The sequence below is a fragment of the Canis aureus genome, chromosome 10 (assembly GCF_053574225.1).
Source record: "Canis aureus isolate CA01 chromosome 10, VMU_Caureus_v.1.0, whole genome shotgun sequence".
Lineage (NCBI taxonomy): Eukaryota > Metazoa > Chordata > Mammalia > Carnivora > Canidae > Canis > Canis aureus.
The window spans coordinates 27,966,078-28,209,526 of record NC_135620.1 but is presented as its reverse complement, the minus strand read 5'-3'; the positions used below and the strand labels follow the sequence as shown (position 1 = coordinate 28,209,526).

Here is a 243,449-nt window from a genome sequence, read left to right as displayed (position 1 = left end):
ATTTATTTTTTTAAAGTTTTTATTTTATTTATTTTTTATTTTTAAGATTTTTTATTTATTTATTCATAGAGAGAGAGAGAGAGAGAGAGAGGCAGAGACACAGGCAGAGGGAGAAGCAGGCTCCATGCAGAGAGCCTGATGTGGGACTCGATCCAGGGTTTCCAGGATCACACCCTGGGCTGCAGGTGGCGCTAAACCGCTACACCACCAGGGCTGCCCGGTGACTTAAATTTATAAGAAAATACCAACAACTTTCCAAAATGGTAGCCTAATTACAAAGAAAGATCCCTGGGTTCTATGCTAGACTTACTGAATCAGAATATTCCAGGAATAAAGACCAGAAAGCTGTTTATTTATTTAGTAAGCTGTAAATCAACGTGGGACTGGAACTTACAACCCTGAGATCAAGAGTGACACCCTCTACTGACTGAGCCAGCCAGGTACCCCCACGGAGCTGTGTTTGTTTGTTTGTTTGTTTGTTTGTTTCAGGAAGCTGTGTTTTTAAAGAAATCTCCCCATGTAATTTTAATGCAGCTAATTCATTACTTGGCATGTGGAAACCACTGGAGAGCACTCAAAATATTTGCTTTCAGGTTTTACATTCCCTCCTGAATAGATGTGATTCTGGCTTCCACGTCCACCATGTATCATGATTGCAAATAATGAAATAGTTGACTAACAGTGATTTAAGGAGTAAGGATATTTAGTTATCTCATGTAATGAGAAAACTAGAGGTTAGTAGCTTTACATTTAGTTAATTTAGCCATTTGATAATGTCATCAGGATCCAGATTTTTTTTTTTTTTTTTTTATATGATAGGCACACAGTGAGAGAGAAGAGAGGCGGAGACATAGGCAGAGGGAGAAGCAGGCTCCATGCACCGGGAGCCCAACGTGGGATTCGATCCCGGGTCTCCAGGATCACGCCTTGGGCCAAAGGCAGGCACCAAACCGCTGCGCCACCCAGGGATCCCAGGATCCAGATTTTCTCATTTGCCACCTTCATGGTATTGTTCCATTCTGTGGCTTGTCCCCTTATAGTCCTAAAATGGCTGCTGCCCCTCTGAACAGCATGAGATCACATGATGACTTCCAAGGTGGGGGAAAAAAAAGGGATGAAGAAGGTATCTATTGAATTGAATAGGAAAATCTTTCCCAGAGGCTTCCAGACTTCTAGGTTTCATTGTCCAGAACTAGATCACTTGTCTATCCTTAGGTTTGAAAGGGTGGGGCAAGGGATATTGAGAAAGTATCTGGCATTTTTGAGCCCCTGTAGTGGAAGGTAAGGAAAAAGTGTAGAAAAATGACTTTTGGGTAAGTAATTACCAGTGTTTCCCACAAAAACCTCTCTAGACTACTCTTAGGTCACCTTAATTGCTAGGTTCAATGACTTCTCTCCAGCTGTCCTTGTACTTGACTTCTCTGTGATGTTTTGTGTTGCTGGCTCTCACTTTCTTGAAACTCTTTTCTTGTTTGTTGCTATACATTCTCTCTACCTCTCTGATTACTTCTGCTTAAGCTCCCCCTACTACTCTTCTTTTCTTTTTCTTTTTTTTTTTAAGATTTTTAAAAACTTATTTATGAGAGAGAGAGGCAGAGACACAGGCAGAGGGAGAAGCAAACTCCATGCAGGGAGCCTGACATGGGACTCGATCCCGGGTCTCCAGGATCACACCCTGAGCTGAAGGCATCGCTAAACCGCTGAGCCACCGGGCTCTCCCCTACCCTTCTTTTCTTTTTTTTTTTTTCCTTCTTTTCTTTATAGGTTAGTGTTACCATGTTTTTTGTTTTGTTTTGTTTTGTTTTTTACCAGATCCTGTCTTAGCATCTCTGAGCATCTAAACTAAGCAATCCATCCTACCCATGTGACTAACATCTAACGAGAGCTGTTTGTGGTCTACCCCTTGAGACTTTATATTTGACCATGGGCTTCCCTTCTCTATAGTCCTATACACTATAGTCCTGACACTCCCACTGCCATGACTCTTTCTCTTCTCTGCATTACAGAGGTATTGCTCTTGATAAGATCCTTACCAGCTTTCTCTTAAGAACAGACCTTAAAAAAATGTTACTTATAACCTCTCACAGGGATAGATGCTGGGACTGAAGGACCCTTTGTTTTTCCACACTCCCTGGGATTTCAGAATAGAAGCTGAATTGCTCCACAAGATAAAGAGGTGATGAGTTTAGAGTCCCAGAGTTTAAAGGATCAAGAAGTGAAAGACTAGAGTCAGTTGAGAGCTGGGTGATAGAAGAATTGAGAAGCACGTACCACTTATGGCTACATGAGAGAATATGAATAGATATGTCTAGAGTTGAGTTTTCAAGTGAAACATGTGTTATGACCCCTCTCTGTGACTGTACAAATTTTTATTGAATACTTCCGAAGCTACCATATATGTGATATGACTCGATTTCAGATAGACAACAGTGAGGGAGCCATAGGTTTAGGAAGCTGGCAGCATGGACAACCCCACATATGAGTCACACCCAGGCTATCAAAGCATCTCTTTGATCTCTGACCCCAAGCAGCTTCCAGCCCACCCTCCATGTAGCTGCCAGAATGATCTTTCCAAAACACAAACCCAGGTCATTTTCCTGCTTAAATCTTTTACTGGCTCCCCAATTGGTTCTTCTCAAACCTGGGGTTCTTCATGGATCATCATTGTCAGGGGTCTTCAGTACCCATTAGAACATTCATTATTTAATTTTTTAAAAATGTAAGCATAGTCTATAATACCCAGATGGCCCCCTTATAACCAAATACTTTGAGGAGATTTTAGTATGTTTCCACTCATATTTATTCATCAGGTTGGTGCCAAGTAATCTGAAATGACAGCATTTAACTTTTAATGTTATAATTATTTTCATTTTCTCTGTTCACAGATATAGCCTCAGCACCTAGAACAGTGCCTGGCACATCATAGGTATTCAATAAAGAATTGTGAATAAATCAATGAATGAAATATCTCAAACTGAGTTCTGATATTCTTGGGGATTCTCTGTAGTTAGATCTCTTCAGCATGGCATGTGAGGCTCTTCACAATCAAGCTAGGAATACTCAACTAGTAATTTTACCAGACAGTCTGGGCAGGATGTGGAGGCATAGTCCTTTTTAGAAAAAAAAAAAAAAGAAGAAGAAGAAGAAAGTAGAAAGGATTTATGTACATTTTGACAGGGAAGACGTGATATGCAAATGGTTGCAAATATAATGCAAATGACATGCAACTTCTCATGCAAATGAGCATCCTGTCTTTGGAATCAACTGCCTGAGTATTCACTAATTTGTCTGTGGTACTGGCAGTAAATCTTTCAAGGGCTTAGGATGCAAGTTTCCTTGGTGGGAATGTGTGTATATTGGGAGGGGGAGGTGGTGGAAAGGGGTCTCTCAAGGAAGAGTCAGTGTAATGCTATAAGCCTGCTTCTTAGGATGAAGCTTGGTACAGTATGTGGATTAATATGAAGTTATGCTGCCGCGATATTCCAAAGGCTGGCATTTTGGAATTGGTAGAAAATGTGGGGCAACAAAATGTAACTCCTTGTACCCCTTCAACTCTGGCAACTCCACATTTTCTGTCCCACCTGTCTTACACCATCTAGGCTGTAGGCTACAGAGTAGAGAATGGGGAGTCAGAGATCCCTCACTTTAGGTCCTCACCATGAGAAACACAGATGAGTGTGAGATAAGGGCTCTTGTAAATCAGAGCTGAAGGAGGTAAAGAGCCTGAGGTGGAGTTCTGCATTTCCTAATCTCATGACAAGAAGAATTTAGCTGAATTTCTACTACACCTCTTAGAAAAAAGATAGGTGGTTCCAAGAAGCATGGGGGCTTTCTGAGAAATAGATCTTAATCTCAATGCCAATGATGTGGTCTGACAAAATTGGAAGCTTACTTGGAAATCTAAAGGAAAAAAAGTCAGCTGTGTTTTTTTCATTATAAAAACCTGTTCTAAAAAAATAAAAATAATAAAAAAATAAAAACCTGTTCTTCCCTGTCCACGAAGTGAAAGGAAATTTTTGGTTACACAGACTTCTCCAGTAATTAAAAGTACTGGGAAGGGATGCATGGGTGGATCATTCGGTTGAGCGTTGGACTCTTGATTTCAGCTCCGGATGTGATCTCAGGGTCCTGGGATTAAGCCCTGCTCAGCAGGGATTCTGCTTGGGGATTTCTCTCTCTCCCTCTGACCCTCCTCTCCTACTTGGACATGCACATGTACATGCTCTTTCTCTCTAAAATAAATAGATAAATCTTTTTTTAATATTGGGAAAATAAAATAAAAGAGCGTCTAGGAGATATATTTTAACATAGGTCAGAATCACTGGGGCACCTGGGCAGCTCAGTCATTTAAGTGTCTTGGCTCAGGTATGTTCTCAGGGTCATGAGTTAGAGCCTCACATGGTAGGTATGGAGCCTATTAAAAAAAAAAAAAGTCAACATGGCTCAGAATCGTTTTTTTTTTTTTTTTTTAGAATCGTTTTTTTTTCTAACACTGTGCTTTGCAATCAGACTTTAGTTCAAATTTCCACCTCTCAGCTATACAGACTCAGGCAACTTACTCAATTTTTCTGAAACTTAGTTTCCTCATCTGTAAAATAGGAGTAGCAGAATCTTTAGGAGATTGCTGTGAAGATTAAATGAGATAATGTACATATTTTGTGATGTGGAAATGTTGGGGTTTAGAGCAAATGATCAAGAAAGAATTCTTGAGACATCTTTGGTGCAAAAAGGTTGTTTTTTTTTAAAGCACAAGACCCATGGGCAAAAAGAGTGGCACTTGGGTTGTGACAGGTGACTGATTATGTACTTTCTATTTGGGAGGGGATTAGGGATAGCCTAAGTCTCTATGTAATTTTGGAAGCAAGGTTTCCAGGACCTTTAGGGGGTTAACTATTGTTAGGAAAATGCTGTTTATTACTGTTTAATAAAACCTTAGTCATGAAATGCTTCAGATGTGTCTCAGTGGGCCATATGGTTGGAGGATGATTACTAACATATATCTTGGGGGAGAGAGGTAAAGGAAGTTTCCAAAGGAATTTTTATATGTTAAAGTAGGCTTACAGGATCCTGGGGGGGGAGGTCAAGATAATATTAAGCTACAATTGCCTTTTGCCATTAGGGAAGTGTCAACACTGAGTTCCTAGGGAAAGGTTGCTCTGCCTGTTTCAAAGACTTGTCAGTGAGCTGTAAGTAGCAAGGAAATTTAATTTTTTCATTTGCCTTTGTTTCCTACATCACTTAGCACAGTATCTGGCTCACAGTGAATATTTAATAAGTATAGTTATTTGCAGTGATCACCTGTGGATTTGCTGCTTAGAGTCCATTCACCTTCCGTCTGGTAACTGTACCTCATTTTCTTCTGGTGAGCCATCATTCTCTCCTCAGTCCATGTAGTTTTAATGAAACTGACTCCACTCTGAGCACCAGGAATAGAGCATGTGACTTAGGTTTAAACCAATTAGACCATCCTCTCCTCTAATCCACAGTTATTGATTAAAAAATGGGGGCATACATAGAGTTACCATATGCTCTCAAAACTTCATGCCTCAATACATACCCACAGGTATTGAAAACAGGTGTGCAAACAATGGCTTATATGTGAATGTTCATAGCACCATTATTTATAAGTAAAAAAATGGAAACAACCTAAATGTCCATTGTCTGATGAACAGATAAAGAAAATGTTGTATCCATACAATAGGAATGATATTCAGTTCAGTCATAAAAAGGAACAAAATACTGATGCATGCTACCACATGGATGAACCTTGAAAACATTATGCTAAGTGAAAAAAAATGCACAAAAAGACATATGTTACATGATTTCATTTATATGAAATATCCAGAAGAGGCTAATCTATGGAGACAGAAAAAGTAGCTTAGTGGTTGTCAGGGACTGGAGAGGGATGGGGAGTGACTGCTAATGGGCATGGGATTTCTCTTTCAGGTGATGAAAATATTTTGGAATTAGCTAGTAGTAATAATTGTGCAACATTGTGAATAGACTAAAAGACACTGAACTGCATACTTTAAAAGGATGAATTTTATAGTATGTGAATTATGTCTCAATTAAAAAAACAAAACTATAAATAAAATGTATGGCCACATGGCTCGAGCAGGCTAATGAAAGCCAGTCCAATTCAGTACAATTCTTTGGTCTATATTCTGCTGATCCGTTGGGCCTGAGATTGAACCATCAACCTAGCTGAAAGTGGAGTCAAGAAATGAAGAGACATCACGACCTGGCTAGATCTTGTTTGGAGCAAGACTAATTATCCCAGTTTGCCTGGAACTTTCCTGATTCTAGTACTGAAAACCCTGTGTCCATGTTGGTCACCTGGTTGGATCTCTAAATCTACTTCTGCTTGAAACTCAGGATTCCACTTGTGGACTTTTCAATTACAAGGGTAAATAAATTCCCTTTTTGTTTTAGCAAGTGTCACAGGTTGGGTTCTCCAGGCGCAGGCACCAAGACAGAGTTCAGGGTTCAAGACATTTACTAGGGAACAACACCTATGAAAGGAAGAAAGCAGAAGAAGGATTAGGCAGAGGAAGAAGTCAGAATGTGATGCAGGCTCTTGACCAATCCAGCAAAAGCTCTGGAAGTAGTATTGCCATTCAGAAGGTCCCACACTGAAGGAAAACAGCTGGGCCATTATACTCTTTCTGCTCCTTTTCACCTCCAGACTTCTAGTTAACCTTTAAGTCTCAGCCTAAATGTTGACTTTCAGGGGAGGCTTTTCCTAAAAGCCTCAGTGATATTAAATCCCATTGTGCTTGGCCCATCTCATGTAGTTACTTGATTAATTATTATTCTTTTTTTCACATCTGTCTTTCAATTTTTTAGCCTCATGCAGGAAAGGACTCTTCTGGTTAGCTGTTTCTAGGTAACAAACTACCTCAAATCTTAGTGGCTTACAACAGAGTTTGGCAAAGTAGGGCCTATGTGCCGGATCTAGGTCACAGCATATTTTTATATAACTAGAAAACTGTGTGTGTGTGTGTGTGTGTGTGTGTGTGTTTACATTTTTAAGGAGTTATTTTAAAAACCCAGAACAAGAACAGTATGTAAAGAGACAGTACATGGTCTGCAAAGCCTAAAATATTTACTATCTGGCCCTTTATAGGAAAACATTGCCTATTTGTGGGTTAAAACAACAGCCAGTTTGTTAATGGCTCATGATATTGTATGCTAGGGATTCAGGAAGAGTTTGGTTGCATGATTCTTCTGCTCTATGTGATGTTGACTGGGACCTCTCAGGGGTACTCTGCTGGAGGTTGGTCTTGTCTAAAAGGTCCAAGAAGGCTTCACTCAACCTCTGGTACCTTGGCAGTGTGGCTGGAAGGCTGGGCTCAGTTGAGCCCCTCTCCCTGTCCATGCTGTCTCACTATTAGGGTGGATGCACTTATTGCAGAATGGCTCAGGTCTCTAAAGAGACCAACCGTGGGGGCTTGCAGAGTAGACTTAAGATGGGATAGCATCACCTCTTCTGTACTCTGTAGTTTAAAGCAATCTAGATTCACAGGGATGACATATATGCTGCACCTCTCGATGACAGGAATGCAAAGAATTTGAGACTGCCTTTAATTTACTTCAAGAGTCTGCTTGCTCACTATTAAATCCCCAGCTCTTAGCACACCACCTGGCACTTGAACTCAATAAATTTGTTAACTAATGGGACACACTGTAATAGGTGGAATCTGACCTATTTGTAATATTAGGTTTGGAACTAGAACAAAGGGTCTACTTAGACCATCACTGGAATAACCATTGGTTATTCCATTTTGGAGCTACCATCATCCTGGCACTGTGATGCATCTCTCTCAGAGTATTTGAACTTCAGTTTCCTTTTTGGTTAATGAGGAGCAGTAACACCTGCATCTCACAGGCTGCTCATGAAAATTAAATGGCGTACATGAGAGAGCTTTATAAATTGTGAGGTTCTTTTTTTTTTTTTTAAGATTTTATTTATTTATTAATGAGACACACAGAGAGAAAGAGAGGCAGAGACACAGGCAGAGGGAGAAGCAGGCTCCATGCAGGGAACCTGACATGGGACTCGATCCCGGGTCTCCAGGATCACGCCCTGGGTTAAAAGTAGGCACTAAACCACTGAGCCACCGGGGCTGCCCAAACTGTGAGGTTCTATTTAACGCTGTTACTATTCTCATTGTTGCCCAGGGTGGGCAGTTGACAAGGCCAGAGCCCCTAGGTCCCCTGCCCTGGAGTAGGATCCCTCAACCTTACCTAGCTCTCCATCTCTTCCCCCTACCAATCACTGAGGAGTCAGCATTAGGAGAATGAAGTAGGGCTCCTGTGGCTTTGCAATCCACTTCTAGCCAGAGATTTATTTCCCCACAGTGGCTCTAGTGATGGTTCGATTGTTCTCATAATTCCATAATGATCTTGGTGCCAATGCCTCCCACTCTGGGTGTCTCTGTAGAGGCCGTGGGGAAATGGGAAGCCACACTAGCTAAACAAATAAGAATGATTAGTTGCATGTGGCCAGCCCTTTGCTGCCGGAGCTGGCCTATTGTGTGCTTCAACATATGCAGTAATAAAGATGCTGCTGAGAAAAACCACATTGAACTTGTCATCTTCACCTAGCCCCAGAAAATGCAGTATGCCTTCTCCAGAGGAGCTCCCAAGATCCTCTGTTCCAGAGATACTCCCATGCCTCTCATTTCATGTGTACCTCATTTTTGACCAGAGGAAGGGTTTGTCTGCTTGAGTAATACCTGTTCTTTCAAACTTTCCATAAAAGTTCATGTATAGCCTGGGCATGATGTATATAATGTGTGTGTGGTATGTGTAGGCCTGTAAGTGGAATAATTAGTTAGAATATTAAGTGGGAATAGAAATCAGGATCTCTTGTGTGAGTTTGCAAGTGTCCATATGTGTATTTATGTGTGATTTAACTTTCCCTGGCTTCTAGCACCACGTCTGTGTAACTGATGTGCATGGAAAAGAATAGTACTCGTAACTAAGATCAATTCAGCACTTACTGTGCCAGGTACTGGGCTGAATGTTTTATATATATTACTTCATTAAATCTCTGTAACAGTTATTGAAGGGAGCACTAGTATTATCTCCATGTTACAGATAGGGAAACACCCCTGTAAGGTAGCTTAGGGTTAAAGCAACTTGCTTAGCTAGTGAGGGGCAGTCAGGATTTGAGCTGTCTGTCTGATTCCAAAGCCTGTTCTTAAACTGCCCCACAGTCCCAAATCCAGGCTCCCCTGCTGACAATGATGCTGGATTTGATGATCTAATATTCTGAGGCATGCCACCCAGCCAGCTTCATTCTCTGTATGTGATCTCCCAAAGCTTTGGTGCTCCGGAGCCTTTATTAGGGACAGTGTCAGAGGAGGGAAGGGTTCTCTCCTTATAGGCTTACTGACCCAGGACCGTGCTAGGAGGTGCAGACATGGTCAGTCACTGTACCTGTCATGCCCAGGATTCCCTATAGCAGACAACCTCCCTTCCGCAGCTCTGTGCTTGGAGAAGCAGCCCTGGCCCTTGTGTAGATTGGACTAGGAGAGGGCCCACACAGGCTGCCCTACAAGAGCCCTGCAGTGGCCTTATTATTGGGATCCTTCAGGTGTGTGTTTGGGGGGGGGGGTCGAGACTGCAGTGAACTATTCAGTCAACTTGACTCAGCCAGGAATGTAGAATTAAACTATCTTGACCAGCCAGACACCTTGGTGTGATGCAGATGACAAGAGCAAGAGGATAGGTGGTCTGTGAGAAAGAGAGAAGAGAAAGTAGCCTGTCTTCAGACCACCATGGTTCCAGCTCCAGTTCTTGCCTGTTTGTCTTTACATCAGCCCTTTATAATGGATCTGGGCAAACTTGAACTGCTTTGTATGATAAAGGGGTAAATAAAGAATTTGGAGGCTTGGGGGAGAATCCAGGAGACTAGAGATGTCAACTGGCTGACTGGATACCACGCAAGAGAAAGAAGATAAGATTCATGGAGCAATAGAAGTGAGCCAGGGACTTGGGAGGAAATAACTGCTCAAGTAGATTTTCACATTGTCTGCTGTGGGGTGTATGGGATTAACATTCTCCTCCATCACCCCGGGATGTCTGCAGTAAATTCTTTATTTCACACTGATGCTTTTGCAGCCATGGGTTCTTGGTGGGGAAATAGAGCAGGATGAGGAGATAGCTCATACCAAGGTTATACTTCATCTGCTCCTAGTCTGGTTTCCTTAGAGTCTCTGATTGATTTTCAAGGCTACTTTCCGTGTATATGTTTTCATGTTTCACTAGGCATATCTAATTGTGTAATTATGTAAGAAAGTGCCACTAAATGTAGACAGACCTCTTTGACTTCCTCAACCAATAGAATATGGCAGGAAAGATGCTATGTGACTTCTTCATGATCTTCTGAAGCTAGATCATAAAAATACCATGCACTTTTATGTTTTGTTCTCTTGGGATGCTCATTGTTAGAAACCAGCTACCAAACTGTGAGGAGGCCAAGCAGCCACAGGGAGAGGCCACTTGCCAGTGTCCTGGCTGATAGTACCAGTTGAGGTCCCAACCGACAGCCAGCATCAACTGCTAGCCATGTGAGTGAGCATCTTGCCTTCATTGAACCATGCCAGTTGACAGTACACAGAGCAGAGTTGATTCTTCCCTGCCAAGCCCTACCCAAACTGCTAAATAAATGATTGTTTTGGGATGCTTTGTTATGCAGCCATGAATAGCAGGAATGGGGCTGTAGCTGTGCCTGCCCTGTGTGCGTGTTCCTGTGGTTCACTGTCTTTGTGGGTATCTGCAGACAGTGCATTTGTGTCAGATGGCTGTGTTGCTGAGTAGGCATGTAGTTGAAAGTGTTTCTGGAGAGAAAATCATGGTTCTTGGGGTTTGCTTTGGCCTCAGTGGGAGCTGTTTGGTGAGAAACCTTTGAAATCTTGTCTGTCTTGTAGGTCTCTTCTTTTGAGTGTTTTTCCTTTGAACCAGAGAGACCTGTATAGCTGAGAGCAAATGCAGCTTAAATGTACTGACTTTTCTGGCCAAAGCCCCCTGCCAAGGCCTTCTAGCAGGTGAGAAGCTGTCATACAGAGGCCTCACATTCCTTTTGCAGGGTCTATTTTGTTATTTTCCCTTTTCTGCTAATGAGGCCTTCAGAAATGAACCAGAGGAAAATACAGTCACTGGGGTCCTTGATGTCTCCTGGAGTAGAGACGTTTGAATTCTTGAGTTCCACCAGGGAACTCAGATGTGCCCAGGTTTCAGTGTAGAGATTATCTGGTTTCTGGCCTGCCTTGGCTGCTGCCACCCACACCATCTCAATGTAGCCCAGGAAGTGGAGGATCTGGTTTAGGAGGCCAATTCCTCTTGGTCTTGGCAGTGCCACTCAGCTTCTTGCTTCTTCTATGTTGGTGGCCCTACTCAGCTTTTCTGGGAACACTGAGAGCTCTAGTTTCACACTCCTGCCCTTGCATTGCCTCTCAGGACTTCTAAAGTGCTATTGTCCAATAAAACTTTCTGTGACGACAGAAATGTTCTATAATCTATGCTATCTGATATGGTACACATTAGCCACATGTGGCTCCTGAGCACTTGAAATGAGGGTAGTGTGACTAAGGAACTGAGTTTTATATTTTGTTTCATTGTAATTTAAATCTAAGTACTACATGTGGCTATAGGCTAACATATTGAACAATAGAGATCTGATGAGTTCAAAGAGTTTTGTTTTATCTGTAAAATGTGAATTAAATCTGCCCCATCTGCATCACAAGGCTGTCTGGAGCAAACAAGTTGATGAATGGGGAAAAGATGTACTCACCTAAAGGATTTCGCAAGAAAGAACTGAGTGGGCTTACTTTTATAGCTCTGTTAATATTTCTGTTTTATAGCCCTTGCTGGACAGTGTTGATTTGATCTGTTTGCATTTCTGTGTCTCTTGTCTGACCCTGAGCTCTTTGAGGGTATGAACCCAGTGGGACTATTTCACAGCTATATCCTCATAGCCAACAGCTGGCATGTAGCTTAGTATTCATGTTCAAGTGAATAAAATATCTGGAGTCCAGAAGGGATTTCTGGCAGCAGGATTTAAAGTGTATGGTGAAAGCTGAGGGGGGAGGGGTAAAGAGAGGAGGAAGCAAGACAGAACAATATGGTGGTGAGACAGAGCTGGGGCTCCTGCTCCCCATGCTCAACAGTCTAGGCCCATCCAGAGAGAGCAGGGAGTCAATTCTTTTTTTTTTTTATAATTTTTATTTTATTTTATTTATGATAGTCACACAGAGAGAGAGAGAGAGGGAGAGACACAGGTAGAGGGAGAAGCAGACTCCATGCACTGGGAGCCCGACGTGGGATTCGATCCCGGGTCTCCAGGATCGCGCCCTGGGCCAAAGGCAGGCGCCAAACCGCTGCGCCACCCAGGGATCCCCCTGGGAGTCAATTCTTGATGCCAGGAATGCTTTTACACAACTGGGTGTCAGGTTTATGGGAGCTTAATTGAGAATGGGTGATCAGAGGAGAGAAATGATCTACTCAACACACTTTGCTTATTGAAGAAGGCTAGATTGAACATTTAAATCTCTGCCTAGCAGGGCTCTGGGGATGGATGCTGTGGTTTCCTTTGACTGATACTGGCCAGATTGAGGGCTATTTCTCAGGATTTCTACCTCTACAAACTTTTGCTCTTCTGAGGAGTGGAAGAGGGATCTTTGAAGCTCTCCAATAGAGCTGTAAGAAGATGTGGCTTTTGTTTGTTGTTAACTTATTTAAGAGGAAATTTAAAACTTATTTCTGCTCAATTCCAAGATTAATACAAGGAAACAGAGACTTCTGTGATCCCATCACCCACTCTGATCCCTGGATTTCAAACTTCTCACCTTTACAGTGGTCCTCCTTGTTTGGGGGCCATGAAAGTGTGGCTCTCTGCTTAGGCACAGCCCTGCACACTGGTTTTAGCAGCTGAGGAAGCTTGAGCTCAGAGCTAGTTCTCCTGGGAAGGCGGTTTTCAGTCAAGGTTTTGGGAACTGGTGGGACTCAGAATTTCCCTTTCCCACACACTTAAACTGGTTATATCTGTCCTAAGAAGGAAGCCAGGTTCTTGAGTGCTGGCAGCTCTGTGTCCAGCTGGAGTCTTCTCTTGGCCCATGCATTTATTTATTCATTCTAACACTTGAGCTTATTCTATTTATAAGCATATTACTCTTGTAGCACTTTAATGTCTTTTTATAACTTGCATCAGGCTCCATTGTAATTTATATATTCATTCTGTAACTTATCACTGAGGCCATAGTTATTTTTTAAATTTACTATTTATCCCCATGGTACTAGGCAGTGACACAAGGTAGGATTATTCCTGGGCTAATCTTCCTGCCCCCCCACTACTCTTAGTAGCCGCCTGGGTGTCCCATGGAAAAAGTGAGCTGATACTTATCCTTTCCTACCCAGTCCCAGGGAAGTGTCCTATGTAGACCTTTCTGAAAAAACTGGCACTTCCCACTCAACTATTGCCCAAAGGCTTGTTCTCCTTCCCCAGGCTACTAACCAATTTGCTCACAGCTTAAAGGTAATTTCGCATCTGTTTGAAGTAAACATAATCAAGAAAGTAGACCAACTGCTAGAAGCCCACATAATACATCGATTATGGAAAATAACTCCAGACAGGTTGATTGTTTCCTCTTGGAGAATACCTGCTGTTTGGAGGAAGTTACTGCTTGTTTGAATTGTCGTTTTCTCTAGGAATCACTGCGTCTGGACGCTCAGGGCCTGAAGGAGAACCCTATTTTGCCAGTCGGATTAAACTGCTCTGGTCAGGGAAGGGAAGGTCTTATCACGCAGAGAAGGGGACTTTGGGAAGCACCCAATTCTGGCTTACATTCTATTTTGTCACTTCCTGACTGTATGACCTCGTACAAGTTCTTCAACTTCTTTGACTCTTAGCTTCCCGTCTATGAAAAGGGGATGACTGTTCTGATCTTAGGCAGTTGTAAGAAGTAAATAATATATGCAGCACCTGGCACGTGTAAGACATTCAGAGGTAGAGCAGAATTTCAGCTGTAGATGACTTTTACTTTGAAAATGATAGGTCGGGGCAGCCCGGGTGGCGCAGCGGTTTAGCGCCGCCTGAAGCCCGGGGTGTGATCCTGGAGACCCGGGATTGAGTCCCACGTCAGGCTTCCTGCGTGGAGCCTGCTTCTCCCTCTGCCTCTCTCTCGCTCTCTCTGAATAAATAAATAAATCTTTAAAAAAAAAAAGAAAGAAAGAAAGGGATCCCTGGGTGGCGCAGCGGTTTGGCGCCTGCCTTTGGCCCAGGGCGCGATCCTGGAGACCCGGGATCGAATCCCACGTCGGGCTCCCGGTGCATGGAGCCTGCTTCTCCCTCTGCCTATGTCTCTGCCTCTCTCTCTCTCTGTGACTATCATAAATTAAAAAAAAAAAAAAAGAAAGAAAATGATAGGTCGTTGTTAAGTCACACAATACAAAGTAGATGACTTGCTGGTGAACTATATGCACGAATTTTCAAAGGACTGTTTTTAGTGCTTGAGACTCTCGGATATATCCCACACCGAATGGCAGCGGCTGAATTTTTACTCATATCTTCTGGTTTCCTTCTGTTGTTCCTTCCGGTCGAAAGAAATAAGGCTGTTGGGAAACCAGAGATGAAACTTCCAAGCGCCGTTCTGGCTTAGCCTGAGAGCGCAGTCAGACCCCCTGCCGCGTCTCCCTCCCGCGGAGGGGGACCGGGGAGAGCACAGCGGCTGCGCGCGGGGGCGGGGCTTAGCGCCCGGGAGGGAGGCGGGGCTTAACCACTCCGCAGCCAGGAAAGGGGAGGGAGGCGGCTATTGGGCGAGACGGCGAGCGACGTAATAACTGCGCGCTCACGGCTGCAGAGGGTCGTCGCCGCGTCTGCGCACGGGGAGCTGGTTGCCGCTGCAGCCGCCTGGAATTGTGGGGGTTGTGTCTGCCCCTCGGCTGCCGGGCGGGAAGCCCAAGGTAGGGGCGGTGCGGGCCGCCCGGCCCCGGAGCCGGGAGAGGGCTCAGGGCGCGGTGGGAGCCTCCTCCCGCCGGCCCGGCGCCCTCCCAGCACTCTCCGGATCCCCCCCAGGACACCCCTGCCCCCACTACACCTCGTCCCTCCGAAGCGGGACGTCTGACTGAGCCCCGGCCTCAGCCCAGGAGTCGCCTTCCCTACCTTTTCTTTCCAGAGCGTCTCCAGTAACTCTTCCTAAGTGCCAGGAGATGAGGCGGTGGGGATTCCGAGACTAGCTTTTGATTTCTACCAGCTTCCTTCCCTGTTTGCTTCTCCCGCCCTCAGTTTCTGCATCTAACTGCTGTTTCGTTAACACTGGTTCTTGGCTGAGGCCTCTGCCTCTTCGCCATATGGGATTGCCCTCTACCCGCGTGCTATTTCCACGCTTGCGTTTCCCCTTTTCCCGGTAGATGGAAGACTTGGCTCGGAAGCACAGGTTACAGACTTTGGTGTTTTTCCAATCACCTAGAAGGTTGCGTTTAAGGTGGAGTATGGATGCCTGCAGTGCTTCCCAGGTGTTCTGATTCTGATGGTCTTGGAACTCTTGCCTTGAGAGTCTCTGCTGTAGAAGATTGGAGGGAATCCGTTGCCGTATGAGCCCCTGAAATGGGGCTCTGGGTGGCAAACAACACCTAAGACCCGAGAGGCCAGTGAGGGTTTCCTTGCACTCTCGAAGCTAGAGGGACGTTCGGTTTATTTTTTTATAAGGATTTTATTTATTTATTTATGTGAGACCCACAGAGGCAGAGACACAGGCAGAGGGAGAAGCAGGCTCCCTGCAGGGAGCCCGACTCGGGACCCGATCCCCGGGACTTCAGGATCACACCCTGGGCCGAAGTCGGCGCTAAACCGCTGAGCCACCCGGGCTGCCCCGTTCGATGTCTTTAAAAAAATTTTGACCACCTATCTGTAGTGTCAGATTTCTACCAAACTAGTGAAAATATCTGGCACTGATTCAAGCCTGTCTGGCTTTCTGACCTCAGTAAAACAAACAAAAAAAACCACAAACTGCTCTGGGGGATTGAAGGGGTTAGATTAACAGAGAGTAGGTAGGCATGAGGAGACTGAATCTTCCGTGTTTGATAAGAAAAGAAACTGATGTGTTTATAAACAGTGGCAGTGATTGTTTTGACAGCCAAAAGATGTTTTGTTTTGTATGTGTGTTTTTAGCTGTCGCCCCACCCAAGCTTTTTTTGTGGTGGTTTTCTGATAAAAATAGAGCCAGATTTGGGTTTTGGATAGGTTTTTGACAGGAGCCAGGGTTTGAGGATGTTAGGATTGAGGTTTGTATGATGGATTGTAACTTGGTGTGTGGTCTTTTCTTTTCTTTCTTTCTTTTAATGTTTTATTTATTCATGAGAGACAGAGAGGGAGAAGCAGGCTCCATGCATGGAGCCTGATGTGGGACTCGAAACCAGAACTCCAAGATCACACCCTGGGCCAAAGGCCACCCAGTGTCCCCAGTGTGTGGTTTCTTTATTTTTTTTTATTTTAAAGATTTTATTTATTCATGATAGTCACATCACACACACACACACACACACACACACACACAGAGAGAGAGAGAGAGGGAGAGAGAGGGAGAAGCAGGCCCCATGCAGGGAGCCCGACGTGGGATTCGATCCCGGGTCTCCAGGATCGCGCCCTGGGCCAAAGGCAGGCGCCAAACCGCTGCACCACCCGGGGATCCCTCCAATGTGTGGTTTCAGTTGAAATGTGGCCCTTAGGGTTTTTTTTTTTTCTTGGCCCTTAGGTTTTTAAGAAGGTGTCGTCACACCAGACTGACTTTAGTTTTTCTTTAGGTTTCATGAATTTAATCTGCTAATTCATACATGAGATGTTCTGATGAAATTGGCTACAGAAAAGACTGCCTCCATTTTACAGATGGTGGGACTGGGGAATTGGTTATATGGTAACCTAGGAATGAGAAGTTGCCTTTTCTTGGATTCCTATTTTCTTGACCTTCCCTGATGTCTTTGATTTTTTTTTTTAATTTTTTTTTTTTATTTTTATTTTTATTTATTTATGATAGTCACACAGAGAGAGAGAGAGGCAGAGACACAGGCAGAGGGAGAAGCAGGCTCCATGCACCGGAAGCCCGACGTGGGATTCGATCCCGGGTCTCCAGGATCGCGCCCTGGGCCAAAGGCAGGCGCTAAACCGCTGCGCCACCCAGGGATCCCTCTGATGTCTTTGGAGGCCAGTTATTCTCTGCAGAGGCCAACTTTGAGCCCTGGTGTGTTTCATTGACCTGATGAAAGGCTAATTAAATAAAACTGAAAAACTGACAATATGGGTTTTAAAATAAACCAGCCAGAACTTCTTCCTTGAGTGCTGTTCTCCTTTAGAGTGGTATGTGTAGGTGTGAGTGGTGGGAGTGTGGCTTCAGTGATAGGGTCATTGTCCAATGCAGTTTTGAAAATCTACCTCTGAAATGGTCTTCAGAGACATTTTGAACCATGTTAGTGATCAGTTTCATTGATACAGAATACCATGCTGTTGGGTTTTTTTTTTTTTTGCCTTTTTTTTTTTTTTTTTTTTACCCCAAATGACATGGTTAAAGCAACCTTGTCACCTGATTTGTCTTCACATGAGTAAGACGTTCTTTTGACGTGGACAAAATAGATTATTTTGGTGTAATGGTGAACATGTTTTGAATTTATCATTTATTAGCTGTATGACCTTGCACAAGTCACTTCCTAGGCTTAGTTTTCCATTGCATAAAAACGGGAATACTGGAGTGCTTGGCTGGTTCAGTCAGTGGAACACGTGGCTCTTGATCTTGGGATTGTGAGTTCGAGCCTGATGTTGGTTGTAGAGATGACTTTAAAATTCTTAAAAAAAAAAAAAAAAAAAGGTAATGCTTACTTGGAAGAGTGATTAAATGAGGAACACGTTAATGACATAGGAATGCAGTAACGGTTTCTACCCTTAAAGAATGAAGATTTTCTATTAATGAGAGTATTTTTTGAAAAATGAGTCTCTAAAATCAAGTTGTACCTTTTCCCAAATAGGTAGATGTTTTTCAGTTCTTTGTTTATTATGTTTGTGGATTCATGCTCTGACTTCATCCTACTTCTTGTCTTTTTTTTCCATTCATTTTCTATCCTTTCCTGAGTGAAGCTGTGCTGCAGAGGCTCTCTGCCAGTCTCTTGGAGTAAGCTTCTTTTCAGGAGAGCTAATCTGAACATGCTTACAATGCTAGCGCCTTGGTCATATATTCCTGGGGATTTTTCTCTGGGGCCGCAGCTGGTGCTTAGCTCATGCTCTGTAGCACAGGCATCTCTAACTCCTGGATTTGGTGTCAATTTGGAGACCTGTCCTTGTGAGGCTAATCTTTTCTCTTTCTGAACAAGGATGAATACTTTAGCCTTCTCTGAGTCAGCCTTAAGCTGCAAGCCTTAGTTTATCACAGCATAGAGCTTCTTATTTTAATTATGTGTAGTCTAAAGCGGCAATATTCTGCTCTTTTCTTCATGTTCTTTCATCAAGAGCTTCGATGCTGAGCAAGGGAGGAAGAGAATAGCCCCTTGCTATTGAGGTGGGGCTTTGGGTAACCCCTGATTCCTAGCGTAGACAGTAATTGAGTTTGCCTTTGGGATAAGAACCTTGTAAAAGATAGAAGCTGCTCAGGACACATGTGAAGAATCTCTGAGAATTTTACTGACTTGGGAAGGTTTACAACTAGCATCCTTCCTTGTGCTGTTTTCCACCTTGGAGACAGAATCCAGGAACAACAGAATTATGTTCAACACAGACTTGTAGTTCCTTCAGGTTCCACCAGGCAGCACATAGATAAGGGTGTGATTTTGTTGGCTGGCCAGGTCTCATTCTCCTAACAGTACCCTTGGCTTTGGTGTTTTAGGCATTGAGATGTGTCTTAAGTCATTTATGGCATGCTGTATTAGAATATCATTGGCTGGGTGGTTTAAATAACAAACATATATTTCTCCCCAGTTCTAGAGATTGGAAGTGTGAGATTAGGGTGCCAGCATGGTGAGGTTCTTAAACATAGTGGTTCAGCTATTGAGACGTCTAATCAAGTGATTCTCAACCTTTTGTTCTTTATTATCTTTTGGGACTTTTTCCCCCCATGGAATTTTAATACCACTGCCCATGGAATTTTAATACTATGTATCTGTTTAAGTACTGTGGCCCTTTGGAGGGCCATCAACTTAAAATATGTAAGAATTTTCTTCCCCAAGAATCAATCCCCCGCTCCCCAACCTCTTCTACTTGGGGGTGATACTACCCTCATTGAGAATGCATGGTCTTACTTATATTGTCTCTCTAATACAGCCATCAAGGCATGTTTTATACCTAGAAGATTGAGCTATCACCACGCCAGACTGGCAAAAATGGTAGAACATTATCTCATTCAATCTTACTATCAACCTTGTAAAATAGTTGGTATTATCCCCATTTTACAAATGAAAAAATAGGCTCAATGAGGTTAAGTGACTTGACCAAAGTCAAAGTTTTTTGTAGCCAGGCTTTAAACTCAGTTCTGACTCCACCGTGATTCTTTTTTATTTTTTATTTTTTTTAAGATTTTATTTATTCATGAGAGAAACACAGAGAGAGAGGCAGAGACATAGATGAAGGGAGAAGCAGGCTCCCTGTGGGGAGCCCGATGTGGCACTCGATCCCAGGACCCCGGGATCATGACCTGAGTGGAAGGCAGGCACTCAACCACTGAATCACCCAGGCATCCCAAACACAGTGATTCTTTTGGGCTATGCTACCCCTCTTCCTCTCACCAGGAGCCTACTATCATCAGCAGGATATGAGACCATTTATTTTCTCAAGGCCTTCCTAGGGCCAGGCCCAATGGAAAATGTTGAGGACACTTAAGTGAGAAAGAGTTCCTGCTCTTGAAGAGCTCAGTAAAGTTTCCCTGGATGGGATGCCTTAGGGTAGTTCTCTTGTTAATCATTCCTGTTTGACTTCTCCTGAGATAGCTGGCAATAGCTAAGGATTGTCGTGGGAAGATTTGAGCTAGTTGGCCTTTATAAGGGTCAAAGCTGTGAATGTCCCTCCTAGTTCCATTTGCCAACCAGCTGAGCTGTTTCTTTTTTCAAAAAGATTTTATTTATTCATGAGAGAGACAGAGAGAGAAGCAGAGACACAGGGAGAGGGAGAAGCAGGCTCCATGTAGGGAGCCTGATGTGGGACTGGATCCTGAGCCTCTAGGATCACACCCTGGGCTGAAGGCGGCGCTAAACCGCTGAACAGCGCCCCCCCCCCCCCTTCCGGCGGGCTGCCCCGCTGAGCTGTTTCTAATCGCTGAGCCTATTGTATAAAGTATGTAGCAGGACCAGGAAACTCCTTGGCCGTTACATGTTTGTAAGCATGAGGATTAATAAGAATGCCATTTCTTTTCTTTTTTTTTAAAGATTTATTTATTTATTTATGATAGAGAGAGAGAGAGAGAGAAGCAGAGACACAGGAGGAGGGAGAAGCAGGCTCCATGCTGGGAGCCCTATGCGGTACTCGATCCCAGGACTCCAGGATCACGCCCTGGGCCACAGGCAGGCGCTAAACCACTGAGCCACCCAGGGATCCCCATGAGCCACCCAGGGATCCCCTATTTCTTTTCTTATTAATATCCCTAATAATTCAGGGCAGAAGTTGTTTTGTCCCTTTTTTTTTTTTTTTTTAAGATTTTATTTATTTATTCATCAGAGACCACACAGAGAGAGAGGCAGAGACATAGGCAGAGGGAGAAGCAAGCTCCTTGTAGGGAGCCTGATGTGGGACTTGATCCCAGAACTCCGGGAGCGTCCAAAGGCAGACACTCAATGGCTGAGCCACCCAGGTGTCCCTGTTTTGTCCCTTTCTGATGTTATTCCATATTGTCTGCCTCAAAACCTAATGCTGTTAAGAGAGCTCGAGAAGAAATGGAATATGTGTGGAGGTAGAGGTGGGAGGGATAATTTTTACCTGGCCTTCTCCAAAGAGGCTAGAATTGAGTTTAGTCTTGACTACTTTTATTTTCTTCCAAACTGTGGACTTTGTAAAAACAGATTTTTTTTGAGAGAGAGAAGAGGGGAGGGGCAGAGGGAGACAGGGAATCTTAAGCAGGCTCCATGCCCGGTGCAGAGCTGGACTTCCGGGCTCAGTCTCATGACCCCGAGATCATGACCCTTGCCGAAATCAAGAGTTGGATGCTTAACTGACTGAACTACCCAGGTGCTCCCCAAATCTTGGACTTTTGAGGTGTTCCATTTACCGTTTGTGTCTCTGATGCCTCCTTGGCCTTATTTTCATAGCTGAAGCTGCTATATTGGCTCAGGTGTTCCTGGACCCAAGTTGGAGCCTTTGGATAGTGTCTGATGTTTAGCCCATGTCCCATGTCCTATCCGCAGAGAAATGGGAAGGGGTATGTGGGGTATGTTTCTGAGGTCCGTTTGCTGGCTGTGTCCTGACTGAGGGCACTGTGGGCCTTTTAATTACCATTTATCATTCTAGGCAGAGGAAAATCACAGGAGTCAGTGAACTGATCCATGTCTAGCTACTTGACTTACTGTGAGTTCTCTGCCTTTTCTGTCTTGTGAAGGGAGGAGTTATAGGGACACTTGAGTGGCTCAGCGGTTGAGTGTCTGCCTTTGGCTCAGGGCATGATCCCAGGATCCGGGATCGAGTTCCACATCAGGCTTCTTGTGGGGAACCTGCTTCTCCCTCTGCCTATATCTCTGCCTCTCTCTGTGTGTGTCTCTCATGAATAAATAAATAAATCTTAAAAAAAAAAATGAAGGGAGGAGTCATAGAAACTGAAAGAAGAATCACAGATGCATCTCCTAGGTCAGGTGAGGGAGGCTGATACCGTGGACTTTTAAATGGGTGTTTATTTATGTCTGGAAATAGCTTCATGCTTTTGCCTCTTTCATTTCTATGAGGCTCCCACGGGGTCAGCAACCATCTGACCAAACTCCAGAAAACTAGTTCAGTGGAAGTAACATAAAGTAGGACAATCGATACAGACAACATTGATTGGTCACACTTTGAATTCAGTTGGTAGTAGATTTTGGAAGCTTAAGGGGCAAGATCTTAAGGAAGGTATTTAAGGTTGATTTTGTGACTCTCCCCATTGCTGCTCATGGGGAGTTGGTTTGATTGTATTCGTGAAGCAGAGTCTCTATCCTTGGGCCTGGCTGGCCGCTAAAGTCTGAAATTGTGGTGTTTATGGGCTAGAAGACATCATCCTAGAGGTCTTTATATCAATTTTATTGGAAACCTCAGTGCTGGGTCTGGTTCAGATCCAAGAAATGGCTGTTGGTGGTTCCTTGGTTGAGTAAAGAGTCAGGAGGTACCCTTGTGGATCTTTCACCTTCCAGTGCTTGAGTTTTGTATTTGATGGGTTCTTACTTTACTGATGACAAAACTGAGCTCCAGAGAAGTGAAATGGGCTATATACCTTTTTTAAGGCCATCAGCATATTACTGGCAGAGCTGAGACTCAAGCCAGAGGGCTCACAGAGGGTGGCCATAGAAGTTGTTAAAATTATTTAAAGCCTTATAAAGATGCAAGATGCCACTGCAGTTAAAAATCTCCAGGGAGGAAGAAGGCCCTGCCTCCAATGACTGCCTTGTTCATTATCTTAAAACCCTTGCTGGTGAGGTTTTTGGCTGTCATGCTGATTTCTTTCCTACTCATGTTGAAGTATGTTTTCTCTTGATCTTACCCCAGAGGAAATAGAATTGAAGCTTCCCCCGATTTTAAAAACAAAGAACAAATGCTCAAGCCAGGATGCTCTGAACACCTTTACAGGTGTTCTGTAAAGAATGGGGCCAGTGCATCAGTGGACCTTATCTGGTGACCCAAGCAAACCCATAATACACCACTAAAAGAAGAGTGAGGGAGTGAATGGTGTGTTGGTGGTTTAAAACATTTCTGGAGTCAGCTCACTTGGTATTGTATTATGCTGTTTACTTAATAGCTGTCAAGTCATGGACAAATTACCCATTTTCTCTGAGCCTTAATTTCATGATCTATAGAATGGGAATAGTAATAGTTCCTCTTGGAACTGTCTTGAGAAATACTTGAAAGAATACATATGGAAAGTGGTTCCTCTGGCACAGTCTTAAGTACTCTGTGTTACCAATCATGTTAACAATAGTAATTTCTAGTTCCTGACCCGAGACTTGGTTCCAGGATAAGGTATGCTGACCAAGCAAGTGTTACCTTCACCATTGCATCATTGCCTGTCTCCTTTGTTGATTGACTGTTCATATCAGTGGTCACAGCTGGCTTGTGCTGAGTAACTAAAAGTCATGAATACCAAGGAACTCTGGTGCTTCTTTGTCATCTTCTCCCTTACTTGACTTACTCCTCGCTTTTCCAAGGCTGTCTTTAATCCGCTCTCCCGGTTGACCGATGTGGGGATGTTACTGGAGCAGGGCTGGCTGTCCAGAGCTTGCCTGGGGCCCTCTGACAGTATGTTCTCCTTGTCTCTTGCCTTCTGCTCTTCAGACAGACGTGAAGCAATTAGCTTGTTATGGGAACTTTGACTTCTGTCACACTTTCTTCTGATTTGTATGCCCATTTCTGGTCCTTGCACAAGGTCAGGGAGGCACAGTCAAATACACTGACTCGGATTTTGTGTTCAAGTTGACTCCTTTCTCTTTGAGATTTACAACTGGTTCAGTGTAGCAGTGGGGGTGGGAGTGGGGGGAAAACCCCTGAAGCTACTACCCCTCATTATTATTGATCTCAAGCTGAGTTTCTAAAAAACCTGAGTATCGTAATTACCGGTGCCTTACTTCTATGAATGAAACAAATAGGCTGAAACCTTATTGGGAGGGAAGACCAGTCTGAGTTGGTTTAAAAAAAATAGAGTCTTTTTCAAAGAAGTGCTATTGTCTTAAATTTTTTGGCAAGCCTCTGCAGTATCTTTCTTACCTAGTCTTAATGCTCCCCCTGTTCCCTGTAACTGCTCCTGAGTTACTATGGGAGCCTCCTCCTATCCTTTACTTCGGTTTCCTCTAGGACATTGTGTACCACTGCTTCTTGGGGTCTTCCTAAACACAGTGCTGACTGGAGAGCCCTCAGACTTCCAAGCCTTCAGTGGCACCCTCTTGTCCGAACGTTCCTATGTTCTGTGCCTATCACGATGTATCCCTGTCCCACTTTTTTAATTCTGTCCTCTACCATTACCCACATGTATGCTTGGCTCTTGATAAACTGGTCCATGTGGCCCTCTAATCTTGGCCTCATGTTTGTGACTCGGCCAGTTCTTCTGCCCAGAGTCCCCTCTCCTTCTTTTCCTGCTTAAGCTGCACAACTGCCTTCTTCAGTGAACCTTGATGAATACCTCCTCATCTATATCTCCATAGCAACACTTTGATTATAGAATTTAGCATACTTTATCCTGGTTAGTTATTTTGTCTGTTACTATATGAACATCTCAAGGACATGGACTCTGCTTGATTTTGTGTCTTCAGCGTAATGCCGAGTGTAACATGGACACCATAAATACTTGTTGAATGAAGGAATACATGAAAGCCTGAGAAATAACAGTGCTGTTCAGTTCCCAATTCTTTCCTGAAGCTTTCCTTAAATGCTCCTCACAGTGAGTCTGGCATGCTCAACTCCCAGAGCCCTTTGTGTCTGAAGTAGTCTGATTCTATAGAGTAAGTCTTTGCTTACCACCTGGATTAGAAATTCCTAGAGGGCAGAAAGTGCATTCCTCATTCCTTTTTGTGTACTCCGTCCCCAGCACAGTTCCTGGTACATAGAGGATGTTTAATAAGTGCTTTTGAATGTAGGAGTCCTGCTCTTTGTCAGCTGATATGCCTATCTCAGCCTTCTCTGTCACTTACTGGCCAGGGGTCTTCAAAGATGTTTTCAGGGCCAGATAGGAAACAGTGTGAGCAACAGGAATGGTGGACCTGTATGTAGAGCTGCATGTAGAACAGCTGCTACTGAGTGTATAGTCATGGCAAGTGCGTCTCTTTTGTTCTCTTCATCTTATATTACAAGAGAAGCCACAAATCTAGATTTTTATATGAAATCTCCAGGGACTATCAAAGTATATCTGTGGTTCAGATTTGGCATCAAGGCTACCCATTTGTGACCTTTCGATACAGGCTGAAATTTCACATATTTAAGTTCCTTGTGGAAGAAGAAAGGGAGAGGTGGACATAACCTAAAAGCTAGCTTTCTTTCTTTCTAAGATTTTATTTTATTTATTTATTCATGAGAGACACAGAGAGAGAGAGAGAGAGGGAGAGGCAGAGAGAGAAGCAGGCTCCTTGCAGGGAGCCTGATGTGGGACTCGATCCGGGTCTCTAGGACCAGGCCCTGGGCTGAAGGCGGCGCTAAACCGCTGAGCCACCTGGGCTGCCCAACCTAAAAGCTTTCAAGGGAGTTTTATTGAAAGCCTAGGTTTGGTTGAGAGTGTTCTGTAATTTTCTGTGGATAGAGACTTGGTCTCTTGAGCCAAGTCCTACAGAGACCACCTGTTTTGCTTTATCCTCCCTTGTATCCTGAGCTTAGAAAGATGGCAACCTAGGGATTTATGTAATTTATTTATTTATTTTTATTTTTTATTTTTTTTTTTTACCCTTTTGCCCAGCCTCTGCTGAGGCAGGTTATCTACTTCTAAGGGCCCGGTGGTCATCCTGGTACAGACTGAGGTCCCAGGGATCATTCCTGTTAATGGCTTCTCTGAGAAGGAGTTCTGAATGAACTGGCACAAGTGAAAGGAAGAGGTACAGTGTACAAAATTATTGCTTAAATGTGGTTGGCCAAAGGGCAAAGCAGTATTAATAGCCAGAGGAAAAAAAAAAAAAATAGCCAGAGGAAATCTATACCTCCATGGAGGCTTTTGCAGGGCAGTATCTTATCCTGCCCTGTTCTTTTCATAGTCTTTAGGGGCCTCTGGCAGAACTGCTTTGCTTGGTATTACCTTTTAGGTCTAAAAATGTTGCCACCAATGGTATCTCCATCTGAGGCAGAAACAAGCTGATTGGATTATCTCTGGAAGAGTACATGAGAAACTGGAGTGGTTGTCTTTGGTGAGGAACCCTGGGTGTCTGGGCAGTGAGGGAAAAGAGAGACTGACCTCTCACTGAATATCTTTGTGTGCTTTTTCATATTTGAGCTGTGCACATGTATTATTAATATTTTTAAAAATATCTCTGGGCAGACCCAAGTGTGGTCTCTTCTTCAAATTCCACTCTGTTCTCACTTTATTCCTTTAAACACCTAGAACTAGTTACTGTACATTGTCCCTTGGAAGTGACAGCCTTGTTTTTCTGTTCCTCAGAAGTGTCTTAGGTTTTCTCAGCCAGAGGTCTTTGGAATAACCGTCAGGCCTAAAGTACGCTTCACATTTTATTGTTTATAAAAGGGCTTTCAAATAATAGATCCTTAAAACATCCCCATTCCATAGACATGAAAAATTGAGGTTTGGAGAGTCTGAATTACTGAGGGTCATACAGTGAGGGTAGGGCTGTGACTAATCCAGGTAGCCTTACTTCATATTCCTGCCCCTCGCTCTTAATACTTATGTTGGTGAGTTAGTCTTCCCTTTTTGGAATTCTCTTACAGGTTTTCAGAGTTGTTTCAGTTGGGGCAGGTGTGAAGCTGTGATGTTCTCTGTTTTTTTAGTTTTGGGCTTTACCTCTTTAGGACTCTCAGTGATGTAGGCGTCTTTGGAAAAAAGTGATCAGTAGAAGGTTTCTCCATTTTCTACTTAGGTTGAACTAAGGCTTCACTGGGGCAGTACCTTTTAGGGAAGCTTGAATTAACAGTTTTGTTTCCCTTTTTTTGCTGAGTATTATTGCTGCTGTTAGGCAGAGGGCTTTGTTTCCAAGTTATAAATCTCTTTAGCAAAGAAATAAGTGTGGAATAGAACTAGAAGGACTTGTGTTGTTCTTGGATATAATTTAATGTTCCACATCACAAAGAGAGTAAACATCGTAAAGTGCGCAAGATGGGTTTGGATTAATATCTCGACAACATATGGCTTGGCATGTAGGGCACTCCTGGGAGACCCTTCTCACCGTACATAGCCTGTCTTTGCCGGGTGGCCCCTTCCCTCAGGTCTCCCCAGCAGCTGTTGTGCACCTGGGTGAATCATCAGCTTTCCTAAGCTTCTGGGGAAGAAAATCCTATTTTAACTATTGAAAGCCCTCACATAGGAGGTGAAATAAACAGACAGCCCTGAGGGACAGTATGTTTTAGTACTACTAAGCTTCCCCTGAGTTCACCCAGGACATTCACTCCCATTAGAAACACTGGCTGAGGGGCGCCTGGGTGGCTCAGTTGAGCATCTGCCTTCGGCTCAGGTCATGATCTCAGGGCCCTGCCATCGAGCCCCCCATCAGGCTTCCTGCTCAGCTGGGAGTCTGCTTCTCCCTCTCCCTCTGTGTACGCTAGCTCGTGCTTGCTCTCTCAAATAAACGGATGAAATCTAGAGAGAGAGAGAGAGAGAGAGAGAGAGAGAGGAAGGGAGGAAGGGAAAAAGACTAGCTGATCCTCACTACTGGTCTCTTCAGAATACAACCCTGAAAATCATCTTGTCCTTTCTACTCTTCATGCCCCTGGCATCATAGTGTTAGAAGGTCTCTGAAAGCTCTAGAGAGGCTGTGGAAAACATGGAGGGAAGGCTTAGTTGCTTCTAAAGACGAAGCAGAGATCCTTTTCTTTTCTTTTTTTTTTTCCTTACCTTTTCTTTTTCTACTTAAAATTAGGTTACCTTCAAAGAGAATTCTCTGTATTACTGACAGCTCAGAGTGAGAGAGGCTCTTGCAATCTCTGAAGAGAGATTGGGGGCATGTAGAGATCATGCTTGGGCTGTCTTTTCCTCCCCCAGCCTTGACCTGCACTGTGCCAAAAGAGTTGCCCCAGGTGATGGCTTAGTCACTGGCTGGCAGCTTTGTGGCCTGGAACCTCAGCCAGTTCACCCAGGTTTAAGTTCCCGTGGGCTTTCTCAAGCACATGAAATTCATGAGTAAATTCAGCTACATTTTCAGTTAACTAACTCTGAGAAACATTCCTAGCAGGTTGATTTGTGTGGACAGGCGGGAGCCTTGTCTCCTATATGGATAAGGTTAGCCGGAAGCCAGCTCACCCCTGGAGGAAGTCAAGGTGAAGTAGGGTGGAAAGCTCTTGGCTGTAGCATCAGATAGATCCAGGTTTGTTTGTTTGTTTATTTGTTTGTTTATTTATTTATTTATTTAGATCCAGGTTTAACCATGTACTAGCCATGAGACTTCAGAAGAGTTATTTGACCTCTCCCTATTGCTTCATCTGTAAAACTCCTCAGGGATTTCAGATATGCACACAGTGTGCTTTCAGTATATGTTTTGTACCATTTATTCACTGTCTCTCTCTCCTCACGGCACTGTACTTTTAGGGCTATATCTGTAAGTGTGACCAAAGTACACCTCTTACTTTCTTAGAGCACCAGAAGTGTATTTGGCAGAGACTGATTTAATTCTCTGCGTACCTTTTTGTGTGTTTTTCATAGACCACAGCCCTTCTTTTACCACAGGTTACACTGGGAACAACTTGATTCTACCTTTCATCAGTTGGTTCTGACCTAAGGAGTCTTTGTGGTTATCATTCAAGCAATGGTTCTTTGTTAAGAACTGGCTATGTGTCGGTTCCTGTTTGGCCACAGGAATTGAGTGGTGAGCGAGACAGAGTCCCTGCCCTCAGTAATACCACTCTAAACCCGTCCTCAGATGGGTTACTTCTTTGGGTAACTAGTCCTGTTCATTCTTTGTTGATTCATACTAATTTGCTTCTGAGAGCATAATCTTCTCCCTAGACGTAGGGGACAGTGCCCCTTTGTGCTGCCTGGGCCTTGCCTGCTGGCTTGCCTGCTCGCAGACAATGAGAGCAGCGTGCTGAGGCTGAAGGAGAGAGCCCCGCAGGCTACTACTGCCTCGGTCACACATGTCCCAAGAGTCTGTTCTTGGCACTCTTGAATGTTCCTTTTCTCCTTGCACATAGATTATAGTGTTCACTGGTAATTTAAATTCAAAAACCTTCCACCCCCTCTCCGCCTTAAAAAAAAAAAAACAAAAAAACGCTCTTTGTATTATGGGGTAGAGAACAAAGCTGGCCAGCCTTGGTTTTCCCACTGGGGTTTGTTTTATCACGTGTATTTTTTATGTAGCCTCACTATGGGTTACCTTTCCTTTAATAAGGCTAATCTGTAATTCAGGCATCTTGATATTCTGCAGTCCCAGAATCTCACATCTTTCTCTACCTTGTTTGTCATAAATAGTGTGGTGAGCAGATTTAGGGGGTTTGGTCGACAGGAAGTTGTACTTGCTTCTCCACTTTGGACTCACTGCATTCTGGCCCCTAGTGGGCTTGGTATATAGAAGGGCCAGCAGCCAGGTTGATGGATTTCTCAGTTTCAAAATAGAGGCCTGAAGATAGTCCTCTGCTCCATCTTTCTCTTTCTGTTGCCAGTTTTCCTGGAAGTTGGCAAGAAGTGTGTGGGGGAAAGCAGGGAGAATTGCTCTGAGAACCATTTATTTGAGAACTCTCAGCAGAGAATTGCATTGGCCTGCCCTCCTCTTTCTTTGGTGTGTGGTCTTGTAATTTGGTCCTGCTTATCTCTGTGTAATGCAGAGGCCTGAGTATGACTCCACTAGCCCTTTTGGGGTTCTTATCAATAAATTTCTTGCTGGTTGGTCGTTCCTCTAAATTCTGTCACTTTCCCAGGAGCAGGGGAACGTGTCAATGTTTGGGGACCTATTTGAGCCTCTCTTTCTGGCACCATGGCCACTGAAGGCACAATGGCTGAGCCCACATGAGCCATGTTTCCCACTGCTGCTGGAGCTGGGAATTGGCTGCAGTTGGATTTAGCTTTAACAGTCACACAAAAGGCTTGGTTGGAAAGAAAAGAGCACTGCATAATTATTGCTTATGTACCAGTTAAACCTATCAGCCAACAGATGTCAAGTGCAAGATAAAAGTGCAATAATGTTATTATAATGGCATAGTAGTTATCATTATAATAATCAGCTAGCAAAGCTTTTGATAAGAGGCAGATCCTGAAAGGAGTGCAGGGGGAAAGGTTAACCTTGAACTATGGCACAATGAAGGGGTGCTTCACCTTGTAGGAGATGCTGTGCGAATGTGTATGATTCAGGTATAGGGTTGTGACCTTTTCTGCACAGCTTGAGGAGGTATGGAGCCTTCCCCTGGGGTCGTCTGTCCTGCAGGTACTGTCTTTCTCATGGTGCCAGAGAACATCTTCCATCCTTTGGTTTAAGGTGCCCTGGATTGTGGGATTACCATCCCAAGCACCCAGCACCAGTGGGTTCTCAAAAACCCAGAGGTTTCATCCCTGTGGGCTTATTTGGAATTTTCAGAAAATGTAGCCTTATTCCCACAGCTACAAATGATGAACTCCCCTCTCTTTAGCAAACTGCACTCTGTACCTGGGGTGTGGTGGTGGACCTATTATATGCATGCTTATTGAGGGGGAATATGCTCATGGAAGACAGCCTTTCCTTACTCAGGGAGCTCTTTGGAACTATGTTCCCATTCTGGTGAAATGGTCAAGGGGTGAGGAACAGAGCTGGGCTCATGAGTGACCCACAGCGGCATCCTGGGGTAGAAGAGTCTTTGGTTTCAGGCAGACTTGGGCTGTCTCCTGACCTCGCTGTTCACTAGCTGTTAGGCAGCCTTGCTGAACCTCAGCTGCCAGACTGTATGTGCTCATTTATTTTTCACTGTTTTTCACTACTGGCCTTGTCTCTGAAGTACCTGTCACTAAGTAGTTTTTAGTCAGTGCTGCTGCTCCTACCCAATGCTGCCCACCTACCCTAAAGAATAGGACAAGGACAGGACCCTCTTGCTTCCATAGGGAATTTTGGCTTTATTTTTTTTTAAATTTTTGTTTATTTATGATAGTCATCACACACACACACACACACACACAGAGGCAGAGACACAGGCAGAGGGAGAAGCAGGCTCCATGCACCGGGAGCCCGACGTGGGATTCGATCCCGGGTCTCCAGGATCGCGCCCTGGGCCAAAGGCAGGCGCCAAACCGCTGCGCCACCCAGGGATCCCGGGAATTTTGGCTTTAATTGGAGATTCATGTGAGCCTTTTCAGGCTCTGGTGTTTTCAGAGCTATACTCGATTTCTTTTGAAGTTTCCTCATTGGGGAGACATGATATTAATGTTTGGGCAAATCCCTGCCTTATCCAGGGAGTGAAAGGTGGTGTTTAAAATCCCATTCAGGGGCAGCCCCGGTGGCGCAGCGGTTTAGCGCCACCTGCAGTCTAGGGCATGATCCTGGAGACCCTGGATCGAGTCCCATGTCTGCTCTCTGCCTGCTTCTCCTTCTGCCTCTCTCTCTCTCTCTCTTTCTGTCTCTATGAATAAAAATAAATAAACAAACAAACAAACAAATAAAATCCCATTCAGGGATATTTTTTGCTTCTGCCCCCTGCAGCTTTATTTTCTCCTCTCTTTTCCTTTGGGTAGGTTACTTGGGGGCACTGTCTGCTTGGAGGGGCATTTGTATTTTGAAGAATCTGTTAGTTGTTTGGCTTAATCTCTTTACTGAGTAGAGGTTTTTGTGTTTCCATCTTCCTGGGCCTTTGCTGTGGACTTTTATTTTGGAAGTCTGGAGCACTCAGACAAGGTGATATCTTTTTAGACTATTTTTGGCTGTAGGCCAGTTTATCACTATGGCTACCACCTGCCTGAAGAATGGCAGGACATAGGCAGTCACTTCTATCAGAAATTTGGGAAAGAGGAAGGGCAAAGGGGAAAGAATAGTTTGGCTTAAGGTCACTAGGGGACAACAGCTTCCCTAAGCAGAACCATTTGATTTGGACAGAACTTCATTTCCCTTCTCTCTGGAATTTTGTTCTTTCTGTCAACAGACTTATATAGAACATGCTTTACATTCCAGACACTATGGTAAGTCCTGAGTCATGACCAAGCCATATACACTTCCTCCTTAGAGTGAGTTGATGAGAGCTCCCTTCGGCAGCACATATACTAGAGTGTATTGATGAATATAGACATTGATAAAATTATAATCACACTCATAAATGTAATGATACCACGAGAACTACGACAGAGATTTGACTTGTTCCTGGGATTGAGAAGCTATCAGGGAAAGCTTCTTGAGGAAGTGATCTTTGGTTTAAATAGTAAAGAACAAAGATGTGTTTATTGAATAGTTTGACATGAGGTTGAAGAGTATTTAAGACTGAGGGCCCAGCTTTTATAAAGCCTCTGGAATGGAGTGGGGGGCAAAGAAGTGACATCTGTGAGGGCCTGAAAAAGTGGTTGGAGCACAGAGAATGAGAGGAGATAGATGCAAGATGAGACTGAAGGAATTGGCAACGGCAGGCCTGGGCAGCCCTGGCAAGGTGTTTTGTACTTAACTGGAGAGCACAGAAACCTTTGGAGGGTTGTTAGCTATGATGGTGAGATGATTGGATTTGCAGTGTGAACAGATCACTCTGTCAGATGGCTTGGCTTTTACCTACAACCAGACAGACCTGAGAGGTGTTCTTAGAAGTTTCCTGGATGGTCTCGCTAACCTCAGGGAGAACATCCGCATCTGGAGCTTCCTGACCTTCCGGAACAGGGTGCCCCCAACCCGGGGCGCGGGCTGGTGCTGTCGCTGCTGCTGCTGCTGCTGGTGGTGCTGCTACTAGGCTGGGGCCTCCGCCTCCTCCAGTGACACCAGCTGGAGCCGCTGGGGACAGGGCTGGCCCCCCCCCCCCCCCCCCCCCCCCGGAGGTGGCCTTGCTGGTTTTGTTGTCTTTTTTAACTGTTTTCTGCTGATCCCTTTTTTAATATTTAAACTCCGAGTGCTGGGACACTACTGAGGCTTCATACTAGTTTTTTCTTTCTTTTTTGTAAGAGAAATGAATTCATGATACCTCGGGGGTCGTTACTGGTTAACTGCCTGCGCCAAGGCCTGGCTGGGCCGCTCTCCTGGCCTCAGCCCCTGCGGTGGCCTGGGTGCTGCTACTGCCACCACCACCCCGTGGGGAAGGAGCCTGGAGCCTTCCTCTGGCTGTGGGGGGAGTGCTGGCCACACCCCCATGTCGGGGAGGCCCCAGGGCGAAGAGAAAATCTGCTGGAATAGATTTGATGGCTGAGGAGAGCTCAATAAAATGTTGTTTCCGGCTAAAAACAAACAAACAAACAAAACGAAACAAAAAAACACTGGATAGATTTTGATGAGGGAATGAAAATGAAGATCAGAAAAGGAGCATTAGGGGATCCCTGGGTGGCACAGCGGTTTGGCGCCTGCCTTTGGCCCAGGGCGTGATCCTGGAGACCCGGAGCTCCCGGTGCATGGAGCCTGCTTCTCCCTCTGCCTGTGTCTCTGCCTCTCTCTCTCTCTCTGTATGACTATCATAAAAAAAAAAAAAAGAAAAGAAAAGGAGCATTAATTAGGGCATTAGGTGGCGCAGCGGTTTGGCGCAGCGGTTTAGCGCTGCCTGCAGCCCAGGGTGTGATCTGGAGACCCTGGATGGAGTCCCACGTCAGGCTCTCTGCATGGAGCCTGCTTGTGTCTCTGCCTCTCTATCTCTCTCTCTCTCTCCCTGCATCTCTATGAATAAATAAAATCTTTAAAAAAAAAAAGAAAAAAGAAAAGGAGCATTACTGTGATAGGTGACTTGTTTTCCTTTAGTAAGCTAAATGGTAATTTTGAGACTGACCCCCCAACCCAAGTGTGGCTAGTCATGTGTTGTCAGGGCCACTTGGCCACTCAGCAGACATGGTGGCTGAGGGTGTTGGCACCTTGCCAGAAAACCTGGAACCTCCAGGCCTGTCACTTGTTAATATCTGACAGCTACAGAGCCCTTTGTTAACAGTTGTCTTGCTGTCCCTCTGTTGGCTGTCACTACTGGGCAAAAGCTACCCCTTTCACTTTTTTTTTTTTTTTTTAACCCCTTTCACTTTGGATTGCTTAAGCCACTGACACGGGCAACTACCTGAAATGTGATGTGCCAAGTTAGCAAAGCCAGCACCTGCGGTTTATGTAACATTTAGTTCTGGTTGATGTAGGTGTGCACATGTTTTCTCTTGGCAGCCGCCAATGTCTGGAGGGCTGGCAATGGGCCGTAGTTGCTCTTGCTACTGTGTAGCTAGGAAGACTGAGGTCCAGGAGAAACCTAGATTATAAAGAAGCCTGGGTCAGGGTCACATGCTAGCAGATTGAGTGTTAAATGAATGGCAGATGGTTTCAGACCATAGGCCAGAGCCCTTCCTCAGTGGTACTGTAGTGTTGCCCACTGTTCCTTCACATATGCAGCAGGAAGGCTGTGCTGCACAGTGGTTAGAAGCATGGCCTTTGAACTCAGGCATACTTCAGTCCTAGCCTCACCACTTGCAAACTCTGTGACTTTAGACGAGTTATTTTGCTTCCCTGATTGATAGTTTTCTTAGCTCTAACTAGGAAATAATAATACATCTATGGGGCAGCCCCAGTGGCTCAGCGGTTTAGTGCCGCCTTCAGTGCAGGGCATGATCCTGGAGACCCAGGATTGAGTCCCACGTCAGGCTCCCTGCATGGAGGCTGCTTCCCCCTCTACCTGTGTCTCTGCCTCTCCTTCTCTCTCTCTCTCTCTCTGTGTGTCTCTCATGAATAAATAAATAAAAATCTTTAAAAGAATAATACTCAATCCCAGGACTCCAGGATCATGCAGAATCATGCCCTGAGCTGATGGCAGACTCCCAACCGCTGAGCCACCCAGGAGTCCCAATTGTGAAGTATTAATGAGAACATATGAAAGGTGTTTAGGTTTGTTCATAGGGTAAATACTGAGTAAAAAGTGGTAATGATAGATGTTAAGGTTTATTTGGGTAACTTTTTTTTTTCTTCCATGTCTGTTTTTTGAGGGGCCCCATGCCAGTGATAGTATAAAGATATGGTCCTGACCTTGATGTGCTCAGTCTTGTCATCTTTGCTGCATTTTGTCTTGTTCTCTGTGGTAATGCTTCAGCAAAACAAAGAGATCTAGGGGGTCTCCTAAAGGGGTTCCAGATTAGGTGTCCACTTGGTGATGCTGTCTTCTCCTCTGGGGCTTCTCTTTTATTGCCCTGATTCTGGTTTGTTTGCTGCTTGGGGGTAGAGGGTGCTCTGCTCCTGGGGGGAGTAGACCTGTTTCCTGCTTGGACTGTACCATCTGAAATAGCATTCTAAAAAAAAAAAAAAAAAAAAAAGAAATAGCATTCTCTTTTTGCTACCCCATGAGTGCCCATTTCTGGTAGTAGCATTCCTAGATTCTCTGGTTTGCTCCTTAAAACATTCAATTGCTGCTATTTATTTTCTTTTGTAAAATACTAAGATAATTGACCTAAAAGAGACCATGAAAAATAAGCTGGGTTGTATTTTTGTAAAGGTTTGTTTAGTACCCAGTCACTGAAATAAAATGCTCCCCAGTGGTCTTGGGGGAGATGACCTTTGTAATGCGATTGTTTTCTGTGAAGGTGTTGGGGAAGGTTAATTTGATTCATTTTCTTTGATTGTGGTGGGTGAGGGTGAGTGATTGGGGAGAAAGGACAAAGCCTTTAACAGTCTCTGAATTGGAGCCTGTATTGCCTGAGAAGAGGATCTGTTTATCAAGAGTGTCTAGAGTTGGGTGTGTAGGCCCTGTCCTATGCCCATGCTTTCTTCCTCATTCATGGTGGTGGAGGCTGCCATGATGTTCCTTCATTCACTCACCATTTAGTAAGCTGTATATACTGCATACTGTAGAAGGGAACGGAATTCCACTTCTGCTAGTTGTTACCTTTTTGACCTTTCCTGGTACTTCTGGGACTCAGTTTTCTCATCTGAATAAAGGTATACCACCTGGGGCAGTTAGGATGAAATGAGATAATACACAGCATGTTTCTAGCACATGGTAGGTTCCTCAGGATGGTAAGGATTATAATGTCTTCAAAGAATTCAAGCCCCATCTGGGATAGAAGCCACAGATGGGACCATAGGTGCTGAGGAAGGCTGGCTCAAAGACATGGAACAGTGAGACTGGATTTGGCTTGTTAGGGTAGATTGCAAGGCAGAGTATTTGGAGTCAGGCTTCCAGTCTGTGTCCCTCACTGGGTAAGGTAAGTGACTGCCTCAGTTAGAACAGAAAGCAGTAGGCAGAAGGCTTGAGTGGTAAACCAGAAGTGTTTTCTCTCTTCCACCTGTCAGGGAATAGGATAGAGTCATTAGAGCAAAGTAGCTGGGAACTACATCTCTCTCTCTCTCTTTTAAAGATTTTATTTATTTATTCATGAGAGACACACACAGGTAGAGACATAGGCAGAGGGAGAAGCAGGCTCCCTGTGGGGAGCCCGGTGCTGAACTCGATCCCAGGACCCTGGGATCACGCCCTGAGGCAAAGGCAGATGCTCAACCGCTGAGCCACCCAGGTGCCCTAACCCCAGCTCTTTTGAGTCAGACCAAGCTAGGTTTTAGTGCTGGCTCTTCCATGTACATGCTGTGTGGCCTTAGACAAGCTATATCCCTTCCTCTCTGAGCTTTGGTGTCCTCATCTGTAAAATGGAAATGATAATATCTACTTAGAGTGTTTAAATAAAGTAACATGCTATTTTATTTTAATAAAATAACAATAAAATGATATCTACTTAGAGTGTTTAAATAAAATAACATTTATTTATTTAAATAACATGTAGATAAATAATATCTACTTAGAGTGTTTAAATAAAATAACAAAATAAAATAACATGCACATGCTTTCACATAGTGCATATTCATAAGTAATGATAATTGTCATAGCATTGATGGATTACAAAGCAATTAAGCATTTTTCTTGGGAAATTAAACTCTTGTAGATTTCTGTGGCCAGATAAATTTTTTGAAAAGTCAGTCTATACCTTGGATTCAGTTATCCAAGTATAACTAGTATCCAACTAGTTTTACTTGCCTCAGTAAGTACTTAAGGAGTATGTCACTCCCCTGCCTCGCACCCTTTGCTGGCTGCCGTGTACTTAAAGTCCCAACTCTGTACCCTGATTTTAAGCCATTCATGAACAGATCCCTGCCAGCCTTGGCAACTGTGTGTCCTAACTCTGCCCCTTGCCTTGTGACCTTCTGCAGAGCCCTTGTTACAACTGTACCCTCTCCCTGGATTACACTTCCCTTATGTTCACTTGGTTGACTCCTTGTCATTCATATCTCAGTCCTGATGTTACTTAGGAGAAGGAGCCTGCCTTTCCTCTGTTATAAAGTAACTAGTTATGTCACTGTTAACATAGACATCAGGTATTTTTCTTGTTTGTTTGCTTCTTATTGGTTCTCTGTTTTCAGAGAATATAAATTCCATGAGAATAGGGATCTTGTGTGTCATGTTCACAGCTGTATTCACAGGGCTAGGAACAGTGCCTGGCACATAGTAGAGGATCAAACATTTTTTGAATGAATGAGTTTATATATGAGAATGGATTCTGTTGTTATTCAGAATCTGGTTATATAGGTGTTCATATTCATACTGCTTTGTTTCATAAATGTAACTAAGATGACTTTCTTTTTTTTTTTTTTCTAAGATGACTTTCTTGTTCATTACTTATTAAATGTCTCTCCCTTCCCCCATTAATTGGAAACTTTGGAGGAGAGGCAATTTTCCCTGGTTTCATTTTATGTGGCTCTCTTTCTTCTTGGCATTTTGTTATTGGAAAGGGGAGTTTGTGGTTGTGAGACTTCATACATTGATTTTTAGGCGTTCTCAGGAAGCAAGCTTTAGTGCATTTGCTTGGGATAAAACAAACATGAAATCTCACCAGGACATGGCAAACTTTATCTTACTCTGATTTTCTACCGACACTTTTTGGAATGTTGTGTATGTTCTTAGACAAGGACATTAGACAAGAATTGGCAAATTAAAAATGGCCAGATAGAAACAAATTCACAAAATGTGAGTAACGGTAAGACAGAGAGAGGTCAGAGGGGATAGTGCTTCTTTCTGGCAGTAGCCTAGTTTTTCATGGGTCTTAGTAATGAATGGTATGAGTAAGACTCTGGACCAGTTAACTGTTCGCTTTTCAGAGGGCCTGGAATCTAGAGAACTGTAGGGGTGGTGCTCAGGAGGAAGGGGAACTCCAGCCACCTTGGTAAATGTTTGGGTCCTAAGTGTTACTAGTCCTCAAAGACCTGGTCTTGAATTGAAAGCATAAATTCCCAGGCATGGATATGATCAGAAGAAGGTGTTTGGAGCAAGGTGAGCTGACAGGGATGGGCTTAACATTGCTTAAAAGGTTTTGTGTAGATTGAGAACTGTAGCCCTATAGGTACTATTCTCCCTTTCTCCCACCAAAGCTGCCTCCAAGCCTGGTTATCTTAACCTGCCTTAAATATCGTTGGGTTGTCCCTGTTGATAAACTCTCAAAGGAAAGACATTGGACAGCTTTGTTGTCAGCTATGTCCTTTGCTTATTTTCCTTCTAAGAAGGTCTTAGCTTTGTGATTAACTCAGGATTATTTGGTCACTCTGGCAACTAGTTTTAAAAAGAATTTCTTTAAAAGATTTTCTTTTTTCCTTCTTTCTTTGAAAGAGAAAGCCAGCACAGGAGCAGGGGATAGGAGTAGAGGGAGAGGGAGAAGCAGACTCCCTGCTGAGCAGGGAGCCCAATGTAGGACTCCATCCTTGGATCCTGGGATTATGACCTTAGCCAAATGCAGACGCTTAAACACCTGAGCCACCCAGGTGCTCCACTCAGGCAACTACTTTAAAGTCAGTGTTTTTTTTTTTTTTTTAAGAATTTATTTTTAAGTAATCTGTACATCCAACCTGGTGCTCAGACTCATGACCCCAAGATCAAGAGTTGAACTCTTCTGTAAAGTCAGTATCTTAATGTGCTATAGTTACTAACCATCCTCTATCCATCTGGGGTAATCTTGAATTTATGTTTGAACTTACTTAGAAGTCAACTTTTAGTGAAGCTCCCAACCCCTCATAATAGCAGGAATTTCAGTTATAAGTCAGCAAGTAGCTTTTGAAGATTCTGGTACCCAGAAGGTGGTAGGACAGTGGCTCTGCTGACCAACTTTCTCTGGGCTCAAAAATAATTAAGCCTTTTCTTAATTCTTTCATTTCCCCTCTTCAGTCTTTTCTGGGCTAATTGAGAATCTCTATTCCTTTAATCTTTTCTCCTGTGCTCTGTTTCCTTGCCTTGGTTGTGTTTCTGCAGTTCTTATTTATTTATTTTATTTTTATTTTTTTTAATTTTTTTATTTATTTATGATAGTTACAGAGAGAGAGAGGCAGAGACACAGGCAGAGGGAGAAGCAGGCTCCATGCACCGGGAGCCCGACGTGGGATTCGATCCCGGGTCTCCAGGATCGCGCCCTGGGCCAAAGGCAGGCGCCAAACCGCTGCGCCACCCAGGGATCCCTGCAGTTCTTATTTAGAAGAGCATTTGCTTTTAGAATTTTTCACACCTTTCTTCTGGACAAAGTTGTAGGTAACATGCAGGTATCTCTTCCATCTGCCAGGCTAGAACATGTCTTTTTTGGGGTGCTTAGTATTGGTTGGGGTGGGCAAAATGCCTTTTGTACTCTCACACCCTGTGTTGACTGTCCTTCATAATTCTGTTTAATTTAAAGGTGGATTAGCCAGCAAGTCCCCAAATCAAAGGTGCTCTTGACCTTTGTGGGTGGTGATGGCCTAAGTTTCTCTGATCCCTCATCAGGCTATTTAGTTAATTACTTAATTAGCTTACCTTTGGTTAAAAAGTAGACAAGCTTGCATCTCTTTATTTTGATTTGCATTGATTTTTCCCTGCTTCTTAAATGCTGAGAACTTAAAAAAATTTTTTTTTAATTTTATTAATTTTTTAAAAAGGTTTTTAAAATGTATTTATTCATGAGAGACAGAGAGTGAGAGAGAGGCAGAGACACAGGCAGAGGGAGAAGCAGGCCCCACGCAGGGAGCCTGATGTGGGACTTGATCCCAGATCTCCAAGATTTACGCCCTGGACTGAAGGCGGCGCTAAACCGTTGAGCCACCCAGGCATCCCTGAGTGAGAACTTCTATGCGTTCTCACTTTGTGTGTTCACAAGGATTTGGAGGATCAGGCCTTGCGTGCAGCTCTGCCTCCGTATTCATCACCTATGTATCCAATAGAATAATAGACTGCTGTAGATCTATAAAATAGAAAACAAACTGATGGTTGCTGGAAGGAAGGGAAGGAAGGGGATAGGGGAAGTGGGCAAAATGGGTGAAAGGGAATGGGAGATACAGGCTTCCATCTATGGAATGATGAAGGCACAGCATGGAGAATATAGTCAATGATACTATAATAGCATTGTGTGGTGACAGGTGGTAGCTGCACTTGTTGAATCACTATATTGTACACCTGAAATTAATGTAACGTGTCAGCTGTACTCAAATAACAAAAAAATAATGGACTGCTTTGGAAACAGCTCTCACATGTTTCTCTTAAACACATGTGCACACATTTGAACACATAGATTTTCTGAGGAATGGACACTTCTCTAAGAGGAATTCATCCTGTTTCATGTAAACGACTTCCATTACACCAAAACTCTTGAGACTTTGTGAAAAGTAAAATTAGTGAGGCATTTTTCCCCCCTCCAAAAGGCCTCAAAGCTCTTAAAATAAACCTTAAAAAACTTGCTACCCTGAGCTTCAGTTCTGAAAGCAGAAAAATTGCAAACCTGGGGCAGTAAGACTCATTCTCTTCTCTGGTCTTTTTCCTCTTTTTCTCTCTATTTATTTTAACATCCCTTTTCATGGTCTTACCTTTCTAGAAAGTCAATTCAATCTTTCCTTGCCAGCCCTTAGCAGGAGAATCATCAGGAGTTCCAGCCCTAATTTGTGGTTTATGTTTCTTTTCCATTCCCTCTCTTTGCTGTTCCTGAACCTAATTTCCCAGCTTCCTGCCGAACCCTCCAGTCAGTGCAGAGTACCTCCAGTGACAGGTATCTTTGGAATTTGATGTCAGTACCAGCCTAGCTATTTGGGCGGAATTTGGGAGCCTGTTACCTGCATGTGTTGCTAGCTGAGGAAATTGGGCTTTTTTCAATGTTGATACCATCTTTCTTTCCCTCTGCTTGCCTAGCCCCAGTGAGTCCTGTTGCCAGGGGAAATGAAATCGAGAACTCTGTAGCATGATTAATTCTGGGGTTTTATCCTACAAAGTAAAAAAATAGCATTTCAGAGAGAGATGTAAGGGAGTCTCCCTGCAGTTCCCATGGAACAAGTCGACCTTTCAGTTATATTTTTCAGCATCTTTGGGGACCCATTTGAAGGGAGCTAAAGCAGTAATTATGACTAAGCAAAGAAAACTAATTTGGAGCCAGAATATTTTAATAAGAAGCTTAAAAAACCAGAACCTGCTGATACATGATAAATAGGAATTGGAGCTTTGTGCTCTTCTTACTTAATCCTTCCCTTTTTACATTATTATGTTTTTTGGTTTTCTTCCCAAAATGTGAGGACTCTCTATTATTCCCCTGGTGGTGGAATGAGGATGCTGTTGGTGACTGCCTGCTGAGTCTCAGGTAGAGCAGAGGTGGGGTGCTTTCAGGTACCGTTAAACCTTGGAGTTTCGGTTCATGTGGGAAAGGGGTAAGCTTGCTTTCATTTCCAAATATATTCGAATTCCCCCGAGGATTCCTTGGGACTGACTGTATTTTCCAGATGATTCTGAGAAATGAGCATTGAAGGAAATTTTGTGGATGATTCTACGATCATTTTTGTCAGTCTTTCTGAGCACTCAAAAGCTTAGGCAAAAAATACGTAGATTTGTCTCTGTAAGGGCTTCTCTAGGTGCTTGTAGTAAGGCCACCAATTCATCTGATGAATTGATGTCATATGAGTGTGATGTTGTTAAGAGCTTGGCTTTGGAGCTAGATGTGTTTTGTAATTCTGGCTCTGCCACTGCTTAGTTCTCTGACCTTGAAGAATGATTTAATCTCTCTGAGTCACAGTGTCCTCATCTGTAATAGGGGGATAATGATTGTACCTACGGCATAGGGTTGTTGTGAGCCTAATATATAGTGAGTAAATACTCCCTGACTTAGCTATGATTGTTATTTTGAGATACTGATGGAAAATCAGATGGAACCTTCTTGGCAAGAGAAAAGAAGGTAAAACGTTGCTTGAAAAATCTTGATAGAAGATAAGGGGTTGAGGGATAGGGGCAAAAACAAAAGTGGGAAAACTCTGTGTCCTTGAATGAATTACTTACTGTTTCACTATTTTAGTAAGTCCCAAGTCTTATTTTCTAATCCACCAAGTTGACTGTTCTCCTAGAAACCCTAACTGTGTCATGGCTCCTCAGCAAAGATTGAACAAGCCACAGCAGCCACAACTGTCCACCATTACCAAGACATCATTATCTTTACAAATCACACTGCTGTGTTTTACCACCTGCCCTTTGAAGTGTTATAAATAATTAAAGCTGAACCATACTTGTCAGAATAGGTTCAAAAAGTGCATTTTGGGATGCTATGCCTTTGCCCTGACAATGTGTTTATTAGCTTGTTGTTAATTCCAGGGTTGGTTAACTTGAGGCACCTCTGGGCCAGCCTGCTTACCCCAGTTATTTACCCCAAAACTTTAGGAAGAGGAGTTCAATATAATTCAGTCCTTTTCTCTGTGTTCCTGGAAAGTCATCAGTGGTAAGCAGGGTGGGGGGAGGGGGACGACACTGAACTACTTGGAGCTAATAACTCCTTCCCAAATTTGTGTGTGTGTGTGTGTGTGTGGTGGTGGTGGTGGGGTGGTTAGAATAAATCGTGGGCTGGATGGAGCAGAGCAACAGAGGTTAGGAGCTTCTCGGTGTTGTGCCAAACAGTCAAGTGCAAACAGGTTAGATGAAAACTTTTATTAGGCAGTGTGTGTGCCTCCTCATCAGGATGTTGGAATATGGGCTGTTTCACTCCTTACCTGCGAATTAAAACACTGAGATAATGGTTTGGCCTCTCTTATGCCTTTCCTGTGATATGAGGTGGGGGGAAGGAGAGACTTGTCTGGGGGCGCTGCAGCAGAGGAGCTGTCGGTGCTAATTTTCCTTCAAGTCTTGGCAGAGTCACCCATCAGACAGAGCATAGCCCTGGCTTGGTGAGGCTGTGTGCAGAAAAGGAACAAAGCATGGGGCTTGAGGGTGCAGGCCTAGAGTCACCAGATCCCAGGTTCGGAACCTGGCTTTGCCTCTCCTGGCTGGGTGTGTTAGTTTCCTGTGGCTACTATAACAAACTAACACAAACTTGGTGGCTTAAAACACAAATGATGTATTCTCTCCTGGTTCTGGAGGCCAAAAGTCTAGTCAGTATCACTGGGCTGAAATCAAGGTGTTGGCAGTGCTGCACTCCTTCCAGAGGCTTTAGGGCAGAGTCTGTTCCTTGCTGCTTCTTTTTTTTTTTTTTTTTTTTAAAGATTTATTTTATTTATTTATGATAGACAGAGAGAGAGAGAGAGAGAGGGAGGGAGAGGGAGAGGGAGAGGCAGAGACACAGGAGGAGGGAGAAGCAGGCTCCATGCCAGAAGCCCAACGTGGGACTCGATCCCGGGACTCCAGGATCAAGCCCTGGGCCAAAGGCAGGCACTAAACCACTAAGCCACCCAGGGATCCGTGTTCCTTGCTTCTTCAGCTCCTGGTGGCTGCTGGCATTCCTTGGCTTGTATTCTTATGACTCTCAACTTCCAAGTTCAACATCTTCAAATCTTTGTTACGTCTTCACATCACCTTCTCTTCTATGACTGTGTCAAATCTTCCTAGGCCTATGTTATATAAGGACATTGTGATTGTATTTAGGGCCTTTCTGATAATTCAGGATAATCAGTTTAAGATCCTTAACTTAATCACATCTGCAAATACCATTTTTTCCTTAAAAGGTAAAACTTACAGGTTCCAGGCCTTAGGACTTGATCTCTTTGGAAGGCTGTCTCTGCCTGCCACACTAGGTGACCTTGGCAAGTGACTTTGACCAATGTAAGTTGGTGTCCTTATCTCTAAAAAGTGGTAATCAGGGCAGCCCAGATGGCTCAGCAGTTTGGCGCCACCTTCAGCCCAGGGCGTGATCCTGGAGACCCGGGATCAAGTCCCACATCTGGCTCCCTGCATGGAGGCTGCTTCTCCCTCTTCCTGTGTCTCTGCCTCTCTGTGTGTCTCTCATGAATAAATAAATAAAATCTTAAAAAAAGAAAGTGGTAATCATATATCCTGTACCTCATTTCCATGAGTCTTTTTTTTTTTTTCCATCATTTCCATGAGTCTTAAATGAAACCTTGCATGTGAAATACTTGGCATCTAGTACCTAGTATTATTTGTATGCATATATGTTATTCATTACTGTTATATGTTACTATTATTGTTACTTAACTATTTTCTGAGAAAGAATATTTCCCTAAGAATTTATTTGATGTGGTGCAATCTCCCCCTCACCCCCCCCCCCCAACACCCACCATGGCCCTTACAGCCCTAGGATCTTTGGCCATCATCCCCATTAGGCAGCAGGTGTATCCCGAAGGCCACTTTTTTACCCAGTCTTCTGTTTTGCCTCAAGGCCACCCTCTTAGCTACTCCTGCATTTTCCTTTTTTCAGTGAATGAGCTGGTGTATGGGAACAGGCCTCACACTTCAGGGGGTGTTATGGACTGAACATCCCCTCAAAATTCCTATGTTGAAATTGTAACTCCTGGTGTGGCAGTATTTGGAGTAAGGAAGTAATTAATGTTATATCAGGTCACAAAGGTGGGGCTCTGATTTGATAGAACGGTTGTCCTTAGAAGAAGAAACACGAGAGAGCTCTTTCTCCTCAGTGCATGGGTACAGAGAAGAAAAGAAAGACTATGTGAGGACCTAGGGAGATGATGCTGTGTACAAGGCAGGAAGAGAACACTCACAAGAAACCAAATGGGCCAGAACCTTGATCTTTTAATTCTAGCCTCTAGAACTGTGAGAGAATACATTTCTGTTGTATAAGCTACCATGTATAAGTCTATGGTGTTTCGTTATGGTAGCCCTAGCAGACTAATAGAGGGGCGTATATAACGGGGCCCTTACACCCACTTGTTCCAGACACTTAGGTAGGAACTTGGACTCTGGAATTATTCCAGTTACCATTCAGTATAGTTTGCTGTATTGCTGCTTTCCCATGGATAATTGTAAGTCCATAATGAAGCATGGAAGAATATTATTTTTACAGTGGTATTTAGTATCTGATTGCTATTAGCCAAAAGGTACATGTCCCCAGCGAGGTACTGTAAATACATTTTATCTGTTCTATTACCTGCTGTTTCACGAACACATCCCTGAAGCATTTTAATCTTGTTTTTCATACTTGTCTTCAAGTGAGGAATTGTTCTGATTTGCAACTTCGGGGGATAATTACTATGTTCGTTAATTTTTGTTTTCTTCTCCTCCATTTATTACTGGTTTCTTGAGAAAAGTTTTTCCTAAATCTACACTAACTGGAGACAAGTCACTTGATTAAAAGGGTGTTTTACAACATTGGTTTCTCTGGCTCTCTTGGCACACTGATAGGAAGGCTGTGTCAGTATCTTCTTAGCCGGGGTGAAGGTCTCCCTGGTCTGGGCTTAAATGAGTAAGAGGCTTTTTTGCAGGGGTGAGGGAAGGGCAGGGATCTCTGACCGAAAGCTGTGTAGCAGAATAACTTTTGCCTTGGTGTATTCCTGGGCAAGGGGCAGCAGAGGCTCACCTGGTTCTTCTCTTTTCAGAGATGCAATGATATGTTAATTGAGCATATGCTATGTACGGGACATGTGCACAGCACTATGAGGAATGTGGTTTTTGGCTCACAGGGGTTCTCAGTGCATGTTGATTTAAGTGAATGTGTGGCAAAATAGAGTGACCTTAGCATGCAGAGAGACTGAAGGGACAGGCCTGGGATTTGTGCTATAACCTCCTGGAAGTGTAACACAATTGGGCTCATCTTTGTGAAGGCCATGATGCTCTAGCAGTTGGATCTGCAAGAGGAAGCAGTAGAAGAGGAACAGTGTGTTGAGGATGCTTTATTTTGCATTTAATTTTTTCTAGTATTTCAGCCTCATGGGTACCCTTTTCCTTTCATTGTAGACAGGGACCGTTAAGTATGTTCGTGTTAAGTGCACATGTTTAATAAATGTCAAGTAATCACCCAAGACAGTTGAGGGAGGAGATGGAAAAATAGTTGTTTCAACAAGTTGGTTCAGGTTAGGGCAAAAGCAGAGATGTATGTGAGATGCCTGGGCAAAGAACTGAAGAAGGTGAGAAAATAGAAGCCAGAAAGGATTTGAATTAATCTGGAGCTGAATGGGAGCCTGGCTTAGGGAATATGGATCTGGGCTAGGTATCTAGGGAAAGAGTGAGAATGAGGAGAGCTAGAGAGCAGTTAGTCTGGGATCCGGGGAGGGGAGGGAACAGTGGGTAGAATGGCTGAAATCTTCCCTGCATTGCCCCCACCCCATGTTTCTCTGCATTATGATACTTGTCATACTATGTGGCATTTATTTCTTGATAGGCCTTCTCTTAAGCCTAGAAGATAGGAGAGGTGGCTTGGTCATCTCTATCTGGGTTACTTGACACTGTGTCCAGCACATGGGATGTTCTGCCCAGATGATTGATGACCATGTGTTAGGTTAAGGCCTGGGTGAGTCATCCATTAAGAACTGAAATGTGAGAGGTTGAGGTTGGGGCATAGGGGCGATGAGCACATAACTGGCTGCGGTGTAGGAGGGTAAATTAGGCTAGAATTGAGAAGTGAGCCTGACATAGAATCTAAATCATGCTTTAAGAATTTACTAAACATTTCTCTTGTGTCAAGTGCCAAGCTAGCTGGGCATTATGTACATGGTCCCTGTCGTTAGGATGTTTAGGACAAGTATATTATTATTATTATTATTTATTTAGATTTTATTTATTCATGAGAGAGAGAGAGAGAGAGGCAGAGACACAGGCAGAGGGAGAAGCAGGCTCCATGCAGGGAGCCCGACGTGGGACTGGATCCTGGGACTCCAGGATCACGCTCTGGGCTGAAGGCAGGTGCTAAACCGCTGAGCCACCCAGGCGTCCCCAGGACAAGTATATTATAAAGTGTAATAAGCACTGTAATCCAGGTGAGTATGGGTGTTCTTCCATCATGCCTTCTGTCTAGTGGAGAGGGTCAGTGACAACCTCCTTAGAAGTGTCTTTCAGAGTAAGGAGAAAACCTTTTTTGATGGTAAGAATTTGCCACATAAAGAGGAGGGGAAACAATTCAGAGCAGAGGAAATGACATATAAAAGGACAAGGATAAGTCATGTGCAAAGGACAAGATGTCTTAGAGCACTGGACAAAAAGTTCCATAGAACCAACCATAGACAGGGAGAGGAAAGAGATAAAGCTGGTGGTGTTGATCCTGGCTCGATGGTGGACAACCTGCATGTGGAATTTGGCCTTGTTCCTCAGGGCCCTGGGAAACTGTTGGATGGTTGCAAACAGGTGGGTAAGATCATATTCATGCTCTGGCTAGAGAATCATCCATCTCACATTTAATCAAGGTGTGAACTTGTAATTTGCTGACATCTTACCCCATGATCCTTTGACACTGCAGCAAACGCTGCGCATTTGCTTGAAATCTGTGAGTTCAGGAGCCTGAAGTATGGTGGAGAGGTAGTTCTACCTGCCATAGTCCTGCGTCCCTGGTGTTTGATCTCAGGCTCTGAGCCTGCTGCTCTGTTGCTGAGCAAATGGTGTTAAGGACTGCAGCTCCCACAGCTTCTGCAGCTGTTCCTGCTATCACCTCAGCCCCTTCACAGCAGCCTGCAATTCCTCATCCACTGCACATTGCTCTGTGCACTCAACAAATTGGAAAATTTTATGAGATTGTCAAATAATAGGATAAGTTTTGAAAAGTAGAAGTGAAAAATACTTATTTTGCCTTGTCTCCCTATAAGGGAATTTGAAAAATGTAGAAATTCTAAGTTGTATATTAAATATCCTTGGGATTTCCTTTCCTTTCCTTTTGAAAATTTTTATATTAACCAAAAATCAGGTAGAGATGCTTGTGGGAAGATAATTCCTTTTGGCTGGAGTTTAAGCTCCACGTTGTGAGCTTTTTTAATTGTCTTTCATTGGAGGTGGGTTGAGACCCAACTGTGCAGTCGCCAGAGCTCATCACAGTCATGTTGCTGGGTGAATTATCTCTGTGAATCTGTATGTTTTTCCCTTTGTACCTACCTAATGAAAGCCAAATTAAATCAATTTTTAATCAAGGAGATGAATGACAAGTTTTTCCTCAGAAAAGAAACCACAAGGCCTCAAAGTACTGGATACAATAAAAAGTGAAGTTTTTATTTGTGTATGTGCTGTTAGGCATGGCTTTAATGTCAGGAAAACAGGAGGTGCTGTTAAAATAGTATTTGAAAATATGCCTTCCCAGGGAGATGAAGGAATTTGCTTTTCTCCCTGCCCCCTTTCTCTTTTATAGGTTGTGCATGCTTGTGTGCTTCAAGCACTCTGCACAGGTACAGGTATCTAGTAGGTGCTTGGAGACAGAAGTGCAGATGTTTAATAAATGTCATGTCAATGAATGAACAGTTCGTTTTGAGCAGGTCCCTTTTTTTTTTTTTTAAGATTTTATTTATTTATTCATGAGAGACCCACAGCGAGAGAGGCAGAGAGACATAGGCAGAGGGAGAAGCAGGCTCCCTGTGGGGAGCCTGATGCAGGAACCTGATGCAGGACTCAATCCCAGAATCCCGGGATCATGACCTGAGTCACCCAGGTGCCCCTGAGCAGGTCCCTCTTTTGTGCTCCCCTGTCCCTCCAGCTCCTCAGCCTGCTATTTGTTCCTTTCATTATCCCTTTGTTCATTCATTCAACATACATTTTTCCTTCTCGACAGATGTGAAGGCCATTGATAGGGAATGCATTGAGTTGAGGCTGAGAAACATGGCCTGATAAATCTCTTCCTCTTTAATGCCTGTTTTGTCCTTTATTTTGGGACATTGATTTTTAGGCTGTTGTGGGCACCCACATAATCCTCCCAAATGTTGCCTTCTTCTACCTGTGCTTGCTTTGGTGGAAGGAAATGGCTTCCCTTGTGGGGAGGGAGGGTGGCAGAGGCAGTAGGGATTAAGACTCCTGAGTTCATTGGCTGTCCCCGTAAGGTGTCTCCATGTGCTCTGAGGGGCTTTGGGGAGCCAAGCGTTCCTCCCCTGGAATTTGATTCCCATAATCATGGGTCTGGCTTTGTGCTCTGAACTCCCGACACACTGGCATCTCCAGAGGACGCAGGCATCAAATCCTCCATCAGCCCACGTTCCAGCCCACATTACTGTGGTTGAATGGCCTCCCTGAGTGTGACTCTTCATCTGAGGAAGAAAGTGCTTTTTATTGAGAGCCTTTCAGAGGAACTCAGGAGACTGGATTTTGGATACTCCAGAAAACTTGGGCTGAGCAAATAAGAGATTAAGTAAAGCTGTGTGCCTTCTGCTTCCTCATTGTGCTACCTGGCTTGGTTCTGGCTTCATTGAAAGCCTCCTTGGGTTGCCTTCACCTGAGAGATGGGGGTGGCTATAGCAATTTGGGCAGGTGAGCAGGAAGAAATAGTAGATAAAATTGACTGGTTGGTGATGGATGGGCAGGGGTGTGGGAGGGCAGTGTAGGTGGGGAGATGGAGAGGGAGGTATTGAGGAGAGCTTCTGGGTTTCAGGCTTGCCCAGTAGAGCTGGGCAAGCCTAGAGGTTCAGGAGCGTGGGGGGAAGAGCATGAGCTTATCTATTAACTTGCTGAATATGAAACATACAAGAGGAGGGGAAAGCAAACATATCCTCTAGGGGGAGATGTCATAAACTCTGCCTAGGGCAGCCCTGGTGGCTCAGCAGTTTGGTGCTACCTTCGGCTCAGGGTGTGATCCTGGAGACCCGGGATCGAGTCCCACGTCGGGCTCCTTGCGTGGAGTCTGCTTCTCCCTCTGCCTGTGTCTCTGCCTCTCTCTCTCTCTGTTATGAATAAATAAATAAATCTTTAAAAAAAAAAAAAACTGCCTAGATTCTCAAGCTGCTTTCCTGTTCAAGTTATCTACTGTGGTTTTAGACCACTGTGGGGAGTAATACAGCCCAAATCCAGATTCTGTTGACTGGTTCTTTCTATTAATAGATGCTGAGAGTTTGCAAGAGCTAACAAACCACTGAACTGCAAGGCAAAGGAATGAGTTCATAAGCAGAGTTCACAAACAATGGTGACCCTGTTGTCTTGTCTTAGCAGGCATGTAGCAGGTCTCCTCTTCCCCTTCCTAATCTCCCTTTCATTGTGGGTGGTTCTTCAGGTTCTAGAGGTTTGCCAAGATAGCGCAGTGAACTATGTATTTGAAACTCATCCAACCTTTCTGGCAAAGAGAGTTCTTGTACGTCTTGATGCCACCTGCCGTAAGCCCTTTGCTCCAGCCGTTGTTGAAATAAATGCATGTTCCTAGCTTCATGCCTCCGGGTCTTCAAAAACCCTCTTGCCTCTGCTTGGGATGCCTTTCTCATTGTCTTTGTTTGGCTGATTCTTTTTACTCTTTTCATCTTTAAAGCTCACCTATTCCAGGAAGTCCTTTCTGACCCCTGTGTTTCAATGAAGTTATCTGTTCTCTTTTGCCTCAGATCTGTCCAACAATGTGTGTGTGGGCTCTTTTCAACCCAGTGCTTGCTCTAAACGACTGATGGACTCCTCCGTCTCCATTGTCCATCTTGAGGGCTCCTAGAGGACAGGACCTTGATTTATTTGGCATTTGTATCTCTAGCACTTGGTCCATGGCTGGGTTTTGTAGCAAGTCTCAATACATAGGTGTTGAAGGATTAATAATCTGCCCGTTTGGATGTGTTGGAGGTGGTGGCAACTGCATATATGTTTCTTAGAAGGCAGTAAGGGTTCCTTCGTCTTTTCAGGGTGCACAAAATTTTGCCCTTTTGGTAGTTCTCCAATATGGGAGAGTGAATGAGGTCTTGTAAAAATATTTTTCTGAATTGGTGGGGCTGTTAACGCTCATCTGAGGTTGAAATGGCTTTGGTATGGGTGAGAAATTGCAGGTAGTAAGTGAGCAGCATGTCTGAAGTGCATGAGCTTGGTGATTTTCTATTTTTCTGGATGCTCTCCTCGTTTTGTGAGCAACAACCCAAACATCTGGCTTCTCTGAACCCAGGGCTTATGCCTAGTTGCTTATGGGAGTGGTTGCCTTTCAAGGTAAGAGTCTGTAATATTAACCATTTTTTTTCTACAGTGTTTTCTGTTGGCATTACCAGGGGCTGCAGTGGTTGTTTTAAGGAGAGCTGCCACAAGAGGAATCCCTGAGCAGTGAGAGACAGGATGGAATAATTGGAAAGAATTGCCTCCTACTCTGTGGCAAGGCAGGATACTTCAGGCAAAATAGAAGAAGATGTAGAGAAGGTCTTGAGTAACAGAGACAAAAAAAAGTAAGGCCAATCAGGAGGTGAGGTGGTAGTTTTGTAAGGAAACTAGGAAGAACTAGGGCCTCTGCTGTAAGGGTGGGGCAAGGGAAGGCTACTTGGCATCACCCACACCTTTGATAATCTTAAGTGATGCTGTCTGATCCAGTGGATTTGGGTTCAGAGCATCTGTTGCCCAAAACATGGGCCCAAATGCTACTGATCCTTGTCCAGATGTGCTCTGCCTAGAGACCTATTATGAGACTGATTGTTTCCAGGGTATGTTTACCTGGGCAGGTGGCCAATATGTCATCTCCTTTCAACAAACCGGGTGCTGTGATAAGGCTAGCAGCAAGTTGTCCCCATGGAGCCTGTTGTGGCAGGAGGGACTTCCTGTGGTCCCATTGGCATCCCCATCACAAGCTCATTCACTGGAACCTAGAGTCCCTTTGGAGGCTCCATTCTAGGATGCTGCTGTTGGCTGAGTGTACCCCTGTCAGTTGCAGGCTGATGACTCCTGGCAGGCTGGGATTTGGCTGGTGGCATTTTGCAGAGCTCCCTGACCCTACCTGCTGTCACAAATCCTGTTATATCCCTTTTGTATGCATGTTTGAATATCTTGTGATGCACCACTCTTAAAAAGAACAGTTACCAGATGGGAGAAGTGTTTCTCTTGGGTTTATCATGTGTGTATATATTTTAAAATATACTAAACAATAAATCACGGCCTGGTTCGGCAATTTTCCATGTTCAGAATGTGTCTGTCATATTCTTGATCCCCTATGGAGACCAGTGGAGCTATGAAAAGTCTAGAGTCTCATTAGGAGACTCTAGAAGGAAACTGGGCTCTCCTGGCCAGTGTACAGGCCTGATCTCTTCTACAGCCTGCCAAAGCCAGGGTCTGGGAACAGCTCCCCCAGGCAATGTGCTCTGTGCCAGTGTCCAAGGATTTTAAGGAATTTAATTAAGTAACTAATGGACTAGGAGATGTTTAAAGTGTGATATTGTTGACACTAAACAGTTATTTAAATATCAGCTAATTAGTGCTTTTTAATATTGCTTCTTGAACTCAAGTTTGGTTGCTGTAGTTGACGTAGATACTTGACAGAGCTAAGTTCAGTGTGGAGGCGTGGGGCACGGTTGAGCATGGACTTGGAGGAGGAGAGGAAGAGAGAACACATAATTTACAGCTGCTGAAATAATTCAGCTGTTTCCCTTGCTGATTGCTCTCCTCCTCTGTGCTGCTGATGCAGTGAATTGTTAATGGGATGGGCTTTGGCTGTTCCAATCAGGGTTGGGATGAGGCCATTTTGATTGTTGGGAATAAACTCGGAGATTGGGAGGCACATTTTTAAGCTTGAATCTAATACCACATTCTTACCCCAGCACAGGATCTAACCTTTGGGGTGTGCTTTGATATGAGGAGGGCTGCATCCTGTTGGGTGGAAGCAGACACTGAACTTGGGAATGTTGTTAACTGGGTTGTGAGGGAAAATGGGAAGATGAGAATCTAGGGCTGGGGTTCAGCTTACAGGGCTGCAGACAAACTAAGTTGTCCATAGAGAAGACAGCTCTATGGAGTGGTTGGTGAGCCCTTGCAAGGTCTCTCTGCCTGAAAAATCTGCTCTGCACATCTGCCTGGGTGGATGTCCGTATTCTGGATTAAGGTGTTCATCTGCTCACCTGTTCATCTCTCTACCTACTCTTTCATTTTATTTATTTATTTAGATTTTATTTTTATTTATTTGAGAGAAAGCACAAGATGGGGAAGAATGCAGAGAGAGGGAGAAGCAGACTGCCCACTGAGCAGGGAGCCCCAAGAAAGGTGGGGCTCAATTCCAGGACCCTGGGATCACATCCTGAGCCAAAGGCAGACGCTTAACCGACTGAGCTACCCAGGTGCCCCTCTTTGATTTATTTAATTACTTATCAGCCATAATTTTATTCAGTGCTTGCCTAGACCTTGGACTAGCTAGGGATGGAATGGTGGATGAGGAAGGAGTCTTTGCCTTCAGGGAGTTCATATTTACAGTACAGTTTGGTAGGTCTTAGGAGAGCTGCACAGAGAATTATGGGAGTACATGGAGAACCAACAAAATAAGGCAAATCAAACCTAGCAAGATATAAAAATGATCATCTGACTAAGTCGGGCTTATCCCAGGTATGCAAGAGTGGTTTCACATTAGAAGATCTTCATACAAAATTTGTTATATTAATAGGCTAAAAAGGGAAAAAACTATGTGATCATCCTACTAGATGTAAAAAACACACGGTAAATTTAACACCCATTCATGATGAAAGCAGCCGCTTAGAAATAGAAGGGGGCTTCTTTGACAAAAATACTTACCAGAAAAACTACAGAAAACATCATTTTTACTTCTTAAATTTTTAGAAGAAAGAATAGTGTAATAAATGTACCCATGTGCCTATTGTCCAGTTTTAGCACTTACCAACTTGAGAGCAGTCTTACGTTCTCTAGTGTGGTAAAATATATATACTATGAAATTTGCCATTTTAACTAGTTTTTTTTTTTTAACTATTTTAAGTGTATAATTCAGCAGTATTAATTACATTACCGTGTTGTACAACCATTACTACTATCTACCTCTAAGACTTTTTTATCATCCCATACAGAAGCTCTGAATCCATTAAGCATTTCCATTTCCTACCCTCTCTCCCCAGCCCCAGTGACTGCTGAGCTACTTTCATGTCTGAATTTGCCTCTTGTAGATACTTCATATTAGTGGAATTATATAGCAGTTGTCTTTTTGTGTGTGGCTTATTTCATTTAGCATAATATTTTTAAGGTTTATCCATATTGTAGCATGTGTCAGAACTTTGTTTCATTTTATGACTGAAGAACCCATTGTATGTATGTATATATCACATTTTTAAAAAATCTGTCCATCTCTTGGTGAGCACCTAGGTTGTTTTGTTTCCACCATTTGGTAACACTGACATGCAAGGATCTTTCTGAGTCACTGTTTTCAGATATTTGGGTATATACCTATGAGTAGAATTGCTGGGTCATAGAATTCTCTGTGTAGCTTTTTGAAAAACTGCCAAAGTTTTTTAAAGTAGCTATGCATTTTATATGCCCTCTGGCAGTATACCGTTTTTCTTCATCTTTGCCCGCAATTGTTTTCCTTTTTTTTTTTTTTTTTTTTCTAATTATAGCCATCCTAATAGGTGTCAGATGGTATTTCACTTTGCTTTGATTTGCCTTTCGGTAACCATGACTAATAATGAGCACCATTTCATGTGCTTTTTGGCCATTTATGTATCTTCTTTGGGGAAATACTGTCTTTGTATATTTCCTTTTTTTTTTTAAGATTTTATTTATTTATTCATGAGAGACACAGAGAGAGAGAGAGAGAGAGAGAGAGAGAGAGGCAGAGACATAGGCAGAAGGAGAAGCAGGCTCCATGCAGGGAGCCTGATGTGGGACTCGATCCCAGGACTCCAGGATCCTGCCCCCGGCTGAAGGCAGCACTAAACTGCTGAGCCACTGGGGCTGCCCTGTCTTTGTATATTTCCTTTGCCATTTCTTAAATTGAGTTGTTTGTCTTTTTGTTATTAAGTTGTAGGAGTTGCTCAATATTGTGGAAATTAAACTCTTATCACATATGTGATTTGCAAATATTTTCTCCCATTCTTTGGGGTTTCTTTTCTTTCTTTTTTTTTTTTTTTTGCTAGTGTTGAGGCACCAAAGTGTTAAAATTTTGATGAAATCCAATTTATCTTTTTTTTTTTTTTTTTAAGATTTTGTTTATTAATGAGAGATACAGATAGAGAAGCAGAGACACAGGCAGAGAGAGAGAGGCAGAGAGAGAGAAGCAGGCTCCACGCAAGGAGCCCAATGTGGGACTCGATCCTGGGTTTCCAGGATTAGGTCCTGGGCTGAAGGCAGGCGCCAAACTGCTGAGCCACCCAGGCATCCCTGTTTTTTCTTTTATTGCCCGTGGTTTTATTTATTTTTTAAAGATTCCATTTATTTGAGATTGAGAGAGAGAGAAAGCACAAGCAGGGGGAGGAGCAGAGGGAGAGGGACAAGCGGATTCCTCACTGAGCAGGGAACCTGAGGCAGGATCATGACCTGGGCCAAAGGCAGACGCTTATCCATCTGAGTCACTCAGGTGTCCTGCCTATGGTTTTAGTATCATATTAAAGAAGCTTTTGCCCAATCCAAGATCATAAAATTTTGCCCTTATGTTTTATTCTAAGCGTTTTTTAGTTTTACTGTAAAATGTAGGACTTTAATCCATTTTTAGTCAGTGGCACCCTTGTTAAAAATTATTGACTATATAGATGGGATAGTATATGCTTACCTTTATGTCAATACCATACTGTTTTGATTATGTTAGCTTTGTGGTGAAATTTTTTTTATTTTTTATTTTTTTATTTTTTATTTTTTTTGTGTTTTTATTTATTTATTTATTTATTTTTTTTGTGGTGAAATTTTGAAGTCAGCATTTGTGAATCCTCTAACTTGGTTCTTCCTTTTAAAGATTCCATATGAATTTTAGGATGGGTTTTTTTCCATTTCCTTGAAAAATGCTGTTGGGATTTTGACAGAGTTTGCATTAAATCTGTAGATTACTTTGGGTAGTATTGTTTTTTTGATAATATTAAGTCTTCCAATCCACCAATATTATCTTCTAATCCACCCAGTCTTCCAGTCCTTCCAAATGTCTCTGCATTTATTTAGGTTGTCTTTAATTTCTTTTAGTGATGTTTTGTAATTTTCATTGTACACATTTTTTCCCCTTTGGTAAAGTCTTCTTTGTTTAATTTATTCCTAAATATTTTTTTGATGTTATTTTTAATGGAATTGTTTTCTTTTTTTTTTTTTTTCAATTTTTATTTATTTATGATAGTCACAGAGAGAGAGAGAGAGAGGCAGAGACATAGGCAGAGGGAGAAGCAGGCTCCATGCACCGGGAGCCCGACGTGGGATTCGATCCCGGGTCTCCAGGATCGCGCCCTGGGCCAAAGGCAGGCGCTAAACCGCTGCGCCACCCAGGGATCCCTGGAATTGTTTTCATAATTTCCCTTTTGGAATCTTTTTTTTTTTTTTGAACCTTTATTTTGAAAGTATAGAAACACAACTGATTTTTAAGTATTGATTTTTGTCATCATGACTTTGCTGAGTTTATTAACTCTAACATGTTTTTTGTAGATTCTTTTTTTTTAATTAAAAAAATATTTTATTTATCCATTCATGAGAGACACAGGAAGAGAAAGGCAGAGACACAGGCAGAGGGAGGAGCAGGGTCCCTGCGGGAAGCTCGATGCGGGACTTGATTTCAGGACCCTGGGACCAGGACCTGAGCCAAAGGCAGGTGCTCAATCACTGAGCCACCCAGGCGCTCTATACAAGCCTTTTTAGTATGCTGCTCAATTTCACTTGCTAATACTCTTTTGAGGATCTTGGCATGTATATTCCTATGGGATATTGGTCTGTAATTTTCTTGTACGTCCTTGTCTTGCATTGGTGTCCAGGATAATTCTGGACTCAGAATGAGTTCAGAAGTGTTCCCTTTTTGGGAAGCCTTGGTGGCTCAGTGGTTGAGCATCTGCCTTCAGCTTAGGGTATGATCCTGGAATCCTCCGGATTGAGTCCCACATCAGTCTTCCTGCATGGAGCCTGCTTCTCCCTCTGCCTATGTTTCTGCCTCTCTGTCTCTGTATCTCTCATGAATAAGTTAAAAAAAATGTTCCCTTTTCTTGTATTTTTTTGAGGATTTGAAAGGACTGGTATACTGCTACCTTTCTTAACAGTCACTTTGCTAGCTAGTAGGCCCTGGGCTATGTGACATGATGGTATCTGAAATTCTGGCCGTGAAGCTGGGCCAAGTCATCTTTTACATACTCTCTCGTTTTAACACCTACATCTTGGCTACCATCATACTGATGATGCACACTGGCAGCTTCTCTGGCAAACAGGATCAAGTTGATAAGTTAGACTTTTAAGACTGTGGCTTTGCCCTTGTACTCTTTCTTTGGCCTGATGGATGGATGGTGTGTTCTTGGGCTTGCCAATCAAGAGCAGGCCTCGAGCCATCCCAAGGACTGGATCAAGTCAAATGAAAAGGAAGTGGGCTCTCTGTTGAATTGATTGATTGATTGATTACAGATTTATATATTGGAGACCAAGAGAGTGCACATGCACATGTGCACATGCAAGTGGGGAGAGGGGCAGAGGGAGAGAATCTTAAGCAGACTCCCCACCGAACACAAAGGTAAATGCCAGGCTGTCTCAGAGACCATGAGACCATGACCTAAGCCAAAACCAAGAGTCAGATCCAACTGACCCACCTAGTGCCCCCAAAATAATATTTATTTTAAGTGTATTCTCATATAGCTAGTAGTTCAGGAAGAAAGACTCCATTGAGCACAGCTTTCCATAATTCTAATTTCATACCTGATCATAGCAGTGGTCACACATACTTTTTTTCAAAATAGTAATTCATATATGTGTGCTATAATGTTCTGTGTCTGCTCAAAAACATGTATTTGTTTCCATGTATCATCATTGTCCATATTTTCACCTATTTAAAACATTTTTTCACCTGTTCTAATGACAATACTGTTTTACATTGTGCTGTTCCAGATTGCCCCCTCCTACTGCCGCCGCTTTTTAAAAATATTTTATTTATTTATTTGTTTGAGAGAGATTGAGAGAGATAGAGAACGTGCACTAGCAGAGGGAGGGGAAGAGGGAGAAGCCACTCCACGCTGAGCAGGGAGCTGGACTGGAGGCTGGATCCCAGGATCCTGAGATCATGACCTGAGCTGAAGTCAGGTGCTTCACTGACTGAGCCACCCAGGCACCCCAGATGACCCCTTTCTAAGGTGTTGATTTTATTCAATCAACAGGTATTTTTGAGTACCAGACATAGTACTGGGCAGTGAGGATACAGCAGTGAGTTAAGTGGACAATTGTCCCTACCCTAATGGAGCTCCCGTTCTGGTGGGTTCTAGTTGTTACAGGCCCATGAAATGGAATTTCATTGACCGTGTAACAGCTTTGGAGAGGATGACAAGGTTGTGTGGTCCTTAGCCCCGGCGCCTATCTTTGCCTTCCAAATAGCAACTGAGGCCTTGGCAGGACAGTGGCATTTCTACTTGTGAAGTCCAGGATGGGGAGCCCTGGGACCATGGCAGAGTCGAGTCAGAAATGGGGCTGCTGCAGCAGGGAAGACTGCTGTTTCCTAGGCAATACTCTGCTTAATATTTTTAGTGCGTGGTCACGGCAGAACTAAATGTGGTTTCTGATCCCAAATTGGTAATAAATGTACACATATTTAGAGTCAGAAACAATGCATTTAAAATCCTCTGATCCTTAATGGTCCTGCCAAGTGCTGAGTTTAGATTTCTTTGTTTCTTGGCTACCTACCCAGCCTCCCACCATCTCTTGGAGAAGGCACCCGGATTTTCTTTGGGTGTTAGGTGGGATTGTGAAAGCCGTGAGTTATGGCTCCCTAAGCTGTGTTGAGAGGCATCTGATTTTTGTGTTTCTGCCCACGTATGTAAATGTGTACATTTTAAAATTTATCCTCCTTTCAAGTTTTTAAGGATCTGGGATTATAAATAGTCTTGGACTCTCAGGCATGTTAAAAATAAAATATGATGTTTCAGTTGCTGATTTACCTGGAAGACATAGTCAATGCCAACATGGTAGTAGCGAGTTCCATGCTTGGTGACCTGTCCTCATGCTGCACTAATTGTTTCTGTAAGTTAATGCTGTTTTCTTGGGGCTCCTGAATTAGTTTAAGGAAGAACTTAATTGTTGCTCATCTCATCATTTCAAAGTTGTAATTTGTGTCTCAAGTTGCATAGAACGGCATCTATTTTCTTGTGCCTTATTTCTTAAGAGGACTTTCTTTTTGGTGATTGTACCATCTGAAACTCATTTGTGCAAGACCATGTTATCCATTCATTGCGAATGGGACATCAGCTACCTGAGGGCAACAATGTATCTTTTGTATGTTCTGTTCTATAGTATGGTGTTCAGTGTGCTCAGGAGATGGAGGCTAACGGTAAAATGTCTTTATGAAGTACCTGTTTCTAGATTCTGAATGCTGAATGCTTACAGTCCAAAGTGCCAGAGTGGCTAGTACAGAAAAAGGGTTGGTGTACTTACTGATTGGCACATAGTCCATTTGGAGCTATGGGCTGGAAGTCATACCTTCCTCCCTATCATAGTTTCACTAGGAGGACCTGACGTTCTCTGGAAGCTTGGAGGCAGGAGGGGAAAGGAAAGATGACTTCTGATTCTGCCCCCACCCCAGGTTGTATGTGCATGAGTATGTGAAAGTCCCTGGCATTCTTTGGGAGCAGGCTATAGAGAGAGCCCATTGTGCCTACTGTCAGAAAATCCATTTATTATTTTAAAGGAGAGGGAGAAGGAGGACCTGGTGCCTTACTCTCTGGATGCCAGCTGACCCTATCAAGGGTGGTCCAAGCAGTCTAGATCTGCTAAATTTGCCCCAGCTGTTCCTATGGCCTCCCTATTCTCTCCTTAGAGATATTGGAGTTTAGAGACAGGCCCAAGTCACCAGGAAGCTGGGCTCTGAAGTGGCTGGCGCTGTCAGTCATTTCTTTCGTGGACACCGATGCAGAGCCAGTCCACATTGCTGAGGTTTCCGTGGAAATGCCTATGTAGCCACCTAGAGTGTAGTCCAGGTGCGTGGGCAGGCCTGTGGCTCAGGGAAACTGAGTTCCAAAGGGAGACTTGGCTCTCAGAACACAAGATGATTCTGAAAGAGAATGAAGCTCTCACTGCTTTTGTTTATCCTGTCCTTGACTCAGAATTTTCTCTCAGAATGGTTGTTCATTGTTCATGGGGATCCTTGGGTGGCTCAGCGGTTTAGCGCCTGCCTTCGGCCCAGGGCGCGATCCTAGAGTCCTGGGATCAAGTCCCACATCGGGCTCCCTGCGTGGAGCCTGCTTCTCCCTCTGCCTGTGTCTCTGCCGCTCTCTCTCCTTCTGTGTCTCTCATGAATAAATAAATAAAATCTTAAAAAAAAAAAAAAAAGAGTTGTTCATGAAAGCTACAAGCTTCTTGAGCCCTCACTTCATGTTAGGTGCTGTGCTGTGTGCTTCATAACATCTCACTTAATACCAATCACCATCCTACAAAGTAAAATAGTTACTGTCAAGTCCTTTTGTAGATAAAGGAATTGAAGCCTGGAGAGGCTAGCCCAAAGTCCTGCAACTAGTTGAGAAGACCTGGGTTGAAATCCAGAGCCCACATTCTTTTCATTACACTGGAGTGGAGGTGGAGCAGAGTAGAGTGGAGCTTCTAGTACCCTTCACTTTTATCAGACAAAGACCCATCACTTTTAGGACCTCAGGCAGGGTCAGGGAGCAAGTATAAGAGGTAGGTCTGTTTGCCCACTCTTTGCTGGGAGCTTGTAATCTGGGGCCTAGGAGAATACACTGACTAGGTCTGGGATATTTCTTTGACTCACTTGGTCACTTACATGTAGTTAGGCACATGACATTCACCTTTTTGGGCTCCCTTTTCTTCTGCCATGTAGAGGTAATCCTGTCCTCAGTGTTCCCTGGATGGAAAGTGGGGATGTTATGATCACAGACTAGTTGGAAAGAAGCTTGTATGTCATCTTGGCCAATATAGTTGCCCTTCTCCCCTCCCCCTGCTGAGTTCTTGTCAGAAAGTTGGGTATATATGAGGGGGTTGCTTGAGGTTGTAGAGTAGCGATACTTCTACTTCCTGTTCAGTTGGGAAGCCTGCATGATGGGAGGTTAAGAGGTCAAGCCACACAGGGTGCCAGTGATCTGACTGCAATTCAAATCAAAGGTGTTCTTACTCTGGAGTGTCTGTGCCTCATTTGTGTGCTGTGCTGTCCTGAGGGCATTCACCAATCAAAATGTGTGTGTGTTGTGTGCACCTGTGTGCATCCTAGAAACTTGGACATGGTAGAGGTGGTCTTTCCACAAGAGGGCCCCAGTGAGCTCATTTAAAATTTTCTCTCCTGACACAAAATGTGTACCTTTGTAGTCACACTGTTGTAGAATAAGTAAAATGAGTCCAGTTTCTGTGGCTGATTCATAGACCACTGGAAGGGCAGCATGGCCTATGGAAAGAGGATGGGTTCTGGGCCAAACTGGCTTGAATTCTTTACTACCTACCACTCTTTGGCTGCATGAGCTCAGGTAAGTTATTTAACCTCTCTCAATTTCAGTTCCTTCATATTAGAACCCTGTCAGCGGTTATTAAGAAGAGTCAATGAGCTTGGAGCATAGCAAATGCTTTATGAATGTTGACTGTAATTACCATGAGACAGATTTTATTTTCCTGTGGGTGGCCCAGATACTGCATTTGAGTCCTAGGGGATTTGATGTCATTGGAGCATTTCTCTCTATCCCATATTACACAGTACAAGGAGGACTAAAGCTTCAAAGCAGTCTGAGGCATGGCTGAGAGCTTAGGAAAGGTGGAGTTGTGTCTAATGGGAATTTGTTCTTGAAGAGTTTGCCTCCCTGCCCCCTCTTTTATTTATTTATTTATTTATTTTTAAATTTTTATTTATTTATGATAGTCACAGAGAGAGAGAGAGAGGCAGAGACATAGGCAGAGGGAGAAGCAGGCTCCATGCACCGGGAGCCCGACGTGGGATTCGATCCCGGGTCTCCAGGATCGCGCTCTGGGCCAAAGGCAGGCGCTAAACCGCTGCGCCACCCAGGGATCCCCCTGCCCCCTCTTTTTGCTGTGTGACTATGCCTGTCACTATCCCAAGGACGTGTGTGTTGGAGGGTGTAGCTCTACACCACCATAGGAGACTATTGTATGGCATTGGAGGATCCATCTGCAGGACCTGACCACTGGAGTCAATTTTTTCTCTGTGATCATTAAGACTCGAGTGATAATATTGAAAAAAAAAAATGGATTTAGAGAAGTGAGCTCACATCTTCACACTTCACTGAACCTAGTCAAGTATTCTACTTTTGTGCCTCTATTTCTTCTCCCATGAACCCTCCTTTGCAGGGCCCTCTGGCTTCCTCGTTGCCAAATCCAGTGGCTTTTCTCATCCTCATTCTGACTGATCCCTTGACATCATTGCCTATAACTGAATTTTCTATGAGTTCTCTTCTCTGTTGACCTGTTTGATTCTGCACTATTGTCATTATTCCTTGTTTGATAGCCTTGTTTTGCTTTCTTTTCCTAAATTCCAGCCATGACTTGAAGATTATTCTTGCCCATTGTTCCTTTTTCTCCTGTCTTAGGGACGCTGTTCTTGTTGCTTTGATTATTACCTCTGTGCTGATGGTACCAAAGTTTTGACCCTGCCCTAGCCTTCTCTCCCTCTCTGTCTTTGATGGGTTATGAAGTTGCCAGAGCCTTCCTGGATCCACTGACAAGCTTCATGCCTAAAGGCATTGAACTCTGGTGGTTCTTTATGTAGCAATTGAGTGCCCACTGTCTTTTAGATCTTTAGCAGTCCAAATGAAGATTGAATCATAAACTCTCTTCTAGCATTCAGATTTATTGAAGGCTGTGGTTGAGTAGCATAGGTCTGGAGAGGACCAGGCTGTGCCCCTATTTGCTTTGTCTCTTTTGCTTTTGCTCTCTTTCCTCTTATCACTTGATTTCTTTTAGCTGGAGCCACTGTCTTTTGTCTCTGAGATTGCAGGTTTTTTGCTAATATGCTTAGCTACCTTCTTGAAGACGTGTTTTCTTCCCTACTGGGGTTTTCCAGGGATTGGTTGTGTTCCTCCCCTTTTGGAATACAGAGTATTGAGCAGGGATCAGGAATGCTCTGTTCCTATTTTACGCCATCCCATGTTGCCCTCCTTCCAGGGCTCTAGGCCTCACTGGGCTCCTGGAGTCCTTCTGGGCTCCATGTGCTCTCTCGTGGGGCCAGCATCTGTCCTTATATTGCCACTCCTGGACAGGGCTCTCATGGACTCTCTTCTGAAGGCTGCATGAGTGGATTTTGGTCCAGGCAGAGGCTTAGGTCTCTTGTGAACCTTCTATTTCCAACAGCTTCCTCGAATCACTTTACTTCTTGGGTACCTCGGGTCTGTTGAGACCACTGTCCATTTGCTTGGCTTTAGGCATAACTTCAGTATTTGAGACAAATAAATACTGGCCCCATTACACAAATGGTAGTGGTTAAGGATGTTCCCTGTCCATCACCCAGCTGGTTACCTGGGCTAGGCTGGCATTGGAAGCCACATTTCTTTTGTTGTCCAAAGGCTCTCTGGATTTAATTGCTCTTTACCTCCTGACTTTCTATTTAGTTTATGTTTTAGGGGGAAGAGGCTGTTTGTTTGACTGTTCCAAACTTACTTCTCTTGTCCTTTAAATTTTTCTTTAAAAATCCATTTCTTTTCCTAAGCCTTTGCTCATTGTTTTCTCCTGTCAGGGCTGTCCTTTCAGTGTCCTCTTTGCTTTGTTTCTTCGGCTTCATATTTGCTCAAATTAGGCAGTGAGTTTCTGTTTGTGCAGAGGTGAGTGACTCTGTGTATGTATGTATGAGTTTGTGCAGCCCATAAATAGTAATGAATGTGTGTCTGTAGGAAGAGCTCATCTTCTAACCTTCAGTATGTAAAGCAGAAGGTTGTTTTACAGCTGTTGTGGCAGCCAGCAGTTCTGCATGATGGTGGCCTTGCTCTGTGGCCACCAGTATGCTGGGAAAAAGCCCTGAATGTGTTGGGTCTGCCTAGGGGCTCAGCAGAAAATTGGCTTTCATCTTTACATTTTCAGGTGCGTGCATGTGTGTGTGTGTGGTTTGTCCTATAACATCTGTTTCCTTTGCCTGGGAGTAGATACCTAACAGAAGGCTTTGGTCCTAAAGTTTGAGCTATAGGGTCAATTAAAGTTTTGTGTAGATTCTGCAGAAGGTAGAACCCTGGAGAGTGGTTCCAGGGTGCCTGGCCTGGCCCTGATGGCCTGCGGGTCCAAGAGTGAGTCGTCATCCCTACTCTAATGATAACTGGGTGCCAGGTACTTTATTAAGCACTTTCCATACATTTATTTAATCCTCCCTGACACTCCTTGAAGTAGGAGCTCTTACTCTGCCCATATTACAGATAAGAAACTGAGGCCTAGTGCAGTCGTGTTCAAGATCATATAGGATAAAAAAAAAGATCATATAGGATAGGTAGGAATTGACAGAGCTAAGAATTGGCCTTAGGTAATTCTGACTCTAAATTCATGTACTATACTTTCTATAGAAGGTTTTTATCACTTTGCTTCATTTTCCTTCTTTTAAGATGGAAGTAGGAATTCTTGTTTTCTTCACTTCGAGATTTGGGGAAACAAATACATGGACACACTCTGTAGGTTAAGAATGTGAGCATTTTTTGAGGTGAAGTTCAGAGTGCTCCCAGGAAACTTGCTGGGATGGTTCTGCTTGTCTGGGACACTTGTGACCTTTTCCTCTTCTCCCTGTGCTCTGGCCTTGACACGATAGCACTGTCCATGGGGCCTGCCACCCATGTAAGAGGCTTCCAGAGATCCAGTGGTCCCACTTCTCCTTCCTCTGTTGGCTTCTTGCCACCTTCATCACATTCTTTTGTTTTCCTGCCTTGAGAGAAGATAAAAGTTCCAGGATGATGTCTTTTTTATCCAGCTCCCCCCGCCCCCGCCCCCCCCCCCCCCCGTCCTGTCTGAATGGAATAGAAGACATGAGGTACAGAGGCAAAGGCTGGTGAGTCCAAAGGCCTCCTCCCACCCATGCCCCAAGCATCCACTCTGGTAAGCTGTATAGTACAGTTAGCTCAAAATACAGTTTGCCGAGAGCCTCCAACCTCTACATAAGTAGAGGTGCAGTCTACAGATGGCCAGTTTTTTTTTTTTTTTTAAGATTTTATTTATTTATTCATGAGAGACACACAGAGAGAGAGGCAGAGACAGAGGCAGAGGGAGAAGCAGGCTCCATGCAGGGAGCCTGATGTGGGACTCGATCCCGGGACTCCAGGGCCAAAGGCAGGCACTAAACCACTGAGCCACCAGGTGTCCTGGCCAGTTTTGATAGAAAAAAAAAGGGGGCATTTCAAGTCCTTATTACCATTTTTTTTTCTTTATCTTTTTGTCCCAAAGCCCAAAGATACTTAAGGAAAGAGTTACTGGTAGGACGTTGAAATAGATTTCCTTTTCCAGACTGACTGGTGGTGGTTTAAGTCAAAAGACCATAGATGTAAAGATGTTGCTCTGTGCTCTAGTGAGAGGTTTGTCCTGTAGTGTGTGCAGGGTTCAGGTGATGAGGCAAATCCAGGTTAGTGGGTGGCAAGTACGGTTTGGGAAGGTTTAGGAAGGGCACTAACCTCAGGCCAGGTATGCCAACTATTCCTCAAAGGGATGCTGTGACTTTATCTTTACTCATGTCAGTGTAGTGTTTAATTTTGTTGCTGCTGCTGCAACCTGGCCACCAAAATCCCTGGTTGTGTTGTGGGCTGTCCTGATAAAACAGCAGTGTGCCACTTCCGCTTTTCCGCTTCTCACCCCCATACCCCGCATCCCAGGTTGAGCATAAAGCCTAGAGAAAACTGCCTGTGTGTTTTCCACCTGCTGCTGCTTGAATAAGGACCAAGCCCAAGTTGATGTGGCTGCAGGCCAGGCCTTGGCAGGACCCAGGATGCCATCACCCATGCATGTTGCAGAGCGTGCACTGGCTCTTAGGGTACCCTGCAGAGCCTGGGAAATGGTCTCCATCCTTTTTCCCAGCCTCAGTTCTCCTAGCTCTGTCCCCCGGCACCTTTTTCCCACAACATGTTCTCTCTCTTACTGTTTCACAGAAATATATGGAGGCTATAAATAGGTCAGGTGTGCAGTCCGTGTGGAATTGCCGGGGGGAGATGAAGGATCTATTTGCGAATCGATCTCTCATCCTTAGTATTGGCATAACATGCTTCTGAGGGCACGAGCGTGTGTGCAGGAGGCGGAGGCAGCCTGGAGCCCTGTGGGAGCTGCCGTTTCTCTCGCCCCCACTCTATGTCCCGCTCCGGGAGGCAGGAAAGCTGCCGTGTGTACTGGCTGCCCCCAACCTCGTGCCTCTGTCTCTTCTGTCTTTCCTCCTCCTGCTCATTTGTCTTCTTTGCCCTTGACTAATTCATTCTCATTTATCTCTTTCTCCTCCTCTTTTCCCCCAGCATCAACTCCCATGTTTGTCCCTGGCTGCGAGAAGGGAGTGTTTGGCTGTGTGTGTGTCCATCCATGCACATGTGAACACTCTTTGTGCAGGGAGGGGAAGTCTGTGGCTTTGGGGTGAGTCTCTGTCTTCTCTTACGGTGCATTTCCCAATTTGCGCCCTTGCTCCCATTTTTCATTCTCCTTTTCTCCACAGCGAAGGCTGTGGATTGGGAAAGGTATGGGGGCATTATAGGAAGCTCCAGGGCCGTGTGTTCTCAGGATCCATTTCCTGGGCCTTTCCAGCCTTTTCACTTGTGATGTGGAAGCCTCTGTTCTTTGTTCATCCTTGCCAAGCCCTGTCTCCTACCTGCCCACCGCCCCCTGCGTGGTCAGGCACCGGTCCAGAACCTAATGCTGTGCTGTGAACTCACTCCCTGTCTGTCAGTGTGATTGGTGCCCCAGGGAACCAGGTTGCTGGGGAAAGCTCTTGTGGCACTCAGCCGTTCCATTTTGTCGACGAAAAAAGAGGGGAGAAGCTGGCAGAAAGCAAAGGCTTTTGCTGCTGGGTGAGTGTAGCAGCTATTTTTAGTGCCCAAGCCTTTGCTTTTCCATTTGGCTATGCTTTTTTAGCACAGGGCCGGTCCAGCAGGGCTGTTTTCCTTTATGGCTCCAGATGTCCTTAGGGAAAGTTTCTGTCTGCCTCTGAGAAGGTATGGGCTGGGCAAGGGGGTAATAACCTCTGAGAATGGGTTCAGATTGGGTTTTGGGTCCCCCTGCAATCCTGTTACAGGACCAGTTTCCTGAGGTGGAGTGTGAAGTATGGCAGGAATAGGAAAGAGGAAAGGTAAACACCGTAGTCTTCAGAGATGTTCCCCTATAACGAACACCATTGAGCCTCTATTGAGTAAACTGCCTAATGAGGTGTATGAGGGCTGAGTGACCAAAACACAAACCATTTATGAGGGTCTAGACTAATACTGACACGTTCTGACTTTTTCTAAGGCTTCTTAATTTTTAGCATGTTTTATTTTGTTTTTTTTTCTTGCCTAGATCATTTGCCAATCTTTTTAAAACCACACGTGTTTCTCTCTCTCTCTTTTTTTTTTTTATTTTATTTATTTATTTATTTATTTATTTATTTTTTTCTCTCTCTCTCTTTTTTTTTTTAATTTAAATTCCAGTTAGTGAACATACAGTGTAATACTAGTTTCAGGTATACTCTATATAGTGATTCACCAATTTGGATTACATTCTCTTGACTGCCACTCTGCTGTACTGACCAAAATTGTTTCACCATGAAAGCCATTAAACAGTAACTCCCCTGGTAACCTGTAATCTACTTTCTGTCTCTCTGAATTTTCCTGTTGAAGAGAATTCATTTAAGTAGAATCATACAATATCTGTTCTTTTGTGTCTAGCTTATTTGACTTGGCATAATGTTTTCAACGTTGATTCATATCGAAGCATGTGTCAGGATTTCATTCTTTTTGCAGCTGAATAATATTCCATTTTATGTATATTTAAATTTTATTTTATTTTATTTTTTAAAGATTTTATTTATTTATTCATAAGAGACAGAGAGAGAGAGAGAGAGAGAGGCAGAGACACAGGCAGAGGGAGAAGCAGGCTCCATGCAGGGAACCCCACGTGGGACTCGATCCCGGGTCTCCAGGATCACACCCTGGGCTGCAGGCGGCACTAAAACCGCTGTGCCACCGGGGCTGCCCTATATTCAACATTTTAAAAACTTCATCTGTTGATGGATATTGGGGTTGATTCCATTTTTTGGCTATTGTGAATAATGCTACTATGAAATTCACATGGAAGTATCTGAGTCACTGTTTCAGATGTGTTGGTTGGAATAAATACCTAGCGGTGGAATTACTGAATCATAAGGTAATTCTATGTTTTGCTTTTTTTTTTTTTTTTTGAAGATTTTATTTATTCATGAGATACACACACACACACACACACACACACACACACAGGCAGAGGGAGAAACAGGTTCCATGCAGGGAGCCTGACGTTGGACTTGATTCCAGGTCTCCAGCATCACGCCCTGGGGCAAAGGCGGCACTAAACTGCTGAGCCACTGGGCTGCCCTTGCTTTTTTGAGGGATCACTAAAATTTGTCCCACAGCAGTTTACATTCCCACCAGCAATGAATGAGATTTCCAGTTTGTCTGCATCCTTGTTATTAATGGTTATTTTCCTTTCTTGAAAGATTATGGCCATCACAGTGGATGTCAAGTAGTAAATCATTGTGGCTTTGATTTGCATTTCCTTAATGATTAATGATGTTGAGAATCTTTTCATGTCCCTGTTGGCATTTGTATATCTTTTTTAGAGAAATGTCTGTTCAAGTCCTTTGCCTGTTTTTAATTTGGGTTGCTTGGCCCCAGTGGCGCAGTGGTTTAGCGACGCCTGCAGCCCAGGGCGTGATCCTGGAGACCCGGGATCGAGTCCCACGTGGGGATCCCTGTGTGGAGCCCGCTTCTCCCTCTGCCTGTGTCTCTGCCTATCTCTCTCTCTGAATGAATAAATAAATAAATCTTTAAAAATATAATTTGGGTTGCTTGTTTCTTGTTGAGTTGTAGGAGTTGTTTATATATTCTGGGTTTTTTAATTTTAATTTTAATTTTTTAAAAAGATTTTATTTATTCGTGAGAGAGAGAGAGAGAGAGAGAGAGAGGTAGAGACACAGGCAGAGGGAGAAGCAGGCTCCATGCAGGGAGCCCGACGTGGGACTCAATCCTGGGTCTCCAGGATCATGCCCTGGGCCAAAGGCAGGTGCCAAACCGCTGAGCCACCCAGGGATCCCCTAATTTTAATTTTTAAAAAATATTTTATTTATTTATTCATGAGAGACAGAGAGAGAGACATAGAGGGAGAAGCAGGCTCCCCGTGGGGAGCCCAATACAGCTCTTGATCCCAGGACCAAAGGCAGATGCTCAACTACTGAGCCACCCAGGCGCCCCTATATTCTGGTTTTTAAACCCTATCAAATATGTGATTTGCAAATATTTTCTCTTATTTTGTTGGTTGTTTTTCTACTCTCTTGATAATATCCTTGAGGCACAAAAGTTTTTAAATATTGAAGGAGTTCAATTTATCTATTTTTTAAAAAATCACATGTGGGTTTGGTATCCTTTTAAAGAAATTACTGCCAAATCCATGGTTATGAAGATTTTCTTTAAAAAAATTTTGTTCTAAAATATTTTATTTACTTGAGAGAGAGAGAGAGCACAGAGGGAGAGGGAGAAGCAGACCCCTGCTGAGCCCCAGAACCCTAGGATCATGATCTGAGCCGAAGGCAGACGCTTAACCTTAAGACTGAGCCATCCAGGTGCTTCCCAAGGTTATGAAGATTTTCTATATATTTTCTTCTAAAAGTTTAGCTCTTGGGCAGCCCCCGTGGTGCAGCGGTTTAGCGCCGCCTGCAGCCCAGGACGTGATCCTGGAGGCCCTGGATCGAGTCCCACGTCAGGCTCTCTGTATGATGCCTGCTTCTCCCTCTGCCTGTGTCTCTGCCCCCCCTCCCCCCCGTCTCTGTCTCTATGAATAAATAAATAACATCTTAAAAAAATAAAAGTTTAGCTCATAAATTTAGGTCTTTGATCCATTTTGGATTAAGTTTTGTATGTGGTGTAAGGGATGCGGCTATTTACTTGTCTCAGAACAGTTGTTGAAGAGACTGTTTTTCCCCATAGAGTGCTATTAGCACCCTTGTTAAAAATCAGTTGACTGTACATGATTATTTCTGGGTCCTCAGTTCTATTCCATTGGTCTTTATGTCTATCCTTATGCCAGTATCACACTGTTGTGATTACTGTAGCTTTGTAGTAAGTTTTGAAATCAGGAAGTATTTCTTTGTTCTTTTTTTTTCCCCAAGATCTTTTTGACTGTTCTCAGTCCCTTGACATTCCATATGTGTATTAGTATGGATTTCTCCATTTCTGTAACAGCATTGGTATTTTGATAGAGATTGCACTGAATCTGCATATTGCTTTGGGTAGTATTGTCATCTTAACAATATTAAGTCTAATCCATGAACATGGGATATCCTTTTATCCTTTTGTCTTTTTCACAGCTACTGGGGCCTGTACTTTAGATTGTTAGGCCATTTAAAAAGTGGTGTGTAAGGCTTTGTGGCTTGGGAATATTGAACTTTGTTGGTTGGTGGGATGCTGATTTCATCTTTCTTCAGGTATAACAGTGAGCATGGTTTAGAAATGAATGGTTATGAAAGCTTATGAAAATTTGGGCTAAGGTTTGTTCACACCCAGATCAGTTGATTAGTTTCTTTCTCTCACTGTTATAGCCAATATCACCTTGTACAACCTGACAAAAAGTTGATAATGCGGAAGGAAGGAACCACAGCCTATTGTATCTCATGTAATGGTCCTACTTGGCTCTATGCATATCTGCCTATGAGTGGCTGAACTCCTTATGGGAGATGGAGACTTCCTTTAAATCTTATTCTGTGGTAGAAGACCTGTGATTCCTCTATGCAGAAAATGTCATTATTCATTGAACAAGGACATCATGAGGATCACTGTGCCAGGGGATCAGGCACCAGCTTCCTGCTGACCTTCTGTTTTCTTTTTCCTTTTTTTTTTTTTTTTTTTTTTTACATTCCTCAGGTCTATAACTATGGCTTCCCAGGGCCTGCCCCCTTCTAGGATGGCTCTTCTGGGAATGCTGCTTGGGCTGCTGATGGCTTCCTGCTTCACCTTCTGCCTCAGTCATCAGAACCCGGTAAATATCTTCCTTAGCACAAATAGAAAAGTCCCTGTAAGGTCCAAGAAAGCCTCCATGCTACCTGGGCTTCTGTGAAAGTAGGGTAAGCTTTTATTTTTCTTAAGGGAATATGGGCAGCACTGGGTCAAGGAGTATGTGTACTTCTCCCCCGCCTCCCCTGCCCTGCTCCTGTGGTCTCATGGCATACGTTCTCTTTGGAGAAAATATGATGATGATGATGATACAATAATAATACCAGTAATGATGATGAGTTTACCATGTAGCCAGTGGTTTTTTAAGTGCTTTTTGTGTATTCTCATTTAATCTCCTCAACAACCCGATGACGCCGATAGCTACAGTTATTATCCTCCTTTTGAGATGGGTACTAAGGCTCAGAGATTAAGTAACTTGGCCAGAATAATTCAGCCAGTTTGTAGCAGAATTGAGAAGGTCAGGATTCTCTCTAAGAGCTAGTTGCCTGTGTGGTGAGTACCAAATTAAGACTGCTTCTTCTCCTCTACTGTCTCCCTTGTACCTTTTTCTTTCTTTCTTTTTTTTTTAAGATTTTATTTATTTATTCATGAGACACACACACACACACACAGAGAGAGAGAGAGAGAGAGAGAGAGAGAGAGGCAGAGACACAGGCAGAGGGAGAAACAGGCTCTGTGCAGGGAGTCTGACGTGGGACTCTATCCTGGGTCTCCCAGGATCACACCCTGAGCAGAAGGTGGCACTAAACCCCTGAGCCACCCGGGCTGCGTCTGTCTCTGTCTCTCTTTTTTCTTTCCTTCTTTCCTTCTGTCCTTTTCTCCCTGTTCTTTCCAGGCCTCTCTTCATTAACCTAGACCTGACTGCTCAGGGTTTCTGTCGCTGCCACAGGCAGGAGTAGAATGACTGAGAAGGCTCTGAGCTTGGCCTGGCTGCAGCAAGCCAAGGCTCCTGGTTCTGTCTCCTGGCTGGCCCTAGCAAGAGTCTGCCCTTGACCAGCTCCCAGTGCCCCCTTTTTCCTCTTTCCTGAGAAGCCTTGACTGTCAGCTTTCTGACAGTTTCAACCTCCCCTGGCCACCTTCCCCAACCTCAGGGGCTCCTACTAAATGTTGGGTAAGTGCTGCAGGCTTTGGAGCAGGAGGGCCTTGAAGTGCAAATGACAATTGTAATGAATTTAATAACAATCCAGCTCAGCTGAGGTTCACCTCTGGCTCATGGCAAGCTTCCACCTTCTCTCTAAAGTCATTTGTTTTCTCTCTGCCTTTCTCCCCACTTTGTGGAGCATAAGAGAAAGTGCAGTTAAGAGTCACGAATTCTTTAGAGCTTTTTATTTTTTTTTAAAGACTTTATTTATTTATTCATAGACACAGAGAGAGAGGGGCAGAGACACAGACAGAGGGAGAAGCAGGCTCCACACAGGGAGCCCGATGTGGGACTCGATCCAGGGTCTCCAGGATCACACCCCAGGCTGCAGGCGGCGCCAAACTGCTGCGCCACCAGGGCTGCCCTCTTTTGAGCTTTTTATGTTCCTTAAGATCTTGCTGGTGCTGGTGTGTGTGTGTGTGTGTGTGTGTGTGTGTGTGTGTGTTTTTTCCTTTTCCTCAGGGCTAATGAGGATTGAGATCCCACAGCATGAGTTAGGGGCTGTTTTGGCATAGCCTTGGCCAGAAAAGCACCCAAGTGTCTCAAGGAATCAGGGTTCTGTGTCCCCCCCACCCCCACAACCTGCAGCTCACAGGAGCTGGTGCTCCCCATCATGAGCTTTAGCAGATGCACAATTAACAAAAACGTGCTGATGAATTTGCTTAAGGACTGTGTGTTAGTAAGTCCCTTTTGGATAATAGTCCAACCAAATAGATGAGCTTTCAGAGCCATAATTATTCTGGCCCATTTATATTAGCTCTATTAAGTTTAGTCTCAGAAAAATGTTAATACTGACTTTCATCAACAGAAGCTACTTTTATCCTTATGTCTGTTCCTAAGCTGTATCCATTTGTCATAATCTTTCATCATGTGCTAAAGCACAAGTAGGAGTTGAAGCATCTTTTCTCTCATACCATAAAAATTGCTGCCCTGTTGGCATTTAAAATCCAAATTATGCAGCCATCCACCTTCACAACAGTGAAAATGGGTGGTGGGGTTGGTGGAGGTGGTCATGATCCTTTCTACAGAACCTGGAGTCCAGGCAGGAGCTCCTAGTGGCCCCAAGGGCATTTGTGCAAGTTAATGGCCACCTAGTAAAGACTGTTGGTGTGTATGAGGGTGTGATCTGGAGCTAGCCACCTTTCCTGGCTTCTGTTGTCAGATCTCTTTGGGATGCCACAGCTTAGGAGCAGTGTGGTTGCAGTTGTGGGTGTGTGGTTACTGGGCTTCGGAAAGATAGTGATGTGGGAGGTAGTGGAACCAGTGGAAGGAGCACAGGCCCTTGGTAAGTTCCCTTTGCCACCTACTTTGCCAGTTTGGCCATTTCTTTTTTTTTTTTTTTTAAGATTTTTACTTATTTATTCATGAGAGACACACACAGAGGCAGAGACACAGGCAGAGAGAGAAGCAGGCTCCATGCAGGGAGCCCGATGTGGGTCTCGATCCCGGGACTCCAGGGATCACGCCCCGGGCCAAAGGCAGGCGCTAAACCGCTGAGCCACCCAGGGATCCCCAGTTTGGCCATTTCTGAGCTTTGTTTCCTCATCCATAAAATAGGGTTGATAATCTCTCTCTTAAGTGTAGATTAAGTGTGACTCTATATAGAGAACACCTAGCATTGGGACTGGCAGAGTATGGTCAATAAATGTCAGCTGTTATTTTTAGTAAGGGGGTGGCTGCTTTAATGGTTTAATGTAGAGCTTTGTCAGGGAGGGATCCTGTCCCAAAATGTTGCCCTGGCAGTCTGTCTCTGTCACAGTGTCTCTCAGCTTACCATTAGAGATTCATTCATTCTCCTGGATCTTAAAGGCTTTGGTCCTTAAGAATCTCTTACTCACATGCAAGTGCAAGGAAGTGATACATGGTAAGCTGTTGTAGCTAACACCTTAGCTGGAATGTCTTGCCAGTCAGTTGAGAAGAAATTGGTATTTGGAGTGATAGTGGCAGGGAAAAGAGAGGGCTAAGGTTTCAGTACTGAAGGGAGCCATGGGAAGCCAGCTGAGAGGGCACTAGAACATAAGGGTTACTTGAGAACTGACCAAGGGCTGGCTGGCTTCTCTCACCTCCTGGTCTTTATCTCCTATTGAGGGCACTGCCTAAGTACAGAGGGGCTAGTCTTGGTTGTCCTTTCTCTTGGACTGGTTTTTGACTTGCTCCATGAAAGTCTTCCCTTCCTGGGAGGGGGGATGCGCTGGCAGACATGCTAAGGTGATCTCACTCTGCCCCCTCCCCTTTTATTTTTTTTTTTATTTTTATTTTTTATTTTTTTTTTTAAAGATTTTATTTATTTATTCATGAAAGATGCACACAGAGAGAGAGAGAGAGAGAGAGAGGCGCCGACACAGGCAGGCTCCATGCAGAGAGCCCGATGTGGGACTTGATCCCGGGGCCCCAGGATCATGCCCTGGGCTGAAGGCAGGCACTTAACCGCTGAGCCACCCAGGGATTCCCCATGCCCCCTCCCCTTTTAATTCCCTCAACATGCAGGGCACAATCAGTAGGACCCGTGACTAAGAACAGATGCACAGAAGGGAGTCAAAAGTCATGCATGAGCTTTGGAGCGAGGCAAGCCTGACTGAAATCTTCTGCTGTACTTTTCTCAGCAGTGTGATTTTTTGCATAAGCCCTGTACCTGTCCTCATCTGTAAAATGGGAATAAAAACGTACTCTTCACGGTTAAAACTTGGATGATTTGTGAGGTTTGGAAGGCACTTTATAGCCTGGAGCTCCCAATGGTAGCTGCTGATTTATCATTATAGCCTCAACCTGGTTACCTGCTTTTCCTCAAAACCTTTTCTGAAATGCCCCTTTTGAACTGACTGATGCCCTCAGTACTTGTCAGATGTGATTTGGGCAAACTGTCCAAAGTCACTCAGAGTTAGATTTGAATAGGGTGAGCTGATCAGAGGAGCACCAATTTTGTATCACCTTTACTAAAAGCAGATTTGGACTGTAAAATAATGGCAGATCATGTGTGTGTGTCTGTGCATGTGTGTGTGCGTGTGTGAGCATGTAGCTTAAAATCTGTTTCAGAGGTGACACCAAGTGGAAGCTCAAAAAACATTTTGAACAGTGGTGGGATTAGTAGCCTCTCTAGGGCTTGAGGCATGTGGCTCAGTGGTTCATCAGTGTCCTTATTGAGTTTACTTTATTAATCTTGAAAGAAATCTAGAAAAAGAGGCTTCCCAGTGCCTCATCAAGAGAATAAACACTGGCCCAGCCTTGAGTTTGAAGGGCTTTTTGCCATGTTTTCATCATTACCATTCCTATTGCCTCTTTCTGCTTCTCTTGGTGATGAGAATTTGGTTGTTTGCTTACAGCCACACCTGCCAGGAGTTACCTGGCTAATAGACTAAAGCAAGAGCTGCAGTTTAAAGCTTAGAAACATTTAGTTTGGCCCTCTTAGTGTTCTAAAATAGGAAAAGTTGACATAAAAATCTGTTTACCTGTTTTCTTTTTTTCATGGCAGTGGTGGGCCAGCTGAATAGCAGCTGTGTTCCTCAGTCAAGGCAGGAGGGCTCCACTTTTCACAGCACTTTCGCAGTACCACTCCCCATTGTACACCTGGCCCCACCTGGCCCTTGGAGGCATTTGATCCCCCACACTTTGGAGGCAGATTTTACTAACATTCTCCTAGTCCCATGGTCTAGTGTATGGTGCTTATGGCAGAGGCTGACCGGCATGGATGGGCCCTGGATTACATAGGCTTCAGGTACTTTGTGGACAAGGAACTCTTTGTTCTGGAACGTGGGCCTAGTACCTGGGTTCTAGTAGATATGGCTACTTTGGGTTTGCCTCAGTCCAGAGCATCCAGAAGATGTACATGCCTGTGGGAGTGGATTGTTTCTCCATTCCTTTGTTCTTGGATGACCATAAACTGAGTCCTTTTCTGGGGATATGCTGGTGAAAGAGAAAAACCCAGAGCCCGCTCTTAGGAAATCTGGCTTTTGGCCAGTGTCTCCTGCCATTCTGTCTTTCCTGTAGTCCCATAAGCATGCCTGCTTTTCTTCTCCTAGTTTTCTTTTGGCTCAGATCTGTGTGAATTTCATGTTGAAAGAGTAGGAGGGGTTCGATGGGCCAGGCTGCACAGATGACGACAAACCAAACCTGACCTGCCTGAATCATGTCATAGTGTAGAGTCACTGTTGGATGTCATAGCACAGACTCATCCAACCTGGAACCTATGATTGTCTTTACACGTAATAAGAGTAATGGCTACCATGTACCCAGGGTTAATAGTTTACAAGGTGGTGCCTCATGTAATATATGAACTAGGTGTCACCATGACTTCTACTTTACAAGTGTGAAAACAGGCCTAGAAAATTAATTAACTTTCTGGGAGGCGTAGGAAACTGGGATTCAAACTTTGGGTTATGTGATGTGGAGCTTGAGTTCTTAACCATCATGCTGTAGTCTCTGCCTCTCATTGCTTGTGACATGATTTGGGGAATTCTTGTCCAAGATTGCCTCCTTACTGGTCCTTAACAAGACCTGAAATCCTGCTATTTGAATATCATGCCTTTATTTCTTGTTAAAATGTAAAAATCCTTGAAGGGACTTTCCATTGTCATTACCAGTAACTAACACCTTGACCTTACCTTCCCTCTGACAGCTAATTAAAGGTGACACCCTAAGGAACTGGGTAGGTGGGGATACCTATTTGGAGCTGGGGTGCTGCTTGGAAGAGATGCATTGCTCCCTCCCATGCAAGGTTAAAATTGTTGGGAAACCGTAATGAGATGTGTGTAAAGGTCCTAGCTCAGGTTTGGGTTCGTAGGAAATCATGAAATACACTGTTACTAGGGGAAGATTCAGGAGGTGGGAAGGTTGAACTAACCTCCCGGTGTGCTAGTAGGGGTTCCTCCTTGGCTATCTCAGACCTCTGGAACCCTCTGGTTATAGTTTCCTGAGGCTCTACTGCTCTTATGCAAGAAAGATTTAAATATGGGACAGGAAGGACGGGAGGCTGTAAAGGAGCAAAATGAATAATACTTTGTATTTATCTTGCATCTCTGTCTCCTGAGCTCAAAGTGCTCCACAGATACCATCTCGTGAATCCTTCATGCTCTCCATGAGGTGGAAGGAAACAGGTTTTAGGAATTGGTTTTCAGCTTTGACTTCTTCCTCTCTCACTCCTCCCTAACTCCAGCCAGACTTTCAAGCTTCCCATTTGTAGCCCTTCCACCACCATGGATTGTAACATCCCAAGAGGTCATTTATGCCCTGTGGGTACCCTGAGGAATTGCCAGGCCCCTTTTGTGCCCTGCTGGGCTTCATTGGAACCAGCTGGGCCCCAGCTGGCAGCTTCTGTATGTCCAGGGTGACCATTTGAAGACTTATTCTCCCATTCATGTGTGCATTTTTTTCTTCTATATATATCTTTTTTACTTGTAAGAGCAACTAGGTAAGAGTTTCAAATGTCAGACTGTATAATAACACAGCAAGTAAAAAGCAAAAGGCTTTTATTGTCTCCTTTGACACCCCTTCTCCCCAGCTTGTTTTCTTAACCCCCTTGAGATAGTATTGAATTTTGTGGAGTTTTTCCTTACTCATATACAGAAGTGCTATATACACATAACATATGCTACGTGTTGATTAACTGTATCACCTCACTCATACTGGTTTTGAGGCTAAGCCTGTGAAGGGTATAAGTAAGGATGGGAAGGGGAGGAGTATAGAGGAGAAGAATGTACCACCCAGGCCATGTTCTTTCTGTTTGCCTGATGCCTGATAGTGGGTCACGCCCTGTGTTTTCCTTTCTCTGAAGGAGTTTGCGCTCACCAGCCCAGAGAAGAGCAGCACCAAAGAAGCGGAGAGAAAGGATACCACAGCAGAAGAGGAGCTGGACTCTGAGGTCCTGGAGGTGTTTCACCCGACCTATGAGTGGCAGGCCCTTCGGCCAGGTACTGAGCCCAGCCCTCTCCCTGTGAAACACACTCTGAATTCTAAGTGCATAGGTTCTTTGTCCCCACAGTGCTGCTTTGAAAGAGCAGTCACTCTGTGGCCCACTGGAGGGGAACAGTGTGGTCCTTCCAAGGGATGGCTGCTGCTGCAGGCCTTAGGACCTTCATTTTCCAGCAGAAGAGAGATTGTGGCATGTGAGTGCCCTGAAAGGAAGGCAGGTGGTGGGTGGCCGAGCTTTCTGAGCAAATGATTGAAAACTTTATTTCCTTGCACTTCTGAAACACAGGAGAAGCAATGACATGTGCCTCACTCTGCAAATGCTATTTTAGGCTCTGCTGCTCGGCTCAGTGCTACTGAAATATTGTTCACAGGAGAGTACTGAGCACTGGTGTGGGGCAGGAGTGTTCTGTTGCTAAAGGAACCTGTGCCAAGAAACAGGGGCTGGTCCTGGCCTGGTTTTTAAATGGGGCATCCTCAGAAGGAGCATCTTTCTAGCCCTTTTATGAACCTGGGCCCATGGCCTAGAAAGTAACAGCTTTTGTGGAGAGTTTAATCAGGTACTATGTTATGTGCTTCATGTGCATAATCTTGTTCAATCTTCACAACAGTGAGTACATGATCATCTTAATTTTCCTGTGCAAACATTCAGGCTCATTGACCTGTGTCACTCAGCTGACTTGTCCTATGACCACAGAGCCTCGACCCACCTTTCTCCCCTTTGTCCTTCTGGTCCCAGCCGTTGTTGACTAGTGCCCCACTATGGTGACACTTGGGTCTGTTCTCAAGCGTAGGCTGCTGGCACTGTGGCAAGGTGGATGGCAAGCCCTGGCAGCTGCCACAATGGAGTTTCATCAGCTCTGAGCCAGTATTTATCACAGTGTCCTCACTGCCCCCTGTTGCTGCTGTGCTGGCAGAGGCAGCATTTACTGTGCCAGCCAACTTTCTGGTAGCAATATCACTCCTGCTGGGCTTGCATACGGGTAGTGGGTGCCACCGAAGAGTAATGAAGCACCAAGGAAGTGAAGTAGAAGCCAATGGCTTGGGGTAGAGGGAGGTTTTAGGAACAGAGGTATGGGGTTCAGCAGCTCTAACCTCTGGCTGTCCTTCAGCAGCTTCTCTGAGAACTGAGCTCTCTGAGCCTTGAGGACCAAAATAAGAGGGCTCACCAGGATGGGACATGGAGTATGTGGGCTATTTACACTGTTAATGTGGTTAACAATGCTTGTACCACTTGTAACCAGCCAAGTGCTTAGAGCAGATGAGGTCAGTGTCCCGTGACCTCCAATCCTAGGGTCTCTTTTCCTGTGGCAATCTTCAAGGCCCTGGTCTACATTGTAGAACAAGCCTGAAAGTTCTGACCTGGGGCCTTGGCCCAGTCCCCTCTGGCAGTGGGGCTGCTGTGTTAATGCTAAACAAAGGAGCCTGTCTCTCTCACCTTAGGAGGGAGAGCCAGAGCATTGGTGACAAGGCCAAGCTGAGGGCTCTGAGTGTCTCCTGGAGAATTAGAGCGGAACACTGATTTTTTTACGTTTAACTTAATACCCCATTAACCTCACCTTTGCCTTCTGGTTTCCCAAGAGCCTCTTATAAAATCTGCACCAGATTACTTTGAACCTGCCCTCAAAGGCTGGTGTGTTCTGGTTGAGCACAGACACGGAGGCCCACAGCTCAGGGGGCAAAGCAGGTCTGGTTCCAGTTATGCCGGCCTCATCCCAAGAAAATTTTTGCCTACACTCACCATCAAAGTGAGATGGGTAAGGGAAGATTAAGTGTGGGGTGATTCAGATTGTAGGGCTGTGGAGTCAGACGGGGGGAGGTGGAGAAGACTTTGTAGGGCACCAGTATAGGATTGAGATGTTCTGTTTGTTATATTAAGAAGGTTTTGTATGTGTGTCTTTTTGCAGGAAATTGACCTCTTGGTGGTCTCTGTGGAAAGGCTGGCACTTGCCTTCAATCAGAGTAAAATATTTAATCCTCCACATTCTGAATGCTACCTGCATTCTGAATGCTACCTGCTTCTAACACAGCTACTTGAAGGAATGTTAAAAGGAATGTAGTCTGTAGTGGGAACCTGTTTGATGGGTACATGAATGAGGATGTAGTATAATTTAGCAGTTAAGAGGACAGACTTCAGACTCAACCAATCCTGGGTTTAAATCCTGGCTTTGCTATCTAGAGGATGGATCTTGGGCGAATCACTGAATCCTTCTTCTCTTCAGTTTCCCTATTGGTGACATGGAGGAAATGTTCTACCCTGCCTGTTGTGAGGATTCTTGGCATGAAGATATCACTCAGTATGCTCAGTTCTGATTTTAAATAGTAAATTGTCCATTTGTGCTATCTTTTAAACTTGATTGTGGATTTGAATGCCAGGGAAGGTGCATGAATGTGTAGGCTTCTGGTCTTCAGTGGGGAGGGGTACTTCAGGTGAGGAGGAGAGACTTCTTTGGTCCTGAAGTGCCCTCTGTTCCTCCCTTCACAGAGATTTTTGATTGGGGGGGGGGGGGGACTTTTTCTGCCTGGAAGTCAGGGACTCGGCACAAGGAAGATGATGGAGTATCTTTTGGGGACTTTTAAGGAAATGGCTAGTTTTTGTTGACAGGTATTACCCCTAATTCAGTAATTTTTGTCCCTTCAGGTCTCTGAAGGGAGAACCTCAGCTCTGTTGTCCTCAGGCGTCCAGGAGGGCATCCTGGGATACGTGGTCTGGGCTCATATGAGGGTAGCTTTCCAGGCTGCCTGCTGTGGCCTGGAACACCAGGGGACCTACCCATGGCTTTAGGGGTCTTCCCACCAGGCCAGGTGGAAATTGGGCCCCAGCCTTGCAGCCCTAGCTGCTGCAGGTCACTCTCCTGAAGTCTGCCTGCCTCTGTTATTACTGTCAGCATCCTCACTGTGAGCCTCTTGTTCCTGGAAGTGATTTTCCTGTCTCTCTCTGTCTTCTGGTTTATTTTGAGATCTGTCTCACCTTACGGAGGCACAGCAAGCATTTGAGTGTGGATTCAGCATCATCTGTTCACAAGCAAGCAGAGGAAAACTGTTTGCTGGCAGGTCCTATGGGTTCTGGGCAAACAATTCAGAAATTTGTCTTGGAGCTAAGGACCCCTGACACCTAGGACTTTGTGCTGTGGTTATTGCAGAAAGCTGGGCACATCCAAATGTGATAGAGTCTCTGCTCCCTGGGCTTTTCTCAGAATATCCTCTGTGCCAGAGATACAGGTGATGTGTCACATTTACTGAGTGTTGGTTGTGCTGGCCGTTCTTTGAGGGCAGGTGCTGCAACTATCCTCACTTTTATAGATAGAACTGAGTCTCAGAAGTGACTTAGTCAAATGACTGATAAGTGGCAGAGTCAGAATTCAAAACTAGCTTTGTCTGGCCCCAAGCCTGAGCTCCTCATCACCATGCCAGTGCTGTCTTTTTGAGGAGCAAATGAGACATGACCCCTACCTTCAGTACCTTACCATTTCCCAGAAGATGTAGAGACAGAAAGAGGCACTAGAATGTTTTGAATGTCCTAATGGAAGTGTCCTGTGCTCCCTGAGGGCATGAAGGAGGATCTGGTGAGGCTGGGGCCTTCCTTTTCTTTGTATTGTTTATAGCTCAGTGAGTCAGATTTTACAATGCTAAACTTCCAACTCTATGAAAATTCTCTTTTTTGAGCTGTGTGTTCTTGGCTAGGTTGATGAGAATCTTTGAGCCTTAGTTTCCTCATCTGAAAATATCTGCTTCCCAGAGATGATGTGAGACTATAAAACAAGGTTAACATATGTAAAATGTTTCACACAGGTCCTGGCACATAAGAAATGTTCAGTAAGTGGCTGAAGTTGTCATTAAAAAAAAAAAAGAAAATACACCTTTGTTGCCTTCCTTTCCTTGGGGACCTGAAGGAGAAGTAAAGGTAATAAGGCAGCCTGAGCAAAGAGCCCTATTGTCCTGCTGTGAGCTAGTGCTGCTTGTTGGCTCCATGTGGGCTCAGGGAAGCTCAAACTTGGGGTTCCCTATTGACCTGAGCTGACTTCTAAGAGGAGGCTTTTAGAACCTGAGAAGTACTGGCATCAGCACAAAGAGCCCACTTAATGGGAGCATGCAGACAGCCTCTGCAGGAACACATTCATGTGAGGGGGTTAAAAAAAAAAAAAAAGGAAAAGAAAAAAATCCAAATCATCAACAACTGATGAGAGCAATCCAAGAATTATAGAGCACCAGCCATCTGGTCAGATCATTTCAGATCTGCACGAGCAATAGGAGGGAATTGAATTTTAAAAACCTCATTTATAGTAGACCAACTACTCTGTTTCAAGTATTTAAGAGAAGAGCCTGATTTCCTGTAGGCCCTGGACATCTGTCTTAAGGAGCACCTGAGTCTGGTCTGGGTGACTCTGTGGGATTGCCTCTGGGAGGCCTTTGGCTCCTTGCAGCTTGGAAGGGGCCATGTGATTCTTGAGTCCTCACATACCACCTGAGTGTCCAGCAGTTCAATTCTGACCCCATATTCCTAGAGCTGTGTCAGATCCTGTAAGTTAAGGGTCTCAGGGACACTGCATCTACTTCAGCTGCTAGTTGCAAGCCCCAGGCCACCCTGTCTGTATGACTGACCAGCTGTACATTGGAAATTTCCACAACCCCCTCCTCAGGTTTGATAATTTGCTAGGACAACTCCTAGCTCAGGGAACTCAGGAATATACTTTAATTTATTGGCTTATTGTGAAAGCTACAGCTCAGGGACACCCAAATGGAAGAGATGCATAAGGCAAGGTATGGTATGGGGGAAGGCATACAACACCTCCCTGCCATCTCTAGACACCCACCCTCCCACAACTTAGGTGTGTTCACCAGACTAGAAGCTCTCTGAAACCTGTTGTTCAAGGGCTTTTATGGAGTTTGAATTTCATACACATAATTGATTAAGTCATTGGACATTGGTGATTGAACTTCATCTTCAGCCCTCCCACCTCTTCCTGGAGGTCAGCAGATGGGGCTAAAAGTTTCAGCTCTATAATTAATCATGGGTTGGGATGCCTGGGTGGTTCAGCGGTTGGGCGTCTGTTTTTGGCTCAGGGCGTGATCCTGGAGTCCCAGGTTCGAGTCCCACATCAGGCTCCCTGCATGGAACCTGCTTCTCCTTCTGTCTGTGTTTCTGCCTCTCTCTCTCTCTCTGTGTCTCTCATGAATAAATGAATGAAATTCTTAAAAAATAAATAGGAAAGTTTTTTAAAAAAAATCATAGCTTACTCTTTCTGGTGATCTATCCTCATTCTGAAATTATCTAAAGCTGTTTTCTCCCCTCCCTCTGCCCGAGTTATTGCATCAGCATAAACTCTGGAATAACAAAGATACTCTTGTCACTCCTGAATTCCAGGGATTTTAGGAGCTCTTTGCCAAGAACCAGGGATAAAGGCCAGATATTTTTTTTCTATTATCCCATAGGCTGAGTTGAGGTGGGACACCTGTGCCCTCCACCACCTCCCTCCTTCCCTAGTGTGCAGAGATCTTCCTCAGGGTGCTCCACAAGCATATGACCTGCTTCTGGCCCAGCCCTGCCTTGCATGTGTGTGTCTGTACACACACACATACATACATACATACACACAATCTCACATGTGTGCACACACACACTCATGCGCACGCACACACATGCATACATATCTAGGCCCATGAGCACAGGTGATCAGTGGAGTGTTGGTCAGGGGCAGTTTATACCTGAGCCCCTGTGTCTCATCAGTGTGGTGCAGTGGGACTTGGTTGCCACCAGAAGGTAGTGGCCTGAGGAATGTCTACAGCAGTAGGCCTCTCTTGATTCTTCCCTGCCTCGGCTTGGCTTGAGTGCAGTACTAACAAGATATAACGGGCTGGATAGAGGAAATAGGGTAGCTTTTGTGTGGTGTTTGGGTCATCTCTCTCTTCTGTTGAACTCAAGTTGCTATCTCTAGCAACTTTTCAGGATGACATGTTCAACATAGCTTATCTTTGGTGCTACTTTTTTCTGCACAGTGCCTCCCCCTGACCTCCTACTTCCATTTTGAAGGCTTTCCAGTCTTCTGGGGATTCCCTGGGAGCTTTGTTTATTCTTTCCTACCTATACTTCTGGCCCATCTCCCTCACGACAACCGTCTACCAAGCCTTTAACAAAGGCTTAACGCTTAACAAGCATTCTCTGCTCTGAGCATCTCTTTTGTACCTTGGTAATAAGAATTTGTCAGGAGACCTGCTTAGAGCAGAAGGATGCCAGGCCTTTTGAGGCTCATATGAGCATTTTCTGACGCTCCAAATTACCTTGTCCTGGGAGAGAAAAGGAAGGTGGGCTGGAATACGTGAAGGCCCCAGAAGGTTCCTTGAGTACAGTTTAGATCTCTCCATTTCAGAGAATCCTCATTTCCCATTTGTGGAGTTCTCTCCTAGTATGGCTCATTACTGCTCCTTAGCAGCCAAATCCCATGCTTCCTGGGGGAACAAGTGGAAGCCAGGGCAGAAAAGCCTGTGAACTCCACGGCAGTCACTGCCAGTGCTGAGGCCACTTTGAAACTAGCTGGCTGAGCTCTGCACTGGCACCACAGCATCTCTGCCCAGGCTTTGGCCTGCCATTTCCTGGATGGTGTAGACCAAGGTTTAGTCTGCAGTCTGTGGACTTGGGTGGTGATGAAGAGCAGCTATTGGCTGTCTGTTTTCTAACAAGAATTTGTATGCTTAATGCTTATCTTAGGCCCTTACTCTCTTGTGTCCTTGCTTCTTGCATCTGCCTGTTCTCTCTGAGGTTTAATAAAGGCTCCTGAGCAGAATGGCACAGCCTCAGCTCTCAAAGATCGGGAAACCCAAACTGGCTGAAAGGAAAAGCTTAAACTGGAGTAGGGATAATGGAAAACAAGCTGCCAAAACCAGTCCCAGCCCTCATGCCCTGGGCTTGGCTTTGGCTCAGATGATTTGTGTAGCTTTGACTTCTCTTTCTTTCTTTCATATTGGCCTCACTCTGCTGGCTAAGACTGTCTAGGCCATCTCCAAGGTTGGGACTAACCAGGGCTGGAAATAGCTCTCAAGGGCTGCCTTGGAACTCGAATAAGAGGCTCTTTTCCAGAAACTGTCCCATTCTTGGTTTTGTTGTAGTATTAGTGGTAACTTAAGGGTAACTTAAGAGGAAGTAAACATGGACGAGGTAGAGAAGAGAATAGGTAGGACGCATAAGTGGATGGAGAGGGCATGGCATGAACAGAGATCTCAGATTGAGAGTACATCTCTCTGGCTGGAGAGGCAGAGATATATAGGGAATAATGGCATGGTTGTGGTGGACAGCATCCCCTCTGTCAGAGATAGGAGGCAGTGGGAGAGAGGGCTGGAGGAGAGATGAGGAGAGCTAACGAGGCAGTAGAACTAAAGATGTAAGTAAGTGTAAGCTATGAGTGTGTAGTTGAGTCCAGGCAGGGTCTGTGCTGTGAATGGGAGATGAGAAAGTGAAGAAAGATGATAGAAAATCCTAGGTTTGAGGTGTTTGAGAATAAGTGGAAGAAGAGAACTAAAACAGTAATTTCGGAGACAGTGACATTAAAAAACTTACCTATTTCATGTTATGTTTGTTGTATGTTTCAGATGCAATGCTTGATGGTAGAGATAACATGGGGGGCATTGAATGCCTGCCTGGGCTTATGTTGTAGGTCCTCCTATAGACTAGGAATGTAGTTACGTAAGCAACACACCCTGGGCTGAAGGCAGGTGCTAAACTGGTGAGCCACCCAGGGATCCCCTTCCTAGAGCAATCTAAGCCCTAGACACTGCATAGCTGGAGTGTGAGACCCGATGGGCACATCATTCAGGGGACTTTTGGAATGTCCTGGTGGAGTTAATAAGGAGACCTTTGTTTGACCTATGGGGCAAGCTGGAGAGCTTTACCAAAAGCTCCTCTGAGCTTGATCCAACCTTGTCTTTTCTGAACCAGGGAATATCAAGACTTTTGTAGGTTCCTGGCAATTTCATTAGTCAGAGTTGGTGTGGTATCCTGCTAGCCACTGATCTTAGGTGTAGGCTTGAGAAGAACCTGAATGAAGCAGAACTAGTGTACAAGGGGGTCTGTGAGCCTCTTGGTGTCTGTGCTCTAATTAATTAGGTTGATATATTTTTGTTCCTGTGGGGGTTTTGTTTTGATATTGTTTATAAACTAATAGATTGTTGGTCTTGCCTTATTTCCCATAATATGTTGATGTGGTCAAAGATTGAGTTGTGTTTTAATTTATTTACAGAATATAATCTGTTTTGGGTTTGCATAAGCAGTTATTTAAAAGGAAAGAACTATTTCTTTGAATTAAAAGTTTTCAGATTTGATTATCTGTAGATATAGTGTATCTGGGTAGAGGTGGAGTATTCATGCAATGGTAATAGGGTATGTTTGTAAAAAATTTTTTTTTGCCTAGGGGGAAAAATAAAACTACCTTTATCCCCCCATCCCCGCAGCCCTCTACATGTTGTATAAACATTATTTTATTAATCTCCTTTCTGTCATCCGGGCTTTGCCAAGTCAGGCTTTTGGACAGACAGTGAGGAGGTTGTCTAGTCTACCATAGCCAAGAATGATTGACTGGGGCAGAATAGGACCCAGAGACTCTAGTCTAGCTGTTGGGAAAGGGAAGAAAACCAACATTTTTTGGGGAACCCTCTTGTGCCTGGTGCTTTGTATACACTAATTGAGGAAGATCTCAAGGCGCAGCATAAAGGAGTGGTTACCTCTTAGTCTCTTTTGGAGCCCATGGTCCATCAGTGAAGGGTCCCAAATCCCATCGCTTTTCCTAGGATTTCAATCTGCAGGATCATTGTTTGAAAGCAATGTAATTTGAGATCTCTGTGGGAACCAAGTAATGTATATTTTAGGGACTGTTGACATTGAGGGGGGGAAATTATTCAAGAGGATGCAGAATTATTTAAGCTTTGTTTCCTGGATTAAATCTTAGGGATCTTAAGGGTAGATCCAGATGTTCCTAAAAACAGTGGATTAAGTAGCCCTGTCTGCAGTCAGGTTTGAGGGCTCTTAGCTGGTTTTATTTTATTTTATTTTTTAAATTTTTATTTATTTATGATAGTCACAGAGAGAGAGAGAGAGAGAGAGAGAGAGGCAGAGGGAGAAGCAGGCTCCATGCACCGGGAGCCCGATGTGGGATTCGATCCCGGGTCTCCAGGATCGCACCCTGGGCCAAAGGCAGGCGCCAAACCGCTGCGCCACCCAGGGATCCCTCTTAGCTGGTTTTAGATTCTCCCTAGGTTAGATTGCAGATGGAGAAGCTGGAGGAATTGTTCCCTAAAGACCATTAGCATTTCAACTTCCAGTATTTGATCAAAATACCCTAGATGAAGATACCTTGGAGTTAGGTATAGAATGGGAGATTTCAAAGGGGAGGGACTCTTGCATAAGATCGACAGTTAGTTAATAGGGACAGCCAGTTGAAATGTCGAATTTCCTCGAGTCCATCTTAGTGATGAGATTGGCTGGGGCACTTCGGGAGTTGAAGGGCAGTGGGGGAAAAGAGACAGATCAAAAGAAGGCTCTCTTCTCACCTATTTGCTGGCATCATCTAACCCTGCTTATGCATGTCAGTGAAAGTCTGAGTTCTGTAGTGACTCACTTTGAACAAAATGTTCTCTCTCCCTTCCTCATTTTCATACTGAGCCCTTTTCCCTTCTACCTTCCTTGCTGTCTGCCCTCCTGCCTCCTTTGCTTCTTTACCGTAATGGCCTTTACCTGTAGCTAAGTGGCAGGTGGCAGGGATGGATAGATGTGAGGGTGTGTAACTAGGGGAATATTTTCTCAGTTTTGCCAGCATCAAAGAAATTACTTCCAAGGCAGTCCTTCCAGCCATGTATTTCGCTGATCAGTCAGAATGAGAGGAAAAACATATTAGCATTGCCAGAGAGGCTATTTGGGAAAAATCAAGTCTGTGCAACTGAGTGATCTAAAGTTCTAAGCATTAGAAACAAATCCTGGAGTGCAGCTGGAGTTCTTCCCATCCTGTCTCCCATAGCCCTGTCCCTTGACAGTTCCCTCTCACCCCCTGCTCCTGTGCTGCAGGAATGGGTTGTACCTCAGCTTTCCCAAAGAGCCTAATTTGGAAGAGGAAGTGCCAGGTTGTGTTGGACATTTCAGGGTTGGACATGGAAAAGCAGTCAGAAGTTTCTGGGGTTTGGGGACGCCTGGGTGGCTCAGCAGTTGAGCATCTGCCTTTGGCTCAGGGCGTGATCCAGGGGTCCTGGGATCGGGTTGGAGTCCCACGTTGGGCTCCCTGCAGGGAGCCTGCTTCTCCCTCTGCCTGTGTGTCTGCCTCTCTCTGTGTGTGTCTCTCATGAATAAATAAATATAAGACCTTACAAATTTTTTTTCTGGGGTTTTGTTGTTGTTTTTAATTCCTCTGACTGCAGTGTCTCCACCTGCAGAAGCCATTGGAAGGGGGTTCTTTTGAGTGGAGCACACCTACATGCTCATATATTTCATCTCTGCCTGCCGCTAGTCCAGAATGAAGTCTCAGAACAGTGGCCTCTTCTTTGTCCTTAGGCCAGGGAGGTGCTTCTTGTTAAGAGAAACAAATTACTGGTTGTTTGGACAGAACTTAGAAGTTAAAGTGGAGTAGTTTGTCTCCTTTGGAAAAATGACGAAAGCTAGAGTGCCCTTTCTTCAGAGTAATGTCCTCCAGAGAAGGAACGGCCAGAAGGCAGTGTCCAGCCTGTGTCTTGGTGTGTTGTTGTTTGAGTGCCTGGAGTATAGCAGGCGGTGGAGTGTTGTAGAATTGGTCTCCCCGGGCCCATACTTCAGCCCTGCCTTTTATAGCTGGGTAGTCTCGGGCAAGTTTGTTAATTTTACTAAGATTTAATGAAGTATCACTTGCAAAGTAGGGGTAGTAATTAATACCTACTTCAGAGAGTTGTCTTAAGTAGTACATACAGTGAACATATAAAGTGTCCACTGTAGTGCCAGGTTCATAGCAACAGCTCTTATAGTAGTGGACATCAGACAAACCTAAAGTGAGGTGTGATCTAGAAAAAAGCTGGCCATTATTCTGCAAGTACATCCAGGTCAAGAAAAACAAATATTGAGTAGATGTCACAGATTGTAGGAGACATGACAACTATGTGCAGTGTGGTATCCAAGATTAGATCCTGTAACAGGGCAGCCCAGGTGGCTCAGAGGTTTAGCGCTGCCTTCAGCCCAGGGCGTGATCCTGGAGACCTGGGATCGAGTCCCACGTCAGGCTCCCTGCATGGAGTCTGCTTCTGTCTCTGTCTCTCATGAATAAATAAAATCTTAAAAAAAAAAAAAAAAATTCTGTAACAGAAAAAAAGCCATTAGAGGAAAAACGGGTATAGTCTGAATAAAGTCTCTAGTTAGTACTGTTGTACCAGTGTTAATTTCTTAGTTCCAATAATTGTATGGTTTTGTAAGATGTTAATGTCTGGGGAAGCTGAGTGGAGGGTTTAAAGGAGTTCTACTTTTTTTTTTCTTTTTTTTTTTTGCAACTTTTCTCCTAGTCTAAAATTATTCCAAAATAAAAAAAAAATTAAAACCAAGTCACTTAACGTCCAAGTGACATGTTAGGTAAAAAGAGAAACACCTGACTCTGTCTCACTTCTGTGTCAGGGGGAGAAATCTTACTATGGGGCCCCAACGCCTGCGTCTTTAGCCCCTGTGTACCTGCTGCATCCTGAGGAGAGGTCTGCTATAGGCCAATAATTGGTCAGCAGTTTAGACACATAGCCCATGTCTGATCCTGAAGGGTGCTATGCCCTGGCTGAGGTGGAGACCGTTCATTTGGCATTAGGACTCTTTGTAGGGCTGAACGATCAGGGCACTTGTTTCTGTTCCTTGGAATATAAATGAAGTTCTCCCTGTTTTATCTTTCTATCTCAGCACCAATCACTATGGCAATATGTTTGCAGATCAAGATGCCTACCCCTACGCTCACACTCAGTGTTTGATCATCCAGAAGAAAGAAAAATAGCTTTAGACCCAGCACTGCAATAATTTATTATTTTGTATCCTGTTTTAAGTGCTTTCCTCTTGCACAAAGCAGGTATTTTGCTTGCTCTTCTTGGGTGCAGAAGGTACAGGCACTTTTCTTACGACTGATGTGGTCATCTCTGTCATGCTAATACCAGGGTTTATAGAAGAAAGCCATTATTTTAATTGGGAAAATGTGAATCTTGGGGTTTTTATTTTTGCATTGAAATCAGCTGTCAGAGGGGGTCTAGAAAGCATAAAGTCTTTCATTCTGGCATACAGCTCCTTCACAAGTATTTGTAGTCAGAAATTCATTTTTTCTAAGTTAAAAAAAAATCATTGCTAAAAAATGTTCTTAATGTTTTACCTGAGTGGCTAAAGGTGCATTGCTTTTTGCTATTGATTTACAAATTTTATTGTCAGACCCTTGGGATGCCTGTGGATTACTCAATAGTGTGACAAATGGCTGGGCTCTGAATTATATATTGTATTACAGGAGAGTTCATAAACCATATTTCTCAGTAGGTTATTTTAGGCATAAGACTAGTGAACTGCCATTTCTCTTTTAGTCACATGTGACTAAAAAAAAAGGTGGGGGTTAGTGGTAGGAGGGAGAAGTGTCTGGCTCAAAACGCGACAGTAAACCACCCCTGAAATCTTGTTAAGTGTGGATACTTGAAGTGGACAGACTTTGGGTATGGACTGGGAGGACTGGGAGCATTTGGAATAGAGAGTGCGCTCCAGATCAAACCTTTGCTTGCACCTTTGCTCAGGCTAGAGCCCCCGTGGGAAGACTGCTGGCTTCTACTCTCCCCTGGGGGTCCTGTTCCAGTCAAAAAACAAATGGCCCGAGGCCAGAGAGTCCTGCACCCTGAGTGGGCCTACCATACTCCTGCTCCCCTCCCCCACATAGCCACTGTACTGATGGATGTGCAAACCCTTTGCAGACGGTTTGGCACTGCTTGGCTTGCGGAGATCATCTGTCTCTTTTGAATGAGCAACTTTATGTTTGTAGCTCCTTTTTCCTGCACAGAGAGAAATGGCTTCTGCCTTCTGATGGAATTGTTTACCTTACCTAGGGAAAGGCATTATTCTTTGGGGGTAGTGTTTGCTGGTGCTCCCCACCCCTCATGGGCGCATAAGCCTGTGCTTGAGGGTGGACGAGGGAGGCGGCCATTGGAGCATGCACAATTGCCACTGGGGCAGCCATCTGCCAGTGTCGTGGCTCACAGCCTGCCTCTGAGCAGGCCGGGAGGGAGTGTCTGTACTCTGGGGCCTGCTTGCATTATGCACAGCCTTTTCCCTAAATGAGCTTTCTAAGTGTATATGACTCCTTTCTACCCTGTTCTTGTATGGTCTGCCTCGAGGCACCATTCAGAGTCTCTCCTCATTATACTGGAGCTCAGCTTCTACTGTCTTGCATCTAGAATTTCTGGTAATAGCTGTTGTTTTTTTTTGGGGGGGATGGGTCGTGGGGGATAGATTTCTAAAATTGCAGTGAGGGACTGATTTACAGTTATAGGAAAATTTGCTTTTTACAAGGAAATTTTCAACACTGCAATGAAATGGTTTCACAATGGTGGTATTTTGACCCTATCCAAAGCCAGGTTAGCTTCCTAGTCTTTTCCAAAATGGACTCTTTGTAATTTGAGGAGGCTGCTCTAGTAATAAAATGAAATCTGTGCTTCTAATTGCAGACGACCACCTTCCCCACATATTGCCCCCTCCTCCCCACCTTCCCTTCCTGAGATGGAGGAGTTTTTGCACATGCTGCTTAGAAAAAGGAGATTTATATCATGACTCAATCCTCGCCCACAGATTTAGGATTCCTGCCATCCAGTAAATTTTGGCAGGCAGGTCCTGTGTATGGAGAAAGTGTCCTGTCTCCCTATCTCTGTGCTGCTCCCCTTGTTGCGTATGCTTCTTGGGTGGAGTCTGGGGTGTCTAGTTTCTCTTCTCCTGCTTTTCCTCCCAGGTAACCCCTGCTTCTCCTATAAGGCTGTCCTTTAGTATCCGTGAGGTACAGGGAACAGTTTCTCATATCTCAGGGACTTTATAGAGAGACCTATGAAGTTCAAGCCCTGAGGTGTTTCCATGCTTTTTACTTGTCCGCCACTATGTTAAGTGCAGTGAGAGCAGAGGAGTGTGCTGTGGCCTTCATCAACAGAGCCCACTTGGGAATTCATTTGACTAAAAGGATTGGCAGCCCCACCCCTCCAGTCACATGACCAGATACACAGATGTCTTTGTACCTGTTATTACAGTGTTGACCTCTTAAAGTCATTGAGGCCTCCAGGTGAGCACCTGTGAGGCCATGATGCTGTTAAGATTGAGTTACTGGTGACTTAGGGCCTTCCTTTGCCCTCTGGTGGGGGACTGGAGAGGGGGAAAAAAAGCATTGGGTTTGGGGAAATTGTTGGCTATGAAGACTTGGTTAAACATCGTCTTCTCACCTATCCCTGGGTAGTTCAAGAGAATCTAAGGTAACAGAACAGGGGGCAGAATAGGACTTTGGGATACCAGAGACAATGAGATGTGTACCGGGAAACAGAGAAAGAGAGTGAGCTACTGGCTCACTCACCTGTTAGAACAGGACTTTCTTGGCCTGGCAGCCAGGAGACCTTGAGCTGAGCCCACTGCTGGCACGTAGAGTGCGTGGTGAGTGCCTCAGAGACTGTTTCTGTTGCTGCTTCTGAGGCTTCTGCTCCCCTCTTGACCTAGCTGCTGGAAAGCAGAGGGTCCTCAGCTGTTTGGCTCCTGCAGCCAGGAGACTGGCCACAAGGGGAGAGACTTAGGGCAAGTCTGGGCCAAATCAGATGTTGATTCTTTTTTAACCAAGCTAGTAGGAAGCTCTTGCTGTAGGAACAAACTCCCTGGTCCCTGAGTCTGTAGACATGTCTGGAGCCGGAGCTTTCCCTTCCAGTCTGATTACTGTGGGCCTTCCTCCGCATCTCTGGCCTCAGAACTAACCTGATGGCAGGTTGTGGAGTCTTCCCAGGCATATGGTCATATAGAGCTTAGCAATGACAAGATGTGTGGTAGGACTGCACTTACTGGATGTCCTTTGAAATTAACTTTCCAGGAGTCCTAAAGTGCCCTGTGGGGGCCTCTTCAGGGGTCTTGGTTTCCCTTGAACTTAGTTCTTTTTTTTTTTTTTTTTAAGATTTTATTTATTTAAAAAAAAAAAGATTTTATTTATTTATTCATGAGAGAGAGAGACAGAGAGAGAGAGAGGGAGGGAGGCGCAGAGACACAGGCAGAGGGAGAAGCAGCAGGCCCCATGCAGGGAGCCCGATGCGGGACTCCATACCGGGTCTCCAGGATCACACCCTGGGCTGAAGGTGGCGCTAAACTGTTGAGCCACCCAGGCTGCCCCCTTGAACTTGGTTCTGACTCCCACATACATTCCTGTATTTTTTCATCTTACACATGATTGGTGATGAATTGGGGTAAGGGAGCAAGGATTTGCTTTCCTCTGTACCAGAAGTGCAGAGCTACTAATTTCATTCTCTGCACTCTGTCTCTGAGATGAGCAGGGTCCTCTGTGCTTATGTTTAGTACCGCTGTGTTGCTGGACTCTCCTGGCAAAAATTAGGCTAATGTCTCCAACAACTGCATTAGCCACTGAAATGAGGTTCTAAATTGAAGGTACTACACCAAGTCTGTCTCCAAGGTATTGCCTTGTTCTGGCTTTTATTATTCAAATTCATTCTCTCAATGATTCTCTGTAGACTGCCACACTGGTTCAGTGTGGAGCATTATGCTAGCTGAAAGGCAAGATCACCTTTTAAGAAGAGGGAGAAAGGAAAGGAAAAAAACAAAAAAACAAAAAAGATGAATGCTTTGGTGCAAAGAGTCAGCAATTTGTCTGTTCTAAGAGCTTCTTGGCCAGCCTGAGCAATGCCTAGAAATAGGAGAGTAAGGGATCAGACCTCCGATGGAGGGGAGGGGGTAGCATAAGGGTAGGGTACTCTGGTTGCATTAGTGACATCTGTGCCTTGTAAGGTCACCACACTTCCTCCTTCCCTTTCATGTTTACCGAGTGCCCAAATATATGCCTTACAGGGTGCTGACAACTCCAGGGTGGAAAATCAAAGATCAACAAAACAGGATCTTTTCATCAAGAAGCTGTTAGTCTTAACAGTTTCCCTGGGTTTTCTCTATCTTGGGTGTGTGGGTAGGGGTGGAGGGGGATGAAGGGAGAATTCAAGCTATGAGTCTTATATTTTACATCAGAAGGAGGAATCTTCTAACAGTCATATGCTTAGAGAGTTGAAAATTTGGCTCTTACATGTTTGTTTTTAAAATAGATTTTTTTTTTTTTTTTGCCTGCTGACAAAGTAATATGTTTTCTAAGCAGAAAACTTGGAAAACACAGAAAAGCACAAAGGGAAACAACAACACCACTGCCACTCATATTCCACCATCCGCAAGTAAAGATAACATAATAGCTTATGTTCTTCCAGTTTTTGTTTCACAAGTGCTGTCATTCTGAACCTCGTATTTTGAGGCTGATAGCTTTTCCTTTAGCAATTGGGATTTACATTTTGCAGAGTTTTGAAAGGTAGAGCCCCTAGCACGTAATTAGGCACACAGTGAACATTATCCAAGCGCTGGTCTTTATCAATTGTATGAATATACCAAGTGATGCTTATTTGATTCTTATTGTTGTGCATTTAGGTGGTTTCCAGTTTCTGTTGTTCTGAGTAATTCTATGGTGAACATCCTTGTGTGTGTGTGTGTGTATTTTTTCCTTGTGTATATTTTTATGTACCCTCTGACTATGTTCTTAGAAAAGATTCACCAAAGTTGAATTGCTCCTGTTTTCTGATTCTTCTCTTCTGCCCTGCATCTCAGCTGGGACACCCTCTTTTCTGGGTTGTTAGGACAGCACCAGGGTTTGAGTATCTCTTGTCCCTCTTCCATATCACATGTCAGATGCCCTAGGATTTCCTCTCCCTGTGGTCCCTGGGTAATTCTCTCTTGATAAGGAAGTAGGTGGCTTCAGGGAAGATAGAGCAGCAAGCACAGAACACATGTTCCTATTGTTTTGTGCCAAGATGATAGAACCCCCAGGGACAGGGACACTGTCATCAACCTCTTTGATGATAAGCAATACTGAGGGCCTGCCCATCTGTGCCCTGCCCAGTGCCCCATTAGGCTGAGATAAAAGTCAGGCCCCTACCTTCGAGGAGCTTGCTGACTGACTGGATGATGGAATTGACATGAAACAACTCACATGGAGACGCCTGGGTGGCTCAGTGGGTAAGCGTCTGCCTACGGCTTAGGGCGTGATCCTGGAGTCCCGGGATCGAGTCCCATGTCGGGCTCCCTGCATAGAGCTGCTTCTCCCTCTGCCTGTGTCTCTGCCTCTCTCTCTCTCCCTCTCTCTGTGTGACTATCATAAATAAATAAAAATTAAAAACAAAAACAAAAAAGAAACAACTCACACATTTATTGAGCATTTGCTATATGTTGGTACTTGTGCCAGGCTACTATTGAGGGAACAGAGAAGGCTGAGATGCTGTTCTCCTTAAAGGAAGCTGCAGCACATATAAATAAGAGCTGTTTATAGGTAAAGTTAACCAGCCACACAGGTCAATAAGTGATAAATATCTAGTCGGGCAGACAGAAAGTACTAGAGAGATTGGCTGCTTTGGAGAAGGAGGTCATTCATTATGAGTCAGAGTAGTTAGATTTCAGAGAGAAAATAGAACACTAGTTGGGGGGTACTTGGGTGGCTCAGTGGTTGAGCGCCTGCCTTTGGCTCAGGTCATGATCCTGGGGTCCTGGGATGGAGTCCCACATCAGGTCCCTCGCAGGGAGCCTGCTTCTCCCTCTGCCTATATCTCTGCCTCTTTCAGGGTCTCTCATGAATAAATAAATAAAATCTTAAAAAAGAAAAAAAAAGAACACTAGTTGGGGCTTGAAAAAGAGCTGGCATTTGATGAGGTAGAGTAGGAAGGGTTTTCTAGGTGAGAGGAACAGCTTGCAAAGAGGTGGTGGCAGTAATGATTGTTTTATGGTGGACAGCAGTTACACAGCAGCACAGGAGCAGGCCGAGAGGCAAGTAAGGGTCAAGATTGCATATTGAGAGACCTGAGCGTGAAGGGCTTCAGATCAGTATTTGGTATACAATGTATGGAAATAATTTGGTAAAATTGTCTCTGATTTAAGGACAGGTAAAAAGGTCTTGACTTTTCTCAGAGCCAGAGGGCCCCCAGGCCCAGTCCTTGGGCCTCCACTCTTCTCTGTTCTACACTAAAGCTCTGGGTGAGCCCATCTGGGATAGTGGCCTTAAATTTCATGTGTATGCTGATGATTGCCAGATTTTTTAAAATTTCCAGCCCATACTTTTCTAAATTCCAGACTCTTCTATCCATCTGCTTTCTAGACATCTGTTTGTGGATATTTAATAGGCATCTCAGCCTTAACATGTTTAAAACGGAGCTCCTGTAACCTTCCCCACTTCAGTTAATGGCAACTCTGTCCTTATACTTATTCAGGACAGAATCCTCTTAGGCATTTTTGAGTCTTTTCTCTCACACCCACATTCGCAAGACCTGGACTAAGATCAAGAGTCAGATGCCTATGGGGATCCCTGCGTGGCTCAGCAGTTTAGCACCTGCCTTCAGCCCAGGGCGTGATCCTGGAGTCCCGGGATCGAGTCCCACATCGGGCTCCCTGCATGGAGCCTGCTTCTCCCTCTGCCTGCATGTCTGCCTCTCTCTGTCTCTCATGAATAAATAAATAAAATCTTAAAAAAAAAAAAAAAGAGTCAGATGCCTAACTGAGCCACCCAAGCACCACTTAAGATTTTATTTTTAAATAATCTCTACACCAATGTGGGGATAGAACTCAAAGCTCCAAGATCAAGAGTCACATGCTTAATTGACTGAGCCAGCCAGGTGCCCCACTCATACTCAGCTTCTTCTTCCTTTTTTTTTTTTTTTTTTAAGATTTTATTTGTTCATGAGAGACACAGAGGCAGAGACACAGGCAGAGGGAGAAGCAGGCTTCTTGGAGGGAGCCTGGTGTGGGACTCGATTCTGGGACTCCAGGATCACGCCCTGAGCCAAAGGCAGACAGACGCTCAACTGCTGAGCCACCAAGGCATCCCTCATACTCAGATTCTGATAGTGCATTCCTGCAGCTCTCTCTTCAGAGTATATGCCGAGTCTGATCACTCCTCCGACCACCATGATTGGAGTAGGCTCTTAACTGGCCGTTCTTCTGTCCTTATCATCTACAATCCTTTCTCAATACAGTAGCTAGAGTGATTCTTTTATCATTTATTTCTGTGCCCAAAAATATATATTGGCCTGCTTTCTCATTTAAAGGGTCAAAATCCTTTCCATGGCTTACACATACATCCCTGTGATATGGCTCACCATTACCTTTGTTGATTTATTTCCTACTACTCTCTCTCATGTTCCCTCTCCTCTAGCCACCTTGGCCACTGTCATGTTCCCTGAATGCATCAGGCCCATCACACCTTGGGACCTAGGATACTCTTCTCCGAGACAGGTTTGTAGGCAGCTCCCTCACTTTTCTTAGGTCTTTAATCAGAAGTAAACTTGTCTTCCGATGGCCAAAGCTGGAATGATTTAAGCAATGTAATGTAGTATTATATTATAACCCAAAATATAAAATAAATATATATCAGTATGAACTTGTATAAACAAATGATTGAATGAATAAATAAGAAAGAAACGATAAATCTCTCTTACAGAAGATTCTCTTACAGAAGAATCTCTCTTACAGAAGAATTCCAATAATATATATAGGTGCTTTTCCCTCTAGGATTTAAGTAGAGCTTAAATCTTTTGAGTGTGGTCTGGACTTAGTGACTTACTTATAAAGAACCATTTATGGAAAGGGGAAAAATAGTGACTTTCAGTGGAGAGACCTGGTAAGTGTTAGTGTTACCTATCATCAAGAGGGAGCTCACCAGTGCTGTCATATGGATAGGAGGGACCCCCTGGTTGGATGTGAGAATGTGGACCTCTTCACCTCTGTGGTGTTCTTCCTTGCAACCAGTAAGCCCAGACTAATGAGAAAAGCATCAAATAGATTTAAATTGAGGAACATTCTATACAATATTTGATCAGTACTCCTCAAACTGTCATGGTAATGATAAGGAAAGACCAAGAAACTATCACAGGGATGCCTGGCTGGCTCAGTTAGTAGAGCATATGACTCTTGATCACAGGGTCATGAGTTTAAGACCTATGCTAGGCATGGAGCCTACTTAAAAAATAAGACAAAACAAACAAACAAAAAAACCCCAGTATAGACCAGAGAAGACATGACACCTAAATGCAGTGTGATATTCTAATTTGTATGCTGGAACAGAAAGAAAACATTAATGGAAAAATTAGTGAGTCATGATGAGTCTGGAATTCAGTTACTATTAATGTACCAGTGTTGGTTTCTTAATATTGATAAAGGTACCACAGTAGTATAAGGTGATATTAGGGGAACTGAAACTGGATTAAAGGTGTGCAAGAAAAAAAAAAAAAAGGTGTGCAAGAGTTCTTGGGACTATGTACTATCATTGGAAGTTTTCTGTAAATCTAAAATTATTCCAAAAAAGAAAGAAGTGACTTTCTCAAACAAGGCCTTCCCTGGCCACCATCTGAAAAAAATTTTTTTTTCCTTCCTTGACATTTCAAATCCCTTTCCCTGTGTTGTTTTGCTCCTTTGTACTTACTGTCTCATAGCATGTATTTTACTCATGCTGTTTGTTTCCATGCTACAATGTAAACTCTGAAAGAATAGGGATTTTGGTCTTAGTCTTGCTCACATTTGGATCTTCAAGGCCCAGCGCTGTGCTTAGCTCAAAGAAGGCATTCAATAAATATTTGCTCATTACTGACAGAATGAATTCCTCTGTATCACCCTTTTGTCCTTAATTAAGCAGTGTGAGGATTTTGTGTTTGGCTCTGCCTTTCTCAAAATTTTGAGATTTTTAGTGGCTTGCCTTTCCAGTGGGGGAAAGGACACCTCTTGTTTCTTTTCTCCTTTAGCACACATAGAAATTAAAGTCATGTCAGAAGTAGGCTCTATGCTTCCAGTGTATTCACCCACCAGGAGGAAGAACAAGTAAATGTCATCATTTACCACTTTCCTACAGATGTTGTCCCCCTCCTAAAGGTGAGCACTGGTTTATGAGAGACACCCTTCCTCCTTTACGTATTCCCCTGCTGTTTAAACCTGTGATCCTGGACTCGCTGGTTTAGTATGACAAATGTGAGCGTGTATGGGATTGCTTCTTGACCTTTTGGCTAGGATCAAGGGAAGTGTGTTTGGATATAAGGACAGTGAGCATGGGATTCTGTGATTTGGAAAAGTAAAGTTAGTCAAGAAAAATTCATTTAATCTTGAATATGTACTGAGCTTCTCTTTACCCAACACAAACTTGAAGGGTGAAGATCCTGGAAACGTGGACAGGTTCAACCAGTCCTGGTCACTAGATCAGGGGGAACTAAATCTAGGACAAACTAGAGATAACCTACCCCTCACAATCAGTAGTAAATGCATGCTTAAATATGGATTCACAAGTGCCTTAGAAAAATGTGTGGATGATAGCAGTGTGGTGGGCAAGAGTTGTATAGAGAGTTTTGAGGACCTCCACTGATCACGATGGATGAAGAACAGTGTTTTTCACACTCGATGAACAAGCCAGGAGGGTCCTGTAGGTTACTCTGATGCTTTGATGGAGGTGACGTTGGCTGGAGAATTGTATTGTTGGGTCCTTTTCAGGCATGAGACGTGGAGAAATATTGGAAGAGAGATGGGTCCTAATGATCTCTGTAAGATTGCCGACAATGTTGGCTCAGTAGCATCAGCTTTCTCCTGTGTTGGAACTGGATTTATCTCATGATTTATTTTAAAGCCTCCATGGAACATACTTAGTAAAGAATGAGGTCACACTGATTTGAGGCCTGAACAAAGTCATCAGGAACAACACTATAAAAGATATTTCACTGGTAACCAGCACTCTCCATCTCCTGTTGTTTTCAGGCTGCGCTTGTCCTGAGCCCAAAGATGGAACATTTCTGCTTTGTTTTTGGTGCTGTGCCCATGCATCACACTTGTGGTGCTCTCTGAACAAAGGCCTACTCCCTGCTGGGCACAAGAACTGGGCCTACGCCTGGGGACAGGATTCCTTTTGGAAACAAATAAGCCAGGCATCTTGCAACCCCCTCCATTTTGCCTGTCTTAAGGAAGAGGCCAAGGTTCCACTTTCTTTGCAAGTAGAGCAGAATGTACTTTCTTAAAACTATTCAGATATCACAGTTGGGGTCAATTATCTGCAGAAATAGATACATATATAAAAGGGAAGCTTACAAAGAAGAAATTTGTACCAAATAACAGCCTACATTTTTGTTAAATTTCCTTTTTCTTTTTAAAGGCCATATAGTTGAAAGTCTGAGTGTCCAAGAAAGAATGAAAAATAAATAAATAATAAAAAAAGAAGAAAGGAAAGAAAAAAAGAAACTAAAGTACTTAAAGATTTTTTAGTGTAAATCTGAAGACTGGGAGATCATATGTTCCTTACCAGCAGTGGAGCCTGCGAGAGGCTTCCCCTTCTCTACCTTCTTCCTTACCTTTCACTTCCACACCCTTGTTGGATGGATGATCAGGCAGAGAGCTGGCCTCAAGAACCTTAGCTGTTCTAAGTCCCTAGCTCTGCTTGCCTGCTTCTCCAGCCAAACCAGATGGCTTAAGGTCTCATAAAACTGATTTACTGGGTCTTGATGTGAACCCCTTCTCCCATCTTCAGAGCCATATTACCAATTAGGGCTGTGTAATAAATTACCCAAATTTGGTGGTGTAGTGGCTTAGTTCACAGTGTCTATCTATATGATGAAGTTTTGGAATATAGGTGAGATCCAGAGCCGACGACCAAGAAAGAATTCTTGAGATGTATTTGGTGCAAAGTGGTGGTTTTATTAAAGCCTGGGGACAGGACCTGTGGGCAGGAAGAGCGGCTGCCTCTGGCCTGTGAGGGATGGCTAATTATGTATCTGGGAGTTGGGAGGGGTTTGGGGATAGTTGTACTCTCTAAAGAATTTTGGAAGCAAGGTTTCCAGGACCTTGAGGGGGCTAGCTGCTGTTGGGAAAAGCTCATTTATTACTGTGTAATAAAACCTGAGTCATGAGACCCTTCAGATGTGTATCTGTGGGCCATGTGCTTGGGGGGTGATCGCCAACACGTATCTTGGGGGTTTAGAGATAAAGGAAATTTCTTTCTTTCTTTTTTCTTTTTTAATATTTTATTTATTTATAAGAGACACAGAAAGAGAGGCAGAGACACAGGCAGAGGGAGAAGCAGGCTCCCCACAGGGAGCCCAATGTGGGACTCAATCCCAGGACCCCGGGATCACAACCCGAGCCAAAGGCAGATAATCAACCACTGAGCCACCCAGAAATCTTCTAAAGGAGATTTCTAAAGGAATTTTTATATGCTAAAGTAGACTTATAGGCTCCTGGGGGTCGGGCTAAGATTGCCTTCTGCCCTTAACAAAGTATGAACATCGAGGCAGCTGAGTCCGTAGAGGAGTGGCCTTCTACCCGTTACAAGGACTTATCAATGTGCAGCCCGGGGCTGGTACTTTGTCCTCAGCTAGTCTTCTGTTCCCCCATAATTTAGGTCAGAAGAATTGGCTTCCAGGATCATTCAGTTTGTTGATAATATGTCTTTGGAAACAATTCCTAGATCACATTTCTGGATCAAAGGATAAGTGCAGTCACAATTTGTATTAGAGGTTGTCCAGTTGCTTCCATAGGGATTGTACCATTTGGCATTTCTGTCAGCATTGTTTGTAACTCCCCCTTTGCCTGTAGTCTTACCTGTAGGTAGATATTTGCCAGTCTGATAGGTGATAAATAGTTTCATTCCTATGATGCAGAAGGCCTACTACAGTTTTTTTGGACCTTTCTCATATTTAGGAAAAGTTGAACATCTTTTTTAGTTAAGTGGCATTGTATTTATTTTTCTGTGAACTACCTTTTACATCTTGTCTTTTTTTCTATAGGGTTATGGGACTTTTTCTTCTGTATTTTTAAAAGCGCTTAATGGATTAGTATTATTAACACTTCATCTATATTAAGTTGCTAATTTTTTCCTAGTTTGTCATTTGTCTTTTACTTATGATATTTTCTATGCATCTAAAATTTTTATGAACTTATTTTTGCATCATCAAATTTATTAATATTTTTGTTATTGCTTCTACATTTTGAAAGATGAATAGGAAACTTACTCTCTATTTTTAGGTTATAGAGGAATTCACCTTTGTTTTCCTCTGGTACTTGTATAGTTTCATTTTTTAATGTTTAAATATAATTTGTTTGGAATTTATCCTGATCCATAGGCATGAGGAGTGAAGTTAATTTTATCTTTTTCCATATGTCTGTTAAATTATCCCAAAGATGCTTATTAAAAAGTCTTCCTTTCTTCACAGATTTGAGATGTTACTGTTATTATGTATTAGATTTTCATATGCAGTTTGGTCTATTTTTTAATTTTCTTCCCTGTCCCATTGCTAATTCTGTCTATTCATGTGCCAGTTACCAGACCTTTTTTATATAGACTTTGCAATATATTTTACTACCTAGTAGATCCTTCTGTTTTATTTCTGTGCATTCTTCGTGTGTGTGTGTGTGTGTGTGTGTGTGTGTGTGAGAGAGAGAAAGAGAGAGAGAGAGAGAGAGATGCCCCAGAAGACAGCCAAGCACTCATTCCTGAGAAATCTTAACTCTTCAAGGTAGGCAGAAGAAGGTAAGCTGGCAAAGAAACCCCAGGAAGGAGAGACTGTAGAGATAGGAGGTAATCAGAGATTTGCAGTCTCCAGTCAGGGCAGAGTACTTCTGGACTGAGATACTGATCTCTGTGTCAGGTGCTGCCGCAAAATCTCAAGATGTGGGGAGTAAGAAGCATCAGTCGGTATCACTGGTTGGGAGTAGTGTGGAATGGGCTGTGGAGTGAATGGGAGGTGAGGAGGTACATTCAGGTGTAGATAACTATGGCGAAGTTTCTCCGTATAAGAGAAAAGAAAGGAAATAAAGAAATGTAGTACCTAGAAGGAGTGTAAGACAGGGAAGTTTTCCTCTGTTTGAAATTCACATAATACAAAGTTAACCATTTTATTTTATTTATTTAAAGATTTTATTTATTCATGAGAGATACAGAGAGAGAGGCAGAGACATAGGTAGATAGAGAAGCAGGCTCTATACAGGGAGCCCGATGTGGAACTCGATCCTGGGACTCTGGGGTCATGCCCTGGGCTGAAGGCAGCCGCTCAACCGCTGAGCTACCCAGGTGTTGCTAAAGTTAACCATTTTATTTTTTATTTTTATTTTTTTTTTAAGTTAACCATTTTAAAGTGAGCACTTTAGTGGCATTTAATACATTCGAAATCATCACCTCTATCTGGTTCCAAAACGTTATCATCACCTCAAAGGGAAACCCCATACCTATTAAGAAGTTACTCTTATATTTGTCCCCTCTTTCTAGCCCTTGGCAGCCACGAGCCTTCTTTCTGTCTTTATAGATTTACCTCTTCTGGGTATTTCTTACAAGTGGAGTCATACAATATGTTACTTTTGTGTCTGTTTTTCTTCCATGTAGTATAACATTTTCAAAGTTCTTTCATGTTGAAGAAACTGAAGGCTATGTATAAATGATGTTGTAAAGACTCTAGTACACAGAGACAGATGAAAGATCTAGAAAAGAGGTTGGGTAAGAGGTAAGGTTTTTGAAAAGGTGAACTCCATTTATTTGGAAGGGGGAAGTTGGGAAACCTTATCTGAGAGCTTTTGTGTGGTCTGTGACGGAGATGGCCAGACCTCCACTGAGAGAGGGGAGTCAGAGGTTCCAGGGAGGGTAGATGATCTGAACTAGTGATTGAATAAAAGGGGTAGGTTGCTCTAACTAAAGAAACGTGCTTATGATTGGTGGTGGTACAAAACACTTTTAATCTTTGATCACTGTTTACTCGAGTTCACAAAAGGTCTTTTGGGGGAATCCTCCAGATGTTGCATAGTCACAGAGGGAATATTTACTTGTTTCTATTTTCTTCTAAGGCAGTGTTCTAACCACACTGGAACTTGGGGTCCTACTATGAGTAGAGCGCACATGGTGTAGGCACCCTCACAAGTTTAAAAAGTTTTCGGTTGGGCTTTCCTGAAGCAGACATTGTGATAGAGGCTGGGGTGCAGTATGGTTATTCTAACACTTGTGATAGGAAAGGGAAGGAGGCAGGATTGGACCAAGAAAGAAGTCAAACTATGACGTGAGCCCATTAAAGCCATGGCCATCCCATCGGGGAGTTTGGGAGTGAGTAGTCCTTTAGGTGGTCCTACATTAGGTAAAAATGGTTATGTTTTTATAACCATACCTGGTGGAATCATCACTTACGGGCTGCCTCAGAAGCTCATGAGCTTGACCAAAGTAGCTTTTTACATATGAGACAGCCCTGAAGGAGCTGACAATGTAGTTTCCCTTGGGATGGAAGCAAGTCTTTCCTGAAAGAGTTGATTTGGACATATTTGCTGCAGGATAGGCAGTCTTGCTGGGCTTCTAGCTAGAATAGCTTGGAGCTGAGGCATGTGGGAAGCAACCTTTTTTAGGACAGCTCCTCCATTCATTGCCCCAGAAGTTGCTCTTAAAAACTAAGTGTGTGCATAGGAGCCTGGTGGGCTGGTGGAGTTGGCACCAGAAGTTACCCTCTGCTTCTCAGGTAGAATGAGCTGAGCCCTGCCATTTGAGAACATAGGCATGTGTTCCCATGGAGAGTGCAGTCTTGCTTATTAAAAAAGCTTTATTCTCAGTCAATCAAGTGACCAGGAGTGGTGTGGATTCTGAAAATGTTTCATCATGTTTTTGACTTCACTATTCTTTGTAAGAGAAATGACAAAAAGGAAAGTGCACCTAGTCAGCAGTCAGCAAATGTTTGCTAAGCGAGTGAATGAAAGAACTATTGTGAGCTGAGCAGCAGCAGGAAGGAAGCAGAGGGTCAGATTTCTGTGTCATCTTTTCAGAGGAGACTGTGCTCCAGAGGTAGAAGCTTGATGGGCTTAATAATAGCTCACCATGGAAAGAGAGGGTGAAGGATAGATCCTGGAGCAGAGGCACAGTGTGGTACAGGGTCAGGGTAGGGAGGTTCCTGAGTATGGTAGACATAGGTGAGAATTGCCTCAATTGCCTTGTGGGAAGAGAGGATGGGCACCTGGAAGTGGATGGGTAACTGGATACTTGCCACATGTGGCCATGGGACAGGGAGGGGGTGGTCTGGTAACCTTTTCCCTGGGGAGGCTTTTCCCTTCCCCATTGTTAGATAACTTTGTAGTTCTCCTCTGCTTCTAGCTGCTTCTGCCTCACACCTGCTTTATCACTTTCTGCCCCAGAACTTAATATGACTGCCCCCTACTCTAGTCCATTGACCGACCCACCAGCTGTTGTTTCATCTCAGACCTGTGGCCCATCAGCCCCATCCTAGTTCTCAAGAGTCTTTCAGTGTCCTTGTGGCCTTGCTCTTCACCACAGAGCATGGCACCTGTCATTTGTAAGACACTATTCATTGTCATTCCCCTGGATACCATCACCTGTTAGTTAGATGGGGAGAGAGGTAGGACTGAGCAGAATGTTGGGTTACGAATGAAGGAATGGCTACGGGGTGCAGCTTAGAATCCTGGGGTTTGGGCTGCTGTTGTGGTCTGGTTCCTAACCCTAGGAAGTTACAGTAGTTACAGCTAGGTGAAGGAAGGAAGGAAAGAAGCCAAGAAATATAATAATTTATTATTTTAATAACTCATTTACATAGAAGTTAAATTTGGCAAATTGTTTCTATATCTGTTATTTCACTAAAGTCCCTTCTTACCTCTGACCTGATACTTTTTCTCCCTCCTATTTTTCAGATGTAGCCATTTTTCAAAGCTGTCATAAATACTGTGTCTTCTCTTTCCTTTCTGCCTTAGAGATTTCTGGCTTCAGCCCTCATTGATTGCTATGCAGAGGACTCTCAAGCCTGTGTTTCCAGCCTTAGCCTCACCCTCTAAGCCCTGAACTCATATTTTCAGCTGCTTGATATATATCCACCTGTCTCATTGGTGCTACACACTTTTAAGCCAAACTTAGGATAATATCCTTCAAAACTCCTTCTTCTTACTTAATCGTTGACATCATCATCCTCCCAGTTACCCTACCTTTGAACTTTGCAGTCTCCCTTCCTCCTCCCTCCCCATCAGCTTAGTCTTAACAGTCGCCTTGCTCTAGCTGGTCCCATCACTTTGTTTTCATTCCCAGTGCCCAGTCACGTTCACACTGCATGACTTTTTACTAAAGTATGTCTCCTTGCCCAGTTTCCCCAGCAACAGGTGTATCTGTCTCCAGATACATTCTCTACTATTAGCCAATGTTCTTCTAACGTGATTTTTCCCCCAAAGAAATGCTTCCCCATTGCTTAGAGATTTAAGGTCCAGTTTCTCAGCATGGATTTTGAGGCTCCACAACCTCTTTCTTTCCTTCTTATCTCCTACAATGACCCTTTACACACTTAACCTCATCTTCTAGGCATGGAACTGCTTCTGTTCTCTGATTGTCCTGAACTTGACTTCTTCCTTGCCTATATTCATGTTATTTTTTTTTGTTCTGAAGCTTTTTTCCTACTTCTCTATTTCTCTGCTCTCTTGCCTCTTAGCCTACATAATTTCTACCTGTTAAAATCATACTGATTTATATGTCCATTTCAATGGAATACTGTGCCACTGTTGAGAAATGAGGTAGATGCACATGTGCTGTACATGAATAATACCGAAAGTATACTGCTAGATGGTAGAAAATGTGTCATATGACAATACATATGATGTGATCCTATTCTTGAAAAAATTATTAGTAATAATGTATATGAATATTTATATAGAAAAAAGTGTGCAATATTAATAATTACTATTTTGGGAATGCACCTGGGTGGGTGGCTCAGTTAGTTAGCCAACTCTTGGTTTCGACTTAGGTCATGATCTCAGGGTTCTGAGCTCGAGCCTCATGTTGGGCTCCGTGCTCAGTCTGGAGTCTGCTTCTCCCCATTTTTCCCCCACTTCTCGTCTTCTTACATGCATGTGCTTGCTCTGTCTCTCTCAAATAAAATCTTAAAAAAATAGCTTTTTTTTTTAAAGAAAGTGTGCGTGGGGTGGGAGGTGTGGGGAAAGAAGTAGAGGGTGAGGGAAAAGGAGGGGGAACAAATCTCAAGCAGACTTCTTGCTGAGCATGGAGCCTGTTGCAGGGCCTGATCTCATGACCATGGTATCATGGCCTGAGCCAAACTGAGAGTCGGTTGTGTAACCAACTGAGCCACCTAGGTGCTCCAATCATTATTCTTGAAGAAAAGTGATGATTATAGGGATTATAGGATGATTACATATTCCTGTAATGTTTGATTTTTAAAATATGGTGATTATATATTTCTGTAGTAATCAGAAAACGTAAAGCAAGGAAAACGTGAGAAAAAAAGTTGTCCTTTCTACTTCTATTTCAGGGTTATTCTGAATTCTCTCCTCTCTTGTTGCTCCCAGTAGTCTTACTTATATTCCTCTTGCTTACCACACCCTCTTGCTTGAAGGTCGCATAAAGCCTTATATTATAGTAATATATGGATTTGCTTTATACCCCCTTCTTGATCCTGAGCTAAAACCAGTTGATATCATTTGCATCCTGGAGCCCCTGTAGGGCCTGGCCCGGTGCTTGTCCTTGGTGGTGCTCCAGCAGCGTTGGCTGAGCTGGGATGCCACGCCCTGGGCATCTCTGGGTATCCTGGGACCTTAGTGCTCCTTTGGTTTGGGAGGGACTGAAGGCCCTGTTTTTTCCACAGCAAGAGCTATATGCCTGATGAGGCTGATCAATTGGCCTTTACTTCATTACCAGCTTCCTGCATAGGATCCTAATGATTATGATTGATAAGGACGTGATTGGAAATCTCATCTGTGTTCTTACTGATCCCTGGAGGAATCCATTCCCACATGGCAACCTAGGCCCAACCTAGCATTAGATAAATTCAGTTCAGCAATCCGTCAACACTTAAAGTAATTGAAGTGTGGATTAGTGCCTGCCAAGAATGGCAGGAGGAAATGATAGAAGAGTTTTTGGCTAAAGGGCTGAACTGTCCAGTCCTTGGGGTATCCATTATTCTACTGGCCCACCAATCCCTCTGCTGAGCCTTGTGGGTCTTCCCATGCCCCAGATCAGCAGATTCTGGTCTTTGTATTAAGGGGCTTATAGCACATAGTGAGAGACTTTTCTATTTGACCTGAATCTGTTTTTCTTGGGAATTGACAACAGAGGTGTTTGGTAGTTATAGTTAGGGTTTGGTTGTTCCTTTTTTTTTTTTTTTTTTAAGATTTTATCTGTTTATTCATGAGAGACACAGAGAGAGACATAGACACAGGGAGAGGGAGAAAAAGGTTCCATGCAGGGAGCCCGATGTGGGACTCCAGGATCACGCCCTGAGCTGAAGGCAGATGCTCAACCGCTGAGCCACCCCGGCGTCCCAAGGGTTTGGTTGTTCCTGAAGTGCTTTTGGGGTCAGCACATCCTCAGCAAAGCTCAGAAGCAGCAACAGTGTCTGGTGGTGGGACAAGAGCTGCTTTTGAAGTTAGGCATACCTGGGTGGGAGACCCAGTTCTAATACTAGCTAGAAAGCTACTCTAGGCAGGAAATACTGTGGGTTGCAGGATACTAGGGGGCTGGTAATCTGGTGTTGGGTAAATATTTGTCAAGTTGGACTATTGGGAGGACCAAAGTATTCTCACATGGGAATACCTGTCTCATAGGATTGTTGTGAAAATGAAATGGGATGTGTAATAGCTACTCTAGTCCCTGGCACCAAGAGGTATTTGTTAACTGCAGGTTTCCTCTTTGCCACCCCTTCCCCATTATACTCTTAAATGTTAGAAATGGTAAGACTGTGTACATACTTACTAAGCTGCAATGAGAATGCCTTGAGTTAATGTCATTTTTTAGCAGATGTGGTCTCTTTCTCCATCTGTGGTTGTCTTCTATGGTCCTTACAGCCATCTCCATGATCTTTGAAGGCTAAGTTAACAGCAGTGGCTCATGGCACAGCAGTGTCATACGGTGGAGAGAACAGAGGACTAGGACAAGTTACTTGAGCTTGTTGCCATCTGTCTTCCTATCTGTAAAAAAGTAGTATCTTCCTTCTGTAGAATTTATATTGCAATCCCTATCTACTTATGTTTGAGAGCACATTCCCTTTCCTCCACTGTTTTCCTGAAGGATGCTGTGTCCTGTTGTATGCCTCCCTCTCCACTGCCCTGCCTGCGTTTACTTCACTTCTGAATGCCTGTCTTAGGTTAGAAACTTACCAAGTGAACCATCATTGACACCATATTGTGATAACAGTGATTAATGCTGTCCTCATGGTGTGGTAGTATACTGTTTATTAGTTTGCCTGCTAATTAAAAAGACCTTAAGTAGCTTTTAGTAAAAGAATATATATAGGAGACTGCTTAAATATAAATTAAAAATAATTTAAACTCTGTGGTTATGAGGTTGGAGAAAACAAGCATTATAATCACCTTGGCTACTTTGGTTATAAGACCTAAAGATTAAGTAGTTCTGAATGTCCTGGCAGCCAAGAGAAAAAGGTAAATATGATAAATTACATAATTATCATTTAATAAGATTGCCAATATTTATATTGGTTTTCTGCTGAGAAACAAGCTTTTTCTTGGTACTAGTAAGAACTGATCTAAAAGCATTTTCATTTTTTAAATTTCTTTTTTTTTATTTTAAAGATTCTGTTACTGGGATCCCTGGGTGGCGCAGCGGTTTGGCGCCTGCCTTTGGCCCAGGGCGCGATCCTGGAGACCCGGGATCGAATCCCACATCGGGCTCCCGGTGCATGGAGCCTGCTTCTCCCTCTGCCTGTGTCTCTGCGCCTCTCTCTCTCTCTCTCTGTGTGACTATCATAAATAAATAAAAAAAAAAATTAAAAAAAAATAAAATAAAAAAAAAATAAAGATTCTGTTACTTATTCATGAGAGACACAGAGAGAGGCGAAGACCTAGGCAGAGGGAGAAGCAGGCTCCCTGTAAGGAGCCCGGTGCGGGACTCGATCCCAGACCCCGGGATCACGCCCTGGGCCAAAGGCAATGCTCAACTGCTGAGCCACTCAGGCGTCCCTAAAATCTATTTTTCTTTTCAAATTTCTATTTAAATTCTAGTTATTTAAGATACAGTGCAATATTGGTTTCAGGAGTAGAATTCAGTGATCCATCACTTAAATACAATACCCGGTGTTCATCATAACAAGTGCCCTCCTTAATACCCATCCCTCATCTAGTCCATTCCCTATCCACCTCTCTCCATTAGCCCTCAGTTTGTTCTCCATCATTAAGAATATTTTATGATTGGTCCCCCACATATGTTCATCTATTTTGTTTGTTAAATTCCACATGACTGAAATCATCATATGGTATTTGTCCTTATCTGACTGTTTTCACTTAGCATAATAACTCTAGTTCCAACCATGTTGTTGCAAATGGTGTGTGTGCGTATATGTACCACATCTTTATCCATTCATCAGATGATAGACTTTGGCTTCTTTCTGTAGTTTGGTTATTGTTGATAATGCTGCTGTAAACATTGGGGTGCATGTATGCCTTCAAGTCAGTATTTTTGTGTCCTTTGGGTAAATACCTAATAGTGCAAATGCTAGATTATAGAACACTTCTATTTGTAACTTCTTGAGGAACCTCCATACTATTTTCCAGAGTGGCTGCACCTGTTTGCATTCCCATCACCAGGGTAAGAGGGCTCTCCTTTCTCCTCATCCTCACCAATACCTGTTGTTTCTTGTGTGGTTAATTTTAGCCATTCTGACAGGTATATGGTGGTATCATTGTGGCTTTGATTTGTATTTTCCTGGTGATAAGTGATGAGCATCTTTTCACATGTCTGTTACCCATTTGTATGTCTTCTTTGAGAAATGTCTGTCCATCTGCCCATTTCTCAACTGGATTTTGTTTTTTGGGGTGTTGAGTTTGATAAGTTCTTTATAGATTTTGGATACTAACCCTTTATCAGATATGTCATTTGCAGATATCCTCTCCCATTCTGTAGGCTGCCTTTTAGTTTTGTTGATTGTTTCCTTCACTGTGCAGAAGCTTTTTTATCTTGATGAAGTCCCAATAGTTCATTTTTGCTTTTGTTTCCCTATCCTCTGGTGACGTGTCTAATAAGAAGTTGCTGCAGCTGAGGTCAAAGAAGTTGCTGCCTGTGTTCTCTAGGTTTTTGATAGTTTCCTGTCTCACATTTAGGTCTTTCAACCATTTTGAGTTTATTTTTGTATATGATATAAAAAACTGGCCCAGCTTCAATCTGCTGTCTAGTTTTCCCAACACTATTTGTTGAAGAGACTGTCTTTTTTCCATTGGATATTCTTTCCTGCTTTGATGAAGATTAGTGGACTGTATACTTGTGAGTCCATTTCTGGGTTTCCTATTCTATTTCATGGATCTATGTATCTGTTTTTATACCATATTGTCTTCATGACTATAGCTTTGTAATATAGCTTGAAGTCCAGAGTTGTGATGCCTCCAATTTTGTTTTTCATTTTCAGGATTGCTTTGGCTAGTTGAGGTCTTTTCTGGTTCCATACAAATTTTAGGATTGTTTCTTGTAGCTCTGTGAAAAATGCTGGTGGAATTTTTTTTGTAACATTTTATTTATTTAGGGACGCCTGGGTGGCTCAGTGGTTGAGTGTCTGCCTCTGAGTCAGGTTGTGATCCCAGAGTACTGGGATCGAGTCCTGCATCAAGTTCCCTGCAGGGAGTCTGCTTCTCCCTCTGCCTATGTCTCTGCTTCTCTCTGTGTGTCTCTCATGAATGAATGGATAGGATCTTAAAAAAACAAAAAGGGATTTTATTTATTTATTTGACAGAGAAAGTATAAGCAGGGGAGCAGCAGGTAGAGGGAGAAGGAGAAGTAGATTCCCTGACATGGGGCGGGGCTCTAGTCCCAGGAGCCAAAGGGCCACCCTTAACCAACTGAGCCACCCAGGTGCCCCTGCTGGTGGACTTTTGATAGGGATTGCATTAAATGTGTAGTTTTCTTTGGGTAATAAGAGACATTTTAACAGTGTTCGTTCTTTGAATCCATGAGTATAGACTACTTTTCCATTTCTTTGTGTCCTCCTCAGTTTCTTATAAGTGTTCTATAGTTTTCAGAGTACAGATCTTTTACTTTTTTGGTTAGGTTTATTCCTAAGTACTTTATTGTTTTGGTGCAATTAAAAGCATTTTTATAGGGGTGGCCTGGATGGCTCAGCAGTTTAGCACCACCTTCGGCCCAGGGTGTGATCCTGGAGTCCTGGGATCGGGTTCCACATTGGGCTCCCTGCGTGGAGCTTTCTTCTCCCTCTGCCTGTGTCTCTGCCTCTCTGTGTCTCTCATGAATAAATAAATAAATAAATAAAATCTTTTTTTTTTTAAAGCATTTCTATAGTAGACATTACACCATGTACTAGACAGTATTTTTATCAAATTTTTTTTCAGAAAGTGCAGAAATTTTTTTTTTCTTCTCTAGTCTATTCCTTATATAGACTTTGAACAAAATTTGAGGGCATGTAAGAAGTCAGGTTCCAATGAACTTGTAATGTAGAGAACAAATCCAGTGAACATTGTTCTGTTTTAACTGGGATGCAATATAGACTCCCTTTAGCAGAATGGACACAGAGGCTGTCCTTAGATTGCCTTCCTGACACTCTTGCTCTATTAAGTTGGTTTTTAGCAGGGACTCGAATGGTAGTCAGATGAAGACTGCAACTGTAGTCAGGACTTGGGACTATATTTCATTTTCAAGACACCCTTAACCCACAGCCCTTTATCAGGAATTATCCATTGTGGTGATGTGAAATTGACTGGACACATAATCGACTTTTAAATAAAAAAAAACAAACTAATGAATTATATAACTATTTTCATTAGTGTGTCCAGTGGATGGTAAAATCTGTATCCAGTACCTTTTGTACTTATGTATAGTTTTATTTGGGAAAAAAATATATCCTACACAATCTATTGCTAACTGCCGTAATACACATTAACTCCCTTTTTCCCATTCCCGTGCTGAAGATGTAGCCTTTAGTTACATAAGAAACTCTTTTGTTAGAGATCAAAAGTATAAGTATAGGCCCAGGAGACTTAGTGAGAGATGTTAGTTGTGGCTATGTGAGAGAAAATAAAAATTCCAGATTTTCTTATCTGTTACCTTTGGTTTTTCTCTTCTTGGGATATTGAATGTTGGTTTGGGGAAGAAGAAAGTCCTTGGAAAATGTGGATATAGCTGACGCTTTTTTGCTAATGGAGAGGATTCCTTTAGAATTTGGAAAGGGAGGAAAACCAGAAAGTTGTATATGAATAAAGTTATTATGAAGTGATTTTCTTACTTTGTTGAACCTTTTGATTGTCATTAGTCTCAGAAGAAGCTATTCACTAGAGTTTAATTTTCCATTTAGTTCTTTTTGCCACCCCCCTGAACTAATGAAATCCAGGCCGGTTCATTATCCCTTTGGCCCTCATTAGGAAGTTATTTTTCATTCCCTTACCCTCCTTCTCTTAAAGGGGTACCTGAATTGTTTGGGAGGGCAGGGTATTCTCTACTTGTTTATATCCATTATTTATGCTGGCAGTCAATTATACTCAGCCTTCCTTTCAATTATGGAGATGGCTCTTGAGCATTTTTGTTTCAAGGAATAGGTATCTGTTACAACAGTAAGCTCTGAAGAGAGGGGAAATATCCATAATTCTTTTCCTCAGAAGACAAGGAGGGCTAAAGGATCCCTGGCCTCCTATCTGACTCCTTGGAGAGTCACTGCTCTTATTTACTCCTTGGCTCAGGGTCTCCTGAATTGGAGTTGGCAGAAGGCACTCAGGGTTGTAAACCAGATTTGAATTCCATAGAGGTGCCTGTGCTGCAAGGCCTCAGGGTTCCAGCCTGTGTCTGTGCTGGATACCATGCCCCTCAAAGCCCGTTTCCATCTAGAGTTTGACTCAGCCCTCACAGTACTCCAGGGATATGCCCTTTGTGAAATAAAGATCTACTTCTGCACTGCTGAACATGGTTGTCACTAGCCATCTGTGACAATTTAAATTAAAACTAATAAATTAGGGCAGCCCAGGTGGCTCAGTGGTTTGCTGCCTTCGGCCCAGGGTGTGACCCTGGAGTCCCGGGATCGAGTCCCATGTCAGGCTCCCTGCATGGAGCCTGCTTCTCCCTCTGCCTCTCTCTCTCTCTGTATGTCTCATGAATAAATAAATAAAATTTTTAAAAAGTAATAAATAAAATTTAATATTCAGTTCCTTAGTTTCATTAGTCATATTTCTGTTGCTCAGTGTCTATGTGGGACTGGGGTCTGTTGTAAGAGGCAGCATGGATTTAGAATGTTTATATTGTCACAGAAAGTTCTGTTAGCCCTGGTCTAGAAAGTGGATGGCTAATGCTAGTCTACCTTACTTGACTGCTGATATGAAAACACAGCTTCATCTGCTACACTGTATCTTTTTTCTTTTGTGATTTTATTTTTAAGTAATCTCTATACCCAATGTGGGACTCAACTCAAAACCCTGAGATCAGGAGTTGCGTGCTTTACCAACTGAGCCAGCCAGCCACCTCTCCTGCACCAAATCTTAAATAGCTCCTTAATGATTATTATATTTTGTTGCCTTATTAATTTAAGTCATCAAGTGAAAATATCTAGATGCTGCTACCTAAAGCCATTAGTAACCAGAATTATTTGTTGGGTACCCAGAAATGTGAATGTGAGATTTTACATTGAATAATATAGCCATATTGCAATAGTGACCCTGGAAAGACATAGTTGCTACATTGAGAGTCCCTTGACCAATACAAAAATCTTCCCAAATACCAGATCTAGATATATGCTTCCTTGCTCAGTGCTTTAGTTTGTCTGTGGTGTATTAGAGAGAATGAGGACAATGTAAAGCATATTCATATACATCCTACCCTGCCATTCCCTCATCCTAAGTGCATTAAAGCATAGGATTTGTCCTAGGGTAAGCTGAAGATATGATCTGAAGAGATAACTCTTTAACCATGGGATTCGATTAGTAGAATTTGGAAAGTGGGTATTGGTATTGCAATGTCTCCCTAGTAGTTCTCTAGTCCTAGCACATCAATGACTGTTTTGGTGCCTCTTGTGTAGAACTGTGCCGACTACTGTGCCCCTTCAGGCTGAGTGCAAGTTTATTCAGAGAGGAGACTTTGGGGAAAGTTCTTCATGATGTGTGCCAAAGCCTCAGTTTCTGGGCTCGGGAGGTATAATGGTAGCTGTTAGGAAAAGCTAAGGGAGATTAAATAGCAAATTCCCAGAGAGAATTAAAAAGATTGTTAGATTGGAATCACAATCTAGATAAGAAAGTTTGGGGAAGATGGAGTTTTGGTGTAGGTTGGGACTAAATAAATGAAATCTTAGAAAAAAAAAAAAAGAAATTGAAGTTAAAAAGAATCACTGTCCCTGGCCACTGTGAGCTTATAATTGAGAGTTGTGGAGAACATTTAACTGATGCCTATGAGCAGATATTAAAACTATCTATTAACTATTAACTATTAACTATTAAAATGTGACATAATGAGGAAGTCTTGGTTGGATAATAAAAATTGGGGGAAGTTGAGATATATGTCACTTATATGCTTTTTGTAGCTCTGAAGTTATTTATTTTTAAAAAAATATTTATTTATTTATTCATGATAGACAGAGAGAGAGAGAGAGAGAGAGAGAGAGAGGCAGAGACACAGGCAGAGGGAAAAGCAGGCTCCATGCCGGGAGCCCGACGTGGGACTCGATCCTGGGACTCTAGGATCGTGCCCTGGGCCAAAGGCAGGCGCCAAACTGCTGAGTCACCCAGGGATCCCCTGAAATAATTTATTTATTATGGAAGTGAAGGAGGACTTCCGTGTTTTGTTCATAAAGGTATTATGTATTTAAGAACATGAATTCCTGAAAACTTGTTTTTAGATTGTGGAAGGGAGGATGGTTGAAGAATCAGAATTAGACCTGAGAGGGAAGTAGCTTTTTGATCTCTTTCTGAAGGCTTTTTTATTAGTCGATTTGGGTCACAATGGTCTTTGAACAAGAGTGACCATTAGCTATACCAATTGAAGGAAAATTGGTTTCTTAGTCACTGTGCTGGTGAAATAACGGGGTGGTTATAACTCTGACCTTTTTGACATCTTTTCCCCAGTTTTTCAAATGTCCAGCCACCTGGCACAAGCCCTGGGAATGATCATTTATTCTTGTAAATGGAAGTGCTCTGAGCCCAGAGATTGATCATAGGATGGGACAATGTGCAAAAAAACAGTATCAATATCAAGCTTTTGCTGTTACCAAGGCCTATATATTCAGCCATTTTAGTGGCTTTCCATGTAATACATTTGACTTTTAGTTTCTGTTGCTAAAGTAATGGTAACATATTCTGTTTTCCATTTGTTTATTTATGGTCTTGTTTTCTACCCTTGCAAAACTTGATATAGGTACAAAGCTTCAGAAATGTACACATACCAGAGTAATAGATAACTCTGATTTGGTTACAAGGCAATAATTTAAGTTGACAGGTTTAGCTGATAACATAAAACACACTAGAGAAATAGGATCAGTTTATAAATGTCAGCAGAACCCCTGAGAGTGAGTTGCTGCCTTGGAGCTGACTCTGGTACTGTTGTTTTGTCTAATATATTATAAAGTGAAATAAACTGATGTCTGTGAAAATCTGGCTGACCAAGATTAAAAGAATAGTGTTGTAAATTAGCTGCTTCCTTTATGTCACTTTTTTTTCTTTATGTCACTTTTAAGCAACTTTCAGAAAGGAGTAAATGACAGGACATGAGGGTCCTTGCAAAGACCTGGGGTCCATGTTCTCTGTAATTCCAAGAGGCCAAGAGTATTGGATGAACCTGCCTGTGGCAACCTACTAGGAATCACAATTTGCCAGTTCTCCATGCTCTGCTATGCCTCTTTCTGGGAATATGACATCTCAGAATAGAGGAGATGTCCACAGGTCTGAAAACTAGACCTTGTTGAAGGCCATTATAGGTTCTGTCATTGTGGCAGCCATAGCCATCCGAAGTCATGATGTGAAATATTTTAGTGATTTGTAAAAACGAAAATCAATTCAGCATAATGAGGCGTTGACACACAAGATCACCATCTCCCTCATGGAAAATAAATATTCCTGCTTTACCTTGACATTTATTCCCCATAAATGCACTAGCATTTATGTAGCATTATCTTATGATTGTGTTTTATTCCTTGTGATGGGCTCTTTTATTGATGTCTGCAGAGCCAGGGGAAGCAGTGGGGACTGCTTATGGCATCTAGGAGTAGTTGATTTTTAGTTAGGGAACTAGTTTCAGTTTTGTATAGTTAGTAGGACTGGACATAAAAACTAAGCACATCTATCATTTTCATGCCACTCCATGGCTTCCACACACTCGGAAGAGTCCTTGGTATATTGCTTGTACTGTGTAGAGCAGTTTGGTCTGATGTCCTTGTTTTGAGATATCTCCTGCTACAAAGGAAAACTAGAGTTTAAGGGATAGAAATTTTTAAAAAGTCATGTTTCCATTGACCTGCCTCTAGACCAAGCTGCCCTGAATCCTGTCTAGAAACTAATTTCAGAGATTTCTGTGGATATAGCTCACAAACTCTGCTTGATGATTTGTCATTTTCAGTCATTATGGGTATTTAAAATGGCCTTAGTCTGTTGGGGCTTTTCTAACAAAACACCATGGACTGAGTGGCTTATGAACAATGGAAATTTCTTTCTCACAGTTTTGGAGACTGGGAAGTCCAACATCAGGGCACCAGCAGATTCAGTGTCTAGTGAGAGCTGGCTTCCAGTTCATAGATGGCTGTCTTCTTGCTGTTGCCTCACTTGGTGGAAGGGGCACAGGAGCTCTCTGATGTGTCTTGCATATGGGCACTAATCCTGCTCATGAAGGCTCCACTGTCACCATGAACTCTTCATCTCCCAAAGGCCCTGCCTCCAAATACCATCAAATTGGGGATTACATTTCAACATATAAATTGGGGATAGGGGGACATGGGGCACAAACTTTCAGTCCAGAGCAAGCATTAAATAGAGCTCAGAGATGCTTAGGTTTAAAGACAAGAGGGGATAAAGGGAAATGAGTCCTATTTTAAAAACTCTTTAATCCTCTCTACCCTTAACTCCCACCAGGGCCCATCCTTTTCTATGATTTGGTTTCCCTACTTCAACCTAAAAGACAGATTGGCTGGTTGGGTGAGGGCTCTGTTGAAGATCATTTGGGGACAAAGACACTGACAAGAACCCAGCATCTTGTTAGTTAGTTTGTGCTTGAGTGAGGCTTCTTCCCGTTCCCAGTCCTCTGGATCACCTTCTTGTAAAGCCATAACCCTAGCAAAATACCTGTCAGGTACTTCATTGAAAATATGCAATTTACATTTGATTGATTTGATTTATCTCCACTTAGCAGAATGTGTTAGAATGTGTGTTGTAGTGTATGTTGCTTATGACGATATGGTATTCTACATCATTACTTCTCATTTTAGAAAATGTATATGTTGTAGGTATATAATAAGTATATTATATAGTTATAACAGTATATTTAAAGGGAGCCCAAATGAACTCATCCTATGGGAAAGACATGAAATGGTTGGTTGATTTATTCTTTCCAGCTCCCCTCATCTTTTCTTTTTAAAATATGCCTTTATTTAATTTTCTGATATGTGCTCACTATTTAAAAAGTCACAATTGCGGAAATATGTAACATAGGCAGTAAAGTCTTTTTAAGTCCAGTTTCTTCACCAGATATATATTGGTGTATATCCTTTTGAAAACCCTTTTTATTTTAAAAGTAAATACAGATACAGAAAACTAAAAGTGTATAGCTTAATTATTAGAAGGTGAACATTCTTGAAATCCTACCCAAATCGAGAAATAGAACTTTACTAAGTACCTCAGAAGCCCCTCCCATGCCCCATCAGATGTTAACTGTTAGCTTGAGTCCTATAGTAATTGCTTCTTTACATTATAGAATATTTTGTTACCCAAGTGTGCAACCTAGGCCCATTAGTGCTTCCCATTAAAAAAAATTGTTATATCCTTCATTTCTTTGATTCTGCAGGTTATTCCTCCATTTCTTTTTTTCCTTTATAATTTGTCTGTTGAAGAGCTTGGGTCATTTCCCAGATTGAATTTTGCTGATTTCATACTCATGATGCAGTTCAACATGTTCCTCAGATCTCAGTATTTCTTAAAAATTGTCAGCTGGGTCCAGAGGCTCAATCAGACTCAGGTTCTGTCCCTATGGCAAAACTATAAATAGTTTTGGGTTCTTGTATTAGGAAGTATATAATGTCTGATTGCCTCTCTTTTTCATGGGGTTGCAGGATGGTGATACTCAAATCTATCATTTTCTTTTTATTTTTAGATGCATTATTTTTATAGAGACACATCACCTCATACACTGTTTGGTTACAGTTCGCAAAGGAAAGACAGAATAAATGCTTGGTGTTTTTTCCTTATCAGTTTTCAAGATGTGTTGGTTCTTGGTCATCCTCTGAAGGTGATTAAGTTTTTTTTTGTTTCTTTTCCCTTTATAAACTCATGGATTCAAGTGTATTGGGTATATTTGAATCCCTTGCAGTTAATTTTTTTTTTACTGAAACTGAAATTGACCCATCACTGGTCAATTGAAGGTTTTCAAAAAAGTTCTTTTGATGTTTCCCTAATAGTTATTGATAGCTTTCTTACTATCTGGTGTGACAAGATATTCTAGGCTCACCTTGTTTAATTCCTGCTCAGGACTGAAATCAGGCATTGCTGTAGGAAACCTTGGTTTTGTTTACAAGGAGTTGGTGTCTTAAGTCTATAGTCTGGCTGTTAGGAATGCTCATTGCCCCTGTGTTGATCATTGTTTCTAAGCCTTTTCTGTTGACAGTAGCTAGGAAATATATATATGGTAATAGACCTCATGCAGTCAAAAGGCTATTCATATTCAGGAGGACAGGATTTTTGTTAAACCTCTTTGATACTAACTCCATATTTCTTTTCTTCCACATTGAGAATTCTGGTTTTAGGACACAGGGAATAAACAATTAAAATATCTAATATTATGTATTTGCTCTGTGTTATTTTATACATATAACAGTTTGAGAATGGCAGTATTACCACTGTTGGTGGAATAATTGAAAACAGTTTAAAGCATCTGTGTGTGTTTGTTGTTTTTCAATAGCTACATAAGTATGTGTATGCTGTCAGAGTAGATAGCCATTATATAATTTCTTCCTTTTAACCCTTGTTTTGTCTTATTTCCATAAACAAGTATATATTCATTACTACCAGTATTGAATGGTATACTGAATTGGTAATACTATCAGTGTCTGTCTAGTGATTTTGATAGTCTGAAATGAGTTTTCTAGTAGATTCTTCAGGAAGGGCTCATTGAAACAATGTTCTCTGAGTTCTTATGTATTGATAAGTTTATCTATTGTCTTTATATCCAGAAGTCACTTTGGTAGATAGAAGGTCCTTGGCTCACATTTTCTTTCTTTGACTGTATTAAATGTGTTACTTTATCTTCTGCTGGCAGTAGGCTCTGCTGTCAAAAACACTGCTGACAATCTAATTTTTAAAATTTTATAAGTCATTTGCTATTTTTGTGTAAATGCCCAAATGATCTTTTACTTTGCAATCCAGCAATTTTCCTAGAATATGTCTTGATTTTGAATAATCCTGGCTGTTACTCTCAGGTACACAATGTGTTCTTTAAATATATAGTAAAAAACTTATTTTTTTAATTTTAGGAAATTTGTCTCAAATTATAGTTTTTAGTATTCTGTTCCCTAGTTTTTAGTATTCTGTTCCCTTGTTTGGGCTTTACTCTTCATATTGGATCTTCTTTATCTTCATTGTTTATCAGTTACTGACAGATTTTATTTTTTTCTTCATTTCCTTTTGGTTTTAAAATTTTCTTCCTTTAACCTTCTGTTTATCTTAAGGCATTTTCTGTTGTGATTATTTTATTTCTAATTCTTTGAGTTTTGGCACTTTCATTTCTTATTTTTGTTCTTAAAAATCTTATTTTTTAATTTATTTTTTTAAAGATTCATTCATTCATGAGAGAGAGAGAGAGAGAGAGAGAGGCAGAGACACAGGCAGAGGGAGAAGCAGGCTCCATGCAGGGAGTCTGATGTGGGACTAGATCCCCTAACCCCTGAATCATGCCCTGAGCTGAAGGCAGAGAGAGGCTCAACCACTGAGCCACCCAGGCATCCCTCTTGTATCATTAAAAAAAAAAAGTATTTAGCTCATTTTGAAATAGCAAGCTCAAGTTTTGATCTGTTTGTAGCCATGTCTTTCTGGCTTGCTTGTGTTATCTGTGGGTGTTACTCTTGTCCACATTCTTTTTTACTATCTTCTAATAATTTTACTGTATAGGATTTGACCTTAGTACTTTTCTGTTGCTTATTCTTAGGTGAAATAAGATCTCTTGAACTGTTAGAAAGAAGAATGGTTTTAATTACCCTTTCTAAATTCATAGTGCTCCCTCTTCTGTTGTTTTCATGTAGTGTTCACAAACATGGCAGCTTCCTATATGAGCTTTCCTGGCCTCTGTTTTCTTCCCCCAGTTTTATCTGGACATCCTCTTTCCTTTATTTCTGCTTTTCCAGTTTTGCTCACTTTTGATTCCACTTCTGAAAGTGTCTTATTACGGGACCCTGTACTGATAGAGGGCGGTGGTTGATTAAATCAAGAGTTCACTGGGACTTAACTTCTCTAGCCCCTTGAGAATTTACCATGGGTTTCGTGGACTTGCCCACTATTGGCCTGGGAAAAATCCCTCCTAGGTTCCCTCCCATTGGCCCAGCTGTTTTTTTAAAGTGGATACCTATTGACTACTTTGGGGTTTCCCTTTCTAAAGTCTAGAAGACATCTCATTGCTTCCTCTGTCCTCTCATACAGAGACTGATACCATTCAGATCTGATGTCATTTGGTGATTTGTCTTCATTTGTTTCAGTTTTAAGATGCATAGATATTTTCTCACTTAGTTTTGATATAAATGTTGCTTATGGATTTGGTTTTGCTATCTAGTTGCTGAGTCTGTTTTTGTGTGGGGATTTGGATAGATTAGGAAACTATGCTGCTGCGACATTAACATTGTATGTTCTTTAAAAGGAAAGATGAAATCATATATTTGCAATTTTTTCTTTTTGCTTAGTCTTAGTCATCTTTTCATGTCAGTACAAATCTCCCTCTTCCTTGTGTATCATTGAAGGGATGTGCTGTGTTAGGCTGCAAATCCTCTGTGATGGACATTTATATTGTTTCTTATTGCTCACAATTAACAAAAGTTCAGAAACAGGTAAAATCAAGGATCCACCAAAGTAGTAGTTAGTGAACTTTATTGTGCACACACCAGAAAGGCAGTTGGCAAACTGGGAACACTCAAACCAAAACAACAAGTGAAGCTCAGGGTATTATATTGTTGTAATGCAGCTTATATAGTGAGAGAGTGCAGACTATTCTTCACAGTGATTGGTTATAGTATTAGAATTTCCTTAAATGATAGGGAACTGCTAAATTGTTACCTCCTATCAGCCTTGGAAAACACCTTTAGGGGATCCCTGGGTGGCGCAGCGGTTTGGCGCCTGCCTTTGGCCCAGGGCACGATCCTGGAGACCCGGGATCGAATCCCACGTCGGGCTCCCGGTGCATGGAGCCTGCTTCTCCCTCTGCCTGTGTCTGTGCTCTGCCTCTCTCTCTCTCTCTCTCTCTCTCTCTCTGTGACTATCATAAATTAAAAAAAAAAAAAAAAGGAAAACAGCTTTAGGTTTTGTTTATGATGTCCAGAGGCATAAGCAAGAAATGACCTAGGTTAGGTTAGTTTTGCAAAATAAGTTAAATTATGCTTTGTTTGTATGACTAAACTGGTTTTGTCTGCTCAGAGAATTTTCAAGGCTGGTCCCTATTTGTTGCTCGTTTTAACATAGTTTATAAAATATTGTAATGAACATTCTATCCATATATCATTGTGCACTTCTTTGAATGTCTTCATTAGAGAAATTCCTAGAAGTGGAATCTGCTGGGTCAAGTGAAATGAACAGTTACAATTTTAATAGATATTGCCACATGCCCAAAGGTGTTGCATTAATTTATATCCTTAACGTACAGCGTATTAGAATGCTTTTTGCTGACTGGCCTTGCCGGTATTGGCCTAAAGACTCTCCAAGGTATGCATGTCGATAGTGTGTTTAGAGAGTGATTTATAGACCTCTGTAAGAAATTGATGAAGGCAGGGATCCCTGGGTGGCGCAGCGGTTTGGCGCCTGCCTTTGGCCCAGGGCGCGATCCTGGAGACCCGGGATCAAATCCTGCGTCAGGCTCCCGGTGCATGGAGCCTGCTTCTCCCTCTGCCTATGTCTCTGCCTCTCTCTCTCTCTCTCTCTCTCTCTCTCGGTATGACTATCATAAATAAAAAAAAAAAAAAAAAAAAGAAATTGATGAAGGCTGTGGAGCTTTTCAGAAATACATAATTGTGTACTTAAATATTTCACATACAATTTCAGTCTTCACAAGGTGGTTTCAGGTGATGTTGTTCTTGTTGACTTCCTAACCACCAGTTCTATCTTGTTTCTGTTGGTGGACTTGGAAACACTTGAAGGGTTCAGGATAAAGAGCAGTTATAGAGCTGTGACCAACAGTTCATCTACTAAAGCTTATAATTAGAGGTGATAATACTCAATCCTGCAGTGCAGTCTGATGTGTGTGTTTAACTAACAGTTAAGAACTAAACCGCGTGTCCCTCTCATTCTCTTTTGATCTCTCGCTCTGTGTTTCTGTGTAATTCTTAGTCTTTGTACCTCTCTTTCACTTTCTTTCTGAGTTGAGGAGTGATACTGTGGAAATGAAACACATTTAAAAATACATTGAAAAAAAAAAACATTGAAATTAAGTTTTGTTTTCCCCTAGTCCCAAATTAAAGACTGTCTTTGCAGCAATACATTCTTCTGCCCTGCGTTTCAGAAAGATGAAATTGTTTGTTTTTCTTCCCATAAAGCTAACTCATTTTTGTTGTGGAACATATACACAGTAGACATTTACTCTGTACCAGGCACTCCATTTAGCAACGTAAGGAATATAAAGATGTCTTGACTTCAAGAGGAATATAACCTACAGGAGAAAATTTTACAAATATTAGAATTTTATGGATGTTTCCCTCGCTAGACCAATGATTGCCTTAATTATGGAGAGGACATGTCTTTGATTTCCCTAAGACTTAGTATATCATAAGTGGCCAGTAAATGTCTGTTCAATGAGTAACAAGAACCCAAATGACCAAGAGAAAGTAAATAGAGTGCCATTAGAGAGGAATAAATAAGACACTCTGGAGATTGAAAGGAAGGGAGGGCAATGTATAAAACCAGGTGGAGTTGTTCAAGCTAGGCCATTAAAAATGGATTTGAATAAGACTTAAAAGCAAGGAAAGAGGTAGTATCAAGGACAAAGGGAAGCATAGGGTGTGTTTGGCTAGAGCATAGGGTACCTGTGTTTGAGGGGAGATGAGGCAGAGAAGATCATGCAGGCACCTTAGTAGATTAGCCTTGGACACCAGCAAAGGCAAGGGTACTTTGGGGGCAGCAAAGAACCACTGAGGATTCTTAAGAGGTGAAGTGCCAACAGAGTTGTCCTTAAGTGACACCTTCTCTGCCTGTGTGTAGTGGCAGGAGGCACGGCACCAAGAGAGACCATTTATCTTTTCAGTGGTGATCCTTCTAACGTTGCTTCTAGCTTAGGTTACTGCCATCCCTGGAGTTTTGAGGGATTTGCCATGTTTGGAAATGGGAAAGAGAAAGAGGTTGTCAGAGGGTGTCTTGGAGATGGCTTTTAGGGAGGTGATTTTTATCAAAAGGGATTCAGACCAGAAATACTTAGTAGGGAATGAATCTAGTTGAGTGGGAGGGAGTACCAAAGCTAGAACTTTGAAGCACAGCCTGACTGTATAATGGGTAGAGTGTATGTAATCAAATGGTATTTGCAAAATTCACATTAGGTGCTTCAGATTGGCACTGTGGGGAGGCCCAGCCAGGGCCAGCATCAGCTGTTAGGATGATGGGATGAAGGTGTGGAACAGCTGCTTGTCTAAAGTGTACCGATCAGAAGGTTTGCCGGAGCACCAACCTTGTGCTCAGAGGCCCAAAACAACTAGGTCTCCTCGCCCATGCTTGGGTAGGCACCTGCCAATATAGTCCCCTGAGGAGCCAGAGCAAGGCAGCTGCTTCTATAAACTTCATGGTGCATGGTTGCAAAACTGGCTTTAGCCTGTGATTGAGTTCAGTTTATCAGGAAGCCTGAAACCCTTCTCCCTTGTTGCTGGTTGCCAGTTCTCGTTTAAACCCTCCTCATGTTTGTCTAAGTTATGTTTCTGGATACAGCCTTTTTGATTTCTGGTTTGATGTCTTGGGGGAGTGGTATAGAAACTTCCCCATCTTAAAGGGGTTTTGGTCCTCTTGCTGATGGTCCCAGTCAAGAAAAGCATTGGTGGGTATTTTCAGTGTGGTACAGGCTTGGTTTAAACTGCTCATTTCCTACACTCTCAGTTTGGATGCCTTGAAGCCTTTATTGTTATTGAACTTTTTTTTTTTTTTTTTTAAGATTTTACTTATTTATTCATGAGAGACAGAGAGAGAGAGAGACAGATACAGGCAGAGGAAGAAGCAGGCTCCATGCAGAGAGAGCCTGATGTGGGACTCAATCCTGGGACTCCAGGATCATGCCCTGGGCTGAAGGCAGGTGCTAAACTGCTGAGCCACCCAGGGATCCCCTGTTGAACTTTTTGTAGCCTTTAATGAGGCAGTTTGATGTGAAAATTCTACAAAAATCATGTGTTTGTCTCTCTACTACAGAACTCAATCAGTTGTGTATTAAGAACCTATTTATACTCAGTGTGACCATCTATCATGGTGATAGTCCCTATCTCATAGCTGGGAAAACCATACAAGTCACAGAGAGACAAGAGCCATGAAATACCATTATTGAGGGCTCTGTGGACTCTAAGCATCCCACATATATTATCTGTTATGCCTCACAGTGAACTCTGTGGAGTGGGTACTCTGAACCCCATTCTATGGGTCAGGGGGTTATTTGCCTAAGTTCTAGGAATTACTAACTGGTGGAACTGGAGCTGGAACCTGTGTCTTCCTTACTCTCTGTCCTTTACCCCTTTCAGACCTGTGGATCACTACCCAGGTCACCCAGATGTTAGGGGCTCTAGCTCCTGGTGAAGTTGGCAGTACAAGTGAAGCAAAGCACAGTGCTATTAGGTCTCTTAATACTGATGATCGCAAATTTTAAGCTAAGAGGCAACAAATTGGGATTATCATCACACTTTGATAGGTGGAAGAAGGCTCATGTGACCTCATGTTGTTCAAGTTGCCTACATTTAAGGGAAGTCCTCCACAATGGTGGGGGAAGATCTTGGGACTCGATTGCTTTCTCTGCACTGTATCTGTTTATCCATCTACTTCTTTTCCCACTCTAATTTGCAAGCCACCTCTTTCTTCCCACATGAGGGGAGAAATTTAAGTGTTTCATCCTTTAGAGCTGATCTAGAGAAAAATTCTGCCTTAGGAATTTTTGTTCCACTACTACCTATGGATTTCCTCTCTTTGCACCATGGGAGCTTCCAAGCTGAGGGGCTTCTTCAGCAGGCCCTGGGGGAATTGTAGAGGTCAGGAGTCAGTAATATTGTTTTGGAATAATTCATAAAACCACGTTTAGCCCTTGAGGTAACAGGTAAGAGAGAACAAACAGAGCCAATTTTGATGTCAGGAGCCCTGGGGATAGATGGGATGAGGGGGAAAAGGATTAAAAATTAAAGTACAATATCTTTGCACTTTGTTTTGTAACCCCCTTACTAAATTATGACTTCTGTTTGAGGAAAATAAATGAGAACAAAGGGTATGTTTAGAATACAATCTTTGTGTTTTAAATTTGACTAATGAGTGGTTTTAGCACTTGCATTTGGTTCTCAGTCAACCTGTGTTCAAAGTGTCAATTAACAAATAAATATTATGAAAAACAAGAGTCAAGAATGGTTGCCACTCCTGCTAATGAGCTGCTAATGAAATTGTGCCTGGGTAGGAATTGCAGGCACTCTGAAATCCCCAAGAGTCTCCTCCAGAAAATGAGCAGTAGTGTAGCCAAAGCCCCTGACCCCTGAGAAATGGACACATTTAACTCCTTCACTTCCATCTTGGCATTTCTCCCTTCCTCAGTATTAAGTGAAGCTCATTGCCAGTCTCTCGTGGTTAATATCAGTTATACTGAGGCTTTTACAGATGCAGTTTTATTTGAATTAATAATTACTAGGTGAGATAAGAGGGCTGGAAAAACTTCTAACTGCCTGGCCTTTGGTTTCTTGTCAAAATTTCTTGAGGCTTTCTCCATCTCCTCACCCTCAGCACATGTACATGCATACAATTGAAAGTAGATTAAAATCTGGATATATTCAAGATTTTGTAGGGTTGAGAGAGTAGGAATTGGCTGGGCAGTTTTTGTTTATTTGTTTTTAAGATTTTATTTATTTACTTTAAAGAGAGCATAAGCCAGAGGAGGTGGGAGGAGAGAGAGAATCTCAAGCAGGACTTCTGAGCCTGAAGTTCGACACAGGGCTCAGTCCATGACCCTAAGATCACAACCTGAGCCAAAACCAAGAGGCAGATGCTTAACCAACTGAGCCATCCAGGTGCCCTAGGGAGTATATCTTTGAAAAGAGAGACATGGTAGGAGTTAGCACGGGAACTAATTTAAGGACAGTCAACAGAGTTCTTGGAAACCAGATTTCCAGCAAGGATGCAGCATCCCAAGTGCTCTGAGTAGGAGGCTATATCTGTTAGTCTTAGTTACTGGTTGTTTTCTAAGCTAAAGAAGTACATGGTACACATTGAGGATAGAGGGAAGGGGAACAGAGGCCATCAGCAGGTGAGGAAACAGACATGGAGCATCCATTATGGGTTTGTGGGTAAAAGTAACCTCTCTGCCCCTCACCACTGTTCTCTTTTATTCCACCCCCTGGCTTTCTTAAGTTTGAGGATTCTGGGCAGCCCTGGTGGTGCAGCAGTTTAGTGCCGCCTGCAGCCCGGGGCATGATCCTGGAGACCCTGGATCGAGTCCCACATCAGGCTCCCTGCATGGAGCCTGCTTCTCCCCCTGCCTGTGTCTCTGCCTCTCATTCTCTCTCTGTGTCTCTATGAATAAATAAATAAAAATCTTTAAAAAAAAAAAAAAAAAGTTTGAGGATTCTGACAGGTGTCCAGGCTGGTGGGAGAATCACTCCATGGGCTTAAAGGCCTGGCGCTTTTGAGGGAAGGAAGATTGATGGCCATGATAGGATTCCTAGTCTATCTCATTAAAATAATCATCGTTCCTTACTATTATCTCATTCTACCCATTCTCCTGGTTCAGGCTTTATTATGTATGATTAGGGAAAGTACAATAGCTTTTCAGCTGGCATCCTTGTTTCTCGTATCCCTTTTTTATATACTGAGCTCCAGATGCTTCAAGTGCAGTTACTCATGGCCCCCTAAATACGTTCATTTCTTTGCTTGCTTGAAAGCCATTCTCTGGACTTGGAACTCCAGATGTTACTGCTGTTCTTCCTCATTTACTTCCTGCTCCTCAGGGCAGCCGTTGGCCTTGTTCATGTGGTATTCTTCCCAGTGGCCAACACAGCAAGTAGCCCTCAGTGAGTGTGCAGTAAGCTGTGGGAGAAAGGATGTCTAGAAAAGAGCAGGCTCTTGCCTAACCCTCAGTAAATGCTTGTTGAAAAGCTAGTTATGAAAAGAGGCTTACTGTGTCCTACATATGGTTACTTTGAGCCTTTATCCTGTATCTCTCTGACTCTAACACAGGAAGTCTTCTAAGTAGCATTGCTGCTAGTCCTTTTCCTTGAAGAACACTCTTCTTGTGAATTCTGTATGAGGAGGTTGGTGACCACCTGTTGTCTATCCTCCTTGAGGTCTGGGAAGGAGACATTGTGTAGGTCCCAGCAGGTGAGATTTTGGAGAGGGTAGTGGGAGCTGTCAAGATAACCGTTCCTAGAAGAAAACAGCGGAGTCTCTCGTTCTGAGGGGCTTTAACGCAGGTGAGAGATTTCTACCCCTGGAAGCCATGCCAGATAATTCTTCTATGGCCTTGCCCAGATTCTTAGACTCTGTGACTCAGAGAAAAATCAGTTTGGAGAATATTTTAATGTTTTTCTCATTTTGTTATTGTTTAGTACTTTTAAAAAAATGCATAAATATAACTACAGTCCAGACTAGTTTGCTGTGTGTTTCATTGTTTAAAAAAAAAAAAAGGTCTCTATTTGTGTTACCCTTCAAAAAGAATAACATAAAGGATTGGTTCAGGGTTCAGCACTCTGGAGAGGTTTGTGCACATTTTTTTGTTAGTGGTTCAGTTCAAGTTTTGCCTGAGAGACAGGATAGATGCTCATTTGTGTGAGGCAGGGATCTTGCCAGGACTTGTTTGAGGGTTTTGAATAAAAAAGCAGAAGGAGAGGGCTGTGGTAGTCATGGCAACCGGGCCTGTAAAGTCTCAGCTCTGACCAGCTCTGGTTAGGGGCTTGGAGGCCCTGGTGAGGTGAGTGACATTGCTTCCTGTTCCATAATCCTTCTATTCCTTAGGTTCTAGGGGAAGTAGGGACAGGGGGCTGGCATCCAAACTGACCTTTCTGGAGGCCTCCTGTGTACCTGGTGTTGAGCCTGAGCTACAGACACAAGTAATTGGTTCAGGAACTCAGCATAATAGGGAATTTTTATTCTTGTTGACATATACCTATAGGACTTGATAAATAAGATGTCTGTTTTATCCTGGTTGACATTTACCTTTTTGGGGCTATGTTTCCTGAAGCACTTTTAACTTCCTCAGAAACTGACACAGTATTTTCTCATTTGTTCTTCACAACAACCTAACACATGAGGGAAAGCAGACACAATAGATTCTTTTCATTTGGCACATAAGGGCATGGATTTTGAGAAAGAAAAAGGAATTTGGCTAACTTTATCCTGCTTTCAAAGGCAGAGCTGAGTGGGGAGCAGAGTCCAGAGCTCATGGTTGCATGGCCAGCTCTCATCCAAGCAGGCTGTGAGGGTAACCCTTGATTTTCTGGCAGTGCATCCAGGGATGACTTGAAAGAGCCTAGATGTCCCTGGAGGGGGAGGTTTCCAGGCATGAGCCCACAGAGGACAGCCTGTACTTTGCATCTCTCCCAAAGCTGTATATCTGCTGAGCATCTGATGGCAAGGTAAAAACAAGGGCACACACCTGAGTTGGCCCTGACTCTGCTGAAGCAGGGCAGCCAGGTTGCATAGACCCTCACTGTGGGCACTACCCAAGGAGGACCTTCCCATTGTGAGTCTAGGCGGGCGGATTTCTAATCACCAAAAACTGGGATGAGTTGGAACAAACACTGAGTCAGGCAAAATGTATCAGGAGGTGAAACATCTTTTCCGGCAGCCACAAACTGGCTATGGAATGAATTCCATTTATAGATACATTTTGTTTTGCTTTTATGTTTTAAAATTTGATGCTTTTAGAGGGAGCATTTTTCTCAGTCTTTACCCCTGCCTATTGCCTTATAGATGGCCCTTCTCACTTGTCTGCCTTACTTGCCTGCCTCCGGTGCATGTTTCTGTTGGCTCCTCCCTCTTGGATCACTGTTTCTCAAGATTTTATTTATTTGACAGAGAAAGCACAAGCAGGGGGAGTGGCAGGCAGAGGGAGAGGGAGAAGCAGGCTCCCCATGGAGCAGGGAGCCTGACATGGAACTCAAGCCCAGGACCCCGAGATCATGACCTGAGCCGAAGGCAGATGCTTAACCATCTGAGCCACCCAGGCATCCCTGGGTCAACTGTTTTCTTCCCAGCCCTTCTACTAGGGTTTTCTCTTGCCCAGGTGTTTCATGGCCTCAGGCTTTCTTTGGTCCATTTTCTTTCTGCCACACCCACAACTATCGTGGGGCTGTGTAGGCTCTGTGCTTAGCTCTCTCTCCTGGCTCCTAGAAATATACTTGGTGTCACCTTGGACTGTATCTGATACTTTTTTTTGCTGTTCCGGGATTTGAAAGGAGAAAGTAATGCTTTATCCAAAGAAATGTATTTTTAAAATAGTTTTATTGAGATACAGTTTATATGCCATAAAATACACTTTACTTAAAGTGTACAACGGGAATAATTCTCCAATGTCCTGGAGAAGGTTGGTAGAATAGATGGGAGTTTCCAGACTCTGGTCTTTGATGGAAAAGAAGTTGAAAAGCCAATTTTGGGGACCAAAGGCCAACTTTTTTACTTTGCTGAGTTAAGAGCCTTAACATAGAAACAACCTGCTATCATCCATCATCATCATTAGCTCGTTTTATAAAAAGACATTTTAACACTAAAAAGATAAAAACCACATAATTTCAGAAAGAAAAACTATTCCTTATATTGGACACTTTTAAATTCCTTGTTTCGGGACCACTGGAATGAATTGCCACAATAAACAAGCCACCTCCAAACTTGGCTTAAAACAACAGTAATTTCTCTTTGTGTAATTCTGTCTTAGAACTCTAGAAATAGTTCACATACCCTTAAGATGCCCCCCAAATAAAAAAAATTAAACCAACCAGCATGTGGAGGAACAAGAAATATATATACCACAAAATGGAATATAGACACTAATAAATGAACTAATAAACATTATACATTAGTCACTCTACTCAGGGGTAAGAAAGACAAGAACTAACCTAAGTGACTTTATGAAAAGATACCTGGACTAGATACTATAAAGTCAGAGACAAAAGAACTGCACATAGATGCTGTAATCTGGTTTCATAAGTGCATTTCACATAGGGGTTTGGGTCACTAATTTTGAAGCTATATTCACGCTAGAATTGAACAATAAATAAATACATTGCAGGTAAAAAGAGCCAAATTTCTTTCTGTTGGAGAAAGAAGTTACGCGTAAGGAAAGGGGAAAGACAAATGAACTCTGTGGTGTTAGATTGAAATCTGAGATATCAGTATGAACTTGTAGTTTTTAACAAAAATAGATAAAGAAATAGAGATAGGTGTATGAGCATATGCACAAATGTAGACACATTTGTGAATTTCTGAGCTATGTCTGACAGGGTATAAGAGCCATGGTACCTAGTAGTAATGAGCATACCTAGCACCCAGATCGTGGTTTCTAAATACTATTCTTCAATAAAAGAAACTAAGGCTCCTTGAGAAGTAGTTGATTCCAGGGCAAGGAAAGGAAAATACAACATGAACTTGTAACATCTTATAGAATTAGAAAGTAAGGAAATACTTGAAAAAAGACGATGATGGGGAAAGGAACTAGTTAAAAGGATATAAGAGCCAACCTGAAGGAATTCCTAATTGTCCAATCTGAAGCAACTGAGCAACAAAATAAATAATGAAAGTATTGAATTATAACTCATAGAAGAAAATATCCGTGAGGCCATATTTATTACTTAAGTAAATTGTTAAGTAGATAGAGGACTGAGCAGTCTTCTTGTAATAGAATTTCTTTCTTTTCTCTTTTTGTTTCTCTCTTCTCTTTTTTTGTAGCAAATTTTCTTTATTTTTTATTTTTTTATGTTTTATCTTTTTTAAAGATTTTATTTATTTATTCATGAGAGACACAGAGACAGAGAGAGAGGCAGAGACACAAGCAGAAGGAGAAGCAGGCTCCATGCAGGTAGCCCGTCGTGGGACTCGATCCCGGGTCTCCAGGATCTGGCCCTGGGCTGAAGGCAGCACTAAACCGCTGAGCCACCTGGGCTGCCCTCTTTATTTTTTTAGAGGTGCATACAGAAATATTTAGATTTGACATATTGTGATGTTTTTTTGTGTGTATTATGTTTCTAACATTTCATAGTACAAAAAAGTGAAGCAAGTGTGACAAAAAAGTAACAGTTAAGTCTGAGTGATATAGATGTACGTATTCATTGTGTTCTTCTTACTCTACTTGAAATTTCAATTAACGTATTAGGAAGGAGGGAAGTAGAAAATTGCCATTAGACTGTCACCATGGTGGTAATTGTTATAGAAGGATTCTTCTAATGGTGTGGTTTGAGGAGATAGGGGATTTCTGTAATCTCAAAGTATTTCCTTTGTAATTTTTAAAAACAATTCAGTGGCTTTTAATATATGCCCAGGACTTTCAACAATTACCAGTGTCTAATTGCAAAACATTTTCATCACCCCAGAAAGAAACCCCACCCCCATTAGCAATCACATCCCATTCCTTCCTCCCCCTAGCTCCTGACAACCACCGATGTACTGTATCTATGTTTTTCTAAAGATTTTACTTATTTATTTGACACAGAAAGAGGAAGGGGGAAGGAGAGTACAAGCAGGGGGAGCGGCAGAGGGAGAGGGAAAAGGCTCCTCGCTGAGCAGGGAGCCTGATGTGGGGCTTGATCCCAGGACCCTAGGGTCTTGACCTGAGCTGAAGGCAGATGCTTAACTAACTGAGCCACCCAGGCGCCCTATACTGTGTCTTTTGATTGGCCTATTCTTTTTAAATTTTACTTAAAAAGAAATCCTATGATATGTGACTTTTTCCATCTTGTTTCACTGAACATCATGTATTCAAGGTTCATCCATGTTGTGTTTGTCAGTATTTTATTTCTTTTAATGGTTGAATAGTGTTCTCCCATGTGTATATACCACATTTTCTTCATGTATCAGTTGATGGACATTAGGGTTGTTTCCACATTTTAGCTATTATAAATGATGCTACAATGAGCATTCATGTTTTTGGTGAACGTATGCTTTTAAATTGTCTTGGGTAAACACCTAGATGTGGGGTTGCTGGATTCATATGGTAAGCTTAAGTTGTTAAGAAGTTGTCAACCTACTTTTCTCAGTTTGGTAGTTTGCTATGATTTTTTTTACTACATTGAAAAAAGCTCAGTAGAAACTACTTTTATTAGTTGACCAAGGCCAATATCACCAGTAAGACACATTAAACCACAAACTTCGTGATATGATGCACTGAGAAGAACACTGCGTCATTTTTTTTTGGTGCTCCTGTGAGGGATGCACAACCTAAGTTTAATCATGAGGTGATTTTTTTAGAGGTGCATAAAGAAATATTTAGAATTCTCTGGTGAGAAGACACCAGACAATCCTGAAAACCTAATCAGTATTTCTTGTAGTGTCAAGATCATGAAAGACAAGGGAAGATTGAGGGATTCTTGCAGACTATGGGAGACTAGGGAGAACTAACAAAGGCCATGTGGGATCCTAGAACAAAAGGGGCATGGTGGAAATATTGGTAAGGCTTGAAAAAGGATCTTTATAGTTTGGTTAGTGTTATTGTTAATTTTCCAGTTGTGATAATTACTTATGACTATGTAATATATTAACATTAGGAAAGGCTGTGTAGGCAATATATGGAAAATGTATTATTTTTGCAGTTTTTGTCTAAGTTTAAAGGTAGTTCCGAGTAAAAAGCTAGAAAAGAAATCCAGTCTTTTATTCTTGTTCATATGTCTATAGATCAGTTATACCTAGTTGACCGTGGCTGGGCTCAGCTGGGCTTAGCTCCAGTCTGCAGTGTGGGTCCACATCTACTCCATGGGTCGCTCATCCTTCTCACGCCAGAGTGCTAGCACACGTTTCTCATGGTGGTGATAGAATTCCAAGAGGCTAAGGCTAGCAAAACACACAAGCACATTTTAAATTGCTGTGGCACATTTGCTAACATCCCACTGACCACAGCATGTCATAAGCCAAGTGCAGAGTCAAGGGGTGGAAAGGTACTTCACTACTGGTAGGAGGAACTGTAAGGTCACTTGACAAAGGGTGTGGGTACAGGCAAGGGGGGAAGACAGTTGGTGACAATAATGAAATCCACTACAGACTTACCCCCTTGGAAAAACAAGACTTGTTACTTTGGTCTCGGACTGTGATTAAAGTCAGTGACAGATTCCTAGTAAGAATAAAAATTCAAGTATTATATGGCCTTACTTAATTTGGACAGAGTTGCTTCTTGACAGAGACTTTTTTTTTCAGGCCATGGTTTGTGCCCAGCTAGTGGTAGAGACATAGACACTGTAGGCTTTGCATACCTGTTTGCCTTTTGGATCCCTGTCGTATTTCCTGCCTGTCTCCTTGCCCTCCACCTTTTAATCCCTAACTCTTTACTTGGATGTATCTTTTAACTTCCTGCTTCCGTTCTGCTCTTTCTGAGCGCCCTGGTCCCTTGACAGAGGCCCCAGAAGGATGCAGGTCAGGTTGCACGCTAACTTGGCCTTCTTCCCAGTGGGGTGGAAACATTTAAAATATTCTATTTTCTACTGCTTCTGCCTCTTCCGCTGCCATTGCTGGTTTTGTGTATCTTAAATGAGAGTAACCTGTATTTTAAGTTAATGCTATTGTGGTTGCTCCTGCCCCCTGTGGTGGCTTATGTGAAGGGAGTAATTTTGGAATTTTCCCCAAATAAAATAAATTGATTCACATAAGATTCTAGTCTGTTCCTTGGCCACTCTGGCACAGTATAACCTGTTAATGTTTTGAAACTTTTAATCACATATTTTTTTTCACCTTGTCCATTTCTGATTTTGATCAAATGTCTGAAAACTCAAAATACTATTGTTGGTTGTATTATTTTTACTAGTTTTACTACTACAAAAACTATTAACATGACTATCATGAATCCTCTTGAGCTAGTGAAAATCCTTGTTGGCGTTTGCACACACCTCTAGATGAGCTAGAATTTTCTCTTTCTCATTTTTAAGTTTTACTCAGCAAATAATTATTGAGGATTTATTGTATCCTAGACTATGGGATAGACCCTGGGGATAAAATGGTGACCATTTCTATTTACCAGATGAATTAAAAAACTAAACTCTAACCACTGATTGTGGTAATTGCTGTAAAGAAAAGGTCCATGGTGCTGCAAAAGACTATAGGGAGTAGCCAGGTCTGGTCTGGGGAAATAGAGGATACCACTGAGAGGAAGTGACTGTTAGCTGGGATTGGAAAGATGGGGAGATGGAGGCAGGCGTTGGAAGGAACATTCCGGGCAAAGCAAAGAGCATGGGTAATGGCCCCACCATAGGAGTGAGCATGCTTCTTTCATGGGATAGAAAAAGGCTAGTGTGGCCTGGAGAATAGGGAGTGGACAAGGGCCTAGATAGTAACTGGCCTCACTGACCATGGTGAGGACTTTCATCTTTATTCTGAGAGAAGTCAGAAGCCCTTAAAAGGTTCAAAGTGGGATAATGACATAGTCAGATTTGTATTTTGGAAAAAAGAGAATGTTCTTTGTAAAGAAGTTGGATCAGGAGCTAAGAGTAGAATAGAGAAACCAGCTGGAAGTCTATGGTGGTGTCTAGAAGAGACATGGTGATGGTTTGGACAAAACAGTGGTGAGGAGGACAGAATGAATTCATGAGACTTTATGGCAAGAAAAATCATTAGGTTTTAGAGATGCATTGGGTATGGAAATTGGTGAGGTAAAGGGAATATCAAGGATGACCTGTTTTTAGCCTTTAGTGCATGAATATACTCTTGTTTTGTCAGTTTGGGATCTCTCCATCTGAGACAACCTTTTGCCTTCACACATTCAGAGATTAATGCTGAAGAAGTTACCTATTGCCCCATGATCTAGGAAAAACAGAAATTACCAGGTCTGGTGTGCTTGGGTGGGTCAGTCAGTTAAGTGTCTGCCTTCAGCTCAGGTCATGATCTAAGGGTCCTAGGATAGAGCCTCATGTCAGGCTCCCTGCTCAGCAAGGAGTCTGCTTCTCCCTTTCCCTCTGCCCTTCCTCACCATTTGTGCTTTCTCTAGCTCTCTCTAGCTCTCTCTCTTTCAAACAAATAAATAAATTATTTAAAAAAAGAAGTTGCCAGTTCCTTGTTCTTGCCACCACTTGGCCTCACCTTGTCCTCTGCTGCGTCCATAGCCTTTCCAGTTCTTCCTGCTTCTTGTGCTCCTGGCCTCCTGTCGATTTGTGTGTCTGGTCTATACACACAGCTCTATTTTGGATTCCCTATTTTCCAGTCTGGGTCTCACTTTTTGCCACATTAAACCCTCAATTTAACCCTGTTCAGGAAATCTCCCCAGAGTAAGGTTTTCCCACTCTACTTGGGACAGATTTTTTTTTAACCTTGAAGAATTTTGGTTGCTTTTGAGGTTGAAAGGAGATCATTATGCACATACACTCATGTACTTAAGTTCCCATTAACTTTTTAGCCAGAGATACAGAAACTCCCTACTGAAGTGGAGCAGCAGGAACAGAATACCATGAAGGCATGGTGTTTTCATGGCTCCTTCGTTCTCTGGTGGGGACACGGTAGTTGGTGGGACTTGGAGTTCACTGCGGTTCTGTCAGAATTGAGAAAACTTGAATTTTTACATCATTACCGTTTTATAGTCAGGGTTTATCTGATCAAGTTCCGAGAGAACTTGTGCTATATACTTCCCTTAAAGGAATGGTTTTATATCGTTATCCTTTTTTAAAATAATTTTTTAAAGATCTTATTTATTTATTCATGAGAGAGAAGAGAGAGGGGCAGAGACAAAGGCAGAAGGAGAAGCAGGCTCCCTGCAGTGAGCCTGATGTGGGATTCGATCCTCGGTCTCCAGGATCACCCCTTGGACTGAAGGTGGCGCTAAACCACTGAGCCACCCGGGCTACCCCTCATCATCCTTTTTTGATCCTTGAAGCAAATTCAGCATCAGCAAGGCTATGCCATCCTTTGGCAGGAGAAAACACAGTCAAAGTTGAGATGTTAGAGCAGTTTTTCTTCTAGATTTATTTTTTTTAAGTTTTTTTAAAAATTTTTATTTATTTATGATAGTCACACACAGAGAGAGAGAGAGAGAGAGAGAGAGAGAGGCAGAGACACAGGCAGAGGGAGAAGCAGGCTCCATGCACCGGGAGCCCGACGTGGGATTCGATCCCGGGTCTCCAGGATCACGCCCTGGGCCAAAGGCAGGCGCCAAACCGCTGTGCCACCCAGGGATCCCTCTTCTAGATTTCTAGTATCTTGAACCCTTTCCCTAAAATTTTCTAACCCTTTGGCCATTAACATTGCTCTTTATATTGTTAAAACCTACCACAGTGGCCTGATATATATAGAGTTGCTTGAAAAATGTTAATTGCATGTATGAATGAAGAAGTGTAACATTTTGTTTATAGTATGTGATCTTGCACACTTGCTTTTTAACCAGTGTTTTTAAAAAATTCTTGTTTATTTCCAGTATAATTAACACAGTGCTATATTAGTTTCAGGTGTACAATATAGTGATTCTTCAATTCTATACATTACTCAGTGCTCAGCATGATAGGTATATTCTTTATCCCTTTCACCTGTTTTGCCTTCTCACCCACCTCCCCTCTGGTAACTGCAAGTTTGCTACCTATATTTAAGAGCCTGTTTTTTGGTCTCTTCTTTTGTTTTGTTTCTTAAATACCACATATGAGTGAAATCATATGGTATTTGTCTTTCTCTGATTGACTTATTTCACTTAACCATATATCCTCTAGATCTATATTGTTGGAAATGGCAAGATTTAATTCTTGTCTATATCTGAGTAATATTTCCCTTTTTTTGTTGTTAAAGATTTTATTTATTTATTCATGAGAGACAGAGAAAGGGAGAGGCAGAGACACAGGCAGAGGGAGAAGCAGGCGCCATGCAGGGAGCCCGACGTGGGACTCGATCCCGGGTCTCCAGAATCACATCCTGGGCTGAAGATGGCGCTAAATTGCTGAGACACCTGGGGTGCCCATGAGTAATATTTCCATTGTACATATACCACATCTTATCTATTCAGCTATTGATGGACACTTGGGTTACTTCCATATCTTGGTTATTATAAATAATGCTGCAGTAAACATAGTAGTACATATATCTTTTCAAGTTAGTGTTTTTTGTATTCTTTACGTAAATGCCAATAGTGGAATTACTGGATCATTTGGTAATTCTGTTTTTAATTTTTGAAGAACCTCTGTACTGTTTTTCTGGTGCTGTGGCTGCATCAGTTTGCTTTTGCACCAATAATGCACAATTTTCTGCCCATTTTTTCAATTGGATTTTTTTTTTTTTTTGGTGTTGATCTGTATAAGTTCTTTATATATATTTTGGATGCTAACTTCTTACCAGATATATCACTTGGAATATTTTGTCCCAATCAGTAGATTGTCATTTTGTTTTGTTGTTTCTTTTGCTATGGAGAAGCTTTTTATTTTGATATAGTCTCGATAGTTTTCTTTGGTTTTGCTTCCCTTGCCTTTGGAAATATATCTAGAAAAATGTTTCTACAGCCAGTGTGAGAGAAATTATTGCCTGTACTCTCTTCTAGGATTTTTATGGTTTCAGGTGTCACATTTAGGTCCTTAATTTATTTTAAGTTTATTTTTGTGAATGGGGTAAGAAGGTGGTCCAGTTTTCCCAACACTGATTTGTTGAAGAGACTTTCTTTTTGCCACTGTATATTTTTGCCTCCTTTGTCGTATATTTCTTGATCATATCATTGTGGGTTTACGTCTGGACTCTATTCTGTCCCATTAATCTGTGTGTCCATTTTGTGCCAGTACCATACTGTTAGGATTAGTACGGCTTTATAGTATATCTTGAAATCTGGTATTGTGACACCTCCAGATTAGTTCTTTTTCAAGATTGCTTTGATTTTTGAGGGTCTTTGTGGTTTCATACAAATTTTAGGATTATTTGTTCTAGCTCTGTGAGAAATGCTTTTGGTCTTTTGTTAGGTATTGCATTAAATGTATAGATTTTTTAAAAGACTTTATTTATTTATATGAGAGAGACAGAGACAGAGGCAGAGACCTAGGCAGAGGGAAGGGCAGGCTCCGCAAGGGGAACCTGATGCAGGACTTGATCCCAGGTCCCCGGGATTGTGACCTGAGCTGAAGGCACACGCTCAACCACTGAGCCACCCAGGTGCCCCTGGTTAGTTACATTCTTAAGTATTTTATTACTTTTGGTGCAGTTATAAATGAGATTGCATAATTTCTCTTTCTGCTACTTCATTATTAGTGTATAGAAATACATCAAATTTCTGTATATTGATTTTGTATCCTGTGCCTTGACTGAGTTGATTTATCAGGTCTAGTAGTTTTTTAGTGTGGTCTTTAAAGTTTTCTACATATAATATCATGTCATCTGCAAATAGTGGAAGTTTTATTTCTTCCTTACTGATTTGGATGCCTTTTGTTTATTCTTGTCTGATTGCTGTGGCTAGGACTTCCAGTATTAAGTTGAATAAATGAGAGGGAACCATTCTTGTCTTCCTGTTCTTTGGGAAAAAGCTCTGTTTTTTTTGAGACCTGCGCATGATGTTAACTGGGTTTTTCATAGATGACTTTTATTATGTTGATATGTTTCCTCTAAACTTGGTTTGTTGAGGATTTTTATCATAAATGGATGTTGTACTTTGTCATATACTTTTTCTGCATATCTTGAAATGAGCATATGGTTTTTGTGCTTTCTTTTGTTGATATGACCTATCACACTGATCGATATGTAAATATTGAACCACCTTTGTATCCCAGGAATAAATCCCACTTGATCATGGTAAATGATTTTTTAAATGTTTTGTTGGATTTGGTTTGCTAATATTTTGTGGAGAATCTTTACATCTGTGTTCATCAGAGATAATGGCCTGCAGTTCTTTTTTTGTAGTGTCTCTACCTCCTTTTTAACTATCATTGAGTACTTTTGTACAATGTATGCGAATAGCTCATCCCTTCACATTACTTGTTTTTTCAGCTGGTGGATTGACTCTTCTGAAATGGGTGGGCATAGGTTTTTAGTTTCTATTGATTCCATTCCCTGCCTCCTTGGCTTGCTCTGTCCTCCTATCTTCCAATCACTCCATGGTCTAGGGACTTGGGAAATAAAATAGGAGGAGATCCAGTCCCTGTGCTCATCAAGGAGAGAGCTGCATAGAAGGAGCTTAATGATGAATAGATAGAGGTGGTGAGGTCTGAGGTTGCTGGAATGGCAAGCTCTCTGGGGTTTTCTTAGACTGTCAGGGGAGATGCAAGAAGGGTGTCATGGAGAATGCAGTGATGTAGCCATGTCCTTAAGGGTGAGTAGATATTTACTATTCACCTGCACATTAACAGAAAAGCTTATTATAGCTCAGTTTAAAGAAAACAGAATAGCTTAAAGATGCAGGTTCTAACTGGGGTTATTGGTCTCTGAATTGAAGTGAGATGCCCTTGCCCATCTGCCTCATTTCCTTCATTTGATATGTGTTAGCAAAAGGAGAAAATATGTATGAGGGGTGTGTGTGTGTATGTGTGTGTGTGTGTGTGTGTGTGTGTGTGTGTGTGTTAGAGAGATGGATGGATTCAGGTAATGGAACACAGCAGAGTCTGGTCTTCATGAATTAATAAATTCTGTTGGCTTGTTAGTCAACCATTCCATTGCAGTGTCCCTTCAAGGACCGTATACCTCATGAGCCCTCTTTCTTCCTGGCTTTCAGGTCAGGCTGTCCCTGTAGGATCCCATGTACGGCTGAATCTTCAGACTGGGGCAAGAGAAGTGAAACTCCAAGAAGAGGACAAGTACAGAAATAATTTGAAAGGGTTGAGAAAAGGCAAAAGGTACAGTGACAACCCTCGGGACTGGGAGGTTGACAACATTGATTTTGTAATACTGAAAGTAACGACAAGGTAATATTTCTTACCCAAATTCATGTGGCTTTTTTTAAAATTTGAAATTTAGTAGTTTAGAATTTGTGATAAATCTGTCAAGGTTTTGTGAAAGTTTACTTGTAGAATCTTTGGAAGGAAATAGTTTGCAAAGCAAATGGATACTTTAGAAAAGGCTGTAGGGGGAATGCTTAACCTGTTTTAAAAATGAAGCTATTTTTCCCAGTACTTTAAGAGCACCCATTTGAATCTCAACAATTAATGCACTGATTACAGATGAGTCATCTATTCATTAAAACAGGCCTGTTAGGCCTTCTGCTTTGCCAGTAATACTTCCTTGGTGAACAATAAAATTGCATTTTAAAGTCTTTAATTCAGACTAACTTTTCCTCTTGTTAGTCCATACTAAAACAGGCTTTCTTGTAGGATAAAACTTTCCAATGCTAAGAGATTGCTTTATTTTTTAATAACCAGTTTAGATTATTTAATTTTTTGGACAATTTGTCTCTCTTTTTCTATTCTTTGGCTTGAGTTATTCAGCATTATATGCAAGTTCCTTTTTACATGAGAGTGGAGGAGGCATGGAGTTTGCAGGGGCTGCTAGATTTGGGCAATTTGAAAGGTCATAAATACCAATCATGAGGGCAGCCCGGTTGGCTCAGTGGTTTAGCGCTGCCTTCAGCCCAGGGCTTGATCCTGGAGACCCAGGATCAAGTCCCACGTCAGGCTCCCTGCATGGAGCCTGCTTCTCCCTCTGCCTGTATCTCTGCCCCTCTCCTCTCTCTCTCTCTCTCTCTCTCTGTGTGTGTGTGTGTGTGTCTCATGAATAAATAAATAAAATCTTAAAAAAAAAAAACAATCATGAGGTTTCTAACACAAGGACCAGCAGACTATGGCCCCTGGGCCATATTGAGACTGCTACTTATTTTTGTACAGCCCATAAGCTAAGTTGTTTTTAACATTTTTTAATGGCTGTAAAAAAGCAAAAAAAAATGCTATTTCATGGCTTTTAGAGTTTTGGTATCCATAAATAAAGTTTTATTGGAACACAGTTATGCTCGTTCATTTGTGGATGGTCTGTGGTTGCTTTCCCGTTAACCTGGCAGAGCTGAGTAGTTGGAACGATTGCCCTAAGACACACAAAACCTAAAATATGATGTGGTCGTAACAAAGAGTTTGATTCCCCTGTTTTAATAATGCAAGTATTGGCAATCCAGTAATGGACTGAGCAAAGTTAGTCCTTGAAATTTCATTATTTCAATAATATTCTGTAGTTAGATATAAGACTGAGAGTGCAGAGACCCAGTTCTTACCTGAGTCTTTTCCTTGATGTACTCAGGTTATCCCACCTGTGTATATGCACCTTCAGTCCTGTAGCACCACAGCCCCATAGAACAGCCTGTTCAGATGTGGGCGGTTATAAAATTTGACTGTATATTGTGATAAGATAAAGAGATATTTGTCCTCCACACAGTCTCCAACTGGGAAGGATCTTTATCTTCTCCCATCCCTCTTGATAGGCCTATACCCAGAGGCCATGTGATGATTCATTTCTTACAGGCATCTAAGAAGGAATAAAATTTCATTGTTATAACCCCTACCAAGCTCCCTCCATCCCTAGCACACACATATATATGCATATATCAGTGTCTCAGAGTATGTCAGGAGATCTTTTGTCATTATCTATGCCAAGTCTTACTTTCTAAATAAAAAGACTATTTTATTTTTGATTTAAGAATATTGAATTAGGAGCTTGATTAGTTTGGAATTTGTTTGTTGGTTTTACTGTTGTGGAAAGTTTGTTTTCCAGTACCTGACCATAGATCTTTAGGAGGAATGTTAATGCTTTATCTGTTACTCTTCTCTTTTTACAATAGAAATCAGAGTCATTCATGTGGTCTGTGATAGGCACACCATAAGAGAGAGATAACTGCCCAACTTCTGCTTCTTTACTTTTCTCCTTTGGCATGTTTCTGAGGGTTCTAGTCTGGAATGGCCTCCAGGGTATACTGGACATACCCTCTTCCTTCTCAGCATTTGTTAATAGTGGCAAACCTGTCTGAACAGCAACCCAAAGGCATTGACAAGGTGGTGTGGGTCTCACTGCTGTGAGCTCAGTGAGTCTCTGGCTGCCTTTGATGGTGACTTCTTCCTCCGTGGTGCACCTCATCTTGGGCTCCTCCAATTCCACTTAAAAGTGTCTTCTTGGCTCTTCAGTACCAGAATGGGAACAGAGGCTAAAGGGCAGAATTTATTTCCACAGTTGTTAAAGTATTTTGCTGATTTGCTTATTCTGTTTTGGGGGACAAGACAAACAAGACCCACAGTTTTCCATCAGATTGTCAAAGAAGTTGATTATCACAGAGTTAAGAACCACTGGCTAAGGAGGAATGGGGACGGTCCATTTAGCCTAATCCATGGTCGGCTCTCCACTAGTTCTGCTGGATACGTGACTGGCCACACTGCTAACTAGAGCTGAAATGCCTAGGACAAGGCATCTGACTCTGACTTGTTTTAGAGGCCTCTTCTGGCATTGCCTTCAGTGTGTATTTGGTTCCTAGCAACAGGGTTTTCTCTTACTATTTATGTGTTGAGCATTGTCACCTCCATTGGTGCTAGTTTATATCCCTGTCAACATCTTGAGATTGTATCTTTTTGCCCTGGAACAACCACCTTCTTTGAATCACCTTCTTATGTTCAGAGGGCTGAGGAACAGAGTACATCCAGGTTGTCCCATCTTGAGTTGAGCATTTACCATGGTACAATATGGCATTGTGGTTTAGGGAGTGGGCCAGATGACCATTTCCTTGCTCCCTTCATTCATTTCACAAAAGACCTATTAAGTGCCTGTGTGCCATGTATTAGGGGTACAGTAGTAAACAAAACAGGATGCCAGCATTACGGAGGCTGGCAGCCAGGAAAACAGAAAAATCAAAATGCAAGTAAAGTAATTACTTAATGGTAGAAATTGGTAGATAATGGTAGAAAGTAGAGGAGAAATAAACAAGATAATCAGTCCCTGGAGAAGGCCCCGTTAGATAGGATGGTTTGAAAGACCTCATTAAAATGCTATTTGAACTGAGACCTAAAGAATGACTGGGATTTAGTCATGCAAAGTGTTAATTTTATAGGTTTAAGGTTAGAGCATCTCAGGCAGAGGGAAAAAGAGTCTCTAGCTTGTTACGGAAAAGTCTTCATCAAATTTGGAAAACAAGAAAATGACCAGGGTGACTAGAGAGTAAGAGAAGAAGGAAGAGTAATAAATGATTTTGAAGAGCAGCCTGATGAGGGGTCAGATCATGTGGAGTTTGATGATGCATGTTGAGCAGTCTTGATTTAACTAGAAATATAATGGAAAGCCAATGGAGGATTTGGGGTGGGAGAGTGGTTTAATATAATACAGTTTAGGAAAGTTAGTGTAGTTGCTGTGTATATGGAGAATAGGTTGAAGGTGGACAAAAGAAGAAGCACAGAGAGACAATTAGGGTGTCGTTTCAGTGGATGACGTAAAACGGTGGCTTAGTCTAGAGTGTCATGATGGAGAGGGATGGGTTTGGAGATTTAATTTGGAGGTAGTGCAGCAGGACTTGCTTACAATATAGATTTAGGGGTTTAAAGAAGGTGATGGGGAGGTATTTGAGATAAAGCTTTGTTTTGGGCATTTAATACAGTTAGGTTCTTGGAAGTACCATTTTTTGAAATAGAAAAAAATTGGGAGAGGAACAGATTTATGAGGAGAAACATCAAGACCTGTGTTTTAGATATAGTAAGTTTGGGGTGCCTGATGAACATCTGAGATCCATGATGTGTCAGGTAGTTGTCCCAGAGTCTGGCTGATACTCAGTGGAGAAGATTGGGTCAGTGATAGAAATTTGGGCATCATTGCCTGACAGATTTTCTTTTTTTTTTTTTTTTTTTTTGCCTGACAGATTTTTTAAAAGAACTAGGGAAAAATGTGGAGATAAAGAAGATTATTCAGGATTTAACTATAAGGCATTCCAGTATATAGGATTCAGGTAGGAGATGAGGAACCAGCAAAAGAGTCAAAGGAGGGAAGAAAGGGAAGAAGAAGCAGCAGAATGTAGTAACAAGAAACTAGGAAGGAGAGTGTTTCAAGGAGGGAAGGGTGAACTGTGTAAATGCTGCAGAGTGCTTGAGGAGCATGACATGAGTGAAGAGTCCATTAGTCCATTAATATGATCAATTATTTTAGTAATTTTAATGAGAAGTTTTAGTAGGGTGTGGGAACTGAATCTAGATTAGAACAAATAGCAGTGTAAGTAGCAGTCACGAATATGAGAATAGTGAATTAAGAAATGTGTTTATAAAGTTTTACTCTGAAGGAGAGCATGGAAATGGCATGATAATTAGAGACTCTGGAGTCAGAAGAGTCTTGATATATTCAAAGGAATAATCCAACCAAAGAGAGAAATTGAGGATGCAGAAAGGAGGGAGCAGTATAATAATGAGAGTTAAAGCTTTTGAAAAGGGAAGTGGGATCTGGAACATAAGGTTAATAGGAGCAAGGATGCTGTTATCCATTGCCATGGAAGGGAAAGCAGAGAATGTAGATTTGGTGGAAGTTGGTGTATAGAGCTGATGAGGGGAATATGAAGGGGTTCTTGATGATAGCATCTATTTTTGTGAGTGAAGAATGAAGTAAGAATACCAGCTGAAAGTGGTTTTATGTCTCTGTGTGCAGTCACACATGTGCACACTTGGGTGGGTGTATAGTTTGGGCTGAGAATGGGTGATGGCTAGTGGTCTGGAAGAGTGGGAGTTTACGGCAGTAAATAGAGATAAGATACATAATGGGATTTGTCCTGACCAAGTCTTAGAGGAGGGCGAGGGTAATCTGTTCAAGCTGTACCCTCAAATAGTTAGCTCTCTCTTAGGGATAAGGGGCAGTGGTATCCTCATGCTACTGGCTGTGGGTGATGCTTTTCTGGAATAGGGATCGTTTTTCCCTGCCTCTTAGGATTGTGGTATCAGTTGAATGAAATAATTTTAAAGGATTAGAACAGTGACTCACATGGTTACGTGCTCAAAAACTGGGAGTATTAGCTATTATTAATTAGTTTATGAGGATTGGGGTTTGGAAAAGGTGAGTGTTTTTCTCAGGGCTCCAAGGGATCTCTAGGCTGAATCAAAGACTAAATGAGTAAAGCCCTGGTTGCTTTTCTCTCTCTCCTTGGAGGCCAACTTTGGAAGATGGTTGGCTTTGCTTCTAGTCTTTGATATCTCAAGCTCATTCCTTGGTCAGGTTAACACATCCCTCCTGCATCTACTCTGTGCCCAGGAATTGATGTTAAGGTGTGAATTTATCCAACCTGTTTTTGTGAAGGAAGCTGCCTTGTGAAATCAGGCCATGTATATGTAAGGGAGGCTCAGGTCTGACTGGTCCCTTTACTAGAAGAATATAAATAGGGTGCTGTGCCCACTCTCCTCCAGGGGGTCCTGCTCTGTCACATGCTGTAGAATAGCATTGCACAAACATTCCAGATTTACTTCTGCTGAGTACCTTGCTGAAAGCTCTCCGTCCATGATAGGCCTCTGTCTGGCCCATGCATTTCCTCCTCTTTCATGAAATGAACCATCTTCAATTGTGTATTTTCTCCTCTACCTTCAAGGTAAAACTACCTGTTGACTTGTGGCTAACCAAAGGTGAAGCTAGAGTGGTACACTCTGAGTTTGAGCTGGCCTGGCTTGCTTTGTTTTGGAGTGTCAGCCCCCTACCCTATGGTGGGAGAAGTGGTTTTTTCTTGGGAAAGATGATGCTTCCGTCCTGACTCTAACCTTATCTTTGGACAGGCTGGACATCAACACCAACACCTACACATCTCAGGACCTCAAGAGCGCACTGGCAAAATTCAAGGAGGGAGCAGAAGTGGAGAGTTCAAAGGAAGACAAGGTATGTGATCTCTCCAGGGAGTTAGTAAGCCTAATGAATGGCCTTGATGGGAATCACTTCTTCCTGAAGCTGTTAAAATAAGCATGGGGTTATGACAATAATACTGGAATAATTTAAAGGGCAGTTAATACCAAATAAGAAATCCTTTATAGACTACTTAAAAAAATATACCAGTGCTGGGAGCATTTCATTGTGTAGGATCCAACTTTGCATTACATGGAAAATGAGGCATAAAGCAGAGATAATCATACTCTTCATTATTACAGACAAGAGTGAGGAGTATAGAGATTAAAACAGATCTTCTCACACTTGGATCAGATACAAGCTTAAGGAACAGAGCAGCTGGGCTGGGAAGGAAGCCTTGATCCTTGTCCTTGTCCTTTGAACATGTAGCAAATGTATTGCCTATTCCAGGCTTCAGGTTCCTTAAATGTACAACACAGTGGTAGAACAAGAGGATGGCTGAGGTTTCCTCCAGTTCTAAATTTGTGTACAAACTAAGGGAATGAAAAGGAGAAAGAGAGAGAATCATAGCCCTTTGCCCCTAATGTCTGGGAGGGCTTGTAGGTGCAGGCTTATACCAGAAAGAAATCTTACACTTGTGATGGATCATGAACTGATGTGATAGCCAGAGAATGTCCCACATCATTTTTTACATTTCCACTTGAGTCCTATCCTTGAAAGAAGCTCCTCTGATGGCTACTTTGGAGACCTTTCTAAGTTCTCTCTTCCTCTTATCCTCCTCACAGTCCTCTTTTGCTTTGTCTGTCTCTCTGCCAGTGCCCTGGAATCCTGGCACTATCTTGGAAGGGCAGCATCAGGTTCTTGACAGTTTGTATGTTAAGTGGAGGAAACCTTAGATCACTCAGATCCTTCAGAGCTAAGCATTTCTGGGACAAATGAGCCTTTTTCTTTTTCCTGGTGTCAGAGAGGACCTAATTAGGCTGTGTTAATATGCAGACCATGTTCTCCATGACTTCCCGCATCTTAGTGTAGTCACATTTGCCAACATGGAGAGGGTATATGGTATGAGAAGATAACTAGAAGGATAGCAGTAGCAGGAACAGTGGTTTTAGGAAAGTGATAGTTAAAATTTCATCCTACCACAGGTTAGGAGGGTGCGGAAAATCAAATACTCTCACCTGGTGAAGTTGAGGCCAGCAGAGGAGAACAATGTGTGCCTACGTGCTTAGAACAGAGATTGATGTTCCTGTGGCCAGGGGTTGGGCTCATTCTCACTCATCATCCCCTCACTATGTGCTCCATGTGGGCTTGATCCTTGTCTTCTCTGTGGGTGGTGGAAGACACTCTGTACCTCCATCTCTTCTCTTTGTTTTCTTTTAAGAAAATATTTTTAACCACACACCTATCAGAATGGCTAAAATGGACAGCTCAGGAAACAAATGTTGGTGAGATTATGGAGAAAGGGAACCCTTTTACACTGTTGATGAGAATGCAAACTGCTGCAGCCACTCTGGAAAACAGTATGGAGGTTTCTCAAAAGGTTAAAAATAGATTCCTTTATGATCCAGCAATTGCATTACTAGCTATTTACCCAAAGGACACAAAAATACTGATTTGAAGAGGTACATGCACCTTGATGTTTATAGCAGCGTTAACAACAGCCAAATTACTGCAGAGGCCAAATGTCCATCAGCTGATGAATGGATACAGAAGATGTGGTACACACACACAGTGAAACATTACTCAGCCATCAAAAGGAACGAAAGCTTGCCATTTGCAGTGATGTGGGTGGAGCTAGAGTGTATTATGCTAAATAAGAGAAAGACAGATACTATATGATTTCACTAATGTGGAGTATAAGAAACAAAACGGATGACCATATGGGAAGGGGGAAAAAGAGAGGGAAACAAACCATAAGAGACTCTTAATGATAGAGAACGAACTGAGGGTTGATAGAGGGAGGTGTGTGGGGGATGGGCTAGAGGGGTGATGGGTCTTAAGGAGGGTACTTGTGATGAGCACTAGGTGTTATATGTAAGTGGATGTTATATGTAAGTGGATGAGCACTAGGTGTTATATGTAAGTGGTAAGTTATATGTATGGATTCTGCTCCTTGAATCAATATTGCACTGTATGTTAACTAACTAGAATTTAAATGAAAATTTGAAAAAATAAAATAAAATATGTATTAAATGTAAAAGCAAGAGATGAAGTTTTCAGTTGATGGTTTTTGCAATTAAAAAGAATCCTCTCGGGATCCCTGGGTGGCGCAGCGGTTTGGCGCCTGCCTTTGGCCCAGGGCGCGATCCTGGAGACCCGGGATCGAATCCCACGTCGGGCTCCCAGTGCATGGAGCCTGCTTCTCCCTCTGCCTGTGTCTCTGCCTCTCTCTCTCTGTGACTATCATAAATAAATAAAAATAAAAAAAAAATTAAAAAAAAAATAAAAAAAATAAAAAGAATCCTCTCCCATTGCAAGAGGAGACCCCAAGAGCAGGACCCAAATGCAGGATCCCTTTTCAAGCTGGTTTAAGTCTGCTGCCATTTGGAAGATACAACTAATACACTCTTTCTTTACTTCTATGAGGTATAGATTGTTGGCTTCTTCACTTGAGGTGTTGGAGCCTGGTGTTTTTCTGCTGGTTTCATTTGGAGCCTGTTGGGATTGACTCAGTTCATTATCAGTGCCCTTGGGACTGGCAAATAAGTTGACTTGAAGTCACATGGGGAGTTTCTGACATGTCTCAAGCTCCTGGCTGCAAATGGCATTCTATTTTATGTTGTTTTTTTTTTTTCTATTTTATGTTTATCAGTATTTAAACTCAAGTTTATGGTGGCTTGCAAAAACAGGATGGTGCTTTTGCTATTTATAAAGACAATACTGTCAAATATTGTGGCATATCCTATCAATTGAGTGAATGTTTTTGTAACTTGGTTTTTTAGGGGGAAGGGCACCAATTCTTTTGTTTGTGTTGGTACCTTAGATTTAAATGAATTGGTCCTTCCCAGAATCCCTTGCCTTGTGGAAAAGCTCTATCTAGCCAAACAGATTTGGGCTGTTGCTATTGGATCTGATCTCTCTATACCTCTATTACCATACAAATGGCTTGATACTTTATTATGTCAGCTGTTGTTCACCTGTATCCTATAAATTGCTCCATTTAAAAATATGACCTTAAACTTTTGATGCTGAACAAGATAAAGTAGACTCATTTCTTACTATTTATCCTGCTAAGTACAACTAAAAACCTTGGACATGATGATATTAAAAGCAAGTATAAGAGGGCTCTAAAAGATAGGAAGAAGAAAGCAGACTGGCTTTCTTTTTTTTTTTTTAATTTTTATTTATTTATGATAGTCAGAGAGAGAGAGAGAGAGAGGCAGAGACATAGGCAGAAGGAGAAGCAGGCTCCATGCACTGGGAGCCCGACGTGGGATTCGATCCCGGGTCTCCAGGATCGCGCCCTGGGCCAAAGGCAGGCGCCAAACCGCTGCGCCACCCAGGGATCCCCAGACTGGCTTTCTTGAAGAATAACATGATTGGGCATTTTTTTGCCCTTTATATATCCCAGAGTGGGCATTGGAGAAGACTACATCTAGGAAATGCTAACAGGTACAGATAGAAAAAAGCCCAACTTTTTTTTTTTAATATTTTATTTATTTATTCATGAGAGACACAGAAAGAGAGGGAGGCGGGGCAGAGACCTAGGCAGAGGGAGAAGCAGGCTCCATGCAGGGAGCCCGATGTGGGACTCTATCCTGGATCCCGGGATCACACCCTGAGCCAAAGGCAGACCCTCAACCGCTGAGCCACCCAGGCATCCTAAAGCCCTACTCTTTCTAGAGAAATTACTAGGAAAAGGGCAGCCTAATAGAACTAAACCTTTTGGACAATGCTTTAGCCAAAGACCTGGTAATCTCCCACCCCACCCTTAATACCAGTGGAAGTTGAATGGGAAACTTGGATTTCCACCTCTCACTTGGTGGTAGCAGGCTGTCCTCATGCCTCCACCAGAATGGTATCAACAGAAGCCAAGTGGATAGGCTGAACTAATACATGCTATTGATGGCAGTGATACAGTGTGATGCAGTATTCTGTTACTTGACCAAGGTGGCATCAGTGAGCATTGAACAGAGAGCTGGAATTTCTATCCTCTGCCCAATGGTAGGAGATTATTCTCTGTTTCTCCTCCTGGTGTGGTACCCGCAGACACCAAGTGTAGAGCCTGATTTTCCACCCTCCATATGGGAGTAGAAGGCTGTTGCTTCTGTTGGGATGGTGGTGGTAGAGGCCAAGAAGGATATTTGAATGTCTTCCCCTACCTGACACTACCAAGGTGGTTTTTCACGTGGAGCAGAGGTGATGCCATTGTGTGTGTGTTGGTGAGTGAGAGGTGGTGGTGTTGGAGGGTCTGTAGTCTGACCTTATGCTTGATGGCACTGAGATAGTGAGGCATCAGTTTGCTCCCCACTCCATGGAGTTGTCAGTGAGAGTAAGTGAGGAGTCTGAACTTCCACCCTCACACCAGCAGTAATGAAGCAGTGTTTCAGTTCCCCTACCAGGTGATAAGAGGCCAAGGAAGGACATCTTGCCTATTGTAGAGAGTCCAGTGGTGACAATTGATGTTCCTCCACCTCCTAACTAGAGAGTAATGGTAGGATTTTGGAGAGAAGGGAGCTGGGGAAATGGATTTCACAAATGAAGTCTTGGGCTTGCTCTCTGGTGACCCACGTGAGAAACTGACTAGAATTAACACAGCAGAAGACTTGGGAACTGAAACACAGTGTGGAATATTGCCAGGTTTCTAGATGAGCCTTTGATAGGATATAAAGGAAACAGACTAAAACAACTCTGCAAAGGGTCTGGAAACTAAACTATCTTAGAATCATAGCAAGACAAGGACCAGTGTATTAAACATAAACATTTGGGCAGGCCCAGTGGCTTAGAGGTTTAGCGCCGCCTTTGGCCCAGGGCGTGATCCTGGAGACCCAGGATCGAGTCCCATTTTGGGCTCCCTGCATGGAGCCTGTTTCTTCCTCTGCCTGTGTCTCTGCCTCTCTCTCTCTGTGTCTCATGAATAAATAAATAAAATCTATATAAAAAAAAAAAAACATTTTAACTGCTTGCTGAAAAGGAAGAGGTAGTAGATTTCAGAATCTTAAAACTTGACACCCACAATGTCCAGGATACAAAAAATCAAATCTTGAACTAGGAAAGATAGTTAACAGATGCCAACAGTGAGATGACACAGAAATTGAATTACCTAACAAGGATTTTAAAGCAGTTATAAAAATGCTTCAGCAAATGATTATGAACACTAGAAAAAATGACAACTTCAGCAAAGAAGTAGATGATATAAAAAATCAAGTGGAATTTTTAGAACTCAAAAAATACAACTAAAAATGTTTGAAAATCACTGAATAGGGCTCAGCAGGGAAAGAGAAGAACCAGTAAACTTGAAGAGAGATAAAAATGACTATAAAATCTAAATAAATAGGAAAAAAAAATGGTTAGGGACCTGTGAGATTATAACAAAATAGTTAACGTTTCTGTCATTGGTGTCTTAGGAAGGGAGAAAGACTACTGAAAAATAATGAAAAAATACACTAAGAAATAAAGATGGAAGAATCCCCAAATATGGTGAAGGGCATAAATAAATAGATCCATGAAACTGAATTTTCAGTAGGATGAAAGTAGGATTTCTCTGGAGAAATCAACACCATAACTCTTAACAGTCAACCTCTGAAAAGTAAATACAGAAAAAATGTTGAAAACAGTCAGAAACAACATGCTACCTTAGGGACAATGATTGACAGTGCATTTTTCATTTGAAACTACTAAGACCAGGGACGCTTGAGTGGCCTAGCAGTGCATCTGTTTCAGCTCAAGGCATTGTGATCCCTGGTCCTGGGATCAAGTCCCACATCAGGCTCCCTGAAGGGAGCCTGCTTCTCCCTCTGCCTGTGTCTCTGCCTCTGTGTGTGTGTGTGTCTCATGAATAAATAAATTTTTTAAAAAAGGAAAGTAATGTTTGATAATTGAAGCAAAAATTACATCTTCTGTAGTTCCATATACATTCAATATGAATTTCACTGTCAGAGTTATCACTGTTAGTTTTTTTTACTGTACTTTCATTTTTCTTGGCCACTTTTCTTTTGATTATCCATTTTTATAAAATGTTACTTGAGTTTGTCATTGGAGGATGAGGAAATCCTACAACTACACACTTGACATCTGTATATGAACTGAGTGATGAATTTGCAGTGACCCATCGGATGGACTTGGAAAGAAGTGTTATGACCAGCCACTCCTCATCATAAACATTTATGTTACATTAGTGAGTTGTGGACTAAAGACCCAGTGGCAAAGTTTGTACTTTATGCAGTTACAGTTAAATGAAATTTGTAGTAACTGAAACTTGAGTAGTGTTGGGAGAACAGGGTTACTGAAGCTATAGTATTTGAACTTGATGGATATAAGATCTGTGCAAAGCAAAGACAGTATCTGATTAAAGACTTGTATCTAGAACATAAAGAACTTGCAAAGCTCAACAGTAAAAACCAATAACGTATTTAGAGAATGGAGAAAGGAAACCAACAGACAAATATTTCACTGACAAGGATTTGTGGATGGCAAATAAGCATATGAAAAGATGTTAAACATCATTAGCTTTTGGAGAAATGCAAATTAAATCTACAATGAACTATCACTATACAACTGTTAAAATACCTAAAACAAAAGTGGTGATAATGCTAAATACTGTGTGGAGATGTGGAGAAACTGTGTGTTACATACACTGTTGCTAAGTATGTAAAATGGTACGGTCACTTTGTGGAAAATAGGCAGTTTCTTATAAGACCAAACATGTTTAACGTATGACCCAGCAGATGTACTTGTGGGCATTTATCTTGAGTAATCAGAACTTGAATTTATATCAAAACCTTCATACAAGTATTTGTGTGACTTTATTCATAATAACCAACACCTGGAAACAACTCACATGTTCAACAGGTGCATGGTTAAGCAAACTCTACATCTCCATAATGGAATACCACTCAGCATTAACAATAAATGTGTGGTAACTTGGATAGATCTCAAGTATATTACGTTCATTAAAAAACTTACCTCAAAAGATTATAGACTTTGTGATTCCACCTTTATAACATTGTCTAAATGCCAGAATTAAAGAGGTAGAGAACAAATTAGTGGTTGCCAGGGCACAGGAGTGGGTGGGAGTGTGAGTTGCAGATATAAGGGTCAGCACAGTGGAGCTGTTTGGTGGTGGTGGAATAGTTCAGTAGCCTGATTGTTCTGGGATACATGAATATATATATATATTGGATAAAATTGTGTAGAATAATACATATGCACATACATGCAAGCGTGCACATGTATAAGCTGGTAAAATCGGAGTAAGGCTTATAGTCTAGTTAACACTATGGTACCTTTGTCATTTTCTTTGTTTTATTAGTGTACTGTTGTTATGTAAGATGTTACCATCAGGGTAAGCTGAACCAAAGGTACGTAGCACTTTCTATAATATTTTTGTAACTTTCTTTGAGTTTATAATTATTGCAAAATAAAAAGTTTTCTTCCCCCCTTAAAAACGGGCCTCTCCCTGAGGGCCCAGTACATGTCACTTTCATGAGGTGGAGATGACTTATTTCTTACCCTGTTCACTTGCCTGTCATCCCACAGCTCTAGGCAGTGACTCAGCTTCCCCAGACCTCTTTGCCCTGTCTTTGGCGACCGTCCAGAGTCCTTTAGCTCGGTGTAGGGAGAACATTTCACTATTGTTTTAGCCCAAAGAAGCAGGATATGACATCCCCTAGATGTGATTGCTCTGCTAGAAGCTTATCTTTTTTAAGGGAGGCTGATTCATTTCTTTGGTTGATGTTTCTGTGGAGTACTTGTAACTGGAGAGAAAATACATAGGTAATAGATGAGCAATTTGGAGCTGACAGCTGCTCATCATTCTGCTTTTTATAAATATTCGTGCCTTTTAATTTTTCTTGGAAGATAGAGACGCATACCACTGTGACCTTCCGGACTCTATTTATAAGCACTGTCCTCTAAAATTGGGAAGAAAATGGGAGTGTCACATGTATAAAATATCTAATTAAAGTCTTTTATTCACCTCCAACATAAATTCATTTAAAAATTTTTGTATGTGTGTAGGGTGGGGAGGTATTGAGAGAAAATTGAGACTTGAGTGTAGTACATACAGTAATTTAGCCACTTCAAACAGTTGAACAAATTGTACACCTGTAGTTAGATTGACAGTAATGACAGTGATTTAATTTTCATCAGCAAATTGTTCCCCTGATAGCTCTTTTACCCACAGTTTGCTATATCCCGGTTTCTTTAAAATGTGGCTGAATTGGGCAGGGCAAAGTAAAGATCTTCAATGATGGTAGAAGATACAGAGCCAAGGTATAAATTATTCCACCTTAGATCTCAACCTTTTCAACTGAGGTTAGGGGTTAAAGGTGGGCTTGCATTGCTTCCTCTGACCTCTGATTGCAACAAGAAGACTTTCCATTCTTCTTGAACAGGAGAAGTCAGACTGGGATAAGTGAACCTTGGAAAATCTTGAGTGTGTTTTTGGGGTAGAGAGCTATATGGGTAGACTGAGGGTTCTCTTCTGTGGGCATCGTAAAAGGTTCAGGTGTGCCTTGAAGATAGTATGGGTTTGATTCTAGACCACTGCAATAAATCAAGTCAGTTTAATTCTTTTGTTTACTAGTGCATATATGAGTTACGTTTACTCTGTACTGCAGTCTACTAAATGTGCTATAATATTATGTCTATAAAATAATGTACACACCTTAATTCAGAAAGTACTTGATTGCTAAAAAATGCTATAACTACCTCAAGCTTTTGGTCAGTTGTAATCATTTTGCTTGTGGAGGGTCTTGCCTCAATGCTGATGGTTACTTGACTGATGAGGGTGGTGGTTGCTGAACGTTAATGTGGCTGTGGCGATTTCTTAAGACAACAGTGAAGTTTGCCACCTTGAACAATTTCATGAGTAGTTTCTCTGTAGCATGTGATGCTGTTTGATAATATTATACCGCAGTAGAACTTCTCTCAAAATTGGAGTCAATTCGGGATACCTGGATGGCTCAGTGACTGAGCATCTACCTTCAGCTCAGGTCATGATCCTGGGGTCCTGGGATTGAGTCCCGTATTGGGCTCCCCACAGGGAGCCTGCTTCTCCCTCTGCCTATGTCTGTGTGTTTCTCATGAATAAGTAAATAAGATTTCTAAAAAAAAAAAAAATTGGAGTCAATTCTCTCAAACCCTTCTACTTGTAGAATACTACATCAACTGAGTTTCTAGTATTCTAAATCCTTTGTTGTCCTCTCAACAGTCTTCACAGCATGTTCACTAGGAGTAGATTCCATTTCAGGAAACTACTTTCTTTGCTCACCCATAGAGGCAATTTTTCATTTGTTAAAGTTTTATCATATTGCAATAATTGAGTCACATTCTCAGGCTCCACTTCTAATTTTAATTTTATTGATATTTCCACCACATCTGCACTTAATTTCTCCACTGAAGACTTGAACTCATCACAATCATCCATGAGTGCTAAATTGACTTCTTCCAAACTCCTATGCATGTTGATAGTTGGACCTCTTCCTATTATGTTCTTTTTTTTTTTTTTAAGATTTTATTTATTTATTCATGAGAGACACAGGGAGAGAGAGAGGCAGAGACACAGGCAGAGAGAGAAGCAGGCTCCATGCAGGGAGCCTGATGTGGGACTCGATCCCAGGTCTCCAGGATCAGGCCCTGGGCTGAAGGCGGCGCTAAACCGCTGAGCCACCCAGGGTGCCCCCATTATGTTCTTAATGGTATCTAGAATGGTGAATAGTTCTCAACAGGTTTTTAGTTTACTTTGCTCAAATCCATTAAAGGAATCACTATCTATGCCAATTATAGCCTAATGAAATGTATTTTCTTGTTATATTATAAATAAGATTTGAAAGTCAAAATGACTCCTTGATCCATGGGATGCAGAATAGATGTTATGTTAGCAGGCATGAAAATAACATTAATCTCATACATCTCCTTAGTGCTCTTGGGTGACGAAGTGCATTCATTGTCCATAAGCAGTAATATTTTGGGGGAAAAATTTTTTTTCTGACAGTAGGTCTCAACATTGATCTTACCATATTTAGTAAACCATGTTTAAATAGGCATGCTGTGATCCAGGCTTTGTTGTTCCATTTATAGTGGACAGGCCAAGTAGATTAAGCTTAATTCTTATGGGCTGTATGATTTTTGGAATAGTAAATAAACATTGGTTTCAGCTTAAAGTCAGCAGCTGCATTAGGCCCTAACAAGAAAATCAGCCTGTGCTTTGAAGCCCGGCATTGACTTCTCTTTCCTAGCTCTGTATGTCTTAGATGGTATCTTCCAATAGAGGGATATTTCATCTATATTGAACATCTGTTGCTGAGTGTAGCCACCTTCATGAATTAGCTAGATCTTCCAGATAACTTACTGCAGCTTGCATATCAGCACTTGCTGCTTCACCTTGCACTTTAATGTTACGGAGATGACTTGTTTTCTTAAACCTCATGAATCAACCTCTGCTAGCTTCAGACTTTTCTTCTGCAGGTTCCTTACCTGCAGCTTTCATAGAATTGGAGAGATTTTAGGGCCTTGCTCTGGATTAGGCTTTGGTTTAAGGAAATGTTATGGCTGGTTTGATCTTCTATCCAGACCCCTAAAACTTTCTCCATATTAGCAGTGCCACTGTTTTGCTTTCTTATCACTTGTGTGTTCACTGGAGTAGTACTTTCAGTTTCCATCAGGAACTCTGCATCTATAATTTGGCTAACTGGCACAAGAGTCCTGTCTTGGGCTGCCTGGGGGGCTCAGAGGTTTAGCAGCACCTTCAGCCCAGGGCCTGATCCTGGAGACCTGGGATCGAGTCCCACGTCAGGCTCCCTGCATAGAGCCTGCTTCTCCCTCTTCCTGTGTCTCTGCCTCTCTCTCATGAATAAATAAATAAAATCTTAAAAAAAAAAAAAAGAGTCTTGTCTTTTGGTATCTCAGCTTTTGACATGCCAGCCTCACTAAGCCTAGTCATCTCTAGCTTTAAAGTGAGACATGAGACTCCTTCTTTCACTTGAACACTTAAGAGGTCATTATAGGGTTATTACTTGGCCTAATTTCAGTATCACTGTGTCTCAGGAAATATAGGCCCAAGGAGAAGCAGAGAGAGGAGGGAATTAATTGCCTATCAGTGGAACAGTCAGCACACAACATTTATCAGTTAAGTCACTGTCTCACATGGGTGTGGTTTGTAGCACCCAAAACAATTACAATAGTAACATAAGATACCACTGATCACAGACCACCATAACAAATATAATAATAATGAAAAAATTTGAAATATTGCAAGAATTACCAAATGTGACACAGAGTGAGCAAATGCTGTTGGAAAAATGGTGCTGGTAGAGTAGCTAAATGCAGGTTTCCATAAACCTCCAATTTGTAAAAAACATAACATCTCTATGTGTGACAAAATGAAGTGCAATAAGATGAGGCATTCCTGTTGGGGAATTTTTTGATAGTACAGATGAAAGGTTTTGAATCCTGGAGCAGCAGCTCTGCGAGAATGGGCATTCATGGTAAACGACAAGTGTCCTGGGGAGATATCTCCAATTGATCTAATTATCTCTTTACTTCAATTATCTTCTTAGGCAAGACAGGCCAAGGTTAAACGACTCTTTCGCCCCATTGAGGAGCTGAAGAAGGACTTTGAGGAGCTAAATGTTGTCATTGAGACTGACATGCAGATCATGGTACGGCTGATCAACAAGTTCAATAGTTCCAGCTCTAGCCTAGAAGAGAAGATTGCTGCTCTCTTTGATCTTGAATATTATGTCCATCAGGTATAGTATTTTTTTTCCATAAATCTGACTTTTAAGTAACATCTTCAGCAACAAACCTGCCTGCCCTAAATCCTAAGAAAATAGCATCAACATCTTTACTTATCTCTCAGGGCTTATAGTAGTTTTAACCTAGGCCAATAGCTATAAGATACATTCTAGAAGAAAAGGCTAATCTTTTTTTTTGTTTTGTTTTGTTTTTTTTGTTTTGTTTTGTTTCTAATCTTTTTTTCATTTGCAGTCTTAACTCCATTAGTTTTTCAACACCAATTATACAATAGGGGCAAAACAGCCATGGTCCCTGTTTCATGTAGCTTATAGTCTGAAAGAGGGAATAATTAAATAATGAACAATTGAATAACGAGCAAGTAACAATATAATAATGAGATAACTTGAACTTGAGGTTGTGATAAGGGCTCCAGAAAGTAGTCTGGGAGTATATAACGGGAATTTAGCCTAATCAGGGGTATTGAGAAAGGCTTTTGTAGATCAAGTTTTATTGGGGCACAGCTACATCTGTTTCCTTATGTATTGTTGTTTTGGGCTATTTTTATCCTAGCAGTGCAGAAGTTGAAGAGTTGTGACAGAAATCTTGTGGCTGACAAAACCATAAATAATTACTATCAGGCCCTTTGGAGAAAGTTTGCCAACCCTTGAATCAGAGTACTATAGGCAGAGGAAACAGCATGTGCAAAGATTTTGAGGTTGAGAAGAGCTTGGAGAGATTAAGGACCTGGGAAATACTGGAGAGGGTAGCATAGATAAAGTGAAAAGGTTAGAGATTCAGAGAGGTGGAATTGGGAATATCATGCTCTTTATGATTTTATCCTTGATTTTAAGACCCCCTTGGAGAGTTTGCAGCAGGGAAAAGACTGATCACACTTGTGCCATAATTATAATAGTTAATATTTATTGAGCATTCTCATATACAAAGCACTTATTCAAGTACTTTGTACGCACTAATTTGTACGTACTAATTCATTGACTTCCATAGCTGCCTTATGAGTGGGCGCTGTTACAAGTTCCATTGTATCACTGAGGCAAATAAGACACAGGTCACACCTAATATTGCCCAAAGTCACCCAGTTAGTGAGTGGTAGAGCTGGGATTTACAACAAGGTCTGTCTGACCCTAAACTGCTCTTAACCTTTTGGTCACTCTGTCTCCTAGGATACTGGAATCTTTTAATGAAGCTCAAAAAGACATAGGTAGATCTAAGGAGAAGGAGCAAGAGAATTCACTTATTTATTAAATAAATTAATTTACTGCATGCCTGTTAAGTCCCAAGAACTATTTCAGGCACTTAAAATACATCTGTGAACAAAATTGGAGCTTAGCTACCAGCAGAGACAGATAAATAATAAACATAAATAATAAGTAAATTATAGACAGTGTGTTTAAAGTTGACAAATACTATGGGAAAATAAAAAGTAGTTCAGAGTGAGGATTGGCATTGTTGGGAAGGTGCATCTCAGGCAGGAGAAACAGCAAATACTAAAGCCCTAAGGTGGGAACATGACTAGTGTGTTGGTGGGATCAGGGCAAGTCAGTGTGGTTGGAGCTAAAAGAGGAGAGAGGGATGTAGATGAAGATGGGAGGAAGTTCATGGACCACCTTGTTGACCATGGAAAAGAGAATATGAAACTGGACATTATTAGAGGCTGTTGAGCAGAAGAACAACATGCTCTGACTTATTTTTAAAGGATCCCTCTGCCTGCTTTGTTGGGAATTAGACTGGAGGCAGGGGGTGTGGGTAGAAGCACGGAAACCAGATAAGAGGCTTTTGCTGTAATTCATACTAGGGATGATGGTGGCCCAGGAAGACTGTGTAATCATAATCAAAAGCTTGTTTGAGATCCTCATCAAGACACAGATCTTCAGCATCCTCCCACACATGACTGCGTCCTTGTTCTCTATAAACTAGGCTAAAAGACTTTCTTTCTTTTGGATTTTGCCAGCCTTTGTGGTGAGAGAGGATGAGTGTATACAGTATCTGCAGGAATTATGATGCGGCCTCTTCATCTTCTTTCTTTGCTCATAACTCTTTCTCAGGACTCAAATAGCAAGTCTATGATCCTCTTAGAGAGAAAGTGGGCCTGAGTTCTCTTTACTCTTTCCTGTCTTGCTCTCCAGGGTAAAAAACAAGAATTCCAGCAGCTTTTCCGTTACAGGTATTTAAAGGATTAAGGATCTTGGGGGTTATTGGCCAACTTCGTCCTACTCTGATCTTGGCAGCTTTTATTTTTTCTCATTTAACATACTTGGATGGCTCTTTAGGTATCAGGTTTCTGTAGGCTCTCCCTTTAATTGAGCATAAAAGGCCAAAATGACTGGAGTGCTGATCATTCCTAGAGGGGAGTGAATGCACAGGAGGCTGGTAGGGCCCTGACAGAATTTTGTTTTATGCAAGTCTGCCTGTTATCTGGCAGTGTTATCTCTAGGGTGACATCCTATTTTGCTTTTACGGGTTACTAGGTGGAGTAAAGTTTCTTGGGTGTCACCTAACTCAATCTGAGGTCAGACCAAGAACCTGTTCCCTGGTGAGGCCAAACTTCTCTTTAGCAGAAGAGTCATATATGTTCTGAGTCATTAGCCTTTGGATTGGAAACACATGGCCCTTGCTTTGGGCTGGTGTGTCAGGCTATCATGCAACAGTGTTGGGTTGTGATTTCACAGGGGAATTAAAGAAGACCTGGCTTAACCTTTAATTCTAGTTGTGATGGGGGAATTTAGGAAATTTAATGCTAGCTTTGAGGAAGATGGAACTTCTTTTGCCATGGGCTTCAAAGACCCAAACTGAATCTGCCCAAATTTTCTCGCAGCCATATTGGAATTATCTTTAAAAAAATTTTTTTTGGGGGGCAGCCCAGGTGGCTCGGTGGTTTAGTGTCGCCTTCAGCCCAGGGCATGATCCCGGAGACCCAGGATCAAGTCCCACGTGAGGCTCCCTGTATGGAGCCTGCTTCTCCCTTTGCCTGTGTCTCTGCTTTTCTCCCCACCCCCCTTTGTGTCTCTCATAAATAAATAACTAAATAAAATCTTAAAAAAATTTTTTTTTAGAGTGTGTGTGCATGCGCCCATGGGAGGTGTGAGGGGCAGAGGGATAGAGAATCTCCAGCAGACTCTCCATTGAGCATGGAGCCCAATGCGGGACTTGATCCCACAACCCTGAGATCACGACCTTAGCCAAAATCAAGAGTCGGATGCTTAATCAACTGAGCCACCCAGATGTCCCAGCCATATTGGAATTATTAAACAGGATTTGTGGAAAGTTAAACCATGTGTTTGGAAAACGGTTGTGAGTTACTTACAAGGTGCAGCCTCTTCCTGCCCCAGGTACCCTGGGTACTCTTGTTGGCCTTTCCTAACGTCATCTCAGTTATTTACCACAGTTTGTCCCTTTCTCTGTTTCCTGTTTTCTCATTATCCGGCCAGTGCTCTGGTTCTCTCTTTTCCTCTGGAGTATTGGCACAGTTCCCTAGTGTGTCCTTCCTCATGTGCTCCCTCCCTCTACCTTGAGTTTCTGTCTACCTGTCCCACATCATCCTGAAGACACCCTGGGGAAAGCTGTGGCCCCAGATCTAGATGAGGAGCTGAAGACCTAGGCCCTGATCCTGCCTTCTCTTGTGTGATGCTGAACAGGACCCCAGATTTTGGAGCTTGATCTTCTGAGTGTACAGTGGGCAGAATGAGTCTTTTTTTTCTTGATCTTCAGTGAAATAACAAATGAGAAAACATTGAAAAGGTTGAGGTGCTTCTATAAATGTTAGAATTTATAACACCCTGAATTGTCTTTGTAATAACAAACTGCATCTGCAACAGAACTTCTGTGATTCTGGGCTGTATTGCTTTGGCATAGTGTTAGACTGGCAGCTGCTCTGTTAGGAACTCCTGCCGGCTTTGACAAGTAGCCACCCCAGGCATTGAACAGCAGGACTCTGAGCCATGGCTTTGTTATCCATAAAACTTGGAGGAGGGAGGATAAAAAAGAGACAGTGAGTTCTTAGATTTTAAAACTAGAGTGTGTAAAAAAGAAAGGCTCATGAAGTATTATTTGAACTTATGTCAGCCAGACACCCAGCTCTGAGTCTCCCTAGTTGGCTGGCCTGTGGTCCAGTAATAACTCCTCTTCACAAGGACACATTGAGGCAGAAAAATCCCAGCCCTGACTTGGGGGCCCTTGTGGCAGAGTAGACCCCAGTTTGCTTCAGGACCGTGAAGAGATTGGCCTTCTCTTCAGGTCTCTGGAACCAGGGACCCATCCACTTTGTTGTCACAGATGCCTCAGGTTGCCTTTTTTACTCACAGTGGAGTTTATTTTAGTAACATTTTTTTCTGATCATATTTGTTCATTGGTTTAACAATTATTTATTGAGCACCTAGTATATGCTTAGCATTCTTCTAATCACTAGACCTGCAACAATGGACAGAAAAAAACCCGTTCTTGTGGAGTTTATATCAGAATATATAAAAATGATCTTCTAAGGGTAAAAACAGTCTAGGTCCACCCAGAAACAGGTAGAGTCAAAGGCCTTCAAACTCAATTTCTCTATTACGGTCTTTGTCTAGTTTGGAAGGGCATAGGCAAGTAGGAAATGGAGGCATCTGGAGGAAAGAGGTGGATAGCAGTGCCATTGTTAGGCCAGCTGTCTGCATTTTCCTGATGATTTGTAGAGTGGGATCAGCCAGTGGGCAAGAGGCAGCCTTTGTAGCAACAGAGGTATTTCCAGGGCAGACTATAGTTACTGCATGGAGAAAATAGAATCCAGTGACCTTTCTGAGCAAATTAAGTTTTCTTATTCCAGGATACTAAGGAAGCCTGGGGAATGAGATTCCCTATAGAATAAAAGAGAAATAGTCTAGACTTGGGGTTTGGGACCTTAAAGGGTAGCTTAGACCAGTGCTGTTTGATAGAATTGTATTTGATTATGGAAATGTTATGCACTATCAATAACAGCCACTAGCCAGTAACAAAAGCCTAGAGTACAGCCTTTGAGAGAAAGAGTTCTGTGCAGATTTATTATGAATGTTCTCAGAATCAGTCACTCTTAGAGGATTTAGAGGAAGAGAGCCTTAGAAGATGAAGTGAGGAAGAGAGAGGATTTCTTTTAGTGTCTGCTGCTTCCACTGCCCACATTGGGACTGGGCATGAACAGAAAGCATGGCACCATTTAGTAGTCCTGATGATGCCAGATCTTTGTGTTAACAGCTTGTGATTCGTTATGGTGTTAGAATTTTCCAGGGCATGTTTGGCATAAGCCATAGCTAGGTGCCATTTTTGCCATTTCTGCCATTTCCCACATAGATGCTCATAAATCATGTGAGATAAAATGAATTAGAAATCTCAAATTTAAGAATTTAATTTGTTTTTACAGATCTTTTCTAGTTGGTAAGAATGGCCACCCTTTCTTTTTACTTGGCTTTTTAGTGTTTTTTTTTTTTTTTTTTGAATAGTCATCAAATAAAGACAATAAAAAGGGCTCTTCTTTCCTTGATGACTGTACTATACTAAGCTGTGCCTTTGTTGCAGATGGATAATGCACAGGACCTGCTTTCCTTCGGTGGCCTTCAAGTGGTGATCAATGGGCTGAACAGCACAGAGCCCCTGGTGAAGGAGTATGCTGCGTTTGTGCTGGGGGCTGCCTTTTCCAGGTAAGCAACATGGATGGGCATCCCATTGGCCAGGACTGTTAGGGCCCCTCAGGTGAAGTCTAGCTTTACTTTTGGCCCGATTGGCCTGGAAGAAGGTTACACTTCAACTCTTGTACATCTCTATCTATACTTCAGTGTAATCCTAATGAAACTAAGAATTTGATTCTGCCCTTACTGAAGTAGATACAAATTTTCATCATGTCGTTACCATTCATAACTCTCTGTTCCCTCTCATCTTAGGGACATTTAATACTGTATTTTAGGTCACGTTCTCTGTTGTATTAAGAGCTAATACAAAGTTAGACCACCCATAGCTGGTTGAGTGGGAGGGAATGAATTCTAAGAGTTGATCCTTTCGCAGTGAAGCTACATCTGGTGGTGAGTATAATGTGAACCTGACTGAGGAAGGACTTTTGAGGGGAATATGCTTTCTCCTTATTGTCTGGTACCAGTCAGTATTGTCTGGTACTCTCTGGGTTGGAATTTGTTTAAATTTTAGTTAGTCTGGCTTATGCTAGAAGAGTGGGGAGACAGCATCTCTAAAGAGTGGGTGCGGAAAGATGTGTGGGCATGACATCATTCCACTAAACAAGTCAAGATGTCTTCAAGCTACAGTTGACCCATTGGAGCTCTAGTTCATTTCTTTTTTGAAAATCTGTTCTTAGGACTATTTGTGTCTCTAAAATAGGAACCAGTATTCTGATTGTTGGTAGAGGATCATGGGTGGTAGCTATTAGGGGTTGCTCTGCTTGTGTGTAAGGATTAACATGTTGTAGAAGAAAGGCTACTGTAAACATTTTTGCCATTCTGGGTTTTATTTTGAAAAGATTTCCTTTGCTTTTCATCCATTGCTAATTGTTATTTAATCAGAATCTCAGTCTTCTTACTGTGAAAGCCTTTTGTGTGTGTGTGTGTGTGTGTGTGTGTGTGTGTGTGTGTGTGTGAAAGGGTCTTAGTAAATTGAGGGGCAAATCTGGTAAGGCTGGAAGAGCTGTTCCAGGAGGGGCCTTGCTGGCCTCTGTGCCCCTTATCACCAACCTTCTTTCTTCTTCAAGCCCTGGTTATCCTGTGGTTGTTTTTGACAGTCAAGGGTGTGGCTTCCAGGGCACTCTGCCTACCTTGGTCTCACCTACCAGACCTGGACCATCCCTCAGGAGACCTGAGGAGATGTTTGCTTGTGCATCTCCTGAAGGGGTGGAGAATCGCTGAGTTTGTCATAGTTAGCTGTGATTTCAGCACTAGAGAGAAGTCTTACCCTTGTGGCTTTAGAGGCTTGAGAACTTAGAGAAGCTCACTCTTTGTTTCTCAAGCCGTGATATAACTAAATCATACATTATTAACCTCTCTCCTCAGACTCTTTTTGGAATTCTTTCCTGTCATCCCAAGTACCTTCTTTCCTCTTTCAGCATGAGCAAATTGTCCTATGTATCCCTTGCTGTTGCTTCTGGAAACACATTTCTTGGGGGAAACTGTAACATCTTCATGTTACATCTTATTTAAAGAGGACTAACTAAGTGACTTGAGGAGCATGCATTAGGCCTGCCCAACAGGCCATAACTCACCTAGGGGTGTGCCAGTGTATGGTGTTATTAAGACTTTTTTGTGACTGTATTAGCGTAAGACCGTGTTAACATTTATGTGGCATCACTAAAATTAAATAGAGATAAATATAAAATATCGCAACTTAGTGTTTTGGTGGCAGGCAAACTGCTGTATCCAAAATGTTCTATATGGGCTTTTGATGGCTCACTGGAGGGCAATTACAGTGGCAGCATGGTATGGCGCCAGAGCTTTTGGAAGCCAAAAGCAGGCTCCCTAAACATCATGAAAATGTCAGGCTTTATGCAAAGAGGAACTTAGTGCAAGGTAATTATTTCTGTGCAGGGAGGCAGTCTGATATTATTTACTGCTAATGTCCTAAGTGTTGGTTTTGCAGCTCCCTACCTGCCCATAGCATACAGGTGTGTACACACATACCACATGTGTACACACACACTGTGTGATTGGATGAGCTTGCTCTTTGTCCAGAGGGCATTCAAGGGATAGCGAGCATGGCAGAATCATGGAGTCCCAGGACTTGGGAGTGTTTATTTTAGACATCATTCCTTCTAGTTTTCTGCTTATGGACTGCTCATCCAGCCCAATATTTGAGTATGTGGGAGGACCAGACAGACCAGTGCACCAGGCATCAGAAAATCCAGGTTCAAGTCCAGTGTCTGTTATTTACCGACTATCCATGAGCAAGCGATTTCACCTTTTTAAGCCTCACTTTTTCAACTGTTAACTAAAAGCAATGATAGCTATTTTCTGCATTTCATAACATTGAGTGAATATGAAATAACATACAAATCTTGTGAAAAAGCTTGTAAAGCACCTGTCTATGAGAAGGGGTGTAACATCATCATGCTCCTTTTTACTATGAGTTTTCACTGTAAGGCAACTTCTACTTCTGTTTTCACAGTACAAACCTGTATTTTCCTGATTTTCTTTTCGGCTTATGTTCTACTGCAGATATCTCTTCGTGCTATTCTTGATGCTTCACAAAGGTGTTTATTTGTCTACTTGGGTTAATTGCTTAATAAAGCCTCCACACACATTTCTGTAGATAAAGAGATAACTTCCCTGGTGTTAACTGTGAAGCAATTATTCCAAGATCAAGAAGAAAAGAGTTAACATAAATGTAATTGACATGGCCACTGAATGTTACACGGCCTCTGAAATAGTCTGTTCCCTTATTTAAGTATTATTCACACTAATTTAGGGGGTCACAGACATTCATTTTCTGCTGTTTGTTGCCTTTGTATAAGGCAGGTCACATTCTTGCATAAGAGAATATGCAGAGATAGAGAGATAGGGGTCTGATGCCTTTGGCAGCTTCATCTTTTTATGATTTCTTTCCTTTCTTCCCTGCTTCCCCATCTCACTGCCCCTTCCCCCCCCATTCTCCATGTCCCCCCTCCTACCTTCTCTCTCTCCGTTTCACCTCCTTTCTTCTTCTTCTAGTCAGTTACTGTCACTGGCCTTTCCCTGACCTGATACCATCTCACGAGGGCACCTGTGTGTATCTGTCTACAGTCTGACCTACCAGGCATCTTGGGAGTCCCGGACAAGTCATTATACTTCTGTGTGTGGGAAGTCTCAGAAAGGCCTTGGGAATTTCAGAGGCCATGCAGCCTTCTGTAATCTGATTTTGGTTTTATTTTTTAAAGTAAGAAGTACTTCGGCCTCTCGGTCAAACTACCAGCTGGCTACTTTTGTTTATCACATCTCCCTATTTGTAACCTTCACCTTTTAACTGTCAGGAGTTAAATTATTAAGAAGCTGGTCTGCTTGCCCCAGGGAGCCCTGGCTTTTGCTGTTCACATCCCTGTCTCCCATCTTTTTCATGTTCTGTATCCATCTTCAGTAACTCACATTCTCATCTGCATATGTATGCATTATTATGCAATTATATGGGATGGTAGGTTCTCACTGAATGCAGTACTTTGTGTGAATTATCCACAGTTTGCAGGGGCCGTGGACCTGTGCCTGGTACAATAGAGGATGTACATGTGCCATCAGCCATGCCACAATTATGTTCTGTTATGATGGGTCCCTGGAATAGGATTCTGTTCTGTCCTCTCTTCCTTGCATCATCAGCCTTGGAGTCTCCTTAGCAGATTTGTGTTAGTTCTTTCTCTTTATAAAATGAGTGTTTCCCTTACTCCTGACCCTGCACCCCCTTATCCTACACTTTATTGGTTCTCTGGTTTCCTCAGTTATACTTTTCCCACTAAAGTTTCACCATTTCAGTTTTAGCCATTTGGCTACTGTCCTGTCATCGAGTCTTGTCTCTGTTTGTTGGCCTCCAATTTCCAGATTTCTTTCCCGCTGTCCCTGGTGAATTTCAGTACTCCTCTGCCTTCTCTTTCTTGATTACTTTTGTGAGTTTGCTGGGTATTAACATTCTCACCTGTATTGACCTTTATTTTTACTTTTGTTATCCACTAGATATCTTGAAATTCATTACCCATTTTTGTCAACATCTCGTTTTCTCTGGTCACCTCTGTATTCACATCTTCATCTCTCCTGTTGAATCTGATTTTTATTTTTTATTTATTTATTTTTAAAGATTTTATTTATTTCTCCATGAGAGGCACAGAGAGAGAGAGGCAGAGACATAGGCAGAGAGAGAAGCAGGCTCCATGCAGGGAGCCTGATGTGGGACTCGATCCCAGGCCTCCAGGATCACGCCCTGGGCTGAAGGCAGGCACTAAACCACTGAGCCATCCAGGGATCCCTGAATCTGGTTTTTAGCCTTCTCATGACCTCAAGCCTCTGCACATCTTCCTGTCTTTCCCTTCCCATAGGGCTCCTCACCCTTTTCCCTCTCTCAGCACCTTCCTCTTAGCCCACAATGTTCTCAGTTATCTGCTGACCCCTTCCTACCACTACCTTACCATTGCCTCCAACATGACATCTGACATCCTATATCTTCCTTCCTTTCCAAAGTCCTCAAAAGAGTAGACAAAAAGAGATCCCATAAATGCACATGACCCTTATGTTCCTACTGTTTCTGAAATTTTTCAAAAGTATATCAGAGTCATTAACATCTCTGTAGCAGTCAACAGTGTTGAACAGTACTTTCTTTTGAAAACTTTACTTCTTGTGGTGCCTGGCTGGCTCAGTTGGGGCAGTGTGCAACTCTTGTTCTCAGGGTTGTGGGTTCAAGCCCCACAATGGGTGTAGAGATTACTTAAAATCTGAAGAACAAGGAGAAGGAGAATGAAGAAGGAGAATGAAGAAGGAGAATGAAGAAGAAGAAGAAGAAGAAGAAGAAGAAGAAGAAGAAGAAGAAGAAGAAGAAGAAGAAGAAGGAAGAGGAGGAGGAGGAGGATGAAGAAGAAGAAGAAGGAGGAGGAGGAGGATGAAGAAGAAGAAGGAGGAGGAGGATGAAGAAGAAGAAGAAGAAGGAGGAGGAGGAGGAGGATGAAGAAGAAGAAGGAAGAGGAGGAGGAGGATGAAGAAGAAGAAGGAAGAGGAGGAGAATGAAGAAGAAGAAGGAGGAGGAGGAGAATGAAGAAGAAGAAGAAGGAGGAGGAGGAGAATGAAGAAGAAGAAGAAGGAGGAGGAGAATGAAGAAGAAGAAGAAAGAAGAAAGAAGAAGAAGAAAGAAGAAAGAAGAAGAAACAACTTACTCCTTGGCTGCCATGTGATTGTGGTCCCTTAGTTCTTATATCTCTGGAATTAATTACTCCTTCTCCTTTGCTTTTTATGGCATTGTCATCATCTTACTGTCTCCTAATTATAGTTGTTGACCAAGATTTTTTTCTGGCATTTCCCTTTCTCTCCCAGTGGTTCTATCTATTCTCATGGTTTCAAATCCTGCCTCATTGTGGATGATTCCAATATCTATGTTGAATTCCAGCTTTTCCCTTCAAGTCGCATCCTCCATTTCTACCAGACTGTCTGGCTGCACCTCAAACTCAAGAAGAAAGTGGAATTAATTTTTGTCTCTCTCACAAACTAGGTTTTTCCCTCCCACATTCTCTAATCTATTCTTGGCAGTATGATTGTCGTAGTTACCCAGGCTTGAAACTTTTGAGGGATATTTGAGTTGTCTTTGTCCCATTTTAGTTATTTAGTTGGTGAATGAATCTTCTGGATTTTTATTTTCACTATTGTGTGTACTAAAAAACTATTTCCCTTTTTGAAAATCTGTTTTAAGGAACCTCAATACTGTGAGGATAGCAACATGTTCAGGGAGGGGGTTCCTTCTCCCAGTGCTAGGAGATGAATAATCAGAACCAAAAACAATAGTCCCATTCTTTGTGGATGTAGATTGATTTATTATTTTTTTAAAAGACTTTATTTATTCATGAGAGACACAGAGACAGAGAGGCAGAGACACAGGCAGAGGGAGAAGCAGGCTCCATGCAGGGAGCCTGATGTGGGACTCGATCCCAAGACTCCAGGATCAGGCCCTGGGCTTAAGGCAGGCGCTCAACCGCTGAGCCACCCAGGTGTCCCTGTAGATTGATTTAGAGATGGGCATGTGACCCAGTTCTGACCAAAGAGATGTTTCCTGAGAAGGCTTCTAGGAAGTTTTTTACCCTCTTACAAAAAGAAAGATAGTAAGGAGACGCTGCCCACCTCTTCATGCCTTGATTGCACTTGTCTTGGAACTATAGCAGCTGGCTTAGACCAGTGAGGTGAGAAGAAGCACAAGGAGAAAAAGCTAATATGCTGAGGAACATAAACAATAGAAGGGAAAAGACAGGAGACTACATCCTTTATGATATAGTTTAGCCACTATACTGATTTAGGAACCAGCTACTTCCAGAATTCTGCTGTGAGAGATAAACATCTTTGTTTTTTAGAAATCACTGGTAGTCTTTGTTCTGTTACTTGCGATTGAATATACTCCTATTAATAAAATTTCTGAACTCTCTCTGCCATATCTTAAATTTCTCTTTTATTCTCTTAGCTTCTTCACAGCATTCATCTCAACTTGCAGTTACATCTTTGATTACCTGCTTATTTTTATTTATTTACTTAATTTTGGGGGGAGGTAGGCGAGGAGCAGAGGGAGAGGGAAAGAGAATCCCAAGTAGGCTCTACACCCAGCTTGGAGCCCAATGCAGGGCTCGATCTCACAACCCCGAGATCATGACTGAGCTGAAATCAAGCATCAGAATGCCTAACCGACTAAGCCACCGAGATGCTCCTACCTGTTTATTGTTGATAATCTTAGATTGTGTGAGAAGGATAGGATTTGTTTTTTATTTTAAACTTGTTGTCTCCATCGTATATAGCATAAAACCTCACATTAAAAGCTAGGAAATAATAATGAATACAGAAATAAAAAAATAAACTCGTACCTAGGAAATGAAATGTTTTTCCAGATAGCATATGGGGACAGAGTGGTGAGTGCTGTTGTTATTATTAATGATGTATAGTGGATGATTCAGATACCATTCCTTGACCCTTTAAAATCTAAAGATGTGGAAATAAGTATGTATCCCCCCACCCTTGGCTGAAGACCCAGAAAATTGAAGGCTAGAGATCGGGATGAAGTACAACGTTGGAGATACCAGCATTTGATAAAAATCCAAATGTGATCCCCTAGGACTAATTCTGACTTCTTGATTCCAGAAGCCGATTTTAGTATATGTGCTGCCAAAGCAAGCACATTGACTTCAAAAGCCGATTGTTCACACTCCTCCTGTGACAGGGGAGGTGCTCAAACCATTTTATATCTGATAAGCTGATTAGCATGTTAGCCAAAATTGGCCTGGATAGTTGGGTAGCCATTGCTCTTGAAGCTGCATTCAATGTCTGATATATTTTTTCAAATGGCAACTAATGACAACCGAAAATGAGCTCTAAGCCTGACCAACCACCTGGACGACTGCAGAAATGAAGGCTTCATTCTAGTGAGGGAGGCACTACTTTGCTTAATGAACTTGTCCCTTCAGTATTTCTTTTGAATCTATCTCTGTGATATGCTCCTGACTCCTCCACATTCTCTGTGTGGCTGCCTTCAAATTTTTTCTTTTATTGTCTACCTCCTTCTTAATTTTTCCTTGCGTAACTCCAGCCCACAAAATTCTATCTTTTCAACTTTATTAGCGTTTGCTGCCTGGACTTCTAAACTGACTCTTAAATAGATCTAATTCTCCGTGCGTGCCAGTTCATTTCTGTTTCCCTAATAAAACTGAAAGCTTCTCTGAGTAGAAACTGGCTCTCAATTCTGTGGCACCTACAGAACTTTACAGAGGGAATGTTTTAGAACGTTTCATGGTAAAAAAAAAAAAGAACGTTTCATGGTATAAACTAAATGGTCTAACATAAAAGCTGAATTTGCCAAAAAGCGGCTAGGGGAAATGAAGCCACAAACAGCAGGGAAGCTTTTTATTTTCTCTTCTGTTCAGTTTGATTTTTCTTCCAATGAATCTATATTATATTTGTAATTAAAATTCATACAATAAGTAAGACAGAACTGTGAGATTTGTGTATCTAGCAAATGGTAGTTTACATTTCCCAAGGAGCATTCTTGGTTCAGAATACCAGAAGATGCTGGATTAAATACTTAAACATTTCCTTAAATGCTCCCTTCACTTAACGAACTATAGGCCCAATGTTTTGCATAACTAAAGGGAAAATTAATAACATCATAGTCTGTGTGGTGGCCTTGCAAGAAAGTGAGAGAAATCCTGAAGACAAATATAATGGAAAGCACAAATCCCAAAAGATACAGAAAAGTGAAACTTAGAACTGCCCTGGGGACACTGCCATTCCCTAGTGGCCAAGAGCTTTTGGTTTCACGGCTCTGTAAGTTGGGGGAGAGGAGACAAAGCCTACAGCCCATGAAAAGAAGAATCAGAAAAATGAAAATCTACTCAAAAGAAGATATTAAGACAGTTTGGCTTTGAATAGAAGGGAGAACAACAATTCCCTGGAAAATTCTTCACCCAAGCCAGCCCTAGGGTGCAGTTTGGGCTGGAAATCATATTCCTTTTGTGGCCTGAAAATTGTCAAGCTGTGAATTTAGTCTAAAATGGTCTCAATAAATAATGAACTGGAAAAAATGTTTGCAACTTACAGCATTAATACTCTTAATATTTATAAAGAACATCTAGAAATAGAGAATAAACACAACTAAGGACCCTATAGAAAATGGGCTAGACAAACACAGTTCACAGAATAAGAAAAATGTAAGTGGCTTAACCATGTGAAAAAAAGCTCACTCATAAGAAGGAAAAAAAAAAACACAATGAAAATTATACTGAGATACTGTTTCTCACATATCAGATTGGCAGAAATCCAAAAAAAAATTTTTTTAAAGATTTTATTTATTTATTCATGAGAGAGAGCGAGAGAGAGAGGCAGAGACACAGGCAGAGAGAGAAACAGGCTCCAAGCAGGGAGCCCGACGTGGGACTTGATCCCAGGTCTCCAGGATCATGCCCTGGGCTGAAGGCGGCGCTAAACCGCTGAGCCACTGGGGCTGCCCAGAAATCCAAAAATTGATAGTATACTCTTTTTGTAAAGTTGTTGGGAAATAGACGCTCAAGCATTGCTGGTGGAACTATAGAACGGTACTGTCCTTATTGAAGGAAATTGGACTGTATCTAGCAAAATTGCGTATATTTTTCTCTCCTTGAAATGATATTTCTGCTCCCAGAATTCTCTCTCTCAAATATCATTGGTAAAAATATGAAAGATGTGTGTGTTGAAGGTTATTTGTCATAGCACTGTGTGTAATAGCGAAAGATGAGAATGCCCATCAGTAGGAAACTAACGAATGAATTGTATAACTTCATGGAGTACTACATAGTCATAGAAAAGATCAAAGAATATTTCTATATAATACGGACTATTTCTATTCTGACATATTCTAGGATATATTAAATGAGAAAAAGCAGGTAAAGTATGAATAACTGCAATTTATCATGTGTATATGATATGCTTATATTTAAAAATTGGAAGGATAGGAGGTTATATTGTAGGGAGATGGATTTTCTAATTATGCATATATTTTATATAGTTTAAAAACTCAAGATGTAAAAATCAAGAGCTAAATGAAACATTTGGATCTATCTATAGAATTGGTTGCATAATCACATAGGGAGAACTATTTTGTATGATTTTACAACCCAATAATTTGTACATCTCTATTTGAATATATACTAAAGACAAAAAAAGCCTGCAAAACTTCAGACATCTTACTGATGATGGGAGTGTTGGTGTTGTTATTCTGAGACTGAATTGTGGGATAAAGCAGATGAATAATTATGCTGGTTTCTCTGAGAAACAGGATTTTCAACATGACAGAAGGGAAATACTAATGTAAAATTGGAGATGGTGTAAAATCCTCTTACTCCTGACTTTGAATTGAAAGTACTAGTATGAACTCGTGATGATTTTTTTTCCTTAAAAAATATGTTTGGGGTGTGGGAGGACTCTGTCCACTGAAAGGATCTAGGTAGAAAGATAAACCCAATAACAATGAGCAACTTTCACTTTAGATTGTATTTTCTAAATACCATTTCTGTCTAAAATTGCATTTGCCACTAAAAGAAACTATGATTTCTTGGAGAAATTGCTGCTGTCAAGTCTGTAGTAAGACGTGTACAAAATGGTAGTGAGTATCTTGTCATAATAGAAAGCAAGGAAGCTCTCAAAGACTGGTAAGGTCTTGTGTGAAGGACTTGGGTGTCAGTGTGAAATAGTTTCCATTGGCTATATAGGGATACTTTGAGTTTCAAGAAAGATGGTAACTGCAATGAATTGAAGCAAATCAAATATATTTAAATCCCCAAGTTTACCATGATAGTTAAAAAAAAAATTTAAACCCATCTCATTAGTCTTTAGAGGATACTGAGTAGGAAACCAATTCATAATGAAAAGTACCAAATAAATAGAAACAATAAAGCATTTATCCTACCTTTCCATATGAACTAAACCTCATTGTACTCAAATAGTTGATGAAGGGGGAGGTTCATGTTTCTGGAGAAATTCTAGCTAAAAAAGGAAGAATGATAACAATTAGAATATCACCATATAGGACGTTTAATGAATTAGTGGGTCTTGGCAGTGATCACCAGTCACTGCTACCATCACAAAAAGAAGTACAGTCAAACATGATGTGTGTTGCAATGGATGAGGTGATGTACATCCAGACATCCCTTCAAGACCAAGGCATTTATATACAAAAACTCCACAGCAAGTATCATTCTCTCTTTTTAAAAATATTTTATTTATTTATTCATGAGAGACACAGAGAGAGAGGCAGAGACACAGGCAGAGGGAGAAGCAGGCTCCATGCAGGGAGCCCGATGCAGGACTCAATCCCAGGACCCTGGGATCATGCCCTGAGCCAAAGGCAGATGCTCAGCCGCTGAGCCACCCAGGCATTCCACAAGTATCATTCTCAATGGGGAAAACCTGAGAGCTTTTCCGCTAAGGTCAGGAAAGTGGCAGGGATATCTACTGCTGTTCAACATAGTACTGGAAGTCCTAGTCTCAGCAATCAGACAGCAAAAAGAAATAAAAGGCATCCAAATCAGCAAAGAAGTCAAACTCTCACTCTTTGCAGATGATGTGATATTCTATATGGAAAACCCGGAAGACTCCACCCCAAAATTGCTAGAACTTGTACAGGAATTCAGCAACATGGCAGAATATAAAATCAATACATAGACATTAGTTGCATTTCTACACACTAACAGTAAGACAGAAGAAAGAGGAATTAAGGAGTCAATCCCATTTACAGTTGCACCCAAAACCATAAGATACCTGGGAGTAAACCTAATAAAAAAGGCAAAAGATCTATACTCAGAAAACTATAGGACACTCATGAAAGAAATTGAGGAAGACACAAAGAAATGGAAAAACGTTCCATGCTCATAGACTGAAAGAACAAATACTGTTAACATGTGTATGCTAGCTAGAGCAATCTATACATTTAATGCAATCCCTATCAAAATACCATCAAATTATTTCACAAAGTTGGAACAAATAATCCTAAAATTTGTATGGAACTGGAAAAGACCCCAAGTAGCCAAAGGAATGTTGAAAGAGAAAACCAAAACTGGTGGCATCCACCATTAAGGACTTCAAGCTCTATTACAAAGCTGTAATCACCAAGGCAGTATGGTACTGACACAGAAATAGACACATGGATCAATGGAACAAAATAGAGAACCCAGAAATGGGCCCTCAACTCCATGGTCAGCTCATCTTTGACAAAGCAGGGAAGAATATCCACTGGAAAAAAAGTTTCTTCAACAAATGATGTTGAGAAAATTGGACAGCCACATGCAGGAGAATGAAACTGGACCAATTCCTCACACCATATGCAAAAATACTCAAAATGAATGAGAGACCTAAATGTGAGACAGGAATCCATCAAAATACTAGAGGAGTGGGCAGCCCTGGTGGTGCAGCGGTTTAGCGCTGCCTGCAGCCCAGGGCACAATCCTGAAGACCCGGGATCAAGTCCCTTGTCAGGTTTCCTGCATGGAGCCTGTTTCTCCCTCTGCCTGTGTCTCTGCCTCCCTCTCTCTGTGTATCTCTCATGAATAAATAAATAAAATCTTAAAAAAAAAATACTAGAGGAGAACACAGGCAGCAACCTCTTTGACCTTAGCTGCAGCAACTTCTTGCTAGAGATGCCTCCAAAGGCAAGGGAAACAAACGTGAAAATGTACTATTGGGATTTCATCAAGATAAAAAGCTTTTGCACAGCAAAGGAAACAGTCAACAAAACCAAAAGACAACCTACAGAATGGGAGAAGATATTTGCAAATGTCTTACCAGATAAAAGGCTAGTATCCAAAATCTATAAAGAACTTATCAAACTCAACACTCAAAGAACAAATAATCCAGTCAAGAAATAGGCAGAAGACATGAACAGACATTATTCCAAAGAAAACATACAAAAGGCCAACAGACACATGAAAAGCTGCTCCAAATCACTTGGCATCAGGGAAATACAAATCAAAACCACAATGAGATACCACCTCACACTGATCTGAATGGCTAAAATTAACAAGTCAGGAAATGACAGATGTTGGCAAGGATGTGGAGAAATGGGAACCCTCTTACCGTGTGGGTGGGAATGAAAGCTGGTGTAGCCACTCTGGAAAATAGTATGGATGTTCCTCAAAAAGTTGAAAATAGAGCCACCCTGCAACCCAGCAATTGCACTATGAGTATTTACCCCAGAGATACAAATGTAGTCATCCAAAAGGACACCTGCACCCCAATGTTGATAGCAGTGATGTCCAGAATAGCTAAACTATGGAAAGAACCCAGATGCACATTGACAGATGAAGGATAGGATAAGGAAGATGTGGCATATATATACACAATGGAATACTACTCAGCCATCAAATAAATAAAATCTTGTCATTTGCAATAACATGGATGGAACTAGAAGATGTTATGCTAAGTTAAATAAGACAGAGAAAGACATTTATCATATGATCTCACTCATATGTAGAATTTAAGAAATAAAACGGGAAGAGAGGGAAAAATAACAAGATAAAATCAGAGAGGGAGACAAACCATAAGAGACTCTTAATCATAGGAAACAAACTGAGAGTCAGGGGTGAGGGGAATAGGGTCACTGGGTGATAAACATTAAGGAGGTCATGTGATGTAATGAGTACTGGATATTATGAAAGACTGATGAATCACTGACCTCTGCCTCTGAAACCAATAATATATTTTATGTTAATTAATTGAATTTAAATTTTTAAAAAGACCAAAGCATTTATTTTTTTTAAAGATTTATTTACTCATTTGAGAGAGAGACATACAGAGAACAAGCAGGAGGAGCAGAGGGAGAGAGAATCTCAGGCAGACTCCACAACGAGAGCGGAGTCCAGTGTGGGGCTTGATCCCACAGTCTGTGATCACCTGGGCTGAAACCAAGAATCAGACACTGAACCAACTCTGCCACCGAGGCATCCCAAGACCAAGGCATTTCTTTCCACAAGTCTGGTAGTATTGGCTACCTAGGGTTCATGATTCAAGTCCTCCAAGTATTAATGTAGAAAGAAACTGCTTTGCCCAATGTTAGGGCCTCTTTCTGAGGACAGCCTCCTTGCAACAACAAAGTGCCTTAAAAGGGACAATTCTGAAAAACTATTTTAGCTCCAGAGCTCTCTGTGGGATCAAGTGAGTCCTCTGTTGGAACCGCATCAGTCAGAGTCCACCTTCTCTTACTGGCTAATCCCACTCCCTCCATCCCCCCATAGGTATTGTTCCCAAGGGCATTCAGTAGTAAACCACTTGCTCACATGTCTTAGGGTTTATTTCCTAAGGGTTTATTTTAAGTCAGAGAATCTGACTTAAACTTGCCTTCTTTTTTTAAAAATTTTTATTTATTTATGATAATCACACACAGAGAGAGAAAGAGAGAGAGAGAGAGAGAGAGAGAGACATAGGCAGAGGGAGAAGCAGGCTCCATGCACCGGGAGCCTGATGTGGGATTCGATCCCGGGTCTCCAGGATCGGGCCCTGGGCCAAAGGCAGGTGCCAAACCGCTGCGCCACCCAGGGATCCCTAGACATGCCTTCTGATAGAGGTAAACACCACCACCCATGAAGTCATCTTGGCAGAAAATCAAATCTGAATGTGATCAAGATCCAACTTCTAATGTAAAGGATTGAGGACAGGGGATATATTAAGTGATATAATGGACATGTAATCAGAGACATCAAGGCTATTTGAAACTATAGAACTATGGGATCCCTGGGTGGTGCAGCGGTTTGGCACCTGCCTTTGGCCCAGGGGGCGATCCTGGAGACCCGGGATCGAATCTCACATCGGGCTCCCGGTACATGGAGCCTGCTTCTCCCTCTGCCTGTGTCTTCTGCCTTTCTCTCTCTCTCTGTGTGAGTTTCATAAGTTAAAAAAAAAAAGAAAAAAGAAAAAAAGAAACTATAGAACTACTAGATTTTTCAACAAATTACAAGAAAAAATGGAATGAAACCTGTAAATTAAAAGATAATTAAGATAAATATAAAGCAATTATACTGTATGTAGAACCTGATAGAATCAACAATCTGTTAAAAAAAATTATGGGGGCACCTGGGTGGCTTAGTTCAGTGTCTCACTCTTGGTTTTGGCTTATGTCATGATGTCAGGGTCGTGAGATCAAGCCCCAGTCAGGCTCCATGCTAAGTGGGAAGTATGCTTGAGATCTGCTCTCTTTCTTTCTCCCTCTGTTCCTCCCACACACATACACACTCCCTCTCTGAAAATAAATAATCTTTAAAAATTATAAGGTAATCGGTGCCATTTAAACAATTCCTCGGTATTTAATAATATTGAGGAATTATTGTTAAAAGTTATTTATTTATTTATTTATTTATTTATTTATTTATTTATTTATTTATTTATTTATTTATTTATGATAGACACAGAGAGAGAGAGAGAGAGGGGCAGAGAGAGGTGCAGAGACACAGGCAGAGGGAGAAGCAGGTTCCATGCCGGGAGCCTGATGCGGAACTCGATCCCGGGACTCCGGGATCGCGCCCTGGGCCAAAGGCAGAAGCCAAACTGCTGAGCCACCCAAGGATCCCCCAAAAGTCTTTTTTCTTGGGCAGCCCTGGTGGCTCAGCAGGTTTAGCGCCGCCTCCAGCCCAGGGCGTGATCCCAGAAACCTGGGATCGAGTCCCACATCAGGCTCCCTGCATGGAGCCTGCTTCTCCCTCTGCCTGTGTCTCTGCCTCTCTCTCTCTCTCTCTGTGTCTCTATGAATAAATAAATAAAATGTTTTTTAAAAATTCTTTTTAAAAGAAAAGTCTTTTTTCTTAAATTTTTTTAAAGATTTTATTTATTCATGAGAGACACAGAGAGAGGCAGAGACACAGGGATCCCAATGCGGGACTCAATCCTTGGACCCGGGATCACGACCTGAGCTGAAGGCAGATGCTCAACCACTGAGCCACCCAGGTGTCCCAATTTTATTTACTTTTATTTGTTTTTCTAAAGATTTTATTTGAGAGAGAGCACAAGCTGGAGGTGCAACAGGCAGAGGGAGACAGGCAAGCAGACCTGCCTGCTACTGAGTGGAGAGCCCAACATGAGGCTCTATCCCAGGACCCCATGGTCAAAACTGAGCCAAAGTCAGACATCTAACCAACTGAACCACCCAGGCACCCCTCCCTCTTTACTCATACTTTTGATAAAATCTTTTATCAATCTTTTAACAATAATTTCTTTTATTTTTTTTTTAATTTTTTTAAATTTATTTATTTATTTATGATAGTCATCAGAGAGCGCACGCGAGAGAGAGAGGCAGAGACGCAGGCAGAGGGAGAAGCAGGCTCCATGCACCGGGAGCCCGATGTGGGATTCGATCCCGGGTCTCCAGGATCGCGCCCTGGGGCAAAGGCAGGCGCTAAACCGCTGCGCCACCCAGGGATCCCCCAATAATTTCTTAATATTCCTAAATCTTTTATCTCTTTGAACATATTAAAAGAATTATTTTATATTCTGTACCCTCAGAATATAACCGTCTATGGTTTCACCAGTCTGATTATGTTGCTTCTGTTGTCTTTCACAGATGATGCCTCATGTTGTAGACTGCTTTGTGAAATTTGATTATAAGCTTATCATCACTGAAGTTTTTTCTTTGAGGAGATACTTTCAGGCCTGGATTTAAGATGTATTCCTCCAAGAGGATTTATATATGGTTCTAATAGTAACCTATAAATTCTGCCAATTTGGAACACTTTTTAAAATATCAAATACATAAAATCCTTAAGAAAAAAAAAAGCGTGAGTAAAGAATAGTACACTATCAAAAATGACAATGTCCAGGAAGATTTGGAAAAGATCCAAATAGGACTTCTAGAAGTGGAAAATATAATAATTGTAGTGAAAAATTCAGTATTGCTAAGGCAAACCACTGGTCAGACACAGCTGAGGAATAATTAAGCAAACTGGAATACAGAATTGGAGAAATTACCCAAAGTGCAGCATGGAGAGACAGAAATGGAAAAAGGAAAAAGGGGTTAAGAGATAGAATAGAACAAAAAGTTTAACATGATTCCAGAAGGATAAAGAGAATGGGAGAGAGGCTATACTTAAAGAGGTTTGCCTGAAAGACATGAATCTTAATTCAAGAAGCCTACTGAATCTCAGGCAGGGTGAATAAGAAAATAATGTTTCTAGCAACATAGTGAAACTGGGAAAGGTAGGGCTATGAAAACAACTGAAAAAAAGACAGACTGGCTGCCAAGTACCAGGAGTGGCTCTTGGACACAGTTTTGCTGGTAGCATTCTTGACCTAGTTGCCTGGCCCGAGGGCTAGGCTCAGGTGTCCTCTTCATTTGCTGCACACAGTAGTCGCCTCTTGATGGGGTAAGGTTATTGGAAAGAGGATAATTCAGCTTTTTGAGGAGAGAGAAGAGTGGAACTACAGAGTCTGGTAGAGAGGCAGGCAGCGTGGACCTCAGAAACTGTTCCTTAAAAGGGGCAATAAGTTGATTGGATCAATTTGTAGAGCAATTCATGTATCAGCACATCATTGAAACAATAGAGGTCTTTACATTTTAGATATTAACCTTTTTGTGTTAAAAATACTTTTCCATGTTTAACATTTCTGTTTTAGAAATAATAGGAATTATTTCATTCCTATTTCTTACCAGGCTTCAGTTTCTCTTTCTCTTCTTTTATTTCATTTTTTTCTGTTTTTGTTTTTCAAAGTGTTGCTGGTTTTGTAGAAAATATACTTGCTTGTTGAGAATATATAAATTTAATTAGAGATTGATTTCTACCATGACAGTGTGAGGTTTGCTGATCTACTGAAACTTGGTGAGAATTACTTAAAAAAAAAATTTTTTTTTTAAGTCTCTGGAAATAATCCTAAGTGCAAACAGTAAAAAAAGAAACAGCTACTCAAGAAAATATATATAAATTCACTAAGAAAGATGACAGTTGGGGATCCCTGGGTGGCTCGGTGATTTAGCGCCTGCCTTTGGCCCAGGACGCGATCCTGGAGTCCCGGGATCGAGTCCCACGCCAGGCTCCGGGCATGGAGCCTGCTTTACCCTCCTCTTGTGTCTCTGCCTCTCTTTCTCTCTCTCTCTCTCTCTCTCTCTCTCTCATAAATCAATCAATCAATCTTTAAAAAAATAAAATTTCTAAAGAAAAAAAAAGAAAGATGAGAGTTTGTGTTATCTGAACCAAGGCATCTCTCGTCTTCCTCACTTGTCTACTCCAAACTGTTGCAGTCTAGAACACAGGACTCCCAGTATTCTCAGTTCCCAGTCAGCCTTTCTTCCTGGTAGGAGAAGAACTTGAGCATTTCCCATTCTGCCCTGAGCTTCCTATTACTGAAGCTAAGTTGTGAAGAGTACATTTTCCCTGCCCATCCCCTGCTTGTGGAAGGGAGGCTCTGTCTTAAGTGTGGAGCACTGAGAAACACTAGGACCGTCACCACCCTCACCCTGGCTCATGAGGTGGGGATACCATGCTGGAAGAAGCAAGTTGAGACGACCTCAGGCTGCTGTCCCTCAACCTACTAAGCACTCAACTCCTAGAGTGCGGGTGTCATGTGAAGCTTGTCATGCTCAAACAGAAGGACAATCTCATGAACATTGATTGAAGGTTGTAGTGAAAGACAACTAGGGGATGCCTGGGTGGCTCAGTGGTTGAGCGTCTGTCTTTGGCTCAGGGCATGATCCCAGGGTTCTGGGATTGAGTCCCACACCGGGTTCCCTGCATGGAGCCTGCCTGTGTCTCTGCCTCTCTCTCCCTGTGTCTCTCATGAATAAATAAATCTCTTAAAAAAAAAAAAAAGACAACTAGGAGGAGACTGATGGAATTAGTGAAGCTACAGCCTAGACTATAGGCTGGCTAGTTTTTAGGAGAGAGTGTAACAGTTGGGAAGTAGCCTTCCTGGAATCAGAGATAACCTCAAACAGGGACTTCAGAAACTATTCCTTAAAAGGGGCAATAAAGAGATCCCTGGGTGGCTCAGCGGTTGAGCGCCTGCCTTTGGCCCAGGGCGTGATCCTGGAGACCCAGGATCAAGTCCCACGTCAGGCTCCCTGAATGGAGCCTGCTTCTCCCTCTGCCTGTGTCTCTGCCTCTCTCTCTCTGTGTCTCTCATTAATAAATAAATAAAATCTTTTAAAAAAAAGGGGCGGGGGCAATAAGTTGATTGGATCAATTTGTAGAGCAATTCATGTATCAGCACATCATTGAAACAATAGAGGTCTTTACATTTTAGATATTAACCTTTTTGTGTTAAAAATATTTTTTCCATGTTATCGTTTCTGTTTTAGCCTCATTTATGGTACTTTTCTGTATGGAAGTTAAAAATGTCTACTTAGACAAAATTGTTAATGTGTTATTTTATGGTTTCTGGTTTTTATGACATACTTACTAAAGCCTTTTCTAACGAATAGTTTATAAATGTGTTTTTCTTCCTATTATTATTCTTTTTTAAATTTTATTTATTTATTCATTTTTATTGGTCATTTATACTTCATTGAAACTGGGGAAAAGCACATCATACACATACAGACGAATAAAAGTAGTGAGTATTAAAGTTTGAATAAGAATAAAAAGATTGGGGATCCCTGGGTGGCGCAGCGGTTTGGCGCCTGCCTTTGGCCCAGGGCGCGATCCTGGAGACTCGGGATCGAATCCCACGTCGGGCTCCCGGTGCATGGAGCCTGTTTCTCCCTCTGCCTGTGTCTCTGCCTCTCTCTCTCTCTCTCTCTGTGTGTGACTATCATAAATAAATAAAATTAAAAAAATAAAAATAAAAAGATTGGAGGCTTGAATGGAGCGAGTCAGGAATATTCAGAAAAATGGGCCCAAAGTGTTCTTAGATAATAGTGTAAGGATAGTAGTGATGATGCAACAAGTTTCCTGGTTTGCACACTGAGTATATTCATTGGTAGCACAGACGTCAGAAAGTTTTCAGCATAGCAGTCAACATAACTGCTGCACAAATGCATCCTGAGGAAGCCAGGATCATGTCTAAATCTGTGTGATTGTAGAGGACCATTCACTAGAGTTCCTGTAGGTCTTTGGCAATGAGGTTGACGATTTGTAGTGAGATTGTTTGGAGTCCTGATAATTTCTCAGAGCAAAGCATATGAATTGGCATATGAATTGCAGGATTTCCAGTGAACTTCCTGTAGCTTATATAGCAGCACCTATAGGCACAAAATCTGCCCCAAAATGATCTTTAATGGCAGTCAAGTCTTTTAGGTTTACTCCCAATTTCTCAGCTTCTTGTTTTCTCTCCTTAGGAACATGATGAGAAAGGAAGGTCATAGATTGCTTTCAGTGTTGGAATTTTACACCTAAACTTGTAGTTGTAACACGATTATTTTTTATTTTATTTTTTAATTTTTCATCTTCACCTCCTCTTTCATTTCTTTTAAAAAATTTTATTTAAATTCAATTAATTAACATATAATGTAATATTGGGTTCGGAAGTAGAGGTCAGTAATTCATCAGTCTTAGGTGATACCCAGAGAACTACCACATTTTAAATTACTTCTTCCTTTGCCCATTGTTCCATTGAGTCTTTTGTTTATTGCTTAGAGGGTCTTTTAAAATGTTTTTGTATAATCCAGATACTTAAATATATATATTTTTCATTATATGATTAGTGTTATATAAGATTTTGTCAGTTATATGCATAGCAAATATTTTCTAGTATGTGGCTGTCATTCAATGTTGCTCATATTGGGGATCCCTGGGTAGCTCAGCGGTTTAGCGTCTGCCTTTGGCTCAGGGTGTGATCCTGGAGTCCTGGGATCAGGTCCTGCATCAGGCTCCCTGCATGAAGCCTGCTTCTCCCTCTGCCTCTCTCTCTGTCTGTGCCTTTCATGAATAAATAAATAAATAATCTAAAAAAAAAACAAAAAACAAAAACCATTGCTCATATTGGCTTTTGGTATAGATGTCTTAAAGTATTTTTGTAAAGTCTGAATTAGCAATTTTTATATACAGTTCTGTTTATGTTTTAGGAAACTCTTCCTTAGTTTGAGACTATAAAGATATTCTCTATTATATTATAATCTCCCGAGTTTTGACACTTTAGTTTTTATTCTAAAATTTCCTTTCCGGGCAGCCCCGGTGGCGCAGCAGTTTAGCGCCGCCTGCAGCCCAGGGTGTGATCCGGGAGACCTGGGATCGAGTCCCACATCAGGCTCCTTGCATGGAGCCTGCTTCTCCCTCTGCCTGTCTCTCTGCCCCTCTGCCCCCCCGTGTGTGTTTCTCATGAATAAATAATAATTCTTTAAAAAAATAAATAAATAAAATAAAATTTACTTTCCCCCGCTGTGATACTTAGATTTAATTTTGGTGTTTACCATGTGGTCAACTAATTGTTATGGTGCCACATAGTAGTCTGTCTTCTCCCCAGTGAATTGTGAAGAGTTTTCTACCTTGTTTGAAGTTTCCTTATTTGTCTGAGTTTGAATTTTGTTCCATAGGTCTCTTCTTCTATACCTGAACCAATCTCATGTTATTTCAATTACAATACCTTTATATGCCTCTGTTATCAGGTAAAACAAATTTTTTTTCTCAGTCTTTAAAATTACTTTGGATATTTTTGGCCCTTTACTCTTCCCTGTGGATTTTTTTTTAAAGGATTTTATTTATTTATTTATTCATGAGAGACAGAGAGAGAGAGAGAGAGAGAGAGAGAGGCAGAGACACAGGCAGAGGGAGAAGCAGGCTCCATGCAGGGAGCTCGATACGGGACTCGATCCCTAGACTCCAGGATCATGCCCTAGGCTGCACGCAGGTGCTCAACTGCTGAGCCACCCAGGCGTCCCTTCTATGTGGATTTTAGGCACACTTTGTCCAGGTCAACAAAAACTGGATATTTTTTCTATCAGAGATGTGGTATATTTCTAGATTAATTTGTGAGAATCAATATACTTTATAAATTGTCTTCCCATCTATGAGTATGTTGTATCTTTCCACATGGTTGTTTTTAAATCTTTTAACTAAGCTTCATCATTTTCCCTATGTAGTTTCTGAATCTCTTTTGTTATTCTCTTACAGCATTTGTTATTGCAAATAGGGTCATTTTCAAGTTTTTATCTTCTAATTTATTGTTGCTGGTGTATGATTTTGTATTTGATGAACTTGCTGAAGTCTTATTACTTTTAATAGTTAATGTTTTTTCTTGGATGTACTTAGTGGATGATCATATCATCTAAAAATAACAATTGTGTTTCTTTCCCTTCGTTATCCCTCATTTTTCCTTATTGCATTGTTTAGCACCTTTAATACAATGTTTATTGAAATACTAATAATAGGTATTCCCGTCCTATATCTGTCTTCAAAGGGAATAATTCTCATATTTTACCATTAAATTTTATCATAGGTTTTTAATAGACTAAAAATTATCTTCTGGGGCACCTGGGTGGCTCATTCAGTTAAGTGTCTGACTCTTGGTTTCAGCTCAGGTATCTCAGGGCCGTGAGATTGAGCCCTTTGTCAGGCTCTGCACTGAGTACAGAGTCTGCTAGAGTTTTTCTCTCCCTCTTCCTCTGCCCCTCCCCACCTTGCTGTCTGTCTCTCTCAAATCAGTCAATCTTTAAAATAAAATTCTCATCTTATTTTGCTGAGTTTTTTAAAAATCATGAATTGGTATTAGATTTTATTGATTTTTTTTATCTGTAGAGATAATTACATGATTTTGCTCTTGTTAATTTGTTGACATGATGAACTACATTAGAAGATTTTTAAAAAAGATTTTATTTATTTATTCGTGAGAGACACAGAGAGGGGGGCAGAGACACAGGCAGAGGGAGAAGCAGGCTCCCTGTGGGGAGCCCGATGCGGGGCTCTATCCCAGGACCCCAGGATCACGCCCTGAGCTGAAGGTAGATGCTCAGCCGCTGAGCCACCCATGCATCCTGCATTGGAAGATTTTCTAATGTTCTCCTTGACTGTGATGTATTATTATCTTTACTATATTGTTGGATTTAGTTAATTTTTAAGTTAGAATTTTTTAGTCTGTGGTTATAAGTGATATTAGCCATTTGATTTTTTTTTTTTGTCCTACTATTCTTGTATGTTTTTGTATAAAGGTTATAGTGGTGTCATAAAAGGATTTGGAGTGCTTTCCTTCTCTTTATAATGTCTGGAACATTTTATATAAAATGGGATTGTCAGTTCCATAAAGACTAGATGAAGCTCACCTGTAAAACCATCTGCCCTTGGCACTTTTTTTGGTAGGTAGATTTAAGATCTTTTTCTTACTTAGTTTTATTAATATTTAAGTGTTAACTTTAGATTTTGTATCTCTACTTGAGGCAATTTTGGTCATCTTTCATCTCTAAAGTATTTTTTCATTTAATTTTTCAAGTTTATTCACATAAAGTGTGTGAAGTGTTATCTTAGGATTTTTAAATTGTTTTCTGTACTACGTGTATATTTATGTCCACCTTTTCATTCCTAGTATTACGTATCTGTGCTTATCTCCTCTTTTACTTGGCCAGTCTGGCAAGAGGTTTATCTTCTGTTAGTCTTTGGTTTAATTTATCTTTTTTCCACTTTGTTCTGGATTTAATTTATTCCTGTCAGTAACTATTATTTTCATTTATATGTTCTCTTTGGGTTCATTCTTTTGTTCTTTTTTTTTTTTTTTTTAACTTTTCAAGTTGTTTTTGTGTTTGAAAATAAATGTAAGGGTTTAGTTTCCTGTGATTACATTTTAGCTAAATATTCCATAATTTATGTCATAATTAGGTTTTTTTTGATACATGATTTATTTAGTAATGTGGTTTGAGCTTCCCAAATACAGTGTCTCGTTTACTGTATGTTTGTATGCACCTGTGTATTTTGCATTGTAGGCAAAGAGTGTGGGACATATGGTAACAATTCTTGAATATTTGCTGAGAATTCCCTTTTTTGCTTGTCAGGTGGTTAGGTTTGGTAAATGCCCTGGAAGTGTTTCTGAATAATAAGTGTTTTTTATTTGCTGGATACATGGTTGGATACAGATATAGATAAAGATATTGCTTTATATATTGTATATGTATATGAATTCAGTTTTTTATAAGGTGTTTATGCCTCCTATTTTCTTATTAATTTGTGGCTGGCCTTGCTTTCTTTTCCAAGAAATTAGTAATAAAATCTCTTTCTGCTATTATGTATTTCTGTATCTTCCTGTAATTGCCCAATTCTTGCTTTACTTTGAGTTAAGGTTGTTAAATTTATTTATTTATTTTTAAATTTTTATTTATTTATGATAGTCACAGAGAGAGAGAGAGAGAGAGAGAGGCAGAGACATAGGCAGAGGGAGAAGCAGGCTCCATGCACCGAGAGCCCGATGTGGGATTCGATCCCGGGTCTCCAGGATCGCGCCCTGGGCCAAAGGCAGGCGCTAACCCGCTGCGCCACCCAGGGATCCCATGGTTGTTAAATTTATATACATTGAAGATTCTTATAACCTCCTGGTTAATTTGCCCTACATCCTCAAGTTATGATCATTTTGCACCCAAGAAGTCACTTTTGCCTTGAAGTGTATTTTGTCTGATATTAATAAATTTATCAGCTTTCTTTCTGTTCAGTTTTTTTATATCTTTTTTCAATTCCTTGTCTTTTGATCTTTCTCCCATTCTGTTTTCAGTATTTTTCTTTATATGGCATATAGCTTGATACTGCTTTATTAATCCAATTAAGTATCTTTTTTTCTTATTGGGTGAATTTAATCCATTCCCTTTTACTGTGATTTCTTTACATATTTGGATTAACTTCTACTGTCTGTTTCAGTAATTACCTTGAAGTTTTTAACATACTTGACTGGGCTACTAAGATGGAAAGTTTTTCACTCCTCTCAAGTAATATGAGAGTTCTAAAAGTGCATTAGGTCCAGTTTCTCTAGCCTTCATTTTCTATGATATTGTTATCTAATATTTTGTTTCCAGCTTGCTTTTAGCCAACTTTGTAAATTAGTCATTATTACTATAATATTTGCTAATATTTTACAGTTTATGCTTGTTCTATGTCTACTGATTTCTTTGCCTACATTTTTCTCCTGGGGTTCAACTCTCTATTCAATTATCTGGGGCTGGTAAGCTTTCTTAGTTTTTCCTGATACTGACGTTAATGTGTCTTTCTTGCAGAACCGTAGTATATCTAGTTATTTTTCTGATATCTATTAATATTGATGAAGATGTTTATTATGAGCTTAGTAGTATTTTCTTTTAAAGGCAGTTTCCCCAGATTTTTTCCCCAGATTTTTTAAAAAGATTTTTCAACTGTATGTGATTATCAGTAAGGTTTACCATTATGTGTCCAAGTATGATTTATTTTAATTTATCCTGTTTGGTTTTCAGTGTGCTAGTTCACTCTTTAGACTTCAGTTAATGAAAATTTCCTGGTTCATCACCATTACCTGCTTCATTGGCTCTCCTCCGTATTCTCTTTTCTCCCTAAACTTTTATTAGAATTATATTAGAGGGATCCCTGGGTGGCGCAGTGGTTTGGCGCCTGCCTTTGGCCCAGGGCGCGGTCCTGGAGACCCGGGATCGAATCCCACTTCGGGCTCCCGGTGCATGGAGCCTGCTTCTCCCTCTGCCTGTGTCTCAGCCTCTCTCTCTCTCTCACTGTGTGCCTATCATAAATAAATAAAAAGTTTAAAAAAAAATTAAAAAAAAAAAGAATTATATTAGACCATGTGTTTTTAACATCTTTTAACTATTATTTCATATTTTTCATCTCTTTCTCTCGTGATTCTTTCTGGATGATTTCTCCACTTTATTTTCATTTTTTTTAAAGATTTTATTTATTTATTCATGAGAGACACAGAGAAAGAGAGGCAGAGACACAGATAGAAGGAGAGGCAGGCTCCTCGCTGGAAGCCCGATGTGGGACTCGATCCTGGGACTCCAGGATCACGCCCTGAGCCAAAGGCAGACACTCAACCGCTGAGCCACCTAGGCATTCCATCCACTTTATTTTCAAATTAACTTATTTTTTTCTCAGTAATGTTTAATATGTTTATTACCTCCATAAAATTGGAATTTAAAGGGCAATACAGTTGACCCTTGAACAGCTTGGGGGTTAAGGATTCTAACCCACCATGCTTTTGAAAGTCTATGTTTAACTTTTGATTATCCAAAAACTTAATTACTAATACTTAACTACTTAACTAATTGCACTGTTGACTGCAAGCCTTATTGATAAACAGTTGACTAACACATATTTCCTATGTTAAATGTATTATATACCATATTTTTACAATAAGCTAGAGAAAAGAAAGTGTTACTAAGAAAATCATAAGGAGGGTGTCTGGGTGGCTCAGTTGGTGAAGCATCTGCCTTTGGCTCGGGGTGTATGATCTTGGAGTTCTGGAATTGAGCCCCACGTCGGCCTCCCTGCTTCTCCCTCTTCCCCTCCTCCTGCTCATACTCTCCTCTCTCTTTCAAAAAAAAAAAAAAGTTATTCTATTCTTAAGATTTTCTCTATGATTTTCCGTACTTTTTCATGATGATATGTTGAAGGGATGTGTGTTTAATTTCCTGCTTGGAGTTTGTTGGGTTTATTCAATCTAGATTTGTGTATTTCATCTGTTCTGTAACATTTACAGCAATTATCCCTTCAGATAGTCTGCCTCTTTTTCTTTGCTCTATTTTTGAGATTCCAATTGAATATATGTTAGACCTTCTTATTCAGATTTTTGTGGGGTATTTTTTACCTATTTTCCATATTTCCCATCTACATGTCACATCTTTGCTGAAGTCTAAATAATTTTGTGTAACTTCCAGTTTACACATTTTCCCTTGTGCTGTGTCTAATTTGCTATTGAATCTGTCCATTAAATGCTCAAATATCGATTTGCAGCTATTTTAAGAAGTTTTATTTGCGTCCTTTTCCAAGTCTGATGTATCCCCTCCCCTTTATTCACTGACAATGTACTGCAGATACTTTAAAGGATGTTTTTTATTTGTTTAATCATTGTAAATGTAATTGTAATTCCCTGTCTTTTTCTGCTAGTTTGCATTGATTGTGCCTCGTTTTCTTATGTGCTTGGTAATTTTTGACTGTACTACTCATTGATTTTTAAAATTTGGGACCTAAAGAGAAAATGTATTTTTCCAGAGGCTTTGGGTTTGCTTCTGCCACGTGCCTGGAGATAATTAACTGTCTGGAACCATCTGAAGTCAGGTTTATAACTTGGGGCTCTCCAAACTGCCCAAAGAAGGTAAACCTAGGTTGCAAAACCGAATGAAGGCTTGTACCTTCCATCTTTTCGAGGACAGTTTCTTCTTTTTCATTTTTCCCCTCTTTTTTCCCCACTGTTCTTTGTATTGCCTGTGCAGTCTTTCTGACTGCAGAATTCCAAAAGACTATATCCTCCTAAAATAAATGTGGGGCAGGTTTCCATTTTGAGTGGCACTAGGCCTTGACTATGTCCACCTTTTCCCCCAAGGCTACCGCCTAAATCAAAACCCAGGTTCGACTGAATCATTGAATGCTCTAGGCCTGAGTGGCTTCAATACTTTTATTTTTCTGGGTTCCTTATCTTACTTAGCCTTTGATCTTTACTTTAACTTTTAATCATTTTGTTGCTTTTGGGGAGATTTTTATATTCATTTTTGGTCTGAAAAATCTAACTTGCCATTATTGGAAATGAGAAATGGGTATTTATTTTTAAAAAATACTATGGTGTACCTTAGTTAAACCATTTTACTATTTTCCACAGCTTTTCAGTTCATTCTGTATCTGTTTCTGACAGGACTCTTTCTGGCATTTTATGATTATGCATGATGCTGGCATTTGGTGTGTATGTATTTGTGTGTGTTTTATCTATTTGTGTGTTAGATATTTCTATGTTAAGTATGTTAGATTAATGTTAAGTATGTATACAGCAATTTCATTTTCACCAAGGTTGGTCCAAGAGCAATTTATGGAGAATTGTATGCATTTTACCATCTATCAAGATGACCATGTGATAAACTTCAACTGTGACTTCTCTTTCTGTGAATTATATTTATATAGTACTTAGTGGTGAATCATCCCTACATATCTGTAATGAATTTTCTTTGTATTGTATTACTTATAAGTATTGTATTACTTATTTATTGCTGCATAACAGATTACCACAGATTTAGCTGCTTAAAGCAATGCTAATTATTATGTAATTTTCTATGTATCAGAAGTCCAACCATGACTTAGTGTGTCCTGCACATTGTTCAATAGCTGGAGTCGAATCTGAGAATTGACTAGGGAAAGCTCACATGTAAACTCATGTGGTTGTGGACAGAATTCAATTTTGTTCAGGTTTTCAGATTAGGGGCCTCAGTTTCTTGCTGGCTGGAGCTTGCCTTCACTTCCTTGCCACATGGCTGTCTCCATAAACAGCTTACGACATGACAGCTTGCTTCTCCAAGGCCAGCAAAGGAGAGAGTTCTCTGCAAAACAGGCACTTGAGTGTTACATAGTTGATCACATACAAATAATCATATATGTCCTGTCACCTTTGCTGTACTGTTGAGAAGGAAGTCATACACTCCCACTTGAGGGGAGGGAATTACAAAAGGATGTGTCTGGTTTTGGTCTAGACCTTATAAATTGGCTGCAAGTGACAGAAAATGGCAGAGATAAGGTAGACATTTATTCGTCTCTTGTCTAAACATTATCTTCAGATCAGCAGCCTAGGACTGGGTGGCAGCCTTTCTCCAGGTAAGCACAGGATTTTTTAGTTTCTTTCACTCACTTTATGATGCCATCCTTAGGGAGTAACCTTTTCCTCATCATCCAGGATGGCCAGATATGCATTCCAGAGAGCAGGGTGAAAGAAGGAACATGGAGAAGGCAAATGACACTTAAGAGGTTTTTTTGGAGGATCCTAAAAGTTGTCAAGTGGTGCTTCTGCTTATACTCCATTGGTCAAAATGTAGTCTTTTTTTTTTTTTTTTTAAAGATTTTATTTATTTACTCATGAGAGAGAGAGGCAGAGTCACAGGCAGAGGGAGAAGCAGGCTCCATGCAGGGAGCCTGACGTGGGACTCGATCCCGGGTCTCCAGGATTAGGCCCTCAGCTGAAGGCGGCGCTAAACCACTGAGCCACCCCAGCTGCCCCAATATGTAGTCTTTATGCTTTTTTTGCCTAGCAAAAATTTTGCTGCTCTTTAAGAATGGGAGAACAGTTTGTGAGGGACCACTACTGGTTTCTGCCACAGCTTTAAACAAAAAAAATACCCCCCAAAACTAGTTTTTCTTTGCCCTGGAATAGTTAAGCATCCTTTTTTTTTTTTTGAGATTTGGAAAGATAATCTGAGAAAATACCAAGGACTTGGTTTCTCTTTCATTGAAGGAGCAGGATTTGAAGAGTATGTTATACCAGAGGGGACTGGACTGACCAGGAGCAGCTAAAGTGTGGAAATGAGAAAGGTGGTTGTGGAAAAGGAGCCTGCCAGGGGGAGGGGTTTACATATATCATCTCCTCTAATTCTTGTAACAGTTCTTGCTGTGAGTAATAGTATTCTCATTTTTGAGAAGAAGGTACTTGGCCAAAGACAGTTTATGGGAGAGCTATAAATTTCTTTGAAGAGTTAACAGACTCTCAGAAAAAGTGCCATCCCTCGAAGAGTCTTAAATGGTAACCCTAGTCTTTTTAGTCATCAGTCACACAAGCTCTTGACTGATATTTTGAGGTTGCTGGAAATGGGATAGGGAGGGAGCAGGTGGGATTTATGGAAAGTCCTCCATACTCAGGCTAGTTCCCATAAGCAGTCTGAGTGGTAGTCAGGATGTGATTTGATAAAAAGTCTCGTCTGTATCTTCCTTTCACTCCATCCTCCACCTGTACATCTATCTATGGATGTACAAAGTATCTAGATACAAAGTATCTAATGGATGCTAACTGGATTGATCCTTTTTAGAGATTTCAGGCCCACAGGCATCTGCCCATTGCCAACTAACCCTGAAAACAGCTCAGACCATCCTTTATGGAAAGAGACCTGGTCAGACTGGGCAAACATGTTTTGGTCTCTCCCGCTCTGGTTCATTTTTCAGGACAGCTGAGCCCCTTCTCAGTGGTTTCTCTAGGATATTTAAGTCACAAGGTCATTGAAGGGGAACCTTCTCCCATTGTACTTCATCTCTTCTCTCCCTCCCATCAAGTACTTCTGAGTGTTTTGTTTATTGAATCTGATCAGTTAGAAGTTTTCTCTCCCAGCCCCTATTCTGCTTCTGCTAGTAACAGTAGTCTATTACTGAAAGAGGAGAATCCATAAAGAGGAGGGGAAGGGCAATAATTGAAAGATGGCAGGAGGGATCCCTGGGTGGCTCAGCGGTTTAGCGCCTGCCTTTGGCCCAGGGCGTGATCCTGGAGTCCCGGAATCGAGTCCCACGTCGGGCTCCCCACATGGAGCTTGCTTCTCCCTCTGCCTATGTCTCTGACCCTCTCTCTCCTCTCTCTCTCCCTGTGTCTTTCATGAATAAATAAAATAATCTTTAAAAAAAAAAAAAAAGAAAGAAAGATGGCAGGAAATAGCCACCCTGTCCCCCACTGATAACAGCCATGCTTTGCGGCCACTGCTGCATGCATAGAAGACTGGTGGGTGAGTCTCAGGGCTTTTTCAGGTTGTTGGCTGCATCCCATTATCTCAGGATGTGTGCAAAGTGTTTAATGAACAGCACCGAGTAAAAAAAAGCTGTCATGTGGCTGTGGAACAGAAGGATTTCCTCGAATTGGGCAATCTATAATCCCTTTGTTTCAGGGAAATCTCTAAGATTGACTTCCCAGTCTGCCTCCCAGCCCCCACTGCATTTCATTTGTGTGCACAACCTTGAGGTTTGAAGCTAATTTATTTCTATCTCATTTTCTTCCAGCTTTTATACTGCATTTAATCAGTTGCTTTGGTCCCACTGCCACTTCAGTCAGCCTTGCCGGGAAAGGATTATAGCAGAGCCCTGATGCTCCAGCCTCATCCAGAGCATCTGGCCAACATGCCAGAACCCAGAATGCTTCAGAGGCTTTCTGCTCTCTTTTGAGTGGCAAGCATAGGGTAGTTTGGGCTGTGTGGGAGCCTTCCCTTTGCAGAGCACTCAGAAAATGGGAAGGAGGAAAGGTGCTAAAGGGTCTTTTTAAAAGCCAGCTGGAAAAGTGTTTACAAAATTAAATGCAAGTCATCCTCCCGTTTTCCCAAGAGTTTTCCTCATTTTACTTCTTGTGGTTAAGTCCTTTTAGATTAGTCCTTTAGATCGTGGCAAGTAGATGAGGGTAAGGTAGGGTTTCTGCCCCACTGTTTGGCATTAGACTGGGAGTTCCAGGGGCATCCTTTGATCATAGGTATTGGTCTAGTACCTTCACTCTGAGTAAGTGTCTTTTCACAATTCTCATGGTCTCGGTGAAAATGTGTTTCTGGCTAAGTGTATGCCCACCTTGGAGTAGATACTAAAATTCAAAAAGAAGCAAAGGCCAAGCAGAAAGTGGGTCCAGGAGTAAACTTGCTGGATAGTATTCAGTAGGAAGTCAGGACAGGAATAGGCAAGCCCTCGTGTATACCTGTGGCATTTAACATGAGATCCCTGATAATGTAGATGCTCTTGCCAAAGAGCTTTGGATGGTGATCAGTGGCTGAATGGAGGAGCCTCAGATCTGCCTCAGCGCCTCTGTTGAAGTGATTTGTACAGGACCATGGGGCCATGTGGCAGCCAGAATGAGAAGATGAGTCAGAAGCTCTGAGTTTTTCAGGCTAAGATAAGACCTTCAGGTAGCATTTTCAGCCCAGTTGGAGAACTCCTGGGATCTGGGACAGTGTGTTCCAGCAAGATTTAGATAAAGCCCCCTCTCCAGCTCTGTAACTCACAAAGAACTTAGCCTTAAACAAGCTCAGTTTATCCTTTTGCTAAAGTGAGAAATGATTGGGGACTTCTCAAGCTGGATAGTGCCTCATGGGGCAATGAATGTCCTGTACAAAATTGTCCAGCCTGCCCACCCTCCTCCCCCCTCTTCCTCTCCACCTCCCGCCTTTACTGCTATAGTCTATTTTCAGATATTCATAGTAACCTCTTGGGTTTCCACATCTGTCTTGCTATGGCTGATCTTGGGCCTGTGTTCTTAAAGTCTGTACCCAAAAGTCTGTACCTAAAACTCATTGGCTAAGAGATGCGTAAGACTTGTTTTCTCCATGGAATGTAATCAGACATGTCTGTAATATTTTGTTAAATGTCCAGATGAATGTCTTTGAGGTGACTTACTTAAATTTAAATTTTGTGTCTTCAACTCTGAGTTAGTAATACCTTCACATGGTTCAGAATTCAAAGGGTGTGAAAAGGCATGGTGAAAACGATTTATCCAACCCTCTCCTTGCTGTCCAGCTTCCCTTCCTCAAGGCAACCAGTTTGCCAGTTTCTTCTAGAGATATTTATGCATAATCAAGCAAATAGACCCATAGTAGTTTTTTCCCAGTTTCTACACAAAAGGTAGGTTACTATATAAACATCATTCTACAATTTGTTTTTTCCATTGAATAATGTACCTTGGACATGATTCTTTATCTGTACATAAAGTGCTGCTTAGGAGGTGAGTTTTATTTTTAACAAATGTAGAATGATTCCAGTGGAAGCTTTTGGAAAAATGCGTGCATTGACCCGTGTTTAAAAATGACAGTGCTCCAATTAATTAGACTTACTACTCAGCAAAATTTACTATTTCAACAAAGGATGTATTTGACTGTTGTGTCTAAGAAGTGATTACTGATGACTTTTTAGAGCTAGTATGACTCACAAAGCATCTTTGATGATAAGTTTGGAATGACTGTGTCATTAGTTCTGATTGGGAGTTTGTGTATTTCAGAATTTTAGTTTAAAATATGTTAAGGCAATAAAGCAACCATGTGCTGGATCTCTTTGGCTGCACTCTGTCTCCCTTACTGTGTTGGGACAATTTTCTAACAATTAGGGGTGGGGAGCTATGCTAGGTGTACCATGACCACTAGGTACTTTGGACTCTGGAAATGCCCTGATGCTTTATCCTAGCAACTGTGAAAAGTAAAAATAAAAAGCTTAGCTATTTGCATTTTCCCCACTGAAAGCTTCCGACAAGTTGGGATTGCATCCAGACCCATGTGGTCCTTTCATGATCATGTTCTTGTGATAAAAAGAAGATCCCAAGAGGGATTGGGGTGGGAGAGGGGGGATGAGTTGGAGGTGGGTAGGAGGGCTCCATCTTGAGTGTTTGCCAGGGAGGCCACTTGAATGCTGCCAGGAGAGCCAAGCTATTTACAGAAGACAAAAGCCATAGTCCTTGCCCCTTAGGGTTGGGGTATGTGGACTTAGAATTCTTAGGGTCAGCTTAAGACACTCAGGGGTCCTAAACACTGAAAAGAATATAGTGCTTGCCCTATCTGTGGTCCCTCCTCTTCTCCCCATAAATAGGGAATTCAAAACAAAAACAATTCTGAATTTTTTTTTTTTTTTAACAATTCTGAATTTTAAATAAGGTCTACCACCCCAGGATGGATGACTAGTTAGATTTTTTTTTTTAATGATGTACTAAATATCAAATTGACTCAGTTTTTCCCCCTCAGGTTTTTTGGGTACCCATGCCTAGCAGATGCCCAAAGACAGATTGAGTGTCTGTTTCGTGATCTGACATTGAGAGATTCTAGTTCTCCTGAGGAGCTGTCCCTTTCTGGGATTTGAGTGGCAGAAATTATTTTACCATGTCAGGAATTTGGAAGTTTAAAAAAAAAAATGTCCTTTTGTTTATTTAATAATATCTTTAACCCAACTGAACATAGAATTAGCTCTGAAATTTTTCTCCAAGAAATGCATTTTCTTCTTGAGTGCTCCATGATGAAATCAGTCTTAATTTCAGTTCAACTAGTGTGTAAAAACACACAGTGAGTGATTATTAGTCCCCGAAGGAGGCAAGACAGATGGAGCCCAGAATGGAATTGGCTTTATGATTAATTGAATCCTTGAAGAGTTGAATAGAGTTAGAGCTGATTCGGCCCAATCAGCGTCTTGAGGCGGCTGGTGCTGTCCTGAGCCTGAGAGAGGAAAGGGTCACAATAACCCAGATTTATCCTCTATTAAAATGGATTGGATGTATGCACCAGACGGTTCCCATTTTTAAACCATTGATGCAGGATAATTGGAATGGAAACAAACAAGATTAGAACTAGATTACAGGTATTTGTGCAAGTTGCCTCCTAAATCAATCAGAGTCGATGATTTATTCTGAGGGTGTGTTATCATTAGAGTGAATCATTGAAACTCTGAGACACATCTGGAGCTGTCCAGCCAGAAAGGGAAGAGGGAGGAAGGGGCACAGAGCGCTGCTTGGGGTTGGGAGGAGGCACAACTGTGCAGTGCTTTCCTGGCCTGTAGGACAGGGATCTTGCAGAGGGAATTTTAATTTTACCCTTTTTTTTTTCTTTTTCTTTTCTTTTTTTTTTTTTTTTTTGCAGCAAGACCTATTGGTTAGGTCTGAAATGACTGCCCCTACTCCACAGTGAACAGATAGATGTGTTCTTTATAATGGTTGGATCAAATGGTCACCCAGGGTAGCTGCTGCCTCTGGGGACCCTGCAGTTCAGGGCATGGGAAGGGAGAAGGCCTGGTGCTGTGGGGGACTGCAGCTGCATTAACCAGCAAGTCCATTAGGATGACGGGTGCCCTGGTGCCTTTCCAGGGGGCCTGTTAGTGCAGGACATCATCTTTGGAGCTAGAAAGCTTGGCTATACTTGCTGGACCAGGAGCTGAGGCAAGAAGCCTAAGTTCCCTCCTGGCCCTCTGCTCTCTCTCAGTCTGGCCATGGGCATAGGGTCGTGTCTGGGGTCATGATCTTGAGGGTGGATGGACCTAATCCTGAACTCAGGAGTCAGGTCACAGAGGTCACAGTTTCACATCTACAGCCATCTGGCTGACAGTTGAATACTTGTTTTACTTAGAAAAACAAGAGGACTAGGTGCCCAACGTTTCTTCTGTCTGAAGAAGGATACCACTTGCTTCTCAAGTTGTCTTCCAGGCACTGGTGCCCATACCAAGTGTCTGGCAGTAGGCTGGGATAACCCCAAGAAGCTCCATCTGATCGGCAAGCCTCACCCTTACCTTCAAACTGTGCTTTTTTTCCTTCTTCTTTTCTTTTTTCCATTTTGAGCTCTTGTGAGTCAGGCTGCAAGGCAGCTCATTTACATGGGAGTCAGCCAGAAGGAAAGCGGCTTGAAGTCTACTTTCATTTTGCCGTGGGAGGTGTTTTCCTGTTGAATTGCTAACCAGGCAGGTCAGAGGGAATCATAAGGGATCTCAGTCATCCTTAGATAGAAACAAGTACAGCAAAGCATCTCATAAGCTGGTGAAAAAAATCTTTGATGGCATTTTTCAACTCTGGCATTCTCCAAATTGAACATACCTAAAGGCACTGTCCCCAAGGGAAGAGAAGAGGGTAGTTTCTTGGCCCCATATCAGCGAAGATAAAAACCAAGGCCCATGCCACACCCTCAGGCCACTATAGAGCTTAAGAACTGAGCCTACCTCCCTGCCTCCCTTCCTCCCTTCCTCCCACTGATGTCCTGCCATTACCTTGGTCCTGCTCGCTGCTCTGGTGGTAGCTTCCCTGCTGTCATTCTGTTAGGCACAAAGGACTTCTAATTTGCCAATTTTGTTGGAGTCCCCTTTGTAGAGAATAGTGCCTGCAAAGTATGTAATCCCCTTGTATCCCTTGCAGCCTTTGTTCTCATCAGAGGCATCTTCTCCCTTTCCAGCTCAGCCTCAGCTGGACATTTTGCCCTGCCCTGGTCTGGACCCCAGAGCAAACAGTGCTCAGCAGATCTTCCTTCCTTGCTTTGGTGTGGGCCGGGAGCAGGAGTGGCGTTCCTGCCTAGGGCACCGAGCCTGCTTCATGGACTTGAAAGGCCTCAAGCATGTGTGAGAAAGAGAGGAATTGGTGATGCAGTGTCAGCCTGCCTGGGACAGCTTGTCTGTCCTGTAACCCTTGGCATCGGGGGCCTGAGGAGTGCGCTTGAGTCTGGACTCTACTTCCTGTCTGCCTGGAGTGATGCCTGCCGTGGAGTCCTGGGAATGCAGCTGCTCTCTTCAGTGGCAAGAGAACAGCTAGACACTTAACCCTGCTGGTTATATAAGGTGGTAGAAGAACTCGGTGGTGTCTTTCTTAGCTTTTGATTCCTTAGACTTTGGTTGGAACCTGTCCTCTGAGGCAGGGGAATATGCTCACCACCTTTGCTGATTCCCCAGTGAAGCCCAATGTGGCACAAAGCTCTTAATTTTAGCCTCGAGCATGACACATAATATTTGTGCCTATCACATCCTGTCCATCTGTCAAATGCCCAGTGCCCAGTACGCATCAGAGGGCTTCCTCTGCTGTGAAGCAGAGTGGTAAGGGGAGGGAAGCCACCTAGGCTTGTGTCTCACAGAGACTTTCTTTTTCCTCTTGGACATCAGCATGGTTCACATTCACAGTTTCTGCCGGGCCTCCCTGTCCCTCTTCGCTTGGGGCCAGCATTCTCTGTCATGAGCAAGTGGGTGGACAAGCCCTACTGGGAAGGGCTGAAACATGGGAGACCCATTAGGGCGGGATGGGAAGTGGTAGGACAGACGTGGTTGGACACATGCCTCCTGTACATCTCATACAGTGTGAGGGGGCCTCTCCTCACCCCTCACCCCTCTCTCTTTGGTACCCCCAGCTTGTGGACTACTAGGCAAATGTGATTCTGGATGACAAGCTAGAAGGGGAGGACTAAGCTAGGTAGCACCCTTGGCTAAGGGCTTCCCACCAAGAGTGATGCTTTCCAGAATAGCACCTAATGCCATTTCCACCCGTTAGTGTGTTCTTAAAAGGTAATTTTGTCTATTAAATATCCCAAAGGAACTGTGCTGGGGAGGTACTAAAGGAACTAGAGATGCCATCCAGGGATGCAGGGGAACCCAAGGGGCAGAAGTACCAGAGTCCCACTGATTGGCACAAAGACATTGACCAAAGCCCTTAGCCTCTCTGTGCTGTTACCTGGAAGTGTGGACTTTTCTCCTCTACCTCCTGGGGCCACGGAGGAAGAGATTATTCCTATAAAATGCTCTGATTGTCTTGAAAGAAAGATGGTATATCTGTGCCAGTTGTTACTGTTATAAATAGTGACGCTTGAAAACCAATAGGGCATCATTCTGAGGAGCTGCAAATACTACCCACACCTGTTTGTTTTCCATTTTAATTTCACCTTTTCCTAAGGAAGGGGAGGGGCAGATGCTGTCTGCCCTGCACACTTCACCAATTATTGCGAGGATTAACCTCAAGGAAATGAGCACAACCAGGAGCATGAACTGGGCAAAGGCATTTGGCTGTCGTGCCTGTTGCCCATGCAGACAGGCTCAGAGAGTCCAGCTCATTTGACGAATGTTTACTGAATTTCAACTCTTTCATTCTAAGAGGATAGAAAGATGCATTTGGCATAGTCCCTAACTCAAAATGTTTAGCGTCTAGACCAAGGCATGAAGAGTGTCTAGTACTAACCTGAGTGCCTACAATATTCCACACACTGAGCTGAGTGGTTTATATACATTTTCACATTGAATCTGAGTAAGTATGATTATGAATAAGTACAATTCCTTCCATTTTACACTCGAGGACCCTGAGGCCTAGAGAGGTCACATGCTTCCCTAGGGTCACAGAACTGAACTGTGTTAGGACTCAAACAGGAGCCTAGTGTGACACAGAAGCCAAGCCTTCAACCACTGTGTTGTAGCTGTGATAATAAATGCTGAGAGACAGACACTGAGAGGCAGACAGAAACAGAGAGGGGGAAAGGGGCAGGAGGAAGAGGGGAGAGAGGGAGGGAGGGAGGGAGGAGGGGAGCACGGAGATGGGAGGACAGGCTGAGGGGGGTTGGACAGAGAGGAGGAGAGAGAGGTATCTGGGTTCCTTTTGTTTTCCTGTGAATGATAATCAGCCTTATTCATCACTTTTATTTCTGACCTCTGACCTCTGCTTTTAATCTGTAATATGCCATAGGTCACGTGACATCCAACTCCAGGAGCAAAGTCAGGGTCTGTATTAGGGTGGGCTCTAGATAGGAAACTTGATTTTGGTGGTTCATCAGTCCTCAGCAAACACTGCTGTCATGAGGTGGACTCTGATTTTTCTGTGGGAAAGGTTTTGGGATTTCTTCCCTCCTTTTTTGATAAATTGGGTTCTGGTGTCTTTGTAGTTGAATGGCACATTCAGCCCCATTCAGCCTGTCTTCCCAAATGGCACCCCTTTCCCCCCCTTACCAGGGGCTCCTTCTGGAATCATTGAGAGCATCAGTGCCCATCTAGCTGAGGTCCTGGGCCCAGAAAGCTTTCAGAAGCAGTCCTCTGCTTATTAGGCACCTTGGGTGAACCTCTGATAGAGAGGCAGCCATGGTGGTGTTGAACCCGCCACTGAGGGGGTTGTTTGCCTGGTGTCACCAAATACTGGAGAGGGACCCTGTCTTTGGGGAGAGGGTCAAGCATGGTATTTTTAGCAAGCAATCCTTTGTCATTTATTCAGCCACTTTAAAAATAGATACCACTCTTTCTTTCTAATTGGCACCATTTGTCATCCTCTGTCCTTGCTTTTCACATGCTGAATTGTTCATGAATATTTATTTACCCTCCCAGAGGCAACTCCATGTATGTGTGTGTGTATATACACGTGCATGGGGGCTCTCAGAGCTCATTCTGCTGCTCTTTGGTTTTTTGTATCATAAAAGGTGATATAGTGAAAGACAGGGAAGGGAAGCTGGAGCCCTAGTCATTGAACCCCTTTCTTTGATGGTGCATCCTCGCATCTCTCTGACATTCTCCATGTCTGTGAGGTTACCTGTCCTTCCACTCTGGTTGCTTGGATGGTTGCCTTTTTTTTTTTCTTTTTTTCTTTTTTTTTTAAACTAAGCCGACCTCAGGCTTCCATTCCATACCTCCATCCTTTTGTCCTGGCTGTTGGAATTCTTTCCTTTGGCAGTCAAATCCAGGATCCCTGAGATGCTCCCTGGTATAGACATTCAACCATTCAGGTTTGAGGTCATTGACAAAAGCTGTGTGAGAGGAGAAGGGAACCAGCATTTACCTTTGTCCCCCAGTCAGACCTCTGTATCAGCCACCTTAATACCCGGGCCCTGGCACATCCAAACAACGGTGGAGCCTGGAGCTTACCTCAAGTGTGTTGTGCTGAGCTAAGGACTCTGGAGAGAACCTCCCCCTTGTGGCCTCTCCACCTGGTGTGTCCCCATCCCTGAGTCATTGTTCTGTCTTTTGACTCTAATATGGCTGAAAAGACAGTATGAAGGGGTTATTATTGATAATGTACATTCCTAGGGTGTATTCCATCTAGCACCTCTGACACTCTTTCCACATGTTCCTGTGGAAGACTATGTTCTCTTTTTCTTAATATCTTCTATAGACCAGAAATGATTCCAGATGTTGTCTCAATCCCCTCCCAACCATCCCCCATTTCTAGCAAGGCATCCTTCTCTCCTCATACCCTGTTTCAAAACTTAAATCTTCTGGTCTTAAAAATTCATACATTCATTTTTAAAAAGTATATCAACTATCTGCTATATGCTAAACACTCTGCTGTACTAGAGATACAGTGGTGAGTAAGACATAGGTCTCGATTCTTAAATGGTTGATCTTTTAGTCAGAAACTAATATTTAGGGACACCTGGGTGGCTCAGCCATTGAATGTCTGCCTTTGGCTCAGGACATGATCCTGAAGACCCAGGATCAAGTCCCACATTGGGCTTCCTGCATGGAACCTGCTTTTCTCCCTCTGCCTATGTCTCTGCCTGCCTCTCTCTCTCTCTCTCTCTCTCTCTCATGAATAAATAAATAAAATCTTAAAAAAAGAAACTAGTACTTAAAAGGCAGTTAATACATCACCAAAATTAAAAACCTTAGTCCATCAAAGGACACTGCCAAGACACTGGAAAAACAAACCACAAAAAAAAAAAAAAAGAAAGAAAGAAAAACAAACCACAGAATTGGAGAAAAGTTTACAAATCAAGTATCTGGTAAGGGACTTGAATATGTAAAAAAAAAAAAACTCTTAAAATCAATAATAAAGGGCAGCCCGGGTGGCTCAGTGGTTTAGTGTTGCCTTCAGCCCAGGGCTTGATCCTGGAGACCTGGGATCGAGTCCCACGTCAGGCTCCCTGCATGGAGCCTGCTTCTCCCTCTGCCTGTGTCTCTGCCTCTCTCTCTCTCTCTCTCTGTGTCTCTCATGAATAAATAAATAAAATCTTTTTAAAAATCAATAATAAAGACAAGCAACTCAATTAAAAATAGGCAAAGGCTCTGAATTGACATCTGTCTGAAGAAGATGTATGATGGCCAATAAGCACATGAAAAGATATCCAACATCATTAGCCACCAGGGAAATGCAAATCAAAACCACAGTGAGATAAAATTTTATACTCACTAGAGTGACTGTTATCAAAAAGGCAGATAGTATCGAGTGTTGGCAAGAATGGAGAAATTGGAACCCTCATACGCTGCTTATGGGAATGTGAAAGATGCAACTGATTTGGAAAAGAGTTTCCATTCCTTAAGTAGTCAAGCATGGGTGCAATTCCATCATAGGTGTATACCCAAGACAAATGAAAGCATATGTCCAGGGTGCCTGATGGCTCAGTGGTTGAGCTTCTGCCTTCAGCTCACATAGTGACCCCAGGATTCCTGGGATCGAATCGCATATTGGGCTCCCTGCAAGGAGGCTGCTTCTCCCTCTGCCTCTCTCTGTGTCTCTCATGAATAAATAAAATCTTTTAAAAAAGAGAGAGAGAGAAAGAAAGAAAGCATAAGTCCACATAAAAACTTATGCATGAGTGTGCATAGCAGCATTATTTATAATAACCAGTAAGTGGCAACAACCCAAATATCTATCAACTTCTAAATTGACAAACACGTTTTTTTATCCATACAATGGAATATTAATTTGACAAAGAGAAATGAAGTACTGATTACCTGTTACATATGGATGGAACTTTATAACATGCTAGTGAGAGAAGCCAGTCACAAAGGAGCTCATATTTTGTGATACCATTTATATGAAATGTCCAGACAAGGTAAATTTAATGAGCAAGAAAGTGGATTAGTGATTTCCTAATCTTGGAAGGGTGGGAGTTGGGGAGTTAGGTATGGGTTTTGGCGTGGAGGGTGGGTGATGAAAATGTTTAAAAATTGATTGTAGTGATGATTTTACAACTCTGAATATATTAAAATTTACTGGATTATACACTGTACATGGGTGAATTGTATGGTATGTGAATTATATCTCAATAATGGATTACATAGTGATTTCCTAGATGGGTTAGCTAGGGAGGACTTATGTAAGATATTTCATTCTAGCCTCAACTCAAATGTTAAGCCATTCACATATTAAGGTAAATTTTTAGAGGGAGGCAGGGGAAGCAGATGGCTAGTACATGGACCCTGAGGCAGGAACAAACTTGATGAGGCGGTGAAGCAGCCAGAAGGCCAGTATTGCTGGAATGGAGTAAATCAGAGGGAAACTAAGTGAGATTGGGGATTTTTGGCAGTACACCTAAAGAACAAGGTAAGATATATATATATTTGGATTTTATTCTAAGGGTAATGAAAAGCCACTGTTGACTTTTAATCAGGGGAGTAACAAGATCTGATTTACTTTTTTTTTAATTAAAAAAAACGTTTTTTAAAGATTTTATTTATTCATGAGAGACACAGAGAGAGAGGCAGAGACACAGAGAGAGGTAGAGACATAGCAGACAGAGAAGCAGACTCCCTGCCAGGAGCCCAATAGGGGACTTGATCTCGGGACCCCGGGATCACGCCCTGAGCTGAAGGCAGCGCTCAACCACTGAGCCACCCAGGCGTCCCGTACATTTTTTTTTTAAGATTAATTTATTTATTTTAGAGAGCACACTCATGAGTAGGGAGGAGGGACAGAGGGAGAGAATCTTCACGCAGAATCCCCACTGAGCCCAGAGCCCAACATGGGACTCAGTCTCACGACTCATGAGATCATGACCTGAGCCAAAACCAAGAGTCTGACACCCCTGATTTACATTTTTTGAATGATCTCTCTGGTTGCCTGTGGGAAGGAACTCTTCATATTTTCATAATGTAGAGCCTTCTATCTTATTGGCTTACTATCTTGTTGTTTTATGCCTTCCAAGATAGGAAGTTCTTCTTGGTGTCTCCTTCAAGTCATTCCTTCTCATCAGGATTCTGGAAGGTGGAGCTCATGGCCATATTAGCCCTTTCTAACTGGGATGATTATTGCTCTCCAGATTAGGACAAGGAGTCAGAAAGCTTCCATATCTTTCTGGATGTGGCCACTTTTATCATGAGATTTTGACTTTGAAGGCTCAGGACCATGGTGTCTGCTTGGTTTTACTTTGCTGGGGTTGGCTCTGGCCCTGGTACCCTGGTCCCAAGATAAGTAGTGCAGTCCCTTTACCTCCACCAGCTAACAGTGTACCCACGTCCTTTCCCTGAGTTGCAGGGCAGTCTGCCTGGTAAGCAGCGCAGGATGCTGTATTGAAGTCCCATGCCCGATAGCTGGCTTGGAATGAACTATTTTATGGCTCCAGGGAGCTCTTGAGAGACTGATAATATGCTGAATTAGAACGTAAGTCAGGAGCTCTGTGGCCAGGATTTGAATGTGGACGCTACTGGATGTTAGCTGTCTAAACCTGGGCAAATTATTCATCTCCTCAGCAGTTTCCCCATCTGTAAAATGAGGATAACCTCGTATTGGTTATCATGGGGGGATAAAATGTATTAATGCATGTGAAAAATTAGGAAGAATGCCTTAGGGAGGCTCCTGGGTGCTCATTGAGTTAAGTGTCTACTTCTGGTCAGGTCATGATACCAGGGTCCTGGGATCCTCCTTTGACTCTGCTCAGCAGAGAGTCTGCTTCTCTCTCTCCTTCTGCCCCTTCCTCCTCCAGTCGCACACACTTTCTCTCTCAAATAAATAAATAAAATCTTAAAAATAACAACAACTCAGAAGAATGCCTACCAAATAGTGCTCAGAATGTTAACCTCTTTCATTATCGTCTTTAAGGGAGCCTCTCCATAGGGCTGTCAGGTAGCTCCGGGGCTCCCTTCAGAGGGAGCAGAGAAGAGAGCAAGGCCTAAGTGCCAATGCCTTTTATGACCTAGCCTCAGAAGTCAGAACCATCACCTCCTCCATTTTCCTTTGGTCCCATAAGTCAGCCATGACTTGGTGTGGAGGGAACTATATCAAGGCATAATACCAGAAGGCAAGGCTTCAGTGGCTGTTTTGGAGACCAGCTACTATACCCTGTATCCAAAGGCCCTTTCCTAGACACTGTGGAAGGGGACCATAGGCACCCACGGGTTGGACCCTTTGTAGGTAATTATCTGTGAGGCGGGCCATGCTCATTGTGGCTCACCAAGCCTGTACCCTCCTGGCTGAAGTAGTGGCATGTCAGAAGAACAGTGTTTTCATTTTTCAGCCTCTGACCCATGATGGGTGATGGAATGATAGAGGACTTTGTACTCTTATAAGCCTGCCAGTGGCTTGGGCATCCGGGCTCTGAATTTTGTGAAGTGGACTAACGAGCTGACCACCTCTTTCTACATACAGGCTTCTTGGTTTCAGAGGAGGGGACAATTTTGCTACCTTGAAATCCATTTATTTCAAGATGAGGGTGGGTGGTATTATACTTTTAAAAATACATTTTCATCCCGTATGGTCTTCTGTTCTATAAGGTCTCCCTTATGAGGTGGCAAAGCGGGCTGGCGAGAGGGGCTCTCAGGTGAGATGCTCAGCTTTAGACAGACAGCTTGACAGTCTGTGTAGGGAGCGAGTTACTTAACCTGTCTGAGCCTCAGTTTCCTCAACTAGGAAATGGAGAAGACAGAGCTTCACAGACTCACTGTGAGGATTAAATGAGATAAGGTATGTGTAGTATAAACAAACTCCTAGACAGAGCACAACACACAGTAAGGAAATAATAGCTGTCGCTAAAAATATTATTAATGTCAATTCAGTCACCACCATCATCATCATCCTTATGCTTATTGACCCTGAATGGGACGGAAAGAGGGGCTGTGACTTACCAAGCCACACGGCAGGGAGTCTGGGCCCGAGAACAGGGTCTCCTTCTCTCTTCTTGTGTTCATACTTTCCATCTTGAATGTTCTTCCACACGATGCCTGAACCACAAATAGAAGTTTGGGCAACTCCCAATTATCCCTCATGTGAATAATTCACTCAGAGATAATCTGTGTGCCTGGCTCCCCTCCCAAATCAGCTGAGTGGATTATTCTCCTCTTTCAATTATTCAACAGTACAAGTAATTGGGAGCTGGCATTAGCATATGAAGGCTGTGAGGTCATCTCTTGTTGTTCTCAGTTGCTCAGGCCTGCCAGTGACCATGTTTCAGAAGAGCATGGAAGCTGTAGAGCAGAGCCCAAGGGCAAGGACAGAGGTGGTGACAGGATTGAGGGTGAAGGACAACAGCCTACAATGACCTGGTGGGGTAGGCGAGGCTGCCAACTACAGAGCAGGAGAGCCAGACAACAGTGTATAAAGGCTGCCTTCTCTCTCCCTGGGCCAGAGATGGGCCCTCCTGGAGGCAGGGCATACTTCCTTCAGGAGCTCTTGGTTTTAAAGTTGGCTCTAGAATGTTAGATCTTTCCAGAGTCTTTTAAAAATACCTTTGGCTACCCTCCTCCCTTCTATTGCTGTCCTATTTGGCCTCAGGCTACTGTATTAGGAGATATAGGGAGCCTCTCCTTTCTGTGAAGTCGGGTCTCTCCATTAAAAATAACAGGTGTAGGGGATCCCTGGGTGGCGCAGCGGTTTAGCGCCTGCCTTTGGCCCAGGGCGCGATCCTGGAGACCCGGGATCGAATCCCACGTCGGGCTCCCGATACATGGAGCCTGCTTCTCCCTCTGCTTGTGTCTCTGCCTCTCTCTCTCTCTCTGTGACTATCATAAATAAATTTTAAAAATTAAAAAAAAAATTAAAAAATAAAAACAAAAACAGGTGTAGTAATGATACATTCATACACAAAGTAAATGAATAAAGATTTATGTGTAGATTTGTAGTACGTATGTATTCTTAAATGTATAATGCAAAAACCAGCTCTTACTTCTGAGGGTAAGAGGAATGAAGTTATGAGAAAGGGATTTTTCCTTTGTGTTTTGCACTTTCTGTACTATGTGAGGTGGTTTTTGGTTTTTGTTGTTGTTTTGTTTGTTTTTTACCATGACCTTATGTTAGTTTCTAATTAAATGATAAAATAAAAGACATAGAAGAGAAGCTGCAGTTGGGTTTTGCAGCATTAGCTCATTAAACCATCATGATAGGAATCCCTGGGTGGCTCAGCGGTTTAGCGCCTGCCTTTGGCCCAGGGCGCGATCCTGGAGTCCTGGGATTGAGTCCCACGTCAGGCTCCCGGCATGCGGCCTGCTCCTCCTCCTCCTCCTGTCTCTGCCTCTCTCTCTCTCTATGTCTATCATAAATAAATAAATCTTGAAAAAAAATAAACCATCATGATGTATACCTTTGAATTGGATTGAGTTTGGGGTGGACCCAGCAGCTTGTTCAGAACCCTTGAGCAAGGTGGACCTTGGGGCACTATGCATGAATGCCATGACCCAGGCTCTCTTAGAGTCTTGTTTTCCTTGTGGGACTGAACAAGCACTTGTCCACCCCCAGTGGACATCAGGGCTTTGGCCCTGAGGTCATCATCCTCCCTCCTATTCTTATTATCCCTTTCACTTCTCCTTCCCCAAGGACCCAGAAACCATTTGCCCTGGATCTGCTGGACTCAGGATTACCCTGAAGTTATCAGCAGTCTCCTCTTTGCCTCTGGGGAACAGAATAAAATTCTTGATTCATACACCATTTTGATGTATGTGGTGTGTCCAAGTTTGAGAGTTTTGTAGGGGGAAGAAGGTTAGTTGACTTTTGAACTGTTTCTCTGGGGTGGTTTTTTTTTTTTGTTTGTTTGTTTGTTTGTTTTTTAATGCTTTCATTTAGTTTTTTAAGAAAAGTTGTTTGAGCTCCATTTGGGATTTATAGTTGCTTAGGTTATCTCTCCAGGTTTTGGCCGATGATTGGTTCCAGTGTGTGCTTAGGAAGGGCAGGGGCAAAGTAGGGGGTGGGAACTTTCTTGTCACTGGGACTCTAAGCAGCAGCAAAAAAAAATTGTGCTATGTGTGAAGCAGGAGCAGAGCAGCTCAAAGAGCACTCTGGGCCAGAGGGCCCATCCATGGGCAGGCTGCTTTTCAGCCTAGCTGGAGGTTCTTACATCTGGGCCCAGCATGGCTGCACTGAACTAGACCTTCAAAAGTGGCTCTGGAGTACCAGGCTAGCTAGAGCATTTAGCTGCTCCACATGGGAGCTGAGCCTCATTTTCCTCCATTCCTAGAGAAGGCCTCAGTGGCAAAAAGAACTTGGTAGCCACATATTGGCCAGCACCACTGATGAGAGCAGACACCGAGTCAATGGTGAAATTGATGGAATCAAAAGAATGGACAGAGCTTGAGAGCTGAAGCCTAGACATGCCTCTGCTGGGTCTGGCTCCTTAGCATCCTCATGATCTTCGCCTAGCTGGTCTTGGAACAAAGAGACTTCCTGAATATGTTTCAGCTCTGTGTGGCCTGATGGAGGGCTGAGTTCCCAGCTTCCCCTTGAGAAGGGAAGCTGCTTTGATAAAAAGCCAGAGAGACAATTGAGGTGTTGGCTGGAGCCTAAGGAGAGAGTTCAAGGATGCAGGAGTGAGCCCTGCTAGTGAGGAAGGCCAGGGACCTCTTCTTTCAAGCCAGATTAGGAGGAGAGCCCCACTACAAACCCTTCATGCTAGGCACTGAGCAAATGGTGGCTTTGGTGGTAGTGGGGATGTGGTAGGTTTTCTATTTCTGTACTAAAATACCTGCTTCCCCTCTGCAGGAGGTAGGAGTATCTTGGAATAAAGAACCACTCCGTGAACCATTGGTATGAATGGGAGGGGCCTGGGCTGAGCCTCATCCCTGTCTTTATGTCCTTATCCAAGGTGCTGAGCTGCAATTTCCAGGTTGGGATTTTATTCTCTATTGCTGGTGCTATGGGAAGGAGATGCGAGTTAGTAAGTGCACAAAGATTCTGAGGGGTTGGCAACCTGGGGGACTTTACACTTTGCAACTATGTGGATTTCCTAAGTGTGGAACTCTTTGCTGCTCACGTGTCCCCCGCACTGGGTTAGGCCTTGAGGAGAGTCTGCAAGGATGGGCTGCTGTTAAAGGGCCAGGGCCTGTTTGACAGTTGGCGGGATCACACTGAATGTCTGCAAGCAGAGCCCTGGTCAGACTGGGACAGACCTGGCCTGACCCCCAAGCTAGCCCTGAATAACCAGTTACTACTGAGTGTCATGGCCTGAGGTATGAAACAGTGTGGTGAGCTTGGAAGGCTCTCAACACATTCTTCTATCCTCTGCCTTTAGAAAATACTTCCTCTTGGAAACCTCTTCAGCAGAAACCTGTGGTCAAGTAAGGGTTCTTACCTCTATCTTCTCACCTATTCATTCCTGGTTAAGGCTGAGTGACCTAGACCAGCCACCTGCCATGCTTCTTCCATCTGTGCAGTGCTTGGTGCAGGAGTAGGTATGTGACACAAGCAGAGCCAATGGAAGTCCTGCCCTGAAATTCTGAACTACTTGAGGGTGAGAACTCTTAATGCTGGGATTAACATGTTTAGGGACTCCAATGGCCAACAGCCTCATCTAGGGAGGGAAGAAAAGCCTAGTAATGGAGCCTGAGAGAAGACCCTTGCACATTGTTTGAACCTCTGATTCCAGTGTGACTATTACTTTTGTCATCCTTCTTCACGATGGAACCCAGCAGAGTGTATTTTTTGGCTTAGAGAAGTCTGAATTCAGTTTTAGTTCCTTAAAAACAAAGTCCTAACTAATACAAAACAGCTTCTAGCTGATCAGACTATTTGCTTCCAAATAGCTAATGTCATATCTAGGGAAGCTGCTTTCATGGTGGAACCCTGTGTCCCACACTGTGCTCCATGCACACTGGGTGCCCACTCCATGTTTCTTTTTTTTTTTTTTTTTTTAAGATTTTATTTATTTATTCATGAGAGACAGAGAGAGGGAGGCAGAGACACAGGCAGAGGGAGAAGCAGGCTCCATGCAGGGAGCTTGACGTGGGACTCGATCCCGAGTCCCCAGGATCACGCCCTGGGCTGAAGGCGTCGCTAAATCACTGAACCACCTGGGCTGCCCCCACTCCATGTTTCTTATGTGAGTACATGCACTGTCACCCTCTGCCACCAACCTTTGGGAGGAGAGTGGAGTCCTGAGCTTGAGTCTCCCAGCTTGCCTCTTGGTGTTGGTAAATCTTGTCATTGATGCCTGCATTTTTTATCTCCTTCTTCTACTTCTGCAAAGATAAATACAGTCTGTCAGTCTTCTTGCTTTGCAGGGGCCTTGCCAGACATTTCACTGGTGGGGAGTTTATCGGTATACCTCAGGTGGCCATCTTCCAGATGTAGACAGGGGATCATCCTTGTGTGGCACAACGCTGGTCACAGCTGCAGGTCTGATGATCTCTCTCTGAAATCACTGTTCTCTGGTGCCCAGCTTGAGTTGGTGCAGAATTTATTGGGCTTGCAACATCAGGGCAGTGTTAGAGGTTCCTTGTCCACTGCTTTTCTCCCAGGCTGCTTGTGCCAGCTGCAGGGCCCTTGTGAGGCTGTTAGGTGTCTTTCTGTGACAGATTCATTGTTCCATATTTTTATTTAATTACTTACTTTTACAGCTCTTAGAATAAATCTAATTATCCATCTGTTATACTACATTATGCCACTGCAGTTCATGCTATATTTTCTCATTGTATGATATTTGTCAACTTGACCTTGCCCTCTTCCAATGTTGGTGCTCCTCTTTGTGGCTCTGTGCCACCTCCTCAGTGGATTCCCAGCCTGTCAGTCTATCAGGGTCCCCAGGCAGAGCTGACTGCAAGTGTCTTTTAGATGGAGCAAAGTTTGGTATTCTTTGGCATTATGCAGGAGAGGAGAGTGGCCAAGGACCCATCTCTGATACCCTGCTGACCTGATCTAGGTTTGGAAAGTTGGACTTTGCAGAAAAGAGTTCCAGAAAAGAGAGCAGAATTTCTAGGTTAGAGTTTCTGATCTTTTGCCAGAGGGCTGTTGTCAAGGAGAACAGCCAGGAGAGGTCAGGCTGAAAAGAGATGACAGTGACCACCTGTGGATATGTCTGTGACTGTCTCACCATGGCTGTCATGTGGTGCCTCACATTAGGATTAATGTAGCACCAGTGAACACTACCTACTGGAGGTTGATTTCCATAACCATGTGGAGGATCCTGGCTCCCAGATCTTTTTTTTTTCTCTCCTGTTACTCCCTAAAATTCTATTAGTACCACTGGGAATTAATTTCTTGTTTTTTTTTTTTTAATACATCTCTTTATTATTGGCAAATTATCTCATATTGGCAAATGCAGATACTCCCAGGAGGGTTACCCCCAGCGGTCATTGAACACCTCTGCTGTATTCCTTTTCGAAAGCAGGCAGGGGATGTGTGGCAGTGGAGACGCATGAGGAAGTTGTTGAGGGAGTCAGACTAGAGGGGGTCTTCTCTGAAAGAGAAGGCAAAATTTAGAACATTGGCTAGAATCTGCCCTCTGTGAGCTCTCGGAGTAGGTAGGATGCTTACAGAGAGAGGGAGACCTATGCCTTATCCATCTCTGCACCCAGGTAATGGGGCTGGACAGTCTCACCAGGGGAGCAGCACCAAGCTGGTCTTGTCCCTTCAGGCAGCTCCTGCTTAAATGAGCGTGGGCTTTGGGGATAGACCATGGAAAGTGAGGGTAGGGGTGAACAGACAGCAAAGCTCAGTCCATGTCCTTAAGAAAGTTGACAGTTTAGCAGGGGAAACAGACTGACCAAATCTGTTGAATATGATGAAGGGAAAAGGGAGCCCCTGGGATGTACAGCAGAAGCCCAGTGGCAGGTCAGGTAATAGACAAAGGTTTCTTAGAGGAACTGCTTGGAGTAAGACTTGGATGTGTAGGCCAGCCTGATGAAGGTGGGTACAGAGATGAGGCAGAGAGGGAAAGGGTGCTCCACATAGACATGTAGAGAGCACAGCACATTTGAGTGGAGTTCATTTGGAAAGGGCAGGACTACTCTTGGTCCTGACATAGGGTCATTTCCAGCAGGTTCTTGAGTGGAAGTGTTGAGGCTGCTGCTGTTACTGCTTGCAAAGCCTGTACCCACCGGGGACCAGGGGAGGACCCATATGTGGCCCACGGGCTTTCTTGGGTAGAGGCCCTTGATGAGAGAGACTAGTCCCGCCTCCTCTACCTAGGGCAGGGTCTGCTACACTGCTCCTCCTTCCCACCACCCCTGCCTTCATGCCTGCCTCGGGCTCAAGGCCACATTAAAGGCCGTCCAGCTTGGATGTGGGCCCAGGTTAGAGCTCATTACAGCCCTGTGGCCAGGCCCTCCATTTTCCCTTCCAGGTTAAGACTTGGCAGGCATCAAAGACTGCCAGGAACACCCCACAGGCCTTCTCCTTTAATGATCTCTCTCCATTCTCGGTCTGCACGGCCTGCCTAGCCCAGCTCTGCTCACCAGAGCCTCTGGTGACTTTTCGCAAGCTTTTCTTCATTCCAACAAACAGAATTCAGTGACTAATTGCTGGTATTTTTTTTTTTTTTTTCCTCAAGACTCTATTTATATAGGCTGTCGTGTTGGGGGTGGGGAGGAGCAGGCTTTAGTCTTGGGAGGACTGCTGTTTCCTGCTACTGCCATCATTAGAGGCCCATGTGGCATTGATGTCCACACTTTGTCTTTATTCTTGTATTTTTTTTTTGTCATTTCGACATTTGGTTCTTTGAACATCTAACATCCCTTTTATGCTTCTCATCTCCCACTGAAGATTGTTGTATTTTGTCCCCCACCGAAGCTGCGTTTTCCTTTTGTCAGATTTCTCACTTTCTTCTTTAATGTATTTTGATCAGTGTGGCCATGTAGGTCTGGGTTTTATTGGGAGCTTTTCATCTTGGCAGTGGCTCTCAGGGGCTTGGGTCTTCTTGCAAAAGCCTGACTCTGCCTCAGGTCCCAGAAGCAGGCCTTTCCTGGCCAAAACTACCAAGAGCCCAGCCTGTCATCTGCCAAGGGATATGCTCTAGCCTAGCAATTCTCAAACTTAAGCATGCAGTGAAAAGCAACAGGATTTAACCAGGATCTGCTAAAATGCAGATTGTCAGGCCTCTCCCCTGAAGCTTCAGTATGTCTGCTGTGGGACCTGAGAATTCCTGGTGCACGACTTCCCAGGTGATGCTGGTACTGACAGTCCAGGGACCACATTTTGAAAAGGACCGTTTTAGTGTAATTGCGCAGGGCCCTCAGGAGGGGAGGATTGCTGGAGACCAGATTCCCTTTCCCCGTACTGGGCCCAGCTCTCCAAAATTAGATGATGACAGCTGTTGGCAGTGGCATCGTGATATTTAAACACTTTTACAGTGATTTCACTTGCCCTAAGTCATTTGATGCAGCAGATCTTTGGTTAAGCAGTATAGCTTCTTCAGTTAAGAAGCTCATTTAAGTTAAGGACTCTTCCTTGGCCTTTCAGCTACTAGTGTGTGGTGTTCCCCCAGTTTAAATCTGCATCTCTTAGCTCGTATTCTTGAGCTTTAGGATCCTGTCACTTAGTAGTAACTCACTATGTGACCTTGGGGAAAAAAATACTTAACCTCTGTGTGACTTAGTTTATTGATTAGTAAAACAGGGGTAAAAATATCTGCCTCATAGAGTTGTCATGACAACTCTGAACATTTTTTTAAGAGAGAAACTGCATGTGGGCGTGCACAAGTTGGGGGAGAGAGGGAGAAGCAGATCCCCACTGAGCGAGGAGCCTGATGTGGGGCTCAGTCCCAGGACCCTGAGATCATGACCTGAGCCGAAGGCAAATGCTTCACCAACCGAGACACCCAGGCGCCCCTTGACTCATATTTGAAAAATACTTGAGAGCTATGAAAGGACGAAGCTCCAAAATTCATTCTCCTCCTGACTGTGAGAGGCTGCCCTTAGTTTTGTGCTTCTGTTATCACAGGAGGCCCAGGAGAACCTACTACCACTCCCCAGACAGTGTCCCTGGCTGTTAGGACAGGGCTCCATCACTTCGGAAGGGCACTTCTCCCTGTGGTCTGCCCTGAGGGAACTGGAATATAGCAAGCTCCTGGGTGGCATTTGCCTCAGGAGTTGAGGATGAGGCTGTAGCTGATGGGCTGGGTCAGTGTGAGAAGTCTAAGATCCAAGGCGAGCCCCTGGCAGCCCACTTCACCTTATGCACTTGGAGAGCTGCTGTAGTACAGGCCCTGCCGTGCTCAGCCCTAGAATGGGCCTTCCGGGCTTAGTTTAGAGGGAGGAGAAACCAAGCTGGTCTTTTTTGGGTTTTCTCTCATTCTACTTCTCCTCCACCTTCTGATTGGGGCATTCTCAGAAGTAGCTGAGGTTTCAATTAGAAGGCTGGCCCTGGTAATGTCATTAATACTGAATCTATTGAACATAACATGTGAGGAACTGCTATATTCTGTATTTCATTTAATCCTTACAACAATCTTAGGAAATAATCTTCATTTTACAGATGAGGAGGCAAAGACAGTTATTTAGGTCTGTCTGGCTCTAGAAGCCATAGTCTTTACCACTGTGATGCTGCCTCCCTGGCCCCTGCCCTGATGTTTCCTTCTATAGTACCACTGTCCCCCTCCCAGGGATGCCTGGCCTTATCCTGTTTCCAGGGTCCTTTGCCCCATAGCTCAGTGTCTCCAGTCCAGGCCTATGCCAGGTCTTTATTTACCTTTGTACCTTCTGTAGAACTTATACAAAGCCTTATACAGAAGGTGACCATATGTCCCATGTATACCTCTTGTCTGAGTGCAGTAATTAATAGTACCTCCTCTCTGTAAAGTGTCCCGATTTGGACAATAAATTATGTGGTCACTCTGCTTACACATGACTGGTTCCCCCAACCCTGGGGCAGTGGCATTCTAACAGAAGACCTTGGAGGACAGAATTATCATTAGGACTCAAAGAAATCACAGATGGTAAAACGTTAAGCACTTTTATAGGCCAGCAGGCAAGAGAATTTAGACAGTCTTTGCTCCACGCCCCACAAACCTACCACAAAGAACTATTTCTACGTCCAAACTTGAGCCCTGTGAAGGTCTCCAGGCTGATCTCAGATTTCGCAGGGCTGGGGTCTTACTGTGACTTCATGGAAGGTCTGACAAGCAAGGCCAGGACATGGGAAGGAGTGCCAGAAGCTTCTGCTTTCCTGCCTCTCTTGGGCAGAAGCCAGCCTTGCCTAGAAGTTGACTGTCCTCACCACCTTGAGCTTCCTGCAGGAAAGAGCCAAATGGGGGCGGTGGGGTGGGGTGGGTTAGTAGGGGTGCGGGGGGTGGGCGGTGGCCCTTCCCACAATGTGGAACTCAAGCCTGGTGGAAGCCCAGGCTCCGGGCCCCAGTGCTGGGTTTCTGTTCAACTCAGGCTCTGCCCCCTACCCTAGATGTGAAAGCACACACACCCTCAGCCTTGGTAGGCATAAGCCCCATTCTAGGCTGTGTCCTTACCCCATCTGTAGGCAGCTGAAAACTGCTGTGCATATGTTGGTTCACACTTGAACTGGTTTAATGTTTTTTCTTTTAAGCTGCAATCTAAAATTCAGCCAGACAGGCTTTAATGAGCACTAAATCGTCAAGCTTTTGTTTCCCTTGCTATTCAAGCCATAGAGATTCTGTATTTGATTCTGCAACAATTGCTGTATCTTAAACAAACCATTTACATTTTGACATTAACTATTTTATGAGTGTAACTTTCTTGTTGGCATTAGAATGGTTCCAGCAGAAGGCCTTTTAACGATTTATTAGAAAATGTTTAAAGGGTCTGTGGAAGGTGATTCTTAACATTGTCTTTGGGGAGAAAAAAAGACTTTCATCTGATTTCATTTGGGTAATACATATGAACTGTTAGCCTTTTCCTCCTATCTTAATGACTTTTGATCATGCTCAGGCCATCCTTCCAGGTGCCCTTCCTGGTCAGGCCCTCCATTTTTCAGGTTACACCTAACATTGGACTCTTGCACAGTGACTTGTCTAGTAATGTGCCTCTCCACATGTCCTTGTTGGCTGTTCATTTTGTCTAATAAGGGCAAGAATAATTTTCATTCTTTGCTTTGGCCCCAGGCTGCTGAGCCAAGTGCTCTGTGCACTCTGGGCCCAATCAGGATTTGTCGACCAACCGTCAGGACAAAGAGCCTTGGTCAGACAAACGGAACCATCCATCATTCTGTCTCCAGAAGCTAAGAGTAACTGGAGCTTGTCTCCAGTTCTTAAAGATCTTCACAGAGTGGGAAGGCCCCACTCCAGTGCCTGGTGACTTGGGCCTCAGGGCCTCAGCTGAGGGCAGGCCTTGTAGGTTCATTCCCATTTTAGGGCAAGTTCTGTGTCCTCCTTGACCTGGAGTCCTCAGCCTGACTGGGGTGTCATCAGTCCCACTCCACCCAGTGTTCTCCTCTGTGACAGCAGTGGCAAGGGGCAGGAAACCCATTCTTACTCAAACCAGGGGATGGATGAACCACACTAGATGGAGCTGGCCAAGAAGGCCTGTTGATCCATCCCCATGGAAAACCAGGAGCCTGGGTGCTGCACTTGCCTCTCAGAACCGTAACTAATCGTTCACAAAGATCTTCCCAAATACCAATGATGCAAAATATTTGAATGGTTTAACATATTGTTCACCATATTTAAACTATCAGAAACCTTAAATATCTGAGCAGAACCTCAGCAAACAAAGGATATTTTGGGGACTTGTTATGTATGTTGTACAGCAGAGAGATTTGTCGTCTATATGACTTCCAAATCCTATAAACAAAGCATTTCAGTGTTGTCATTTTCAGCTATGGACCATCCCACAATTGTTGCTTTTACTTTTGCTGTTAAGAGATGGCTCTGTATGTCAATTATTTTTCAGTAAAACTGGGGGAAAAGGAATGGCTCATTCATAAGCATTTCTGCAGTTTGTTGCAAAAGCCAAACAGGCCCTGCCTGATTCCCTTGGCTCTCATAAAGGAGATGAGGAAGTTGGAGGGGAAGAGTGTATGATTGCCCAGTGCATGCCTCTGAGCCCTTGGGAGCAAGATCTGAGTGAGTAAAGAAGTTCCTTCCTGAGCCACCAAAGGCCTATCTAGAAGGTGTAGGGCCCGCAGTTCAAAACAAAGACTGGCTAGGTGATTTCCCTGCAGCCCCCTTATCCTGTGGATCTGGCCCATGCTGGCCCCCCACCACCCTGGGTGATGGAGATGAGCCACCAGCTGGTGTGGATGACCTCACGTAACCTCCTCTCTGTGTTCTCTAATAAACTGGATAAATTTTACTATGTGAAAAATCTCCCATATGCTTTAGCCTAAATTTTCTTCTGCTTAACCTTGTTACTCCTACCTTGCCTCCCTCAGACTGCCTGAGACAATTACTGGGAGGCATTTGTTGAATAATTATAGGCCACAGATAATTTCTCTTTAGCTCTCAGTCTTGCAGTTACCCACCCTGTGGCCTCCCTTTAGCCAGCTCTAATTAGCTTCTTTGATCCTTCCTCTCAGTCTCTCCCTCTCACTTGTTAATCACCTTTCTCCCCCATGAATTCTTTTTGCCCTGGCTTCGTCCATGCAGCTGGAGGAGTGCATGAGGGCCGCTCAGTGGGAGGTGGTACTTCTCTGTCTGGACCATAGGTAGCCCCTCCTACGTTTGAGAAGCCTGAAAACCCAGGGGCTCCTTAGCAGAAAAGTAAAAATAGTAATTGTCATTAAGTAGTATAATACTTTATGGTAAAGCAGCTATTAATTGAATGCTTGGTATTTGCCAGGAATTGTGTTAATCTCCTAATATATTATCATATTTCATCCCCACAACAATCCCAAGGGATAAATATTACTAACTCCTATTTACAGGTACAGAAACTAAAGTGTAAAGAGGTTTTAAGTAACTTTTCAAATCACACAACTTGAAAACACTGGAAAGGAGGACTTGAACCCATTTCTCTCTGCTGCCAGATCAGCTTTTATTCACTGGTTTGTTCACAGAGTTTGGGCTTCTGCTGAAACACAAGTGTAGATCCTTGGCTTTGGGCCTGCCCAAGAACACACAAACAAAACATGGAATAAGATGTCAAGTATTTATCCTCCATGTAGGAGAGGCCTTCTGAATCGAGATTACAAAACTGGTGCCAAAGCAAGCTGGTGTGGCTCATGTGTCTGAGCAGCTGGAAATCTCCTCCAGTAGAAAACGAAACTGACAAATTCTTAATTTGTTTTAATTCTTAACTTACTCTTCTGACAGTTTGATCTCTCAGATGATTAAGGGAATCATTGGAAGAGGACCTCACTGAAGTTATATTCTGAGCAACAGAGAGGTTATGTTAAGTACAGTGAAAGTGCTGGGGACCTTAGCAGGAAGTGACCAAGTTTGCAGAAGTCAAGAGAAACACAGATTATAGAAGGTCCAGGAACAAGTAGATAGGATGTTGGGGCAAGAGCTTCAAAAGGAAGGATGACTCAGTCTGAGAAATGAAATGTGCTCAATGCAGTCACAGGTGATTACTGCAGGGAACAAGGGAGGAGATGCCTGGAGGCCAACTGGGGGCACAGGGAGCAGTTAGGATTTTTTATGTAAGATGAAAAAGGGTGAACAAACAGAGAAGGGTGTAAGGCTCTGACAACACTGTTGGGAATACCTAAGTAGGGCAGGGGGTGAGACCTGGGATACTAGGAACACAGGGACCTGCCCAGGCAGGTAGTGTTCAGAGTGAGAGTGATAGCTAGGAGGGCAGCAAGCCCCCTGCTTTAGCACATGAGTCAGTGCAGCAGGTGATGTGCATCCCCATCCTCCCTTACAGTATGTGTTTTGCCTCTGACTTCTCTTTTAAGGAGAGTGGTCTTCTTGAGGCACCCGGGTGGCACAGTCAGTTAAGCGTCCTACTCTTGGTTTTAGTTGAGGTTGGATCTCCAGGGTTGTGAGTTTGAGCCACACATTGGGTATAGAGATTACTTGAATATATAAAACTTAAAAAAAAAAAGTAAACACACATATAACTACTACCCAGGTCAAGCAGCGGAACTCTCTCATGCTCCTTCCTAGCTTAAACTTACTTTTCAGAAAGATTTGCCATTTTGTGAGCTTAGACCAGTGTTAAAGACATAGAGGGATTCTACAATTCAGGAAAGCATTTAGCAGAGTCTCATGATAATCTAATAGGTCGGGTAGAGAAATGATAAAGACAGGTGGATTTGTAGCTGCTTGAACAGTCAGATCTAATAGATGTTTGTTTATGAATGGTTCAGTGTCCACAACAGAGCCTTGACTGTGGTGTTGTGCCAGAGATCTCATGTCAGACTCTCCTGACGAACCTGCATTTAGTTCCTTATGTGAGGACCTGGGGGCAAATGACATAGATCAGAAAGGGCTAGCCACCATGTTGGGTACATGACAGAATGAGGATCCCAAAGTATAGTGACGTGCTAGGATGAAGGGCTTGGGTAGCCAAGTGACATTTTAAGTCTTGTTATTGAATTTTTAATTTCATAAAAACCCATATTTGTTGCTTAAAAAAATAAATCCTGCCACCCAAAGACAAGTGTGTGATGTCATACGACCCATACCCCTTGTGCTTAGGTTCAGGGCCATGTTGGAGAACCTTTGGCTCATGTGAACAACTTTCAAAGATTGGATCTAGACAGGCCCAGGGTGAATCAGCTCTGCAGCACTATTGCCAAAAACTTTTCTGTAACCTGAGGCATTGATTGCAGAGTGGTCCTGGGGCAAAGGCAGCTGGGTGCACTGGACTCTGGAGGGGTGGGCCAGGCAGGAGCCCTGCAGATAGGCTGGCCAGATTTTGAAGGGAGCTTTCTCCAGGCATTTGGCTCCTCCTAAGCTTCAGAAGGGGTAACCTGTCAGGACAGAGTCAGCGGACCCTCTCTGCACTAAGAGGACAGACTTGGGACCAGGAGGTATAAGCTTCCTAAAAGCAGAAGAGTTTAAAACTCAAGGTGGTGGAAAGCTGCCTGTTTGAGGGGCCATCCCCTACCGCTCTAGTCTTCAAACATTGGGCAGCCACTTGTCAGAGGTGCTGTACCAGGTCAAAAGATTGGTAATGGGGTCCCGGTATCCCAAATGTGAGTCCTCACATTAGTGCCAGACTTCCCAGTAAGGATCAGGTGGGACATTTATGAAAAATCAGGGTTTTAGCCCTATCTGCTGAGGCTTTGATGCAGTAAGGATAGGATAAGGGTTAGAATCCATTAGAATTTTGAAAAACTGCCCCAGGTGCTTCTTGGTGGAATGACTGATTCTACAGCCTGTACAGCACAAGTACAGCATCTTGTGCAGGAACGTCTTGGGCCAGAAAGTGAGGAAGTGCTGAGAGAAGGATGGAAATAAGTAAAAGAGACACTGAGGGCAGAATGAAAAGGCTTTGGTGGTTAAATCAGAGATGGTTTGAGCATCAAAATAAACAATGATAGAAATAGATTATAACCCATAGATTAATCGAGAAGCCATGAATCCATGCTGATACAAATGAATGAGTGAGAAAGTAGAAGAGCCTCCTTTTGCATGGAGTGCCAGCATGTACAGGGAGGAGTCATCGCTGAACATATAGAACTAGTGGAAGGAAGTTTGATGAGGAGCAGGCCGTCTTCATGTCTCGAGGTGTGTCTCCCCACAGAATATGTATTAGATTCAAAGGGGCAAATGACATCTTTACAATGGAGAAATCTGGCAGACGCCACTGTGACCAGTGATCAAAGTGAGCATAGGCCCCTTGTGGGCCCCTCTGATGAGACGCACTGAGAGAGACTGCTTGTGCGGTTCCTGCCAACACCAACGCGTGGAACCTCAGTCTAACCGTGGGAAGACATCAGACTGAGGAATATTTTACGACTGGCCTGCACTCTTCAAAACTGTCGGTATCGTGAAAGACAAACACAGGCTAACGGGGGAGTGTCGGGTCGAGGGGTCTTGAGGCATGCTGCTGAGGTCATTGTGCCAAGTCCTGGATTGCATCCGAGACCAAAATTGTTCTTAGAAAAAGGATATTTTGGGGAGTGGGTAAAATCCGAATATCTGTAGATCATATATTAATTTCCTCATTTGATAATTATACTCGGTTCTTATGAGGGAGACACACTTGCTATATTCAGGGGTAAAGGGGCAACTTTCAAATGTTTCAGGAGAGAAAATAATATATCTAAATATGTAAAGAAAGAAAATTAAAAAGCAGGTGCAGTAAAATGTTAACAATTGGCGAATCTTAATGGGAGTTCCTTTACTGTTTTGTAACTTTTCTGTAAGTTAGTTTTCTGGGTCATTTTCTGTAATTTTTAAAGTGCCCAATCTGAAATCATTTAAGGGAAAAATAACACAGTGTTCCTGGTGATGGTCATGCAGCATTATATGTGAGAGTGATCAGAGGCCTATTAAGATTCTTTAGGGCTACACCCTGAGGCCGTTTCTCTTTCGGGGTGGGGGGGTGGAGGTTGGATTTGATGTGTGTCTTTGCGCATGCCCTGCATGTGCAATGGAGGCCTCTTACAGCCACTCCTGTGGACACTGTCGTTGAGGTGGCCTGCGTGTGTCCCACGTTTGCTTACATGACTGGCTTCTGGTTGGAGCTGTTTATGCATAGGCCCAGCGATACTCCTACCCCCCAGGTCCAGATGGAATCTCTGGAGTGGCCCGTGTGCTTCCCATCATCCTCGCTGTGGCCTGAGCCTCATGTTACAAGCTGTATGTTCTGGTTCTCCTGGGGGCTGCATGTCCACGTGGAAGAGTTGTATGTGGCATTTATTCTTTCAGTGAACCTATTCTGTGTTTATTCAGGTTGGTAACTGTCCGTCTCTTGACTGACTAGTTGATTGCTTACCCCCATGAATTCCTGGATGGCAAGCCAATATCGACCCCTAACGAACTACCTATTTCAGGGTTGCACATCCTGTAAATCCTTGTGTTCCACAGATGATTAGGACCTTGCACTGGGGTACAACAAGTGAGGCCAGCAGAGAAGGCATCGTTCTCTCTGGGCAGAAAGGGGAGCGGGTACCAACCACTTCCTTGGACGGGATTGCAGACGATCAACCTGACCATGTCCTGCCCTGAGATAGGCCCCCTCTCCACACACACCACATGGAATCTTCCCCGGAAGTATTTCACAACAATGGCACTTTTATCCCTTTGTTGTTAAGACAATAACAAAAAAATCATCATGTTACTTAGAAATGTTGTGAGGACTCATGAGAGCACATGCCCTGACGTGTGGACAAGCATAGAGTCTGGGTTCCGACCAGGACCCGATGACATGGACTCTGTTTGGGGATTTCATCTTGGTATTTACTCAGCCCCACGTGATAAGTCAACCTAATAAGCCTTATTTTCCAGAACTCTGCCCTTTTCCAGTTTTTATCCTTTTCCAGTCATTCAAACTCCATCTTCAGTCCTCATTGTCCAGTTCCCCCCAGACAGGATCTCTGTGTACTATTACCGAGCGTGCAGCCCAGACACCAGCCCCATCTGCTATGTGGCTGTGCGACTGTACAGTTGCACGGGACCCACCCTCAACCCGACCCGGGCTTGGTTTCAGGCTCTGTCCTCGCCATCTTGAAGTTTCTAAGAGTTTTCTCACGTGACCCCCACATCTCCATTTTTCCCCCCATGTCTCCATTTTGCACTGGCCCTAAAAACTATGTAGCCAGTCCTGAGTGCCAGAGAGGGAGAGGCCACTCAGGAACCTTCATTGGGCAGCACTCTCCCGGGGTCCCTGAACAGGCGTGGCCGTGTGCCCTGGGATCGGCTCTCCCACCTTCCCCCGGGCTGCCCCCCAGATATTCAGTTAGCTAACATGATCTCTGACCCTCGGCAGATTGCCTCCATCGGCTACCCTGACCCCACCATGATTACGTGGTTTCTGCACATGTAATCATTTCTGTTTCTGTAATCTGTCCCCCTAGCCCCACCCAAGATTTACAGAGTCGAAGCTGTTGCTTTCCCTCTGCACAGAGGCAGCTGACTCACCTGCTGATTGTGAGCATCCCAGGAACCCAAGTGCTAATGGTGTTTATTCAGCCCAGCCGGCTTAGCCTGGAATGAGGTTTGGTCTCATTTATCTCATCAGAGACGAGCTAGTCCTTAATATCCTTCTGTTGACTCTGAGCACAGCAGCGCCACGATGTCGCTGAGAGGCATGCCAGGCCCCTGCCCCCCTGATGCGCTCAACTCCCCAACTGTCAGGCCACCCACCTTCCCTCGACAAGAACCGCCTTTCCACCCCACCCCTGCACGGGCCACAGCTCCGTCCTGAGCCTGCAGATGGGGTTTGAGGCTGGCACCCATGTGCCCAGGCATCTGTGTTCCAAAGGGTATGGTCCGGGTGCCTTGTAGCAAACTCCATGTGATCATAATGTCTCCATCACATTACACTGGTGGCATTTTGGTTCGTTAGCTGTCGTATCTTCAATGCCAAGTAGCCGAAGCTCTGCCTTCCAGGAGAGGAAACAGAAATGGAGGGATGTGTCCCAGGTCATCAGCTCACGTACACAGCATTCCCACCCAGCATTCCCCAGGCCCTGGCCCTTGCAGGTCCCCTAACCTCACTCTGTTGCTTGGAGCATTTCATCTCCCAGAGGACACAGTGATGAACATGCAGAGCCCCTACGGCTGAGCTTCCAGGGGAGGGGGAGGTTCTGGGAGCACATTGGTATCTGTCCCTTGCAGCGGGCTGCTCAGACTCCCTGCCCTGCCTGGTGGCCTGAGTGTCATTGGGAGACACACGCTCCTTCCCCAGCCTCCCTCTGTTGTGTTCCTCAGCCTTTCGGCTGGACAGAATTAAAAGACTGTTTTCGGAGGGAATTATATGGAACCCCTAAGGTGTATGTGGCACCACTGAAGCCTGGGGAGGCCCACCGTCACTTGGGCACCTGACCATTTAAATTGGTCAGGAGAAAAGGCCCCGGGCTGGAGGCTGCACCTGGCCACAGACCCATGGCCTGCCAGACTTGCTCTACTCACCTGGGTTCTTGGGGCCTCTGTTCTGGGCGAGGAAGTAGAGTTATTGCCCTACAAAAGTGATCTTAGTAAGGAACAAAGTACCAGGCTTTCACTTTCCACTCTCACACCTTTCTCTCAGAGTTCTGCTGTGTCCTGCCTTGATTAGCTGCTCTCCTAGGGGAGGCAGTGGGACACAGCCATTTTCATCGTGACTGTGGGTGCTCCTGGCTGATAGCAGCCTGTCTTCTAGAGACGAGGACTACTTTCTGTCCTGACTCCATTGTCGACTCAGGACTTGGGTTGCTCAGGCCTGGGCGGCCCATAGAGGCCATGGTAGTGGTGAACTAAGATGGACCCATGCTCCATCCACAAGCCCTTCCTTGTGGCCAAGGGGGTTGGGACCCACCCCATGAGGACCATAAGCCTTAGAAGAAGCAGCAGTGTCTCAAGGGAAAGGAGGCAAGGGTGTCATACTGGGAGGGGGATGGAGGGAGGGTGGGCAGACAAACCTGACCTGACCTAAGCGTGCTGGGTCATGCCTCGCTCACCGTGTCCCCCTGTCTCCTCTCCTATCCCTAGGGCCCCTGTCCTGAGGCAGACTCTGCTCCTAGGCCCTCTCTGGTGTCTGTGTGCCTTGAAGGGACTTGTTACCAACTCTTTGATTTTACTTTGGGTTTGATGTGTGCTGAAGGAGGAGGAGCAGGGTGGGATCTGCTTGCTGGGCTAGCCTGGGCCTGCATCACCCTTCCTGGGCCCCGGCCAGCAGCCCTCCTTGGTGCTGCCAGCAGCATGGCCACCTGACCTGCATTGGTGCCCCTCATCAGCTGCACCTTTTGGCTCCCTTCACTGTTGCTTTCCAGGGCAGCTGTCTATTGAACGGTCTCACCTCTGCACCCACTCAGGCACCTGTCCTTCCTCCTGTCCACGAGCTGTCTTCCTCAGCATCTCTCCTCCAGGCCAGCCTTCCTGGCTTTTCCAGCCCAGACCTTCCTGTTGTCTCTCAGAACCACCACAGGCCTTAGGTTCAGAGCCTCCTGGTCTGGCCTAATGTTACATATCATTCATTCATTCTGTAACTTCTAAGTAAAGTCTGACGGTGGGGTCTCCTCCCCTGTGAGCCTGGCTTGTTCTGTGGCTGAGAGCTGGCTGAGCTTCCTCGAAGACCTGTCCTGCCTGTGGGGCTCCTCCAAGCCGTGGCTCACCCGGACATCTTTCCTGGGACGGACTGCTATCTGGCCCTCCGTGACTCACACTGGGGCTTCTGTGGACAAGGAGAGCGAGGGGCCTCTGTCTCTTACAGGCTTTGGCATCTTGTCTTTCCTCCCCATCAGTTTATTCTCTGTTGGGAGGATCCCAGGGGTTTGCCTTCAGGGTCTATGCCATCCCCTTTAGGCCCAGGTACTTTGTTTCTTGTCAGTGCTGTGGTTCCTTTAGGGATTTGAGCCTTCTGCCTCTTCCTAACAAGTGCGACATGGGTGAGCCCGGGTCCCCTCTTTCCCAGCACTGCCTCATGTTCACGACAGGGCTGCTGCTCTGGGTGATGCCGGTTGGGCCCCCCTACCCAGCATGCCTAAGTGGGTCTCTTAGGACACCCCTTGTCTTCTGAGGTTAGCTCTAGGTCTTGTTCTCAGCAGATCTGTGGACAAGCACAAAGCGTCAGGTGCTTCTCTGGGGCTCCTTGTCCCCACCACTCAGGGCCCATGAGGGATGGTGCTCCCTGTGAGGCTGCTGTGAGGTTGGGTCTCCACAGCCTCCCTTCCTTGGGGGCAGCTTTTGATGTGTGTGTGAATTTGTCAGCATGGTCGTCTTTTCCTAGAAGAGACCCTGCCTGTCGCGGGTGAGTGTTCCTCAGGCACGTGGCGGTACACACAGTCCTAATTAGCTCGCGCTTTGATGGAGCAGCTGCCTTTCTCAGGCAGGGGAAGCAGGGGCAGGGGTGGGCTGTAGCTCCCGGGCCCTGCACTGGCACCCACCTGCCTGTCTGGAGGGGAGCTGTCAGCCGTCCTTCCCCAGAGACCCAGCTCGTCTCCAGGCTACTCCTCAGACACACCAAGGGAGCTGCAGTGGGACGGGTTGGCACCCACCCTGCGCATACTTTATGGCCAGAAGGACACAGACAGACTCAGGCGCCTCCCACATGAAGCAGGACAGCTGCCTCAGCGTGCTAAGTTGTGTTTGGAACTTGAAGCTGGGGGCTGCTAGGGTCAGGCTCCATCACGAGGCCACTGGGCCAGCTTTAACGGAGCACCTGCTATGTTGCAGGCCGTCTGCTGCAGGCAGCATTGTGAACTCTCTCGTTATGTGCCTCCCATTTCCTTTGGGTCTCAGACCCTGCCTCCCTGTGCAGGGTGCCTGCCGTGAGGGACCCTTGCCACAGGTGGGGGTTAGGAGGAAAGGTGCTTTTTCGGACTCTGGGGAGCTGATGGCCTTGCTGAGGTGAAGCAGCCAGAGCCAAGAGGAGATTCAGTGCCTTTTGTGTTTTTTGTCTTTTGTGGGTTTTTTTTTTTTTTTAAGATTTTATTTATTTATGAGAGACACAGAGAGAGAAAGGCAGAGACACAGGCAGAGGGAGAAGCAGGCTCCATGCAGGGAGCCCAATGTGGGACTCGATTCCGGGTCTCCACGATCATGCCCTGGGCCAAAGGCAGGCGCTGAACCGCTGAGCCACCCAGGGATCCCCGATTCAGTGCCTTTTGTGGGCCATCTGGGTGAGTGTGAGAGCTACTTGGTGACCCCTGGTCTGGCCCCTCCCCTTCCTTTTGGCCTCAGGCTTTTTAGGAGCCTGCCACCTTCTTCTCTGAGGCCTCCTAAGTATCTAGGGAGGGAGCCTTCGCCTCTCTCCTTCCTCGAGGGCCTAACCACACAGGTCCCTGTGCTTGGCACTTGCTCCCTAGTTGATCACTAATGTGATCTTGGAAAGCAAGAGGTTCCTATACATATCCCTTGCCTGGTACCCCGCCCCATGCAGGTCTCACCAGCCAGGTCCCTGTCGTTTCATCCAGGAGAGTCTTGCCTGAATGTTTGGACCTTCTCACTCTCTCCAGACAACAATGGGGAAAGGAGTTCCAGAGGCAGCTCCAGGTTTTGAGTGTCACAGGTTGCTGCGTGTTGGCTGGTGCGGCCCTGGTTGCACAGGTGTTGATTCATTCTTGCCCTCTTTTCCTGGGCCCCATGACGTGAACTGTGTGCTGAATGCTAGGGGAGCTACTGTCACAGTGGGGAAGCATCTAGGCTGGTCCTGTTCTAGGATCTGCTCACCTTAAGAGGTTCTCTGGATCTCGCTTGTTCCTCCTGTCCTTTTCCCACACCATTGACTGCATGTTGTCTGTGCGCCCCACCCAGGAGAGGAAAGGGTACTGGGTCCCAGCCTGTGGCCTAGAGGAGCTCCACTCAGAGAACAGACCTTTTAGTAATTGCCCCCTCAGGGTATGACTGCCTGGGGTCATGGAAGGAAGAGGACGCAGTGGAGGCCGGGGGTGAGTGGGGGAAAGCTTTCCACCACCGGGACACTGAGTAGCACCTTTAGCATCAGGAGGTTTTTAAATGATAGAGGTAGTTTCCCTTCCGGGATCACTCCCCCTTTGGCTGCCAGGTGATAGGACAGTGTAGGGGGAGCCTTTGGCCCTATCATTTGGGCCACAGGCCTTTGTACCCAAGTGGACGTATAGCCCTTTGTCTGTTTACCCAGCTGTGTTCTAGCTTGTCCCAAGTAGGAGCCTCCCTTGGGCACCTTAGTTTTCCCCAGGGGGTGACTGGTGTGTTATCATCTCCCTACCCACCCATATCGAGGGGCTGAGTGTTGCAGCATGCCCCCAGCTATTTGGGAAGGTCAGTGTCATGCTGTCCTGTGCTCTCTCCCTAGCAACCCAAAGGTCCAAGTAGAGGCCATTGAGGGAGGAGCCCTGCAGAAACTGCTGGTCATCCTGGCTACAGAGCAGCCTCTCACTGCGAAGAAGAAGGTATGTTTGTGCCTCTTACTCCTGCCCAGCCCCTAGCATAGCTGTGGAAGCTGGAAGGCCAGGTTCACCCCTTTTACCCTTGGGGATCCGAGTGGTCGTGTATCCACTGGGTGGGTGGCATGAGGGGGGAGGTCCCACTCAACTCAGGCAGTGTGGCAGCTTCCAGGCAGGGCATCTGGAGGTCTCAGTTCAGCTACCATGGTAGTCTCGGGTACCGCTGAGACTGGCATCCTGTCTGGGCCATCACTGGTCTGATGGTGAAGGTCTGGCTATCACAGACCTGTGATCTAGGGTGTAGCTGTACTTGAGGGTGGCCAGTGAGGCCGAGAAGAGTGGAGCTGGGCTGTAGGAGTTGGGCCTCTGTTGGACCCTGGGCAGGGCCAGCTCCACATGTCTCCTCACTCTCTGCAGGTCCTGTTTGCACTGTGCTCCCTGCTGCGCCACTTCCCCTACGCCCAACAACAGTTCCTGAAACTGGGGGGGCTGCAGGTACTCAGGAGCCTGGTACAGGCCAAGGGCACAGAGGTGCTGGCCGTGCGTGTGGTCACTCTGCTTTATGACCTGGTCACTGAAAAGGTGAGTGCTTGGACCTTCCATGCCTCTGTGTCACCTCGCTTTATTTTGCTTCTGGCCATTTGACCCCAGCCCCTCCCGCATCTCGTCTTCCCTCCTGCCATCCTCCTAATGGTGCTCCTGGAAAGGAGAATGTGTCAGCCTGTGCTGGGCAGACAGGGCTGCTGTGGGGCCTGAACCTAGAATCTCTGAGACTTCAGGGAAGATTCACAGGAGCTTTCCCATGGAGTGTCTTAGGGAAGATGACTGCTAAACTAAAAACTGGTGGCTGGTTAGGATGGGGAGGATGGAGGTGCTGACGGGCCAGGACAGGGTGTACAGACAGAGGAGGCCACGGGATGGAAGACCAGAAACGGCCAGGAGCTGCCCTTCCTGGAGTGGCAGGTCATTTGGTTAAAGCCTTGGGTGGGGCGACGGAGAGCAGGTGGGGTGATGGTGGGGCTATGGGGACCCTATGAAGTGACTGGGAGCAGGTGGGGTGACAGGGAGCCTGTGGAGTGGAGTGGCTGTGCCTGGGGGCCTGTGAAGCAGCCAGAGCACCACTCAGCCAGAGGCTGCAATGATGCTGAATCTCAAGATTCTAGAAACCTGGACCTGCCTCCTCTGGGAGCTTTGGCTCTGGGCAAGGGCTCAGAATGTGTGCCCTCGGGGGCCTGGGACCAGGTTGTTGTTGCCTGGGACAACCTGTTGTTGCCACCCGGGAGGAGACTTGCCTACCAAAGTAGGCCCAACCCACTTCGGTCTTTGTGAGCCTAAAAAATGTCCTGATTCTGGGGAGTGTAGACCCAGTCGGGTCCAGGTCCTGACTCCGTGGCTCCAGAGAGCAGCAGCAGGGCTTTCTCACTGGCTCTCTCTGGCCACACTCTCCCTGGAACAGTGACTGCGGGTTTGTGGTGCAAGGCTGGGCAGCCGCGGGCACCACTGCTGAGTGTGGGGGGCTGGGGCCCAGGCTGCCCTGCCCCTGCTCTGGACTGGGGATCAGAGCTGTGCGGTGCTGCCTCCATGCCCACTCACTGCTGTGCACATGCCCCCCTCTCTCTGGGCTGACCTCACCTTGCATTCTTTTGGCTTGTATCTCTCCCCCTCCCTCTTTCCCTCTTTCCCTCCTTTTTCCTCTCTTTCTCTCTCTCCAAGCTGCAGAAACCCGAAACAGCAGGCAGCCGTGTGCTGCTCACATCCAGTTAATTGGGCCTGGGCCCAGTCAACTTCCTGGCAACGGGCTAGCAGGCCTGGAGAGGGACGTGCGTGTCAGCTTGGCCTCTACCAGGAGAGACTGACCTCTTCCTGGTGCACGAGGTGTCTCTTTGCTGTCCCAGCCCTGGAGTGGCAGGTGTACTGACACTGGCGTGTCCCCTGTCCCCTCACAGCTACCCCTCACAGCTACCCCAGTGTGCTGTGTGTGCTCGCTGCCCCGGTGTGTGCTCCTGGGGGTCCTGAGGCAGCCATATCATCTCCACAAAAGAGATGATGCAGTGCCTGCCCAAGGCCATTTGGCCATCAGTGGTGGAGCAGGAATTTGAACCCAGACTGCTTGCCTCCACAGTACACTGCTGAACTAAATGTATCCTGCTGTTCAGGAATCATTCAGTTAATTTTCATTCTGCTAGACCTTGAGCTCCTTGAGGGCAAGGATCATGGCTCCGCCTGGGTTTCTCAGCACATTTTGGTTTCTGTGGCATATTGCACAGTTGTTCCTGATAAATGGATGGACAGACCTATGGGTGGGTGAACACATGTGAAGCCATGAATCTAGCTAGTCTTCTCCATGCTGGGCCTTTGCACCCCGAAAGTATGGAGGAAGACAGGGCAGGCGGCTGGTGAGCCCCATGCCCTGCTGTGTGAGTGGCAGCGCTGACTGCTCTCTGTGTTCTCTCCCCCAACCCCCATCCCTGGTGCCCGCACGTACGGATGGCAGATGTTTGCCGAGGAGGAGGCTGAACTGACCCAAGAGTCGTCCCCAGAGAAGCTGCAGCAGTATCGCCAGGTGCACCTGCTACCCGGCCTGCGGGAGCAAGGCTGGTGTGAGATCACCGCCCACCTCCTGGCACTCCCTGAGCACGACGCCCGAGAAAAGGTGCTACAGACGCTGGGCGCCCTCCTGGCCACCTGCCGGGACCGCTACCACCAGGACCCCCAACTCAGCAGGATGCTGGTCAGCCTGCAGGCTGAGTACCAGGCTCTGGCCGCCCTGGAGCTCCGAGATGGCGAGGATGAGGGATACTTCCGGGAGCTGCTGGGCTCTATCAACAGCTTACTGAAGGAGCTGAGATGAGGCTGCTCCCTAATGCAGGGACCAGACTGGGACATCAGTGAGGCTGGCGGGCACCAGTTGGGGTGGGCTTCTCGGGGTACACTGGCCAGGAGGGAGGACTTCCCTACTGGGGTTGCCCACCATCCGGGCCGTGCTGGCTTGGCCATTAAATGGAGGTATGAGGGCCACTGTGTGTCGTGTGTCTCTGCAGACTGGACACAGCCCTGTGGTTGGGGGACTGCCTAGGACATCTCTAGGGTAGTTGGGCTGGTGCTCAGGTAGATGGGCACTGATGGTGGGTGGTCAGGCCTGGGCACCCTGTGGTAGGCTTCCTGGAAGAGGTCTGGGCTCTGGAGTTGGAAAACCACCCAGGGCTTCCCAGGGCTCTTTACCACCCAGGGGTGTATGACCCTGGGAAGTCATGTGTTCTCAGGTATCATGGGGGTGGGGGTGCCTTGACATGAGAGAAAGCATGCCTGGCACCCGTGATTGTCCCCCTCCCCCTGGCTCCTGGGGAAGGTCGGGGAATCGTCCCATGGCTCCCTGTACACTGTGCCCTGGAAATGGCTTGGAGGCCACTGGCAGTGGTGGCAACCCAGGTGCCGTGTCTGCGGCCATCAGTGCTGGGACTCATGGGGAGGACTGGGGGCTGGCAGTGCCCCAGGGGCCCTGGCATAGGCTGCACCCCTGGAGAGCCGTGGTCTCCCTAAGGCTGAAGCAGGAGCCCAGACCCACACAACCCATCTGACAGGAGGCCCCTCGCTGTGCCCCCCGCCCCCCAGTGTCACCACAGTGCTCTGTGGAGGAGGCCACCTCAGAGGTGGGGCAGCAGAGCCTGGCAAGTCCTGGCCCTCACCCCGCAGGGCTGAGCCAGGCTAGGCACCTGCTGCACGTTGCCATGGCAACCCCGGCCCTGGGCTTTCCTGATTTGGATTCTGGTACGTTTGTTTTCCAGCCTTTCCCAGTGCCTCACGGGCTCACGCCTGCCTCCCCATCCAGGCGTGGCATGTAGAAATCTCAAGGTTATTAAGCTGAGGGGAAACTGAGGCCCAGACAAGCAGGGTAGTGGCTGGCTTCCTTCCCTGCGGTCCCTTAGCTCGGCCTCACACCCTCTCCCGCCCACCTCACGCCACAGCACACAGGAAGCTCGGGAGAGAGCTGTTGCCTGCACACGTGCCTCCTGGGGGGCAGGAGGGACACAGCCTGTTGTGCCAGGGTAGGAGCCTCGAGGCTCAGGCCCCACGGGGACCAGACGCAGAGGCTGCTACATGTTAGGTACTATCTGCCTCACTGCCTTTAAAACCTTTAAATTGCCTTTTGAGTGTATCTTACGAGGAAATCATGGATCTGAGAGACTAAGTGTTCTGCCTGAGGTCACATGGCTTTTGGGTGGCAGAGCCAGGACTTGGGTCTCGCGTGCTGTGGAAGACTGGATGTCTCGGAAAGTGATGATGTGACTCTGACAGGCAGGGTAGGGGTCTGAAATGGAGGGTGGAACAGGGCAGGGAGAGAGGAGGTGCTGGGCCCTGGCTCAGGCCAGGGTCAAGACAGTGTCAGCAGACTCTGGGGGTGAATTTGAGGGGGGATGTGGCTGTGAGCCCCTCTGGGAGCAAAGAACGAGGAGGGCTTGGGCTTGGGGACAGTTGTGGTGTGAGCCTCATCCTGGCTGAGGCTGGTGCGGAGGGGGGTGGGCTGTTTGAAGGACCCACAGGTTCAAGAGCTGAAGGAAGGGACAAGGGTGAGGGGCCAAGGGGGCTCACATGGAGCAACAGGGTCAGGGGGAGCACTTGGTCCAGCATCTCGTCAGCCTTGTGCCCTCACCCATTGGAGGGTGGAGTGAGGGCTGAGTTGTGGGTGTCCTCCCGGCTGCGGCCTTCGTGTGACTGCCCACAGCTCCCCAGCCCTGCTCTGGGGCAGGAGGATGTCACATGACAGTGGGAGGGGGGTGGTGCAGAGCGTTCACTCCAGCAGGGGACGCTAAGGGCGATGGGGGGTGGGGCTGCCCACCTGGACCCTGAGGAAGACTGCTCTGAGGAGCTTCTCGGCAGACAAGGAAGCAAATCCATGAACCTGGGAGGGTGCAGGGCTCGGAGCAGAGAGTGAGCAGGGCTGGAGGGGCCGGGCGTCGGTGGAGGAGCGGGTATGAGGGCACATCCTGCCAGCCATGTGGGACTGGAGGGCTCCTGCAGCGGTGGCACTGGGCAGCTGGGGCTGGGACACAGCTCGCCAGATAGACACTCGGGTGGCACGGTGAGAGCGGACGGCACAGGCAGGGCTCGCTGGGGTCCAGGTGAGGCCTCACACCAGGGCCTGCACGGGCCGGGTGTGTACGGCAGGGCCACGCCTGGACCTCGCGGCGGACGAGGCTGTGGTGGCGCCCATGCCAAGCAGCCAGCTGGACATTCACGCCAGGGACGCTGCCTCGGCAGCAGCAGCCAGCGCGCGGCTGAGGGCAGGGTGTACACGAGGACAGGCGCACGCAGCGGCGCCGTGGCATCCGAGCAGCTGTGAGCTGCTGTGAGCTGCTCGTGCGACACAGCACTGTCAAGATTCCAGTTATATAAACTTAAAATTAAATGACATATTAAAAAAAGCGAAGGTAATTTTTAAAAGCCAGCAAAAAAGGAGCACCAAATAGAGCTGCTTGTGAACCTAAAGGAAACAGAAGCAAAGGAAATATTAAAGATAGGGGCAGAAACTAACAAGATTGAAGGCAGAAAAGCCAGAGGAAATCAAGGGAATGAAAGGTGGTTCTTTGAAAAAAGAAGACCCATGTTACCCAGCTCAGGAATTCAGAGGACCGCATCGCTGCAGACCCTGCAAGTATCAGGACAGTGAGTGAGCAGGACCAGCAACTCCAGGTCCGTAATTTGACAACTTAGAAGAAACAACGGACCAGTTCCTTGAAAATACGGTCCTTCACTGCATCAGTTTGCTGCTGCTGCTCTAACATGACCATGAACTTCTTACCTTAAAGCAACTCACATCTGCTCTACCACAGTTTGTACGGCAGAAGTTGGACGCTGTTCTCAGGGCTGCGCTCCCTCCCATAGGTGCTGCGGAGGATCCGCCTCCTTGCCTTTTCCAGCTCCTGAGGCTGCCTGCAGTCCTCGTTTTGTCAGCTTCCCATGGACACCACTCTCACCTTCTCTCCAGCCCTCCTCTTCCACGCTAAGGCCTCTGTGACTATATTTGGCCCACCTGGATTATGCTGGTTCCTTTATTTTAAAATCAGCCAATGAGCAACCTCAATTCCCCTTTGCCATGAAATATATTCATAGGTTCCAGGAAGCTGGATGGGGAAATTACTCTGCCTCCCACAAATACATGTTACTAAAGTTCCCCAAGATAAAAAAGATTTAGTCTTGTATCTGTTAAATTGAATTCATGATTTAAAACTTTGCCACATGGGGCTCCTGGGTGGATCAGTCGATTGAGCATCTGCCTCTGGCTCAGGTCATGGTCCCAGGACAAGCCCCAGGTCAGGCTCTTTGTTCAGTGGAGAGCCTGTTTTTCTCACTCCCTCTGCCTGCTGCTCACTCTGCTTGCGTGCTCACCCTCCCTCCCTCTCTCTCTCTTAAATAAATAAATTCTTTAAAAAAAAAAAAAAAAAAACTTCCCATAAAGAAATCTTTTTTTTTTTTTTTTTTAAGATTTTTATTTATTCATGAGAGACACAGAGAGAGAGGCAGAGACACAGGCAGAGGGAGAAGTAGGTCCCTGCGGGCAGCCTGATGCAGGACTCGATCCCAGGACCCCAGGATCACGACCTGAGCAGAAGGCAGACGCTCAACCACTGAGACACCCAGGTGTCCCCCACAAAGAAATCTTTAGACTGGGATAGTTTCCCTGGCAAATTATAACAAGTAATACCAAGTCTATGGTCTGTTCCTGAAAGTAGAAAAATCCACTCCCAAACTCATTCATTCCATGAGGTCAACATCACTGATTCCAATTCTGGGCAAGGATAAGAAAAGAAAAATCTCAGTAGATCAATATTCTTTGTGCATGATGAGGTCAGGGGTCACTGGGGAGGGGAGATCTTGCAGGCGTGGTTAAGGACTATAGATTTTCCTACCAAAATCCTCAGTGTGGAATTTGTCTACAGTATATTTTAGCAAATTGAATGTAGCAGGGGTTTATCCTGGGAATGCAAGGCTAGCTCAACACATTACCCCATAGTAACACACTAAAGAAGAAAAAGCTACATGTTCACCTCAATAGATTCAGAAAAAAACACGGGACAAAATATCCAGTCATAGTAAAAAGTCTTAGCAAATTAGGGAAACGATGGGAACTTTGCTAACCTGATGAAGGAAAACCACATAAAAACCTACAACAGGGCTCCCTGGGTGGCTCAGCGGTTTGGTGCCTGCCTTTGGCCCAGGGCATGATCCTGGAGTCCTGGGATCGAGTCCCATATCGGGCTCCCTGCATGGAGCCTGCGTCTCCCTCTGCCTATGCTCCCTCTGCTTATGTTTCTGCCCCCGCCCCTTCTCTGTGTCTCTCATGAATAAATAAAATCTTAAAAAAAAAAAAAAAAACCTACAACAAACATCAAAACTTCATGGTCAAGACTGATTTGTTTTTCCCCAAAGTTACAAAGAAGGCAAAAATGCCAGTGCCCTCTGTTCTCTTTTACTCTCCTTTCCTTTTTTTTTTAAAATTAATTTATTTATTTATGATAGAGAGAGAGAGAGAGAGAGGCAGAGACACAGGCAGAGGGAGAAGCAGGCTCCATGCACCGGGAGCCCGATGTGGGATTCGATCCCGGGTCTCCAGGATCGCGCCCTGGGCCAAAGGCAGGCGCCAAACTGCTGCGCCACCCAGGGATCCCTACTCTCCTTTTCAATATTGTCCTGGGCTCTGCAGTAAGGCAGGAATGAATGAATAGGTCTACAGACTGAAAAAGGAAAAATAAAACTCTGTATTCATAGATGACACAATTGTCAGTGTAGAAAATGCCATGGAATGTACAAAAGAACTGGGATTCCTGGTGGCTCAGCGGTTTAGCGCTGCCTTCGGCCCAGGGCGTGATCCAGGAGTCCTGGGATCAAGTCCCACGTCGGGCTCCTGGCATGGAGCCTGCTTCTCCCTCTGCCTGTGTCTCTGCCTCTCTCTTTCTCTTTGTGTCTCATGAATAAATAAATAAAATCTTTTAAAAAAAAAATCTAGAACTGACAAGGAATTTAGCAAGATGGCAAGATTTAAGGCAACGTAGAAAAATCAATTATATTTCTGTATACTGGCATGAACAGGGATCCCTGGGTGGCGCAGCGGTTTAGCGCCTGCCTTTGGCCCAGGGCGTGATCCTGGAGACCCGGGATCGAATCCCACGTCGGGCTCCCGGTGCATGGAGCCTGCTTCTGCCTCTCTCTCTCTGTGTGTGTGACTATCATAAATAAAAATTAAAAAAAAAAAAATGAAATCTTTGTGACCTTAAGTTAGGCTAAGATTTCCAAGATACAACTCCACATGCACAATTCATAAAGTAGAAAATGAATAAATGGAAATACTTCAAAATTGGAAACCTGTCCTGTGAAGGAAATTAAGAAAATAAGACAAGCCACAAACAGGGACAAAATAGGTGTAATCACATATCTGAAAAAGGCCTTGTATCCAGATCATATAAAGAATCCTTAGCATAAAAAAAAAAAAAAAGAATCCTTAGAACTCAATAAAAAAAGTCAACCCAACAAAAGAAAAATAGGCAAGATTTGAAAAGATCTTTTCCCCAGAGAAATACACAAGTGATGAAAAAGCATGTGGAAAGATGCTTGGCGTCAGTAGTTAGGGAAATGCAACATAACACTACGAGATACTATGACCTACTATGCAGATGGCTAAAAAAATAACCTAAACCTGAGTTACCAGGTGCCAGTGGGGATGCAGAGTGGCTAGAACTCATACTTGCCTGGTGTGAACGTGAATGACGCAGCCACTGTGGAAAATAGTTGGGCCCTTTCTTACTAAATTAAGTACTTACCATATAACGCGCCAGGCTCCCTCCTGGGTATTTACCCAAAATAATCGTCTAGGTTCACACAAAAACTTGTACACAAATACTTATATCAACTTTGTTAAGCAACAAAAACACAACCTAGACACAATGAAAATGTCCCTCACCTGGGGACAGAAAGACAAACTGCATGCAGCGGGAAGTGTGAGCTGGTGATGGTCGCGCATGGCTATGGCCCTGCGTCTGAAACGCATGACCCTGAGCAAAAGAAGCCAGACTCAAAGGACTATATACTGTACAGTTCCGTTTATGTGACATCTTGGAAAAGGCAAAACTACAGGAAAAGTGCTTTGCTAGAATGTAAGGGGACCTTTCTACTACCCTGGGGTAGGACAGGGAGTCTCTCAGGTGAGGGAGCATTGGTGCCCTGATGGTGGGGATCACAGGCTACCCTGTGCAGCTATCAGAATCCATAGAATCATACACCAACAGTGAGTTTTACTGGGTGTAACTTCAAAAATAAAAAATAACAAAGGCAACAAACGTTCAAAACCCATTCTTTCCTGGGGCACCGGGTGGCTCAGTCGGTAAAGTGTCTGCCGTCCATTCAGGTCATGATCTTGGGGTCCTGGGATCGAGTTCCACGTCAGGCTCTGCTCAGTGGGAGCCTGCTTCTCCCTCTGCTGCTCCCCCCTGCTTGTGCTCTCTGGTTCTCTCTGTGTCAAATAAAAACTTTAAAAACCTCACTCTTGGCTAACTACTTGACAATTGACCATTATTATCTGTACTTTGAGATTATAGTTAACCTTTGAACAATGTGGTTTTGAACTGTGTGTTCACTTATTTATGGGTGTCTTTAAAAAAAAATAGCACTGTGCATGTATTTTCTCCTATGCTTTTCTTAATGTTTTCTTTAGTTTACTGCAATACAATACACAACATGTACACAGGGACCCTTGGGTATTTCAGTTGGTCAAGCATCCAGCTCTTGGTTTGGGCTCAGGTCATGACCTCAGGGCTGCAGGATCTAGCTCCACATTGGGCCCTGTGCTCAGCACAGTCTCTGCTTCTCCCTCTCTTTCCCTCTATTCCCCCCCCCCAACTCAGGCTCGTGTTCTCTCTCTCTCTCTCTCTCTCTCTCTCTCCCCCCCCCCTCAGATAATTTAACAACAACAACACAAAATATGTCGTATCAATAAGGCTTCCAATCAAAAATAGGCTATTAGTTTTGGGCACGTCAAAATGTATATGGGGCTGTTCGACTACACGGGGGTCAGTGCCCCACCCCCTGAGTTGCTCAGGGGTCAGCTGTGCTTATGTCTATCTTTTCTGGGTGATGGGATGCTACCTAACAGTGCGCTCTGGCACATCTCAGCTCCACACTGCAGGTGTCACAGTGGTGGAAATCAGATGCGGGAGTTTTGACCCCGTGGAAGGCAGGCAGTGCTAACAAATCCAGGCCTGATTTGTTGTGTGGATTGTGTAGACTTAACAAAGTGATGAAGAAAATGTTAATACTGCCTATTAAGGTTGAAAGTGGGTCATCTATGGATGGCGTAAACGGATGGTGTCCCACAATGTTTGACAGCTGTTACCTGAGTGAAGAAGTTGTTCGTGGATGAACAAATGTGATTCCAACATATGTTACTGTTGCTTCAGGTTCATCTTCTCCTTAAGGTCAACAGGACAGCCCCTACCTGTGGTGTCAGAACCAGACTCCCTTGTCAGGTGCAACCATGGGTTGGCTGTGGATGGAATTTCTGCAAAACTCAGTGAAATCTTTCATGAGAATGAGCTGGCTATGTGACCTTGTAGCAAAGGGCCGTGTGCACTTGTTTGTGAATCCATACTATAAACCGTATGCAGGATGAAACGTGCAACAAACGTGTGTCCACACGCAGCTCCCCCTCTGCCCCAGGAATCTGAGCATTAAGCGTTCGCCAGCACAGCACAGCTTGGGAACCACAGGTGGGAACCCGGGGAGAACTGAGGCATCAGGCCTGCTTGCCTCGACCTAAGAGGCCAGGGGAGAAGTAGCTGGGAGAGATGCGGGGCAGGGACCAGGCTGGGTGTGGGACATGGGATGGAGTGGCCGAGCACATCTGCTGCCAACAGGAGGGCATGGTGGGGTCGCTGGGGGCTGGAACGCAAGGGAAGCTGTGTATTGGCCTGGGATTTGAATGTTGGAATCTAGAACATGTTTGGTCTGTTGCTGCAAGAGATGGAGGAGGAAGGCGAACCAGGGAGGCAGGAACTAGAAGGGAGCGGTGGGTGTAGTCCTGGACTGGGCCTGGGGCCTGGGAGCCCCGAGGACATGGCAGCTGTGGCAGGCCCCAGCAGCCTCCTGGGGGGGTGGGGAGTGGAGGGGATCGGGAGGGTCACATCTGCCTGTGCAGAAGCAACAGGCCTCAGGGCGTGGAGGCAGACAGGAGGAGAGAACCCCCGAGGACATGGGGCGGCCTCCCGGGAGCTCCGCCCTGGTCTGTGTTCCTGGGCAGATCCTGTGGTGCCTCCTCACTGGCCTGCTCCATGCCTTCTAGCATCTTCTGCTGGATTGGCTCAAATCAATGAATGGTTCAACGACTATTCTTCAAGCATCTGCCAAGCCCATTGCCCGGCAATAAGGTGAGCAGGACCACACCGTGTGCTCCCCAGCAGAACGGCCACACTGCTGCCAAGCAGGGGAAAGGGAAGGCTGCGGGCATCACTGTGCTACCAGAATGATGTGTACGTGGGCATCTGTGAGACCGTTACCTGAATGTGTATGAGAAAAAGTACAAATAGCACATGAACGTGATTTCGGATATTGCTTAGGAGGATTAAACAAGTTCCTCTCTTTAAGACCTAGTATTGACGCCAGAACGACTACCACACGGCCAAGGACGATCCAGACCCACTGGTGAAGGGTCACAGGGAGAGCACAGGGCATCCCGGGAACTGCTGCTGGGTGGTCCCAGACAGGGCCCAAGGTGGAGACTTGACTCTAAGAGGTGCTTCCAGAAGATTCCTTTGCTACTTAGGTGAGAATGGGTCATGGACACTGGGTGCCAAGGTAGGCTGGTCCAGGAAGCTTCGCAGTCCGTCCAGGTGAGGGGCAGAGATGGGCCTCTGCTGGGGCAGGGGATGGGCTGAGGAGAAACCTGGATGGGAACAGGAACCGCTGGGGGTGAGGCTGTGGGACGGCCAGTAGGTCCTGGGAAGAACCCAATGGGGGCAGTGAGACGGAGTGATGGCAACAGAAGCCATGAGAATGGCCTGAGTGTGGCTCCTGACTCAGCAAGGGGCAACCAGGGGCTCCTGAGCTCAGCCTGCTGGACGTCCTGGGGCCTCTGTTCCCTCTGTGACCAGGCTTGGCAGGTCAGTGAGGAGCCAAACAGACTCCCAGCCACATGGACACACACATTGTGGAGAAGGGGACCAGGGTACAGATCTACAGGGAGGTGTGTGGGGGTTGGAGGCATTCCCACAGGATACCTGAAGGACATGCTGGAGAAGCCCAGAGTGATCCCTGGGGAAGGTGCCTTGCGGCCAGTGGGAGCACAAGTGCCAAGGGTAAGTGACAGGCTGGTGACAGTGAAGGCCACAGGGGTGGGAGAGGACTTGTATAAGGAGATGGAAGCCTCTGGAAGGGTGAGTTCAGAGGATGACCTATCAGACGGGTTTATCGGGGTCCCAGTGACTTGGGTGAGGGAATGCAGTGAGGGGACAGGTGACTGGGGAGCCTGGCGGGGGGGTTGCTGCAGTGGTCGAGGTGCAGACTGTGGGAGCCCATGCCA

At 43.5% G+C, this 243,449-nt stretch overlaps 1 protein-coding gene and 1 long non-coding RNA gene across 4 annotated transcripts; one reads left to right on the top strand and one right to left on the bottom strand.

The window, feature by feature from the left end:
- Positions 1-14,808: 14,808 nt before the first annotated feature.
- On the top strand, positions 14,809-233,902 carry SIL1 (SIL1 nucleotide exchange factor). 2 transcript variants are annotated; one of them, XM_077911887.1, is made up of 10 exons: positions 14,809-14,967; positions 71,092-71,206; positions 78,090-78,225; positions 141,787-141,907; positions 147,767-147,866; positions 159,551-159,742; positions 165,270-165,391; positions 230,794-230,890; positions 231,302-231,466; positions 233,379-233,902. In XM_077911887.1, exons 2-10 carry the CDS (start codon positions 71,102-71,104, stop codon positions 233,733-233,735), a joined length of 1,395 nt encoding a protein of 464 aa, XP_077768013.1. In that variant the 5' UTR covers positions 14,809-14,967; positions 71,092-71,101; the 3' UTR covers positions 233,736-233,902. The 2 variants fall into 2 exon arrangements, with proteins under 2 accessions (XP_077768013.1, XP_077768012.1); XM_077911886.1 differs by lacking the exon at positions 14,809-14,967 and adding an exon at positions 61,427-61,527.
- LOC144321626 (uncharacterized) lies at positions 198,460-209,262 on the bottom strand. 2 transcript variants are annotated; one of them, XR_013387224.1, is made up of 5 exons: positions 208,942-209,262; positions 204,025-204,138; positions 203,790-203,906; positions 199,951-200,154; positions 198,460-198,887 (listed from the first exon to the last, which is right to left on the bottom strand). It is a non-coding gene; the product is annotated as an uncharacterized LOC144321626 (long non-coding RNA). The 2 variants fall into 2 exon arrangements; XR_013387223.1 differs by having other exon boundaries at positions 198,460-200,154.
- Positions 233,903-243,449: the final 9,547 nt, after the last annotated feature.

What these genes read in the sequence shown, in the direction of transcription:
- SIL1 (XM_077911886.1), top strand. Translation starts at nt 61,451, where the DNA reads ATGGAAAGAGGATGGGTTCTGGGCCAAACTGGCTTGAATTCTTTACTA. An exon ending in GCCTCAGTCATCAGAACCCG is followed by an intron (nt 71,207 to 78,089) that starts GTAAATATCTTC and finishes CTTTCTCTGAAG; the next exon opens with GAGTTTGCGCTCACCAGCCC. An exon ending in CTCTCACTGCGAAGAAGAAG is followed by an intron (nt 230,891 to 231,301) that starts GTATGTTTGTGC and finishes CACTCTCTGCAG; the next exon opens with GTCCTGTTTGCACTGTGCTC.